The following is a 288,358-nucleotide window of genomic DNA, read 5'->3' as shown; positions in this document are numbered from 1 at the left end:
CTTTTTTTTAAAAGGCTTTATTTTAAAATTCATACAGAAGTCTTGGTCTACTACCAAGTTTTGTGTCTTAATCAGTAAAGTGTGATTTAAATGAGCATACATGTTTGCAAGAGCATCTTAGATAATAAATCCCTGACTCTGAAAGAGTTCTGACGTTTTTGAAACTGAACAAATGGGCCATGCTGTTTCACACAGCCTTAGGCTGGTCAGATTTAGCAAATAAAAATACAAGATGTCAGGTTGAGTTTCAGAAAAATAATTTGGTTTTCTAGGACAGGTATTTGTATGCACTATTTGGAACACATGTATACTAAAAAAAATTCATTATTTATCTGATATTCACCTGGGGTGTCCTCTGTTTTATCTGGTAAACCAAAACCTTCTATAAATTGAAGGTTAACATACAAACCTAATAAGTCTGGCTTCCTTGACATTCTGTGCTTTTACATAAGACAATTTCAACTATTGGAATATTTTCTTTTGAAAGGTAGCCCCGCTCTGTATGTATGCGAAGAGTGTTGTGTTTTTCTTTTTAAGTGACTTTTGGTTTTATTTTGTTTTTGCTCTTTTGCCGTACGGCATGGTGGGATCTTAGATCCCCAATGAGGGATTGAACCCAGGCCCCAGTATTGGAAGCACAGAGTCCTAAATCCTGGGACACCAGGGAATTCCTTCAAAGAATGTTTTTGGCAGGACAATGTCATGCTTGATTCTTGGGGATTGAGCCTATGGACCGTCCTTCAACGACAAACACTAAAGGGACCTATAAGGACAAATCAAAGATGCTGTGGACACATGAAAATGTGGCTCACTCTCCATTTCACTCACAACTTGTGAAACAGAATGGGGGTCCAGGATTCTGGGATTAACGCAATTCGCAGGCCATGATGATCTTAGCTGGGTCTTTAAGATGGTAACGTGCTCTAAATTTGGGCTTTCTGTAGCCATTTCACTAAATTGCATTTGACAGAGACAAAGGACTCCACTTATATTCCAATGAAAATTGCTTTACTATTAGACAGACCCTCTTTAAGCCTGTGTCACTTTACAAGGGGAAGCTAAGGAGAACACTTAGCATTCTTTTTATAGGTTTCCACATAGAAAAAAAGCTCCTATTATTTCCCTTTTAAATTCCTTTGAAAAGTGGCTGACCTTTATTTCCCCTTTTCTCCCAGGATGAGATGATTAAGGAAAAAAAAAAAAAAATCAACCCACATGGGCATGAGGTCATTTAAAGATAGGCCAATTAATAAAGACATTATACAGCATCCATGTTAATCCACTCCTTAATTTGCTCCCACCCTAGGCTGCCTTCTGAGGGCTGGCTGGGATCATGTGTGGACCTTAGTGATGGAGCACTCTACTAGGAAAGTGCCCTCTACTTTCCTAGCCAAGGACATTGATGCCCCAAAAGGGATTTCCCTGGACCAAAGTCACACATCCAATAGGAGATACTGTTGTGTCTCACATTCAGCTTTCCTGAATCTTTTCTCCACCGATGATTTCTGTCTTCCCCAAGTACTCTACAGATATAAGTGAAAACTCATGATTATTTAAAGTCACCAGTTCACTCATGTTCACAGCAGAATTATCCACAATCACCAAGAGTTGGAAGCAACCCAAGTGTCCACAGACGGATGGAGGGATAAACGAAACACGGTCTCTACAAACACTGGAATACTATCCGGCCTTCAAAAGAATGAGTGTCTGAGACATGCCACAATGTGGATGAACCATGAAGACACATTATGCTCAGTGTAATTAACCAGTCACTAGAGTTGGAGAAGGCAATGGCACCCCGCTCCAGTACTTTTGCCTGGAGAATCCCATGGATGGAGGAGCCTGGTGGACTGCGGTCCATGGGGTTGCTAAGAGTCGGACACAACTGAGCGGCTTCACTTTCAACTTTTCACTTTGATGCATTGGAGAAGGAAATGGCAACCCACCCAGTGTTCTTGCCTGGAGAATCCCAGGGACGGGGAGCCTGGTGGGCTGCCGTCTATGGGGTCACACAGAGTCGGACATGACTGAAGCAACTTAGCAGCAGCAGCAGCAGAGGACACAGTGGAGGAAGGGAACGGCAACCCACTCCAGGATTCTTGCCTGGAGAATCCCATGGACAAAGGAGCATGGTGGTCTATAGCCCATGGGGTCAAAAAGAATTGGACACGACTGAGCAACTAGTACTACTAGTAGAGGACACAAACTGTATAATCCCACTTCCATGAGGAACCTAGAGTCATCAGATTCATAGAGATGGAAAGTAGAATGGTGGTCGCTAGGGCTGGGGGCTGGGGAGGAGGGCCTGGGGAGGAGGGCCTGGGGAGTAATTTAATGGGTGCAGTTTTAGTTTCCAGCAAGATGAACTGTTGAAGACTGGTTGTCAACAATGCGAATGTACTTGTGCTACTGAACTGTGCATTTTTAAATAGTTATAATGGAAAATTTTTTATGATTTGTTTTCTACCACAATGAAAAAAAAAAAGCCTCATCAGAGAAATAAAATCAGATTTTGTGAGAGTCTAAGGCGCTCACTTCTAATGCTCTGCCAATAAGAATTGGGTTTAAAACTGAGGACAGACCTGAAGCATTCAACTATGTAAAGGATGTGTGAGTGGTTAAGAAATCTGTGTCGAGGGTGATGTTGGTGACTCTGGGAGGGAGAAAAACGGTGATTTTCAGGTGACACCCAAGTAGAATCGGATGGCGGGCTTCAGGGAAGGGCTCTGAGAAGGCCACCCTGCCCAAGGGCACCCTCAGGACTGCCTTATGTTCAAGAGATTCAACTCAGTCAAGTGACTGCTTTTTAAAAATGCAGTCTCCCTGGAAGAGTTTATCAATACATTACAAAATCTTGAAAGCAACACACCGGCCTTCTCTTCAGGTTTCCCAACTTGTGTCCACTCTCCAACTCTGCACCGGATACCCCATGCTTTGAACTCCCATCCCCCCAGCTCTTCCTTCAGAACACTTAAAGGGATGTGATTTACAAACTATAGTGGTAACTGTTTTCATTTATCTACTTTTGGCTGCACTGGGTCTTTGTTGCTGCTCTCAGACTTTCTCTAATTGAGACAAGCAGGGGTTACTCTTTAGTTGCAAAACACTGGCTTCTCACTGTGGTGGCTTCTCTTGTTGGGAGCGTGGGCTCTAGCGCATGGGCTCAGTGGTTGCCGTACTTGGGCTGAGTTGCTCTGCCTGTGGGATCTTAGTCCCCCAGCGAGGGATCACACCCATGTCCCCTGCATTGGCAGACAGAGTTTTACCACTGGACCACTAGCAAGATCCTACCAGCTGCAGTTCTTTGCTTGTATCTGTCCGCCCCGGCTCCCTGGAGGCAGGCATGTTTCCTCCTCCGATCTTCTTGTGACTCAGCATCTGGAGCAGGCTCACAGGAACCAATTCTTAAATGTCTGGGTCAGTCAGCAAGCAGTTGAGAAGACCAGTGGGTCTGGAAAGCTCAGCAGGTGGTGGTTAAGCCAAGATGTTGAAGTATCACTAAAGTTCTCCTTTGCATCTTCTCAGTAGCTATAAAAATGGACTATTCTCCATGATTCTGATGCCAACATGATGTGAAGGGCTCCTAGAGGAAGCACTGAAGCTGTAAAATCAATCTAAGGATTACATTCCCAACTTTTAAGACAAGGTACATTTTTAAAAGCATACCTATGAATCTTGCATATTTCAGTCCTAACTACTTAATAGCTACAAATAAAACACTGTAAACCTTTCCTTTTGGATGCTTAATGAGAAATCAGCACTAAAGATACAGATAGAAACAACTGTATCTTTCAGTATTTCAGCAGAATGTAGTCAGTGTGTATATGAATATATATTTCCAAAATACTTTTTTGCCAGGAGACTTAATACTGGACAATTAAATATTCTATTTGCTCCCGTGGAAATTAAAGTGACAAATAATAATCCTTTGTGAAATCTCCTTGTGACTGCCCATGTCCTGTAGATTTTCTCTGTAGAAAAGAATTTTTTTAAAAAAAGATATATGATAACTGAATTGCTTTGCTGTACACCTGAAACACAACATTGTAAATCAACAGTACTTCAATATAAAACACAAATTAAAAAATACTTTTAAAGAGAGACATTTAATTTTAAAAAGAAAAGAAATTGCAAGGACAGATGTTGAATTGAGGCTGTTCTGGGGCTGAGAGTTCATATTCTGCATCAGTGTTGTAAGTTACAATATGACAGATCCAGTGAACCTCTTAAGACTGCAACTAGGTCCACAACTGGAACTAAAATTTATTCCCTGCCAGCTTCCACCATAGAAAGCAAGACAAACTAATGATTTATTGTATTACAAGTGATTTTAACAGAAAGGTTTTCCTTTTTTTCTCCTATGAAAAATCAATTCTAAAAGTCTTTGTCTAAGGTTGAAAGGTTATAAAGCCATCTGAAAAGTCATTACCTTATTTTGGAAGTTGGAAATTGAGATGTTTAAAATAATGTATTCAGTAGAAACTGGGAAAAATTGACTTCTCCACTTTCATCTTCTGTACAACATAAAATGTCCAAGGATTTAACGAAAATTACATGAACCTAAAATTCTCCTCTAATGAGAAAGAAGCCAACCAATCTCTCTTTATGTCATGTACAGTATAAGAACTTCCCTGATGGCTCAATGGTAAAGAATCTGTCTGCCAATGCAGGAGACTTGGGTTTGATCCCTGGGTCAGGAAGATCCCCTGGAGAAGGAAATGGCAAACCACTCCAGTATTCTTGCCTGGAAAATCCCATGGACAAAGGAGCCTGGTGGACTACAGTCCATGGGGTCACAAAGAGTTAGACACAACGATGAAACAACAACATGTCACTTCAATGCCATGGTGACATTTCAGATAAATTTCTGATTGAATGAAATAGGTGGATTTTTTGCTTATCAATTGGCTTCATCCTTAATAGACATGTCTCCTTTTCCCCCAAAATTCAAAAGTAAGGACTTTCTGCTCCTTCCTATTATTACATGGTTCCATTAAAGTTTGTGTAACTGTGAGACCCCAGGTGGTAAAGCTTCCACTTTGAAAGAAGATCAAGAACAAAGTTGGCAGTGCTCTGCCTGGAATATCATAATTTGATAGCATAATATAAGACTTTCCAGCCTGATATTTAAAAAATGAAAGCCAACATCTGCTCTCCTTGGGATCTAAGCTAATTATTCTTAACTCAGCAAAACTACCTTTTCATTTCTCCTCCTAGATAGCTAGTTTTTGTAACTGACAAGGAACACTCAGAGCAAGATTTGGAAGGCAACAATTTCTTGATTGACGCTAATGATTTCCAGATGTCTAGTGTCTCTGCTCTTCTTGATGTAGCATTTTAATATTTGCTTCAGTCTCTTTAGGTTTTTAACACCAAAGTTCTTCTGTCATGAAACAATCATAAAAATTAATAGCATTGACCTCAAGTACTGGCATCTAAGTTGAAAGCAGGATGGTAGGAATGTAGCTCATAGTTAGGTGGAACATGGAATAAAATAACACAAAAATCATCTTTATGAAAAAAGTCCTCCCTTGACAGTACGGTGGTTCCTCAAAAAAAATTTTTTTAATAGAATTCCTATATAATCCAGCCATTCCCTTTCTGCATATACCAGCATCCCTGGGAGATATTGCAGTTTTGTTACAGATCTCCACAACAAAGTGAGTGTCATGACAAAGCGAGTCACACAAACTTTTGGTTTTCTGGTTCATGTAAAAGTTATGCTTACAGGGCTTCCCTGGTGGCTCAGTGGTAAAGAATCCACCTGCCCATAAAGGAGCCACAGGTTCAAACCCTGGTCTGGGAAGATCATAATTTGATAGCATAATATACTATCAGATGTACCAGATCAATCTTCTGGTCTGGCCAGTAGAAGGATGGTTGCCAGGGGCTAAGGAGAGAGAAGAGTGGGAAGTTATTGTTTACTGGATATAGGGCTTCAGTTTTGCAAAATGAAGAGAGTTTGGAGAAAGACAGTGGTGACAGTGACACAGCAATGTGAATGTCTTAATACCACTTAATACCACTAAGCTGAACCTTTAAGAAGGGCTAAGATGGTATGTCACCTTGGCATGATGGATGAAGTCGTACCATTCCAAGGGAGCATCTCTGCAAGGCATGCTGGGATGGAAGCAGAAGGCTGGTGGAGGAGGAAGCAGGGCTGATTTCACGTGGATCGGGGGTGTATAATATAGTCTGTGTTTGTCCCTGGCCAAGGTGGTTGCACGGTGCAAATCACAAAGCTCAAACACAGGTATAGAAAACCTAACTTTGACTCAAGGTGTCAACATACAAAGAGAATAATAAAAAGAGAGTGGGACAGGGTAGCCCAAGTCTCGCTGTGATAGATAGCCCCAAAGTTGGCAGGAGGCAGACAGAGTCTCCAGCTGGTGGTTTGAGCAGGGCAAAACCTTTAGGAAGGAATCAGTAGTTATCAGAGCCCCTCCAGGACAGCTGGGGTTAATAGAGAGCTTTGTAGGAGCCAAATGGAAACCAGGAACCAAAACAGAAGCTCCAGCAGTTAATATTGTGAGTGTCTGTCTGCTTGACATTCCTTATTTCACTTCTCCTCACACCATTAGAAACAGCATCTCTTATGTTGCACTTTGTGCCACGCAGAGGTAACAAGTTTTCCATAGACTAACTCATTTAATACACAACCTGTGAGGTTTAAGTCCTATCCTTGGAAGGAAAGTTATGACCAACCTAGATAGCATATTCAAAAGCAGAGACATTACTTTGCCAACAAAGGTCCATCTAGTCAAGGCTATGGTTTTTCCAGTGGTCATGTATGGATGTGAGAGTTGGACTGTGAAGAAGGCTGAGCACCGAAGAATTGATGCTTTTGAACTGTGGTGTTGGAGAAGACTCTTGAGAGTCCCTTGGACTGCAAGGAGATCCAACCAGTCCATTCTGAAGGAGATCAGCCCTGGGATTTCTTTGGAAGGAATGATGCTAAAGCTGAAACTGCAGTACTTTGGCCACCTCATGCGAAGAGTTGACTCATTGGAAAAGACTCTGATGCTGGGAGGGATTGGGGGCAGGAGGAGAAGGGGATGACAGAGGATGAGATGGCAGGATGGGAGGCCTGGCATGCTGCGATTCATGGGGTCGCAAAGAGTTGGACACGACTGAGTGACTGAACTGAATTGAACACTGTTTTACAAATGGGAAAACTGAGGCACAAACAGCCCATAATCTCATAAGTCAGAGGATAGAAACTGAACTATATCACAGATAGATAAACTGAGCTCTGAGGTGGAGGGGAGAGAAGCGACCCATGAATGAGCAGGCCTGAGCTTCAAATCTGGGAGTCTGATTGCAGAGACTGGATGGTAATTGTTGGGATTACCAGCTCCCAGGCGAACTCCAAGGAGGCTTAGAAAACAGCACCAGCTCAGTGTGAGCAGGAGTCCCTCACAGGGCTTCCCTAGGATCAGGCTGATGGACCGAAAACAAATCCCAGACTCACCCCCTCTTCCCTCAAGGCTCTCTTCTCTCTCCATCTCCTCCCCTTCCCCACTCCCCAACTCCAGTGGTTTAGAGATGACCTGATAAGATCAAGATTGGCCCCAGGTCTGCACAGGCTCAGCAGGCCACGTGGAGCCAGAGAGAGGAAGCTCACCATTGGTCACTGCTAGCACACACACACAGGGAAATGTCATGGCCCACGTTCTTATATATAATAACATTTATGAGCTGTGCTGAGCGCCAAAGAATTGATGCTTTTGAACTGTGGTGTTGGAGAAGATTCTTGAGAGTCCCTTGGACAGCAAGGAGATCCAAACAGTCCATTCTAAAGGAGATCAGTGCTGGGTGTTCTTTGGAAGGAATGATGCTAAAGCTGAAACTCCAGTACTTTGGCCACCTCATGCGAAGAGTTGACTCATTGGTAAAGACTCTGATGCTGGGAGGGATTGTGGGCAGGAGGAGAAGGGGATGACAGAGGATGAGATGGCTGGATGGCATCACCGACTCGATGGACGTGAGTTTGAGTGAACCTGGGGAGTTGGTGATGGACAGGGAGGCCTGGCGTGCTGCGGTTCATGGGGTCGCAAGGAATTGGACATGACTGAGCGACTGAACTGAACTGAACAACAACACAAATTGGCAATTTCACTTTGAGTCCCTTTCCCCCTTAATGTTGTATTCCCTCTGGTCTAGAAACAGTTCTCCTTCCAGAAAAGGACCACCTTGAGGCTGACAGTGTCATCAATTTTATTCTATTCACAAATGGTCCAGCTTTAAGCATACATTCATCCAGCTCACTTCAGAGCATGGGTCAGAATCGAAAATGCTAGATCTTGCTCCAAAATAATTTCTAACACTCCATAATGTCCCTTTCAATCTAATGAAAAGAGACAATAGTTCTCTGGGACCCAGATTTTTGGCCCATTCTGTGTGATGAGACCTCGTCACTGCCATAGAATTTAAGTTCAAGGGAAGAGCTATGGAAAGGAGATAATGCATGATGAGCGTGAAAAGAACAGTGAAGTGTCCTGATTTCCTTCATCCCTCTATGGCCTATGGAGATCAAATCCCCAAGAAAGTGTGATCTAAACCCTCTAATACTGTGCTTGGGATTCCATTTAAACATAAAACGAGCTCAACATAGAGTTGTAACCATGCTTAATAGTAGAGAGAAATATCTACTTTAAATATTTTGTTGTTATTTTAGTTGCCAAGTCATGTCAAACACATTTGTGACCCCATAGACTGTAGCCTGCCAGGCTCCTCTGTCCATGGGATTTCCCAGACAAGAATACTGGAGTGGGTAACCATTTCCTACTGCAGAGGATCCTCCCAACCTAGGGGTCAAACGTGCGTCTCCTGCACTGCAGGCAAATGAATGATATTCAGCAGTTTAAAAAATTACATTGTTCTCCTCCCCTCTAGCTCATACATATTGTTTTAAAAATTTAAAATGCCTGCATAAGTATCATAATTGCATTGTTTATGTGACTGATTACAGGAAAACAAGATATACATTGTCACAGACATTGTCTACAGATAACTATTAACCATCGAGGAATTGAAATCAGGCTCATGGGCTGAAAGCTATTAATTAATTCAACTTTAAAAGATTGCAAGGAGATTTTAATAGAAGTTTATATAACATCTCTGAGCACTAGTATCCCATTTCTCCTGATAACAAACTTATCAGACACTCCTAATATTGGAAAATCAAAGATTGCTGGGGAAAATTCTGCAGGCGAAAAAAAACTTATAGGGTAAAATTTTCTGATATTATAAAATACTTAAAAGCTATATTGTTTCATACTCATGAAATTTTGGAATTATCTATATTCCCAATCTTTTCAATCATCTTAGCCTCAGAATATTTTCTAACTACTCTGCACTCAAAACCTAATTCACCCTTTTCTCAAGCATAGAATGAATATAAAAGATCTCAATTTTTATGCCACTGGGGAAGAGTGTTTTCAGGCATGATCATTTGCATTGATGACTCTGTTCTGGTGCTCTGTAATGAGAGCAATAAGAATTAAATTTTTTGAACGTCAGGGCATCATTATGGTTCCAAGATTATGCTCCTTCTCTGTTTCCTGGTTTGCACTTGACTGTTCAAATGGAATAAGGAACTAAATTCACCAACTCATGGAGCTGGTTCTTAAGTTCAAAAAGCTTCCATGGAGAATGCTATTCTACAGATGTTTAAAGTGAGAATAAGATGCTGACTCCAGAGGAGAAGATACACGGGATCTAGGTCAAGAGTGGATGCTCACCTTCATTTTTCACAAGGGCCTTTTCTACCTCTCCTGCTTCTGTCTGATGGTGATCCAGCTCCTGAGAAATCTATTTTAGCACCCCCCATTGTGGCAAGAGCTCTCTCAACAAGCAGAACAAACACGATTTCAACCAGAAACTAGATTTGCCTCCAGGGAGTGAAGGCAGCTCTGTGCATATTAAATTCTGTATGTGGCTGAAATCTGCTTCTCATTGACTGGGTTTGAAAGCAAATAAAATGCATGTTTGGATTTTTAGATCCTTTATCTGTCATCAGAGGAATATTTTCCTGTGCCTTATGTAATTCTTTCAAAGATGACACCAAGAATAACCTGCAAAACTTATGCTCTTAAACTTATGAAACTGAAAATTGGTTCAGTTTCAGCCAAATATAGCAGATAGCATTGCGGCATCTGTCTTTCATGTCCTGAAATATTCCAAGTTTGACTTCAGTAAAAGAGTAAACATTCTTCTTTCTATTATTTCCTTACTTGTGAGCAACTATTTATTATGGTTCTTATTAGTGACACTTTCCTCTGGGGTGGGGAAGGGGGCTAGAAGGTGTTCATAGAATCTTCTTTGGAGCCTTTTAAAAATACAGGTGCCAACTGCATATATATAGTCAACTGGCCTTTGATAAACGAGCAAAGGCAATACAGCGCAACAAAGATGGTCTTTCCAACAAATGGTGCTGGACACTCGTGAGCGTCATGAGTCCAGACACAGACCTCATACCCACCACAAAAATTAACTCAAAATGGATCACAGACCTAAATGTAGAAGACGAAACTATAAACTCCTTTTTGTTGTTTTTGTTCAGTCACTAAATCATGTCCGACTCTGCGACCCCACGGACTGCAGCACGCCAGGCTTCCCTGTCTCTCACTGTTGCCCAGAGTTTGCTCAAACTCATGTCCATTGAGTCAGTGCCCTAAAAGATAACAAATAAGAAAACCCAAATGACCTTGGGTATGACAATGACTTTTCAGATACAATTCCAAAGGCAAAATTCATCAAAGAAATAATAGATAAGCTGGGACTTCCCTGGCAGTCCAGGGGCTAAGCCTCCACCTCCCAGTGCAGGGGGCCTGGATTCGATCCCTGGGCAGAGACCTAGATTCCACATGCTGCAACTAAGCATTTGCCTGCTGAAACTAAAGATTCCACAAGAAAGATGGAAGACCCCACGTGCTACAGCTAAGACCCAGCGCAACCAAATAAGTAATAAATAAATAGTTTAAAAAGTTGAAAAACTGCTCTGTGGAAGACAGTAGCCAAAGAATGAGAAAACAAGCCACAGGCTGGAATAAAATATTTGCAAAAGGCACACCTGATAAAGGACTGTTATCCAAATATACACAGAATGCTTAAAGCTCAACAATAAGAAAACAACTCAGTTAAAAAGTGAGCCAAAAGTCTTAACAAACACCTGACCAAAGAACATATATGATGGCAAATGGGCATTAAAAAAAAAAATGGTTCACATAATATTTTGTCAGGGAAATGCAAATTAAAACAAGGTACCACTACACACCTATTGCTGCTGCTGCTGCTGCTAAGTCGCTCCAGTCATGTCCGACTCTGTGTGACCCCACAGACTGCAGCCCACCAGGCTCCCCCGTTTCTGGGATTGTCCAGGCAAGAACACTGGAGTGGGTTGCCATTTCCTTCTCCAATGCATAAAAGTGAAAAGTGAAAGTGAAGTCGCTCAGTCATGTCCGACTCTCAGCGACCCCATGGACTGCAGCCTACCAGGCTCCTCCGTCCATGGAATTTTCCCGGCAAGAGTACTGGAGTGGGGTGCCAATGCCTTTTAGAAGGGCCCAAATCCAGAACTGATGACACCAAATGCTGGTGAGGGTGTGGAATGACAGGAACTCGTGTTTACTGCCAGCAGGAATGCAAAATAGTACAGCCACGTTGGAAGAGAGTTTGGCCATTTCTTACAATTCTAAACATGCTCTTTTACATACTATCCAGCAATCTCATTCCTTGATATTTACTCAAAGAAGTTGAAAACTTATGTCTATATGAAAGCCTACACATGGATGTTTAAAGCAACTTTATTCATAATTGCCAACACTTGGAAGCCACCAAGTGAAAGTGAAAGTGTTCGTCTCTCAGTCGTGTCCGACTCTTGGCGACCCCGTGAACTGTAGCCCATCAGGCTTCTCTTTCCATGGGATTCTCCAGGCAAGAATACTGGAGTGGGTAGCCATTTCTATCTCCATCTTCCCAACCCAGGGGTTGAAGCCAGGTCTCCCACATTGCAGGCAGATTCTTTACCATCTGAGCCACCAGGGAAACCCACCAAGATATCCGTCAGTTGGTGAATGAATAAATAAACTGTGGTCCATTCAGACAATGGAATAGTATTCCTCACTATCAAGCCACAAGAAAGCACGAGGAATCTTAAACGCATATTACAAAGTGAAAGAAGCCAATCTGAAAAGGTTATATACTGAATGAGTCCAGCTATATGACAAAACTACAGAGACGGTCAAAAAAAATCTGATGATTGCCTGGTGGGGGCAGGGGGTGGTAGGGATGAGCAAATGGTGCACAGAAGAGTTTTAGGACAGTGAAAATACTCTGCATGATATTATAAGGATGAACACATGCCATTATATTAGGTTGGCCAAAAGGTTCATTCAGGTTTTTCCACCCCATTTGTTTGTACATTTCCAATACGTACTGCATTGTTTTTGTAGTACAAATGTCTAATCCCATAGAACAGGTACTTTGGCCACCTCATGCGAAGAGTTGACTCATTGGAAAAGACTCTGATGCTGGGAGGGATTGGGGGCAGGAGGAGAAGGGGACGACAGAGGATGAGATGGCTGGATGGCATCACTGACTCGATGGATGTGAGTCTGAGTGAACTTTTTGGTGATGGACAGGGATGCCTGGCGTGCTGCGATTCATGGGGTCTCAAAGAGTCGGACACGACTGAGCAACTGAACTGAACTGAAGAGTGAACCTTAATGGCCACTGTGGACTTCAGTTAATAATGACCTGTCAATGTAGGGTTATCAACCACAGCCAAGGTACCACTGTGGTGGGAATGCTGATAGGGGGCAGGCTGTGCACGTGAGAGGGCAGGGACACAGGAACCTCTGTGCCCTTCCCCTCCATATTGCCATGAACCTAGTCTAAAAAATAAAACTTAATATGAATTTGTAATAAATTTAAAAACCCACCAACAACAGGTGTTCAAATTCTGACTCTGGTTTTAGCGCACCCATGTTTCTGACAGTAGGCAGGGGGTGGGGGTCCCACCTGTGAATTTGAAAAAAGACTCCTCATAATTGTGATGAGCCTCTTAGTTGAAATCATTGGCATTGTAAAGTACTAAACAGATTGCATTTAATAATGAGACTTTTTAAACCTTTCTGGGCATGCTCAGTCGCTTCACTCATGTCCAACTCTTGGCAACCCCATGGACTATAGCCCACCAGGCTCCTCTGTCCATGGGATTTTCCCAGCAAGAATACTGGGAGTGGGTTGCCATTTCCGCCTCCAGGAAATCTTCCCAATCTTTAGCATGGGTATTAAGTGATGGGGGATGGCAGAGGAAATTATAAGATTATATTTTACTCCTTCTGCGTAAATTATGTCTCTTCTGCTGGTAAGTGAAAACAAGCAACAGTGTGAGAATTCTATTACCATCACAGATCTGCTACCTTAAATTTTTTGCACGAAGTGTGATACCATTTTTTAAACCCCAATACAGCTTTTCAGTATATCGACTGAATAAAGTCTTTTCACTTGTCTCCCCAAAGCCTATTTTCCAATTTCTGATTCTGTTTGCAGTTTGGACACACAATATAATCTTAAAATCTCTTTACAAACTGTTTCCAGGTTCTCTGAACAGGACCCTGGAGAAATGGTACAAAACATGCATGCATCACAAGCTCTGTACGGTAGAGATTTTCTTTTTAATTCTATATAACATCATTGGGTTTGGAAGCAGTTGCTTTAAAAGAAATATGTTTTCCTTCTCCCATCTTAAATGAATAATGCTTAGAAGCTGTCTAAGATGCTTACAGATCTGGGGAAATAGGAATCATAGGTGACTTAAGCTTCTCAACAGTGTAGACAGTTTTTGAAAGCAGAATAGGTAATTTAACTTTCAGAGATGCTGAAGTGTGGCATACTGCCCCAGTCACCCCTCCTCCTGAAACTTATACACAAACTCAGAAAGTAAAATACTTTAGAGTATCACAGTGAAGATGAAACCTATAAAATGAGCTTCCTGTACAGACATAATAATAGGAGATCACAAAGTATGTATTGTCTACTTGGGTCCTATTAGAGGATTAGTATGCTAAGAAAATATTTGTCAGAACTCTCAATCCTTACAGCATCAAGGTGAATTGAAATGTGCAATCCTCTGCAAAGAAAACTCTTTATTATATTTGATGTTTTTCAAAGGAGCTAGTGGTAAACAACCCACCTGCCAAGGCAGGAGACAGAAATGGTTTCGATCCCTGAGTCAGGAAGATCTCCTGGAAGAGAACATGGCAACCCAACCCCAGTATTCTTGCCTGGAGAATCCCATGGACAGAGGAAGAAGATTGTCTCTGAATTTGCTCTGCCTCCTTCCATGGTCCTGGGGAAAGTAAAGGCTTACTAAACACCGCATACATCCAACCATACACACAAACACACAACCTTGACCTGACTTCCTCCTCCCCCTGAGCCCCCACCATGAAATCCAGGGCATACACATGGAGACACAGGATGAATGAGGATATAAGACCCAAGTGATGAGCAGCTTGATGCTTAAATGGGAAAATTGGATTTTATCCTAGAAGCAAGTTACAGCCACTAAAAGTTTATGAGCAGTGGAATCATATGATCTAAATGATGTTTGAGGAATATTCCTCCTATGGTGGATGATGGGGAAATTCATGAAACTGTACGTTGTTACTATGATCTTCTAAAACGTAACAGCAAAATAATCAAGGGAGCAATGTGGAATTACCACATTTCAAGTCGCCTCAGGCACCAGTAAGAGATTTCAGCCTCTGAATGATAATACTGATGTTAGCAGTACATAGTTAAAACTTCCTGAGCTCTAAACAAACCCTCACATACACAGTCAAATGATTTTCCACAGCGATGCTAAGACCATTCAGTGGGAAAAAGGACAGTCTTTTCAACAAATGATACTGAAAAAATCAGAAATCCACATACTAGAAGAATGAAGTTAGACCCTTACCTAACACCACATACAAAAACTAACTTAAAATGGATCAAGGACCTAAACCCAAGGTGCTAAAGCTATAAAACTATTATATAGGAAATGCGGGGGAAAGTTTTGTTACATTGGATTTAGCAGTGATTTCTTGGATATGATACAAAAAGCACACTTAAATATGACACACAAAATGCATTTTAAATGATGCAGATGATACATTTTATATTATGCATAATTTTATCACTTTTTTAATTTTTAAAGAAAAATCTTTGAAGATTATATCTTTTAGCATCAGCTTTGACTTGTAAGGGCTTCTCAGACAGCTCAGTGGTAAAGAGTCTGCCTGCCAATGCAGAAGATGAGGGTTCAATCCCTGAGTCAGGAAGGTCCCCTGGAGAAAGAAATGGCAAGCCACTGAAGTATTTTTGCCTGGGAAATCGCATGGACAGAGGAGCCTTCAGTCCACGGAGTCACAAAGAATTGGACATGACTTAGTGACTAAACAACAATAATATGTAACATATACGGATTGACTTGTAAACAAAATCTCTGTATCAGAACACATTCTGTGTTTGACCCGAGGGTACGAGTTAGAAACAATGCTGAGGAATCCACTGTAAATAACATAACTACACAGAAATGTCCAGTCACCCACACAGAAGGATCTAGGAAGAGAGGGCTGGGCGCTGCTTGACTTTCTTCCCACAGAACCAAAGAGAAACTCTAAGATTACTTCCTGATGGAAAACCAAAACTTTGCTGTAACTCTTTCATGTGAGAAAGAAGTTTATGTGCATTTCTCTTTTTTTTTACTTTTCCACACGTAAGAATCAGCAGCAAAGCTCAGATCCAGGCAAAAAATACACCAACCTTTCCCTTTGCCATGAAATACCATCATCATTGCATTTTCTTCAGCTGATGGAAAGAGAGTTAACTGCAAAGCCAAGAACGCAAGCCCATATACCTCAGAGGGACATCTGGGACCCTTTTCTAGAGCACCTGTTCTCAAGGACTGCCGAGACCTGCAACACTGGTATTGCCTGAGATCTTATCAGTAAGCCCCAGGCACCTGTGTTTTAATAAACCCTGATGAAGTTCAAGAACCTGTCAAGTATGAATGTCATTACCACTCATGCAATAGGAACCCCGGGAAGACAAAAAGGGTGGGGTGGGGGTGGGGCAGGACTTTCAAAGCATGAATGAAAATGAACTGTTGACTTCTGAATGGTTGATAGAAATAAAGAAATAGAAAATTAAACCAATGGAAAATTAATATCCATTTTTCTACAAAGAGCATCTAATCCAATTAATATTTATAGTTTGTTGTTTTAATTGAAATCAGTTTTTATTAAAAGTTCTAAAAGAAATGTAGTGAGCACTCAGTATGTTCAAAGGGCTTTTAGGTACACTTTCCCACTGAGTCCTCACATTATCCCACACGGCGGGCACTATTATTCCCATTTTACAGATGAGAAAACAGCCTGAAAAGGTTTAAAAAAAACTTGCCTATAGTCACACAGCTGGAATAAGCAGCAAAGCCTGAATTTAACACTGGGTCTCTCTGACTCAGTCTGGCTTGCTCAGCATTTATTGTCATCTGTTAGGTGGATCTTCCTGGACATTGAACTTGAAGACAGTCTTAGACCCTAACTTGGAATCATGTGTGATTCACCTCGCTCCTTTACCCCTTGAACACCATCTGCTTCCACTTTCTTTTTTATTTCTACTGAAAATTCCTCCCTTTCCACCCAGACTTCATTCTGCTGGGCAGTGATTTTTCCTTAATCATGACTTTCAACCTGTCAGAGACTAGTTCAAAAACTCCTAAATACCAAATCGTTCTTTTCTTTGTGTCCTCCTGTGAATTCTCACCTGCAGAGTGGTTCAGATGCTCTCTCTGGCTACAAACCTTGGTCTGTTATTCCCTTTACTCTCAAATGCATTCCCTCCTCCCTCGATTGGTCAGTCTCCTCCCAGTCTCAGGAACATTCGATGGTCACCCAGCTGCATTCTTCAGCTCCCATTGTCTTCTGGACTGGAATACCCTCCCCTCTTTCTTCTGCACAGTCAACCCCCTCCCCTGCTCACCTCTTAGCTTGAGCCCACCTTGACCTCTTCCTCCCCTGCCCTCCTTCAGCCCTCACTCTCTGCAGGGGTCTCTCAAGTTCACTAAACAAGATCCCCCTTAGTAGACCATTTGTACATGCACATTTATAAACTACATTAATGAACATAAATGTGCATTTCAAAGCATTTGAAAATAGAAGTTAAAAACTGATACTTCTGATCTTTTCTTCCTTCATCTTAAAAGATGATCCCCGGGCTCTGACCACATGTGTGACCCCTTTGATGATTCTGCCAGCTTTCCTTGTCCAGTTGGTCATGCATCCCTATTTTATATTCCTTAAAAATATGTTGTATGTTCTTAAGGGGAATGACTCTCTTTTCAGTGGCAAAAATGGGATATTACATAGGAGGTGCCCAATTCTTTTTTTGGGGGGGGGATAGTTGCTTTACAATGTTGTGTTAGTTTCGGGTGTACAACAAAGTGAATCCGCCCATTCTCTGATACAAGTTCACTGATGACCACTGCACTCAGCTGACATGTTAGGTTTCAAGGCTGCTGGTTATTGTCAGATCATAGCTTCTGGTTGTTGCATAAAATGAGATGGCAGTGGTTTCAGTTTGTCTGACTTCAAAGGGAAGCCAGGCAGTGCCCGAGTCCCATGTCACTTGGCCAGTTCCTGTGAAATTGGGCATTTCCAGAAGAACAGTGTGACTCGCAGCCAGAAAGAGAATCACATGTTTCACCAAGTCTTGGCGAATTGAGAAGGGGGTGACTTTTTTTGTTTCTTTCCCATATCCTTGCCGCTCTCTCTCTCTTTTTCCTCACGGCTTTATTGAGATAGAATTGACATATAACATTGTGTAAGTTGAAGGTGTACTAGATGTTGATTTGATACATTTATATATTGTAAAATAATTACCACCTTAGCATTAGCTGCCATTCCCATTCTGTCACATAATTACCATTTCTTTCTTTGCAACAGGAACATTTAAGACCTACTCTCTTAGCAATATTCAAGAATATACTTCTATTAGCTATAATTTCTGTGCTGTACAATAAATGCCCAGAACCTATTAATCCTGTAACTGAAAGCTTATACACTTTGACCAATATCTACCCCTTTCTTTCATTCCCTCAGCCCCTGACTCTATTCTGTTTCTCTGAATTTGGCTTTTTAATATTTCACGTATAAGTAAGATCATAGAGTATGTCTTTGTTCATCTGACGTTTTTCACTTAACATAACGCCCTCACATTTCATCCAAGTTGTCACAATGGGCAGGATTTCGTTCTTTCTCATGGCTGAATAATATTCCATTGTATAAACCCCACCTCTTCTTTATCCATTGATCCACTGATGGACGCTTGGGTTGTTTCCAAGTCTTGGTTATTGTGAGCAATGTTGCAAAGAACAAGAAGGTGCAGATTTCTCTTCCAGATAGTGATTTCATTTCCTTTGGGTAAATAACCAGAAGTGGATTTGCTGGACCATATGGTGCTTCTATTTTTAATTTTTTGAGGAACCTCCACACTGTTTTCCAGAGCGGCTGCCCCCACGTGCTTGCCCACCAACAGTGTGCTAGGGTTCCCTCTTCTCCACACCCTCACCAACACTATCTGTTCCTTGCCTCTCTTTGAACCCTGTATGGATGTCCCCAGATTACCTGAAGGCCAGGTGTCATTTCCTGAATCACCTAGCAAGATGAAAGTGTACCCTGACCAACATCTAATCAACAATCTAACATTTTACAATCACGCCTTCTCCCTGATAAAAGTTTCAGTTAATCATTGCTTAGCAAGATAACCTTGGTTGGGAAGAGTCTTATTACTGAGGTGTGCCTTTTTTCTTTATCTTAAAAGTCATTTCACATCTTTAAATGTAGTCTTATGTTATTAAAAATTCCCTAAACACGTCTCATTTCTTTCTGTTCTCCCCTCCATGTTTTACACCTTTGTTAATTATCTGAGGGATTCAGAAAGTAGCATCTCTACTTTAAAAGTGATGTTTGCCAATGCTGACAAATTAGATAGTTGCCAAGTGTTCAAAGAGAGGGAGGGAAGATGGGTAGGAATTAAAAAGTCACACCATTCTTAATAAATAATGAGAAACTTTCTAGCCATTGACATGAGTGACTCATCTGAAGGACTGACACCCTAATTTAGACACACAATAATCCTGCCAGAGAAGACAAAACTCCACAGCAAGACCTGGCTTCCATATTCCCTGGGGTAAAATGCCAGGGGGTTGCCTGTTTTATTTTCAGGGGAGGCAATGGATGCTTTTATTAGCATCTTGGTGAAAGAATCTTACCAACCAATACTGTGATTTTGTACATGACTTTGGAAAGTGGAGTTTGGTCAGGAAGGAGTCACTTTACTTGTCCCTGGTCTCCCTGTTACAGGCATGATTGTAAAATGTAAGACTGTTGATTAGATGTTGGTCAGGGTGCACCTGTTTACCCTCCAGCCCAACATGATGCAGAGAAGCACAGGGCTCAGCCATGCCTGCAGAATTCTGGGGGTGGTCTCAGGGGGTCAAGATCAAGTTGGGGACCAAGGTGAGAGTGAAGTCGCTGGTGTCCCCTGTGCCTAGCCTTCTGGTGATCTGGGGAGTAGAGAGCAGACAACCATCCTTATCACCAATATCCATGTGGTATTGCTGGATTTCCTGGCTATCTTCCCTTCTATCACCTGCTGAAAAAAGTAGTGAAAGCGTTAGTTGCTCAGTCATGTCTGACTCCTTGTGACTCCATGAACCGTAGCCCGCCAGGCTCCTTGGTCCATAGGATTTTCCAGGCAAAAACACTGGAGTAGGTTGCCATTCCCTTCTCCAAGGGATCACTCCAACCCTGGAATCAAACCTGGGGCCTCCTGCATTGCAGGCAGGTTCTTTACTATCTGAGCCACCAGGGAAGCCCGCTCTCACCTATTAAGCAACTATTATTTCACCTTTTCAAAAATCACCTGGCAAAGCAGATATCAGGATACCATTCTCCAGGTAAGAAACTGAGTTCAGCAGGATGAAATCATTTTTCCAGATTCACACAGCTAGGAAGTAGTAAGTAGACAGTCGAAAGACTTCCCCAGTGGCCCAGTGGTAAAGAATCCGCCTGCAATGCAGGAGACACAGGAGACTCTGGTTTGATCCCTGGGTCAGGAGATCCACTGGAGGAGGGCACAGCAACCCATTCCAGTGTTCTTGCCTGGAGAATCCCATGGACTGAGGAGACTGGCGGGCTACAGTCCACAGGGTCACAAACAGTCGGACACGACTGAAGTGCAGAGGCTGATCTCAAAACTCAAACCTTTCCATCTCACCGGGCTACTTCTCACCTGCATTACTGAGTGACTACTTACTGTGTATAAACAGATCTGTGCACACATATCCCCCATTCGGCCTCACATTAGCCTGATCCATCTAATTCCTAAATCCACCACATTTCCTTGGAGTTGGTTGTTGCTGTGATAGCTCAGTCCCTTCTGGTTCCCCATGGCTTCTCTCTGAAGTCTCCAGCAGCAAGCTGAAGAAGGTATTTGTTTGTTTTTTCTGAAATGCCCTCAGTAGCCCCTCCCCGCCATTTCCTACAGAGTGAGTGTCCAAGGGAGAAATTGTTGTCCTTATTTTGATGGCATTTCAGACACAGGGCTCAAATAGCCACAGAGCCCATTAACTGAACTGCAACACAGTGGCAAAAAATAAGAAGTTTTGTTTTCTCTGCATTTTTATCTGCTATTTCTATACTAGCATTCCTTAACTATTACTGAAGATTCTGGTCTTGACAGAGGACTAACTCTGTGAGATGTGGGAGGTGGGAAAAAATAGACTTCATCTAACTATGAGAAAAGGATCTTGAGGGTTTTTTAAAAACTATCCTTTTCCAAGCACCTTTCCCACCTACATTCCAAGTTAAGAAGAATGTTACCAAATATCTCTTCTTAAAATATGTCCTTTTGAGTCTGTGAAATGGCACTGTTATAAAGAGTATAACAAGCTTTTTTAAAAGGAACGGGGAAAAAAAGGAGATTTTTTTCCAGGAGAATGTTTCTCAAAGTACGGTCCTGAAAACTCTGAGTAGTAACTGAGACCCTTCTAGTGGAAACCTTAGAGTTAAAATAACTTTCACAACAAAATTCACACATTATTGCCTTTTTTACCCTTATTCTTTCATGAGTACAATCAAATTTCCTGGGGGCTATTTGGCATGTAGTGACTATCATCTGACAGCTTGTATTCTGATGTTTTTTAAAACTGCAATTTGGTACATCCACTATGAAAAACATTATTCATGATCATCAAAAACTTAAAAATAGAACTACCATACAATCCAGTAATTCCACTTCTGAAAATATATCCAAAGGAAATGAAAACATCAACTAAAAAAATATCTTCACCCTATGTTCATTGCCACATTATTTACAACAGCCAAGAAATGGAAACCACCTAAATGCCCATCGAATGGATGAGTGGATAAAGAAGTGAGATATATTTCTAATGGAATATTATTCAGCCATTAAAGATGAGGCAACCCTACCATTTGAGACAGCATGGATGGACCTTGAAGGCATTAAGCTAAGTGAAATAAGTCAGACAAGGACAAATACTATACAATCTCATTTATATGTGTAGTCTAAAACAAAGAACCCAACATCATAGACAAAGAGATCAGATTTGTGGTTACCAGAGTCCCAGGATAGGAAGGGGGAATTGGAGGAAGGAATCAAAAGGGACAAACTTCCCGTTATGAGTATCCAGGGTGTAAATTACAACACGATGGCTGTAACTGACACTGCCGTATTATATACAGAAAAGTTGGAAAGAGAGTAAATTCTAAGAGCTCTCATTGTAAGGAGGACATTGCTTTCCTCTTCCTTTTCTTTCCTGTTTTATTTTTATTGTACCTATAGGAAAAGATGGATGTGTTAGCTGAACCTACTGTGAAAATCATTTCACAATTTGTATAAATCAAAACATCATGCTATGTACCTTAGACTTATACAGTGATGGATATCAGTTATTTCTCAATAAAATTGGAAATAAAATTTTCACTTTTATTTTCTAACATGATAAACATGCTTATAATCCACATAAGCAAAATCTCCTTGGGGTCCCAAATGATTTTTTAATATTTATTTTTATTCATTTATCTATGGGCTTCCCCAGTGGCCCAGTGGTAAGAATCTGCCTGCCAATGCAGGATCCCTGGGTTAGGAAGCTCCTCTGGAGAAAGAGTGGCACCCCACTCCAGTACTCTTGCCTGGAAAATCCCATGAACAGAGGACCCTGCTAGGCTGCAGTCCATGGGGTCGCTGAGGGTTGGACACGACTGAGCTATTTCACTTTCACTTTTCACTTTCAGGCATTGGAGAAGGAAATGGCAACCCACTCCAGTGTTCTTGCCTGGAGAATCCCAGGGACGGGGGAGCCTGGTGTGCTGCCGTCTATGGGGTTGCACAGAGTCGGACATGACTGAAGTGACTTAGCAGCTGGAGAAGGAAATGGCAAACCATTCCAGTATTCTTGCCTGGAAAATCTCATAGACAGAGGAGCCTGGCAGACTACAATCCATGGAATTGCAAAGACTCAGACATGACTGAGCGACAGAGCACACATTTATTTACTTAGCTGCACCAGATCTTAGCTGTGGCAGTCAGGATCTTTGAGTGTGGCAGGTCAACTCTCAGTTGCAGCATGTGGGATCTAGTTACCTGACCAGGGATCAAACCTGGGCCTCCTCAATTGACAGTGTCGAGTCTTAACCACTGGACCACCAGGGAAGCCCCCCAGTAGCTCTTTAGGAATGAAAAAAGATTGTAAAAGCAAAGTCTGTGAACCACTATTCCAAGAAACACATGCTCGTTGGAAATTGGTGTCTCATGAAATATCCTGAAAGAAGGCACCGTGTCACCAGGGTGGTGACTCTGGTGAAAGTCACAGGAGGAAAGTAATCTGACTTCCAGTATTCCTAAGGACGCTCCAGGGACATCGGGCTGGGACACACTTCTGGCAGGCTGTCTGTACACACAGCAAACTGAAGAGATGAAAACAAAAGAGCAACGATGGGCCTGTGATCTGAACACACTCAGACCTGACACTCAGCAAAGGTGAGGGGGCTCAGCAGGGAAGTCACACGACAAATGCAAATGGAAGTGCGCGTCCACACACGCTGGGTTCCTGTGGCCACATGCAAGTCCCTGAGAGCAAGCCAAGGCAGTAGGGTCTATTCTGCAGCCTCTGTCTGAGTCCAGAAAGGGAATCAGAGGCAAATGCTATGCCTGCCTGGCACCGGCTCTTCTTGCCTCCAGATGACAGTTGTGGAGGAAAGCTGCCTTTACAGAGAGTCCACCTGTCCTACCTCGTTGAGGATGGTGCTCCTAGAACAAGTGATGGAATTCCATCTCAAGGCTGCCTCATCGCCTGTCTGGCAGAAGCAGCCTAGATAGATATTCCTTGTGCCATCAAACAATACCACATTTCGTGGTTTTGTTTGCACTCCAGGTTGCAATTATCTGATAAGAGGTAGCATTGATGTGCTAATTTCTTTGAAACTTTGGAAAGTTGAGAAGTATAAAGTATCTACTCTTAAAGGAAAGCAAAAGTTGTCTCCTGGTATTGATGGGAGTTCTTTATAGTAGCAGCTTTCAGGACTTCCCAGGTGGTCCAGTGGTTAAGATTCTGAGCTTCCAGTGCAGAGGGCAGGGGTTTGACCCCTGGTTCAGGAACTAAGACCCCACATGCCACAAGGCGCAGCCACAAAAATAAATTAATTAGATAAAATAGACAACCAACAAGGGTCCACTGTAAAATAAGTATGTATGTGTGCTCAGTCACTCAGTCATGTCCAACTTTTCATGACCCCATGGATTGTAGCCTGCCAGGCTCCTCCATCCGTGGGATTTCCCAGGCAACAATACTGGAGTGGGTTGCCATTTACATTAGACCACCTTAAATTAAAAAAAAAAAAAAAAGAGCTCAAACTGCAGTAAAGGAAAACCACTCCAACGTTCCTCTGAGCTGCTTAAATCAAGACAATTTCCAAGGCTGGGCAGATGAAATGTGCCAAACCAAATATGACATAGCTTGAAATCAGCAAATGGAGATCCATACTGGGGTAGTAAAATGGATGTACAGCTGTACTTTGAACATGAAGATTATTTTAAATCACCAGGTGTATAGGTATTGTAAAACTCATCAAAAGACTTTTGCACCCTGGACTGTCCTTGCCTTATTGGGGGCCAGCCGCACAATCTAACACTTGGCGGCAGCCATCCTTAGTGTCCAGGTTTGACTGCAATGCTTGCACAGCTGTTTGAACTGTTTGCACTCATATCTAGATATCGATTTGCAGAGTCAGTATTCTCACACTTGAGTCCTTGAGAGACAGGACCTAAAATCCAGGGCTACGGTTTTTAAAAATAAGTAAAAGGTGTTCTTCTTGAGTGACAGGGTTTTCACAATACTTATTAAGTGAGACTAATCAGGTTATCAAGCAATGTATAGAGTAAGATTCTATTTTTCCATAAGAAAAATATATATAGGTATAAACTTGTCAGAAATTTAAAACAGCAAATTCATTAGTGGGATGGTCTGGGGATGGGAGGTGGGAGGTGTGGAAAGATATACAGGCTTATTTTAAATCAGAAATGGAACTTACCAAACAGCAAATAAGATGGCCTTACATACAAAATGATTTTATGCATCTAAATTTAGTCAAGGAGAAACCAGCAGGACATTAATTATGTTCCAATCATCTAACCAAAATAGGTGTGGGCTTGATTCACTGAATTAAGGTACAAAAGCCACATACAAAAGCCTTTTCAAAATTCAGTAAAGCAGACAACTCACTCATGTCTTAAGAGAATTTGGAAATTATTAACATTATTAACCAGAGGATATTTTTCTTCAATATTCAATGAGAAGTCTTTGCAAACATATGGATGCTTTCTATTAATATTTTTAAAAACTTGTTCCAGGATGTATGGCGTGTGAAGTGAAAGTTGCTCAGTTGTGTCAGACTCTTTGTGACCCCATAGACTATAAAGTCCATGGAATTTTCCAGGCCAGAATACCGGAGTGGGTAGCCTTTCCCTTCTCCAGGGGATCTTCCCAACCCAGGGATCGAAGCCAGGTCTCCCACACTGCAGGCAGATTCTTTACAAGCTGAGCCACGAGGGATATAATGGTATTTTAAAAATACTCAATTATTTTGCCCAATGCTAAGGTAAATAATTATTCATCCAAATCATAATTATCAGTATATGATTAGAAAAGTTATTCTGACACAACAGGCTACATTAGCATTAAGGGTCACAGTGGTTTTTCTAAACTTTGTGAACCACAAAATGATAAATATGTTGTCATAAAAAATGGACATGTTATGTAGAATAGCCATTAAAAATGCCCGGAGCATTAAAAAAAAAAGGCAGTACAGCTCTAGAGAGGTAATGTTTGAGCAGAAACAAATCTTATTTGTTACAATTCTCTCAATTCACGTAAAGGATTTATTCATTTAAAGAGAAAAGGAAACATCAAAAATATAAGTCCTTAACATTACTTGAGGCAGATTTTTCTAACATCAGCCAAGAAGCCAGCAAGTCTCACTGATTGCTTCTATGGTGATGTTTCTAATTAATACATTGTGATGACAATAAAACCATATGAACAAAAAAGAACAAAATATCTGTTTTCTTTTTATTAACAGAGATTTTCCAGGCCCTTCTTTCATTTTTCCATCACAAGAAAAGCCAAATTTGGCTCCTTGACTCAAACTTTATTACAAAGTTATAATAATCAAAGCAGTATGGTACGGGCACAAAAATAAGCCACATAGACCAACGGAACAGAATTGAGGACCCAGAAATAAACCCACACCTATATGTCAACTAATATTTGACAAGGGCTCCAAGAGTGTGGCACATACACACAATGGAATATTAGCCATAAAAAATGAAATCCTGCCATTTTCAACACTATGGATGAACCCTGGGGACACCATGCTAAGTGAAATAAATCAGAGAAAGATAAATACTATTTGATCTCACTTATCTGTGGAATTCAAAACATTGCACTGATCAAAACAGAAATAGAATGGTGGTTGCCAGGGGCTAAGGGCTGCATAAAATGGGAAGATGCTGGTTAAAGAGTAGAAACTTGCACGTACAAGATGAATAAGTTTCAAGGAGGGCTTCCCAAGCAGCACTAGTGGTAAAGAACCCGCCTGCCAATGCAGGAGAAGTAAGATACAAAGGGTTCAATCCCTGAGTCAGGAAGAGCCCCTAGAGAAGGCAACGCCACCCCACTTCAGTATTCTTGCCTGGAGAATTCCATGGACAGAGGAGCCCGGCAGGCTATGGTCCACAGGGGTCGCAAAGAGTCCGACATGACTGAAGCGACTTAGCTCGCACCCACGCAAGTTCTAGGGACTCTAATGAACAGCATGGTGACTATAGTTAACAATATTGTGTGTTGTATATGTGAAAGTTACCATGAGAGTACAGTTTTAATGTTCTGGCTAAAACAACAACAAAATGATAGTTTTGTGAGATGAAGGATGTACTAACTGATCTTATTGTGGCAAACACTTCACAATAAATATGTGTATCAAATTATCATGATACACCTTAAATTTACACAGTGTTATAGGTTAACCATCTCTCAAATAAAAAAGGGGAAGAAAAAGAGCCACCAAATTTGGGGTTTTATGGGAGCCATTTTAGACAAAGTTTGTAAAGGAAAGGCAAAGAAAGTGTCAAAAAATATCCATGACCACATAGGAATTTATGTATATGGCAGGTCTGGCACTTTCAATGTTGTTTGTACTATCTTTTTTGATGATGTGAAAGTCATCTGAATCATGTAAACCAGGACAATTTTATTTCCTCTAAACTCTGATGGCTTGGTGGGTAAAAGGGCAGGCAGGCAGTCTAAGTCGATTCCGTCATGCCTGACTCTGTGAGACCCTATGGACCATAGTCCACCAGGCTCCTTTGCCTGTGGGATTCTCCAGGCGAGAATACTGGACTGGGTTGCCATGCCCTCCTCCAAGGGATCTTCCTCACTGGGTAAAGAATCCACCTGCAACGCAGGAGATACAGCAGACACGGGTTCAATCGCTGGGTCGGAAAGATCCCTTGGAGGAGGAAATGGCAACCCACCCCAGTATTCTTGCCTGAAAAAATCCCCTGCACAGAGAAGCCTGGTGGCCTACAGTCCATGGGGTTGCAAAGAGTCGGACAATACAGAAGCGACTTAACAAGGGCAGAGGCACATCCGTTTGGAGAAAGTGCATTTCAATCAGGTCTCCTGGGACAGGTTTTGGCAGGAAGAAGAGATGCAAAACAGGGAACTGGGCCAGTCCTGAGAAGGAGCTCAGGAAAAGCCTGGAGGTGGGCAAGAGCTCACAGCCACCTTGGATGCCAAGTGAAGATAGAGTGCGCTGGGAGGAGGCACGACTGCTGGGAGGGCTGGTAGCCGTCCCTGACTGGGTTCCTTTCAACATTTTCAAATTTTATCCGGAGTGAGCCAAAGGTCTTTGAAAAGAGCTAAGCAAAGGAAGAATCCCTGCGCTAGTATGAGAAAAATGAGCCCAAGGCAGAAAGGGTGGAGCGGGGGGCGGGGCCGAGAAGCACCGCAATTGGGAGCCTAAGACAGACCAGACTAGGGAAGATGAGTTTGGAAACCACAGCAATGGAAGAGGCGGACACCGTGATCTGGAGGTGACCTGGCCAAACCTGACAGGCCTCTGGTGACTCAGGGCTTCCCCAGGAAAAAGCTGAAACACTGGAGGAGAAATCTCCTTTTCTCATAGATTGAAAAAAAAAATCTGGATTTTTATTTTTAAAATCAGCATTGTTCTTTTTATGGATCAGCCATATGTGAAATAAGAGAACGCTAACAAGTTTGCTTAAAATCTGATGATGGAGCAAATTTCTGCGGCAAATCCTACCCTTTCAAGTGTCACTCAGACAGCATCTGCCTGGGAAATTTACTAGTTGGTTACCGTTCCAAAGAAGACCCTCATGTTTTAGAGACATCTAACACAGAACTCTGTCACCTTCCTCTTCTGGCTTCCTGGGTCTGGAAAGTTCTGCACAGGCGCCTCACCAGTGGATGGTTCCACCACCCAAATAACTGACAAAATGAAAAGAGCCAGGGTGAGGCCAGAGATAGAGACCAGCAAGGTCCAGGAGCCTTACTAAATCTCACTTGGTGAAAATGAACATCACCAACTAGCCACAGGACATGGCTCTTCTTGGCAAAGAATGTGGCTCTGATTTTAAAAGCGGAAAAGTAGAAACCAAAGTAATAGTCAGTCCAGTTGTCAGCCCTGGCTTAAGGTGATACAGACATACACAACTACCAATTTTAAATACATCGTATATCATATTTAGAAAACTTCTTGGTTTGTAAAATGTGGCAAAGAATCACTTTTCAGATGATTAGCTCCAATGTATCGCTAAGTTTGCATGCTTTGCCACAGATCAGAAAATAGCCTAAAGAGTTTCTGCATCTAGAGTGTTCTTTTCACAGGCTGGCATGCATCAAGCCAAGGAGCAGGAAACGGCAAGTCCTAAATCTTTAGAATGAGTTGGTGAGTTGCAGTTATGTGGGAGGCTTATTGATCAGTCACTGCTGTTTGATATTTCGCAGCAAAGGGCAGAGCTTCCTATGGAACTTTCTGCTCTCAGCAATTTGGTGAAATTTGTATTATAATGGAGAGGTACTTATTTTATTTTATTAGAGTATAATTGATTTACAATGTTGTGATAGTTTCCGGTGTGATTCAGTTACCTGTATATACATATTCTTTTTCAGACTCATATAGGTTATTACAGAATATTGAGTAGAGTTCCCTGTGCTCTAGAGGAGGTCCTTGTTGATTATCTATCTTACATACAGTGGTGTGTGTGTGAATCCCAAGTTCCTGATTTATGCCCCTCCCCCCACACCTCCCCTTTGGTAACCATAAGTTTGTTTTAGATATCTGTTTTAAGTCTGTTTTGCAAAGAACTTCATTTGTACATTTTTAAAAAAATTAAATTGCAAATATGAGTGATATCATATGATATTTGTCTTTCTCTGTCTGACTTATTTTATGTCGTATGATAATCTCTAGGCCCATCCATGGTGCTGCAAATGGCATTATTTCATTCTTTTTTGTGGCTGAATAATATTTCTTCACATGGGCTTTCTTGGTGACTCAGATGGTTAAGAATTTGTCCACGATGCAGGAGACTCTGGTTTGGTCCCTGGGTAGGGAATATCCCCTGGAGAACGGAATGGCTACCCACAGTAGTATTCTTGCCTGGAGAATGCCATGGACAGAGGAGACTGGTGGGCTATGGTCCATGGGGTCACAGAGTCAGACACGACTGAGAGACTAAGCATGAATGCACACACGCATATTCCCTTGTATATATGCACCAGGTCTTCTTTATCCATTTACTTGTCAGTGGACATTTAGGCTGCTTCTGTGTCATGGATATTATAAACAGCACTGCAATGAATATTGAGGTGTATGTATCCTTTTGAATTATGGTTTTCTCCAGATATAGGCCCAGGAGGGAGATTGCTGGGTCATATGGTAGTTCTTTATTTACTTATTTATTTTTGACTGTACTGGGTCTTCACTGCTGCTCGGGCTTTTCTCTAGTTGTGGCAAGCGGGAGCTCCACTCTAGTTGCAGTACGTGGGCTTCTCATTGCCTTGGCTTTTCTTGCCGTGGAGCACACACTCCAGGGCACGCTGACTTCCTTAGATGTGGCGTGTGGACTTGGTAGTTGCAGCTCCCGGGCTCTAGAGCACAGGCTCAACAGTTGTGGCACATGGGCTTAGTTGCTCCACAGTGGGTGGGATCATCCTGGACCAGAGATTGAACCCATGTCTCCAGCATTGGCAGCTGGATTCTTTACCACTGAGCCACCAGGGAAGCCCCTGTTTTTAGTTTTTTAAGGAACCTCTATACAGTTCTCTATAATGATTGTACCAATTTACATTCCCACCACTCTATTTTTATGGGGGAAAAAAAGGGAAAATCATTCTAAGGCTGATGCATGCCATGCCAAACCTAAGGAGGTCTGGAGGATCAGTGACGATTCAGTGGTTTTAAGTATTACAGTAGGATTTCACTTGGAGGAAAAGCTGGTTAGGAGGATGGGCATGTCTGATTGTAAGAAAAACATACAGGTGTTCCATCCACAGCATTTTTAAACTTCTGATGTTCTTCAATTTCAGTCCAAGCAGCTTGAGAGGGAGGAGGCTGGTGATAGTGATGACAGCACAGTGTCATTCTTAGGGCTCTTCCTCGTTTTCAAAGCCCTTTCATCAGATTATTTCATTTAATCCTACCTATTCAATGAGGTCCTCATGGCGTTCCCAATTTATCTAAGGAGATTGAGATTCAGAGAGGTTAAGTCTGAGATCCCACTGCTGGGAAAGAAACGGCACTGGGGAAGAAGCTGGAAGACATTCCTGGAAATCACAACTTTATTTGACTTTTTGCTTCACGTTTTGAAGTTTGCAGGGGCAGGACAGCAGCAACGAGAGGAAACGATTTTTGCTGCAAAGGCCAGTCTCCAGTTTATGCATCAGGAGGCCACGGATGCCAGCCTTCAGTTTTGCCAGTCCTTGTGTTCGCAAAGATGGCTCCTTAGAGAAAACACAGGGAAGTCTGCCTTTCAAAAGATTGCATAAACTAGCTAGGCCACTTCTGCAGAATCCAACATTCACCTTGAAGGCTTTTGCTAATGAGACAAATTTAAGAGAAATAATGCTCTTTTCAACTATCGCATTCCGTTAAGGATGTGCTGAACAACTTGAATAGTTAGAATACCTAAAATTTCTATCAGAGCTGTATCTTTCATTTAATTCACTGTATTCTACCGCAGTATCTACCTGGATACTTTGGGGGGATTATAGAAAATAAAAGCCACTTTTTGCAATTCCAAATATAAGTCACTGTCTCTTATGTGTAGTCTCCAAGCAGAGTCATTAAATAATATTAACAGTAGGACTTTTGTTGTTTTAGTCACTAAGTTGTGTCTGCCTCTTTGCAACCCCATAGACTGCAGTCCACTAGTCTCCTCCGTTCCTGGGATTCTCCAGGCAAGAATACTGGAGTGGGTTGCTTCTCTAGAGGATCTTCCTAACCCAGGGATTAAACCCTCCTCTCCTGCATTAGCAGGCAGATTCTTAACCACTATGCCACCAGGGAAGCCAATAGTGGGACTGGCCTCAGTCAAACTTGCTTTCTGAATTGTTCTCAAACACATACTCAGATTCTCCATAAGTATGCAGAACAAGGTACATGAAAAATGGGATGATTAATCAATGATGAAAATTTGTCCCATGTGTAGGAGTTTTCCATTTCATTTTGTAGAAATGTTTTCTAAGGACTTCCAACTTATAAAGCCCAAGTTTGACCCAGAGCTTTAACAGTACAAGAAAGGGATTCATTTCCCTTGTGAGCTGAGTTGCCACTTTGGAAAAAGACAGTGCTAAATATGAACCCCTTTAATGAGTTCCTTCTGCTCCAAGAGACTCTGTTTCACAAGAGGAAAGTGTCCAAAATCATTTTAATAGACTCCATGATTTGAAAGAATATGTTTCAAAACTTTCGTTGAACTTTTCATTTTGATGCCTGGTGATATGTAATTTCACCTTTTGGCCAACTAAATGGTCAGATGATCGCTAACAACCTTTTGTTTGCATATTACCTGCTTTACTTCCTATTCATCAAACACATAGTTATTTTAAGTCTTTTACATTCTTGATACTCTTTTACTTTGCTGTTTTTTTTTTTTAATAATCTTTTTTTAAAGATTTTTTTTTTTTTATGTGCACCATTTTTAAAGTCTATTGAGTTTGTTACACTACTGCCTCTATTATTTACTTTCTGGTCTTTTGGCCAAAAGGCATGTGGGATCTTAGCTCCTCCAATAGAGATCGAACCCACGCCCCCTGCTCTGGAAGGTGAAGTCCCAACCACTGAACCACAAGGGAAGTCCCTACTCTGCTTTAATTATATAGGCCTCTCTATGAAACCTTTCAACTATCTGGCTTCCATCTCTTTAGTCACACTGACAACCCTTTGTATGTGAATATATCAACAGTTAGTTGTAAATGTGTTTATGTGTCCCTGGAATTTCACCCATTCATTTAACAAATATTTATTGAGACTCTATTGTATGCCAGGCTCTGATATAGGCACTGAGGATACAGCAGTAAACCTAAGAGACTAAAATCTCCTTTTTTGTGGGGTTTACAGTCATGGCAGGGGATGGGTTGACTGTAAGTAAGTAATAAAAACAAGCTATACTATGTTGGATTGTGATGCAAGCTATAAAGGAAAATCCAGCGGTGAGAGAGAGAAGGTGTGTTGGAAGCAGGGAGTGTAATTTCAAATACGGTGCCCACAGGAGCCTTCACTGAGGAAGACCTTTGAGCAAAGGCCTGGTGCTGGTGCAAAGTACAGGGACACCTGGGGAAGAGCATCTCAGATGCAAGGAGGAGGATGCACGTCAGGAGCATCTTGGAAGCCAATGACCTTGAGTGGGGCCCAGGGTGGAGAGCAGTAAGACAAGAGGGAGAAGAGGCATTAAGACCAAAAGGGCGGTTCTGTTTGGATTTGGAATTTTTATGCTGACAAAGTAAAAGCCATGGAGTTGGGACCTGAATGGAGAAGGAAATGGCAACCTACTCCAGTGTTCTTGCCTGGAGAATCCCAGGGACGGGGGAGCCTGGTGGGCTGCCATCTATGGGGTCGCACAGAGTCGGACACGACTGAAGCGACTTAGCAACAGCAGCAGCAGCAGGGAGCTGAAATGATACGATATATTTGAAAAGTATGATGTAGGCTGAGGGGCTGACGACAGTCTTCGGTAGAGCCAGGTCCAACACAGGGGACCAGTGACGAGGCTATTATGATAGTCAATAGTGATGGAGGTGGTGAGAAATTTGGATTCTGGACTCTGTTCAAGGTGGAACAAACATGATCTGCTACAGATCAGGCATGGGGTGTGAGAGAGAGGGTGTTATCAAGCATGACTTTGGGATTTGACCTGCACAACTGCAGGGACAGAGACATCATTTTACTGACGGGGACAGTCAGGAGCTGACAACAGCTCTGGGGGCCCAGGAGCCTGAGACAGAAGAGGCTGCAGGAGCAGGGGGCAGCAGCTGGGGCAAGAGGGAGGGGGTGGCTAATACCGTCAGAAGATGCTTACACAATGGGACTTCCCTGGTGGTCCAGTGGTTTAGACTACATGCTTCTGCTTCAGGGGGCACGGATTCAATCCCTGGTTGGGGGGACTAACATCCCACATGCTGCACCATGCAGCCAAAATTTTAAAAAGATGGTTACACAAGGCGAGTCAGGAAAGTAAGTCAATATTCTGAGGGTAATGAAAGGTGACTCTCTGTCAGAGAAAAGATTTACAAATAAAGAGGGAGGGCTAGGATGAACCCTGAATGTTTGAGGCGGAATTGGTAGTATTGACGTGCTATTTACATCTCTAGATAAATACAGAGATCAATTTACCTCTATATGTTTTCATAGATATATACATATAAATGGCTTGATAGAAAAATAGATGCATAGATATACACACACGTAGCAATAGACATAAATGTGTGTGTCTGCTTGTGTGTGAACATTTGTCACTTACTTCCTTGCTCGCCCCACTGAGAGAGCGTAGAGGTTAGGACATGCTAGTAGCAGTGAGCATTTGGGTGCCCAGAACTCATTCCTTAATGCCATCCTCTATGAAAAGAAACCAGGGCTCCTCAAAGAGCTCACTGATTCCAAGACTGGGGCAGTGAAAGTACCAAATGAGCCATCTTGATGTGCCAGAAAGTGAGAACCACGGAGGCATGATCAGAGGGACCGAAGAGCCAGCTTGAAGAGACACCCTCTGGCCAAATCTGGATGTGTGAGCATCAAAATAAATAACGAAAGTAATAATATGATCCGTGGGCTGGAATAGGAATTCATGACTCTATACTGCCATAAACAGACAAATGCAGGGAAAGGAACTATTGTTTTCACAGAATGCCAATACACACTTGAAAAAAGGAATGATGCAAATGGGGGGTAGTCATTTGGCAACCATCATAGCAGTGGCTGATTTAGGCAAGACTGGTTGAGTGAAGTTTCAATGAGAAACAGACAATTGATGTAGCCTAGGAGTCTGTCCCTATACTTCTCAGTCACAGGACAGAATGCTGACTTCACACTGGAGGATTCCAGTGTCTGACAACCCAGGAGATCAAGGTTATTATCACAATGATGGGATGCTTCTTAGTGAACTGTCTAGAGCAGAGTAGCATTTCTTTGATGCACCCAACAAAAACGCACGACCTGGGTCAAACATGAAGAAACATCAGATGGATCCAGGTTGAGGTCTCTGAAATCTACAGAATAAAAGGCATGTCATTTTCAAAGCCATCAAGGGCATGAAAGATGGAAGAACTGTGGCAGATGAAAGGAAAAGAACCGGATGTGTCACTTTCAGGAAATGTGTGCACCTAGATTGGATTCAGGACCAAAAATGAAAATGAAACATTTTGCGGCAAGTTGGGAAATCTGAAGGGATTCTATGGATTGGCCGTACTGTGCTTATGTGGGAGAAAATTCTAGTTTGGGAGAAACATATCCTGGAGTGTTTAAGGATAACGGGACATCATGTCTACACCTGCTGTTAAATGATTCAGACAAAGAATACTGATCATGAGTATCTACCCATCTAGAGAGAAAGAGAGGTCAATGTGAAATGGCCACAATTCAGAAAACTAGGACAGAAGGACTTACTGAGTTCTTTGTACTATTTTCCATACTGTTCTAAGTTTGAAATTGTTTCAAATCATTAAAAAGTGACTTCACTGGTCCCTGGGCCTAATCCCACCCTTTTACAGGAAGGAAGCATTGAATGACACACTGCGCTATGCGAAGTCACTGCAGTCGTGTCCGACTCTTTGCGACCCCATGGACTGTAGCCCACCAGGCTCCTCTGTTCATGGTGATTCTCCAGGCAAGAATACTGGAGTCGGTTGCCATGCCCTCCTCCAGGGGATCATCCAGATCCAGGCATGGAAACGGTGTGTCTTATGTCTCTTGTCTCTTGCACTGGCAGGCGAGTTCTTTACCACTAGCACCACCTGGGAAGCCCAAATGACACTAGGAACCCCTAAGTCCTGAATGAGCAGTAACACATGAAAAGGATTTTTCAGGTATCACATGCCACTCTCCCATTCAAAACGGATACAAAAGTGCCACCCACGCTAATTGCAGCACCTTGGGAAAGGTATTTTGCTGGTAGATGGGGTGGAGCACTGCTTTCTTTTACAAGGAGGTCAGAGGCAATTTGGAGGGTAAGAAATGGTGAAAGATTGTGAAACCAGGTCACATGAGGAAAGGCTGGAAGCCCAGGGCACTTTCGTCTGGACGAAAGAAGTCACACAGGGGATCTGTTATTTGTCTCAAACAAGCTGGAGGGCTCTCTTGTGACACAGGGCTCAGACATTTCTATGACCACCAAGGGGAGGAACAGAACCAGAACCAATCAGTAAAAAAAAAAGTGTACTGTTTCGCATTTCATCTTCAAGTAAAAAAGAGGGCATGAACACTGGCTAGTCAGTTTCTCATCACAGGAAAAACACAAGCAGGGTGAGCAGTTGTCAGAAATACTCTATCAAAAGCAAATATAAAAAGGTCTTAGGTAACCTTTAAGCCCTTTTTAAACTCTGTTTACAATAATAGCTACTATTCACTGCATGCTTCCATCTTTCCACAAGTAGACATTGTGCCCAGCATTATAGACTGCGCTATCTCAGTGAGTCCTTCCTACGGCTCCATCAGACAGGACCCCTGATCCCCTTTACACAGATAAACAGAATGAGACTTTAACAACCTGTCTCCCTTGCAAATCAAACACAGCACACGGAAAAAATGGAACCTGAAGTCAGCCCTTTGTCTGTCTACTCCATAAGCCACTCTAAGTCCCAAGAACTCTCTCATACCTCCTCCTTCCAAATCTTGAGCCATTTGGTATGTTCAGTAGACCAAAGAGCATCCATTGATTTCTCATACTATTCACAGGTGCTCCAATTTTATCTCTCCTTGCTTTCTCAGCCACTTGAGTCTTTAGCTCCTTCCCTACTACTAAGGAAAAGCCATCTTGTCTAGTTGTTTGTGCCTGGTCGGGCTGTCAACACATCAGATGCCTGGGTGGACTAATATTAGACAAGAGGCATGTCCCCCATCCCCATCCCCACCTCCACCTCTAATCAGGTACTCCTTCTGGTACTGAATCCAGCTGCACTCAAGTTTGAGCCAAGCCACACCTTCATTCAACCCTCAGTTTCAGCCAGTTCAGGTCAGAGTGCAATGCATTTGCTATGCTATGCTAAGTCACTTCAGTCGTGTCCGACTCTGTGCGACCCCATAGACGGCAGCCCACCAGGCTCCCCCGTCCCTGGGATTCTCCAGGCAAGAACACTGGAGTGGGTTGCCATTTCCTTCTCCAATGCATGAAAGTGAAAAGTCAAAGTGAAGTCGCTCAGTCGTGTCCGACTCTTCGAGACCCCATGGACTGCAGCCCACCAGGCTCCTCCATCCATGGGATTTTCCAGGCAAGAGTACTGGAGTGGGGTGCCAGCACTTAACCTGTAGTATGAACAGACCTCCCATGAATGTTTTACCTCTGAATTGCGCCACCCTAGTCTCCTTGGGTTTCAAGTTTTAAGAAAACGGATGAGGACAGACTTGCCTCTTCTTGAGAAGTAAATGTTAGCACTTGGCTGCCAGGAGGGGGGAAAAAGTGGCTATCATTTTCCAAAGTGAACCCAAGGTGTGAGGATCTCATGAAACAAAATCTGCCTTAAGGTGCAAGGAACTGGGGCTACGAAACAGCATCCCAAGTCACTTAGCAATAAGAGGACAGCGAGAGTCTCCTTAACTGGTGACAACTGCCGCCTGATTTTCTTTAGTGAAGCCTCTTTCCTCCCCCTCCCCATATTGAGGAGTCTAGAAAGCACAGCTAGACAGGACCGCGTGTGCGCGCTTGTCACGCTTAAGAGTGGCACAAGGGCACTCACAAAACAGAGATATGTCCCTGACGGACTATAAAATGTGCGATTTGGGAAGTTCATTTTGAAATGTACTAAACTAACAGGGAGTTGGCATTGTACCTCGCTCCCATATCAGGGAGGGAGACGTTTCTGGTTGACTGGATCACTTCCTAGAGTGGGATTTTCATCTTTTTATATGTTTTTCTCCTCCAGTAGACTTTACCCAAGGAATTGTCCAGAAAGCATGACTTCAGGAGGTACTAAGCGACAGAGGGAAGGTGAGCATGAATGTCTGGACGATGGCCCAGGAAACTCCTATCCCAGTCTCTAGGGAGGCAGTGGGAGGAAAAAGAAAGATCAGGTGCCCTCTGTTTACTTAAAAGACCCAGTTGTGCAAAACGCAGGCCTTGTGCATGCACGGGCGTGAGTGTTCTCCGCCTGGACGCCGAGGCGCAGATTCAGGCAAGCACGTGGCTGACGCGCTGGGCCTTCCTTCAGGCCTGGGGGCTCCGTGGGCACCGGTAGGGGTGTGGCTAGGGGGTCGCTGGAGCCCGAGGTGCTCCGCGTCGGTGGTGCAGGTTGGGTGAGAAAAGACCCGGATCCCAGGACTTATCTTCGTATTTTAGCGTTTCGTGTGAACCCGTGTGAAGCTTAAGCGGAAACAAGCCCCCGAACACTTAAGGACTCGCGTCCCCGCCGCTTCTGCCGTGACTTGAACTCTTTTCAGAAACTGTACAGATTTAATACCAGCAAAAGGAGCCGAGTTACCAGGTCCCCTTCAGGCGCGCGAAGGGCTTGTGTCACACCGTATCTCTCTTCTCCAATCCCCGGCCGACACAAAATTGCGCGTGTGTGTGCCCGATCCTTCCCTCCTTGCCGAAGCCCAAGCAGCTCGCAGCATTCGCGGGCTATAAAGCCCGGGGCTGCTGGGCAGGAACGCAGCTCCGGGACGGAGTTGGGCGGGGCCGAGCGCCGGGACTGCCCCGGCGCGGGGCGCAGCCAACCAGCGGCCGCGGAGGCGGGTCGGCGTGGGCAGAGGGGCGCGGGCTGTCACAGGCGCCTGGCGCGCGCTGCAGGTGGCAACTTGGAGGTGCCACCGCCGCCGCCGCAAGAGGGCCCGGGTCTGGCGGCCCCTTCCGGCCTCCGGGAGCCCTTTCCCGCCACCGAGCGGAGATCGGACGAGGGAGAATCCGCAGGAAAAAGCCTCTGCGCAGGGACCCGTGAGCAGCCCTACCTCTCCTCTGCCCTTCCGCTACTTTTTTTCTTCGAGGAAGGTTGTGCCGGGAAGCGGCGACCAGGCTTCGTGAGAGGCCGGAGAGGGACACTCCCGGCGACGCAGGTGAGCGCCTTTCCTCCACCTATCCCAGCCGGGCGCAGGCCAGGACGCTGGCTCGCCCAGTGCGCAGGGGCCGCGGCGCGGGCGCCTGCCCTTGGCTCGAGGTCGAGGAGGGAGAAGGGGAGGCAGGGGGCGAGGCTGCCCCGGCCGGGGGCTGCTTGCCCGGAACCACCTGAAATGCGCAGAGACTCCCGGTTGGGCACTTGCGGCGAGGGATAGACGGAGAGGGGCTCAGCGGTGATGGGAGGGCGGGCACCCTGCTTGCCGCGGGCCAGGATCGCCCCCGTGCGCGCCGTTCGGGAGCCGCAGCGGGAGCCGGGCGCTGCGCCTCTGCGAACCCCGGGAGTGAGCGCGCGGGTCCGGCGAGCTCAAGAACCTTCAGTCTCTGCGAGACCCGGGCTTCGGAGGACGTCATCCCTCCCGGCCCCACAACTCCTCCGCCCTTCTCGCTTCCACCCCTCCGTGCCCGCGGCGCAGCCTATTCGGAGATCCGTGCCTTGGCCGGCGCGTGGAGGGGTTGTTGATTCCCCTCCCTGCCCTCGCCCGAGTTGGAGCGCCCCGGGGTCCCGCTCCTCTGCCCCGACCGCCCAGCAGTGCGCTGGAGGCGAGTGGGGCGGACCGGTTCTCCGCGCCGAGGGCGGAGGTGGCGCGGTCTCGCTCTCCAGTGCTCCCTCTGTCCATACCACCCGCCCCTCCTGCAGTTTGAACCGCTGGCCCAGGGAGGGGAAACTGTAGCCAGATCCTCTCTCGCTCTGGGAAACTGGGGGGCCTCCGGGGATGTTGGAAACCTCGGAGAAGAGGCGAGAGTATCTGCCTCCATCTGGACGTTTCAGACCCTACTGTGAATTGGACAGTGGCTCTGACCTCCGTGTCCGGGATCTGGCGTGGGGGTGCTGGCGGCCGTGAGCGTGTGTGTGTATGCGTGTGTTCCTTAGTGAGGCAGAGGTGCAGGGGCCGGCTCCCCCTGCCCGGCGGAGACGCAGGGCCCCGCCACCCGTCTTCGCCGGCCGCGCGCAGCTGCACCGAGCAACTCAGCGCTGCTGACTCTTCTCCTCCGGCTCCAGCTGCCCGCCCCCACCCCCACTCCACCTAGACGCGTCTGGGGGGGCTATCATCTGGCCGGAAGGTGCGGACGGAGATCCAGTCTCTCCCGGGGCGAATGGGGCAGGTTTCCAAAATCCAGAGGAATGCTCCTCGCCCGGCTGTAGGGACCTCGGGAAGAGGCTGGTGGAGGCGAGTCCGCGCTTCGCGGAGGGTGTCGTGTCCCTCGGGAAGCCGAAGTTGGGGTCGCTGAGCCGCCGAACTGCCTTTGGTGCGTCCGGGTCGGAGGCGGAGGAACCGGCCGGCGGGGGGCGCGCTGCGCGGGCGGTGGGAGAGACTGGGGACCAGCTGTGGAGAGTTCCCGGGGCCGCGGGTGCACGGGGGCTCGGCTCCGGTGTGTGGGCGGGGGGCGCGTCCGGGCTGCGGTGGGCTCCGGGGACGCCCACTAGCGCTAGTTGAGGTCGGGGTCGGTGCCTCGTGGGGATCGCCCTCGCGGCCGCTGCGGATCCCAAGCAGTAGCCACGCGGCGCGTTCGGCCCCCAACTCCGCCCGCCGGCCGCGGCTTTCGCTTTTCATTCTGCAGAAGTGGAGCTTCTACGCAGGGAAAGCCGGAGATGCTGGAGGCGAAATCCTCCGGGGAGTGAGGGCGGCGCCCAAAGACGCGGAAAGGGAGAACGCGGGTAGCGCAGTGAAACGCCAAAGATCCCCTAGGCAAGGCAAGGCTGGCCCAGGCCAGAGGTCGGGCTCCGGGCCCTGGCCGCCGCTTTCCTAGGGGACGGAAGGCTCCAGCCTCCCGCGCCCCCAGCCCCGGCTCGTGGTCAACTCCTGTGTAATTCCCTGCGAAGTGCACTGGATTAAGACTGGGCGGGGAAGGGGCTAGAAAGCACGAAATGAATGAAAGTGGAAAGGGCTGTAAATCCCAATTTTAATTCCGGCTTAAATCTAAACTCCATTTGATTAGAAACAGACTCTAATCTGGTCGCGCGGGGTCTGGATTCATTTCTGCTAAGGATAGTTACTGGAGGGCCGGGCGAGGTTCGTCCTTCCCAGACTGTAATTGTCCGCAGACGCAGGTGGGCGGGGTGCACCGACACTTCACTTGCAGCAGGGAAGCGGTCAGTTCACGTTGGTTTCGAAATGACCTTGCAGGCCTTCTCTTATTTGTCACAGGCATTCCCTCCTGGATCAATTACATACGTTCAGAGACTTCATGACACCAAGGGGTTAAAATCCTTGCCTGTAACAGTAGTTTCCAAGGAGGGCTTTTTAATGGGCTCCTTAGAACTGCAGTAACCTCAGGGAACATTCTCAGTTCCCAGGAGCAGGGGTGTAAAACCAAAATTTTATACCTCGGCTATGATGTGTAATCCCCCATAAGGGAAGTTTCCTCCTGACTATGGTGTACGTTATTGAGGGCAGGGCTCTGATTCTTTTTTCTCTAGGGCCGGAAATATAGTAGGTGTTCAACAAACACATATAGACTGGTACTTACAATTAAAAATGTTGGCCTGAAAAAAACATTTAATAATTTCTAGGATCAATCATTATTAAAAATCAGAATCTTAAACCGAGTGTTATAGTCATTTTGAGGCCTATTGTGCATAGTTTAGTTACATTTTTAAAAAACCGTTTGTGATTGATAAAATCACTTATGAGAATGCGCTTAGGATGTTGCTGTTGTTAGTCACTCAGTTGTGTCCGACTCTTTTGCAGTCCTATGGACTGTAGCCCGACAGGCTTGTCTGTCCATGGGATTTCCCAGGCAAGAATACTGGAGTGTGTTGACATTTCCTTCTGCAGGAGAATCTTCCCACGCCAGGCAGGGACCAAACCCGGATCTCCCACGTTTCTTGCACTGGCAGATGGATTCTTTACTGCTGAGACACTGGAGAAGCCCACTTAGGATGTTAGGAAATTTAGAAATAACAGAATGACTGTTGCATGTTTAAAGCCCCTCTGTAACAGTCTCAGATTCCTCCAGAAATAGAGACCTCACTACTTTCACAAAGGTTCAATCCACTGTAGATAAACTCATTATTCCAGTGTTGGGAGCTCAAGGTTGAATAGGACAGGGCCTCTGTCCTCACATGCTAGTTGGCAAGCCAAAAAGGAAACGTGATTTTGGTCCTGCTGTGTAGACATATGGGAAAGTTAAGAGATCTCAGTGCTTTGAGTGACAGCAGCAAGGGGCACCTGACTGAGGACAGTCCTGTGGTTTGGATTTGGAGGAGGAAGAGGACTATATAAACAGACTAATAAGAACTTTCTCAGTACTTCCCTGGCAGTCCAGTGGTTAACACTCTGCCTTCCAATAGAGGGTGCCCTGGTTCCATCCCCCATCAAGGAACTAATATCCCGCATGTTGTGCAGTGTGGCAAAAAAAAAAAAAAAGAAAAAAATTAATTATATATTAAAAAAAGAACTTTTTTGAAGCTTAGCCTGCCTGTCTATTCCTCCCAGAGCCATCTCCTGAGCTGTGACCCTCACGCCCTCTCTCTCCCCCATGCCTACCCTTCTTCTCTGTAACAGCAGTCTCCAAGCCTCTCTGTTTCTTCTCTTCTTGAAGCCTAAGATTCTTCATGCTACACCTCACCCTGCGTAACCAGCTCACCTCACAGCACACTGAATATTAATATGCTATTTCTGAAAATTAAAAAATGGGGAAGAGGAGCAAAAACTCAAGCAGGGGATGATTTGTGTAGGACTTGAAGTCAGAGCAGTGAATAGTTCATTAAAAAGATCCAGGGAGTGGGATGAGTCATGGTCCATTCTGGGCAGCCACTTCCTGGTCTGGAAGGAGAGTAATCATTTTCACCTGCCATGCGGTGAGAATCCATTTATGGCTCCTGCGTTATCAGAGATGCTGGGGAGGCGCCGGTGAGAGCAAACACATAGAACCTATATTTTTCCAATCAGAACTGGTTAACCAGGAATAGCAAGACCCACAATTAGTAAGAAAACAGGACTTTCCCTGGAGAGCCGCTGAAGGGGCTGGAGATGTTGAAAGTTATTGAACCATGATCTTCACAGTAAAGATGGAAGAAACGTCAATAGCTGTTATAAAGTTTCTGATTTATCATTTTGCCAGGGAGTCATTGAAACAGTGATGGAGGAATCAAAGCGACCACCAGATTGCTGCGGGGAAGACAATCATTGTGTTTTAATGCTACCTGAGTGGCATGTGAGGCTGCTTTTTTTGGGCAGCTTTTTGTGTCCTGATGACATGATGTAGAAAGCAGGTCTGATAGATGGACCACCTGTGTTCTGCAGGGCCACCGGTCACAAGGCCCAAAGCTAATACTAGGGCTCCTCTCCTGGTGGGATGCTGGACAGAATTCAGGACACCAGAGCTAAAAGTCCAGTATCTCGGAATCCTCAGTAGCAGAGAGTGAGCGGCTACCTAGCTTAAGAACAGTGATGTGATAGGGAATAGCACTGCATATAATCAGGGCCGATTAAGAGGGTTTTGGTCAAGTGGAATGAACCCAGATCAGAACGGGAGGAAAGATGTGAATGGGCGCAGGAGCGCCTGGTAGAACTTGGTACCTGGGGACTCAGGAACAGAAGGAGGAGGAGAGCTGTCCCATCTAAGTGGGAAAGCAAGGGCCAGAGGTGGCAGTCGGTCCTTGCTGCTGCTCCAGTGTGTTGTTACGGAAGGTCTCTGAGCCACAGCATCTCCATCAGGAAAATGGGGAGAAAGATGCTTCCTAGTGAGAAATCAGTACCATGTAAATGCCTTACATCTGGTCTGGCTTCCAGGTTAGCTGCCCTGGCAACAAGCTTCCAGTTTGCTAGTCCAGGAATGTAGGCTGACTGGATGAATTATCACCAGGTCATTCTCTTCAGCCTCCTTTAGAAGTCCAGTCTCACATTTTCAGCTGCCAAGTAGCTTCCCTGATAGCTCAGTTGGTAAAGAATCTGCCTGCAATACAAGATACCCCAGTTCAATTCCTGGGTCAGGAAGATCCCCTGGAGAGGGATAGGCTACCCACTCCAGTATTCTTGGGCTTCCCTTGTGGCTCAGCTAGTAAAGAATCTGCTGGCAATGAGGGAGACCTGGGTTCCATCCCTGGGTTGGGAAGATCCCCGGAGAAGGGAATGGCTACCCATTCCAGTATTCTGGCCTGGAGAATTACATGGACTGTATAGCTCATGCAGTTGCAAAGAGTCGGACACGACTGAGCAACTCACTTTTACCCACATTTTCAGCTGCCAAGTAGATATTTTTACCCTGCTGTTCCACAGTCACTTGGACTTGATGGATCTCAATGTTTCATTCATCTGTTTCATGCTTTTCTCCCTTATACCAGTACGTGCCCTCAGTCTCCAGGCAGGAAGCCTGGTCTTCATTTTCTTTGCTTCTTCTTCTCACGTAGCTCCCCTGTAGATACACAGAAATGCCAGTAGTCATGTTGTGACTCCCATTGTCGCTCCCTTCCCCAGTCTCTTCCTGTCTGGACTGTTGTATTGTCCTCCCAGCCTACTCTTATCCCACCCCCTAACCTGAGCTTCCCACTCAGTCCTTTGATTGGACAATTTTGATGACATTGCTGCTGCTGCTACTGCTAAGTCGCTTCAGTTGTGTCCGACTCTGTTCGACCCCATAGACAGCAGCCCACCAGGCTCCCCCGTCCCTGGGATTCTCCAGGCAAGAACACTGGAGTGGGGTGCCATTGCCTTCTCCAATGCAGGAAACTGAAAAGTGAAAGTGAAGTCGCTCAGTCGTATCCGACTCTGTGTGACCTCATAGACTGCAGTCTAGCAGGGTGCTCTGTCCATGGGATTTTCCAGGCAAGCGTACTGAAGTGGGGTGCCATTGCCTTCTCTGTGATGACATTGCTGCCTGGCTCCAAACCTCAAGTCTCTCCTATTTCCTGATAGGCGCTCAGCCCTTTCAATCTGTGTTCAACATTCAGTGTGACCTCCCACTGGCCCCCAGCAGGAAACCCATTACATCTGTCCCTGGTTTTTTTTTTTTTGGTTGCACACCTTGGCATGTGGGACCTTAGTTCTCTGGCCAGGGATCAAACCTACACCCCCTGCACTGTAGGCAGAGTCTTAACCACTGGACCACGAGGAAAGTCCCTGTCCCTGTTTTGAATGTACATCTTTCGGTTTTGTGTCCACATCCTTTGCTCATCTACTTCCTTCAACCGAGATCCACCCCCTCTGTATTTTCTTGAAATCCCACTGGTTTTTCAAGGTCTAACTCAAACACCACCTCCCTTCTGTTTTCCCTGGTCATTCTCAGAAGGTCTCCCTTCCCCTTCAGCAGATCTATGCTTCTTCCTCACGCAAATACCATGTTTTTATTCCGTGGTGTGTTCCTGTTGAGAACTTATGGATCTTTGTCTTCATCACTGAGTAGTACCCTCCAGAGTGGAGACTCCATCACTTTTCATTGAATGAATGATTGTGTCGTGAAGCCTGAGAAAGACAATGAAAGAAGGATGCTCGAAACCCAGGTCAAGACCTACCTCCAACCTAGGTAGGAGGAAGAAGTGCCTTGATCAGGTCTTTGCAGACAAAGTGGAAAAGAGGCAATTATCTGGAGGGTTCACAAACCACACTCTACCTCCTTTTGGTCTAATTACATGAGTGACTCAAGCTTTGGCAGCCGGAGGAACCTGTAGCATTATTGACATTCTTCATTGTAGAAATCAGCTTCTAGTCATGTGAGTTGGACAGAGCTTTCCAAAGCAGGCTGGAGTATGGGAAAGCCAAGCTGACAGTGATTGGGCTGAAAGGAAACAGGTATCCTGGGCAAGATGCCTGTAAATGCTGGATGCAGCCAGAAAAAGGAAAGATTCTTGGTCTGGGACTCAGGAATGTCTGATCTAGAATTCCTTTTAGGAAGCTTTTCATCTGATTCCTCTCATAGCTCCTTGCTTTACAAGATATACATACTATATTATCAAAATCTATAATCATGCATGTGTTCATTAGCATGGGTAGTTGTTTGAATGTTTCTGATGGAGAAGAATGAAAAGACTAGGCCTATCCTCCTGTGCATACAATATGTTTGAGGACAGGTTGGAAAACAAGTTATTATAAAAAGCTTGCCAGTTTGCAAGTTCCAGGAACAGAAATGCTTCCAAACAGTCGTAAATATACAAGCTTTCAAACCTGAGAGGATAAATCCATCCTCATCAAATAGTTATAAACAGCCCATTGCACACGAGGAATGAACAAGTAGGAAGAAAATAGGGCATGATCAGGTGCTGAGGTTTTGAATAGTCAGGAATGAGACACTTTATTAAATGATGTTTGAATTATACTCTCAAACCTCTTCTGAAATCTGAGCAACTGGATGATCTAAGTGATCAAGAGCTGTTGTGTCTGTGCTATATAGACTTTAACACATGGTATTTGTATAGTCTGTATACATACATTACAAAATAGAAAAGATGTTGGTCATCCAGTGTGTGAGAACATTTAGCCACATGTTTGATTCCTATCTAGGACACTGTCCAAACTGGCTAATAGAGATGATAGTGTTCTGTATCACAGAAACAACAACAAAAGTACTGAATGGCATCTCAGAGACACAGCATTTAATTACTACTCTGATAGTTTAAAAAAAAATCAGCATTTTGCCATAGAAATCTCTTCATCTCTGTAACCTCCTCGATATAAAAGTCCATCGTGGAAGATTCACAAGAACTATTTCAAATACAAGCAAATTTTTGTTCTTTAGGTTTTATTGAAGTCCTGTTACATTAATTTCTGCCGTACAGCAAAATGATTCAGTTACATATAGAAATGTGTGTGTTTGTGGATATATCCTTTTTCATATTCTTTCCCATTATGGTTTGTCTCAGGATACTGAATATAGTTCACTGTGCTATATACCCTGTTGTTTATCCATTCTATATATAATAGTTTGCATCTGCAAATGGAAAAAGAAAATATTTTGTAAAACAAATGTGATTTCTTTTTGGCACTTTTCACATTAGAAAAAAAATTTTTTTAACCAAAGTACAATTCAGTTAGGAAGATAAACCTGCCGATTCTACTGCAAAATATGTCTGCATTTTAAGATCAAATAGAAATGATTATTATGTTGATCTACCTCCTCTGCATCATTCATGTTGTAAAAATAATGTCGCAGACGTTTGTCTCTGCACTAAAATAATCCATGACAAATTCATTTAGACTCTTTGATCTTGAAGTGATCCACATTGATCATGTAATTACCAAGATAATTAGGTAAAACTGCTGCACCTTCTTTTTTCAGCTGGGCAGAGCTGATCTGCTTCTTGAAAAAGCAGTTCCGTTTACAGTGGATGCACGAGTAAGCCATGTTTCCCAGGCCAAAGAGCTTAATAACCGTAATGCGACTCACTCTATCGCCACCTGCAATCGTGTTAGTTCTGAATAGAGTCAGATTTCGCCTACTGACCTTAGGAATCCCTGGGGATCACTCCCTGGCTTGCGAAACCGAATTCTTCCGGGCTGCCTGCACTCCACCATTTTCACTTGCTTTTATTCAGGCCACCATGATGTCAAATGATGACATTTGATATCAAAGATCCCAGATGCACCCAAGGATGCTGTTAAACCCACCCTGACTTGAACCCAATAGAGAGGCGCCCATGAGGCCAGCAGGTGATGTGCTCCCCAGCTTTCCCAAAGTCTGGATTGAGTACAAGTTCAGTAGAAAAGTGAAGTGAAAGTGTCAGTCATTCAGTTGTGTCTGACTCTTTGCGACCTCATGGACTGTAGCCCTGCCAGGCTCTTCTGTCCATGGGCTTCTCCACGCAAGAATACTGGAATAGGTTGCCATTCCCTTCTCCAGGATCCCAACCCAGGGATCAAACCTGGGTCTCCTGCATTGCAGGCAGATTCTTTACCATCTGAGCCACCAGGGCAGCCCACAGGTTCCACGCTGGTAGTGCTTGGATCACTACTCAGCTGGCAGCATTGTCCTCGTGGCCCCGTGAGGTCCAGCATTCAGCCCTTTGTCTTGGAGACACCAGCACACAACAGAGCCTCTTGGCGGATTCTGTGATTGACATGAAGTGGCTCCTTCACTCAGGACCCAGACACGAGGGAGCCAGGCATACTCTGTATCACACTCCAAGCCTGTTACAGTTTCATGGTTTCATAAAATACCCCTGGCACACAGTAAATGTGTGAACAAGGATACCAAGCTTCTAAGCTTATGAAATGTGTGTGTGTGTGTGTGTGTGTCTCCACACACGCGCTCAGTCGCATCCAACTCATTGTGATCCATGGAGTGTAGCTCACCAGGCTCCTCTGTCCATGGGATTCTCCAGGCAAGAATGCTGGAATGGGTTGCCATTTCCTACTCCAGGGAATCTTCTTGACCCAAGAATCAAACCCACATCTTATACATCTCCTGCACGGGCAGACCGATTCTTTATCACTGCACCACCTGAGAAATCTTGGAGTTTATCAAACAGGCAATGCAGACCCATGGAAGGAATTTGTGTAGGAGAGTCATATAGGAAATTAGAAATAGGCTTACTCTGGCTGTGGGTGGAGTAAGCTTGATGGCACAAAAGGGCAGAAAGTTAGATGGGCAACCAGGAAGCTTTTCCACCTTGCACCACACTCCTTGCTGACCTTGGACTTTGAATCTCTTCCCCTTTGATTTGGGTTCTTTCCTGGGAGGCCCCTAGCTTTTTCTCCTATGATTAGGTGCTGGAATAACAGAATTTAAAACGTAGAGATCTCATTCTTCAAAGGTTGGGTGGCTTAGATACTTTCCTTCATAAATTTTATGAATCTTGGGGAATATTATCGTATTTCAACATCATCTACATTATATTTATAAAGAATGAGTAATGTGCTATTCTTAGTCATTTGCTTTCTTTGGAAAACATATTAAAGATGAAAATGAATTAGGTAATTCAACAATGAGTAATGCTGCTGAAGTGTATGTGCAACCCAGATGTCAAATCTTTTCACTCAGTGAAAAATATCATGATGTTCTGATGTATGTCTTATACCTTCAATATACAAGTATACACTTATCTTTCAGGTTATTTCACATAGTATTTTGTCTTAAGTGTAGCTTTGTCCACCCCCTAGATACAGTTAGGAGATAACTGTGTTTCATGAAAAATAAACAGTGATGTAATTTTCCAGATTGTGGGTTTATCAGCATTTAATTTCCCTGGATGACTGTTTATTCGTCTTTAGGATGGAGTTACAGCTGCTCCAGCTTTCAAATCTACAATCTGAAAACATCATCATAGATTTAAAAAACCTTTTGTTTTCTAAACCTGATATCATCACATAAACTTCATGATCGATTTTACACGTCAGCATTATTGAAACATAATTTTGGCTCAAGGAAATGAAAATATCACTTTGCAAGGGTCTGCTGTACAAAAATACTAAATTCACTGTATTGTAGGAATTAAAACAACACTGTAAATCAACTACACTTCAGTAAAATAAACTACAAGGGAAGCAAGACCAAATACTAAACAATTCTTTAGTAACAATAATAATAGTAGTATTATTAGAAGCAGAGGTAGTATAGTTTTGTTCTCTGGATAATTGATCTCATTAGTTTGATGACGATGTCCTATTTTTCGGAACTGACTCAACACTTTCTTTAACCACATTATCCAGAATTTCATTTTATCTTCCTCCCCTTTCACCTCTCCTCCTAGATTTGGATGGTCTGAAAGATATTATAAGTAATCTTTACAAAGCCTGGGAAGATGATTTATCTGTGTGGTTTTCACTAAAATCTATTGGAGTGATCAACACAGGCTGAAGTATAGCACATCTTTCAGAATGCTTTCTCCTAGACTCCATTTGGCTTAAGGAAAGGAAGTGTTGGTTACATCTGGCCAGCTGTTAGTCTAGTGGGAAGTCAAGGTCCATTGGGCAGGGCTGGAGTGTAGCAAATGGCTCTAGCAGTGAGCTGTTTGAAGCTTCAAAGAGCAGCTGGGCTGGGACTTCCCTGGTGGTCTGGTGACTAAGATTCCTTGCTCCCAATGCAGGGGGCCCAGGTTCCATGCTTGGCCAGGGAACCAGATCCTGTATGCCGCAACTAAAGACCCAGCACAGCCAAATAAATAAAAGAACAGCTGGGCTGAGCCACTGGTGACTTTCTATGGGAGTGTGGTTCACTTATTGCCTGGAAATGAGAAGATTTGGGAAAAGTGACCCATAAAATTATTGCTCTGACCAAAAGTATACTTTTAACAAGATTGAGAAATAGAGTTGAAAAATAGAAAAACCAAAACAAGGAAAATAACCATTTCCTCACACTATACTTCACTGTGTTGGATGGAAGTGAGTGCTGGGTGTCATGGATTCCGTAAAGCAAGTTACATTGTGTTCACAGAAAATTAGTCAGAGTCAAAGAAATATGCTCTTCTTTCTCTGCCCATTGCTTCTGAATATTGCCCAAGACCTTGCCTCAAAAATAGCAACAACAGGAACTTCCCTGGTGGTCCAGTGGCTCAGACTCGGTGCTCCCAATGCAGGGAGCCTAGGTTCAATCCCCGGTAAGGTAACTAGATCCCAATTGCTGCAGCTAAGACCCTGCTGCTGCTGCTAAGTCGCTTCAGTCGTGTCTGACTCTGTGCGACCCCACAGTCGGCAGCCCACCAGGGTTGCCTTTTCCTTCTCCAATGCATGAAAAGTGAAAAGTGAAAGTGAAGTCGCTCAGTAGTGTCCGACTCTTCGAGACCCCATTGACTGTAGCCCACCAGGCTCCTCCATCCATGGAATTTTCCAGGCAAGAGTACTGGAGTGGGGTGCCATTGCCTTCTCCGAACTAAGACCCAGCACAAATAAATAAATAAAAATATTAAAACAACAACAAACCCAACCAAAACTCTTTTCTTTTCCTGATTGTTTTATTGAAATATAATTGGTCTACAGGGCTTCCCTGGTGGCTCAGTGGTAGAGCCAATGCAGGGGATGCAGGTTTGATCCCTGGATCAGGAAGTTTCCCTTGGAGAAGGAACTGGCAGCCCACTTCAGTGTTCTTGCCTGGAGAATGCTGTGGACAGAGGAGCCTGGTGGGCTACAATTCATGGGACCACAAAAGTGTCAGAGGTGTCTTAGTGACTAACCAACAACATCAACAATTGACCTACCACACTGTGTAAATTTAAGGTGGACAGCATAATGATTTGACTTACATACAACATGAAATGATGACCCCAGTAAGTTTAGTGACCATCCATTATCTCATATAGATACAAAATAAAAGAAAAAGCAAAAACTTGTCTTCCTTGTAATGAGAAGTCTTAGGATTTATTCTCAATTTTCATATAAACTATACAGCAACATTCAGGTCTTCATTATATGTATCATATTGTACATTATATCCTAGTGTTTCCTTATTTCATAACTTTGTACATTTTGACCACTTTTATCCACTTCCTCCTTCTCCCCCCATACCAGCTCAGGCAACCACACATCTGATCTCTTTTTCTGAGAGTGTTTTTGAAGCATAATTGACCTAAAACACTGTGTCTGTTCTTGGTGCACAGTGTTGTGATTTGATATTTGATGGCATCACCGACTCAATGGACATGAGTTTGAGTAGGCTCCGGGAGTTGGTGATGGACAGGGAAGCCTGGCGTGCTGCAGCCCATGGGGTCACAAAGAGTCGGGCACAACTGAGCCACTGAACTGAACTAATATGCTACATGATGATCACCACAGTAAGTCTAGTTACCTCCTGCACTGCAGGCAGATTCTTTACTGTCTGAGCCACCAGGGAAGCCCCAACATATTATACAAAGATTAATTACATAGTGATTGGTTATATTTCCCATGGTGTAGATTTCATCCCCATGACTGGTTCATTTCACAACTGAAAGTTCCTGCCTCTTAATCCCCAAATTCTCTTAATAGCCAAGAGCCAGATTTTTGTGAGGCTGTCCTTTAATATAGAGGACATGAAAGTGAAAGTGTTAGTCAGTCAGTCATGTCTGACTCTGTGACTCCATGAACCGTAGCTGTTTAGGCTCCTTTATCCATGGAATTCTCCAGGCAAGAATACTGAAGTGGGTTCCCATTACCTTCTCCAAGGGATCTTCCCAACCCAGGGATCAAACCCGGGTCTCCCACGTTGCAGAGCACATAGTAGGCATTCAGTAAATGCAAAGAATCCTAAAAACTTGATTTAGCATCATGAACCAGGATGCAAACTAAGCATGTCTGCTCATCTGTTTTCAAAAAAGTTTAAGTGGCTGAGTTCATCAGAGTGATATTTTAAAGATCCTTGTCTCTGCTTGTATCTCCTTGTATCTGCAGTGAGGGGTTTGCATTTCCCTTTATTTTTTTTTTAATTTTATTTAATTTAATTTTTAAACTTTACATAATTGTATTAGTTTTGCCAAATATCAAAATGAATCCGCCACAGGTATACATGTGTTCCCCATCCTGAACCCTCCTTCCTCCTCCCTCCCCATACCATCCCTCTGGGTCATCCCAGTGCACTAGCCCCAAGCATCCAGTATCGTGCATCAAACCTGGACTGGCATCTCGTTTCTTACATGATATTTTACATGTTTCAATGTCATTCTCCCAAATCTTCCCACCCTCTCCCTCTCCCACAGAGTCCATAAGACTGTTCTATACATCAGTGTCTCTTTTGCTGTCTCGTACACCAGGTTATTGTTACCATCTTTCTAAATTCCATATATATGCGTTAGTATACTGTATTTATGTTTTTCCTTCTGGCTTACTTCACTCTATATAATAGGCTCCAGTTTCATCCACCTCATTAGAACTGATTCAAATGTATTCTTTTTAATGGCTGAGTAATACTCCATTGTGTATATGTACCATAGCTTTCTTATCCATTCATCTGCTGATGGACATCTAGGTTGCTTCCATGTCCTGGCTATATTATAAACAGTGCTGCGATGAACATTGGGGTACACGTGTCTCTTTCCCTTCTGGTTTCCTCAGTGTGTATGCCCAGCAGTGGGATTGCTGGATCATAAGGCAGTTCTATTTCCAGTTTTTTAAGGAATCTCCACACTGTTCTCCATAGTGGCTGTACTAGTTTGCATTCCCACCAACAGTGTAAGAGGGTTCCCTTTTCTCCACACCCTCTCCAGCATTTATTATTTGTAGACTTTTGGATTTCCCTTTACACCCAACAGTCAGAGAGCTGTGAGCATGTGTGTTCTACCCAGGCTAAAAACACTGTGCTCAGTTCCAGGTGCCTTCTTGTCTCAGTGGTCTGATATGATGGTCCGATGGTTTCCTGATTGTAAGCACAAGCTGAATCTGTCCCTGTGAGGTTGCTTGCTTGAAATTGATGGTATGGTTCTCCCCTACTCTGTGTTGACTCTTCTCTGCTTACAGAGAGACACACTGAATTCAGAAATTGGCTTTTTGGGGCATTGACCTACCAAAGTATCTGTTTGTTCCTGATGTGAAAGTCAGCATCAGAGATGTGAACAGGATGAGGTCAGTGACGTTGAACATCCTGAAGCCTTTTATTTTTCAGCTGTGCTCACACAGGGGAGAAGCCTGGCTTCAGAAGTCCTGTGCCCTTTGGAACAGGTTGAGCAATGTTGCCAACAGAGTCTTTTTTTTTTTTCTTTTTGAGCCCTTGGTCTTCTTTGAAACATTTATACTTCTGCACCCCCCAGCAACCCAACCCCATAAGGAATTGAACTTCCCTGGTGGCTCAGCAGTAAAGAATCTGCCTGCCAATGCAGGAGACACAGGAGACTTGGGTTTGCTCCTGGGTGGGGAAGATCCCCTGGAGAAGGGAATGGCTACCCACCCCAGTGTTCTCACCTGGAGAATCCCATGGACAGAGGAGTCTGGTGGGCTACTGTCTGTGGGGTCGAAAAGAGTCGGACGTGACTTAGCGACCGAGCACAAACTCATGCCACAAGGAATGCATGCAGTCATATACTTTGACAAGTTTCGGCACTCCTTTTCTGAGTTATTTTTCAAAGCAGAAGGCGAGCAATGATCAAAGAGCCCTTTAATGGATGTAGTGCATTTTGTTTGTAACAGCACGGAAATGCTTATTTTCTTCAACCTCTGGCCTTTCAGTCCTAGGGGTGAGATGATTAGATTGATAAAAGGCAGAGACCTACTTTCTGAATACAGTCATTCCCCATTTTACAGAAGAATTGTTTTTCCAAAAGTACATTTGTTAGTATTTGTTTGAAATGTTGAATTCTTAGCCCGGAGAGAAGATACTGAAAATTATGGTTAGATTTCTAGGCTAGTTCAGACAACTATGCTCAGTCTGTGTCATGAGAATATGTTGGAATTATTAGTACCACTACTGGGACTCAGACAGGAAGCCAGTGGTGCCTCATCATGGGGACAGCCTAAGGTGAAAATCTTTTAATTCATATATAGCATCTCTTCCTGACTCCTCATTCATCTTCTCCTGCCCACTTCTCTGGGCTCTGATGTCCACATACTTTCTTGAGTCTCACTTCTAGTCTTTCCATTAGGCTTTCTTCCCCCAATACATTCCTTGTTCCAATTGTATTACCTTCTTTATTTCCCAAATAAAGCTATCATTTCCTTAGTTCTGCTGATCAATCCTGATATGAGTAGGAAAGCCATCTGATTGAATTAACTGTAATTGTATGTTTGTATGGGATTGATAACCCCATAGCCCTTTCGTGCTATTGCATTAAAAAGGAAAATGTCTCACAGATGGCCAATAGTCACATGAAAAGATGCTCAACACTGCTAATCAACAGATGAATGCAAACTAAAACTGCAATGAGATATCATCTCACACTGGTCAGAATCAGATCAGATCAGTCGCTCAGTTGTGTCCGACTCTTTGCGACCCCATGAATCGCAGCACGCCAGGCCTTCCTGTCCATCACCAACTCCCGGAGTTCACTCAGACTCACGTCCATCGAGTCAGTGATGCCATCCAGCCATCTCATCCTCTGTCGTCCCCTTCTCCTCCTGCCCCCAATCCCTCCCAGAATCAGTCTTTTCCAATGAGTCAACTCTTCGCATGAGGTGGCCAAAGTACTGGAGTTTCAGCTTTAGCATCATTCCTTCCAAAGAAATCCCAGGGCTGATCTCCTTCAGAATGGACTGGTTGGATCTCCTTGCAGTCCAAGGGACTCTCAAGAGTCTTCTCCAACACCACAGTTCAAAAGCATCAATTCTTTGGCGCTCAGCCTTCTTCACAGTCCAACTCTCACATCCATACATGACCACAGGAAAAACCATAGCCTTGACTAGACAAATCTTTGTTGGCAAAGTAATGTCTCTGCTTTTGAACATGCTATCTAGGTTGGTTATAACCTTCCTTCCAAGGAGTAACCGTCTTTTAATTTCATGGCTGCAGTCACCATCTGTAGTGATTTTGGAGCCCCCCAAAATAAAGTCTGACACTGTTTCCACTGTTTCCCCATGTATTTCCCATGAAGTGGTGGGACCAGATGCCATGATCTTCGTTTTCTGAATGTTGAGCTTTAAGCCAACTTTTTCACTCTCCACTTTCACTTTCATCAAGAGGCTTTTGAGTTCCTCTTCACTTTCTGCCATAAGGGTGGTGTCATCTGCATATGTGAGGTTATTGATATTTCTCCCGGCAATCTTGATTCTAGCTTGTGTTTCTTCCAGTCCAGTGTTTCTCATGATGTACTCTGCATATAAGTTAAATAAACAGGGTGACAATATACAGCCTTGACGAACTCCTTTTCCTATCTGGGACCAGTCTGTTGTTCCATGTCCAGTTCTAACTGTTGCTTCCTGACCTGCATACAAATTTCTCAAGAGGCAGATCAGGTGTTCTGGTATTCCCATCTCTTGAAGAATTTTCCACAGTTTATTGTGATCCACACAGTCAAAAGCTTTGGCATAGTCAATAAAGCAGAAATAGATGTTTTTCTGTAACTCTCTTGCTTTTTCTATGATCCAGCAGATGTTGGCAATTTGATCTCTGGTTCCTCTGCCTTTTCTAAAACCAGCTTGAACATCAGGAAGTTCATGGTTCACATATTGCTGAAGCCTGGCTTGGAGAATTTTGAGCATTGCTTTACTAGCGTGTGAGATGAGTGCAATTGTACAGTAGTTTGAGCATTCTTTGGCATTGCCTTTCTTTGGGATTGGAATGAAAACTGACCTTTTCCAGTCCTGTGGCCACTGCTGAGTTTTCCAAGTTTGCTGGCATATTGAGTGCAGCACTTTCACAGCATCATCTTTCAGGATTTGGAGTAGCTCAACTGGAATTCCATCACCTCCACTAGCTTTGTTCGTAGTGATGCTTTCTAAGGCCCACTTGACTTCACATTCCAGGATGTCTGGCTCTAGGTCAGTGATCACACCATCGTGATTATCTGGGTTGTGAAGATCTTTTTTGTACCGTTCTTCTGTGTATTCTTGCCATCTCTTCTTAATATCTTCTGCTTCTGTTAGGTCCATACCATTTCTGTCCTTTATCGAGCTCATCTTTGCATGAAATGTTCCTTTGGTATCTCTGATTTTCTTGAAGAGATCCCTAGTCTTTCCCATTCTGTTGTTTTCCTCTATTTCTTTTCATTGATCATTGAAGAAGGCTTTCTTATCTCTTCTTGCTATTCTTTGGAACTCTGCATTCAGATGTTTATATCTTTCCTTTTCTCCTTTGCTTTTCGCTTCTCTTCTTTTCACAGCTATTTGTAAGGCCTCCCCAGACAGCCATTTTGCTTTTTTGCATTTCTTTTCCATGAGGATGGTCTTGATCCCTGTCTCCTGTACAATGTCATGAACCTCATTCCATAGTTCATCAGGCACTCTATCTATCAGATCTAGGCCCTTAAATCTATTTCTCACTTCCACTGTATAATCATAAGGGATTTGATTTAGGTCATACCTGAATGGTCTAGTGGTTTTCCCTACTTTCTTCAATTTCAGTCTGAATTTGGCAATAAGGAGTTCATGGTCTGAGCCACAGTCAGCTCCTGGTCTTGTTTTTGCTGACTGTATAGAGCTTCTCCATCTTTGGCTGCAAAGAATATAATCAATCTGATTTCTGACCATCTGGTGATGTCCATGTATAGAGTCTTCTCTTGTGTTGTTGGAAGAGGGTGTTTGTTATGACCAGTGCATTTTCTTGGCAAAACTCTATTAGTCTTTGCCCTGCTTCATTCCGTATACCAAGGCCAAATTTGCCTGTTACTCCAGGTGTTTCTTGACTTCCTACTTTTGCATTCCAGTCCCCTATAATGAAAAGGACATCTTTTTGGGGTGTTAGTTCTAAAAGGTCTTGTAGGTCTTCATAGAACCGTTCAACTTCAGCTTCTTCAGCGTTACTGGTTGGGGCATAGACTTGGATTACTGTGATATTGAATGGTTTGCCTTGGAAACAAAGAGAGATCATTCTGTCATTTTTGAGATTGCATCCAAGTACTGCATTTCAGACTCTTTTGTTGACCATGATGGCTAGTCCATTTCTTCTGAGGGATTCCTGCCCGCAGTAGTAAATATAATGGTCATCTGAGTTAAATTCACCCATTCCAGTCCATTTCAGTTCGGGGATTCCTAGAATGTCGACATTCACTCTTGCCATCTCTTGTTTGACCACTTCCAATTTGCCTTGATTCATGGACCTGACATTCCAGGTTCCTATGCAATATTGCTCTTTACAGCATCGGACCTTGCTTCTATCACCAGTCACATCCACAGCTGGGTGGTGTTTTTGCTTTGGCTCCGTCCCTTCATTCTTTCTGGAGTTATTTCTCCACTGATCTCCAGTAGCATATTGGGCACCTACTGACCTGGGGAGTTTCTCTTTCAGTATCCTATCATTTTGCCTTTTCATACTGTTCATGGGGTTCTCAAGGCAAGAATACTGAAGTGGTTTGCCATTCCCTTCTCCGGTGGACCACATTCTGTCAAATCTCTCCACCATGACCCGCCCATCTTGGGTTGCCCCACGGGCGTGGCTTAGTTTCATTGAGTTAGACAATGGCCATCATCAAAAGTCTGCATATAATAAATACTGGAGAGGGTGTGGAGAAAAGGGAACCCTCTTACATTGTTGATGGGAATTAAATTGGTACAGCCACTATGGAGAATAGTATGGAGGTTCCTTAAAAAGCTAAAAGTAGAGTTACCGTTTGATTTAGCAATCCCACTCCTGGGCATATGTTGGGAAAAGAAAACTCTAATTCAGAAAGAACCCCAAAGTTTATATCAGCACCATTTACAATAGCCAAGACATGGAAGCAACCTGTGTCCACTGAGAGCTGAATGAGTAAAGATGTAGCATATATATATATATGATGGAATATTACCAGCCATAAAAAGAATGAGGTAATGCCATTTCCAGCAACATAGATAGGCCTAGAGACTATCGTATTGAGTGAATTAAGTCAGAGAAATACACATATTATAAGATATCATTTATATGTGGAATCTAAAAAATAACACAAATGAGCTCATTTACAAAACAGAAACAGAAACTTACAGACACACAAACAAATATAGTTACCAAAGAGGAGAAGGGATAAACTAAGAGTTTGTGATTAGCCGATGCACCCAACCATATTTAAAATAGATAAACAACAAAGATTTCCTGTATTGCACAAAGAAATACATTAAATATCTTGTAATAACTTAATGGAAAAAAAATATATATATGTATAACTCAATCACTTTGCTGTAACCCTGAAACTAACATAACATTGTGAATCAAGTACGTTTTGATTAAAAAAAAAATAGAATGTCTTGTAACTCAAATCAAATGCAAGGTGTTGTATTTACTTCAATTTGATTTTCACTTATTTTTTACAAGCAAGGTACTGATGCAGGCCATGAAAATACACGTGTGAATTAAAAACGGTGCTTATCATCTTACTGGGAGACAAATATATAAATGCCAATAAACATGATCCAAAATGTTATGAATTTCTAAAGAGAATTTTATGAAAATATCAAACCTTATACCTCACTGGAGTGAAGCAGGTAAACTGATAACGATAATACTGAAGAACAAGGGACTTCCCTGGTGGTCTAGTGGCTAAGAGGCCACGTTCCTGATGCAGGGAACACGGGGTCTGATCCCTGGTCAGGGAACTAGAGGGGCTTCCCCTGTGGCTCAAACAGTAAAGAATCTGCCTGCAGTGCAGGAGACCTGGGTTCGATCCCTGGGTCAGAAAGATCCCCTGGTGAAGGGAATGGCAAGCCATCCAGTGTTTTTGCCTGGAGAATTCCATGGACAGAGGAGCCTGGTGGGCTACAGTCCATAGGGTCACAAAGAGTTGGGCACAAGTTAACAGCTAACACTTTCACTTTCCCTGGTGGCTCAGCAGAAAAGATTCCACCTGCCAATACAGGAGCCACAGGAGAGGAGGGTTCAATCCCTGGGTCGGGAAGATCCCCTGGAGGAGGGCATGACAGTCTACTCCAGTATTCTTGCCTGGGAAATCCCATGGACGGAGGAGACTAGCAGACTTTGCAATCCACTGGGGTTGCAAAGAGTCGGACATGACTTAGCGACTAAACAACAACAAAACAACATCCTAAGTGCATTCTTATAAGTGATTTCACCAGTCCCAAATAGTTTAAACGTTAAAATTGAAGAAGTTTCTAGAAGTCACGTCAATCAAGTTACCACATACAAAGCTAGATGTCAGGAGGACTTCCCTGGTGGTCCAGTGGTTAAGATTCTGCACTTCCGCAATAGGGGGCACAGGTTCAACCCCTGGTTGAAGAACTAGGATCCCATTTGCCATGTAGTGAAGCCAATAAATGAATGAATGAATGAATCAGTGAATAAATAAAGTGAATAAATCAGTGAATTAATTAATCAGTGAATAAATAAAGTTGTCAACAGGTGTCAGGGAGGAGAGTTTCAACTAAATCATCATGATAGAGATTTCTATTTTTAATCTATTCATGAATCACAGGCATCTGTCTTCAGCATATACACATTCCTTCAATTCTGTTTCTCTCTCTGTACATGTAATGGTTACCTAAGAATTGAGCAGCTCTTGGATGGCGGGTTGTGATGTGAAGAAAAAAAAAGGGAGGAAACCAAGAAAGGAACTGCCATTTACTGAGCACCTGCTGTGCTCCAAGTATTCTGACCTAAGGGCTGAAAATGCCCTTATTTCTGACCTTTCTTACAGTTCTGCAGAGATGAGCAAAGACAACAAAATCAAGGCTTGCCCAGGGCAAGTGACTCACCAAGCCAAAGTAGATTCAAAAAGACAGACTATCTCTGTGAAATCATACTGGGTCCCTCCTTGCTTTACACCCCTCAAAAAAAAAAAAAAAAGAGAAAAACAGGGAACTATATTTAATATCCTATGATAAACCATAATGGAAAAAATATTTAAAAATGTATACAGGTATATAACTGAGGCACTTCGCTATACAGCAGAGATTGGCACAATGTTGTGAAAAAACTAAATTTCAATTTTAATAAATAAATTTTGAAAGAAAAGTTTTACTTAGATCCACTCAGAAGTTTAGCTTCCCAAGTGGCTCAGTGGTAAAGAACCCACCTGCCAATGCAGGAGATGCAGAGACCCGGGTTTGATCCCTGGGTTGGGAAGTTGTCCTGAAGAAGGTGATGGCAACCCAGTCCAGTATTCTTGCCTGGAGAATTCCATGGACAGAGGAGCCTGGTGGGCTACAGTCCATGGGGCTGCAAAGAGCCAGACAAGACTGAGAGGCTGAGCACACATGCATGCACTGAGAAGTTTAATTCCTTGGGTTTTTTGCTCAAATGTCTTTAGCATTTTTTATAGGTCTGCCCTCCTCTCCTGACGTTCTACCATCTCAGTCTTGCTGAAAGGCTTGAGCATCTTATCAGTTTTGTTTTGTTTTTTTAAGGTACAGACTGTCCCCTCAGTGATGCTGTTCCAGCAGGCGTCCCTGGAGAATGCACTTTGATAAGAATGTTTGATGTGACTGGCCTTGTTGCCTTGCTGTGTTCCTTCATCTCCTTCACACCCATTTCCTTACCTGGATATGCCTTAGATCCGTCTTCTCTCACTGATGTTACTAACATACAATTATTTTCTTGTTATTAAAATCATAATCACGCTTTTGGTTGCTATTTATTCCTGGAAATTGCATATTAAGGTAATTATTTTTATCTTGCCGACATTAACAGCTCATAAATTTTACAGTCATAAATATTAACTGTTTAGCTGCCTGCCTCTAGCTCCTTGGTGAAGAGAGAAGTGAGGTTTTTTTCCTCTAACAGTTAGGGGAATGCAGAAGGGACTTGAGGATGGATAAAGCTTGCAGCAGCTTCTGAAGTGACAGGTACCAAAAAGCCAATAGGGCTAGCAGAGGGGGTTCGCGGGCAGCACAGAGGGGCTCACTTCCTCATAGCTCAGTTGATAAAGAATCCCCCCTGCAATTCAGGAGTTCGATTCCCAGTTCGATTCCTGGACGGGGAAGGTCCCCTGGAGAAGGAATAGGCTATCCATTCCAGTATTCTTGGGCTTTCCTGATGGCTCAGCTGGTAAAGAATCTGCTTGCAATGCGGGAGATCTAGGTTCTATCCCTGGGTTGGGAAGATCCCCTGGAAAAGGAAAAAGCTACCCACTCAGTATTCTGGCCTGGAGAATTCCATGGACTGTATTGTCCGGGGGATCACAAAGAGTCGGACACAACTGAGCGACTTTCACTCACTCAGAAGGCCTCACTGAAGTCAGAAAGGACCACCTATCCTGGAAGCTCTATTTCTTCCCGCCCCACAGAGCATCCTCAGAGTAGTGACTCTGATCTTGGCTCCACTGGAATGCGGGCTCCTCTATAAACATTTCCCACTTCCCAATTAACCATAAAGTGGGTTTCAAAAAATGAGCACAGTGCAGACATTGCACCAACCACAGAGGGGAAGTTATTCTTTTTGAAAGCAACCTTGAGATTCATTGTAGGCTGATGAAGCTTTATGTTGGAGCTTTATGAATTCATGTTTCTATGATGAATCATTAAAAGGTAGAAAAGTAAGATGAGCAGTGAGTAATTCTTTACGTCCATCACAGGCAGGGAAAGACACTGTAACTGCAGCCTCCAACACGCGTGGACCAGACTGATCTTGCTTTTTGGTTAAGACCAGAATCATGCATGTGGCCCCGGGGGCTTCTCCTGCATCCTTCTCAGCCTCATCGTTTACCCTTCACTATCCTGATTTCCGTTGTAGACACTGTGGTACCCAAATATTTTGGTCTTAGGACCTCTTTCCTTCAATCATCCTTAAAAATGATTGAAGAACCTTTGTTTATTCGTGCATACTTATTGATATGTACTATGTTCAGAATTACAACGGAGAAATTTTTCAGATATTTGTTTTTAATTCACCTTAAAATAGTAAATTCCATACCATGCGAATGTAAACATTTTTTAAATTTATGTTTAACTGGAGGTTAATGAACGTGAGTATTTTTATGAAAGTTGCCTATATTTCCAAAATAAGAATAATTTAGGGTAAAGAGTGTTACTGCAATTCTATTTAATGCCCAGCTTAAGAGAGTGAATTCTTATGTAGGTTCCTGCTTCCCACTTAGAAACTGAAGGTGAGACCTCATAGACCATGTAGCATCCAGAAACTTCCACTGTATGCAAAAGGCAAATTAGTCCACGGGGTCGCTAAGAGTCAGACACGACTGAGCGACTTTACTTCCAGTTTTCACTTTCATGCATTGGAGAAGGAAATGGCAGCCCACTCCAGTGTTCTTGCTTGGAGAATCCCAGGGACGGCGGAGCCTGGTGGGCTGCCGTCTATGGGGTCACACAGAGTCGGACACGACTTAGCAGCAGCAGCATGACTAGGGAAAGGGCTTCCCTGGTGACTCTGGTAAAAAAAAAAAAAAATCCACTTGCCAAGCAGGAGACGGGGATTCAATCCCTGGGTCAGGAAGATCCCCTGGAGAAGGAAATGGCAACCCACTCCAGTATTCTTGCCTGGGAAATGCTATGAACAGGGGAGCTTGGCGAGTCAGTCCATAACATCACAAAAATGTTGGACATGACTCAGCAACTAACAACAACATGACTAGGAAAATTGTTTTGATCTCATGGGCCTCCTGGAAGAGGCATAGGGGCCTCCCAGAGTCCTGGACCCCACTTTAGAAATAGACTCATGGGCCTTCACAGGGTTGGAAATAGGCCTGTAGGGATGGATAATGACAAATACAATTGGCAGTTGAAGTTGAGGCTACAGCATATCCTATTTCAACATTTCTTATCCAATGAAGGGACTGAGCATTCTTGCTGAGAAGCAGACAATAAATACTCAAGGACATTCCAAAGCCCACTCTGAATTTTTCCTGCTTATTTCCCAAAGGTCTTTTCCAAACATCATTTCATTTCCTCTGCACCATGACTTGATGAGAAAACCAGGACCTCATTCTCCTTTTCCACTCAAGGAAACAGATGTTTAATGACTTGCTCAAGATTCCCCCAGTTCCTTTAAAGGACCCCTGAACCCACACTTCAGATTCCCCAATTCCTCCCCCTACTCTGGCTGTCTCCCCTCACTGTGAGGTCAACCCAGGCAGTCAGGGGCCAGGTTCACAGGGTGATGGAACCTGTGGGCAGAAGGTGATTGAAACCAGATGTGTATGCTCACTTCTGTGACAGTGACTCATGTATGCACCTACGTGTTCCCTTTCCTGAGTCTCTAGGAAAGAAAAATAGTCAATATTATTTTTATCCACAGAGAGGATCAGCTGTATCCTTTGGCCATTACCAAGGAAGTCCGTGTGTTCTCACTGGGAAGAAAACACCATTCACTATTAGAACTAGGAGAGTAGATGAAACCAAATGCTGCCCACTAGTCAAGTTCTTAAACTTTTTAAATATCCAGAGGACGTTAGGGGCACATTGCAAGGTTCCGCAGGCTTGGACGGATCAGGAGGGGGTTGTGCGCTGAGTGCTGACAGCTGGCTCCTCTCTGGTCTCTGCAGGCATGTCTGTCACACTTCATCCAGTGCCCTTTAAGTAACTGCTCTTGTCCCAGACCTGTGGAGAGGAAGACCAGGTTTCTTGAGTATGTGCTAAGGCTGCTTTTGTTTCACAGACTGCAATATTTTTTAACACTTTATGCTGAGCGTGACTTAGACTCTTATTCTTTCTTCTAAAGATTGGGTCTACAAAGGGTGACCAGTAATCATTCTAACAATAGCTGTTTTGTTTTTAAGTGTGGTAATGTGCTGACTCACTGGAAAAGGCCCTGATGCTGGGAAAGATGGAAGGCCAAAGGAGAAGGGGCGGCAGATGATGAGATGGTTAGCTAGCATCACCGACTCAATGGACAGGAATTTGAGCAAACTGCAGGAGATAGTGAAGGACAGAGGAGCCTGGCATGCTGCAGTCCATGGGTTCACAAAGAGTCAGACACAGCTGCCGTCTATGGGGTCGCACAGAGTCGGACACGACTGAAGTGACTTAGCAGCAGCAGTAGCAGTCAAATGCTTGTGGGAGTATGTAAATAATTTTACTGAGTTTTCTGATTTTGATTTTGAAATAGCCTAAGTCTTTACTTGGCCACAACGTGCCTGCAATGCAGGAGACCTGGGTTCAGTCCCTGGGTTGGGAAAATCCCCTGGAGAAGGGGATTGTCAACTACTCCAATATTCTTGCCTGGAAAATCCCACGGGCAGAGGAGCCTGGCAAGCTACAGTCTGTGGGGTCACAGAGAATCAGACACAACTGAGTGACTAATACACTTACTTGACCACAGTCTCAAACTCCTCCCCCATTCTAGGCCACATTGCTTTCATTATTTTTATGTCCCTATGCGTTCATACAACTCTTTTATAGTCTCTTTCTGGAAACATCTATTATACATTCAAATGTGGCTTGCATGTGTTTTCTCTTATTTGTAACATTTGTATTCTCTTATCTGCTCGTTGAAAGTGTTAACAAGAGATCCCTTTGTGTCTCTCATGAATTATCTACCTTTTCTTTTTTTAAATTTCAATTGGAGAATAGTTGCTTTCCAACATTGTATTAGTTTCTGCCGTACAAATTATGAATACATATACCCCCTCTTTTTCAGATTTCCTTCCCATTTGGGTCACCAGAGAACACTGAGTACAGTTCTCTGTCTATACAGTAGGTTCCCATTAGTCATCCAGTTTATACACAGTAGTATATATCTGTCAATCAGATATATACTGATCTGTCAAATAGTATATATCTGTCAGTAGTATATATAAGCTCATCCCATCTCCTTCTTTCCCCCTTGGTATCCACAGTTCTCGACCTTGTTTTCCTATAGCAACTTTTGCCTTGACCCACTGTGTCTTGGCAATGGGGCAGTTTCTAGAAAGGAGAGAACTCTTACTATCATGCTCAGAATGGGGATGAGTTATCACTAGGTGTTGAATTACTTCTAATCTATGTTTTCTTCTCCTTTTTGCTCACCTCCCTGTCTTGCTGCCCCTCGGAACATGGCACGGGACCTGCCCATCATCTGGAAAAATGTTATTTCTGGGCGTGCAACATGGACTATGTGGGTGAGTCATGAAATTAATGTTTAAGCTGTTGATTTCTGTGTTTGGAGAAGAAGAAAATTGCCAGATGAAATTGCTTGTTGGGAAAATATCTTTAGCATCCTGGTGCCCATATGCGTGCACCCTATGCGCCTTCATGTTTTGCTCTTGGTTTTATTTCTGAAAGAAGGGGTTTTGTACAGTTTTGAAGAATAGTTCTTTATAACAAAGTAGTTTGAAAATATCCCAAACAGTTTGAAATGGAATTTTCTAAGGCTCTTGTTTGGTTGTTTCTATAAGTTATACACCACGGATATTCACAATTACCATTTGTGGCAGATATGTGTGTTGGGTTTTGTGATGCTGGCATTGTTTCTAATATAAAGGCACTGGAAATGGTACACTGTGGATGTATTTATATTCAATGAGTCATGAATTTGACATGAAATCTTCTCACTTTAATTGGTCCTCAAGGTAGCAAGATTCAAAATATCAAACTTTGTTCTTCCAAAGCTGGGCAGTAAGGATGTACTGGGCACCCAGCTATTCCACCTGTGGGACCAGGGAGGGGAGAAAGGGTTCATGTCTGCTGGTGGATTTCTTGTTGTAGAATGGAGACCAGATGACAGGCAGGTTTTGAATACAAAAAGTAGAGTTTTAGTTACATTTATTTCTAGTTATCAAGCATGTGGGAAATAAGATTCCTCCCCCCGCTGAGAAAGGCTTTGATTAGCATGATACTGTAGGAGTGGCTGGTTTAATAGTGTCTATCCATTTTTAATTTCTTTATTTTTAATTGGAGGATAATTGCTTTATAATATTGTTGGTTTCTGCCATACATTAACATGAATCAGCCATAGATATACATATGTCCCCTCCCTCCTGAACCTCCCTGCCACCTCCCACCCCATTCTACCCCGCTAGCTTGTCACAGAGCACTCGATTTGAGCTCCCCGGGTCATACAGCTCATTTCCCCTGGCTATCTGTTTTACATATTGTTATGTATACATTTCAGTGCTACTCTCTCACTTCATCCCACGCTCTCCTTCCCTCACTGTGTCCACCAATCTGTTCTCTATGTCTGCATCTCCATCGCTGCCCTGCAAATAGGTTTATCAGTACCATCTTTGTAGATTCCATATATATGCATTAATATACAATATTTGTCTTTCTCTTTCTGACTTACTTCACTGTATATAATAGGCTCTAGGATCATTCATCTCATTAGAACTTCTATCCTTTTAAAAAAAAATGTCCTTAGCATGGCTGGTTCCTGGGGAAAAAAAAAAGAAATCCTTTGGGCTATTCTTCTGTAGGAAAATCATTGTCTTGATTATCCATTCCACTTTCATCCTGGGTCTCCCTCCTCATAAATTCCAAATAAATTTCAAACTGTCGTCTTAGTCAGTTGAGATGGCAGGATTTCACTTGCTGGGAGCAAATGCATGTTACTGTTACAAATACATAATGCCATCTGTTATTTCTGGAATCTCTAAAACTATATATTGAATGTTAGCATGAAATTTGGCATGGATGTTTGTAAGATTTTCTATTCTGGTGTAAGTAATTTGGGAATCTTATTCTTAGATGATTTGGTTGCCCGTAAATATCCTTAGGACTACATATCATTTAAGTTTACTCTGTTGAGCTATGAGTTGTTGATTTGATGCAATTACCGCTAATCAGCAGTTTTGCCTTTTGGGTTATGCTATGATTTTTCAGTTCCACATCTCAAGTCCCCTTTTGGGATTCACACTGTGTGTTTTCCTCTGTGTATGTCTGTAGGTCTTTCCATTATCCTTCTCATTAACAAGCGGTCCTCAACCTGGCACCCAGGGTCGGTTTTATGGGGAAGATGATTTTCCCACAGACCAGGAGTGGGGGTCTGTGGGAAAATTCGGGATGATTCAAGCGAATTGCATTTATTGTGTACTTTATTTCTATTATTATTACATTACCTCCACCTCAGATCATCAGACGTCAGATCCCAAAGGTTGGGGACCCCTATTGTAAACGATAACCTGCTGGACAACCATCCTTAAAATCTCACTTTCTCTTCCAGTAATAATCAGTAACTAGAACCTACTTCTTTTAAGTTAATCGTGTGCCAAATACTGTGAATTCTTCTTTCTTCTAGGACTTAGAAAGTTTGGAATATAGCACTGTGTTTGTGAGATGTTCAGGGAATCTTCTGAAATCTCTGCTCCCAGAAGCAGCAAAGTACAAGCCAGAGTGTTTGCCTGTTTTTTCACCCTCGACTCCATCCCAGAGCATGTGTATCCTATCAGTTTCTCCTTTTCTTTCACTTTCTAAGGCTCCCTTCTACTCTATTTAGGAATCTTTTGATGTGTGTGTGTGTCATTTGGGCTTTTAAAATTTGTTTTCGTTCCATTTACAGAGAGGGGACAGGCAGGGTCTGCAGCCTAAAGATTTGGTCGATCTGGGATCACTTTCTTAAAAAAAAAAAAAAAAAGCTAATGGGCTTGTCACTCGACGTGGTTTCTTTTCTGGGATGTGCATGACCAGATATCATCAGCAGCCTCATTTTTGGCCACACCTTCATCACTTCCTCTTTCCCAGGTGCTGGGCGATGGACTGCACATGTGTCCCATTTAATCTTCATAACCTCATGATAGGAACTTACCTATCATCTGATTTTATGGATGAGTTAACTGAGGTACAACTTACCTGCTAAAAGCCACCAGGGTCCTAGTCATAAACTGGTTTTATTTAGACATATTTCCTTTTAACCATTTTAATATACTTTTTGACTCTCCTGTACCTTCAAAAACAGAATTTTGGTGCATCTCAGACAATATTTTGTCACATACAACTAAATTTGTCTTTCATCTGGAGGTTATATAAAGCTCTTTCATTGTGCAGGGGGAAGGGGGATTAGAAAGGGTTATAGTAAAAAAAAAAAATGTGTCAATCAGTAGGGTGATTTGCCCTATGAAAGAGATTTCTGTTTCTAGAGAAGTTGCTATCCTCAGCAGTATATTTTGGTAGAACTAATAGTGGTTTTGCAGGAAAAAAAGTCAAACAGAAACTAAATTTTTTTCCCAATTCATATAAAGCCTTGTACCTACAAATTCCATTTAGATTTTCAACTCTTTCTTTTGAGGGTTATTGAGCTTCTAAATCTAATCATGAATACTTCTCTAATAGCTAATTTTCTGCTTTATTAGTCAGGGTAATAAGGCCCTTCTCAAAATCAGAGAGACATGAAAAGCAGAGAGTTATCTTGGTCAGCTTGCTCTCCCTGCTTGGCTCTCCCAAGGGTCTCCATTGAGAAGGATAGGAGTTGAGGAAGCCAAGCCATAGACACCTTGGACCAGAAGACTGGGATTTCCAGTTGCCCAAGGTGTGCAGATTTTCATCATATCTTCCCTGAGTTTTGCAAAGGTTTGCCAAATCCTTCTTTTCATCTTTATGCTATCCTTCATCTGGCTCCAGAGATGCATCCAAGCTATAAATCTGCCCATGCCCCCCTCTTGCTTTAAACACCCCAGTGGTTCCATCTTGCTTCTGGTCCTGCTTCTCCACCATAGTTTTGCAACAGCCTGGTGAGCATTATCGTTTGTGTGGGTGTCACAGGTAAGGGGCTGCTAATAATAAGTCTAAGTATTAGAGCTTAAGAAGTATTTATTTCTAAAGTAAAATAGGCTGGATTCAAGTTTATCTCTATGGCATTGTTGTCTGTACTCACTTTTATTCTGTACTGTTTCATCTGTGTGTAAAATAAAGATCTGTTAATATCTATCTGTGCTGTGTGCTCAGTCGCTCAGTTGTGTCTGACTGTCTGTGACCCCCAAGGCCTGTAGCCCACCAGGCTCCTCTGTTCATAGCATTTCCCAGGCAAGATACTGGAGTGGGTGCCCTTTCCTCCTTCATGAGACCTTCCCAACCCAGGGATCAAACCTGCATCTCCCACATTGGCAGGCAGATTCTTTATCATGAGCCAGCAGGGCAGCCCATCTATCTATCAGATGTCATATCTGGCTATGTACTGGGGATTGTGTATAAAATCATCAGCCCTCCTTATTTGTCTCATCACCTAGTGGTTTCTGGTGTGTCGCTAATAATTCTGTTTATCAAGAATCTCTGTAGCACTTGTGAGTTGTAACTTTGTAGTTATTGACTGGGTCTATGTAATTTTACTTGTGGGTAATTCCTAGGTAAGAAGGAAGGCAACTATCCCTCGTAGTTCAGATGGTAAAGAATCTGCCTGCAGTGCAGGAGACCCGGGTTTGATCCCTGGGTCGGGAAGATCCCCTAGAGAAGGAAATGGCAACCCATTCCAATATCCTTGCCTGGAAAATCCCATGGATAGAGGAACCTGGTGGGCTGCAGTCCATGGGGTTACACAACTGAGCGACTAACCCACACACACACAAGAAGGAAGGCAAGGATTGCTGAGGAGAACTCCAACATTGTATTGTATGTAATGATGTTATAAACATTGTGACCCAAATGGCAATCATTTCTGATGACCACATAAACATCAAAGTGATGATAAGAAGTAAAACTTTCAAGAGGACAAGTCATATAAATAAAAAGTTAAGATCTGTACATTTTGTTTGTTTTGGTAGCAATAAATAATGTAGTTGCTCTTCAAGAGTCCATGTTTATTTACTTTTCTAACATTATCCATGAAATCGAGATTTGAAAAAAAAAAGATAAAGTTCTTTTTTCAAAATAAAATGTTTTGAAAAATCTTATGTGCTGATGATTTTTCTTATAAAATATCTAATTCTGTGCATAGTAGATAATGTCAGAAATTAGTTTATGTAAAGTGTTGTCCATACCACCCTCATACTCCTGAAATGTCTGTGCTGCTTTTTGCTTTATATTCCCAAGTAATTTTGGTGGAGGTCAGGAGTTGGGAAAATCTGAAAGTGTAGATTGCATGAAAGTCATCTGTCTTATGTCTCCGTCTATAAAAAGGTCAAGAACAAAGCTCCTTACCATCACCCACAAGTTTTCCCTGATCCTGTTACCACCTACCAGATGCATCAGCCAGGTGGCTTTTGGCTCCAGGCTTGTGTCACTTGTTACTCCTGCTGTGCCCCATGTGTGTCCTGCCTTTAACATCCCAAGGACTTGCTTGTATCCATGATTTTTCTCATTTTCTCTCTCTTGCTTTCAACTCCTTGCCTTGTCCTTATCTAGTAATTCCTGCTTGTCTTTTACACACAGCTCCCAAAAGAATTCTGTCCTAATAAGCATCCCCTTCTCCCATCCTCCTGGGTATGAGAATCCATCAGACTCTTTCAGCAACTAAGTGTGTCTCCCTGTATCTTTGCATGTCATAAGGAGTAATGGATTTACCTATATATGTCCCTGTTGTTTTATAAAACCATGAAGAACTGAGACTTCTCTTGAACAATTCCTTATGCCTTATTCATTATGCCCTAAAGTCTACAGGGATGTCATGGGTTATTTCTTGAGGATAGATTGGTGAAATGGACATTGATGACGAAGATATTTATTAGCAGAATATCCCTGAAACCAACGCCAAGGAGGAAGGCAGGACAGAACAGAGGGAGAAGTTGTGATCCCCACAAAGGTCTCAGCTCATCCTATGAGGACCCTTAGAGCTGGGGTGACCTCCAGGTTATTTCCAGTTAGAGCAAGATGGCCCAAGCATCCTTACCTGCTCCACTGGAAGGATGTATGACATAGGCAACGCAGCTGTCTTCAGTGGAGGCAACTCCACGAAGGGCTGACAGCTGAGAGCTGCCTACTGACAGCACTTCCGGAAGCTGGAGGATTATAAATCGTTTGTTCCTGGAAGAATATCATAGTGCCCACATGCATGCATGCTAGCATCATCACTTTAATCATGTCCAACTCTTTGTGACCTATAGACTTTAACCCGCCCGGTTCCTCTATCCAGGGCATTCTCCAGGCAAGAATACTGGAGTGGGTTGCCATGCCCTCCTCCAGGGGATCTTCCCTTCCCAGGGATCAAACCTGGGTCTCTTTCATCTCCTTCATTGGCAGGCAGGTTCTTTATCACCAGCATCACCTGGGAAACCCCTCGTACTGCCCACTGTGGGGTTCTCATGGTGTCCACTTTATAGGCACAGAACTCTTGTGACATTGACTGAAGAAGAGCAAAATGCCTGTGAATTTGGGAAATTGGGGCTGAGAGGAGGAAATGAAACACATCGGTGATGTCTATCTGCTCTATTAATAGAAATGGTTTTAATAAAAATGGATTTTTCTCTGAATAAGGAGATATGATTTTTTAAAGACCCTGTAAGCTCTAAGCCTTCCAGCCCTGAAAGCAGCAAATGCATTGTTTGTAACTGTTCCAAATATTGAAACTTCTGCTGCTCATTCCACAGACATTTATTGACTCCCCGAAAGATACACAGCACTATAGTAGCTGGTGAGGGACCCAAAAAATTGTTTAAAGAAAAAGACAATCAAATATCCAGGAGATTTCAACCCATTGGTAGATAAGGTCATCTAGACAACGGATCACAAAGCAGAGCAGAATGAAACTCTGGAGCGAGATGTCACATGAGCTGAGCTTTGAACCTCCAGAGCCTTGAGTCTGACTCTTCCAGGAAATGGTAGCTTTTACTTTTCTCCCCCAAAAAATATCTCATTTGACTTTTGTAGCCTCTGCAAACAATGACCTCCATTTGTTTAAAAGAGAGGCACTCTTATCACAACTTACAGTGGCCAATGAAAACCAAATCATAACTCTTTCTTCTGTGTTCCATTCCCAGACTCTAAAAATGAAATGATGCTCGTGCCTTTTAGCCGTGGTTTCTGTAGGGAAAAAAAGTCCCCACACGTGGAGCTATATATCAGTTCCAGGGCTGGGCCTACAGAGGCTTATGGGTCTTGCTTGGTGATGTTTGCTTCTAATCACCTCTGAGGTTCGCTGTGGGCTCTTGTCCCAAATGGTGATCCTGAGTCACCTGCAGGGTGGAGGTGTGCCTCAGCTCATTTCCACTGTATTTAAAAGAAAATGCCTTTGGGGACTTACCTGGTGGACCAGTGGTTAGGACTCCCTTCCACTGCAGGGAGGGCGAGTTGGATCCCTGGTTGGCAAACAAAGATTCCACATGCTGTATGAATCAAAAAATAATAATGTTAAATATTGTCAAAAAATAATAATAATAAAAAATAAAAGAAAGTGCCTTTTCACCTTGCTTTTATAGAGGACTCGCCCTTCCTTTTAATGACTTCTATGTATATTATAGTTCCTTTCTTTCCCTACCTTATCTTTAATTGCTAAGATGGTGACGGTGCTGATGAAGAAGACATATGATTCTCTCTCAAAGGTTTAGTCAAAAGGAAAAAAAAATGAAGCAAACTGAATTACAATAGCAGAGTTCTCAATTATGCTTATGAGGCAGTGTTGGTGATAAGGAAGTAGTTAAACATTACTTTGCTTAGGAATTGTTCTTGGGACCAATACCAAGTGTCAGCAAAACAAAAAACAATTGATCTATCAAGTTCTTTCCTCCTTGGCATATACAGAATGAGATGCTTAGCTTGGCAAAGTTATTCTGCAGTCTATTTTAGTGTGTAGCTTTCTCTACCCACCATTTACCCACCCTGATGTTCCTGAAGTCCCATATGTAAAAAATTTTAAAACATCAGTTACCCAGTCTCCTCTGCTGACTCTTCTAAAGATGTTACCCTCGAGATAAAGAGAGGAGAGCTGAAGGGCTGTAAACCTGTCAAGTCTGTATTGATCCTTCCTGTTGAATTTAGCATCACTTTCCTGATGTTCATCATGCAGGAAGTAGATACAAGATGCCCAGGTCACCTATCTTTTAGGGAAGAATTTGAATATAAGTTTTACTCCATAAGACTCTATTATCATAGTATCAGTACTGGCTACAAGAGGGCAGCAAGAGAAACGAGGAAAGCACAGTGTTTGGGGGAAGTGTGTGAGTGTATATTTTCTGTGCTACGGCGTGGATTTCACCCCACTCCCATCTGAAAAGCTAATTGGAAAACTCCAGTACACTGTAGCAGAAGGAATAAGAGCATCAACATGGAAACTTGGTATGAAAATAAAAGCTTAATGAGCAATCTTACATGAAAGTTGTCACTTTTAAAGGTATCGAAAAAGGCTCTTATAGTCTGTCCAGTTCATCTAGTCTTTGTTTTAGCCAACAAACAGCTTGAGAACCCAAAGCTCAGATCATTTCTCTTCTTTTTTTAAAAAAATCACCTGGGCTTCCCAGGTGGCCCAGTGGTAAAGAATCCACTGCCAGTGCAGGAGCTGCCTAAAATGCCGGTTTGATCCCTGTGTCGGGAAGATCCCCTGGAGTAGGAGATGGCAACTCGCTCCAGTATTCTTGCCTGGAAAATCCCATGGACAGAGCTACAGTTCACGGGGTCGCGAGAGCGGGACGTGACTAGAGACTGAGCGCACATACTGTCATCAAAGAAGATTGTCCACTCCTCAGTGCTATTCTTCTTTATCCTATTGATTTTGCTTCTGTAAACCATTTATGGGAGCAGAACAATTTGAATTTAGTAAATAGCTTGAAAAGGAAGGGAGCGGCTTGCTTATGGACAATATGAAGCAAACGTCAAAAAACATGATATTTGATATCTGCTTTTTATAACTGTTCTCTTTAACGGGTATAAATTCCCGGTTCTGTTGATGCTGGATTCTTCGGGTAGTGCTAACTGCCTCCATGCCTACCTGACCCAACCTGAACCTGACTCTTGGATTTTCTGGGGAAGAATTTATGTGAGGTCAATGATTTGTACTTGTTCAAAGGTTACCGTGCTACATAATTTGGCTGTCAGCAGAGTCAGGACTGTCCTGGCCCAAGACTGTGTATAGATCTGGAAAAAAATAAAATAAAAACAGACTACACAACATTTTACTGCCCAGTAAACTGACAGAATCACATAGGCTATGTCAGCACAGGTGCTGGGTGGTTGGGCAAGGGTAACTGCTGCTCGTCTGAACTTTGCATTTTGAGCACGTGGCATTGGAAAGACAGCCCTGAGATAGCGCAGGGGGAGCTGAACCAGCAACGATGCCCAGGAAATATTTGTGGGGCTATCATGGTGTTTTCATCCAGCAGCTGTGAGTGATGACTAAGTTTGGCCGGTTATCTCTGAAGTCTTATCTCCTCCAGCTTGAGTCCACTGAGAGGCTCAAGACTAGACAGCGCCTATTTTTAACAGCAAGTCCTACAGACCCATAATTGAACGTGTGTGTGTGTGTGTTTCGGTTCAGAAGTCACTCCTAAACCGAGGTTCAGATATTCCTAAATGTCTGGTTAGGCCTTCCTGCATTTCTTAACCATGGAGAACATAGAGATTTGAATGTATTTTGCTTTGCTTTTATTTTACTGCAGTCTAGTTGATTTACAATGCTGTGTTCATTTCTGCTGCACAGAACACTGATTTAGTTATACTTATACATGCATTCTTTTCCATGATAATTTATCCCGGGATACTGAATGTAGTTCACTGTGCTGTTAATTTGGATATTTTGCCTTTTACTCATGATGATGTTTTCCATCCTCCTCCTTGTTAGTCACTCAGTCGTGTCTGACTCTGCAATCCCATGGACTGTAGCCCACCAGGCTCCTCTGTCCATGGAATTCTCCAGGCAAGAATACTGGAGTGGGTTGCCAGTCTCTTCTTCAGGGGATCTTCCCAACCCAGGGATCAAACCCAGGTCTCCTACATTGTAGGCAGATTCTTCACTGTCTGAGCCACCAGGGAAGCCTGATGATGCTTTGAGGTTTGTCTTTTACTCTGATCTTTTTGAGTCTTGTTTTTCACAACAGCGTGTCTCTAATTGGAATGTCATGGTGTGTCTGAGGACTATGCCCACTTTAGACACAGGAGAACATTAACACTATCAAAATATTTTTACAAGTGTCCAGAAAAGATTTATTCCCCAATCCCCATATGCCTCCTCTTCAAAGGAAATGTAATATTTGCATTGAATTCAACTCCTTACAGCTCTTGACTCTGTCACTTTGCACCTGGTGCTTCTCCATAATAAACATTAATGATCCTATTCATAGTCATGGTTTTTATTGTTAGAAAGAAAAACTCCATTCTGATGATACTATAGATTTTAAGGATACGTTCTTTAAAAGTGAGAAAATAAAAGTGCCTTTCGGGTTTTGCTTTCAATCGTTTTTTTCTTTCCCTTTTTAAAATCATTCCAAATCTTGAACGTGGGGCTCCACCTAGTGTAAGTTTTAGGTTAAAAAAAAACAGTATGAATATAAGGAAAGGGCAAAAATAACAGAATGGACTTCTTAATGCTAAAAATGTAAAACAAAAGACAGTGATATTTCATAAAATGCTTTTGTGGTTCCAGATGATTCACGGAATTTAGGAATGCAGAAGCATTCTTCTTCGTTCCATCGTTTTCCACAAATTCTTACTTTTATACCTTTTTTGAAAAGCAAAAATACATTATAGATGCGTGTAAATACAGTTTTAGGTTGTAAACATTTTCTTTGCCTATGGTAAATGGATTTAGATTCAATTTTCCAGTGGTGTAACAAGACAAGAATCTTAAATAAAACAGTTCGGGATGTCTTCACAGTAAAGTTAGAGTTGCTACCGGAAATTGCTATTTTTTTGGTTTGTTTTAATAAACAAGGACTTAAATTTTAGGCTAACATTTTAATTTAATACTTTCAAGAATACCATCTGATTATATTTTGAAAATATTTATATTGCATCCAGCTTAAAGATTGAGTTTTTTTTTAACTTAGTAGTCACTAAGTGGAGTTGTAGTACTGTCACTAACACAATTTTTTTACAGCTTTGAAATGATCACTATAGTCTAGTGTTCAGTATCTTTATATTTTTTTCTCATAGAGGGGAATTTGCAGTGCTTATGTCTCTTGTCAGTGAGTTCCAACAGCAGACTGTATATACGTCTCTAAAGCACCAAGTACCAGACTGAAGTGACACATACAGGAAATTGACCTAGCTTCACCATATCAACAGCCAAGAGATGCAGAAAGTTGAGAAATTCACTTCAGAAATATGTCCCCTCGAGTGTTAGGATTTTCAGATAGGCAGCATTTGCCCTAGAATTGACCCATGGTGGTTTCCAGGGGAATATTTCCCACGTGCCCCCTGCATGACAGGTGTTGTATATATAAGATGTATCTACTTTTCCTAACACCCTGTGAATTAGGAACACAGAGCTGTTTTACAGAGAAGGAAACAAGCTCAGAGCAGTCAAATAACTTATCCTGGGTTTGAACTCAAGTCTGTGTCTCTACATACTATGTTTTTTCCTCTGCATCATATTACTAAACTACATAAAATTTCTGAAATCTTTCATGACAACAACTCTTTTTTAAGATTCCAATTAATCGCTGTTTTTATTCAAGACTGAATATGTGCTAGGGAGTTCCAAGGGAGTTGATACTATTGTGTCCTCAAGAAACTTTCATTTTAGCTGAAGAGGCCGAGCACAAGTTGTTACTGTTGCTATTTAGGCTCTGAGTCGTGTCTGACTCTTTTGCCAGCCAGTGGACTGTAGCCTGCCAGGCTTCTCTGTCCACGGGATACTCCAGGCAAGAACACTGGAGTTGCCATTTCCTTCTCCAGGGATCTTTCTCACTCAGGGATTGAACCTGACTCTCCTGCATTGCAGGTGGATTCTTTACCACTGAGCCACCAGGGAAATTCTAGATTTCAGGGAGATGAATTCGCAGGTCCCAAGTCAGAAAAGAGGTTATATGACAGATCTAGAATGTGGATCAAAGATCCTAGAAAGATGAAGACCAATGCATGAAAACCAAAACTGGCTTGAGGAGAGGCTGATGGCATTGGGGGCAGGGAGAGGGGTTAGGAACAAAGTAGACTGAAGCTAGACCCCTGGCAGTCTGCAGTGGGAGAAGACAGGTGAAACGCTGGTCAAAGCCAAGTCTTGTAGACCTTGCTATTATCTACGGTCTTATTTAGTTATAGGGAGGGTGTCTGGGAAAAGATATTTCCAGCTGGAAAATATATTCCTTAAAAATAATTTGAAAAAGAAAAAGCTTAGCTAAAGATTTATAGAAAAACATGTCATTATTAGAACCCTATGAAAGTGACCCCATGAAAAGAATCTTCTCATTGCATTTTCAGAAGCATGACATAATGTTTTTGTTTCAAAAGAACATTTTAGCCACAACAATAAAACTGCCACAGAAATCTGTCATTGAGAGGAAGGGAAAAAATCAAAAAAACTTTTTCATCCTCTGATTGGAATGAGCAGAATAAGAAATTATTTTCTCTTCATATCCTCTATCATTTCATGTGAAACTAGCATTGCCAACTAGTCAGACACATTTTTTTGTGCCTGTGCTGGTCATCTACAAGTTTTGGAGACCCAGATATCACCACATCTGTGACACAGATGTGGTCTACTAATCAGAGGACCCGGGCATCAGAGTATGGTTAGAACCTGGGTCTCCAACTTGGCAGTGCGTCTTTGGGTAGGTCACACCCAGCTTCTGAAGATCTCCATCATGTATACAGCAGGAAATAAAAACTAGATCATTGGTTCTCAAAGTGTGGTCTATGGACTGACAGCATCAACATTGCTTGGAACTGGTTAGAAATAGGTTGCTGTATTTCTATTCAGTTAGAAGAGAGGCCCCTCCCAGACTTTCTGAAGCAAAACCATAGGAGCAGGACTCAGAAATCAGTTCTGACATGTTCTCCAAATGATTTTGTGCATTCTACAGTTTTTGAGCCATTAGCTTAGCTGATCTCTTAAATTCCTTCTAGTTTCAATGCTAGAAGATTCTAAGAGTCATGTGGCTCATTCTGGCCCTCGGGGAAATAGTTGTCTGGAGCCATCAGAACAGAGAATCATTTTTCTTTAATAAATATCCAGAAGACAGAGACTGCCATGAGTGGCTCACTGCATTATTTAACCATTTCAAGTTATTGTACCTTGTTGTTTATTCAAAATATATGTAGGACAGTGATTTTTTAAATTGATTTTTGGATTATGGTTACCTTAAAGACAAAAAGAGCTGTGAGGATTCTCCAGTGGGGAAGGTGACTGGGAGGGAAGGAGAGCCACCTCCTAGAATAAGCATGTAATTGATACACAACTTTAAGCGGTTCACAGATGCCCTAACACCCATCCCTGGTACTCACAGACTTGGTTAAGAACTGACTTGGAAATTTTTCAATAATTGTTGAGAAAAGTAAGGACATTTCCAGGGGTTCTAAAAGAGAGACTCATTCAATAGATTTCCTCCAGTTTCCATCTGTTTGTCAAATCCATTTTAAATACTTACTGATGGGGAAGGTGCAATTCTGAGTCCTGGGGTGGGATATATCCTATTCTTTTTTTTTGTTGTTGTTTAATTTTATTTTATTTTTAAACTTCACAATATTGTATTGGTTCTGCCATATATCGAAATGAATCTGCCACAGGCATACATGTGTTCCCCATTCTGAACCCTCCTCCCTCCTCCCTCCCCATACCATCCCTCTGGGTCGTCCCAGTGCACCAGCCCCAAGCATCCAGTATCGTGCATCGAACCTGGACTGGCAATTCGTTTCATATATGATATTATACATATTTCAATGCCATTCTCCCAAATCATCCCACCCTCTCCCTCTCCCACAGAGTCCAAAAGACTGTTCTATACATCAGTGTCTCTTTTGCTGTCTCATATACAGGGTTCTCGTTACCATCTTTCTAAATTCCATATATATGCATTAGTATACTGTATTGGTGTTTTTCTTTCTGGCTTACTTCACTCTGTATAATAGGCTCCAGTTTCATCCACCTCATTAGAACTGATTCAAATGTATTCTTTTTAATGGCTGAGTAATACTCCATTGTGTATATGTACCATAGCTTTCTTATCCATTCATCTGCTGATGGACATCTAGGTTGCTTCCATGTCCTGGCTATTATAAACAGTGCTGCGATGAACATTGGGGTACACATGTCTCTTTCCCTTCTGGTTTCCTCAGTGTGTATGCCCAGCAGTGGGATTGCTGGGTCATATGGCAGTTCTACTTCCAGTTTTTTAAGGAATCTCCACACTGTTCTCCATAGTGGCTGTACTAGTTTGCATTCCCACCAACAGTGTAAGAGGGTTCCCTTTTCTCCACATCCTCTCTAGCATTTATTACTTGTAGACTTTTGGATCGCAGCCATTCTGACTGGCATGAAATGGTACCTCATAGTGGTTTTGATTTGCATTTTTCTGATAATGAGTGATGTTGAGCATCTTTTCATGTGTTTGTTAGCCATCTGTATGTCTTCTTTGGAGAAATGTCTATTTAGTTCTTTGGCCCATTTTTTGATTGGGTCATTTATTTTTCTGGAATTGAGCTGTAGGAGTTGCTTATATATTTTTGAGATTAGTTGTTTGTCAGTTGCTTCATTTGCTATTATTTTCTCCCATTCTGAAGGCTGTCTTTTCACCTTGCTTATAGTTTCCTTTGTTGTGCAGAAGCTTTTAAGTTTAATTAGGTCCCATTTGTTTATTTTTGCTTTTATTTCCAATATTCTGGGAGCTGGGTCATAGAGGAACCTGCTGTGATGTATGTCAGAGAGTGTTTTGCCTATGTTCTCCTCTAGGAGTTTTATAGTTTCTGGTCTTACATTGAGATCTTTAATCCATTTTGAGTTTATTTTTGTGTATGGTGTTAGAAAGTACTCTAGTTTCATTCTTTTACAAGTGGTTGACCAGTTTTCCCAGCACCACTTGTTAAAGAGATTGTCTTTCATCCATTGTATATTCTTGCTTCCTTTGTCAAAGATAAGGTGTCCATATGTGTGTGGATTTATCTCTGGGCTTTCTATTTTGTTCCATTGATCTATATTTCTGTCTTTGTGCCAGTACCATACTGTCTTGATGACTGTGGCTTTGTAGTAGAGCCTGAAGTCAGGCAGGTTGATTCCTCCAGTTCCATTCTTCTTTCTCAAGATAGCTTTGGCTATTCGAGGTTTTTTGTTTTTCCATACAAATTGTGAAATTATTACATAGAAAACCCTAAAGACTCCACCAGAAAATTACTAGAACTAATCAATGATTATAGTAAAATTTCAGGATATAAAATCAACACACAGAAATCCCTTGCATTCCTATACACTAATAATGAGAAAACAGAAAGAGAAATTAAGGAAACAATTCCATTCACCATTGCAACGAAAAGAATAAAATACTTAGGAATATATCTACCTGAAGAAACTAAAGACCTATATATAGAAAACTATAAAACACTGGTGAAAGAAATCAAAGAGGACACTAATAGATGGAGAAATATACCATGTTCATGGATTGGAAGACTCAATATAGTGAAAATGAGTACACTACCCAAAGCAATTTATAGATTCAATGCAATCCCTATCAAGCTACCAACGGTATTCTTCACAGAGCTAGAACAAATAATTTCACAATTTGTATGGATATATCCTATTCTTTGTGAGCTTTCACACTTACCTGCAAAAGTGGTCAGAACAAGTACCAAATGGGCGACAGATTCCTTCTGCCGGAAGCTATTTCGGTGTGTGTTTCGGCGGGGAGTGGTGGGGAGGGATTTTCAAAAGAGATGGCACATAAATTGGTCTTGGAGATGAGCTAGATGGGCATTTGCAAACTGAGATGATGGCAGGAAGGAAGGCTGGAGATCCAAGGTCATTCAGGAGGCCCAATTGATGGAGAAGCTTTAAACAAAGAGACCCTGGCTCCTGAGTTTTCTTCAAGGGCTACATGGAAATTTCTAGAGGAGATAAAGTAGAATCCTTTCCTTCCCTCGCTGATGTTAACATGCACAGCTGTCAATTCTCCACGTTAACTCCAAGGATTCTCTTGGAAACAACTTCTTCCAAGTGATGATATTGGATCTTAAACAATTGGGCTGTTCTCCTAAGAGAGCAAGTTATAACCACAAGACATTTGCCCATAAGACTTTTCTGGTAATTTTAAGCTGTATTTTTACTTCAGTTTTCAAGAAGCTAATGGAGGTGTGTGTGCTCAGTCATGTCCAACACTTTGCAACCCCATGGACTGTAGCCCACCGGGTTCCTCTATCCATTGGATTCCCCAGGCAAGAATACTGGAGTGGGTTGCCATTTCCTCCTCCAGGGCAACTTCCTGACCCAGGGATTGAACCTGCATCTCCTGCATTAGCAGATGGGTTCTTTACCACTGAGCCACCAAGGAAGCCCTCAAGAAGCTAAAAGTTGGGTCATTTTAGAGAACTAGTCACTAATCATTTGCTTATTCTCAAAGTGCCTTGTGTGAATTGATTAATTCTGTGTACTTAACAAGTGCTCATAAGGCATAGCCTTTTAGTCCTTTAATAAGATTTTAATTAATTCTTGCAAGAGCGATAATTTTCTACTCATTTCTTAGACCTTTCCAATTATAATGACAATAGTTGTGTCCTGATGACCTCATGTAGTGCTTCATTTCTTGGCGGTTTAATTTCAGAAGGAATAGGGCAGTGTGAAAGTATCTTCTGATTTGATTGAATTTTCATCCTTGGTATTCACTGCTAGACTATATTAGGACTTCATTACTGAGAGACTGCTTACATTCCCTGCAAGGGGAACAAACAGTTTAATCTGCTGGAGTTTGCTCGGATTCATATCCATTGAGTTTGTGATGCTATCTGACTATTTCATCCTCTGCCATCTTCTTCTTTTGCCTTCAATCTTTCCCAGCATCAAATTCTTTTCCAGTGTGTTGGCTCACTGAGCCACCTAAGTTTGGTCACATCAGGTGGCCAGAGTGTTGGAGCCTCAACTTCAGCATCAGTCCTTCCAATGAATATTCAGGGTTGATTTCTTTTAGGATTGACTGGTTTGATCTCCTTGCTGTCCAAGGGACTCTCAAGAGTCTTCTCTAGCACCACAATCCAAAAGCATCAATTCTTTGGCACTCAGCCTTCTTTATGGTCCAGCTGCCATACCAGTACATGACTACTGGAACCATGTCTGGTGGTTTAGTTGCTAAGTTGTGTCTGACTCTTGCAACCTCAGGGTCCTCTGTCCATGGGATTCTCCAGGCAAAAATACTGGAGTGGGTTGCCATTTCCTTCTCCAGGGGATCTTCCTGACCCAGGAATAGAACCCGGGTCTCCTGCATTGCAGGCAGATTCTTTACTGACTGAGCTACAAGGGAAACCTGGAACCATGTCTACAGGATGCTAAGAAATCAAACAATACAATGTCTATGGTGTTGTCATAGCCATCATTACAATCAACCAGGGAGTTAGAATTATTGCTGTCTGGGCCCCATCAATTAAGCTCATGTCTCTGAAGCCTGGACCTTGGTGTCAGTTTTTAAAGGCTCCCAGGTGGTTCTCAAGGGCAATTAGAGCTGAGATCTCCTGGTCTTCATGAGACCTGCGTGGTTGTCACATTTGGGCAGTGATGTGATTGATAGAAAGATGTCAACAGTTACAGCCAGAAGGTATGGTTTTTTTTCTTTAATGGCAATTGACTTGAAAACATCCAGAGACTCTTACATTAAAGCAGGATATAACATAGCGTGTTCCCAGAGATATGGATTTCCAGGCCCCTGAAGTTCCCCAAGGTGATGGACAGCTGGGATGGATGATCCCCATGTGAAGTGAGGGTCTCTGGGGGGTGGGGGAGAGCATCACTTGGTCCCTGAGTTCTGTGTTCCTGCTTCCTTGTCCATATGCCCCCCGCCACCTCTGTTCTGGGCGAACTGGCTACCTGTTTGCTGCCAGTGCAACCTCCCTCCTCCAACACATTCCTAGGCTTGTGCTGCAAAATTAGATAGATCCAGAACCCCTGAGGGGCTCCCTGGATAATCTCCCCAGGATCCCCAGACAGCTGAGGGCCATTCTTGCAATGGCCAGTTGGCAGTCTATCTTCTCTCTTAAAAAAAAATACGTATATATATATATATATAATTTTTTTAATGTATTTTATTTTTGGCTGTGCTGGGTCTTTGTTATTGCACAGGCTTTTCTCTAGTTGTAGCCAGCGAGGGCTACTCTCTAGTTGCGGTGCATGGGCTTCTCACTGCAGTGGCTTCTCACTGTTGTGGAGCATGGGCTCTAGGGTGCTCCGGCTTCAGTAGTTGCAGCACATGGGCTCAGTAATTGTGGTTCCCCAGCTCTAGCTGCTGCTGCTGCTGCTAAGTTGCTTCAGTCGTGTCCGACTCTGTGCAACCCCATAGACGGTAGCCCACTAGGCTCCTCTGTCCCTGGGATTCTCCAGGGAAGAATACTGGAATGGGTTGCCATTTCCTTCTCCAATGCATGAAAGTGAAAAGTGAAAGTGAAGTTGCTCAGTCGTGCCCAACTCTTAGCAACCCCATGGACTGGAGCCTACCAGGCTCCTCCGTCCATGGGATTTTCCAGGCAAGAGTACTGGAGTGGGGTGCCATTGCCTTCTCCACCCAGCTCTAGAGCACAGGCTTAATAGTCGTGGTTCACAAGGCTTAGATGCTCCAAGGCATGTGTGATCTTCCCGGACCAGGGATGGAACCTTTGTCTTCTGTATTGACAGGTGGATTCTTTACCACTGAACCACCAGGGCTTCCCTGGTGGCTCAGCTGGTAAAGAATCTGCCGGCAATGCACGAGACCCTGTTCAATTCCTGGATCGGGAAGATCTGCTGGAGAAGGGATAGGCTACCCACTCCAGTATGCTTGGGCTTCTCTGGTGGCTCAGCTGGTAAAGAATCCACCTGCAATTCTGGAGGTTCTGGGTTCGATCCCTGGGTTGGGAAGATCCCCTGGAGAAGGGAAAGGCTACTCTCTCTAATATTTTGGCCTGGAGAATTCCATGGACTGTATAGTCCATGGGGGTCACAAAGAGCCAGACATGACTGAGTGACTTTCACTTTCACCAGGGAACCCCTCTTAGCTTCTCTTTTAAAGATTGGGATGATTTTTCTAGTGTTTTTTGGGTGGCAAAACGTTTTAGGTAAATTACTGATCATAATAATTAAATAGCTCATTTCTCTTTGTTTTGAAAAAATGAGAGACAATGAGGAAGTTCATCATAGCTTGAAGCATTTTTAAGTCTAGACCATGCCTAGCTTAGTATTCTTTTGTAGGCAATTATTTAATTTTTCTGGCAATTATTTCATTTTTCTGGGAAGGGGAGAGGCTGTAAAAGATGACATCATGTGTCTATTTCTGGGTGTTCTCCCTTTCCAGAAAATGACATATTGAAATCTTTTTAATGTTTTTATTTGATTTCCCTTTTCTTTCACTCCTGGCATTTCTTTTTACCCTATACTTAGAGGTCAAAATAAAGGTGAGATTTTCACATGTTTTACCAAAGAAAAATGACAAATTCAAACTTTAGCAATCATTGCAAATGCCAATTGAAATTTTCCTTTCCTAATATTTCTTCCACTTTTTTTCCCTCTCAACCAAATGATTCTCATGTTTGCTCACCACAAAAGCTTTGTGGCCTTGGTCGATATACTTAACAAGAAAATAACCATGACAAATGAGCATTGGATGTATCCTCAAGTCCAGGGCTGTGAGAAGACAGTAAGCATTATAAAAAATTTTTTGTTGAATAAATGAATGGATCTACCATTTAAATTTTTCTTTTTTGCTCAAGATGACTATATAGAAACTTTTCTGGGATGTACATACTCATATATTTCAAACTTAAAATTATTTTATTTCATCATAATAACATAACATTCTTAGCTCACTCGCTTATAGTTGGAAAAGGGCCATTTCCACATTATGGACGGTATTTTGAAAACATCATATGCACACAACTTTTTTCTCTTTCCATTGCATCTTAAGGGTACCGATTCTAAAGTTGGAATTACTGGGTCCCAGGCTGGGGGCTTCCCTTGTGGCTCAGCTGGCAAAGAATCTGCCTGCAATGAGGTAGACCTGGATTCAACGCCTGGGTTGGGAAGATCCCCTTGAGAAGGGAACGGCTACCTACTCCAGTATTCTGGCCTGGAGAATTCCGTGGACTATATAGTCTGTGGGGTCACAGAGCTGGAGCAGCTTGAGCGGCTTTCACTTTCACTCTTTGGGCTGTGCTCAACATCCTGACTCTTTTTGAAGATTGCATGGTTGTGTCCCAAGTTATTGCACTCCTTTACAGGAATTCATAGGGCTCCTAGCAACTCCTGCCAACATTAGATTTATTATTTTAATTCATGTTTCCCAGTTTAGTAAGTGTGAGATGGTACTTTATTTAAATGAGTGCTGTCTTCGTTGTCTATGAAGCTGAATATCATTTCAAAGTGTGTTATTTTAGTGCCTCTGTGTGTGAGCCGCATTTTACTCTTGTCAAATTGAGGTTAGGTATTATCTTAAGGGATTTAAGGAGGTATTTCTAAGAGGCTTACATTCATAATATAGAGAAATTTATTGTGATCATTGCAGCTGTCTTGATTTTCATCTTAGTTCTCATTTTTGTGTCCTACAGAATTATTTTATTTCATTATGTTAAAGCCACTAATAGATTATAGGAGTCAAACAAACTCTAGCTGCTCTCCAGAATTAAAATTCTCTATCTCCCTCTCTCCCTATTTCCGGTCTCTCTCTCCATCTTTTAAGCTTTCATTGGTTGCTTTTACATCTTAAGGAAATTTCATGGCTGTCACGTGAGGGGACAGAATCAGGAAGGGAAGAAGGATGTTGAAAGGCTGTACATGGTCTGTACTGCCCGGGCACTCAACCCTGAATGGTCTTTTTCTAATTATAAGGCCCATTGCTGTTTGATTAATTTCTAACTTCCCTGCTTCTTCCTGATGATCCTTATTTCTCAAAGTTGCATCAAAGTATTCTTCTTACTAATTGTTTTCTACAGATAGTGACAGATGTGAGTTACAGTTCATTTCCAAGTCTGTTCTACTGAATTTTTTAAATGTTATAAACCCAAATCTGTAATTTATTCACATTTTCTCAGGACACTTGAACAAGTTGAGTTCTTGCCATTGCTTCTTGTGGATGTAAAGGGCTAAAGAATTGTGAAGGTTCTGAAGATATTAAAAAATGACTGTAATTACCTAGGACACCAAGGATTTGAATACCAACTGTTTTTCCAGCATCTGCCTATAAATATATCATGTTGTCAGGCTTCATGGAGCTCACTGAATAACCAAGCTGCCAAATAATTATCTTTGGACATCATTTAAATGACCACACAGGAAATCCTATTTATCTTAAACAGTACCACACACAGAAAAACACAATGCAATATAATTGTTGACATTTAAGAATATTTAGACTACTTATTCATAACATATGATCCTTGAATCTTTCAACTTCTCTGCCTAATATAGCTTGGTCAAATAAATGACTTAAAAATACATGACATATGCCAAAATGCAGAATTTTGCTCTAGCTGAATTATTGAAGTACAGAACAAACACATTTTAGCTATCTATTAGCTTCGTTTGTGGATGTAGCCATTAGGACTGCCCCAGGAAGCAGGAGGCACATGCAGCTGTGAATTTCAGCAGGGAATTTTATAGAAGCCAACAAGAGATGTTGAGGTACCAAGACCAGAAGAGGAGGGAGCCGTAACCACCCTAGACTGACATGGTGAGGGGAGGAAGCTTTTTACAGCATTCAGTGTGAGTGGAAGGGTAGGAGAGAATGCTTCCAACAAGAATGGTGCCAACGATATTTCCTTCCCATTTAGGTCCCCACAGAGCACTGAGTAGAGCTCCCTGCTCTATACAGTAGGTTTTCATTAGTTGCCTGCTTTATACATAGTATTGTGTGCATGTCAATCCCAATCTCCCAATTCATTCCACCCTCCACTATATCTGTGTCTTTCTGCTTTGCAAATTAGTCTTCCCTGGTGGCTTAGTTGGTAAAGAGTCTGCCTGAAATGTGGGAGACCTGGGTTCAATCCCTGGGTCAGGAAGATCCCCTGGAGAAGGAAATGGCAACCCCCTCCAGTATTCTTGACTGGAGAATTCCACGGACAGAGGAGCCTGGTGGGCTACAGTCCATGGCGTCACAAAGAGTCAGACATGACTGACTAACACCTTCATCTGCACCATTTTTCTAGATTCCACATATAAGCAATATTATAGGATATTTTTTTCTTTCTGACTTACTTCACTCTGTATAACAGTCTCTAGGTCCACCCACATTTCTGCAAATGGCATGGTTTTGTTCCTTTTTATGGCTAATATTCCATTGTATACATGTACCACATCTTCTTTACGCATTCCTCTGTTGATGGACATTTCAGTGTTTCCATGTCTTAGCTATTGTAAATACAGCTCCAATGGACATTAGGGTGCATGTGTGTTTTTGAATTATAGTTTTCTGGTTATGGGTTTATGACCAGGAATGGGATTGCTGGATCATATGTAGTTCTGTTTTTAGTTTTTTAAGGAGTCTGCAAACTGAATGGTCCTTGGAGATCAGGTCCTTGGAGACATATGCAGCCCCTGGGAAGCACATGGCATCATAGCTGGGAGGAAACCAGGGGAAAGTACTCCAGCCTATCTCTCCTCTACTTCAGTCCTGATGGTGTTTCCCAAAGTCAAAGTCAATCTGAGCAGAGGGTCAGGCAGCCTGAGTGATGGGGGTAGGTCCAATAAGTAGACCCTCACCCTATCCCCGATTCTCTGGTATGGAGGCATGTGGAAAATGGAGTTCCTACAGGGAAATAATTAGCATGATAGAATTTTGAGTTCCCTTTGAGGATATCTATTGATAAACACATTCAGAAGAGCAGTATACAAGAGAATCATCTATCTTTTAAATAGATCTCTACTGTGAAGAAAGCTGAGTGCCGAAGAATTGATGCTTTTGAACTGTGGTGGTGGAGAAGACTCTTGAGAGTCCCTTGGACTGGAAGGAGATCCAAACAGTCCATTCTAAAATATATCAGCCCTGGGTGTTCTTTGGAAGGAATGATGTTAAAGTTGAAACTCCAGTACTTTGGCCACTTCATGCGAAGAGTTGACTCATTGGAAAAGACTCTGATGCTGGGAGGGATTGGGGGCAGGGGATTACAGAGGATGAGATGGCTGGATGGCATCACTGACTTGATGGACATGAGTTTGAGTGAACTCCAGGAGACGGTGATGGACAGGGAGGCCTGGCATGCTGCGATTCATGGGATCGCAAAGAGTCAGACACGACTGAGCAACTGAACTGAACTGAACTATGTGCACTCGGGCTTCCCTGATGGCTCAGTGGCAAAGAATCTCCCTGAAAATACAGAAGACTTGAGTTCAGTCCCTGGGTCAGGAAGACCCCCCTGGAGAAGGAAATGGCAGCCCACTCCAGTATTCTTGCCTGGAGAATTCCATGGACAGAGGAGCCTGGTGGGCTACAGTCCATGGGGTTGCAGAGTGGAACACAACTTAGCAAATAAACAGCAACAACAACTCTAATGCATAATGTGATAATTAATAATACAAAATAGTATTAGAATATAGCTTCTTTAGAACCCTTAATATAGAAAGAAATTCTTGTCAAATCTAGTGTTAATGACCCAAGAGAAGACTTAGCGACTGAGTAGCAGCAATAGTATTTGCATTACTTGCTTCAAAGATAAATATTTAAGCTCTTTCAATATTATTTTGAGTAGCAGGAATAAGCAGAGAGATGATCATGTGTTGGCAACAGCATCCACCCCTTGTAAATTACAATTGCAGACACCAATTGGGTGAATTTATAAGTCAAAAAACAGCAAAAACTGAAATTAAGCTACACCTAGCATATTTATCTATTTTTCTCTTTCTTTTCAATTTGGGTTTGCATGTCTTTCTTCAAAAGTTTCACACAGTTCTCGAAAGCATGAAAGGGTCATTCTATTAATTGGGGGAAATTGTACCCTCCTCTATACAAGGCAGCCATTGATTGTACAGTAAGAGTCACAGGGGCCTGCAGTCCAGTTTTCTGAGTCATCGTTTCATGCTGGACTTAGCATTATGTTCATCTTTTTTAATTCAAGTCAGCCTTCTCTTTGAAGCTGTGTGCCTTCGATTTTAATTTGCTACAGATTTTCACTTTGAAGCAGATGAAATACTTTGATTCTTTGGAATGTCTCATACTTGGTGGTTAGGAGTTATTTTCATATATTTATTGATTACAGTAACTGAAATTCTCCCTTTTAGAATGGGAAAAACATAAACTATTACTCAGGGAAGGTAATGAACAGTTACTGAACACCTGTCACATGCCAGTCTTTTCATCTTTCTCTTTGTTCTGTATTCTTCATTTTATTTCACAAAGAAGTTTGGAATAATTTTTGTTAAGAGGTCACAATCTTTACCGTAGCTCTATGCAGCAGGTACTATTCATTTCACTTTTTTAGATGAGGAAGAAACATCCAAAGAGTTTAAATAACTTTGTAAAGCTATGAAATGAAGCAGTGTGTGTGTGTGTGTGTGTGTGTGTGTGTGTGTGTGTGTGTGTGTTAGTCGCTCAGTCGTGTCCGACTCTATGAAACCCCAAGTTAAACCTTGCTATCTCCCCAGGAAAAATGAGATGATCTACTAATATTAAACTCAGTGCCAGAACAGCATCAAAATATATCTGACAACCCCTATCAAAAGCTTTCAGTCACACCTGTTTCAATGGGATGGATTTTACCACAGCAGATTCATTCCAGGAATTTTGGATCTGGCATGGAGAGGCCCTTACTGAGCCTTAGTGATTGAATCTAGGAATTTAAGGCCTTAGCTTTTTGCCAGCTTATGCCATACCCTCATTTCCAGTGATTGATAGGTAGAGAACTTATAGACATGTTCTAGAGCAGAAACATGCTGGATAAGCATGTGAGAATGGTTAATCTGAGTTTTCAAAGGTGTTTGTCCTCTTAAAAAAATACAAATGAACTGATTTACAAAGCAGAAACAGATTCGTAGATTTAGAGAACCAACTTATGGTTGCCAGGTGGAAGACTGGGGAAAGGGATAGTTAGGGAGTTTAAGACAGATAACCAACAAGGACCTACTGTATAGCACATGGAACTCTGATCAATATTATGTGGCAGCCTGGATGGGAGGGGAGTTTGGGGGAGAATAGACACATGTATATGTATGGCTGAGTCCCTTCCCTGTTCCCCTGAAACTATCAAAACATTGTTAATTGGCTATGAAAAAATGAAAACGTTAGTCACTCAGTCCTGTCCGACTCTTTGCAAACCCCATGGACTGTAGCCCACCAGGCTCCTCTGTCCATGGAATTTTCCAGGCAAGAATAGTGAATGGGGAGCCATTCCCTTCTCCAGGAGATCTTCCCAATGCAGGTAATCAATCAGCTATACTCCAATACAAAATAAAAAATTAAAAAAAAATACAATGACTCTTCAACTTTCAGCTGCTATATGATCAGCCCATCAATTTAATAACACTTTGGGGGTAGGAAACACTGCCACATTGAATATATGAATCAGTTTCACATCCTGATTTCAAAGATGTTGAAACAGTCAGAGAAAAAGCACATGTTAAAAATGAGGAAACAAAGAATTCCTGGAAGGTTACCTGACTTTCGGAAGTATACTTGTTCCTTGTAGTCAGCTGGATCCAGATGATATTCTGGGGGAAAAAAAAAAAAACAAAGAGGAAGAAGAGCTGTTGATTTTGAATTGTGCTGCCCTGGATAACCTAGTAAGATGGTCATTCTAACGGGTAAATGGGTCACGCCTGGGCCACTGTGTCTCCTGGGCTGGTTCCCGAGTCAGTAGACTTGGATTAAAACCAAGACTCAACCACAATGTCTCTGAGCTTCCCGAGGCTTCGTGAGTACAGTGGGCAGGCACATGCCTTTCTTGTGAGACTGGTGGACATTTGACGGACCTCACCTCGGTGGGTTACCTTGGCAGGTGGTCGGGACTGTTGTACGTCTTCTACGATGGTTTATGACCTATTGGTCTCAGCCACCCTGCCTGGGAGTCACAGTGACTAAAAGAGTCAGAAGAGATTATTTCCCCGATTCATCCCTTTGCCTGAATCTCAGAAATTCCAGAACCCTGTCCAGATTCTCCTTTTCTATTCACTGCCCCCCCTTTTTTTCTGGAGTATTTAAGGTGCATCTCATGGGCTCAGGGTCCTTAGTTACCCTGTGGCATCTGCCACCTTCCCCTCTGCTGCTCTGGGTCCCTGTCATGACATCAGCAGCGGCTCCCAATTCCTGGGAGAGGCCAGCCACTTCTCCAGGGACCCTTTGCCAGGTCTGCTGAAGCTCCAGCATCAGTCCTGCCAAATTTCACATCTGAGAGAGAATGAAGGACGGGGAAGCTGGCGTGCTGCAGTTCATGGAGTTGCAAAGAGTTAGAAACCACTTAGTGACTGAACAACAACAGGGGTCCCCAGGGGCTGCTTTTAGTTGGTGCTTACACTTTCATGACAGTTCCTGTAATTCCAGGGGACATTTAAGTTTTTATGAGAGGTTAAAATAAGTGAAAATCACCACTCAGGTCTGACTTCCTGCTCAGTCACAAACTACATAGAATCAATAAGTCATGTAACTAACGGGGTCTCAGTTCTTCCTTCCTAAAATGAGGGCTGGAAGAGCTTATTTCCTTGGTCCTTCCCAGCACTGATATTCTCTGCATTAAAACCATTTTGGCTGTTGTAAGAAAATACGAAGCCACATTTGTCGTATTTAGAAAACATTAGTCTTAGAGCCTCCTTAAACATATACTGTTTAGCATTTTAAGAGTAAGCATCTGTTTGATGTTGGGAGAAATTAACTTGTAGGCTCCAGATGTGATCCTGTTCTCTGTGGAAACATCTATTTAAAGCCCACGTCTCTAACCAGCCTGGAGGCAGCTGCCAAGATCTCTTATGTTCCTTTACCTGTTTTTTAGTCTTTGTGGGATGAAGATTTTGTGAAGCTTTTCCTGCTCCGTTGGCTTATTTTCTTCTGTGTTGAGAACTTTTTCTAGCCTGGGATCATTCTCAACCTCCCACTGCACTTCTTCTGTGATGTAAGAGCAAAATGTAGTTGTTGTGGACTCCCATGGCCTCAGGATTCAGTTGAGAGCAAACCCCAATGGTCTTTGGATCTGAAATCACACTGGAGGGCTTTTTACTGAGACACCATGGAGCAAAATTTTCTAGTTTGATGTGAGAACTCAGCATTCCAAATCCTTAGTCTCTTTTGCTTTTCTGTTTCTGCCTTCTCCATGAAAGGTACAGGTTGTTTAAAAAAAATTCAGTGGAGTCCATTTGAAGATCTAATTGGCTTTATTCAATGATTCATGAATCGAGAGGCATCCCATCTGACAAAGTTAAAAAAAGCTCCAAGGAGCTGAACCAAATGGGAGGTTTTTATAAGCACACGGGGTGAGGAGAAAGAAAGAGCAGATTCCCTTACTTCCTTTGGGGAATGGAAAAATGGGCCAGTTATCAGTGGATTACATATTTCTGCTGTCCAGGCAAGTCTAGATGGACTGGTATAAGATTACAGACCTGGGAGGAGCAGAAATTGCAAGAAGGTTGGGATTTAAGTCTTGGTTTGCTGACATGAGGCTTAGCACAGGTGACTCCATTTGGAGTCTGTTGTCTCTATTTTTTAACAAGGTGAAACTACAACATCCTAAGTTTTTAGAAAGGTTAAGGTTTTGTGTTTTGAAGGTCTAAGTGACATTTGGTAGAATGTGTGTGTGTGTGTTTGTGTGTGTGCTCAGTTGTGTCCAACTGTTTGCAATCCTACAGACTGTAGCCCACCAGGCTCCTCCATCCATGGGATTCTCCAGGCAAGAATACTGGAGTGGGGTGCCATTTCCTCCTCCAGGGATCTTCCTGACCCAGGGATTGAACCTGCATCTCTTGCATTGGCAGGCAGATTCTTACCACTAGTGGCACCTGAGTGGTTGATGGACTGTCCCAGAACTAAACAATGAAGTGTGTATGTGTGTTTGGGGGATGGGGGGGAAGCAGTGATTGGGGGAAAGGGAGTTCCATGCGCCTTTTCCCTGGCTCTCACATATCTTAGTGATTCAGAGTTTGTACAGGCTTTTTTTGTTGTTGCTTTTTGAGCTTTTTTCCTTTTTTGCATTTTTGTATCCCACTTCCAACTCACATACCCATCTCACTTAATTACATCAACAGCAAGTACTGGAAATTGTAGCCTGTTTACTCTTTCATTATTCTCTGGAGCCTCTAGCTTTTAAAATCCAATTTGAGAGAATGTTCTTATAACTGAACCTAAACTCATGGGAGAACTTCACATTTAGACACTGTAAGGGTATGTGTATGTGTGTGTGTGTGTTGGTGCTCAGTCGTGCCCAACTCTTTGTGACCCTATGGACTGTACCCACCAGGCTTCTCTGTCCATGGAATTCTCCAGACAAGAATACTGGAGAATTGCCATTTCCTTCTCCAGGGGATCTTTCTGACCCAGGGATCAAACCGGCTCTCCCACACTGAGGCAGATTCTTTACAATCTGAGCCACCAGGTAAATGCCCCAAACTAAAAACCTCCAAAAATAAGATCTCAGAAGCCAAATTTAGGAAGTCTAGACTTTCTGTGAGTGATGATAATAGTGAGTCTTATTTTTTATAATCTTAATGGTGGCCATTCAATAAGTGCTGGTTACATTCCAGACTCCATCTGGTATATACATCACCAGCAATTAAGCAAAATTTTTCTTTGCTTTTGTCACAGCAAAAAGACTTAATAGATTTTCCCGAATTTAAACAGATATGGTTACAAATATCGATGGCTTCATTTCCACTAAGTTGCTCTGAGAGGCCACTGGCAGGTGTGGGCCTGGCCCTGAGGAGGAGCAGAAAGTGAGATACAATGGGAGGCTGTGGTGCCCAGGGGTGTGAAGGACAGGCCATGGCGGGAAGCATGTGTGAAATCACCAGCAAGGATTGTAACCGGGAGCCCCAGGATGGGCGTCATGGACCAGCTGCTCCAAGGGAATCACGTTCATTTTAAGCCACGTTGCTTCTCATATGGATGAATCAGTGACATATGCTGGAGAAGGGAAGGGACACAAGGGTTTTTGAAAATAGTTAATGAGTCTCAAGTAATGCCAGAAAAACTAGGCAGCATTTTGTGTGTTTGTGTCTGTACATATGAGTGCATGTGTGTGTGTGTTCATATGTGTCTATACATGTGTGCTTATGAGTATGTATCTTTTGTTATGAGTATATATGCATAAGTGTTAATACATGTATGTGAATATGTATGTCTAAATACAGATTGTGCATGGGTGTATGTTCATGCATATGTGTATATGATGTGTGTCTATATGTATATGTATGAGTGTGCATTTATATATGTAGTGTCCACGCACATGTGTGTATCTATACACATGAAAGTACATGTGGATATTTGTGTTGGTACTGTGTGTGTTTCTGTACATATGTGTGTGTATTAGTATCACCACCATTAAGAGCTTGGACAATGGAACAAGAGACAACTGGGTTCAAGACTTCCATCATAATTGTATGTCCTCTGGGAAATTTCTTGACCTCTTTTTCTTACAGTTTGTCTTTAAATTGGAAACAATAATAATTCATGCCTCATAGATTGTAGTGAGGGACATGTCAAAAAGCGTTGGTAGTGCTCTGGCTGATAAGCAGATAACAGCGTTAAATCATCAGGATCACCACCTTTATCATCATCTCAAGTCCTTGCGTCCCAAGGACTCTGAGTCTGTGAGAGTGAGACAGCTCCCTCCAGTTCAGGATGCTAGGTTTGGTTGGTCTGTGTACTGTTCAAAATGTCTGTTAGACTGGTGATACCTTTCTTGTCTTTCAACACAAGCTGGAAAAACTAAGTTGATCGGTTCTGGTTATGACCTGTAGACAAGGTTGCTCCATCCTCATAGATGAATGGGAGTCAGTTGTGCTGTTTGTACATCTCTAGTTGAAAGCAGGGTAGAGGTCTCTGTTCTGGTGGCAGTGGGGGCTTCAGAGTCTGCTGAACCTGAATTTGAGTCCTTAATGCAGCACTGTATGACTTGGACCCAATTTTTCTTTATTTGTTGTTTTTTTTCTTGTTTCTTTGGGTGTTTTTAGGACCTCAGATGTACAAACTGGGCTTCCCAGGTCATGCAAGAGGTGAAGAACTCACCTGCCAATGCAGTAGACATAGAGATGCAGGTTCATTCTCTGGGTTGGAAAGATCCCCTGGAGGGGGCATGGCAACCCACTCTGATGTTCTTGCCTGAAGAATCTCTTGGACAGAGGAGACTGGCAGGCTACAGTCCATGGGGTAGACAAGAGTCAGACATAACTCAGTGACTTAGTATGCACACACTTGTGTGAATTAGACTACTAGTAATCCTCGGTCAATGATACACTCCAGTTGGTGTTTTCTATTTATTTCGTTGTTTTCTAAATGCAGTAAGGCTAGTGAGGGGGTTTCCTAGGTGGCTCAGCAGGTAAAGAAATTACCTGCAATGTAGGAGAGACCCAGGTTCGATCCCTGAGTCGGGACGATCCCCTGGAGGAGGAAATGGCAACCCACTCCAGTATTCCTGCCTGGAGAATCCCACGGACAGAGGAGTCTGGTGAGTTACAGTCCATGGGGTCACAGAGTTGGACACGACTAAGGAATTAAGTATGCATTCACACAAGACCAAAGAGACCACCTCCCCAAACAAAAGCCAGGATTTGACAGTGACCTTCACGTAACCATCAGGCCATTCCCTTATTTCATTCCAGCTCCACCTGCCCTGACTTTATCCTGAGTCTCATGTTTGTTACTCCTTTTCTTTCCTTTCCATGTGCTCTCACTGCATTCATAAGAAATCTGAAAAGGAAACCTTTAATTAAAATTATCTTTTACTTTCTATAAAGGATATAATGTTGCATGTAATCCTGTGAAACTAATTTTTTATTTCAGAGATTTCATAGTGTATTTATATGGTCATTTGTTGATGGGGCATTTGTGTGTCTTCAGAATGTTATTGTTGTAGAGAGGGGTGTTTTGACATTGAACAGAAGTCTTCATGCACATGTGTAACAGTTTCTTGGAGAACAGTACAGAGGTTTCTTTTAAAATTTAAAAATAGAGATACCAGATGATCCTGCAGTCCCACTCTTGGGCATATATCCGGAGAAAACCATAATTTGAAAAGATACATGACCCCAGTGGTCATACCACTACTATTTACAATTGCCAAGACATGACAACAACCTAAATGTCTGCCAACAGGTGAAAGAATAAAGAAGATATGATACACACATACAATGGAATATTACTTGGCCATAAAAAGTAATGAAATAATGCCATTTGCAGCAACTTGGATGGACCTAGATCTTATCATACTAAATGAAATAAATCAGAAAAATAGAAATATCATAGGATATCATTTATATGTGGAATATAATAAAAAAAGATACAAATGAACCTATATGCAAAACAGAAATAAGTCTATACAAATAGAAGACAAACTTAGAGTTATGAAAAGAGAATGGAGGAAGGGGTAAATGAGGAGTTTAGGGTTAACGTGTCCACAATGCTGTACATAAATAGATAAGCAACAATGACCTACTGTTTAGCACAGGGAACTATACTCTGTACTTTGCAACAAACTATAAAGAAAGCCTGGTAGGCTACAGTCCATGGGGTCGCAAAGAGCTGGACGTGACTGAGCAACTTCACTTTCACTTTCATAAAGGAAAAGAATCTGGAGAAGAATAGATATAAATATACGTATAACTGAATCACTTTGCTGTTCACCTGAAACTAACACAACATTGTGAATCAACTATACTTCAATTAAAAATAATAATTGAAATTGAAAACGAATTTCTCTTGGACAGATGTGGAATTGCTGCATCCTAGGGTGTATGAATGTTTAACTTCAGGACATAGAACCAGATGGTTTTCCAAAGTCAGTAGACCTAATTTTCACTCTCATTGGGATGTAGGTCCACAGTCCTTTAACACTTGTTGGACTTTTTCATTTTTGCTAGTTGAATGGTTATCTCACTGGAGTTTTATGTTTCTCTGACAATTAATAATGATGAATACTTCTCACGCTTACTGGCGGCTGTGAAATGTCTCTTCCTATATTTTGATCACTTTTCTCTTGGGTGGTGATTTTCTTACTTGTGTGTAGGAGATGTTGAGCAAGTTACTTGACCATTTGGAGATTATTTTTGCATCTAAAGATGGGGTTGATAGTTCAGTGTTCGGGGGTTGATTTTGGATTCATGTTTATATAACATACCATAAGTACTAGCCTAGAGCACAATAGATGATCAGAAAGCAAAGCTCTTGCTTGTTTCTTGGTCCCTCCCCACCTCCGGAGCCTCTCTTTCATAGACTAGCTTTGTTGGAATGTGCCCCATTTACTTGGTTGGAGAATCTCTGCTTATTGGCCTGGCCAGTGTAGCCCTACTAATATTTTTATACTTTAGAGATTAAGCAATTCAGTGAACTCAGACTCTCTTGGAAGAAATATGGGGAAAGAAAGTTAGAAGGGAAGAGCTTCAATGGAGTCTGGTAAAATAAAGGAGGAAAAAAATTCAGCATCATTATTCCATTTTGCTTTCAGTAGCTCTGTTGGTAGATGTTTAAACTGTGTGTATTAATACAGCATGGGCTTCCCAGGTAACTCAAATGATAAAGAATCTGCCTGCCAATGCAGGAGATGTGGGTTCAATCCCTGGGTCAGGAAGATCCCCCGGAGGAGGAAATGGCAACCCACTCCAGTATTCTTGCTTGGAGAATCCCATGGACAGATAACCCTGGTGGGCTACAGTCCGTGGGGTTGCAAAGAGTCAGACATGACTGAGCATGCAAACCCATTAATAGGGCATTGAAGAGACTTCCTTGGCAGTCCAGTGGTTAAGACTTTGCCTTCCAATGCAGGGAATGCAGGTTCGATCCCTGGTTGGGGAGCTAATATCCTACAAGCCTCGTGGCCAAAAAAACAAAACATAAAACAGAAGTAATATTGTAACAAATTCAATAAGACTTTTTAAATGGTCTACATAAAAAATCTAATTAAAAATATGGCAATTGTGGGAAACTAAGGATTTCTAAAATGCTCATCTATATATTTACACTGAAAATTTGATACAAAGCAGAAGATTCTATGATGCCCGGGAGCCGGCGGTCCTAGGATGCCCTCTGTGACTCGAGGTGTTCTCTTTGCTGCTGCCACTGAAGCTGCTTCACAGCACTTTTCAGAGGGCTGCACCGTCATGCAGAGAAGCTACAGAGAGGGGCCGGGAAAACGATTCGGAGACGGGTCTGAAGGACACTGTGGGATGCCGTGCAGTGATTGCTTCCTGCCCCTGGCTTGTTTTTTCGAGCTTTGAATTCAAGGAGAGCAGCTGGATGTGATCGGGAAAACAATTGCCTTTACCTCCCTGGATCTGTTTGTGTTTCGTTGAATCTATTCCTGGAGGAATAGCAGCCAGGATGCCTGCACTCCGGTCACTTTGAAACTGCTGCACTGCAGCATGCCATCCTTCATCTGCCTCTATCTGTGCTCAAAGTCCCTCTTAGGATTTGGAGGTAACGTTTTTGTCTTCCTAACATGAATGTGTGCTTATGAGAAGTGACCATTTATCAAACTCTGAACAGGATAAATGATGAAGCAAGTCCAGTTATAAATTCAACCAGGGAAATGTGGAAATTCTTCTTTAGTGCCTGAAGTCTTTGAAAACGTTGGTTCATTCGTGACTTTGTTACGTTAATTGTTCTCTAGTTTTTCTCTGTTTGAAAGGCTTTGCTTTTCAGTTTTTAGCAGGAAAACCTGGAGGTGAGAACAGATGGGGTTTAGCTACAATGTCATCTCACCTTCCTCTTTATCCTTCTTAGTCTTCGCCAATCTGATTCATCAGAAAGTCTTTGCTCTAAGGACACACACTTAGAGTTAGGAAACAGCTTTCGGTCATTATGGCAACTTCCATGGAAGAAGTGGTTAAAAGCTTGAATGTGCTCCAAAGAGAAGAACGCCACAGGCTTATGCTCAGGCTTTGCAATTCACAAGTTGTAATTCGCTTTTCTTTATGCCAAGAATTACACAGACTAGAATAGTCAGATGTAACTTAAATTTATTCTGGAAATAATAGTAAAACAACTTCATTAAAGCGTGGATGATACCTACACCTCAAAGGGAGGGAGCTGCCTGTCGGTCAAGCCAGGGATCTATTTCAGGCTGGAGAGTCTCATGTCTGACATCCTCAGTGGTTTCTGTGGGTCTTTTGTGGATCACTGGGAAAATGAATTTTTAGCAATAATTGGTTTTAGAAGTAACTAATTAGCAAGGTATGTATACAGAAGCAGCAGGAAACTCAGAAAGGTTTCTCTGCGGGCTCTTTTGTTGGAATCTTTTGATCTTGACATGTATTTTATCAAGTGAATTCATAATATTTTCAAAGGGGGCTGTTTCCTTTGTCACCCACCTCGTCCTGAGAGACAAGGGGCTTTGACTGAACAAGAACCCAACCCCTTTCCTGCCAACTACTGAGTTGCTAGTTTCTCTTAATTCTTTCCTTTTCTCAGAGTAACTTTCAAGAACAATATTATTATCTGGGAGATTTTGGTGTGATATTTTGAATATTATCTGTATTTTGCACCACACTTTATTTTTCTTTGAATGTCTGTTTCTGAGCTATTTCTCACATTTATTTTCAACGAATCCAGAAAGTTTTGCAGGGCTATGCAAAAATTAACTTTCTAGCATGGAAGTTACAGAGAAAATAGGCCTCCCTTAATAGAGCCATTTTGCTTCAAATGAACCTTTTAGTTGGAAATTGGTAATTTTTTGCACCTTGCTGTTCAGTTGCTCCATCATGTCCCATTCTTTGCAACCCCACGGACTGCAGCACCCCAGGTTTCCCTGTCCCTTACTGTCTCCCAGAGTTTGCTCAAACTCACATCCGTTGAATTGGTGATATCGTCCAACTATCTTATCCTCTGTTGTCCCCTTCTCCCCTCTGCCCTCAATCTTTCCCAGCACCCAGGTCTTTTCCAGTGAGTTGCCCCTTTGCATCAGGTGGCCAAATTATTGGAGCTTCAGCTTCAGCATCAGTCTTTCCAATGAATATTCAAGGTTGATTTCCTTTAGGATTGACTGGTTGGATCTCCTTGCTGTCCAAGGGACTCTCAAGAGTCTTCTCCAGCACCACAGTTCAAAAGCATCAATTCTTTGGCTCTCAGCCTTCTTTACAGTCCAGCTGTCACATCTGTACATGACTACTAGAAAAATCATAGCTTTGACTCGACTGATCTTTGTCAGCAAAGTGATGCCTCTGCTTTTCAGTGCACATAGGGTGTGCCTGATTCCTCCAGAACAAACTGACAACACTTGAGAAATGGTGTCTGCCTGTGGGCTTACTAGAGACTCCTTGCCCAGGAGTTCTATTGGTGGCTGGTCCCATAGACATCCTCTACCACGTTCCCATCAAAATTCTAGGCTCCCGGAGGAAAGTGGGTATTCGGCATAAACCATGTGGTTTGCACCAACAGTTTGGGCCAAGAGAGTCACCTGATCAGTTGGGAGCAGAGCAAACTCTCTCCTTAATCCAAGTTCCCAGGTACCAGTCAAGAGGCAGTCCTACAAAGAGGCCTTTCTAAGGATAGCATATCAACCTTGCTGCTCTCACACTTCTCTGCACGGGATCTGTTGAAGGTTATTGAACAGCTACAGTGACCTTGAAAACCGTGGTTCGAAAGATTTCATTGGAGTGGAGTGGAGAACAGAGTGGAGTAGTTGGTGAGACACTGGAGCCAGGAGCTTGGAAATAATCTAGCCTAAATCTTAGATGTCAGTGTGAGAATAAAAAGAGGAGGGATGGTTGGTAGGAAGAATAACAGGTCGAAGATAAGCAATGCAGGGATAGGAAGTGGTATCTAAGTCTGAGAGATGAACTACCCAGAAGGCTTTTTTCTGGTAGAGGAAGATTATTTAGGCAGAGCTCCTGGATGGGAAGGGAGACATTAAAATTCTGGATATATTGATATATATTACCTATATTATATTACAATTTATTATATATCATATTTCCTACCTACTGGATGAGAAGGGAGACATTCTAAATTCTGGATATATTGATATAACATTTATTTACATTATTGCATATCATATTTATACTACATTAAGGGCTTCCCAGGTGGCATTCGGAGAAGGCAATGGGACCCCACTCCAGGGCTCTTGCCTGGAAAATCCCATGGATGGAGGAGCCTGGTGGGCTGCAGTCCATGGGGTTGCTGGGAGTTGGACACAACTTCACTTTCACTTTTCACTTTCATGCATTGGAGAAGGAAATGGCAACCCACTCCAGTGTTCTTGCCTGGAGAATCCCAGGGACAGGGGAGCCTGGTGAGCTGCTGTCTATAGGGCTGCACTGAGTCGGACACGACTGAAGCGACTTAGCAGCAGGTGGCACCAGTGGTTAAGAATCCTCTTGCCAATGCAGGAGATGCAAGAGACTCAAGTTTGATCCCTGGGTTGGGAAGATCCCCTGGAGGAGGGCATGGCAACCCACATATTATTTATATTAATATATATTATTCATATCATATATATTATTCATATTGTATACAACATATTGTGAAAGTGAAGTCGCTCAGTCGTGTCCGACTCTTTGCAACCCCATGGTCTGTAGCCTACCAGGCTCCTCTGTCCATGGGATTTTCCAGGCAAGAGTACTGGAGTGGGTTGCCATTTCCTTCTCCAGGAGATCTTCCCAACCCAGGGATCAAACCCAGGTCTCCCACATTGCAGGCAGACGCTTTACCACCTGAGCCATCAGGGAAGCATGTATTATTACACATAATCAAATTATATGTATATCATATAATATAAAATATGAATATTTTACCACCAACGAAATACATTCAAGATATTGGTAAATTACATTAGAAAAACTGATTCTAACTTGAAATTCATGTCCAAGGTATGTTTTTATGTCATGAGTAGACAATGAGAGTAAATCACATAATAAAATAATTAGTGTTGAGAAGAAAATTTAAATTGTATTAGCTGTAAAGGACACACTATTAACAGACATAATTTTAACCTAGAAATATTATTAATGTCATTTTAAAGTATTATATTTTAGGCAACTTATTTTAGCATTTTATTCTACTTACCAATCATTAACAATTGGAATCCTTTACCCGAGCTATCTAATCTGGTGGTGATTTTTTTAAACATAAATAGCTCTTGGTTTTTTTTGTTGTTGTTTGTAAGAAAGAAGTATTGTGTGAACAATTCCCTAGAGGTTTGTTTGCTACAAGGTATAGATTTCTGGTTGGAGTTGATTTAGAAAAGAAACATAGGAAATGGAGTCTGTTAGGGGAATGGGAAGTGATGAGGTCTCTGGTCATTGAACCAAATTGATGAAACAATGTATGTGTACACAGCTTCTAAGAAAAACTCTCTTCTCACTGATTATCTGTACAACATAGACAGATGCCAGCTGCCTGGAAGAGTATCTGTGCTGTGCCTCCAGTCACAGCAGCTTCTGAGAATCCAGTTATATTTCCTCCCCATAGTTACTACCGTAAATATCCTAGTCCTATTTATTGATTAGCATATAACTGCTTTTGATCAGACTAATAACCACTTTACTTAACCAGAGCAATATTTTACATTCCCTATTTTTTATTCTTTTAATGAAGATTCTCTCTCACTTGCAAGGGCAGAAAATATAGTAACAGGTTTGGGATCATTTTTAGACCTGCCCATGTTGGGGAACACGTGTGATGCAGGAGCTGGGCAAAGCTACTTCATAAATATGTCCTGTGGAGATGACGTTCTTGTGTTATACAAATTGGATGTGTCAGGATTTTAAATGTCACTTTGGGATTTAATGTGAGAAATTCCTGACTGGCATTTTCTTGACTTTCTTTAGAAGTGACCCCGTAGTCACAGAAACTTAGTTTCAATTCCTTGCTGCTCAGATGTGAGATTTTTCTCTTTCCTTCTTGCAAGTCCAGGCCCCACCTACTCCTGTTCCTCAGAACTCTTGCCATCTTCTTTGAATGTCAGGACTCCCATGAGTGGGTGGTGGTGGATAGATGGGGCATCCTAAATCCTTTTTGCCTTCACAAAGTAGAGGTCTAAAAGCAGGAAAAAGACTATCTTTCTCTTCCATGCAACTATTTTGCTTACTGCTAATTCTTAAAACTCATATCCCGTATTGCTCTAAAGTACCTGAGTTAGGCGTCCCAATTGTTCAAACAGAATAAATGGTGGAGGAAGTCAGGGTTAAAAGACGATACAGGAAGGAAAAAGCAGGGCCAGGACCAGGTGAGTCTGAGAGGTATGTACCTTCATGCCTTGTGGACGAGGTAGGTTGCAGGTTTAACTCCTTCAGGGAAAGTGAAGAGGAAGACATGATTAGTGACAGATCTGAAATATCTTAAGATAAAAACCCCAGTTGTCCTACTCCTGAAACCTGAGAGGAGATTCTTCCAGCTGCTCTTTAAGGGTAATGTAAAGGACAATGATTCACCAGCACCCTGTAATAGACAGCTAGACTCATATGGCTGTTGGTTAGGACCTCGTCAGTAGATGCTTATTTACATGCCACACAAACATACATGAGCAGAAGGAGTTCTAAACAGACCACCAATTCCCAGTACACTTGTTGTTCAGTCACTCAGTCGTATCTGACTCTTTGTGACCCTGTGGACTGCAGCACACCAGGCTTCCCTGACCTTCACTATCTCCTGGAGTTTGCTCAGACTCATGTCCACTGGGACAGTGATGCTATCTAACCCTCTCGTCCTCTGCCATTTCCTTTTCCTTTTGCCCTCACTCTTCCCAGCATCAGGGTCTTTTCCAGTGAGTCACACCTTCACATCAGGTGGTCAAAGTATTGGAGATTCAGCTTCAGTATCAGTCCTTCCAATGAATAGTCAGGGTTGATTTCCTTTAGGATTGACTGGTTTGATATCCTTGCAGTCCAAGGGACTCTCAAGAGTCCTCTTCAGCACCACAATTCAAAGGCATCAATTCTTTGGCACTTAGCCTTCTTTATGGTCCAACTCTCACATCTGTACATAACTACTGGAAAAACCATAACTTTGACTATACTGACCTTTGTTGGCAAAGTGATAACTCTACTTTTTAAATATGCTATCTAGGTTTGTCAGAGCTTTTCTTCCAAGGAGCAAGCATCTTTTAATTTCATGACTACAGTCACCATCTGCAGTGATTTTGTAGCCCAAGAAAATAAAATCTGTCACTGTTTCTACTTTTTCCCCATCTATTTGCCATGAAGTTATGGGACTGGATGCCATGATCTTCATTTTTTGAATGCTGAGTTTTAGGTCAGCTTTTTCACTGTCATCTTTCACTTTCATCAAGAGGCTCTTTAGTTCCTCTTTGCTTTCTGCCATTAGAGTGGTATCATCTGCATATCTGAGGTTATTGATATTTCTCCTGGCAATCTTGATTCCAGCTTGTGATTCATCCAGCCCAGCGTTTCTCATAATGTACTCTGCATAGAAGTTAAATAAGCATGGTGACAATATACAGCCTGGATGTACTCCTTTCCCAATTTTGAACCAGTCTGTTATTCCACCTCCAGTTCTAACTGTTGCTTCTTGACCTGTGTACAGGTTTCTCAGGAGACAGGTAAGGTGGTCTGGTATTCAGCCTAAGAGGTTAACATTTTTCTATAGACAAGAAGAAGGTGGAGGACATGGGGGGTGGGGCAAGGTCTCTTCTAGGAAGGCCCCATTAGGGTCCTGCTCAACTATGGAAGGACAGAGTTAATTTTTTCTACTCAGATTTAAGGACACATCCCTAAATGGATGGTCACTGTGGCTTCACTTAGGTATGATACAAGGGAGGATCCACAGCAGGGATAAAAATCCACTTCAAACCAACATGGAACATGATTCTAACTCAAGTTTCTTACCTTTATAGCAGTTATCTGGAAAAATTAAAATTTGGGGGTAAGAATCATTGAACACCACATTGCCCAGAAATGAAATGTCATTAAAATCACATTATGTTTTGCCCACTGGAAAAGAAGTCCTAAAATGCATCATGCTGAAATGCAATTAATTACCCAAGAGCTATGAATCCTCAGAAGCCTAGCATTTGGTACAGAACAGGCTGAAAAAAATAAACTCCAAGAAATGATGCTTAAATTTTGATCACATTGCTGCTCATGTCAAAATAGAGTCTAGCCAACCTAGAGAACGTTTGCATTCCTTTCTCTAAAAGAAGAATTTTTTAATAAGCAGGTCAATGTATTTGAAAATGGAATTTTATTTGACATGAACTAATGGCTCAATCGTGAGGAAATTTAGAGCCAATGTGTATTTCTGATGCCTCTTGGAATGTTTTCAAATGTGTTTACAACCACTTTTCTCAGAGTACATGACTTCAGAATGCTGAAAGTTTTCCACTTTACCCTTCAAAATGTGCTAATATAACAGAGAAGTCCATTTCAAAGCAATGCACATAATTTAAATTCTCCATGTGTACTGGACTTATATTCAGAAAGAAAGAAAGTCTCTAAAAACTTGGCATTTGATAAGAAAAAAACATACAGACTATTCAACACAATGAAACCTATTTTATTTCAAGGATTACAAAGTTCGATGGAAAATGCTGATAAGCTTGCTTTTCCATAATGACTGCAGTCTGCTCCCTCACCTCTGACATCTCTTGCCACGTCTCTGTTGCCAGGCAACAGCAGAGAAATAAAACCTGTGTAAGGAAACTTCCCTACATAAGGAACTACATAAGAATGGCCTGTATTCTTGAAGCTGGTGAACCACTTATTTAGAATTTTAAATGCATTTTTTTATGTTAAAAATATTATCAATAGCAATTCAGTGCCCCAGCCAGCTGCTGTAAGTCTGTTTAACTCTTGATGCCCTTCCAGGATTAAAAAGTAGCACCTTTTCTATCCAGAGTGAACAGGACAGGTAGTAAACTCCTCGACCTCCAGACAGCCTCCTTATAAGAATTATAACAACTATCCCATACCCAACAAATAATACTCTTTTTAAAGATTCATTAGTAAGTCAAAGACAAATATCATATAACATCACATATGATGATATGTAGAATCTAAAAAAAAAAAAAATGACACGAACTTATTTACAAAACAGAAATAGACCCACAGCCATAGAAAACAAACTAACGGTTCAGTTCAGTTCAGTCGATCAGTCATGTCCGACTCTTTGTGACCCCATGAATCGCAGCACGCCAGGCCTCCCTGTCCATCACCAACTCCCAGAGATCACCCAAACTCATGTCCGTCGAGTCGGTGATGCCATCCAGCCATCTCATCCTCTGTCATCCCCTTCTCCTCCTGCCCCCAATTCCTCCGATCATCAGAGTCTTTTCCAATGAGTCAACTCTTCACATGAGGTGGCCAAAGTACTGCAGTTTCAGATTTAGCATCAGTCCTTCCAAAGAACACCCAGGACTAATCCCATTTAGAATGGACTGGTTGGATCTCCTTGCAGTCCAAGGGACTCTCAAGAGTCTTCTCCAACACCACAGTTCAAAAGCATCAATTCTTCGGCCCTCAGCTTTCTTCACAGTCCAACTCTCACATCCATACATGACTACTGGAAAAACCATAGCCTTGACTAGATGGACCTTTGTTGGCAAAGTAATATCTCTGCTTTTGAATATGCTATCTAGGTTAGTCATAACTTTCCTTCCAAGGAGTAAGCGTCTTTTAATTTCATGGCTACACTCACCATCTGCAGTGATTTTGGAGCCCAAAAAAATCAAGTCTGACACTGTTTCCACTGTTTCCCCATCTATTTCCCATGAAGTGATGGGACCAGATGCCATGATCTTCATTTTCTGAATGTTGAGCTTTAAGCCAACTTTTTCACTCTCCTCTTTCACTTTCATCAACAGGCTTTTTAGTTCCTCTTCACTTTCTGCCATAAGGGTGGTGTCATCTGCATATCTGAGGTTATTGATATTTCTCCAGGCAATCTTGATTCCAGCTTGTGCTTCTTCCAGCCCAGCGTTTCTCATGATGTACTCTGCATATAAGTTAAATAAGCAGGGTGACAATATACAGCCTTGACGTACTCCTTTTCCTATTTGGAACCAGTCAGTTGTTCCATGTCCAGTTCTAACTGTTGCTTCCTGACCTGCATACAGATTTCTCAAGAGGCAGGTCAGGTGGTCTGGGATTCCCATCTCTTTCAGAATTTTCCACAGTTTACTGTGATCCACACAGTCAAAGGCTTTGGCATAGTCAATAAAGCAGAAATTGATGTTTTTCTGGAACTCTTCCTTTTTCCATGATCCAGAGGATGTCAGCAATTTGATCTCTGGTTCCTCTGCCTTTTCTAAAACCAGCTTGAACATCTGGAAGTTCATGGTTCACATATTGCTGAAGCCTGGCTTGGAGAATTTTGAGCATTACTTTACTAGCGTGTGAAATGAGTGCAATTGTGTGGTAGTTTGAGCATTCTTTGGCATTGCCTTTCTTTGGGATTGGAATGAAAACTGACCTTTTCCAGTCCTGTGGCCACTGCTGAGTTTTCCAAATTTGCTGGCATATTGAGTGCAGCACTTTCAGCATCATCTTCCAGGATTTGAAATAGCTCAACTGCAATTCCATCACCTCCACTAGTTCGTAGTGATGCTAAGGCCCACTTGACTTCACATTCCAGGATGTCTGGCTCTAGGTGACTGATCACACCATCGTGATTATCTGGGTTGTGAAGATCTTTTGTGTACATTTCTTCTGTGTATTCTTGACACCTCTTCTTAATATCTTCTGCTTCTGTTAGGTCCATACCATTTCTGTCCTTTATCGAGCCCATCTTTGTATAAAATGTTCCCTTGGTATCTCTCATTTCCTTGAAGAGATCTCTAGTCTTTCCCCTTCTATTGTTTTCCTCTCTTTCTTTGCACTGATCGCTGAGGAAGGCTTTCTTATCTCTCCTTGCTATTCTTTGGAACTCTGCATTCAGATGCTTATATCTTTCCTTTTCTCCTTTGCTTTTCGCTTCTCTGCTTTTCACAGCTACTTGTAAGGCCTCCCCAGACAGCCATTTTGCTTTTATGGTTACCAAAGGGAAAAGAGCAGGAGGGATAAATTAGGAGTTAGTGATTAACATATAGATACTCACACTATTATATTTAGAATACGCAAACAACAAGGACCTACTGTATAGCACAGGAAAATGTACTCAATATCTTGTAATAACCTATAATGGAAAAGAATCTGAAAAAATATATATATATAAAACTGAGTCACTTTTCTGTACACCTGAAACTAACAAAGCATTGTGAATTAACTATACTTCAATTAAAAAACTGAATTACCAAAAAATTTATCATACTAAATTCTAATGTTTGGAGTACAAAAAAAAGACTCATTAGTGTACATTTTAGAAAGCTTGAATCATAAATAGGAAACCTAGAAAAGAAAACAGCACTGATTACAAGTTTTGAAGAGGTATGTCTTCAGGTCTAAGCAAAGTTCATCTAGCTGTGTAGCTGAACTTTGCTATCAAAGTACCACAGTTTTGGAGAAGGAAATGGCAACCCGCTCTGGGATTCTTGCCTGGGAAATCCCATTGACAGAGGAGTCCATGGGGTCGCACAAGAGTAGGGCACGACTTGGCCACTAAACAACAAATCCCGCATGACCTCATTCTAAGCAATTCATTTCTAAAGACCCTGTTTCCAACTAAGATCACATTCTGAGTTTCTGGATAAACATTTTTTTTTTAATTTGAGAGAAACACTATTCACCGTAGTACAGTGATATTCTGTGTGTCTCAAGGGAATTTATATTCTGCAATCGCTGGCTGTAGTGTTCTATGCCCAGTAGGTATATTTAGGTAAAGTTTTGAACCAATTCTAACATATGACTACAATTCTTCTTTTCTTTTATTAGTTAGTGTGATAAATGTCAATCGTGATTTAGATGTTTGCATTTCTTTTTAATTCTATCAGTTTCTACCATGTATATCTTTAGTCATATTGGTTATATACAAATTAAAAAATTTTAGATATCCACTTGGATTTAATATTTTCATTACTAAATATCCCTTTAAAAGCAAAAAAGTACCACAATTTATTTATGCCTAAGATTTGGTATGAATTCATGCATTGGAGAAGGAAATGGCAACCCACTCCAGTGTTCTTGCCTGGAGAATCCCAGGGACAGGGGAGCCTGGTGGGCTGCCATCTATGGGGTCACACAGAGTCGGACACAACTGAAGCGACTTAGCAGCAGCAGCAGCAGCATACCAATATATTGCCATAGGGAAATATTTTAAGAATTCCAACTAGGGACACACGATAAACATCTTCCACTTAGAGGCAGTGAAAGTAAGCTATTGAAAGCTGTGTGTGCCTGGGAAAAAGAGGAAAAGTAGCAAGGTCTTCACCTCTGGGTAAAAGAAATACACATCTCTGAGTTAGTCACCTAACCTAGTGTTAAGAACTGTGTCGTAAAACACAGTTGGCCCTTAAGAGGCCAAGAACATGCTTCCCTCTCACCCGCTCCTCTCATCCCTCAGGTGGGCTACTCGTTCACAATGGGGGCATCACTAATCTGACAACTATGTTGTATTATATGCTACACCTCAGCAACGTTTTAATCGAGTTGTTCACAAGCCCTGCTGACTCTTAATTGCTGTTTTGGTCACGCACCCAACAGAGACAGTGATTCCGAATTAGAAAGTGAGTGATTGGTAGTAAACATTTGATTAACTTCATACAATAAGTACCAGTACTTGCTAAAAATACTGGGAGGTAGCTGACCACCCTCTTTAAAATGAGGGTGGTCAAACTAAAAATCTAAACTAAAAATGTTCTGCTCACCAAAACAAATTCTGCTGTTACTATTCTGTTTCATTTTTTCCCCTTTAGATTGCCTCTAGATCTGAAGGGCTAATTTTGAGAATTCCTATTCCAGATTACTGAAAATTGTGCTAAAAAGCTACGCAGTCCCATTGAAAGAAAACATTACCCAATCAAATCTACCGATTGTAATCAAGATACATTTTATAAAATTGTATTTATGGAAAAGTTCCATTGTTTGTTGTTGTTTGTTGCTATGTCATGTCCGACTCTTTGCACCCCATGGTCTGCGGCACATCGGGCTCCCCTGTCCTTCAGTATCTCCCAAAGTCTTCTCAAATTCATGTCCGTTTAGCTGGTGATGCTATCTAACCATCTCATCCTCTGCCTCCCCCTTCTCCCTTTGCCGTCAATCTTTCCCAGCATCAGGGTCTTTTCCAATGGGTTGGCTCTTTGCATTAGGTGGCCAAAGTATTTGGAGCTTCAGCTTCAGCATCAGTCCTTCCATTGAATATTCAGGGGTGATTTCCTTTAGGATTGACTGGCTTGATCTTGTAGGAGCTTGCATAATCGTCACTAAACTCAATTTTTTCAATAGTCCACGTTTTTATAACTGAAAGTCTTAGTTTTATTTTTCTCATTGTTCAGCTTGAGCTTCTTACAGAATTTCTTAAGTTCAAAGCATGCTGGGGCTATGCCAAGGCTCTTTGAAGAAGTGGGTAACATACAACAACATATTCAATAGAAACTTCTTAATTTGGAAATCCGGGGATCTGAAAGTATGGACTTGAAGAACAAAAAACTTTACATTCTTCCTCCAAGAGAGATCCTGGGAATGGTCTATATATATATATATACTGCTAGGAACATTACTGTAACTTTGTTAGTCTCTCCTCTTGTTGACAAATATCAGTATCACCCAGAGATGTTTTGCATTTAATCAGGGCTTGAGTATACCCCAGGGAGCACCCTAGCAAATGTGGAGAGACCTCTGGGAAATCTAGATCCATATTTTCACATCTAGTGTTTTAAAAACATTCTTTGATATTCAACAAAGCCTTTCCTTTCTCTCAGATTTGACTGTTTTTCTTTGTAACCATCCAGAAGAATTGGTATAAATCACAGTGGAAGGAGAAGGGCAGCTTTCGAGCATGGATGGGACAGTACTTCATTGAGGACCAATGATCTTCATACTTTTTGCTTCTATGCCACCTAGAAGAAGTTTGAGAAACTATGTACCCCTTGTCCATTTTTAGGCTCATATCTAAATGATTTTACACTAAATTTTTTCATGTCAAATTTAAATGGTTATACCACACATGGTTTTAGTTATCATGCATATATGATACTTTTCATAATCAAACAAGTGCATCACTCTTCTATATGTATCTTTTAAATTCTGTAGCGATCTTCCTGACCCAGGGATCAAACCCAGGTTTCTCATGTAATAGACAGATTTTTTTTTTTTTACCATCTGAACCACCAGGGAAGCCCCAAGAATACTGGAGTGGGTAGCCATTCTCTTCTCCAGGGGATTTTCCTGACCCAGGGATTGAACCTGGGTCTCCTGCATTGCAGGCAGATTCTTTACCATCTGAGCCACTGGGGAAGCCCTAGCAATTTCCTACTGGCCATCTCTTTTACAAGGACAGGAACAAGCTTTTCTTTTGCAGATATTTTACATCATTTCTTTTTCTCCTTAAACTTTATTTTTTTTCTACTTGCTCCATAGAATATAACCCTCATATGGTATTTTTATGCTTGAAAGTATTTTATTGATTGCCTATCATAATTCTCTGCAAAAATTGGGTATGTAAATTGAAATTTGAACTTCATTTTTCACTTTATGTGATATAATATTCTGTGTTTGACCTACTGTGCAGCACAGGGAACTATACTCAATATTTTATAATAACCTATAAGAATGAAGAGTCTGAAAAAGAATATATATATTCACTTTGCTGTACACCTGAAACTAACACATTATAAATCAACTATACTTCTAGAAAGAGAAAAACAAACTGTCGTATAATATCACTTCTATGTGGAATCTAGAAAAATGATACAGATGAACTTATTTGCAAAGCAGAAATAGAGACACAGAGAACAAACATGTGTACACCAAGGAAGGAAGGCAGGTGTGAAATGAACTGGGGAATTGGGATTGATATATACAAGTGAGTGTGTGCTAAGTCCCTCGGTCGTGTCTGACTCTGCGTGACCCTATGCACCGTACCCCGCCAGGCTCCTCTGTCCATGGGATTCTCCAGGCAAGAATACTGGAGTGGGTTGCCAGGCCCTCCTCTAGGGGATCTTCCCTACACAGGGGTTGAACCCGGGTCTCCCACATTGCAGGCAGATTCTTTACCATCTGAGCCACCAGAACATATACACACAGCTATGTATAAAACAGTAAACTAATGAGAACCTACTGAATCACACAATGAACTCTGTTCAGTGCTCTCTGGTGAACGAAATGGAAGGAAATATTACTGGCACTGCTCTTGTTGGATGGATTCTTCCCTATCTTTCAGCTCACAGTGAGTGCTGTTAACAGCTTCCTCCCCACACCGTGTCAGCCTGGGGGTGATAAAGTATCCCTCCTCTTCCCAGTCCTGGTGCCTCAACACCCCTTGTTGGCTTCTCTAACATTCCCTGCCTTATTTCTCTGAAATTCACAGCTGCGTATGCCTCTTGCTTCCTGGGGCAGTCTTGATGGATACATCCACAAATCAAGCTAATAGATAGCTAAAATGTGTTCCCTACTTCAACAATTGAGCTATAGCAAAATTCTGCATTTTGGCATATGTCATGTTTTTCTTAGAAGTCATTTATTTGTCCAAGCCCATTAGACAGAGAAGCTGAAAGATGCAAGTATTATACGTTATGAATCAGTAGTCTAGTCTTAAAATATCAACGAATTGAACTGCATTATGTTTTTCTGTGTGTGGTACTGGTTAAGACAAATAGAATTTCCTCTCTGGTCATTTAAGTCCTTTCCAAAGATAACTGTTTGGTGGCCTGGTTATTAAGTGAGCGCCACGAAGCCTGACAACATGACACACTTGCAGGCAGATGCTGGAAAGACAGTGAGGATTCAAGCCCTTGGTGTCCCAGATATTTTGTAGAATGTCCCTCCATTTGGCTTTGTCTCACGTACGTGAAAGTGTTAGTTGCTCAGTCATGTCCAATTTTTTGCAACCCTATGGGCTGCAGCCCGCCAGGCTCCTCTGTCCCTGTAATTCTCCAGGGAAGAATATTGGAGTGGGTAGCCATTCTCTTCTCCAGGGGATCTTCGCAACCCAGGGATCGAACCTGGGTCTCCTGCATTGCAGGCAGATTCTTTACTGACTGAGCCACCAGGAAAGTCCCATGTTTCCCATGAATAGACTAAGGTCATGCATTTGGGGAAGAACGTACACAGGTGATGTGACCTCTCAGTGCATCATGTTGGGAGCCTGTGACCTCTGTGTTAACATTATTGGTGATGTCAACTTTCATCACCTGAGTTAAGGTGGTTCCTACTATAAGGAGGGTAACGTGCATCCGTCTGTAGTTAATAAATATTTGTGGACAGATACTCTGAAACTTAAACTTTCACCCCCTAATTTTGGCATTCATCCATGGATCTGGTGATTTTTCTATTTCCTTCATTCATCCTACAATTATTAGTTGGAATTCTTCTGTAAGAGTTGTGCCTTCTCCTATTTCTGTGTATTTAGTCAGTCATTTATTTATAACGGTATGGAGTCATGGATATTTACTTGATTCTTTGGGTTATACTCGAGTATCATCCTTATTTCCTTTTTTTGCTCAAATTGTTCCAGTCTTGGCTCTTAGGAGCTCCCATGTCCCTTCCATTATGCCCCCCAACTTATTTTTAGGCACTTTCTTTATGGCTCAAAAAGATGCTGCAGGCTTAGCACATGAAGCACGTTTATGGGATTTTTAATTATGTATCCTACTTGAAAATTAAAATTTCTCCTTGGACATCTCATTCAGTCGATCACTAGCCTTTTAGAAGGTTCTTGTGAAGGATTTGCCATGTGTGGCCGTAAGCAAACCGCAGAAGATAATACATTCTTTGTTCTTTCCCCCCAATATAATGTCTTGGAAATTACCATGTAAAGTATGGAACATAACATTTGAGTCACATAACAAGGCCTGCCATTCAATTTCCTTTCAATAAACATGCAGATGTTCCCCTTGCTGATCAATGTACCCGAACAAATGTAGATTTTTTTCAGAATGGTGCAGTGGGGTATTCTGCAGTGTTCTCCAGAACTAGAATCTGCAGGCTTCATTCCCCTGCATATTCAGATAGACTTTGTACTTCACCTGAGGCTTTGACGTTGTTCAGTAACAGGTTGTCTCTTCCTACAGAGTGAATTAAGTTTGAAAAAGTTAAAATTAAAAAGTTACTCTTATCAGGCAGTTTGTGTTGCCAAAGTTGTTTAGTTTTTCTAAATGCTTCCCTGGGGGAACTATTTCTAAACAACCAATTTTAAGTTAGGAATAAGAGTTCTTCATTCTTTTTTTTTTTAATCTGCTATATTTATTTATTTGGCTGCATTTACATCTTAGTTGTGGCACTTGGGGTCTTCATGGCATCATGTGGGATTTTTATGTCGGCGCACAGACTCTCTAGTTCTGGAACACAGGCTCAGTAGTTGTGACACGCATGTGGGCTTAGTTGCTCCTCGGCATATAGGATCTTAATTCCCGGGCTATGGGTCAAACCCACATTCCCTGTATTGCAAGGTGGATTCTTAAACACTGGACAGCTAGGGAAGTCCCTCTTCTTCATTCTTAAAGTTACTGCATCTAGACTAGTATAGACTATGGATGTCCTCCTCACCCCTCCACTCATCAGGCAGTTGCTATGCAATTAATCAAGGGAACCCATCTAATTTTAGGTTGAACTTTAATTAGCTCTTGTGCTATCACCATTTTTTTTTGCCCTTTTATACAAACACTTTAGATTACTTTCAGCATTTCTGAAACTCAAAGTTGGGGAAAAACCTGATCCAACACACAGATGCCAAGAGGATTTGCAGGGAGCATCTTGGCGAGGTTACTGGAGGTGCGTATATTTTCGTGTCTGGATGGTATAGTAGAGTTTGAGCCAAAGATCAAAATAAGATGGCAAATAAAAAATAGCCTACCTATCCATTCATCTGCTGATGGGCATCTAGGTTGCTTCTATGTCCTAGCTATTATAAACAGTGCTGTGATGAACATTGGGGTACACGTGTCTCTGTGGTACATATACACAATGGAGTATTACTCAGCCATTAAAAAGAATACATTTGAATCAGTTCAAATGAGGTCGATGAAACTGGAACCTATTATACAGAGTGAAGTAAGCCAGAAAGAAAAACACCAATACAGTATACTAACACATATATGTGGAATTTAGAAAGATGGTAACAATAACCCGGTGTACGAGACAGCAAAAGAGACACGGATGTATAGATCAGTCTTATGGACTCTGTGGGAGAGGGAGAGGGAGAAGGAGAGGGTGGGGAGATTTGGGAGAATGGCATTGAAACATGTATAATATCATGTATGAAATGAGTCGCCAGTCCAGGTTCGATGCACGATACTGGATGCTTGGGGCTGGTGCACTGGGACGACCCAGAGGGAGGGTATGGGGAGGGAGGAGGGAGGAGGGTTCAGGATGGGGAGCACGGGTATACCTGTGGCGGATTCATTTTTATGTTTGGCAAAACTAATACAATATTGTAAAGTTTAAAAATAAAATAAAATAAAAAGATAGCCTACCTATAGAGGTAGGTGAAATAGCATGTCCGTGCTTTAGCATGCATAAAGGCAAAATTTAAACTATAATATCTAACATCGTGATATAGGTGCAATATCATGAAATTTTCTCTCATCTTTTTGAAAACTGCTAATTATGTGGTAGGTGAAAAATATTTTATGTAGATCACATACCAAGAACCTGAGGTAGTTATTAAGCCATCAGTAATATTGTTTAGTATTCATTAGTTTTTCTAGAGAAGCAACCAAGTAAATACTGCCTGATTGATATGAACTGCAAGAAGGTTTCAAATTAATCCAAATAACCATGAACTTATGAACACTGACATCCATAGGTTCATTTGTAGATTGATTGTTTGGAGCTCAGAAGACAGACTGTTTTAGTGGTTGGCTTCCCAGGTAATTGGATGGAGGTCTGTTTCATCCCTTTGAAGAACAGATTGTTGTTGTTCAGTCGCTAAGTTGTGTCCGACTCTTTGCGACGCCATGGACTGCAGCATGCCAGGCTTGCCTATCCTTCACTATATCCTGGAGTTTGCTCAAACTCATGTCCATTGAGTCGATGATGGCATCCAACCATCTCATCCTCTGTTGTCCCCTTCTCCTCCTGCCCTCAATCTTTCCCAGCATCAGAGTCTTTTCCATTGAGTTGGCCCTTTGCATCAGGTGGACAAAGTATTAGAGCTAAACTCTAGTATTTCAATTCTACTGAATTGACGATGTTTGCATGGCAGCTGTGAAACTTTGCTTTTGGGATCCTATCTCTGGTGAGAATTCAGTTAGCTAGGATTTCACAGATGGTCCCTATATAAGATTCTCCTGGTGTCCTAAGATGGGGGAGAAGCAGGGCTCTCTTGGCAATGGAGACTTCCTGTAGTTGAGGTAGGTCCTCCAGGTACCCATAACTTTCTCTCTCTTTGCATAAAATTGATGTTCTAAATTAGGAACCTAGGGAAATTTTTCTTCTCCATTAATTTGAAAATAGGACTGTTAAAAGTCCAGACTTACTGATATGAGAACATTTCGTGATAGGAAAACATCATCATCTATTCTCCTGATCAACTTGGGAGTAACTGTGGCTGCCTTGACTTCATAAAGATAAAACTGCTGCCAAATATTTTGAAGATCACAAAGTTCTCCACAGGAAAAAAGAAATGTATATTCATCTTCATAAGGAATGCATGCCAAATTTTTCTTTTCTGAGGTACTCTACAGAAATGGGTCCTGGAAACTTTTTACTTTAGAAACTATCATTTAATTAATTTCAGACGCTGTGTAATGTTGGCAAGGAAAATTCTCATAAAGTTCAAAAAACTCAGACTTGATGTAGTCTAATTGAATTAAAGCACCACTGCTGAAGACTAACTACCTTTGTAGAATATCAATGTCTGTCCTGTGGTGCCCTCTCCCAGATAATGACCCTTGGGGAAATGAGTGTGTTTCTACATCAATATGAATAATCACAGCTAACATTATAGTGGGCTTCCTATGCCTTAGACATACTAGGAAGAACTTAACATATCTGATTCTCAAGCAACCCTAGGATGAGGGTGATTCCCACTCTGCATTGAAATCACTGAGGCCTTAGGGGATAATTTACTGGGCTTCCTCAGTGGCTCAATGGTAAAAATCCTCCTGCAAAGCAGGAGACACAGGAGACATGGATTCAATAGCTTGGTCGAGAAGATCCCCTGGAGTAGGGCATAGTAACCCACTCCAGTAGTCTTGCCGGGAAATTCCCATGGATAGAGGAGTCTGGCAGGCTATGGTCCTTAGGGTCACAAAGAGTTGAACACAACCGAAGCAACTGAGCACTAGAGATTCCAAAGTCAGGTTTAAATGCAACTCTTAACACCTAGTCTGTGCAGCTTCTATATAACTAAATTTAATATGTAATTATACTTCATACTAGAAGCTCAAACCCTCCCTGTAAACATAATGGTAGCTGGATACACATCCCATTCTCTGTTATTCATTTCTGAGATTTTTGTAGGCTCATTTCTGCTTCCCATTTGAAAGGGTCTCAGAGTGCTTCCCTCTGACACTGGAAATTTCTGTCCACTAGCAAAGCCCTGTTTCAAGGCCCCAGGTTCTAGTAATCCTGCATGGTTATTGTAGGGTTCTATGTTTGCATGGATTACAGAAAGCTTGGCCATTATATGAAAAAAAATTTTTTTTTAGCAAATATATCAGAGAGCATTCATTCAAAGGAATGTTGTCTTCTTGAAGAGGGAGAGGAGAGAGCTGTCAAATAAATACTTCTATGCAGACAAATGCAGTTCTATCTAAGATCTTTATTGTGACCTTGGGCACAGACTGAATTTCTCAGGTGTTAGATGGTACAATATAGATTTAGGGGTTTTCTGAATCTCAAGTAATAGAGTGAATGTAACATACTTACCAAGTGCCTGGCAGATAGTAGGCTGTCGATAAATGAGAGCTATGTTTGTGAATGGAGATGGTTCTGTGGCTCAGAGTATTTTTGGAACTGCTTTTTGAACTTCCTTCCAAACTAGTCCATTAAACTCTTCTAAGAACTCAGTTGAATGTGTTTATAGTTAGAACTCCCGGTTTGTGTCTTTCTTTCTTTTTTTTTTGATGGCCAATGGCTCTGACCCCAGTTGATCCCTTTATTCATTAGTCTGGTGCTAAATCATTTTGTCTTCTTCAAAAATATATAACTATCTTCAGCAACATGAGTATTTGTAGTTTTTGATGGGATTTCCAAATACCGACACATGCTCTTGAGAACGTCTCAGATAAGTGCTTTAAAAAAAAAAAATGCTTCCAGCCATGGTGGCAAGACTGGGGAAAAAATGTGTTAGGAGCAGCACATGTGTTAATACATAAGCTCTTGGCTCCGAGTAGATATGACTTCCTGCATTTACCCCTTTCCATCGGGCAACAGAACTGGGTCAGATTAGCTATTAAGGGCTCCTTGCTGCTTCTTCCTAGCTCCTCGTGAACTAGATATATAAGTTCAACACACCTCCCAAAGATTGAGGGTTTCACTGTTGGCTCAGACAATAAAGAATCCACCTGCAATGCATGAGACCTGGACTTGATCCCTGGATTGGAAAGATCCCCTGGAGAAGGGAATGGCAACCCACTCCAGTATTCTTGTCTGGAGAATTCCATGGACAGAGGAGCCATCCTTCTTTACCTTTTCAAGTGGGCTGGTTCTCCAGGGGCCCTTAGCTCTGCCTCTGTATCTTGGAGCCCACAGAGGTGAGATGGAGGGAGGGAGATGTCAGGAACCTGTGGGCTGCACTGGCCAAGGAAGCGTGGCCAAAAGGTATGAGTGTGAGCTGCCCTCGTAACCTCATTTAACGCCATCACCATTCTACGAACCTAAGATCTCACTTAGTGCTTTCTACATTATTTCATCCAGTCCTTTCAGTGGCCCTTGAAGCAGGTTAGTCACTCAGTTTAGAAATGAGAAAGCAGACACAAAGAGATGAAGCACCATGGCCCAAGCCAAGTCAGGGCTCTGGCGCTTGGAGGAGTCAGGGGGCTGACTCCAGGCCCAATGCTCTGTCCAGCATGAGGAGCCAGGGCCAGACAGAGAGACTCAGCCTGGTCTTTAATTCCTCTTCCAGGATTGATCACTGACATGGAGAGAGTGAATGTGAACCAGTGGCGAAGCTCAGAGGCTGATGCTCTGGGCTAGGGAAGAATTGCATCATTCTCCCCAGTCTATGGGCAGCATTTCAGGTGGAAGTGTTCCTGCTCCTGCCACACCACTGGGAGAAGTAGCAAGGTTTTGGTACCTGTTCAGTCCCTGTGCACAAATGATATGGGTGAATATTTAAGTGCCCATTGTGAGCCTTACTTACGTGTCCATGATCCTAAAGGCCTTGTGGAGTCCAGGTTTATGCATTTGCTTTTTCTTTGTACCAGAAGTAGTGAGCCCCTTGCCACCACCTGTGCAGGCAGATGCCTAATCATCATGGACCGTACTGTCTCCAATGACGAGAGTCTGGTGACGTTCATTTATCGTAAATGTTCACTGAGCATCTCCCATGTGCCAGGCAGTGTGCATGGTGGGGACACAGCAGTGAGGAGAAGCAGACCTGGTTCTCAACTGGGATTTCATTCTAGCAAAGGGAGACAGCGGTTCATCAGTCACACCCTCCCTGCAGAGTTGCAACGGTGGCACTTTTGGAGGATCTATGACCTAGTTAAGGAAGCCAAAAAAGAGGAATGGAAAGCAGCTGGTCCGAACAGAGCAGAGTAAGTGCACATGGGTCAGGAGCTCCATGAGAACTCAGAGCATTGAGGCTGCAATAGAGGGAGTTGTCCTTGCCCTGAGAACAGTGGGCTGTTCTTGTTCTAAGCAACCCACTTATGTCTCTGAGTGCTCACTCTTGTCAGGGCAACTGGAGACTGGAGAACGGACTGTTCCAGTATGGAGAGGACAGATGTGCACAGATCCAGGAGATTCGGATAAAATGCAAAGGACTTAGTAATAGAGTGGGTAAAGGAGCTGATGGGGAGTGAGGTGCCAGGAAGACCCAGGGTTTCTAAGGTGCATGGCTGGGAATGGTGGCATCATTCACTAAGCCCTCTAGTGCCTGGTGCTAGGAGTTATTTCAGAGTTTCTTAGGGTTAATGTGCCATGCCATTCATACTGGAAAGTACAACTATGAGAAAAATATACCCACTTTGCTCACAGGGCTTGCAATCTAATGATGTGGGGCACAGGGAGTGATGAAGATATTCTATCTCCTAAGATTTGTTTAAAGTATGGCCGTGGCATAAACTTGGCAATGTAACACACAAGGACACTTCTTTCAGAGTGGGTGGGAGGCCTTAGACCTTTGTTGCCCTGGTGAAGGAAGAGGCTGGGGATTAGAAGACATTCTTGGCAGGTGAAGGATTGATCTGGTGACCTTTGAACAGGCACCATGAATCACTGAATAAAACCAAAATGCAGACCGCATGGAAAGACACAGTACAGGCTTCAAGCTTGAAATTACAGAATGTGAGACTCATCTTTCTTGGGCACGCCAAGTGCAATCAAAAGAAGTGAGCAATTTATTGGGAGCAAGTGGGATGAGAGTGATTTGTGAAGATGGAGGAGGGATTGTAACTTCTTATCCTCCAGAAGCCTCTTAAAAGTATTCACTGACTGATCATGGTGACATCTTTATAAATATCACCATGGCAACCATGGATGTGAGAAACAATTCTAGCCTGGACACTTCTGCTCCAGCTGATGCGACAACTCCCACTGCAGTGGTCATCCCCATTGTTTGTGCAGATGAGTGAGGAGGGTCCCACCTGGATCCTGTGACATTTTCTTTTGTCTTGAGAAGACAAGTGCTCATTAAATCCTCCCTGATGTTAAGTGGCATTTGGGGTGGTGGCTACACCATTCTTGACTTTCATCGCTGAGGATGTGGTAAGAGGTGCACCCTGCTGGTGTCATCCGTGTTGGTTCAGGGTGAGGATGGGGAGCCTTTTAGGGTGGTTAGGAGACTCTGCCCAGATCAGTTCCACCATTGGATCTGGAGGAAGTATGTTGCTTGTAACTCTGCACACGTTTCCACCATACATCCATTCCTTCTCATATTTAGTTTCATCCTTCTGAATCTCTTCTTTCTGGTGTCCAACCCCAATCCCAGGCAACCTAACTCTGCAGTTCTGTACTTCCTGCCCTTCTAATCACTCTTGTCTTCAGAATTCCTTCTTTTATAATCCCTGCTCCTTTCTTCATTCTTTCATTCAACAAATACAAATTGAGAGCCTTCCCTCTCCCAGGCACTGTTCTCTGTGGGCGGGACACCCAGGGAATTGGATCCCAGAACTCTTGCCTTTGTGGGACTCACATTGAGTACGTAATCAGTAAGGAAATATTGGGTGTGATAGATGCAGGATGCAGGGTGGGAGTGTTGGGTCAGTTTATAATCAGGTCCGCCGTTTACAGTCAGGCTCTTTGAGGATATGGCATGTGATCAGATTTGAAGATGGGGTGTCAGCATATCAGAGAGAGGAATTGAGCGTGGGCTGTGCCTGGCTTGTTTGAGGATCTGCAAGGAGCCAAAGTGAGAGAGACAGGATATGTGGTTGGCAGAAGAGGCCTGAACAGTGAGAGCAGAGGATGCAGGTCTAGAGATCTTTGGGGGCTTTGAATGTGAATGACATGACCTGGCTTGTTTCATCAGGATCACAGTGTCTTCCATTTGGACAATGACAACAAAAGTCTCAGAAAGGCAGAAGAGATAAATATGACACTCTTACAGGAACCCAGAGAGGGATGGTGATGGTTTGCCCCAGAGTGCTAGCAGTAGGTGTGGTGAGAAGAAAGAAAGAATGTGAAGTCGCTCAGTTATGTCTGACTATTTGCAACCCCATGGACTGTAGCCTGCCAGGCTCCTCTGTTCATGGGATTTTCCAGGCAAGAATACTTGAGTGGGTTGCCATTTCCTTCTCCAGGGGATTTTCCCAACCCAGGGATCAAACCCTGGTCTCCCGCACTGCAGCAGACTCTTTACTGTTTGAGCCACCAGGGAAGCTGGTGTGATGGAGAGTGGTGGTATTCTGGTTATATTGAAGGTAGAGCCACTAGAATTCACTCATGGAGCAGAACTTTCCCCTTTGGCCTTTTTCCCAAGGTTGAAATAGAAGTAGAATACACTTCTTAGTAAAATAGATCCATCTCTAAAGAAGAAAGTGAAGTCACTTGGTTGTGTCCAACTCTTTGCAACCCCATGGACTGTAGCCTGCCAGATGCCTCTGTTCATGGGATTTTCCAGGGAAAAATACTGGAGTGGGTTGCCATTTTCTTCTCCAGGGGATCTTCCTGACCCAGGGATTAAACCCGGGTCTCCCACACTGCAGGCTGACTCTTTACCATCTGAGCCACCAGGCAAGCTGGAATACATGGATTCCACGTGGGGAACAACTTTTTAAATTTGTTGATGAAATTGCACTGAACTGATGGAATTCTGTAGGAACAACTGGGCACTGTGGTTAAGAGCACAGGCTCCAAAATAAAATTACCAGGTGGTAGAAATGATCATTCCTTAATCCCGTGCATCCCTGCCTTCATAGCTCATTCAGTTTCTTCTCATTATAGTACATATCATAGTTACTGTTTTTGAAAGTCAAAAAACACTCAGAGAATGCCAGTTTCATGAGATTTAACTAAATATGTGTGTGCGTGTATGTATATGTGACTGTAGAGTTGGAAGCCTTTGGGGTCTAGCTTGGGAGTCAGGCCATCCAAGTTTATATCCTGGTTCTACTGGTCATGGTTATGTGACCTTGGACACATTGTTGAACCCGTTTCTGCCTCATTTCCCCCTTCTGTCAAATAGGGACAATCATGGGATCTATCTCATAAGGTTCTCATGATGGTGAAACAAGCTATTCTCATAGACTAGCTCGTAAAACAGTTGCTTGCACAAGGCAAATGCTCCATAAATTTTGGCTCTTAGTAAAAAATCATGATCACTGAGCTGGGAACATGGTGTAGAATCCCAGTGTGTGAACACCCCTGGGGGAAATCACTAGCTTCAAATCATAAAACATTAAGATTATATTTATTTAGACACAACTTCCTACTAGACACCTCTGATCACATACTGGAATCTTCTATCATCCACCATCCAAGATACTCATGAGTGTACAAGTATATTTTCTCTACTTCATGCAGGAACTTGGAATAAAACCATGAATGATATTTTTTTCTTTGGGGTGTTTGAAGAGTTGTTGAAATTCTAGTCATGATATTTAGTGTTATGAGCTCTTTATGCCTGTTGTTAAATATGCCAGCATTTTATTGACACATTACTGTGAAATGGGCAGCCAGCTACAGTAATAAGTTTCCCCTAAAGAGTGCGAGTATCAACAAATCTGATGGCAGGCACTGCCAAGGAAACTTAACATGTGTTCAAAAAACAACTAGCTTCACAGAGGATAATGGGTACATGCATGTTTAATCCAGTGACTTCTGTTTGAAGGTATAAATAGGTGGCTACTATTAATTTTGATTTTCATGGTATCCTTCTTTTCAGAAATTCTATATATGGCTTAGTTTTGTGCTTTAGTCTTCTCTTACTCTTGTTCCTCAACTCTGCCTATCCTTAAAAACCACTTAAGAAATATTTAAAAATATTGATACTTGCTCGTCATTCCCCAGAGGTTCTGATCTCATTGGTTTGGGGGTGGATCTCAGGCATCAGTTATTTTTTAAGTATTTTTAAACTTTCATCATGAAATATTTCAAATGTACATAAAGTACAAATATTTATAATAATAAGGCCACATGTATCTCTTATGCCTCTGTCATAATGAACTTCAGTTGTTATTTTTTAAAATCTCCCCTACCTGATTCTTCCAATGCACCACCATGGTTGAGAACCATTCTTTTAAAAAGACAGAAAATGGGAGGAATATTTCAATGGATATTGACATCAAGAGAAGCTGAAATTTGTTCAAGGTCACACAACAATTTTAAAACATCATTCCATACTCTGTTCATCAAGCCATAATGGCATTCATGAACATGTATGTTGTATGGCAAGTGTGTGCCTGCTTGATTTTGTTTAAAGAGTGGAATAGTTGGGAAATTTTCAGAAAAGAGCTTAGAAATATAATGGTTTTCCATTTATAATCCTTGTACCTTGACTCAAACCACATTGTGGCCATCCACTTAATGCAGCTCAATAAAACGTAACTCAGAGATAAAGGTCTGATGAGCAAGGGTGGGACAAGTGGATTAGAGTTGATGGATCAGACAGGTCATGTAGGAAGGGAAACAGTGGTGGAAATTGTCTTCAGATTCACAGAGAAAAAGCAATGAACCAATCACAGATTAATCTCAACCTATAAGAGAGTTTTGTAGGCTATTCCATAGCATGTACATATATATATATATAGTGGTGGTGCTTTAGTTGCTAAGTCATGTCCAACTCTTGTGACCCCATGGACTGTAGTCTGCCAGGCTCCTTTCCAGGCAAGAATATTTAGAGTGGGTTGCCATTTCCTTCTGCAGGGGATCTTCCCAACCCAGGAATTGAACCCACAGTCTCTCACATCTCCTGCACTGTGGGCAGAGTCTTTCCTGCTGAGTCAGCAGGAATGCCCCATATATGTGTGTGTGTGTGTGTGTGTGTGTGTGTGTGTGTATAAAACATGTATATGTAATATGTATACTGGATATCTCAGTCAGTATATCTTAATGAAGTTAAGATTTGTATTGCTACCTCAACAGTGAAGACTTGTGGGCAAGCTCTAGTTCCTGCATGGCAAACACTTGGAAAACAATTTGGTCTCAGGGGTAAACAGGACTTTAAATATGATCTCGCCAAACTGCCCATCTGTAAGAGGAATCTCTTCTGGGGCATTACTGACAGATGTCATCTGGTATCCAGATGGAGACCCTTGACCCTGCCAGCTGGAAAGTCCACTGCTCATAAGCCAGCAGGTTCATATTAGGATTTATTATCTTTTATTGAGCTGAAATCTCACTCTTTAATATACCTTTAAAGAAAGAAAATACTTCTGATGTTCCTCATGTTGTCATATTTTTGTTACTTAAATATATATAGATGTAAAACTAGATTTAAATTTCTCATTCTGTAGGTCTCATCAACTATAAAACCAAACTAACCTTACAACTTGATATGAAAAATACAAGACCCATAAATTAACAACATATTAATGGCTACCCACCCAATATTCTTAGGGCTTCCCTAGTGGCTCAGATGATAAAGAATCTTCCCGCAATGAGGGTGACCTAGGGTCAATCCCTGGGTCTCGAAGATCCCCTGGAGAAGGGAATGGCTAGCCACTCCAGTATTCTTCCCTGGAGAATTCCATGGACTGAGGAGTCTGATGGGCTACAGCCCATGGGGTTGCAAACAGTCAGGCACAACTGATTGACTAACACTAATGGGAATAATGATCTTGTTTTTCAGAAACAAAATCCCTCACTTTGTGCTTAAGGATAGAAAGATGTATGTCTGGCCAATTTGTTTGGTTCACTAGCTTTCACTGATCAGCACAAGGGATACCTGTCTGCATATGTATGTTCTAGCAAAAGGTGTGAATACTTTAAAGTTTCTATTTGCTGGGTTTGGGAGAGTCAAATCTCAAACTTAACCGAAACTGCCAGCAATTAGTTCTCCATTTCCCATTTTTAGGAGACATCCCTTGGCAACTTTGTCAGGATGTTTTGTGCACTTGGAAATTAAGGTCAGAGTTGTAGTGTTATTGCAGTCTTCAATAAATGGGCATCTAATCTAATTATTGCTGGAACTGGGTACAGAACAATCTTTCATTGTTATTTATTACTGTACTTACTGAGAATGAACTGCTGTTGCAAATTGATGCATACGACAGGATCCAAGCAATAACTCTTACAGCAAAATGTGTGCTGACTGTCATGGCAGAGCCTCCTTATAGTTCTGCTTATCTATGTGGCTGAAGGAGGCTGTCTCCCACTTATCTCTGTCCCACCTTCTATAAAACAGCTATGCAAATAATACATCAACCTTGTCACCTGTATCATTATTGCTGTACCCTAGTGTCCTGGACCAGTGGTCCTCAAAACCAAGTGTGATTTTGTATCAGCTGGGGAGCTTGTTGAAAGTGCTTGCTCTCTGGTCCCCACCCCAGAGGTTCTGGTTTGTTTATCCTGGGGCTGGACCCAAGAGTCTTCCTTATTAACAAGCACTCTGAGGGATTCTGATATAAGTGGTGTGAGTGCTTATAAGCTTTCCAAGATTATGGTTGACATGGAAATAAGAGACTTAAACTCTTCACAAACCACCTGAATTGAGAAACTCTGGTGTCCTCCTCAGATATACATCATCCGCAAAAAGCCCTTCTTCGATGTTCTGACAAGTGCCTGATAAACATCTTGAATAGGAGACAGTCAACAGCGGAGTCTTTAAAGATGGCTTTGACCTATTAAGCACCAGATTTATTTCAAGGGACACAGATATTCTAATGATGTTTTCATTGATGCCCAGAACATTCTGGAAGCTGTGGACTATTTTCAGATTATTAAGTATGCATGGACAAGGAGGCAATTGGAAATGGCAAATAAAAGTCCTGGAAAACAGGAATCAAATCAAGCAGCAAAGCTGACATTTTTCTTGGGAGTAGTTATAGGTGGATACTCCTTAATTTACAGAGTTAACTATGGCCTGTTTGCCTAAAGTGGGGAACATAAGCCTGCAGACAGAGTCAACAAGCTAATAAACCAGACATCTGAATGTGTCATATTACCATTTTTTTTTTCTTCCTCAGTTCATTCTTGTTAATTCCGGTTAGGATGAAATAGAATAGCTGGCTAGGATTATTTACAACTTTACAGGAGACTAAGGGGCTTGCTGGCATTTATTTCATGTCTTTTGGGGTGAAGTGGTTAAAATGTTACGTGTCTTGGCATAACCCAACAGTGATCATCTATTGGGGTATCAATATGGTCTTAGTGAATTACAGATCGCCAACTTCCATTATTTATATTTTACCATTATAAACAAAATGCCCAAAGATATTCTTAATGGATTTTTATTTCTACTTAAAGGAAAGAGAATAGTTATTGAGCATTTAAACTTTATAAAGAACTGAGGATTAGACTAACCCTTAAAATTTTATTGTTGGAAATTATGCTATTTATTTACAAGTGCTGAGATTACTTTCTAAAGTTCACAACAAATGGAAAGTAAAAAATTATTTAATAAGGGTATATTTTAATGCAATGAAACTTCAGATCAGATAAGATCAGTCGCTCAGTCGTGTCCGACTCTTTGTGACCCCATGAATCGCAGCACGCCAGGCCTCCCTGTCCATCACCAACTCCCAGAGTTCACTCAGACTCATGGCCATCGAGTCAGTGATGCCATCCAACCATCTCATCCTCTGTCGTCCCCTTCTCCTCTTGCCCCCAATCCCTCCCAGCATCAGAGTCTTTTCCAATGAGTCAACTCTTCACATGAGGTGGCCAAAGTACTGGAGTTTCAGCTTTAGCATCATTCCTTCCAAAGAAATCCCAGGGCCTATCTCCCCTAGAATGTACTGGTTGGATCTCCTTGCAGTCCAAGGGACTCTCAAGAGTCTTCTCCAACACCACAGTTCAAAAGCGTCAATTCTTCAGCGCTCAGCCTTCTTCACAGTCCAACTCTCACATCCATACATGACCACAGGAAAAACCATAGCCTTGACCAGACGAACCTTTGTTGGCAAAGTAATGTCTCTGCTTTTGAATATGCTATGTAGGTTGGTCATAACTTTCCTTCCAAGGAGTAAGTGTCTTTTAATTTCATGGCTGCAGTCACCATCTGCAGTGATTTTGGAGCCCAGAACTTACATGATATGTATTAGCCATGTCTTTTTGACTAATATTTTTCCAAGAGTACAAAGATAGAAAGGAGGAAAATATGGAATTTTGATGAATAGGAATGATTTTTAAGAATGATGTGCTAGCAGCCTATTATACAGAGTGAAATGTTTGAAAGAGAAAAACAAATGTCATATACTAACGCATATATATGGACTCTAGAAAGATGGTACTGATGAACCTATTGGCAGGGGAGCAATGGAGACAAAGATATTGAAAACAGATTTGTGGGCACAGGGTGGGAAGGAGATGGTGGGACGAATGCAGAGAGGAGCGTGGAAACATAAACACTACCGTATGCAAAATAGTCAGTGGGAATTTGCTGTATGATGCAGGGAGCTCAAACTGGTGCTCTGTGACAACCTAGAGGGATAGGATGGGATGGGAGGTGGGAGGGAGGTTCCAATGGGAGGGGACATATGTATACCTATGGCTGATTCATGTTGATGTATGGCAGAAACCAACACAATATTGTAAAACAATTATCCTTCCATTAGAAATAAATAAAAATGTTTAAAAAATAGCTGATTAAAAGAGAGGAGAGAGAATAAGTCTTCAACATAAAAAAAAAAAAATGATGTGCTAGCAGGTCTAAACTTGCTCCCTCTCATATGTACATATTTTTACATAGTTTGTGCTGCATTTGTACTTGCATTTTAAAATTTCGTTCTGCATCTGTGCTCTGCATGTACACAGACCTCTGAAATGATGTATACAAACTCAGAATGAAGCATCTGGAAGCCTTGATAAGCTGTTAACTTGACACTATTCTTAGAACCCAGAAACTCTCAAATGAATTTTCATTTCAGAAGAGTAAGCTTGTTGCTTCTGAATTATGCATTCATCCCCGGATTTCCCTTATTTATGGTCCCTGGTAATGCTATGGCTGAAGACTTTGTGTCCTCTTTTCAAGGACTTGATATGCAATTCAGGTGCCTGAGAGTATCATGAGCATAAAATAAGCCTCAGCTAGTTACCGCGAGGGTTGTTGGCATTTTACTAGGACAACTGACGACGAGGAACAGTCAGCCTAAAGGACTGAAGGGCATGGAGGTATTTTTAAACACCACATGCTTTCATGAAAGGTGGTCTGAGATCATGGACAGGGAGGAACGCCTGTTAGAGCAGCCGCATCTGCCAGGTTTGGTCAAGCCTCAGTGTTCTCCCAGTCCTCCTGCTGGAGGGCAACGTCCTGGTGGGTTCACTAGACAGACTCTCCATCATCTCTTCCTGGAGTCTTGTTGATGAGGCTGTCATACAGCTGGTAAATGCTGCCTTTGCCTTGGCCATCAAGCTGGAGTTATCATCACTCATAAGGTAGCAGGGTACCAGTGCATACCACGGAGTCAGCATGCTGTTGATGCTCCTGGATGGATGGAGGTTCGTGGGGAATCCTGTCTTTACAGTTTGGGATGAAGTCACACACGTACTTTGCCTAAAGTGAGCTGTGTCCCTTTTCTCCAGACCACGGCTAGAATTCTGGATAGCTTCTTGGTCTTTAGTGATGTATCTTCCCTGCGTGCATGCGTGCTCAGTCACTCCAGTTGTGTCCAATTCTTTGTGACCTATGACTGTAGCCTTCCAGGTTCCTCTGTCTGTGGGATTCCCCAGGCAAGAATACTGGAGTGAGTTGTCATTTCCTTCTCCAGGAGATCTTCCTAACCCAGGGATCAAATCCACATCTCCTGCATTGTAGGTGGATTCTTTGCCCACTGAGCTACCTGGGAAGCCTGTATCTTCCCTACAAGAGAGCAATCTCAGGAAGCCCATTGTAGGGTAAGCCTCTCTTAGTGGGAGAGACCAGAAAGAACTAAGGGCTGGAGTCATGGCCTGGGGTCATCCTTGCCCCACGTTTCATGGATTATTTCAGCATTTCCTGTATGAACATAGAAAATCTGGAATCTGAGTTCTCAGGCCAAATCTGCACTCACTCTGGGACTGTATGAAAGGCATTTCTTTGACCCAAGAACTACTTTTCTGTAACCCACTGAAGCAGCACCATGAGGGGTCTTACACAGACAAGAATATCAAATTCTCTGGGGGTAGAGCGGCTTTATTTTTGATAGCTGGAGGGATGTAGAGTGTTTATTAGTGTTTTACGAATATAATGCCATCAACTATAATGGCATCATCACCTTATCTTCTTTTTGCTTTCCTTCTCTTCTCCAGGTGGAAGAGCTCCTTATTTCCCAAAGAGTTATAATTCATAAGCATAGTCTTTATATTATTGTTTTTACTCAGCAGGTATTAATATGTGATGGCTCAGTGGTAAAGACCATGCAGGAGACATAGGTTTGATCTCTGGGTTGGGAAGATCCCCTGGAGAAGGAAATGGCAACCCACTCCAGTATTCTTGCCTGGACAGAGGAGCCTGGTGGGCTGTAGTCCATGGGGTCACAAAAGAGTCAGATACTAAACAGCATTAGTATGTGATAGTGTCTTTTTATTTTGTGAAACCCTAAGTGCTTTTAAACATAAGCATTTTGGAAATAGTCCTTTGTGAGGAAACAGAACCGTCCAAGTGACAACTTAGTTCTTTATTCCATGTCCATTTATTCATTTAGCAGAAGTGTTCACTGCTTGCTTGCAATGTACCCAGTGAGGCACTGTGGGGAGACAGATGACTAGCAGCGGCTTTGGCATGATATTCACAAGGTAGAAAGAAGAGTGTTTATTACAGAGATACAAGCAAGTACTGACGAGCTAGCCCTGTGATGCTCCTGAATTTTTGTTTGGCCTTTCTTTTTCTCCACGTGTGTGCTAGGAAAAACAAAAAAGAATAGTAGAGAGCCTCGGTCAAGCCCAAAGAGTTTCATAATAATTACTTCCCAGGTTAACTATTAAATTATGAAGCAGGATGGTTTTTACTCCAAATTTTGAATTCATGCAGTATTAGGATGAATAGTTAGGTACTTCTAACTTTTAAAACTGGTATTTAGTATTTGAACATTTTCTCCCAAGAAAATAGACCTTCATTACACTATTGCTGATTTTTTCCATCACTAGAAAGATCCAAGATTCATCAGTCAGGGAGAAAGCGGTTCGCTTTCAATTAAAAAAAAACAGCAAAAATACTGCAATAAAATGAATGAAAATATGAAACCATCTGTATCTCCAGTGATAATGCCAATGCAGTGTATACTGTAAACAATACAATTTGTTCAAGTCCACTTTAAAGGAAAGTTGTTTAGTGTGGATATATAAAAAAGGAAAAAAAAATCCTTTCTTTATTCACAGATCTCATATGCAACACAAACCACCATATATGCACAGATGTTACATATATGTGTATATATATTTCTAAACACTCTTGTGGCCCCCATAGGAAATTAACATAGGTCATCACCAAGCACAACCAGTATGTGAATTGTCATCTTTGTCTGTCACTTAAAAGACAGTTCAGGTCTTTGTTATCTCTGGTCCTTGGAACAATGCCATACTCACCTCCTGTCTGCCCATCCTTTCTAGTTTTTGCAGTGTTATCAGAATATTTTTCCTATGACATGACTCAAGTCACATTTTCTTCCTCAAAATTTCCCAAAGCTGCAAACCTAAAGAATGCAGGCCCATACACTCCACAGAAACACAGGAACCATGGTTTTCCAACTGTCTCTAATACAGTCTGAAAAATGCCCCTCCATTTTATTCTTTTCCATTAGGTTTATTACAGGACATTGAATATGGTTCCCTGCACTGTACAGCCCTCTCTCCTTTCTATTGCCATCTTCCCTGTCCTGGAAACACGGGGTTACCCACAGACCCGGTCCAGAAGCTCTGCCGCAGCCATTTAACTGTGCACCACTTATCTGGCACTCGATAGTAAACGCAGTACTTGTGTAAATCCATTTTTTCCCTCCCTGAATGAGTCGGTGAGCTCCCAGAAAGGTGACTAGGAGTATTTGGAGAAGCCCTTAAACATTTTAATAAATGTGCCTTGGTTACTTGGCTAGGGCTGTGATATTGCGAGACAAACCTGCAAACCACTCCCCACCCGCCCCAGGCCCGGCCATTTCAGTGGGAAGCGTTATCAATTATGACTTCCCATTAGGCCGGGAAGACCACCTGTAACTGCAGCTTTAGGTTGGGGATGGGGAGACGGTGGGGAGCAGGAGGCTGCCTGGAAAACAGGAAACCTCCCTCAACCTCTAATTCAGATCTTCTCCATTAACTTAGTCTTTCTGGGACACCAACCCGGTGCAAAACACCGCCAATTTGATTTTTTTTTTTTCTTTCAAAAAGGTGGGTGGGGGGAACCTGCAGTCCCCAAGCCAGTAAATAACTCACCTGAAGGTCAGGTACGCCCTCCCCCCACTCTCCCGGGGGTGTCTGGGAGGGGTGGGGGTGGGGGGCGGATAGAGAGCCCGGCAGTGATCGCAGTAGAAACCCGGAGGCTCAGGCGATTGGCAGCGGTCTGGGAGGCGTCCTCCCCAGCCCGACCCCGCGCCGGGATGAAGGCGGAGGCGGCGGCACGACAGCCCTGAAGTCTCCAGCGCCCCCTCCCCCGTGGCCGAGCCGGGCCGGGCGCGTCCCTGGGCGTGTGCCCCGCCGCAGCCCGCGGAGCCTCCCGAGTCTCCTGCCAGCGGGGCGGGGAGCGCGGCAAGCGCCCGCGTCTGCGGCTGCCTCCCCACGCCCGAGCCTCCGCGCCGCGCCGCGCCGAGGACGCGCGCCCCAGCCGGTACCCCCGCCGCCGCCGCCGCCGCGCGCCCGGGCCCCCCGGCCCAGCCCAGGTAACTTTTCTGCCTGCGGGGCCGCGGGGGCCGAGGGAGGCGGAGGGTCGCCGGGGGCGCAGGGCTGGCCGGAGGCCGGGGGCGGGCGCGTGGCTGCGGCGCCGCTCAGCCGCGCGAACCGCGGGAGCCGGGCACCCTCCTCGCTCGGCCCGCCGGGACCCCCGCAGGGACCCCCGGCCCCCTGGCCGAGCCGGGGCGCCGCGCCCGGGGACGTGCCCGCTTCGCCCGCCCTGCGCTGCAGCATCGCAGGGCAGGCGCGCGGCCCGAGCCCCGGCCTCCGGCCCCGGGGGCCTCCCCCGGAGCTCCGGCCGAGAGGGGCGGCTGGCCCCTGCTCGGTCAGTTTCCGAGCCCTCCCCCCGTCCCGGGCGCCATGTTTTGAGTTACCCCTCGGGGTGGGGTGGGGGCGGGGGCGACACTGCGGCGCCGCCTGGGGCTCGGGGAAGCCTGCGCGCGGCGGCGGAGGGTCTGCGCGGGGCTTGGCAGACTCGGGGCCGGTAAGGTGCGCTCGCACAAAAGCATCTGCGCTCCAAGCGGCCGCCGCTTTTATGTAACTTGTCCGCTTCGCCGAAGTGGGGCGGGCGGCGGCCCCCGGACGGCGGCGGAGGCTGCAGCGGGGTGGCCGGGGAGGGGGACGAGGCAGCGTCCTCCTAACGGGGTGCGGAGTTGGGGTAGGGGGTGCTCGGGCACCTGCGGGGCCAGGGACCCGGGGGCGGCGCAGCTCACCTGGCGCCTGTGAGGCTGCACTGCCCCGGGAGGCGTGTGCGCGGGCGGCGCTGCGGCGGCTGGGGGCGGGGAGGCCGGGGCGCGGGGCTCGGGACTCCGGGAGTCGGGGTCTCCGCCAGTTCCGGGCGGGTGTTTCCCGGAGCCTGCCGCGGGGGCCCCTGCTGTCTGGGGTCTCCCCTCTTCTCTCGCCCTCCTTCCCCTCCTTCCCGCTCCCCCCCTCCCCCAAGTTCACGGCTTCTGCAATGCGGTGGGTGTGGTTACCTAGTCTATTGCCCCTCTGGTCCTTCGCCGCGGGAGCGGTGTCTCCTCGGTTTTCAGATTTCCGGATCCCAAGTTGTCTAGGGGTTTTTTTCTCCTTCAGTCCCAGCCCAGGGTTAAAGTTGAGATGGTTGCAGAACACGTAGAAAGATAAAGAGAACATGTGTTGTTAATTACGCCTGGAGGCCGGCCTGAGAAATCCTGAGGGCCAGGCAGCCCTGTCATGCGTCGCTTGCATTTTCGTGTTTAACTTGGTGTTTCAGCTTTTTTTTTTTTTTAAACCTCAGTCTGGCGGAATTGTTTTTGCGGATATCCCGCTCTTCCTTTTTTTTTTGGGGGGGGGGGGGTCCATTTTAGGGTCTCCGGGGCGGCCAGGTGTGCGTTGGAGTTTATCCTGGTAGCATTAACTTTCCTAGTAGAAGAGCCATCAGATCAGACCAAGCACTAAAAACAGTCTTTTTGAATTTTACACTGATTTTTAATGTCTCAAACAAAAATGGTAAACCTCCATTTATGATCTGGGAACCCTAGACACAGCAATTATACAGCAAATTGAGCAGAAAAGCCCTATTAAGGAAAAAGAGCGCATCGAGTTTGAGTAAACTCTGGGGAACGGGAGGTGATTCGTATCTTGGATCAAAAAGCTTTTTTAAAAAATGCACGTTAATTTTGGTATCAGACTTTCAAAACTTTAGTTGGAGTAACAAAGTCATTTCGAGAGGAAATAAATTCCATATTGAGAAGCCTGACTTTAATTTGTTAATTTCAGAAGGCATTGATGAAAATAAAATAGCTGAATACTAAATAGTCTCATTTGCATTATGATTTTCTAGTGGTTTAGAAAAGCAACATACCAGATGCACGAGTTACTGCACACAGTTTATCGAGCTAATACACTTTAGGCAAATAATTTTGGCAGCGCAGAACGTGTTTTCTGAATGATTTCTCAGTAGCGGGAAGAGTGGCTGCTTTATTTAATGTGTAAACCCCTTGGAGCTGAAGGATTGAGAAGATGGAGGTCAAAGGTCAGTATCTCAGAGAGCTGTTTACATTTTTTTTTAAGTCATTTCTTCTGTACCAGTGCGATTTAGGTTAAAAGCAGGTTTTGTCAATTCTTGTACAGTGCTTGGACTTGGGCCAACTTTGAATTGTGTTGAAATAGGAGACCTGGGATTTTTTTTTTAACTTGGTCAGAAGCTATCTTGTCCATACTTTGGTCTTGAAACATTGGTCAAATGCATTAAGGGGCTGCCCAGGGAGAAGGGAGACAACTGTTCATGGACCAAAGATGTTATGATGTCAGTATTTTGTGAATCCTTCCTTGATTTACAGTTTGTTGGGTTATTATGGCAGGGACATACTATCCAGTGTATTTAAGTTAGTGATTTTTTGGGAAAAAAAAAAAAGCCTTAAAATTCACAAAATAGAATTCATGTCCTCTCCAGTAAAATAGAACTCCAAGAGTGAGCTGAGAAATAAAGACATGTTTCTTTTCCTTGAGTATTTGACTCTCATGGAGATTACTTAAGTCCTGGAGTTCCTTGGTCATCTTTCCTCCCCAGCCTCTTCTAAGGATCCAACCATTGTTTTCCTGTGAACGTCAGCTTTATAGTGAAATAGAGACTTACTATGGAAAACCATGACTCAGGTTTATCTCTGGCACCGCTTCCTTTAGAGAGATCTCTGATGGTATCAATGCAGCATCTCTTTCTTTCGGAAGGCTACACAGCTGCTAGCTTGTTGAGAATTCGTCGGGCACTCCTGGAGAGCTCTGCTCTCATTTCATTCCTCTTGGCTGCAGAGAATTGTGTGCTCAGAAGCAGGGTCTGGAGCCGTGAAGTCACTGCCCTGCCCTGTCTGGTGTTGTGACATCACTATGGCTCAAAGGAAACAAGGGTGGGGCAGCAACACCAGACCGTCTAAAGCATCTTGCCGGCATTAACTTTGCCTGATCCATGAATGAGGCTGTCCTTTCTCCAGTTGAACTGCACCATAAGGTATTGTTTGAAGCATGAGATATGGATGCAAGCCTGCATGGGAAAGTGTGTTTCATAGATTAAGGAAGCAGAGCGTTTGTGTGTGTGTGTGCAGTAGTAGAAATGATTGACTCTTCCTCCTGTTAAGGAAAATATTGTTAGTTTTTTAGGAGGGCCATTGAAAAATCATATTTAATTAACGAGTATATATTAATGCAGAGAATAGAGTCAGTATATTTCTTACTCTTTTTGTACCTAAGTAGCATTCTTGCTAAATTCTTGGTGTAGGTGGTTAGTCTTGTCTTTCAAAAGTGTGTGGTGTGGTGTCTGTCGAGATACGGTCTCTTTCTGGGTAGACGGTGTTCTATCTGATGTGTTTTCCAGTGATGTGTTTGCAATTGGCAATTAGAAAAAAAAGATGGGCAAAAGAAAGCAAGAGGTTTCACAAGTGTAGACGATAACCTGCAGTGATTTGGGGTAGTTGATTTCTGTGTAAGTTTTTGGTTTATGTGTAGATGATTTTATAATTTAGCACTTTTGAATTCTCTGAACTGAGCATTCTAGTGCACAGATGATCCCAGACAGGCCGCACCCGAATTTGTGATTAATCAGTTTCCTGTTGTGATTCCTGATTTGAATGTGATGCGAGCATAAAGGAGACCCACAGAACAGCTGCAGCCTGGGGTCTTCTTGCCACCTCTTCAGTAAGATGACTGACCTTTTCTCATGTGAGGATATTATGTGCGTGGGACCTGTGAGCAGTTCTCATTTAACCATGTCACTGTCCAGAACACATTGCCAACGCAAAAGGGAAGGAAAATAAAAAAAAAAAAAAAAAAGGAAGGATAGCCCAAATAGAGAAGTTGAAATTAAGTACCAGAACTGCAGCTCGATTCGTTGAAACGTCTTTGGTGTTGCGTTTTTAGATTTAACCATGATTGGCTAAATTGCACACTTCACAATTGTAAGCTTCTATTAGCGCCAAACCCCTAATTCTTTGGTAATTTGCAGTACAGAGGAAAAAGCTGACAACTTAATTTTTAGATGGCTGACATTTTGATGCACTGTTCTTATAACCCTTCCTTACAGACTTTAAAAAAAAGCAAAAGCAGAAAGGTTTGTATTCAATCTAGAGAACAGTTGGGATACTTCCTCTGCCTCATGCACTGTTTTTTTCTCTCCACTTAAACTGAATGAGTGCCTGTTGTTTGGAGGGACTTATTTTCCTTTTGCTTGGAGTTTCATTCCCAGACCAGCACAGGTCTAAACTCATAGAGTGTTGAGTAAATATTTATGGAATTGTATTAAGAAGTGAGGCCGTATGTGACTTATGCTTCACTATTAAAGAATAGTCGACAAGGCTTAAAAAGCATGGCCACTTCCTTAAAAATGAGAATGTTCAGACTCTTGTATGCAGCTGTTTCTAACCGCACGGTCCTCTTCATAATGAGTTTGCTGCTCTGGCCACAGCTCAGATTAGGTAGGTTCTAGAGGTTTTGTCTGATCCAAGAAGAGAATACTGCAGGTACCGTGAGAAAAAAGGACGGCTTCTTTGAGAGAAGATGGGCAGGCAGCCTGCTTCCCTTCCTGCCATCTCTAATTGGTGTCATGGGGACATCAGTAGAGCAGATGTACTCAGAAGAAGGGGAGAGGGATCAGATGGAGGGAGACAAAAGCAGAATGAGGGCTGGGCCATCATATTGATCTTGATGTTGAACTAAGAAGAGAAAAACTATTTTCTCCTTAAAAATTTTTTTATTTTAATGTTTTTATTGGAATATAATTGCCCTAAGATGTTGTGTTAGTTTCTGCTGTACAGTGAAATGAATCAGCCATATGCATACATATATCCCCTCCCTTTTGAGTCTGCCTCCCACCCCACTCCCCCATCCCCACCCTTCTAGGTCATCACAGAGCCCTGAGCTGAGCTTCCTGTGCTTTATAACAGGTTCCCATTAGCCATCTATGTAGATCTCTCTTCTTTGGTCATTTTTTTATATATGTTGTATTTACATTCTCCAGTAGTGACTTTCTCTGTGTTTTAGTCAAGCTCCACATTTCATCCTTTCTCTAAAACAAACCTTTTTTTTTTTTTTTCCACATTTGCACATCTCTGAAATTGGGATATGTCTTACAGTTGCTCTCAGCCATATGGCAGAGAGAAAGCTGGCAACTGAATTCATTGATAAAGACGCAGACGTCAAAAATTGGAGATTGGGTGTCAGTTGATTGGAAGGAAATCTTGGAGACATAATGGAGCACGCATAAGAAATAGCGCATCACCCATGAAGAAACATAGGTGGTATTTCCTGTGTAAAGGCATAGATCACGGTAACTGAATCAGCATGCAATTTGAGAAAGTTGGATTTTGACCTGTAATAGAATTTTTTTGAGTACCTTGGCTAGTTTATTTTGTTTCTCTTTGTGCATGCAGAGAATATGTAATTAAGTGTAAGAGTTCTCTAAATAACTAGAAAATTAAAATTCCAACATATGAGTCACCACTTAATTGGCAGAGTGCTACGTATTGCGTTATTTCTTAGAATTAACAGTGTCATGAATTTTATGAGATAGGGTTTGTACTTGGCTATGCAAATTTTAAAAATGCTCTGTGATGTTCAGTGCTTATTCACATGCCCCCTTCTATGTATTTGGTAACTGAGGTGCATCCCTCTGTAGGAAAAACCTATTGAGCGGTTTTCATTTTCAAGTTTGGCTTTTCCATTTGGGTCCTTGAAAGATGGTTGGACTTTGACTAGTCATTGAGAATACATTCCAGATAGAACACTCTGAAAGGTAGGAGGCCTCAAGGTAACTGGAATGTAGTCTTTACCCTGCAGAGTAATAAGAGATGAGTCTCAGGAGAGAGTGTGGGGCCTTACGGTGAATATGAAACTAAGGAACATTTTGCACTTTGCTAGGTACTAGGGAGCCATTGAAAGTAGTGGAGTAGGAAAGACAGTGTTCATCTGGTGATCAATGCAGGGTGTATTAGAAGAACAGGAGTCTGGGGACAGATGACCTTTTGTTAAAGGAGTAATCCAAAAAATTTCAGAAATTGTATGTAATGCTAGTTCCTTTCAGCGATTGATATTTTGGCAACTCATGACATATTTTTTGTGATCGTATTTAGTTGAAGCCTAATTATTACTTTTGGACTGATTAGGGTGGAAAATGAAATGTTCAGAAGATGGAATGATTTTCATTCCTATTTTTCCTTCCAGTTAAAACCTCTCTGTTATTTCAGGTATTAAGAATAATGCATACTCCCTGTAAAATATTTTCTAATAATACTGAAAGACAAGCAGAAGAAACTGCACTGTCTAGAGGCCACTGTTGATAATTGTGCTCAGTTGCTCAGTCGTGTGCTCCTCTTTGTGGCCCCATGAACTGTAGCCCGCCAGGCTCCTCTGTCCATGAAATTTTTCTGGCAAGAATACTGGAGTGGTTGACATTTCCTTCTCCAGGAGATCTTCCTAACCCAGGGATTGAACCCTCTTCTCTTGTATCTTCTGCATTGGCAGGAGGATTCTTTACCACTCACCTGGGAAGTGACTAAAACAACAACAATAACAATGTGTGTCTTGGAATCTGACAGCCCTGGGATGGGCTCCTAGGCTTGCTATGTGGTTGCTGTGTGATGTGGGTCAAGTCTCTTAACTTTTTGAGTCTATTTGATCACTTACAAAATGGCCATAATGTTTAGATCCCGAGGTTGCTGCTGCTACTGCTAAGTCACTTCAGTCATGTCCGGCTCTGTGCGACCCCATAGACAGCAGCCCAACAGACTCCCCTGTCCCTGGGATTCTCCAGGCAAGAACACTGGAGTGGGTTGCCATTTCCTTCTCCAATGCATGAAAGTGAAAGTAAAGTCGCTCAGTCGTGTCCGACCCTCAGCGACCCCATGGACTGCAGCCTACCAGGCTCCTCCATCCATGGGATTTTCCAGGCAAGAGTACTGGAGTGGGGTGCCATTGCCTTCTCTGAGATTCCCGAGGTTATGAGGGTTAAATGATGCAGTACACACAAAGCACTGCATGTGGTACCTGGTACATCACAAGTGTCTAATTAATAGACACGGATTCCTGTCGTTGTTCAGCTGATGAGTCACGTCCAACTCTTTGCAACCCAGTGGACTGTAGCCCGCCAGGCTCCTCTGTCCACGGGATTTCCCAGGCAAGAATACTGGAGTGGGTTGCCATTTCCTTCTCCAGGGGATCTGCCCAACCCAGGGCTCAAACCTGAGTCTCCCGCATTGCGGGCGAATTCTTCACCACTGAGCCACCAGGGAAGCCCTACTGGCTAGTGTCTTAATAAAGATAATACACTGGAAATAAATAGTCCTAATGATTGTGAGAATGCTCAGCATGGAGGAAAGACCCTTGTCTGGGTTTCTGTATGGCTGATCCATCATTTACCACTTTTGTAGCCCTAGGAAATGAATATAAAATTTAAAAGGTTAAGGAAGTAGGATTAAGGGTTAGTTTTCTTATCTGTTAAGTAGGGATGATAATCATGTAGTGTAATGGTCTGGAGTATGAAATGAATGTCTAATTGAAAATATGTGGCTCTTTAATACATCTTCAGTTGAGGTTAGTTTTCTCTCCTTATGATGAATAATAGAAAAATGGAGTGAAGTTAGTAAAGCAGAGATGCTTCTATGAGAAAATGTGATCTGCTGATCAAAATCAGGCTGAGTACTTTGGGTCTTACAGATACTTTCAAGATATTGTGAAATTCTTAACTTTCATATGGGGGCAACAAAACAAAGCATTGATTTAATAGGATCTGAAAATGAATTCGCTGATTCAGCAGACATGAATTTGAGCAAATTCGGGGAGATAGTGAAGGACAGAGGAGCCTGGTGGGCTACAGTCCATGGAGTTGCAAAGAGTTGGATACAACTGAGTGACTGAACAACAAAAGCAACAGCAAAGAAAAATGAACTCAAGAGGGAGCTTCCGGGGGACTTCCTGGTGGTCCAGTGGCTAAGACTCGGCGTTCCCAGTGCAGGGGCCCGGGTTTGATCCCTACTCAGGGAACTAGATCCCACATGCCACGACTAAGAGTTTGCATGCTGCAGCTAAAGGTCCTGTATGCTGTGCTTAAGACCTGGCACAGCCAAATAAATTAAAAAAAAAGAGGGAGCTTCCAGTCCTTGGACCTACAGTTTCGATGCAGCCTAAGGGTCTTCAGAAGCTTGTCTGACGCTATGGCCCAGTCTCAGTAGAGACCCAGCAGGTCGCCACCCCCAGCAGATAGCCTTTCAGTTCTCACTGTGCCTTCTGCAGGTGTCTTCAGACACCATCTTGGAGTCACCTCTGCTCTCCTGGATGCTGTATTTCAAGCTGGGGGACCAGCAATACGCAAATAGGATTTCAGATTGGGATGAATGTTCTGAAGCAGGACCAGGTCACAGTGTTGATGGGTGTAGAGGACTGCTTCAGCTACTGTAACTTGGGGACGGTTAACATTTAGTTAAGTCCGTCCTTCTTGTTTGCACCCTTCCTCTGCAAGTGAGACATCAACCCTTAGGTGGTAATCGGTGCCAGGCAAGAGTCACATCTTCCATCAGCTGCATGTCTTTGGGCCTCGTACAGCGCCTGGCTGTAGTCCCAGGCATGCTCCTCTGTCCATGGAATTCTCCAGGCAAGAACAGTGGAGTGGGTTGCCATTCCCTTCTCCAGAGAATCTTCCCAACCCAGGCATTGAGCTCAGGTCTCCTGCATTGCAGGCAGACTGTTAACCATCTGAGCCACCAGGGAAGCCCAGCTACTGAAAACATAGCTTTTATACTCACCAAGCCCTCTCTTGTACCTTACCTTTCTTGTGATATGATTTTTACTGAGACCATGCATTCTTTTCTTATTTCTTAAGTTTGATCTCTTGAACCTTCCCACTCAGATGTGGGCTTAACCATGCATGAAACTAATGGAGCCTATGCTGCTGCTGCTGCTGCTAAGTCACTTCAGTTGTTTCCAACTCTGTGCGACCCCACAGACGGCAGCCCACCAGGCTCCCCCGTCCCTGGGATTCTCCAGGCAAGAACACTGGAGTGGGTTGCCATTTCCTTCTCCAATGCATGAAAGTGAAAAGTGAAAGTGAAGACGCTCAGCCATATCCGACTTTTAGCGACCCCGTGGACTGCAGCCTACCAGGCTCCTCCATCCATGAGATTTTCCAGGCAAAAGTACTGAAGTGGGGTGCCATTGCCTTCTCTGAACGGAGCCTATACTTAAGTTTAAATTCAAACTGTATCATCTTTTTCTTAGAGAACATTTCCAAAATTCGTTTAAGTGTCAGTGTTTATGAAACCTACACCTGCCTCTGATCTCAACCTGTATTCAGTTCAGTTCAGTCTCTCAGTCATGTCCGACTCTTTACGACCCCATGAATCGCAGCACGCCAGGCCTCCCTGTCCATCACCAGCTCCCGGAGTTCACTGAGACTCCTGTCCATCGAGTCGGTGATGCCATCTAGCCATCTCATCCTCTGTCGTCCCCTTCTCCTCCTGCCCCCAATCCCTCCCAGCATCAGAGTCTTTTCCAATGAGTCAACTCTTTGCATGAGGTGGCCAAAGTACTGGAGTTGCAGCTTTAGCATCATTCCTTCCAAAGAAATCCCAGGGCTGATCTCCTTCAGAATGGACTGGTTGGATCTCCTTGCAGTCCAAGGGACTCTCTCCACCCTTTTCTGAATTCTTACTGCAAATGTGGTTCACCCGAACCCAGAACTTTACTGTGTCCCAGTTCATCTTCTCATGGGTGCACACGAAAGGTGTCCAAAGACTTGGATTTGTGACTTGACTAAAAAGCTTCTGGACCTCTCAGAGATGTAAATTCTCATGTAGGAGTGTAGAACAACCCTTCCTTCCTGCGGAATCACCTGCATGTAGTTCAGTCGCTCAGTTGTGTTTGATTCCTTGTGACCCCATGGACTGCAGCATGTCAGGCTTCCTTGTCCTTCACTGTCTCCTGGAGTTTGCTCAAACTCATGTCCATTGAGTCAGTGATGCCATCCAACCATCTCATCCCGTTGCCCCCTTCTGCTTTCTATCTTACCCAGCATCAGAGTCTTTTCCAATGAGTCGGCTCTTCGCATCAGGTTACCAAAGTGTTGGAGCTTCAGCTTCAGCATCAGTCCTTCCAATGAATATTCAGGGTTGATGTCCTTTAGGATTGACTTAATTGATCTCCTTGCAGTCCAAGGGACTCTCAAGAGTCTTCTCTAGCACCACGAGTTGAAAGCATCAGTTCTTCAGCGCTCAGCCTTCTTTATGGTCCAACTCTCACATCTGTACATGACTACTGGAAAAACCATAGCTTTGACCAGATGGACCTTTGTTGGCAAAGTAGCGTCTCTGTTTTTGTCACTGTCATGAGCCAATGGTACTTTTCCATTGATCCAATCCAATTTTCAAGCTGTAAGATGTAGAATATGATGATAATCAGTGTTTTGTTTTTTTTTAGTGAGTTAAGGTAGCAGACATTTAGTTGAAGAAACATCTTGGATTTCTTCCATGCTTTGCTCCCACCATCCTGTGCCTTCATTCCTTCTCCTGATGATGAAATACATCCTGAGGACTTTGCATTAGCACTGTGCCAGTGTCAGCGACAGAGCAAAAATGAAAATAAGAAGCAGCCACTCGCTGGGCTCCCCCAGGGCACAGAGCTGTCACTGCCTGTGAAAGGGGCATCGGGCTCCAAGTTCTCCCCAAGAAGCTCACCACTCAGACTTGGGATGTGGTCCTGGCAGAAGGGAGTGAGGTCTAACCTAGACCTGAACAGTGGCCAGGAGTCAGCATGTGGTGGAGAAGGGGAGGGTCTGGTAGGATCCAGAGTGGACTAGAGAGGGGGTGTTTGTGGGGTGACTGACAAGCAGGTACAAAGGCCAAGGGGGAAAGGATGCTTAGTCAGACATGGTACACGACTGAGGGATGAGACTGGATCCAGGAAGAACACTGGGGAGGTGACAGTGTTGCAGAGGTCCATGGGGTCCACAGGACATCCAGGGAGAGATGTCCGGTAGCTTTCACACCAGAGCACTCCAGCTTCTAGATCAAGATGGGGACTCATTACAAAAGGATGCTATTAATGCCTTGGAAGCTGAGGCCCGGGAGAGGGTGAGTGAATAGGGTGTGCAGAGGAGGAGGGGGATGGGGGGCAGACACACCTGGAAGCGTGTTTAGAAGGAGCAGTGCTCAGGGCTCCTGGGCACCCAGGAGCACCGAGGCTGTCTTGTGCCTGAAACAGCTTTGGTTCAGCTGCTGACATTGGTGTCTCACAGGGACTCAGAGAGCAGGACCCGTCTCCTCTGGGAGCACCTGGTGTTTCTGCTTCCTTGCGTTCCTTGGTTTTGAGGATGGAGCGAACTGCTGGAGGTAGAGGTCTGGGTGGGGGCAGCAGGAATTGGGGGAGCCCAGGCCCCCAGGAATCTTTCCCACATACAGGTGAGGTGTGAATTACACGCCTGCATATAAGAGGTCCTGGTATCCATGGCGTTTTATTTTTTTTAAAGAAGTACATTGAGAAGCAGAGGTGACATGGCTAAAAGTGCCCGCCTCCTACGCGGATGAGGGGCTGTGTCTAAGGTGACACTGGTGACAGTGGAAAGCACTGAACATAGATTTCGGCCTTCTGTGCAGCCCTTGTTTGTGGACCCTAAAAGGCTCTGATGTGTCGTTTGAGAGCTAGGAAAGTGAGGACAGCTTTTCCAGTCCCTTAATTTGTTTCCTGTCTCCTTGTACCAGAAACGTTTCCACCAGTGGTAAAATATTCTTGATCACAGCAGATTAGAAATACTGGACAGCCTTGTCCATTACGTAGAGATCCGTGTCAGGATGACCCATGGATGGGTCTTAACTCAGATCTCAGAGGACGTCGAGATGGGGTGATGATCTCTCTTAGAAATAGTGTGTAATATTTCTGATACCTGAAAAAGTTGAGTAATAGGTACAGTGACCACCTCTGTATCCCACATCCAGTTTTAAGAGATAAAACTTTTAAAAAATGTCACTTTTTAATGATGTTTTTATCTCTTAAAAACATCACTTTTTAAGAGAGAGAGCATTATCCCAAATTGCTTACTTTCCCTGTGTTCTCCTCTGCAGTTGTACCTCCCTCCCTCCTAGGATTCTCTATAGCATCACTAAATTATTTGTGGTGGTGTTCACATTTAAGCAACTTTAAACAGTGTCTTGTACCTGTCCCTCTGCAGCTTTGTTCATCCTGTAGGCTCCATGACCTCCAGGAGCCCATGGTGTAGTTCTTGGGGGTGAAAACTGATGCTTTAACCAGAGCTCATGGCTTCCTCACCAGGCCTTGAACAGGATTGTGCTTCTCACCTCAGAACATGGTACAACCCTATATCTTCACGCTGTGTATCCCTGGATTCAGCCAACCATGGATTGAAAAATACTTCTTCAGAATGTTCTAGAAAGTTCAAAAAAAGCAAAATGTAAATTTGTCCCCAGCAGCTATTTACATAGTACTTGCATTGTATTTACAACTATTTACATAGTATTTCCATTGTGTTAGGTGTTATTGAAAAATATTTTTTTAGAATGTTCCAGAAAATTTCAAAAATCAAAACTTGAATTTGCCCCCAACAATTATTTACATAGCATTTGCATTGTATTGACAACTATTTACCGAGTATTTCCATTGTGTTAGGCATTATAAGTAATCTGCATGCTCAGTCACTTCAATAGTGTCTGACTCTTCGCAACCCTGTGGATTGTAGCCTGCTAGGCTCCTCTGCCCATGGGATTTCCCAGGCAATACTGGAGTGGGTGGCCATTTTCCTCCTCCAGGGGATCTTCCTGAACCAGGGATTGAACCTGTGTCTCCTACATTGCAGGCAGATTCTTTACCTGCAGAGCCATCAGGGAATCCCATAAGTAATCTAGAGATGATTTAAAGTCTATGGGAAGATGTGCAGGGGTTAAGCAAATACAGTGCCATTTTATAGGCTTCCCAGGTGACTCAGTGGTGAAGAACCCACCTGCCAATGCGGGAGATGAGGGTTTGATCTTTTGGGTCAGGAATATCCCCTAAAGGAGGGTCAGGAAGATCCCCTGGAGGAGGGCATGGCAACTCACTCCAGTATTCTTGCCTGGAGAATTCTATGGACAGAGGAGTCTGGCAGGCTACAGTCCCTGAAAGGTAGCAAGAGTCAGACATGACTGAGTGACTGAGCATGTGCCATTTTACATAAGAGACTTGAGCTTCTATGGAATTTGGTATCTGAGGGTGTCCTGGAATCAATCACCCCTCCCCAAGACAGACACCAAGGGATGAGTGTCCTTGCTGCCCATCAGCCTAAGACGTCCTGCCTCTGCACCTGCACCCCATCGCCTCTCACCCCACCCAGCACTGACTCCCTGCTCTGCATCCATTTTCTTCATATGAGTATATGTTTTACTTGTTTGTGTCTGTCGTGTGCCTCCCCCAACCAGAGCATCTGCTTCATCTGTTCTAGGACTTAACATCTGTACTGTTCACCATGGACCCCAGCTTTGAGAACAGTGCTGCTCAGTACCCAGCTAACTGAAGGAGTCCTTCAAGATACGATGTGATAGGAATTTGCCACGTTTTTATTGTCGACCTTTTAGTTGTGGTGGTTTGTCTACTATGAATAAACCTACATTGTACATACATGCAGGAGTCTTCTTTTTTTTAGAAAACAAACACATTTCATTATCAATCCAAAAATAAAAGAAGAAGATGTGAGCTTACGAAGGAGAACTTTTTATTGATCCATCTTTAACCTTTGATTTAGTGGATACGGTTGTGTTCAGAGTGATTTAATGTTGAATTGTAAATATAGCTTCAGTAAGTGAGGCCCCCTGATGGGAAAAGCTGGCCTGTGTGGCCCGAGGTATCTTGCCAAGAGGTGAAGGAGCCAGTGTGTGTGCACCAGGTCGAGACCTTCCTGCTCAGAGCTGTGAGCTCAGCCATGCTTCCCAGAGTGACAGTTGGGTTCCAGTCATTTTCAATTAATTTGGACTTGCAGTTCTTTATGCTCATTAGAGTATCGTAATTTTCCCCCTCCTCAAGAATTAGCACTTCCACAATCATCTGTACCTTCCCAGACATGCCATCTGGCCTGCCCCCTTCTTTCCCTTCCATTATTAGCACAGTCAAAGGTAAACACGTTTTTTTTGCCCCTCTTCCTTACCGATGAATATTCCATTTTCTTGTAATTTGGAAGATAATTCGTACACCTCTCGTTTTCACTCTTTGTATTCAGTGCTGGAAAATCAAAGTGTGCTTGGTTTTCTGGGCTCTTTAATGAAGCATCAAGTCGATAGTGAGGTTTTGATTAGATGTGCATTCTAATTAAAGGAAAACAAATGATAAATTTCCACTTGGATTGCCATAGAAAGTGATTCCAACATATAAGGATAGATAGTCATGGTATCCTATCAGCAAAATAATTTATAACTTGGTTTTGAAGAATTTCTTATCCAAAAGAAAGCTTTCATGACTGCCCTTTTTTCTGCTTCTTTTATTGACAGTATTTTTCTCTGAATCTGTGTATCTTGTCTACTCTTGGGGAGGGTGGAGACCTGGAATTTCTCTATCCAGGTATTCCAGAAGCATTGGTGAAATGGAATGTTCTCCCTCCATTGAGAAATTTGTTTTCCGTTATGTTCCTTTTTTCTTGATGCCAGCAATGACATGTTCTTGGATGAGCCTTTGAGTTCAGGATGGTGAGTTGAATGTGCCTGGTTGATAAAGGGGAGCTGACTGAGTGGTAAAGCAGATCAGTTCAGTTCAGTTGCTCAGTCGTGTCCAACTCTTTGCGACCCCATGAACCACAGCACGCCAGGGCTCCCTGTCCATCACCAATTCCCAGAGTCCACCCAAACCCATGTCCATCAAGTTGGTGATGCCATCCAGCCATCTCATCCTCTGTCATCCCCTTCTCCTCCTGCCCTCAATCTTTCCCAGCATCAGGGTCTTTTCAAATGAGTCAGCTCTTTACATCAGGTGGCCAAAGTCTTGGAGTTTCAGCATCAGTCCTTCCAATGAACACCCAGGACTGATCTCCTTTAGGATGAACTGCTTGGATCTCCTTGCAGTCCAAGGGACTCTCAAGAGTCTTCTCCAACAGCATAGTTCAAAAGCATCAATTCTTCAGTGCTCAGCTTTCTTCACAGTCCAACTCTCACATCCATACATGACCACTGGAAAAACCATAGCCTTGACTAGACAGACCTTTGTTGGCAAAGTAATGTCTCTGCTTGTGAATATGCTATCTAGGTTGGTCATAACTTTCCTTCCAAAGGAGTAAGCGTCTTTTAATTTCATGGCTGCAGTTACCATCTGCAGTGATTTTGGAACCCAGAAAGATAGTCAGCCACTGTTTCCATTGTTTCCCCATCTATTTCCCATGAAGTGATGGGACCAGATGCCATGATCTTCGTTTTCTGAATGTTGAGCGTTAAGCCCACTTTTTCACTCTCCTCTTTCACTTTCATCAAGAGGCTCTTTAGTTCTTCCTCACTTTCTGCCATAAGGGTGGTGTCATCTGCATATCTGAGGTTATTGATATTTCTCCCGGCAATCTTAATTCCAGCTTGTGCTTCCTCTAGCCCAGCATTCCTCATGATGTACTCTGCATTTAAGTTAAATAAGCAGGGTGACAGTATACAGCCTTAACATACTCCTTTTCCTATTTGGAACCAGTCTGTTGTTCCATGTCCAGTTCTAACTGTTTTTTTTTTTTTTCTATTTTTTTAAAATTAATTTTATTTTATTTTTAAACCTTACATAATTGTATTAGTTTTGCCAAATATCAAAATGAATCCACCACAGGTATACATGTGTTCCCCATCCTGAACCCTCCTCCCTCCTCCCTCCCCATACCATCCCTCTGGGTCATCCCAGTGCACCAGCCCCAAGCATCCAGCATCGTGCATTGAACCTAGACTGGCATCTCGTTTCATACATGACATTTCACATGTTTCAATGCCATTCTCCCAAATCTTCCCACCCTCTCCCTCTCCCACAGAGTCCATAAGACTGTTCTATACATCAGTGTCTCTTTGCTTCTTGACCTGCATACAGATTTCTCAAGAGGCAGATCAGGTGGTCTGGGATTCCCATCTCTTTCACAATTTTCCACAGTTTATTGTGATCCACACAGTCAAAGGCTTTGGCATAGTCAATAAAGCAGAAATAGATGTTTTTCTGGATAGCAGCTTAGATATTCTCTGATGACCACGGGCGTGGCTAGCGTGCACCCCCTGCCCCCATCATCCCCCATTGTCATTCCTCCTGACCTACATCCATGCATGACCACACAATAGTTCTGAGCAGGCCGCACTGGTGCCCTGCCTCTGGCTTCTCTGGTTTTAGGTGATCTGATAACAGCCATTACTCATTTTGAAGCCATCATTTCTCAGCATAGGCAGTCTGGATTCTGTCTTAGACCCAGATTAGCAAGTTGGAAACTGCTTTAAAGGGTTTGTTAATTGTTGTTATGGCTTTATAAAAGTGAAATAGAATTACCTGATAGAGCAGTCTTGTTTCTTGGCATTCTTTTATCTGATACTGGAAAGAGGATAATGTTGAAATCCCGTTCAGTAGAAACAGCATCACCACAGTCTTCAGAAGTGTTAAATGTGCATTGACTGTTTCTCCTATGGAAGGAATCTTCTTGGGAGATGTACTGAGGACAGTGTGGTGATTTGAATGCATTTGTTTCATTTAGGGTAGGTGATTCTGTGGTACTTGCTGCTGCGGTTGTTCAGTTGCTCAGTTGTGTCTGACTCTTTGCAACCCCATGGACCACAGCACACTAGGCTTCCCTGACCTTCACTGTCCCCAGAATTTGCTCAGACTCATGTCTGTTGAGTCGGTGATGCCATCCATCCATTTCAACTTCTGTCGTCCCCTTCTCCTCTTGCCCTCTATCTTTCCCAGCATCAGAGTCTTTTCCAGTGAGTCAGCTCTTTGCATCAGGTGACCGAAGTATCGGAGCTTCAGCTTTAGCATCAGTCCTTCCAATGAGTATTCAGGGTTGATTTCCTTTAGGATTCACTGGTTTGATCTTGCTGTCTTAACCTATTTTATCATTAATTGCATTTCACATGAGCAGGTTTTAGATATTTCCTTTTTAAAGAGCACTTTGATTGTGGAAACATTGGGTTTGAATTCCTGGAAGATACTGTACGTGGAAGAACAATTTTATTATTTGTCTTATTTGATGGGCTGCTGCTGCTGCTGCTGCTAAGTCGCTTCAGTCGTGTCCAACTCTGTGTGACCCCATAGACGGCAGCCCACCAGGCTCCCCCGTCCCTGGATTCTCCAGGCAAGAACACTGGAGTGGGTTGCCATTTCCTTCTCCAGTGCATTAAAGTGAAAAATGAAAGTGAAGTCGCTCAGTCATGTCTGACTCTTTAGCGACCCCATGGACTGCAGCCTACCAGGCTCCTCCATCCATGGGATTTTCCAGGCAAGAGTACTGGAGTGGGGTGCCACTGCCTTCTCCTATTTGATGGGCAGTGACCTTAATAACAAAATAGTACTCTGATGGTAAATGTATTATTATACGTGGGCCTTTTCTAACCACCACAGTTTGACTCCCGGGAGGCGCTTAACCACTCTGACCTGGCTCCATCCTTGCCCTTGTGAGGCAAGCAATTTAGCTGGATTGTCTTCTGTGATTAATGCTCTGTGACTCAAAAACATATCCAACTTTTTCAGCTCAGAAATAAATCTGCTGACCTCGTTTCTTTGGCCTCTATTGCTCGCTCCTTGATTTGAAGCATCTTTCTTTGGGGGCATCTCTGGTTTGACACATTTGAAACATCATTGGTTACTACCTGTTGTTAGTGTGTCAGGACACCCAGCAGGAAGTAGGAAATGTAGCCGAAGAGCAGGGACAGGACCTTGACTTGCCGCAAAAGATGAAGCAGTCTCGTTCCTGAGCTGTGTTTGAGGCTTTCATCCCTGAGGACGTTGTAGGTTGGGCTGTGCTCATTTATAACACTTGGGGAGCACAGTGAAGGGGGTGAAACACTCCCTCCCAGTGTTTCCCTGAGGACCGAAGAGCAAAGCTGGGGGATAACTAACCACAGGAGGAAGGGACCAGATATGCTCAGCTGAATCCCCCTCAGTGCAGGGGAAGGAGGGTGAGTCCTTTCTAAGGAAAAACAGACCATCCTGTGTGTCGGATGGACCTCATGGTTGAAGCTAAGATGATCCCATGGTCAGGGGCAGCAGTGGTCCTGCAGGAACTCAGCAAGGAGACACCTGCAAAGGCTTCCTCCAACACGGGATGTCCCCAGTGCTCTGCAGAGCCTCCTTAGGGACCTTGAGCAGGGGAGACACAGCTGGTGGCTTCAGTACCTTCTCTTGACAAAGCCCGGAGCAGTTCAGAGGCCCCACCCTGTGCTCTTAAACATAGTTGGCATTGGATCTGTTGTTTCAAAGTTCTTGGTTGTAAGTGCTAAGTGACTCTTTTGCCTGAGAATTTTTGAAAAGGAAAAAAATGGGAAACAGCCTGACGTATCAGGAGTTCCTGAGATGTAGGGTGGATAGGAGAACAGGGCTGAAGAGAAAACGGTTTCTCCCTCAGCAGTCTCCCCTTCTTTCCTGGGAGTTCTGAGCTGTGTCACCATCTTCCCAAGGACATCCCGCAGTCATCTGCATCTGGACCTGCAGACGGGCCCCGCTGCCACGTGGACGGGCTTCCTTTGCAACGTGCTGTGTGCTTTCACCAAAAAAAAAAAAACAACTGTTGAGGGTTTGTTGTTGTTTCTGCCCTGTTTTCCTCTCTCAAAGCCGAGCGTGAGTTGCTCTCCCTGCAATTTTTCTCTCCAATCAACCCTATAATTTTATTGTAATAATTCTCCGTGGGCTGTCACTCGACACACATCCAAGCAAACACATCGCCTGCTCGGTTGCCCAACAAATGGGTTCAGACACTTGAGCCTCCTCTTACTCGTGTCAACCTTTGAGATATTTGTACCAAAAGGAAAAGCTCAACTCTTTTCATTTTAATCCTCATTTTTATCTGCAAATGTGTGTCCATGTAGAAGAGTGTGTGTTTGTATTCTAAGTAGTGAAAGAATGTTGTTATTCAGTCTCCAAGTAGTATCTGACTCTTCTCAACCCCATGGACTGCAGCACGCCAGGCTTCCTAGCCCCTCACCATCTCTCAAAATTTGCCCTGGTTCACATCCAGTGAATCGGTGATGCCATCCAACCATCTCAACTTCTTTCGCCCTCTTCTCCTCTCGCCCTCAATCTTTCCCAGCATCAGGGTCTTTTCCAATGAGTTGACTTCAAATCAAGTGACCGAAGTATTGGAAGTTCAGCTTCAGCATCCGTCCTGCCAGTGTATATTCAGGGTTGACTGCCTTAAGGATTCACTGGTTTGATTTCCTTGCTGTTTTAACCTGTTTTATCATTAATTGGATTTAACATGACCAGTTTTTAAATATTTCCTTCTTAAAGAGCAATTTAATCATGGAAACATTGAGTTTGAATTCCTGGAAGACATTGTAAGTAGAAGTATTGAAGCTTCAGCATCAGTCCTTCCAATGAATATTCAGGGTTGATTTCCTTTAGTGAAACAATGGAGAGACCCTAAAAGGTCCTTTCAGAGGGGACTAAGTGCATAAACACTCACTCTCCTAGGCTGGGGTACCAAGCAGTATCAAATACAAGGAGATCGTTTTCTCCACCCAATAAGGAAGCTGGTAAGCGATAGTATTCAAAACATGTTGCTTATTCGTTACTTCATTCAACAAAGATTTACCAAGTGCCTAACATTGAGTGCCAGGCATTTTTCTGGGAACCAAAGATAGAAACAAGCTAAGGAAAAAAAAAATCCTTGGTGTCCTGAAAGTTATACTCTAGAGGTGAGAAGTAGAAAATAAATCATAAATTTGTTGGTGTTCAGTTGCTCAGTCTTGTCCAGCTCTTTGTGACCCCATAGACTGCCGCCTGCCAGTCTTCCCTGTCCTTCACTATCTCCTAGAGTTTGCTCAAACTCACATTGATTGAGTCAGTGATGCTACTTATCCATCTCATCCTCTGCCACCTCCTTCTTTTGCCTTCAGTCTTTCCCGGCATTAGGGTCTTTTCCACTGAGTCAGCTCTTCGCATCAGGTTTCCAAACTATTGGAGCTTCAGCATCAGTCCTTCCAATGAATATTCATGGTTGATTTCCTTTAGGATTGACTTGCTTGATCTCCTTGCTGTCCAAGGGACTCTCAAGAGTCTTCTCCAGCACCACAGTTTGAAAGCATCAGTTCTTCGATGCTCAGCCTTCTTTCAGATCCAACTCTCACATCTGTATATTACTACTGGAAAAACCATAGCTTTGACTATACAGACCTTTGTTGGCAAAGTGATGTCTCTCCTTTTTAATATGCTGTCTAGCTTTGTCATAGCTTTTCCCCCAAGGAGCAAGTGTCTTTTAACTTCATGGCTGCAGTCACTGACCGCAATGATTTGGGAGCCCAAGAAAATAAAATCTGTCACCATTACCATTTTTACCTCTTCTGTGCCTTGGATGCCGTGAATTACAATAACAGGATATTCAATGTCTGATGAGTGTTATGGAATGACATAGCAAGGGAGAGGAGAAAGAGGGGGGGTGGACTGGCAGTTTTGAGAGCACGTAGCACTCCGGGAAGCCTTCAGGGAAAGATGCAGTTGAGCAAAGCCTGAAAGGGAGGTGGGGCACAGAAGCCTGATGGTGTGGAGGGAAGAACATCCCAGGATGCGTGCACTCTTCACAGACTGACTGTTGCTGGAGAAGAGCAGAGCTTATCCAAGCATGAGCCCTGTGGCTCTCCAGGGTCTGCAGACCACTGAGCAGTCAGAGGGGAAGGAGAGACCGGGAGCCTGGGGCCAGGAATCCTAGGGGAGCCAATGTTTGGGGGGGGCGGCGAGACAGGGGCAAGGGGGAGCCATGGCTGTTCTCCGTGCAGGTGGTGGAGACAGTGCAGTGCAGAGCCGTGTGTCCAAGCTGCTTCTGTTTTGTTTAAAGGCAGGAGTTAGCATCCATGTTGGTGTTTGATTCTGCCTGGGGCACTTCTGGGGAAATACCCAAAACACTTGACATGTGTCTTCTGGGGAGGCCAACCCCCTGGGGCTCCAGTCAGGGGAAAAGGAGACTTTCTCAGTTTAAAAATAATCAGTTTTTAAGCCCTTTCCATTATGAGAACATTTGAATGGACAGCAAGCCTTGCCTTTCCCTCCTTGGCTCTACTTTGAGGGCTTCTTCTTGATGGATCATGCCAGACCCTGACGTGTCACGCTTTGGGGTGTAGCGGGTGCCTCCTCTCATTCATTCATTGACTTATTCATTCATTGACTCATTCATTCATTTACTCACTCACATGTGCCGAGGACTGCTTGACATGTCTGCTGGTGGTGTTTAGTCACTCAGTTGTTTCCGACTCTTTGTGACCACATGGACTGCAGCCCACTAGGCTCCACTGTCCATGGAATTTCCCAGGTAAGAATCCTAGCGTGGGCTGCCATCTCTCTCTCCAGACATGTTTGGTGATGGAGCCATAAACCAGAGACAAAGCCACAGTGTTTGTTTTGAGAGCAGTACCCAGACCTCCTCCCCACGCTCATTCCCACTGAGTTTAAGGAGTCCCAGGGCCCTTTAGGATTCCACTAAAATGTTGTTCTCATGCTCATTCTATTTTCAGATTTTTATAGGCAGTCCTTGAAGCCTGACTATAATTTAGGGCACTAGTATCTGTGTGGAAAAGGCTTCCTGGGTGGCGCTAGTAGTAAAGAGCCTGCCTGCCAATGCAGGTGACTTGAGAGGCAGCTTCTATCCCTGGGTCATGGAAGATCCCCTGGAGGAGGGCACAGCAACTCACTCCAGTATTCTTGCTAAGAGAATCCCATGCACAGAGGAGCCTGGTGGGCTACGGTCCATAGGGTCAAAAAGAGTTAAACACAACTGAAGTGACAGCACACACGTGTGCCTCTGTGTGGAAAACAGGCTTTGGGGCTTTCAACGACCACTTTACAGGTTACATTTTGGAATATGACAAATTGGCTGTGGGCAGCTGCCCATACACTGGTCTTAACTGTTCCAATCAGCAGATTTTGTTAAACAGTCTACTCTTGGTTATCTCTGCCTATGGACATTTGTAGTAGTGTGAATATATGAATTTTGATGGCTGAATTAAAAAAAAAATCTATCATTAATTTTTTTGCTTAGGTAAATCTTTCATTGTTACTGGAGTACAGTTGCTTTATAATGTTGAGTTCAGTTCAGTCGCTCAGTCGTGTTGGACTCTGTGACACGAACTGCAGCACGCCAGGCCTCCCTGTCCATCACCAACTCCAAGAGTTCACCCAAACTCATGTCCATCAAGTCCGTGATGCCATCCAGCCATCTCATCCTCTGTCGTCCCCTTCTCCTCCTGCCCCCAATCCCTCCCAGCATCAGGGTCTTTTCCAATGAGTCAACTCTTCGCATGAGGTGGCCAAAGTATTGGAGTTTCAGCTTCAGCATCAGTCCTTCCAAAGAACACCCAGGACTGATCTCCTTTAGGATGAACTGGTTGGATCTCCTTGCAGTCCCAGGGATTCTTAACAGTCTTCTCCAAAACCACAGTTCCAAAGCATCAATTCTTCGGCGCTCAGCTTTCTTCACAGTCCAACTCTCACATCCATACATGACCACTGGAAAAACCATAGCCTTGACTAGACAGACCTTTGTTGGCAAAGTAATGTCTCTGCTTTGGAATATGCTATCTAGGTTGATCATAACTTTCCTTCCAAGGAGTAAGCGTCTTTTAATTTCATGGCCACACTCACCATCTGCAGTGATTTTGGAGCCCAAAAGAATAAAGTCTGACACTGTTTCCACTGTTTCCCCATGGGACCAGATGCCATGATCTTTGTTTTCTGAAAGTTGAGCTTTAAGCCAGCTTTTTCACTCTCCTCTTTCACTTTCATCAAGAAGCTTTCTAGTTCCTCTTCACTTTCTGCCATAAGGGTGGTGTCATCTGCATATCTGAGCTGATTGATATTTCTCCCGGCAATCTTGATTCCAGCTTGTGCTTCTTCCAGCCCAGCGTTTCTCATGATGTACTCTGCATAGAAGTTAAATAAGCAGGGTGACAGCCTTGACGTACTCCTTTTCCTATTTGGAACCAGTCTGTTTCTACTATACAGCAAAGTGAATCAGTTATACATATACATTTGTTGTTATTCAATCGCCAAGTCGTGTCCAACTCTTTGCGATCCCATAGACTGCAGGAGACCAGGCCTCCCTATCCCTCACCATCTCTTGGAGTTTGCCTAAGTTTATGTCCATTGAATTGGTGATGCCATCCAACCATACATACATCCCTTTTTTAGATTTCCTTCCCATTTGGGTCCCCACAGAGCATTGAGTAGAGTTCCTTGTGCTCTACAGAAGGTTCTGATTAGTTAGGCAAATCTTGAAATGAATTTACATTCCCCAGCTTCACAGGGCTTCCCAGGTGGCAGTAGTGGTAAAAAATCTGCTGGCAATGCAGGAGACGCAAGAGATGCGGGTTCCATCCCTGGATTGGGAAGATCTGCTGGAGAAGGAAACGGAAACCCACTCCAGTATTCTTGCCTGGGAAGTCCCATGGACAGAGGAGCCTGGTTGGCTACAGTCATTGAAGTTGCAGAGAGTTGGAGATGATTGAGAATGCACACACAAATTCATAGGCTCTGATACCCAGGATGATAGTCTAGTCACATGCTGTGGAAAGGAGTTCCTGGTGTGCTGCTGCTGCTAAGTCGCTTCAGTCATGTCTGACTCTGCGACCCCATAGATGGCAGCCCACCAGGCTCCCCCGTCCCTGGGATTCTCCAGGCAAGAACACTGGAGTGGGTTGCCATTTCCTTCTCCAATGCATGAAAGTGAAAAGTGAAAGTGAAGTCGCTCAGTCGTGTCTGACTCTTAGCCACCCAATGGACTGCAGCCCACCAGGCTCCTCCGTCCATGGTGTTTTCCAGGCAAGAGTACTGGAGTGGGGGTGCCATTGCCTTCTCCGTCCTGGCTGTGCAGTGTTGAGCATTTCTGGTTTAGGGAGCCGTGGAGTGTGAGGAACACTGACAGTTATTTCCATCAAGGATGGTTTTAGACCTCTTTTGGGGGACTGGAAAGAAAGAGCCTCAGTTTATAGAAACATTCATGTGGGAAGCAGCTGATAGTGTCAGGAACCAGCACGGACTTCCTAGTGCCTCCTTGACCGCGTGACTTCCGGTCATAAAAGTGAGAACAGGAGTCCCCTGCCCTTCCTAGAACATTGGTAGTCAGCAGGGTCCTTGATTGCATGGGAGGGCTGGTCCTCATGTCCATTCTTTAAGTATCTCCTTAAAGCATCCTCTTAATTTTGTCTTTGGCATTTCAGAAGCCCACAGTGTGGCTGAACCTTTGGTCTTAGCTGTGGTCTTGAGCTTTCAATTTGAAGAAGCTGGTGGCAAGTCCAGTTCTCAGCTGTGGCCAGGTATCAGTTGCCCAGGAGAGCATCCATAGACTGTGTGAATATCCACCCCATAAGTGGGGCTCCAATGTGGTCTACAGACCAGAGGCATCTGTAGCATCCAATATGTTTGTTAGTCGGGGACATCTCGTTGCCCTGAGGACCCTGCCTGTACCAGCTATCAGCTTTGGGGGCATCTCGCTTTTTATGGGCACTTGAGTTTCAGTCCATTATAACAGTCCTTTCTCTAGGCAAGGAAATAATGGTTTTCAGGAGTCTGAGGATGACCCTAGCCACAGGCTTCCCTCTGCCAGGACAGCAGGTTCTTCTCCTTTGGGAAAATCTGCTTCTGTGCCTTTGTTTCCTATGAATATTGGACCAGGTCAGAGAGTTGGTGGGTGGTCCTCTGTGTTTGGAAAAAGTTACTCATTTTCTTAAGAATTGGGCTGCTTTTTGTTTCAAAGATTCAGTCCAATGTAAAGCTTGCTCCCTCTTTGACTTTTTGACTTAATACTCTCGTTTCTGAGACAGGGAACCCGGATGATTTTGAAATAGGATGGGATTTTCATCTGCCTTCTCTTAGTTCCTCCTTGCTGTGCTGTGTTGGTTCACCTTGACGATGGTGCCTGGAAAGGAAAATTATGTAAAAGGCCATGGGAGCTGTGGTATCGGCTCCAGTGCTGATGCTCTCTGCAGCTTTGAATCGGAAGATCTCTCCTATGGTTTTGCATTTCCCCATTTTTCATGCTGAGTCTCAAGTCCCCACCCACGTGACTGGCTCAGTGCATCTGAAAGCAGGCACTGCTCTTAGATCTGTTCATAGCTAGTGGTGGAAGAATTCCCGTTTGCCTCCCAGGCCAAATTCCGATCCGTGTTCTTCCAGCAGCTCCGTCTTGAAGAGGACATTTTAGGGGCTGATATAAAGCACAGCCCTCTCAGCTCCCCTAGCAGCCTCCACTGAGGCAGCTGGGGAGTCTAATTATAGGCTGGGAAGCCCCTGAGGAATTACAGAGTGTTAGCAGAAGGCCGGCATGTAGATGACAGCTGTTTGCCTGGGGCACCAGGGAACACAGTGCAGAGAGAAGAAAAACACAGTGTCCTGTCCAGCAGATGTTGGCCTTAGACACTTGTGATAATTACCCTCCTTGGTGTTAGCAAAAATGCATCCGTGGTCCGTCACTGTAGTGGTTCTGGCTCAAACCCTGTGGGCAAGAGAACACATCCCTTCCCTTGATTGTTCAAAATTGTGTGTTTGAGACATTTTGACTCTTCCGTGTCTTGGTGATTAAAACATAGTGTAGGAAATCAATGTTCTAGACCTGTAATTTGGCATGTCAGAATATTCTGGGTGCAGCTGTGCCCTGCCTACACTGATGGATTCTCGGACCTAGGAAATCCCACCTTCTTGTTGGAAGCATATGGTGTGAGAAATATTCCCTCTTTAAAAAAAAAAAAAACCCACCAGGCCCCAAAGTCATGCCAAGAAAGTGCTAATGAGTTCTCGGAAGGAATACATTTCTCAGGCTAAGTGTTTTTCCTAAGAGGGTCATATGAAAATATATTGTTTCTTTGTAACTTTCGTTAGTATTTTGACATTTCTTGATAAAGATAAAAGGGATATATACATTAATAATATGCGGTGCAAATAAGGCAAGGTTTGGCTTTTAAAGAGGAGAAAACTACTTTGGAAATGAAAGGAATAATTATTTGCAGGTAGCCTCTAATGCTTACACATGGGCTTCCCTGTTGGCTCAGCAGCAAAAGTGCAGGAGACACAAAAGATGTGGGTTTGATCCCTGCACTGAGAAGATCCCCTGGATGAGGAAATGGCAACCCACTCCAGTATTTTTGCCTGGAGAATCCCATGGACAAAGGAGCCTGGCACGCGACCATCCAAAGGGTCACACAGAATTGGACGTGACTGGGCGACTGAGCACACATGCAGCCATAAAGGGAGGAAGAAAATGTTTTTCAAGCATGATCTTTTTGTATAATGTATACTTTTTACTATTTATGTAAAGACATACATAATGTCTTATGTCTTATACATAATGTCTTATGTATGTCTTATTTTGGTTGTTGAATTACTCTTACAAAAAGTGCAAGAACACTTACGCCATTTTTGATTGGCCTCAGATATAAAGATATGTATTAACTTTTGCTGTTGTCTTCTCCCGTAAAGGGAAGGTGAACCCCACACTGAAATCAGCGGCGAGGACTGTCTCAGCAGCTGCTCTGGCGTTCTGTTTCAGTTAGGCTGAGGCAGGAAGGAAGTGCCTCATACTGAAATAATCATCGCATAAGGGTTTATGTCAGCAGTGTCACTAAGAGTTGTAATTTAATGTACAAGACACACAGAGGGAAATGCTCATTTTCTTCCTCTTTTGTAACCTTGTAATTATGCTTTTGCCTCTGCATTAACCAAACCAGAGTCAATAATGACTTTTTTATTGAAGTGAGATTCAAGTTTTAAAATGCAACTTTAACTTTGCTGTGTCTTTTTTTTTATCATCAGATTTGTTGTGCATGAAAATTATCTTGATTTTCTATTGGCATAAACCATTAAAACTATAGATGCTACATTCTGGACATACTGGGCCTAGGAATCTGAACTGTGAATGATAAATAACAGCTAATGTTTGAATACCTAATGTGGACTTGAGAATTCAATGTGATTATTTTTATATAAATCCTATGAGTTATCACGATGAATTCTCATAAACTGGCAAGATTGGCAGACAAGATTAATATCCCTGTTTAATAAACTAAAACTCAGAGAGGTTAAGTAACTTTCCCAAAATTACACAGCTGATTAATCATGGAGCCAGCTGAACCCATGGTAGAGTTTATACCCTCTCTGTTGTATTGGGTCTTCATTACAGATAGAGACCCATGAATGGCTTGAACAGTTGGGAAAATCTGACAATTTTCTAGGCTGCCACCTTCAGTTTTATCTGGTCATCCCATCCTTTCTGTTTTCCTAGGTCCTTGCAACCCAGCACAAACATCCCTGGCTTTCTCTTCCCTCATTACACCAGATGTGCAGCCTTTATGCTCTGACGGTTAGGATAGGTGAGGCGATGCTGCTTTAACAACCCCAGATCTGCACCTTAAAGATGAACTTCTTGCTTGAGCTCCATGTGCATCATGATTTGGCAGGAGGTCATTACCCAGGGTGGTAACTGAGGGACCCAGGTTCACAAGGACATCCTACAATGTGCCTAGAAAGAGGTGGACAGGTGTGACTTGGGAGAGAGTTCTGCCAGCTGCGCAACCCAGTTCCCAAACAGGAGACCCACACAGGCCGCCCACTGATGCCCAGGTGCCTTTCCTGATGTGATGTCCCTTGTCCTGCCATGTTCTGTGGATCCTTTTTCTGAAGGATACGCTCCTGTTCCCTTACCAGAAGCTCCAGCGTTTTTATATAGGTGTGGCATAAACATGCATGCTGTTTGGAACTTGGGGGCTACCGGTGTGTCTTGTACCTGCATTCGCATAGCCAGCCCTTTCTCACTCAGGTTATTGGTGGGAGAGTGTGACGACTCTGATTCAGCTTCTGGTGGGAGTTAAATGATGGAGGTGAAAAGGAGATCTGATGCTCGCCATCCCAACTCATCTCCATCTCCATGATGCTGTGATTGTTCAGGCCCTCATAGTTTGCCTGGATCGCCGTAAGATAGTCTTCACTGGGTCTTGGTCTATTCCCTAATCCATTCTGCACCTTCTAGCCTCTGTGATGCGTCTAATACACCAATCTGGGCTGTTTACTGCAAGGCTTAACACCTCAAAATGTTTTGTGGTAGCCTGGATGGGAGGGAAGCTGGGGAAAGAATGGATACATGTATTTTTATGGCCAGGTCCCATCACTGTTCAGCTGAAATTGTCATAACATTGTTAATCCATTATATGTGTGCTCAGTCGTGTCCTACTCTTTGCGACGCCATGGCTCCTCTGTCCATGGGATTTCTCAGGCAAGAATACTGGAGTGGGTTGCCATGCCCTCCTCCAGGGGATCTTCCCGATCCAGGGATCAAACCCATGTCTCCTGCATTGGCAGACAGGTTCTTTTCCATTGAGCCACCTGGGAAGCCTAATCACCTATACCATCAGATCAGATCAGTCGCTCAGTCATGTCCGATTCTTCGCGACCCCATGAATCACAGCATGCCAGGCCTCCCTGTCCATCACCAACTCCCGGAGTTCATTCAGATTCATGTCCATCAAGTCAGTGATGCCGTCCAGCCATCTCATCCTCTGTCGTCCCCTTCTCCTCTTACCACCAATCCCTCCCAGCATCAGAGTCTTTTCCAATGAGTCAACTCTTCACATGAGGTGGCCAAAGTACTGGAGTTTCAGCTTTAGCATCATTCCTTCCAAAGAAATCCCAGGGCTGATTTCCTTTAGAATGGACTGGTTGGATCTCCTTGCAGTCCAAGGGACTCTCAAGAGTCTTCTCCAACACCACAGGTCAAAAGCATCAATTCTTTGGCGCTCAGCCTTCTTCACAGTCCAATTCTCACATCCATACATGACCACTGGAAAAACCATAGCCTTGACTAGACGGACCTTTGTTGACAAAGTAATGTCTCTGCTTTTGAATATGCTATCCAGGTTGGTCATAACTTTCCTTCCAAGGAGTAAGCGTCTTTTAATTTCATGGCCACAATCACCATCTGCAATGATTTTGGAGCCCAGAAAAATAAAGTCTGACACTGTTTCCACTGTTTCCCCATCTATTTCCCATGAAGTGATGGGACCGGATGCCATGATCTTTGTTTTCTGAATGTTGAGCTTTAAGCCAACTTTTTCATCTATACCATAATACCCCATAAAAGATAAAAGTTAAAGAAAAAAACTGATACTACAATCCAGCTTTCCCTGATCTGTATTATGGGTTAAGTGTATATGTTCTAGGAGTGCAGGTACCTCCTGACTCCAGTCCGGGTTGATGATGGTGAGCTGTAAGTAACTTGTTTGATGTACTTAGCTTTTTTTAAAATGATTATAATGTAGGTACAACATGTTGTTTAGTGGCAAAAATCAAAAGTAGGCCAAATTAACATGAAAAGGTGCTCAACATCACTGATTATTAGAGAAATGTAAGTCAAAACTACAGTGAGGTATCACCTTACACTGATCAAATTAGCTGTCACTAAAATGTCTACCGGTAACAAATGCTGGAGAGGGTGTGGCGGAAAAGGAACCCTCCTATGCTGTTGGTGGGAATGTGAATTGCTGCAGCCACTGTGGAGAAAAATATGGAGGTTCCGCAGAAAACTAAAAATAGAATTACCATACCATCCAGAAGTTCCACTCCTGGGCATATATCCAGAGAAAGTGAAAGTCGCTCAGTCATGTCTGACTCTTTGCAACCCCATGAACTGCAGTCCGCCAGGCTCCTCTGTCCATGGAATTCTCCAGGCAAGAATACTGGAGTGATTTGCCATTTCCTTCTCCAATAATCCAAACAAAACTATAAAAATATACATGCACTCTTATGTTCATAGCAGCACTAGTCACAGTAACCAAGACGCAGAGACGACGTAAATGCCCTTGGACAGATGAGTGGGTCAGAAGATGTGGTGCACACATATACACGTGATAGACGTACTTAGAATGAAATGTTGCCCAGCCATTAAACAGAATGAAATAAGGCCATTTGCAGCAACACGGATGGACCTAGAGATGATCATACCAAGTGAAGTGAGTCAGAAAGAGAAAGACAGATACTATGTGATGTGGAATCTAAAATATGAAACAGATAAACTTCTATACAAAACAGAAACAGACTCAGACATAGAGAAGAGACTTGTGGTTGCCAAGGGGGTTTGGGGTTGGTGAGGGAAGGATTGGGAGTTTGGGATTAGCAGATACAAACTATTGGGGTGGCCCAAAAATTTGTTTGGGTTTTTCCATAAGATGGTGCAGAAAAACCCAGCTGAACATTTTGGCCATCCCAATATTATATATAGGATGGATAAACAAAAAGGCCCTACTGTATAGCACAGGGAACTGTATTAAGCATCCTGTATATTCATCATCCTGTAATAAACCATAGTGGAAAAGAAAAAGTAGGCCAGGTCAAAAATAAGGTATCAGAACCTCATGTTTTCAGGATGCAGGATATATTAAGAAATGTTACTGAATGAGTGGATAGTTTGGAATGAAGGTGGATTATAGAAAATGATTTGAATAATTATCTTACAAATGAAAACAAAGCAGAATAATGGCAGAACAACAAAAATCCTATTAGTAGAAATTTGCCCAAAGTGCTTTTGAATAGAAGGCGAGCAGGTTGGTGCCAGTGCCCCGGGTTAAGCATATTCAGTTAGGGGCCAGCGACTTGACTTTTTGATCTCCTTCAGCTCCTTTCAGCTGAGCGTGATTCCCCAGTAGCAAACTGTGAAGTAGGAAGATTAATGCCTCCAGTCCCATTTACATTTCCAACTGTTCTTCTTCCTGCTACACTGAACTCTCTTCCCTGCCAGTTCTCTATGTCTGAGTCTGTTTCTCGTAATGGGGAATGAGGGAGTCCACGGAGAAAATAGAAAGATAAAAACAGGAATACTCTGCAAAAGGTTTAGAGCAAACGGAAGAGATTTTAGTGGGAGGTGTGTCTTTTGCTAAGGTCAGTGTTAATAAAACATTAGACTTAGTGAATTGGTCTTGTTTTCCCCATCACCAGGAGGAGAGCATAGCTTGCAAAGTGGTGTATTTTTCTTTTTTCTTTTTTTGCTTGTTTTTTTCGTGACTTTTGGAAGCTGAATGAAGAAGACAAAATATTTTTAGGACCTGATAAGGGTTATGTGTATGTGTGTGTGTGTGTGTGTGTGTGTGTGTGTGTGTGTGTGTGTTAGTCGCTCAGTTGTGTCTGAGTCTTTGTGACCCCCTGGACTGTATAGCCCACCAGACTCCTCTGTCCATGGGATTCTCCAGGCAAGAATACTGGAGTGGGTTGCCATTTCCTTCTCCGGACCTGATAAGGATTAGACTCTAGTAATTATGATTTCATAGTTGTGGTTCCTAGATTACCCAGAAAACTTATTTTCATCGTCTCCCTGGCTGATGGAGGGCGTCATTGTCCCGTGTAACCTTTGTCTGAATGCCTTTTCCTTATCTCCCTCCTGAGAGAGTCCTGGGAAGATAATTATCTCCCAGGCCCGGGTTTTCAGCGGAGTTCACGTAAGCAGGTTACTGGAAATGACAAGTGCACAGAAATGATATATGCGGCTGTGATTTTTTGGACAGACTAGCCAGGAGAGCGTTGAGCCTGTCCCTTAATTTGGTTTATTAATTATGAGTAGATTAGCACTAACAATGCTATAAAACTCTAAAGGAAAAGATAATATTTCTATAAGTTTCAAAGAACTTTGCCCAAATCCTCTTTGGATTTTAACAAAATGTTCATTTTTTTTTAAACTCCCTAATATTGGAGTACATTCTAACCAGGAAATAGCAACAACAGGAATTGATCCACTGGTTTAAAAAGGATGGTCCATTCATTGAATGGTTCCTATGTGTGTTAAACTGTATTAAATGGTACTCTATATATTTTATTTTTTATAATTCCAGCAATCATAAGATGTATTTTATCTACATTTTATAACTGACTAAAAATGGATTCCTAGAGAGTTTGAGTAACTTACTGCAATTCACAGAGCTGGTAAGCGACAAAGCTCAAATTTTACATTATCCGTTAGATTTGAACACCTTAGACAGAGATCAGTAACTGTTCCCAATTGGCAAAAGTGATTAACTTGAGCTTAAATATCTTAAATACTAAGGCTGTTTTGCCTTTTTTTGGTTAACCCCCCTTGAAAGAGAAGAGACTCCTGTCAGATTGTCAGTGCTGAATATGAGGTGGCTATTGTTCAGTCGGTCACTCGGGTAGATTATATTCTGTCTCTTGGACCTCATGCTGATGTTCTGGGTGAGCTTTGGTTGCTCCATGGTTCTTTACAAGTTTTGCCCTGGACGGATCTCCCTTCAGCAGAGCCTCCTAAGGGAGACAGGTGTGGATGTGGGAGGGGTGGCTCATTCTTCACAGCACTTTTTTGGATAGCACATTATTGACATCTGGATTTTACACAGAAAGGAGTGCTCCTCTTTAGATAGACATGGAGCAGGTGTCTTCTGCATGAAGTAGGGGTCCTGGTTAGTGTACAAGACACTCTGCCCTTGAATAGCATGGGTTGGAAGTACTCAGGTCCACTTACAGGCAGATTTTTTTCAGTGGTACATACTATTTCGGGCTTTGGTGGCTCAGATTGTAAAGAATCCACCTGCAATGCAGGAGACCTGGATTCGATCCCTGGGTTGGGAGGATCCCCTGGAGAAGGGAATGGCAACACACTCCAGTATTCTTGCCTGGGCAATCCCACGGACAGAGGAGCCTGACGGGCTACAGTCCATGGGGTTGCAAAGAGTTGGACATGACTGAGTGACTAACACAGCAACTTCTGTTTCAGCCAAGGTTGGTTGAATCCAGGGATGCGGGACCATGGATGCACAGGAGGAACCCAGTGTATGGAGGGCTGACTGTGGTTATGTGTGATGGGGCAGGGCCCCTGTCCCCTGCATTGTTCAAGGGTCAGCTGTGCTTTTAACTCCAGCCACACTCTTGGGTTGTGCGGTGGCCTGGTCTCCTTCAGCTCCAGCGTCCAGACTGCCCTGCAGACTCCAGGCATTTGGGGACCATCTTCAGAGGTGGACTTGAGGAGGAGGAGTGTCTCAGATCTGGAGGCCCTCTTGCTGTGTCCCAGCTCTGGTCCAGAGGGGCCGTAAAGAAGGAATACCTGACAGTAAACATCTGTGCTTCTGTGACATTTCCAAGGTGTCGCCGCTAGAGATAACAGTGACTGTGCTTTTTCTGGCCAAGGACCCAGCTATGTCTTTTTCCCACTGTGGGAACTAAAGCTTCTTTTAATATTTTTATTTATTTATTTATTTATGGCTGTACAGCCTGTGGAGTCTTAGTTCCCCAACCAGGGATCAAACCTGTGCCCACTGTAGTGGAAGCTGCTACTGCTAAGTTGCTTCAGTCGTGTCCGACTCTATGTGACCCCATAGACGGCAGCGCACCAGGCTTCCCCGTCCCTGGGATTTTCCAGGCAAGAACACTGGAGTGGTTTGCCATTTCCTTCTCCAGTGCATGAAAGTGAAAAGTGAAAGAGAAGTCGCTCAGTCATATCCGACTCAGCGACCCCATGGACTGCAGCCTAGCAGGCTCCTCTGTCGTGGGAGTTTCCAGGCAAGAGTACTGGAGTGGGTTGCCATTGACCACCAAGAAAGTTCCTGAAGCTTCTTTAAAATCTAGATTTTTATCTCACCTCCTGTTCTATTGAGGAATAGTCCACATTGGGTAATTTCCGAAGAACGTTCTGAGAAATTAATAAGAAAAACAACAATCACAATTGCTATAGTGTATTGAGGATCTGCTATGTGCCAGGTGTTGTATATACGTCTCTAGTCCTTATGGTGACCTCGTAAGATAGATGTTCACTCGTTTAAAGATGAAGAACCTGAGATGCGAGAGGTGACGCTACCCAAGCACTCAAAATTAAAAGGAGACTGAACTAAATCTTAACCCAGGTCTGGTTTTCTTTACATTCAGGATTGGGTAGATAAGAGGGTTGTAGTCATGAGGGCTCTTCTTAAGAAATAAAACGTTGATATATCTGTGACCTCTTCTGTTAGGCAACCCAAGACCCTGACTTAGGGTGAGGACTCAGCAATTTTTGTGAAATTGAATTGAAAGCACAGGCTCAGGGCTAGTAGGTGGTAAGATTTCATGAAGGCAAAATCTGAAGGAGATCTCTGAATTGTAATTAGCAGGGTTTTTCTTCCTCCCTTTTCTGTCCACCCCTCTCGTGTCTGTCCACTGTCCTCTCTTCATGGGGACTTCATTTCAATTTAAGGGAGGTGCTTCCTTGGAAAGAGGAGGAAGATTTCCTCAACGTTAAAGAAGTCAGGTGTTCTCACCCTTATTTCAGTCATCATCATCACTAATACACACAGATAATATTCTTTCTATCAGTTATTACTTAATAGTCTGTTAGAAAGAAGATTGAGCATGACTGAGGCAGAAGAATGTAACTGTTGTGGAACAGACCTTGGAATGAATCTTGCTCTATTACTGAAGTGAAGATCTTAACATTGGAAAGCATACAGTCTGCATGTACATTTTGCATAAACCAGCGAAAGCAAAACGACATGTACATATGGGAGACGTGAAACACAGTAAGGGTGCTTCAGCTTACACAAGCAAGAGAAGCCGAAATTGATGGCCTTGACCAGGGCCAATGACTTGTTGTGATCTATTTGTCATTTCTGCCTCCAGATACAGTTGCTTAATAACTTTAGGGGCTTCCCTGATAGCTCAGTTGGTAAAGAATCCACCTGCAATGCAGGAGACCCCCATTTGATTCCTGGGTCAGGAAGATCCACTGGAGAAGGGAGAGGCTACCCATTCCAGTATTCTTGTGGCTCAGCTGGTAAAGAATCTGCCTGCAATGTGGGAGACCTAGGTTCGATCCCTGGGTTGGGAAGATCCCCTAGAGAAGGGAAAAGGTACCCACTCCAGTATTCTGGCCTGGAGAATTTCATGGACTGTATTGTCCATGGGGTCACAAAGAGTCGGACATGACTGAGCAACTTTCATTTTCACTTTTCCATCAATAACTTTAGGGCTGTGAATTTTCTGATTGGGCCACTGATTAATAAACTTCAGTGTGGGGATGACCTGGGTGCTTATTAAAGCTGCAGAAATGCTAGCTCACTATTTTCATCCCAGCCTGCATTTTAGAATCCCAGAGTGGCTTTTAAAAATTAAGGAGGCTTAAGACCGGCCACCAGGGATTCTGGTTGAATCAGTGGGCCTTGAACCCAAGCATCTTGTGAGGAAGATTCTCTGCACCGGTGGTTAATTCTGAGGACTATGGAAATTTACCAGAGCCCCAGATGATTCTGATACATATACACGTGGTCTGCGTATCGTCCTGTGCACACCTTAAGCCTTCACTGGTTTGCTCTATCTACTGAATGGTGGCACTGGGTTATATTAGTGGCAGATAAATAGGCCTATTTCTGAAGTGTTCAATTATTTTAGGACGAGTCCTTTTTTAAAAAAAAAAAAAGCCAATTTAAGATATTAGGATAGTCACCTAGAGAACAGATTATTTTAAAGATGCGATAAACATATTTTTAAGGGACTTTCCTGTGGTCCAGTGGTTATGAATCCCTTTTGCAATGCAGGTGACACAGCTCCCATCCCTGGTCGGGGAACGAAAAGCCCACATGCCACAGAGCAACTGAACCTATGCACCACAACTAGAGAGTGTGCGCCGCAACAAAGACCCCGTGCAGCCAAAAAAACCCCACATACCTTTAAGAAACAATGTTTTGGGAACTCCTTGGCGGTCCAGTGGTTAACACTTCACTTTCCAATGGGGAGGGGTTGTGGGTTTGATCCCTGGTAGGGGATCTAAGACCTCACACGCCTGAGGGCCAGAAACCAAAGCATAAAACAGAAGCAATATTGTAACAAATTCAATAAAAGCTTTAAAAATGATTCATATGGAAAAAATCTTTTTGAAAGAGAAGCAGCAATATTTTGTTGATTTGTTTTCTTCTGGTTATATAAATAATACTTTTGTACAAAATCTGAGAAAGAGTCGACCATCTAGAAATGATCTGTCAACATTTTGGTTTCTCTCTTACACACGTCTTCGCTTGGTGAGCCTAAATGTTGAAAACCGCAGGCTTCATCCACAGCCTCTCCAGGGTTAGTCATTAGCACTGCCCTCTCCAGCTGTCTGGTTTCTGTTGCTCTCCGATTCCTTCCAGCAGAAAGCATTGCTTCCCTGCTGTCAGAGAACAGTTTAATCTATCTTCCTCTGGCCTTTCATTTTTCCTGCCCTACATCAGAAGCATCAGTGGCTCAGCTGGTAAAGAATCCCACTGTAATGTGGGAGACCTGGGTTGGGAATATCCCCTGGAGAAGGGAAAGGCTACCCACTCCAGTATATTCTGGCCTGGGAAATCCCTTGGACAGAGGAGCCTGGAGGGCTACTGTCCAAGGGGTCACAAAGAGTTAAACACGACTTAGGGACTAACCACCAACAACAGTATTTTTCACAGCCTGACCCTGGCAGAGTCTGCTTTGAGAAAACCCTTCTTATTGTAGCTTCTTTATGTATAAAGCTGCCAGTTAGATTTAGTTTGCTTTCAACAGACAAGTGAAAGGATTTAAAACTAATTACATTGTGAAAAGTGCAATAATTAAAATTATCAACATTTGAAGTGAAGCAGGTTTGCCTGTGATTAAACCTTTTCTGGAAACCTAGACTGTAAAGAATGTAGGAAAATTTTTAAAGATGAACTTCGATTCAACCTTTCTGTTTTTCTTCAAATTTATTTTTGTCTGTAGGGTTTTAAGTTAATCCCCATTGAACTGGAAATGTGTGGATTTAAAAATTGAAAGAGCTGTTTATTGGCTTAGTTCCCCATTAGAGAAAAAGCATATAAATAAAATAGCACACCTGTAGCCATTCAGTCTTGTTTTAGTACATTGGGTGGGAAATTCAACCCCCCCTAATTGGAATCTGGAGTGCTGGAGAAGACTTACTGAGAGTCCCTTGGACAGCAAGCAGATCAAACCAGTCAATCCTAAAGGAAATCAACCCTGAATATTCATTGGAAGGACTGATGCTAAAGCTGAAGCTCCAGTACTGAAGCCACCTGATGCAAAGAGCTGACTCATTGGAAAAGACCCTGATGCTGAGAAAGATTGAGGGCAAGAGAAGAAGGGGGTGACAAAGGATGAGATGGTTGGATGGCATCCCCGACTCAATGGACATGAGTTGGAGCAAACTCCGGAGATGGTGAAGGACAAGGAAGGCTGGCATACTGCAGTCCATAGGGTCGCAAATAGTTGGACACGACTAAGCGATTGAACAACAGTAGATCAGAATCTGCCATTAGAAGGCAGCTGCACTGGGCTGTGTTTTTATCTGCTGAGTCACCTGAGGGAGGGGGGCAGGACGGATGGTGGCTGAGCCAGTCTCTGAAAGCTTTAATCACAAAGGATTCGAGGTGCAAATGGAGAACCTCTTCAGTGCTACAGGCACCAAGGGAACAGCCCTGGAGTAAAGAATCCTCTTATCAGCGCCTTCAGAAAACTGGACCAGACACTGTCTCTAAGCAGCTCATTTGTGTGCCAGGGAGATCCTTTAAGAACATTCTTTGTAGTCTCCTTCCATTGCTAGCATAGAGATAAAAACTAATGCATTATGGTAAGAAACAGAATAATTCAGTACTTGGCCTCACATTTGAATTGAAGTTTGCAAAGACTCAACAACCTGTCAAAACTCCCAAATGTAGAAGGATCCAGAGTACCAGAGGAGCTCCCATTTCCTCTCTTATAAGAGTTCTGAACACTTAGTTGATTAATGGGGCAGGGGTCGGGGGGGCAGAAACTCTATGATATGGAACTGTGGTGAAAACCAAATTCTATTAATTTGGCTTTGGAATACCTAAGTGTCAAGACAATGTCAGGATTAAAAAGGGAAGCTGGTCGAATTGAGCATATTCTACTCGGGGAAGAGCTGAGAGCTTTCAACTTGTATTCGTTTCTGTTCATGGCAATAAACCACCAAAACAGCCCCGGGTTTTAGGAGTCAGACTCGATTGGATCTGAGTTCCCAAGACATTATTTGTAGACACGGGACTTAGAGGTTCAGTCATTTGTTCACACGTAGGTGTTGTTGCAGGGTGGGTTCCAGACACACAATAAAGCATGTCACACAAGTTTTTTGGTTTCCCAGTGCCCATAAGAGTTACACTTATACTACACTGTAGCCTGTTAAGTGTGCAATGGCATTATGTCTTAAAAATATTATACAAAACTTGACACTTTATTATTAAAAAGTGCTAACCATTATCTGAGCCTTCAGTGAGTCATAATAGTAATATTAAAGATCACTTATTACAGTGTTGTTAAACTCAGGTTCAGCTGCTCGCCATTCAAAACCAATCATTTGAGAAGCAAGTGTCAGTAGAAAGGAAAAGTGCTTTAAGCAGACAAGTCAGCAATCTGGGGAGAAGGTGGACCAGCTACAAAGATGCTGCCCGGCCATGATAGCGGTAGTTTGAATCACTCGTTGTTCAGTTGCTAACTTGTGTCCGACTCTGTGGCATCCCATGGACTGCAGCAAGCCAGGCTCCCCGGTCCTTCACTATCTCCTGGAGTTTGCTCAAATTCCAGTCCATTGAGTCAGTGATGCTATCTAACCATCTCATCCTCTGTCGCCCCCTTCTCCTCACTTATATGGGAAGATAAGTGAATCACTTAGATGGGACATTTCTTCCGGGTTTCCTTTGGCCAGTCATCTTGCTTTGCCCAGTTCTGAGTCAATGTTCGGTTTATCTCCAGGTGCTTCCACATGTGCATGCGCCTCTTTAGTCAAGATGGATTCCAGTGAAGAGGGCTTTGGGTAGGTGGGCATCATTCCTTTTTGACCTCCACAGCGCCTTTCTGTTCATGTGTGTAAGGAAGGTCTCCCTGACCTTGACTTCCTTGAGAGTGAGAAATGTGTGGTCTTGTATCTGGCTGGGGTTCAGCTGCTTCTCCTCTTCAGCTTAGAGTATCTGTGCACAGAGGACAGACTCTATTTTCAGCCTGGGCCCATCGATCTCCTGCCTCAATCCCTAAAGTGCTGACGACTCTAAAGAGAAGCCCGAACCCTGGCTTCTCGGCCAGGTTCCCCCAGATACCAGAGGGGACGTTGTCCCTCACTGAGTGCAGAGGTTGGGAGTTTTAGCCATGACCTTTTCCCTGTTTTGAAAACGCATGGTTCTAAGGGAGAGAGACCCATTTCAGAAAGAGCCGGGCAGCTCTCCTGAGTGGTGGTTAACGGCAGAGAGTCTGACTCTGTTTTAATTTATTCACTCTCTCTGGTTCACACCTCATTTCTCACAGATGCAGAGTCAGATGCTGGGTAGTAGAGAAATATGCTCCCTATTTAAGGTGCCAAAGATATCTTTTTGCTAATAAGTTCTTCATCGAGGCAGAATTGGCCAGAAGAAACACGCCATCTCCTTTTCTTTCCTATTTGGATTGTAGCCGTGGAATTCTGAAAAGTTTCAAACAGTGGAGTCGGACAACATGTTGTTGTTGTCTTGTCCATTTGAGGCCCTCCACGAACAACACTTTCAAAGTTGGAGCTGGTTAAAGTCTAGGCTCAGATGGATATTTGAGGCTAAAGCCACTATCGGTGGAAAGTCACAAATTGTTGAGAATCTAGAAGCAGGGTCAGTACCATTCATATTTTCTCTAAAAGCAACAGTGATCGTTTTGTTTTCCAGAAATAAGTTGGCAACCTGGTATAGAATTCTAAGAGCTTGCAGTCGATTAGAAACTAAAATTGTGATGTTCTATATATATATATATATATATACACACACACATATATACACATATATAAAGATAAATTAAGTAGTAAAGATAAGTGCATAAAGACAAGTAAGTAGTAGGGAAAATAGTCTATAAACCAAAATGTAATGTTATAGAAGTTTAAATTTATTAATGTTTGATTTACATTGAGTAAAGGAATAAAGTAGCATTGTGGAATTGTAGATGATCACATAAAACAATGACTTTGGAAAGCTGTCCAGTTCTGAAATAGGGACAGAAGGCTAAGGGTAGGTTTAATTACTATCACTGAAGTGCAGAACTCATGTAGAAGAGGTCTTATCCGAAGCAGAAACTCAGATTAAAAAAAAAAAACTCATTTGTGTATTTGGGTGCATCAGGTCTTAGCTGCTGCACGAGGGATCTTTGTTGTGTGGGCTCAGTTGCTGCACAGCATGTGGGATCTTAGTTCCCCAACCACTGATCAAACCCGCATGCCCTGCGTTGCAGGGTGGGTTCTCAACCTCTCAACTACCAGGGAAGTCCTCCAAAACTCAGATTTAATTGTTGGCCAGTGGTGGTTGTTATATGACCTTGGGCAAGGATGACTTCCCGGCCCCTATCTGTCCTGCACAGATAGGGTTGTGAACCCTATGAACCCTTGGGTTCCCTGTGAACAAGTTCCTTTACTTTCTCAAGCACCACACCCTGTTAATTACAAAATAATATTAGGGAAAGCACAGAAAGGCGATGAGAAATTACTCCAAACTCAGGAAGCTCCTATGCATTTTGCAAATTGAATCTTCCTTTGAGGAAGCCATAAGGCAGTATTTTCTAATATTGGCAAAGATGTGAGTTAAGAAGCAAATAATGGTGTTTGAATGACGATCCACACACAGAGAATATAATGCCAGTTTCTTCCTTAGAGTGATTTATGCTTAACAGTAAATGAAGAGAATGTTGCTAAATTTAGCTTGCTCTCTTAGACTTTCCAGGATTCATATTGACATAAGGGCTGTCTTTTTGCCCTTTCTGATGTATTTCATTGGTGGCTGAAATTTCCATTTTGATTTAATTTTTTGCCTATAACCCCAAGGGTTCTGTGGGAACATCTCTGGCTGAGGGAAATGAAGTCGTGGTCAGTCCTGAACTCTATTTCAGTGATAGGGAACCCAAATGCATGGCTGTAAACAGAGCTCATACAAAACAGAATTCAAATATTCTAACTCCTAAAAATAAGTGCTTGGCACTTTCTTATCACAGGAAAGCTCCTTAAAATATTTCTGCTGTGCATTGACTAATTCATTCAAATGCTTGTCCAAGTGAAAAAATGTAAACATGATGTGAAAAGTGCTGCCCTGTGCTTGGTAAGGTGCTTCTAGATCCAACCTGGGCAAGAGAAGGTTCATGGGTAGACAGCTTCGTCATTTAAGTTAAACCCTTTGATAGGAGCAGAAGTGTTCTACAAACTTACTAGCACCTCTTTGCTGACGATGACAGCGTCTCAGTGATAATCACATTAAAATCTCATGGAGACTGAAATTCTTAGCCACATTATGTGTGAAATGAGCATATAGGTCCAGATGCCCTTTAGCTATGAGCTCGGTACCCAAATGAAGTCTAGGAAGCCATGCTCTCCACCCAGGGCCAAAGCTTTTCCGTGTTAATCTGCTTTTCTGGGAAGACTGGAGCTGTCACTTAGACCAGAAGAAGACATTCATTACACATGCAGCCAGGCGTTGCCTCTCACCTGAATGTGTTTAGAAATGATGGATAATGACGTTGGGTTCCCTGAAGATCTGCATTAGAGATGCGGCAGTGCCCAGAAGGACTGCAGCCTCATCTTTGCCTGTGGCTGGGCTCCCTGCCTAATGAGTGCATAGTGTGCGGTCTTCTCACCCCCAGGGTCCCTGTGTTTATGAGACCTAACAATGCTAAGCGGTTGTATCTCCCAGCTAGCCCATCTCCCCTGCCTGCACAAGGCTCGGATCATAGCTTCCAATACCCTAGAAGGCACCCCTGCCCTTCCTTCGTCTCCTCCCAGCATCTTCCCTCACCTGGACTACAGTAACCCGCTCACTGCTCCCCCTGCTCCCATCCTGGCTCCCTCACTCCAAACCCAGCATGGTCTTTCTCTCTTTAAAAAACAAAAACAAAAACCATTTCTTTCTTTATTTTTGGCAGCACTGGATCTTCATTGCTGTGCACGGGCTTTCTCTAGTTGCAGCAAACGCAGGCAACACTCTAGTTGCGGTACATGGGCTTCTCTTGTGGAGCACATGCTCTAGATTGCTTAGGCTTTTTTAGTTGTGGCTCAGGGGCTTAGTTGATCCCCAGCATGTGGAATCCTCCCAGATCAGGGATCAAACCCTGTCCCCTGCATTGTCAGGCAGATTCTTAACCACTGGACCATCAGGGAAGGCCCTGAGTCATCTCTTAAAAAGCATCAATAAGACCCTCTGACTGCTCCCCTTAAAATTCTCCACTGCCTTTAAAATAAAATCCAGCTTCATATGCTGGCTTAGCAAGGCCCCAAACCCCACTTACATCACCTACTTCATGGTGGCCCTCCCCCTGCACCTTCTGAGTCCCAGCTCCCGACACCAGCTTTTTTTCCTTAACCATGGGCTTCTCATTGCAGTGGCTTCTCTGTTGTGGAGCACAGGCTCATTTCATCCTTAGGGCCTGGGCACTAGGCTTCTGGAAGGCATGGTCCCAGCTCCTGTGCCTGATATTGGAAATGTCCCCTCCTTGGAGAAGCCCTGCCTAACCACCCAGCGTCAGCAGCCACCCACCCACTTGGTGTGTGCTCTGACTCTGTGGGTGGCCCCATGGACTGTAGCCCACGAGGCTCCTCTGTTCATGGGATTCTCCAGGCAAGAATACTGGAGTGGGCTGCCATGCCCTCCTCCAGGGGATCTTCCCCACCCAGGGACTGAACCCAAGTCTCTTGCACTGCAGGCAGGCTCTCCACTAGTGCCCTCTGGGAAGCCCCACCCAACTTGAGATTCACTCATCTAATACCGTCTCCCTGGGGCTGACGTCTTTCATTTCTCTGTCTCCTTCAATTAGAAGGCAGGCTCCCCTAGAGCAGAGACTTGTTTGTCTTCTTCTCATGTGTCCCCGGGCCTCACATTCAGCACGGTTTGTGGAAGGGATGGATTCATGAACGAAGCAATGATGTAGCCAGTATTTCTAACCTTAGCTGATAAATGCCCAGGCAGAAACAGAGAGACTCGGCCACTATATGCAGCCGTGTCATTTCTGAATGTACAATATCCTCGGAAATACCAAAGCAATCTCTCGGACCCTTCAGGCCCCTTTCCCCACTGTCTGGAGTTCAGGAATCCAAGTTTGGGGCCGTCCTTGCTTTTAACCCAGTGGTCGTAATGCAGGTGTACTAAAGCAGAACTGAGATTGTTGTTCTGCCACTCGCTTTATAGACCTAACTTGCCAGCAGCTTAATGGTCTCGGGAACTTGGCCTCTCCTCCCATTAGTGGTGTCACTGAATTCTGTTAAAATCCTTTACCAGTGCAAGTCCCCTTTCCTCTAGAGGGGGAGCCAGCTGTTCCCCTGGTTTTATAGAAATGTATTTAGAGGACTATGGAAACTACAAAATATCCTGGTATTTCAAAGATACATTGGAGTTTTATACCCTGGCATTTCCCATCAGTTGGATTTCAAAATGTGGACACATGTTCATAAAATGGACACTTCCATAATCACCCTATCTATTTTCTTTTTTTTAACTTTTTATTTTGTGTTGGGGTATAACCGATTAACAATGCTGTGATAGTTTCATGTGGACAGCATAGAGACTCTGCCATCCCCGCCGTCCATATACATGTTTCCATTCTCCCCCAAACTCCCCTCCCATCCAGGCTGCCACATAACATTGAGCAGAGTTCCCTGTGCCATACAGTACATCCTTGTTGGCCATACATTTTAAATTCTGTTTTCTAAACTGTATTTGTTTATCTGCTCACACATAGAGGTAAGCATCTTTGAACTTGAAAAGCTAAAAAGTTGCTGAAAAAATTATTTAGGGTTTTCAAGTGTATTCAGTAAACTAAGAGATTGTTTCAGTTTCTTAGGATTATCTGGGTAATGTCTTGCTTTGGTGAATTAAATCAAACTTGAAGAGACTCAGATAGCTGATGAAGCCTTGCACTTGTACAGTGGCCAGGAGGCTGGTTTTCCCACCAGAGTGTGAGCAGTTGCTGCTCTAGGAGCTTCCTGTTCTTGGAGATCAGTTAGTCTCGGTCCTCACTTAAAGGACAAAATTTCCTTAGACCTCATTGTTAATGGGCTTCCCTGGTGGCTCAGCGGTAAAGAATCCTCCTGCCAGTGCAGGAGATGTGGGTTCAATCCCTGAGTCGGGAAGTTCCCCTGGAGATGGAAATGGCAACCCACTCCAGTATTCTTGCCTGGGAAATCCCGTGGACAGAGGAGCCTGGCAGCCTACAGTCCATGGGATCACAGAGAGTCAGACACGACTGAGTGACTAAAGCCACCGCCACCATCATGCTGTTCATACAACAGTGTCTCAGGTTTCAGGAATCCTAGAATTTCAGCCTCTTAGAACAGAGGGAGAAGCCAGGTTCTTTGGGGTCCCAGAACCTGTGGTAGAGTTGAGGGTAGTTGCTGCGTGGCTGCCCGGCCCTCAGCGTCCTGCCTCATCCTTGCTCTTATTTATCCCCATTCCCCTTTTGTCTTCCAGAAGTAGCCTGTGATCTTTGATTGCTTCTAAAGCTAGTCCTTTAACTTGAGGTTGAAGGTTAGCGATTATCTTTTTTACCCAAGGTGACTTCCCATGAGCCTGCCCCGCGGGCTGGTGGACAACTCTCAGCTCGAAGCAGATTTCTTGCACCCTGGGCACCGTGTTACTTGGCTTCTCAACGTAGCCTGTCAGACTGATCGTTCCTTGAAGCAGGGGGCTGTGGCCTTGTTTGGGGGTGTTGGTCTTGTTTTGTTTTAAAAATTCTGAGTCGTGAATTCCCAGTACTGTTATGAAATCTGTCTCCATACTGATGGGACTTGATCATCCTTTCCAGGTTTACCATGGTTGTTGTGAAAGTGGTTTTGAATTATTGTGTTGTTGCCATAAAAACTCTTTCTGTTTCTTCTACAAACTTAAAGTCTGACACCTTCACAGGCTTTGGTCTATTGGCTTATAAGCCTTGAGATGAGTATGGCCCAAGAACGTCTTTGAAAAAAAACCAGAATTGTCCTTGCCACTGGTCCCAGGCATCGTTGCCATTCATTACTGTCAAGGTTTCAGAGATACTTTACAGCATTGTTGTTCACTGGGTAAGTCATGTCCAATTTTTTGCGACCCCATATTCTGCAGCACACCTGGCTCCTCTTTCCTCCACTGTCTTCTATATTTTATAATGATTTTTTTGAATTTTTTGAATTTCACTGTTTTGTGCTTTGAGGAGTGTCTCGTCCACTGCTGCCCCATCAAGGCCTTCTTGGCCTGTCGACTTGGTCTAATTTTGAGCTGATGTTGGTCATCCCCGTGGCTGCCAGAACGGCCTCTGTGTGATGGGATGAGGACCCCTTAGCGAGGACCGGCTGGCCTCACAGGGCCTGATCTCTGCCTGGCTGGTCTCATGAGCTCGCCTCACCAGCCACGTAGCTCTCATGGTCCAGCCACCACTAACCACGTGCCCTCACACCAGGACATGTACACAAGTTCTCACGCCCTTCTGCTTTTGCCTGACTGGTCACTTGTGCCTAGAAGTTTCTCAGGTCTATTTCTTTAATTACAGCTCGAGAGGTGACATTGACAAGTGTGAAGGGGATGGAATTGGGAGTGAGGAAAGAGAGGTCCCAATCCCCACCGTGAGCAGCTGGACAGACGGACACCTACTGACATGGGGAAGATGGAAGTAGACCAGATGGGGGGCTGGGAGGGCGTGGGGCCAATGGTTTGGATGAAGAAACGTTCAGTCTTAGGTGCCCCTGAAATAGCCAGGGAAACAGGACGGGCAGTGGAGTTGTGTCTGTGGGTCTGAAGCTCAGAGAAGTCACAGAGTAAGGAACCTGTATTTCGGATGTGCTCTTGTGCTGGGAACCAAGTGGAGGAGCTCAATTCCAAAGACCTGCAGAGCTTAGAAACAGGATGAGATGATGAATGTGAAGAGGAGGATGGAAATGAGGCAGAAGGGAGGAGGAAGATCTCGAGTGTGTCAAAAACACAGAGAATTCAGAGATGGGAAGGGACTCGCGTGGATTTACTGGCTTGTAGGGAGGTCATCGGTGACCTCAGTAGGATTTAGTAGAATAATGGGGACCACCCTGAAGGGTGACTGGGGATGGGGATGTGGTGACAGCATGGGGGTGAAGTTCTTTTAGTTTTCCTTCTGTTTAAATTTAAAAAAAAATTTATGGAATATAATTGCTTTACAGTGTTGTGTTAGTTCCTGCTATGCAGCAAAGTGAATCACCCACATGTGTGTGTGTGTGTGTGTGTGTGTGTGTGTGTGTATACATGACTAGTCACTTCACTCGTGTCTGACTCTTTGTGACCCCATGGACCATAGCCTACCAGGCTCCTCTGTCCATGAGATTTCCAAGAATACTGGAATGGGTTGCCATTTCCTCCTGCAGGGCATCTTCCCAACCCAGGGATCAAACCCCAGTCTCTTGTGTCTCCTACATTGCAGGCGGATGCTTTACTGCTTGAGCATTTTTTTTGTTTTAATTCTTTCCAGAACATGACTGTAAAGAAGAGTAGAGAGGTAGGGCCATCCTGGAAGGGTGAAGATGGGGTTGCAGAGGGGTAGGATGCAAGGTCAGGAGCAGTTGTTAGGTGTGTGGGGGTGTGTTTAGTGGATACTGGGTTTTTTTTTTTTAATGCAAATAGACTCCACTAGAGGAGTCATGGCAATGGCACCCCACTCCAGTACTCTTGCCTGGAAAATCCCATGGACAGAGGAGCCTGGAAGGCTGCAGTCCATGGGGTCGCTGAGGTTCGGACATGACTGAGCGACTTCCCTTTCACTTTTCACTTTCATGCATTGGAGAAGGAAGTAGCAACCCACTCCAGTGTTCTTGCCTGGAGAATCCCAGGGACGGGGGAGCCTGGTGGGCTGCCGTCTCTGGGGTCACACAGAGTCGGACACGACTGAAGTGACTTAGCAGCAGCAGAAGAGTCATGGGATATCACTGATTTTCACTTGCTTGAAGTTGGTAGTTTTAATGGATCAGTGAATAGTATTCAGGAGTCACAAATACTTAAGCTGAGTATATCAAGATCTACTAGCCTCTCTTCTGTACATTTATATTTGAAAGATCAAAGGGAGAAAAGGCTTGTTTTCTTAAAAATCATTAGTCTTACAATCCCCCAGGCAGGTAAATGGTGTGAAGGGGTTTCTTTATGAAATGTTTTGTTACTCCACAGGAATCCTGTTGTATATGTAAGGACAGAGATTTATATGAAACATTCTCCTGCAGGAAAAATCCTAGGTTTGTGTCTTTTAATAAAATGTCACTGAATTTTCTTATCTGCAAGAGATGTAGGTAAATTTGAATGCAGAAGCTACTGTGGCAGTCAGGAGATGGAGAAGTTAGAGATGCTACTTCTATAAGTGGAAAAAAATGAGGATAAACTGACTTTTTTCTTCTGTAGAGTAAAAAATTAGAGCTGAAAAGGAACGAAGCCTCAAATGAATGCCAGGGACCATTTTTTAAAGGAGAAATGAATCAGGAATTGGGAAGGATTTCATTCACACCTGCGCCATGCCTCTTTGGAAGCTAATTACCATTTCTTTTGGTAGTCATGGAGTAAATACAGCCTTGAAAAGAGGCATCATGGAATACAGTTTATGTTTCTTGAAAAGATAAAGAAGGCTTCTCTTGCCATCATCCCAGTGCATGTAGCGAAAGTCCTTATACCAGTTTTGAGGATTTAGAGTTTGTAGGATTCCAAACTTTTTTAAGCTGAAGCAGAACACAGTTAACAAGGTAAATTTAATATAGAGAAAAGGCCCAGTTTAGCCAAAGCTGAGCATAAGCGTTTTGTGTCACTTTCTGTTTGTGATCACAGGTGATGCTGTTCCTTCCAATCACCGAATGATTGCTGATTTTAGGTCATACAAAATTAATCTATCAGAAGAGAAGGGAGCATTGGAAAATAGTCATCTTTAGTGAGTTGGCAAGGATAATGTGCAATTTTAAATGGCGGGGGTCATCCAGGAAAGCAAAGAATTGAGTATAAGAAAAAGAAAAACCAAAGCACTGTAAAAATCATGCAAATCTAATACTAAAGAATGTTTCAGCACTTGGGTTTAAGATTGGAGATGTACATTATAGAATTATTAAACTAATGACATAAAGTAAGAAGGACCATATTAAGAAGCTTTGATTTTAGTTGTTTGTTATTGAAAAATCAGTTTATTGCTCACTTATATTGGCATGTGAATAGAGAAGGAAGACTATTTTCAAAGTTTTGAAATTGAATTTACAGGTTGAGGCCATTGATACAGTTTGCTCATAGGTACAATTTGACCTTATGCCCTTTCAGATGTTAGAATTAAATATTGATTCTAGTGAGATTCCAGAATTTTAAAACCTTACATTTTTAAAGTTTCTTACTTTCAGTTCAGTTCAGTTCAGTCGCTCAGTCGTGTCCGACCCTTTGTGACCCCATGAATTGCAGCACGCCAGGCCTCCCTGTCCATCACCAACTCCCAGAGTTCACTCAAACTCATGTCCATCGAGTCGGTCATGCCATCCAGCTATCTCATCCTCTGTCATCCCCTTCTCCTCCTGCCCCCAATCCCTCCCACAGCAAGGAAATTTTATTTTATTAAGACTAATAAAAAAACAGCAATGATTTGTATTTCTTGTATTATATATTTAGTGTTAGGGGAAATGATATGCTGAGGAAATTTTGACAAGGGCGTAGGATTTTATTTGAAGTGCGATTCTATGATAAATGTGATATATGCCAGGTCAGGTATTAGTTATTCCTAGGCAGAGAATAATGCTAGGTTATTTCACTATTTAAATAGCTGATAGGTGGTTCCTGGGCTCTGTCCATTTTGCATTTTTATTCGGCCTTTGTGGAGCTGGCTTTTTGCCTTAGAGACAAGACATGGAATTAAAGACAAAAACCAGGTGCTGAGCGATTTCATGGCTAGAATAGTAGCAGTCAAAATTGGGATATTTCTTTACGAGTTTTACCTTTCTGTTTCATGTAGAGTGAATCCCAGGCTAATTTTATGTTTAGAAAGATTTTTATCTTAACACGTATTGAGAAGATTTCAGCCCAGATAGTGAAGAATCTGCCTGCAATGCAGGAGATCCCAGAGTCAGGAAGATCCCCTGGAGAAGGGAATGGCAATTCACTCCAGTATTTTTACCTGGACAATCCCATGGACAGAGGAGCCTGGCGGACTACAGTCCCTGGGGTTGCAAAGAATCGCACTCAACTGAGCGACTAACACGCTTTCAGGTCTAGAGTGCAGTCATATGAGCTGTATATACCACAGTTACCTGTGTGGAAAAAAATACTTACGTTTAAAAAATAGTAAGGAAATCCGGAGAAGATAGTCAAAGAGGTGGCAGGGGGTTACAACATATTTATCTCTGCTTCTAAACCAAGAGTAGGGCTTGACTCATATCTGGTACTCCCTGAAGGTTGGGTGGGCAAGTTGAATTGATTATTAGAATGACTCCTCCCCTTCTAAAAGGAAGAATTCAGCTATAGTCTCTGAATTACACAATCACCACCTCTCCCTCCCCCTTCACTGTTTTTTCTGTAGACTTGACACTCTGTATTATAAGCTTAAAAATGAGAATATCATATTTACCTTCAAGATTTGCTTGAAAATCTAAAATATAAGGAGGAAAAAATTGTACTGGTTTTATGTAGATCCCTGGGTGGCCCTGCACTTGGATTGATGTTTACATTTACATGGTAACTGAGCACACGCCAGGTTGACACGTCTTTTATTCAATAGGCAGAATAGCTGGTGATGGTAAAAAGTTACCTAAAATAGAAAGCACCACATTCAGTTTATAAGATAGATTAGTATTTATAATGTTTCCCTCTTCAAAGTGTTAAGCATCTTCCAATGTGTATTGTGAGAATGGGAATTAAATGGTGGTTTTACTATGGAGTTTTATTGGGCATACAAATTCTACACCATACTAACAGGTGTATTATTTGCTTAAAGTGTGATACTAATTCTTTGCTTGATATATTTTTACCATAAAATTAGGATTCAGTTCCGTTCAGTCGCTCAGTCGTGTCCGACTCTTTGCAACTCCATGAACTGCAGCACACCAGGCCTCCCTGTCCATCACCAACTCCCGGAGTTCACTCAGACTCACGTCCATCGAGTCAGTGATGCCATCCAGCCATCTCATCCTCTGTCGTCCCCTTCTCCTCCTGCCCCCAATCCCTTCCAGCATCAGAGTCTTTTCCAATGAGTCAACTCTTCACATGAGGTGGCCAAAGTATTGGAGTTTCAGCTTTAGCATCAGTCCTTCCAAAGAACACCCAGGACTGATCTTTAGAATGGACTGGTTGGATCTCCTCGAAGTCCAAGGGACTCTCAAAAGTCTTCTCCAACACCACAGTTCAAAAGCATCAATTCTTTGGTGCTCAGCTTTCTTCACAGTCCAACTCTCACATCCATACATGACCACTGGAAAAACCATAGCCTTGACTAGATGGACCTTTGTTGGCAAAGTAATGTCTCTGCTTTTGAATATGCTGTCTAGGTTGGTCATAACTTTCCTTCCAAGGAGTAAGCATCTTTTAATTTCATGGCTGCAGTCACCATCTGCAGTGATTTTGGAACCCCCAAAAATAAAGTCTGACACTGTTTCCACTGTTTCCCCATCTATTTCCCATGAAGTGATGGGACCAGATGCCATGATCTTCGTTTTCTGAATGTTGAGATTTAAGCCCACTTTTTCACTCTCTTTCACTTTCATTAAGAGGCTTTCTAGTTCCTCTTCACTTTCTGCCATAAGGGTGGTGTAATCTGCATATCGGAGGTTATTGATATTTCTCCCAGTAATCTTGATGGCCATTTATGCTTCTTCCAGCCCAGCGTTTCTCATGATGTACTCTGCATATAAGTTAAATAAGCAGAGTGACAATATACAGCCTTGATGTACTCCTTTTCCTATTTGGAACCAGTCTGTTGTTCCATGTCCAGTTCTAACTGTTGCTTCCTGACCTGCATATAGGTTTCTCAAGAGGCAGGTCAGGTGGTCTGGTATTCCCATCTCTTTCAGAATTTTCCACAGTTTATTGTGATCCACACAGTCAAAGCCTTTGGCATAGTCAATAAAGTGAAATAGATGTTTTTCTGGAACTCTCTTGCTTTTTCCATGATCCAGCGGATGTTAGCAATTTGATCTCTGGTTCCTCTGCCTTTTCTAAAACCAGCTTGGACATCTGGAAGTTCACGGTTCACGTATTGCTGAAGCCTGGCTTGGAGAATTTTGAGCATTACTTGACTAGTGTGTGAAATGAGTGCAATTGTACAGTAGTTTGAGCATTCTTTGGCATTGCCTTTCCTTGGGATTCGAATGAAAACTGACCTTTTCCAGTCCTGTGGCCACTGCTGAGTTTTCCAAATTTGCTGGCATATTGAGTGCAGCACTTTGACAGCATCATCTTTCAGGATTTGAAATAGCTCAACTGGAATTCCATCACCTCCACTAGCTTTGTTCGTAGTGATGCTTTCTAAGGCCCACTTGACTTCACATTCCAGGATGTCTGGCTCTAGGTGAGTAATCACACCATCATGATTATCTTGGTCGTGAAGATCTTTCTTGTACAGTTCTTCTGTGTATTCTTGCCACCTCTTCTTAATTAGGATTAGGAAGGGAAATTATATGATGATCTGAGATATTCATTTTTGAAATATTTACCATACACCTGAGATCAGAAATTGCTTAAAATGACATGGTGACCAGTGGTATAGAAGCTCTCTTGCTTAGAGCAAAAAACAGCTTTAACTAGGGCAGCATGTCTATTAGTAGTAGGAAAAAGGTAACAGCAGGGAATAGCTTATTTAGATGTGATCATGTTCAGTTCTCCCATTTGGCAGATGTGGAAACTGAGGCACAAAATACTAGTGTCTTGAAAAGTAAATTATAAGAACATGGCGGTTATATCTTAGAGCGTCTTTTTTAGGATGTAAGAGCAGATTATTCTGTGTCAAGATCTGTTGTGTGAGTTTCAGATGGAATATGAGACAGACTTCTTCAACACTCAAGGGAAATGAGGGGGAGCTGAGAAGAAACCTTTGAGAGTGAACTTGTGATGAGCAGGAGAGGGGATGCTGTCTGGCTTCCCTCCGGCCATGGCCAGGGCTGGCGTGGTCCAGTGTGGGACAGGCCCGGCAGTACTTTAGGAGCCGCTGTTATACTGTGGTTGCTCATTCAGAAGGGCATAACAGTTATGGGACATCACAGAGGAAAGACGTTTATTCCAGGAAGAATGCATGGATTCAGGGCTGTGGAGGGGCAGAGCAGGGTCCCTGGGGAGGAGGATAAGAGTGAGAAATTGTACCTGCTTCCATTATTAGATCATCCTTCCCAGAGACTAAAATGTATCTTCAGCTGATACTGCAAATTCATGTTTCTGAAATTAAACGTATCTAAGTTAGGTCATTATTAGGATGGTAGTGTCATTTCCCTGTCACCTGTGGCGAAAATCTAATAGGAGGAAAACCCGTGATGGCCCCGAATCAACTTGACTGCTAGTTAAATGTTCATTTTGCGCCGTCGACGGGCACCCTTGCCAGTGGTGAACTTGACAAGGCTGCTTGCTGGGTCTGTGTTGGGTTCTTAGCGTTTCTCCCTATTCTGGGTGCTGGTTCCCCGAGTGATAGGACTGTCCCTCTCTCTGCCTGCAGAACAATCGACCATGACCACCGAATCAGGATCAGACTCGGAATCCAAGCCGGAGCAGGAGGCCGAGCCCCAGGAGGCGGCGGGGCACGAGGGGGCGCAGCCGGGCCCAGAGCCGGCCGCCGAGGAGCAGCCCCAGGCGCCGGAGCAGTTCGAGGAGGCGGCAGCACACAGCACGCCGGTGAGGAAGGAGGTGAGCCTGCATCGCCCCGTACCTCTGGCATTCCAACTCAGAACCATGAATGAATGTCTGCTGAGCTTTTCCAGGCTTTGCTCTGGCCTGGGTCTCCTAGCACTAGCAGGAACGTGGGAGGTCCAGGGGACGGGGGGGATCATCTGCTTGTCCTCTTCTGTTCCCCTAGCAGATGGACACTTAAGCTGTTTTAAGACTTTCAGTGAATGACATTCCACAGCCTTGCTTAGTAACGCCTTTCTTTGATGAAAGCACTTCAGTTCACACTGAAATCTGGACTTCGGGTCCACGGTTTTATCTGAGTTTACAGGGAGGCTAGACACTGCACTGGCAGCTCTAATTATGCTCCCAGTTGTTTATTTAAGCCTCTGGTGGCTCAGACAGTAAAGAATTCACCTGCAATGCAGAAGACCTGGGTTTGGTCCCTGGGTTCAGAAGATCCCCTGGAGAAGGACATGGCAACCCACTCTAGTATTCTTGCCTGGAGAATGAATCCCCATGGACAGAGGAGGCTGTTGAGCTGTAGTCCATGGGGTCGCAAAGAGTCAGACATGACTCAGCGACTAAGCATGTACACACTGGTTCAGAACTATTCTAATGTTTCCCTGGGGGCTACTCTGACCTTAAGGTTACCAGCTGTCTCTAGTAGGTGTTCAAGCTGCTCTCTTTCTCTCTGCCATGGACATATTCAACTTGGTTACCTAAATGTGTTTAAGTTGTCATGGAAATGTGATTATTCCTTTAAAAAATTTTCCTACAAAATATAAAGCATGATTTATACCTGGGCCTTGAATGAATCCATATTTAAATTTTTTTGTCTTCAAACTTCAAACCTGGGATTGGTATGTTTTAGGTTACTGACTCATGGGTTAAGGGAATCTGGGAATCTCTACATATGGTTGACCTTTTACAGGTTGAAAGTGTCTGTGTCAAGCTAGAAATTCTAGAGAACATCAAAAGAAGAGACATGAAGTCCCCATGCCTTTTTAAAAACACAACATATAATTATAACATTAAACTGTATGTTGACAGCCTGATTATTTTATTTCTTTTCTCATAGTACTTAAGTTCTGCTTTTAAACTCTATAAAGAGTCATGTTGGAACTTCCCTAGCAGTCCAGTGGCTGACTCTGCACTTTGAAATGCAGGGGCCATGGGTTCAATTCTTGGTCAGGGAACTAAGATCTTGCATGTGGTGCGGTAGGGGGTCAAAAGGAAAAGAATAACATTTATTTTCATGCTCTGTCTGATCTCAGACATTTTGTGAAGGGAGCTGTGGGTTATCCTTTAACTTTTTGTCAGGTAGAATCTAAGGAGCAAGTGTTGTCATCACGGTTTCCCTTCCCTTTTCTTTTTGTGTAGACATGGTGGCTGTAGGGTTTTGCTTGTTTTCAGATCTTCAGCAATTTTAAATTACTAGGCTGGATTTTTCTATCCTCTTCACTCTGAAATGAAATAAACATGAAAGTGGGAGAAGAGTTTCTATACCCAAATATAATTAGACATACATGGTTAATAAAAGGATTGACTTTCTATACTCAGACGTTGGAAACTAAAGAGAAGTGTGACTCTAAACCACTTTTCTTCTGTGGTTATCTCAGTGTTTCCAGAACTCTTTTCAAGTCCTCTGGACGTCAGCTTCCTTCTTTACAAAATGGAGAGGTCAGAAAAGAGAATTTTCTAAGAACATATCTTTCTTTGGACTTTTCAGAGTGTATTTGCAGACCAGTAGAAGAGGTGGTTGGGCCCATGCGTTGATATACATTGGTGGTGATCTAATAGATAGAAGAGGGGTAGAAAAAGTCATTGGAGAGCAGGGCACAGGGAGATTCCAAGGGGACTGACTCAAGGGAGAATGTTACTGTTCTGTAGGATCGCTCCCTCTTAAAGTTCTGAGTCTAGCTTGGACTGGACTGTTAGGCTTTGAAAGCAGATTAAAGCCTTTGAACAGATTTGATATTTTTTTATACTGGCTCATTACAATGAAGGGGGGGGTGGGAAGCAGACTTAAAGGATTATTTTTAATTAATTTCGTACTGCTAGCTTCTTGAATTGAGTTAGAGCTAAATCACGTATTTTAACAGTTGTAAAATTACTGAGAAGATTAATCCTTAAAACTCTGTAGGCTTTACAGTTTATAAGATAACCTGGTATGTTTATGGAGCAGTATGGGTCATGGAGTAAAGGACCTGCCGAACAGCTCGACCCAGTGAATGAAAGAAGCAGAATACATTAGATTCAATCTTAGATGATTTGTTTACTTTTAAGGCTTATACTATCCAATGCCTTTGTTTTTTCTAATTGAAGTATAGTTGGTTTACAATTTGTATTAGTTTCAGGTGAACGGCAGTGTGATACAGTTATACACACATTTTTTTTTTCAGATTCTTTTCCATTATAGGTTATTACAGGGTATTGAAGATAGGTTCCTGTGCTGTATGGCCCTTGTTGCTTATCTAGTTTAATATATATATAGTAGTGTATGTTAAGTTGCTCCAGTTGTGTCTGACTCTTTATGACCCTATGGGCTGTAGGCCTCCAGGCTTCTCTGTCCATGGGGATTCTCCAGGCAAGAATACTGGAGTGGGTTGCCATGCCCTGCCTCCAGGATATCTTCCTGACCCAGCGATTGAACCCCGTCTCTTATGTCTCCTGCACTGGCAGGCAGGTTCTTTACCACTAGTGCCACCTGGGAAGCGTGTATCTGTTAATTCCAAACTCCTAATCTGTCCCCTCACCCTTTCTCTTCTGATAACTATACATCTGCTCACTATGTCTGTGAGAGCCAATGCCTTTTTAAAAAGTCAGGAGCCCGAACTTCCCTGGCAGTCCAGTGGTTAAGACTTCACCTTCCAAGGAAGGGGTTGCAGGTTTGACCCTGGGTAGGGTGCTAAGATCCCACATGCCTCAGAGCCAAAGAACCAAAACATAAAATTGAAGCAGTATTGTAGCAAATTCAATAAAGACTTTAAAAATGGTCCATATAAAAAAAAAATCTTTAAAAGTCATTTGTACCCTTCTTTGCTTGGGCGAAACTTGATGGCATTCACTGAGAGCTCAGCACTTCTCGTATAAATACTTGAGTCAAACTGAAAGAAGTCCCTATGGGTACATTCAGGTGGCAGAAATTATTTAGGTGTACCTGTTAGTATTATTTTTGTTTATGTGTATCCATTCCTTATATCCTAATTCAGACATCCCTCACCCTGTAGGAAATAGAAAATCCCGTTTCTACAGTGTCCTTTGGTTGCCTGAGCAATGCAATATTTATTTCCTGTCTTGCAATGAAAACTGTCCATTGTTTGCTCTCCACAGGTCACTGACAAGGACCAGGAGTTTGCTGCCGGACCTGCCAAACAGCTCGAATATCAGCAGTTAGAAGACGATAAACTTTCTCAGAAATCATCTAGCAGCAAACTATCTCGATCTCCATTGAAGATCGTCAAAAAGCCTAAAAGCATGCAGTGCAAAGTGATACTTCTGGATGGATCAGAATATACCTGTGATGTAGAGGTAAGTGTATATTTAAAATATTTTTTTTGTCCCAGATATTGAAGAGCTGAGGTATATTGGTCTAAAGCATGCAAGATGTCTCTTTGTTTTTCCAGATCTCTGGAAAATTACTCAGACCCAGTTTCTAAATACAAAATTATTTCCAGTCTCTCTCACAGGGGATCAAATTACTGAAAATACTTGTAAAGTCCCCAAAATGTTACAATTAAGAGAAAAATGTGATCTTCTTTAAAAAAAAAAAAAAAAGAAGGCAAAATATCTAATACTTTCCATGGTAGGAAAAACATTTTGGAGGCCTTAAAAAATCAGGTTTTCTTTAATATCCTGGCTGTGAGCTGTCATTGAAATGAATTTTACTTTTTCTATTTGCATTACTTATGGCAGGGTTGTTAATTGGAGGAAACTTACAGATTTCTGTACACAGGAGCGGTAGGGTAATTTGAATGGTGAATGTCCTTTTCCTGCTTGGACAATGAGTAGGATCTGCAGCTCAAGTGTAACAGGGTTTTAAAATTCACATCTGCAGCTCGAGTGTAAAAGCATATGCTCCTCTGTGCTGTCTCTGTAAAGAAAACAAAATTCCTTTGAGAGAAAGGGCAGATGAATGACTTTTATCAGAGATGTGTGGCCAGACCAAGTTGACAGCTGAGAGCAACATGGGCTGTTGAGAGCCGTAGAGACACGGATGGTCGCTGAGTATCGCGAGAACACAGGCTGGGCGCGAACTCAGGTGGGAGCTAGATGTCTGCCAGGTCCACCGCCCGCCATCCACAGCATCTTCTCCTTGCGCCGAGCTGGGGGAGATTGCCGTTTTAGATTTAATATTTTCATTTAAAGAGCTGTTCTTCTGCCTCCAGCTGCCTGCCCTTGGTCCTTCTCACATCCCTCTGCTTAAACCCCGCCCACCGCATGACTCCACCGGCCCCCTCTTCTGCCAGGGGTGCTGAGAATCTGGACCTCTGTGTGTGGTTGTTCATTTCAGTTTCTCTTTTCTCATGACACAGCCAGCACCAAGCCCACCTGATGCCCTGTGTTCTCTGCCTGTAACCCCTGCCTCGTTCCTTGTAGTCTACACAATGCGCTCAAGGCACTAGTGCTTTTCTTGGAACAGAAGGTTCAAATTCATTTCGCATTGGTAACATCATTTAGGGTGGGGATGGGGTTGCATTACCAAATCACTACAGATTACAGGGACATAGAAAACAATTTTTTAAATAAACTCTTAAATCAAAAGTGATTTCATTTATCATGTTAATTTAGAGAATTTTTGTCATCCTGTAACCTGACAATTGTTAGTGGGTTGCTTAGTGAAATGGGCTTGTTTGTCACCGACTGGTTGAATAGGAAAAATGGGTGGGGAGTAAAATATATGTTCTGAGGTTTGCCACACACAGATCCATTTGTTGCAGTTTGTCTGCTGCTTCTGATTTTGCCTAATTTCTTAGCCCAAAGTATTCAATTATTGATTCAGATGTTTATTCTGGAAACGAGAAGATCCAATAATATAATTTTACCTGGGCTTTACTATGAAGCTTAAAGCCCTTTTGTAACCTTTAGCAACGTTGCATTTTTCCAATGTGGATCCACCTTCTGGAAAAATTTAAGTCAAGAGAAGCTTTCTTCCTTAACTTGAGGGTGAGTCTTTCTACTGAATTATATTTATATAATGGAGTAAATAGGGTTCCCTGGCAATCCTCTAGTCAAGACTACCAGAGTTTTCTAAAGAACAGTCTGGAAGAAAGTGGATAGTGTTTTCACACAGGGAGAATTCCAGCAGAAAGCGTAGGTGCATCTGTGGAAACCAGTAGCTCTGATGGCTTCCAGTGCTTTTTCCTGTTCTAAGACTCATGGAGAGAAGAAGCACAAAACTCTGGAGAAGCAGGATTACGACTCCCGACCCCTGTCCTCAACTCGAGCAAGTGAATTAAGAATAGAATGGAGGAGACAGTAAGAGGAATATCTCCTCCCCCTTTATTTTTGCATTGAATAGACCTCAAACAAGGCATTTTATTTTAATGAAATCTATGTGCCTAGCTGTTTGTCCTCTCTGGCTTATTTAATGCTTTAATGTTTCACCGTCAAAATCAACAAGGCTCAGTTTGCCACGACTGTGTCATGAGAATTTATAGTTGCCAGCAAAGGACCCCCTGCCAACACACACACACACACACACCTTACCTGTACCTGATTCTCTCTTCTTTTGATGGTACAAGGTAGCTTTTCCCCTTGCCCAGTAGTGCCGGGCAACAGCGACCCTGAAAATCAAGATACAAGAAGCCTTTGCTCTCTGAAAACAGTGACTTCATGAAGTGTACAGTTCCCGCCCCCACTGTTTTGATGGGAAGCCCTTTCCAATTGTGCTGGAATTTTCAAATTTCCCTCCAGCAGTAGCCGTAGATCGTTGTAACAGTGGGTGTTTTCCATTTGAGAGATGTATTTCCTCAGTCATTTTTTTCAAACTCTTCATCATGACTATCTAAAATATAAAAAGAACTAATTACACATAAAATATAAGAAAAAAATCCGATGATCAGCAATTTGATATGCATGTTTGGGCAATGTTTGCAGGCCCCAGGATTGTCACATTTGCCAACAAAATCACCAATACTGCCCTTCCCTTCCTGTCATTTTTATTGGATCTTTAGAGAATGCCAGCTACTTCCTATGGCCAGTTTGTCACCGTCATCATTGCTATTTAGTTCTTGACCTTGAATTTTAAAAGAGAAAATAAACAGAAGTACCAGTCACAACAATAGAGGAAGTGGTGCTTATCATGTTTATTTTATTTTAATTTCACTCTCATTGTTTCCAGGTCTGATTAGCGTACAGTGTACTTTCTGATGACCATCCAGTTAGAAATGCTTCCTCTTATTTGACACCATTTTCATCTAGTCTGATTTGGTTTTAGGAAAATAAAATAGACATGTTTGAACTTTGAATCCATATTTCATCCATATTTTAAGTCATTTTCAGATGTAGTTTGGTTTGTTCTCCATAAGAAACCCAACGGGTGGAGGAGTCCCAAGCTTTACCTCAAAAGTGGCAGAAGGTAGACCTTGAAGCAGACTTTGTTTTTCACAAGGTCCCACTGTGTTGCTGGTTTAGTCCTGAGCAAGACCAAGTGCTTGTGAGCCCCAGGTAATCCCATGTGGGGCTGGAATCCAGGGGACGATGCCCGTAGGTGAAAGAACTCTAGCCTCTCTGGAGAGAGCTTTGATCAGATTTGGGCAAATACAGAAGGGACTTAAGTGTAGCAGTAAAACCTTAGAAGCCTGCAGCTCAGACATCCCCGCAGCTTTGGCCATGCCCAGAGGCCTGCAGGTTGATGGACTCCATGACTGAGTACCACTCAGATCCTTCCCAAATCCAGAGTGTTTACTCCAACATGCACTTCTTGCTACCATTCAGAGATGCTTCCAAGGGACCAGGGAGGATAAAGGAATATTTTGCCCTCTGTCCTAAATATGCTTTCATCACCTTCTAACTGTTAGAAAGGGACTGTTAAAAATTTTCCAAATACCCTGTCTTGCTTGTGATCCAATTAACTTTCCATATCATGCTTCTGTTTCATGTATTCTACTCACTGGGGTTTAGTTGGAAAAACAAAATCACTGTCTGAATTTTCCATCTTCTCTAGGTTACATGATTAAAATGCCTTATGGTCCCTTTAGAAGTTCTTGAAAAAGTTTGTGTTAGTTGCCCAGTAGTGTCTGACTCTTTGCGACCCCATGGACTGTAGCTGCTCCACCAGGCCCCTCTGTGATATTCTCCAGGCAAATATACTGAAGTGGGTTGCTATTCCCTTCTCCCAAGCATCTTCACAACCCAGGAATTGAACCCATGTCTCCTACATTGCAGATAGATTCTTTACCATCTGAGCTACCAGGGAAGCTCTTAGAAGTTCTTGATTGAACAACAGATAGATTTGCTATCACGCAGAAGGTTGAATAGAACACCTCTTGCCTTTCATGAAAGTTGTAGTTGTGAAAAATAAAAAATAAGAATTTTTTTAAACCACTATGAGTATCATTCACTCAACTACTACATGATTCAGAGGTTTGGATTCTGTATAATTGTGTAAATTTGGATTTAACCTCAATGGGTTTCTGTTCAACTGTGTTTTACTACATCAAAACATGTTATGTCTTGTGACCAAGTGGCCCGATCTTGCAGCTGAGCCTTCCAGCTTGAAGACCAGTGGACTCCTGACCACAGAAGGGCTTTAATAAACTCAGTTTCCTTGTGCAGTGACTCTTTGAGCAACCATAGGAACAGGGACACACGAGGACTGTTAACAGGCACCTTCTTATTTACCTGACATAGTCAGCATGCAGTCTTCCCAAGGTGTTCAGATTTGACTTCTTGAAGATTTAAGAGAAACAAACTCTTTTACTAAAGGTGTTAAAATTTTTCTCCTAGTTTTCATTTCAAAAAGTAACAGGGACCACAGCCTCCCAGGCACATAGCTCCAAGCTGATTCAGGTCCCAGGACAGGAGTCTCTGCCACTAGTTGAGCTTCTTTAGCCTCCTTCCTAGAGGAGGCCCTTGATTACAGCTTCCAAACATCTCTTGAGGTAGTGTCTCCAGCAGGCATCTCACTCACATCTCTGTATTTTGTAGAAAACATTGATTGATTTGTACATGGCAGGTACTGAAACAGTTTTTAACAAGGGGGTCTTAATTATGATTTGTCTTAATGAGCCTTCTTTTTTTCTTGTTTACAACCATTCTAGTCCCTAGAACTGACATCACACAGTGTGCAAAAGATGACAAGGAAGACATTGATACAAAGCATTTCTTGAGGGCCTGCAACGTTCCAGACACTGAAAACCAAATGATGCAAAGACTTCAAGCTTAGACAGGGTGTTCTCTTCCTCAGGAGTCACAGTTTTAGATCTGGAAGGATCATTGGAGATAACTTTGTCTCCTGTCCCATTTCACTGAAGAGGAAATAGGCCCAGAGTAGTTAATGTTATGCCTGAGGACACACAGCCTGGAAAGGACCATGAAGGGCTAGGGCCCAGATCTCCTGCCCTCTGCTCCAGAACTTTCTTTGTTGTTGTTCAGTCACTCAGTCATGTCCAACTCTTTGTAAATCCATGGACTACAGCATACCAGGCTTCCCTGTCCTTCACCGTCTCCCAGAGTTTGCTCAAACTCATGTCCATTGAGTTGGTGATGTTATCCAACCGTCTCATCCTCATCTAAGAGACGGGTTGAGTTGATGGAAAGGATGTCATCTTCTCAAGACTTCTTAAATCTAATTTATCAAAAGGACCACCCAGGCCTTGCTTCTGGCTATACTATCATGAAATAAGATGCCCTGAAAGATACCTGCACCCCTATGTTCGTAGCAGCAGTATTCACAGTAGCCAAGACACGGAAACAATCTAAATGGCCATTGACAAAAGAATGGATAAAGAAGTTGTGGTACATATATACAATGGAATATTACTCAGCCATAAAAAAGAATAGTATAATGCCATTCGCAGCAACATGGATGGACATGGAGATGATCATACTACGTGAAGTAAGTCAGACAGAGAAATACAAACATGGTATCACATGAGGAATCTTAAAAAGGATAGAAATGAACTTATTTACAAAGTAGAAAGAAAATCACAGACATAGAAAACTTACGGTCACTAAAGGGAAAAAGAGGGGGGATGAATTAGGAGTTTGGGATTAAAGTATACCCATTACTCTATACGGGCTTCCCATGTGGCATGATGGTAAAGAATCCACCTGGCAATATAGGAGACGCAAGAGAGGCAGGTTCGATCCCTGGGTTTGGAAGATCCCATGGAGAAGGAAATGGCAACCCATTCCAGTGTTCTTGCCTGGAGAATCCCATGGATAGAGGAACCTGGTGGGCTGCAGTCCATGGAGTTGCAGAGTTGGATACCACTTAGCAACGAAAACAAAAAACAGCAACTACTACTATTGCGTATAAAGTAGGTAAACAAAAGCACTACTGTATAGCACAGGGAGCTATACTCAATATCCTGTGATAACCTATAGTGGAAGGTAATCTGAAAAAAAATTTTTTTTTTCAGTTTGCGTTACATGAGAAGCTAACATAAGTTTGTAAATCAATTCTACTTCAATTGAAAAAAAAAGATATTCTGTGAAGAGTAGAACTTGGAACCAGCACTTTTTAATTTTGAGTAAGAAGGGGAAAACAGCTGGGGAAGTGTCTTGCAGAAGCTCTTCAAAGTGGGGAAGGGACCAGAGCTGCAGCTGATCTCCACTCCTTGCCAGAACGTAGAATGACTGGGAGCCAGTTGTACAGTTGTTGCGTGTCCTACTCAGAGTGGAAAGGCAAGTCTGATCTGGGACTCTCACCATCCTTTCTGGAGAGAAACACTTTCCACAATACAGTGATCTCTTCCCCCAATTTTCCTGATCAATTGCCAGTTCATTTCATAATTACAGCATTTTCCCCATGAAAGACAGGTTATAATTTTCAAGATTATAGCTCGTCTCCTTCTCGTTAGCATTTAAATTGATGCCTTACTTCTTCCGGCCATAGTCTTGGCTCTGCAGGAAGTCTAGGGAGAACGCTACTGGCATCAACCACACAATGAGAAAAGTCTTTTCAAAGTTAGTTCACAACCTGGGAAAATGTCTACATGGTGGATCATCTCTTGAATGTGATACCACTTTTTTTGTTGTTGTTACCTTCAATGTCAGAGGCAGGTGTCTTTGACCTTGTCCCTTCTTGGACAGCAGAGCTCAAGTCTTGTAGAATAGCAGGTTCTTAGGGTCAGAGGACAGTGTAAACTCTAGTTCAGTCCTGCACTCACATTCCAACAAAGTGCAGAGGTAGGTTCTGGAAGCCTGGAGGACAGTGATTTTAAAGTCCTTGTCTTAGGGACACAGTAAAATAGTCACAGAAAACCAGCTTGCACACAATTTCGTGGTGTCCATCCACATACTAGCTGATCTGGTCTTAGAGGGAAGTGCACACAGTCAGGCAGCAGTTAGTGTCAGGATTTGACTGCCATGTATGCCTTACAGTCCAGCGTCCAACTGGCACAGGAAGAGAGCTGAATATGAGGATCGTAGTTTGAAAACCCAGAGAAGGCAATGGCACCCCACTCCAGTACTCTTGCCTGGAAAATCCCATGGACGGAGGAGTTGGTAGGCTGCAGTCCACGGGGTTGCTAAGAGTCGGACACTACTGAGCGACTTCACTTTCACTTTTCACTTTCATGCATTGGAGAAGGAAATGGCAACCCACTCCAGCGTTCTTGCCTGGAGAATCCCAGGGACGACGGAGGAGCCTGGTGGGCTGCTGTCTATGGGGTTGCACAAAGATGGACACGACTGAAGCAACTTAGCAGCAGCAGCACCAATTTGAAAACCCTTGTAATTTAAAAGGAAATAGCCAGCTGTTACTTCCCTGATAGCTCAGTGATTAAGAATTCGCCTGCCAACGTAGGAGGCACAGGTTCTATCCCCGGGTCAAGGAGATCCCCTGGAGAAGGGAATGACAAACTACTCCAGTATTCTTGCCTGGAGAATCCCATGGACAGAGGAGCCTGGCGGACTTCAGTCCATGGGGTCACAAAGAGTCAGACATGACAGCACGCATGCACAGCACAGCTTATTACCTTATAATATAGTAAACACTGGAAAGTATTTCTTAAATCTGAGAAAGTAAATTTCATCTTGACTGTCCCTTTATAGGCTTTTTCCCCCCAACCTGGAAAGATTATCAGTGTTTCCATATGAGCTAATCATTTATCTGGCAGTTGGGGAAATGCTGAATGATTTTATTAAATATGAACAGGAAGTAACTGCACTCAACACCCACTTGTGAGGACTGAGACACTGACCTTAAACAGGAAATTTGCTTTTCTCACGCTGCCCGGCTTGAACCTGCTGAGATCAGACAGAAGATGTGGCTAAGGGTCTGTTGCTGTTATGCCAGAAATCAGTAGGTGTTTAACAAGCCTGAATATGTGCTGAAGATAATTAAACACACTCCATATCTGGCTTTCAGCACTAGCCTCCTCTCATGAGCCAATTCCCACTTTATGGTGAGTGAGGAGGCGGTGGTCCTTGGCGTTGGTGATGAACTCCTCAAAATGTGTAGGAAACTCTATTAGAGAAGGTGTCCGACTAAGTCACCCGCTTTTCCTTCACGCTTGATCCCTTCAGAAGTCCCTTTACAGTCTTTCTAGTTCCAGTAAGCCTTAATTCAGTATAGTTTCCAGTTTCTTCCTTGGTAACTCTGAGTAGTGTTATTTGAAGAGGTTTCTTTACTATTTTTTTTTAAAATCAGAGTTTAGTTGCTTTACAATGTTGTGTTAGTTTCTGCTGTACAGCAGAATGAATCTGCATGGTGTGTGTGTGTGTGTTTGTCGCTCAGTTGTGTCCAACTCTTTGTGACTTTATGGACTGTAGCTGGCCAGGCTCCTCTGTCCATGGGATTCTCCAGTCAAGAATACTGGAGTGGGTTACCATTCCCTTCTCCAGGGGATCTTCCCAACCTGGGGATCAAACCTGAGTCTCCTGCATTGCAGGCAGATTCTATACCATCTGAGCCAGCAGGGAAGCCCTATACATATACATAATATGCCCTGTTTTTTGGATTTCCATCCCATTCAGCTCTTTACCACAGAGCATTGAGACCACACAGTTTTGAATGTCTTAAAAATGCAGGTTTCGCTTGTGGCTCAGATGATTAAAGAATCTGCCTGCATTGCAGGAGTCCAGGTTCGGTCGCTGGATCGGGAAGATCTGGAGAAGGAAATGGCAACCCACTCCAGTATTCTTGCCTGGGAAATCCCATGGACGGAGGAGCCTGGCAGGTTATAGTTCACGGGGTCGAAAAGGGTCAGACATGACTTAGCAACTAAACAAGAACAGCAACAAAATGCAGGTCATCCTGTATTTGTCCTTCTGTAGCAAGTAGAGAGTCCCAGGGACGGGGAAGCCTGGTGGGCTGCCGTCTATGGGGTCGCACAGAGTCATCTATGGGGTCGCACAGAGTCGGACACAACTTAGCAGCAGCAGCAGCAAGTAGAGAATAAGAGAGTCTTTGTGAGCCTGTTATCCTTGAGGAGTTTTGTGATGTGCTTGGTTTTAATGCAAATAACCAGGGACAATAGGAGCAACTCAGAAAAAGCAAAGAATTGGAAATCTACTCAACTCACTTCCATTTCATGCTGAGACAGATTCTCTGCTTTTGTAGAGAACTTTCTCTCTTGCCTGAAGAAATTGGGAGTGGCTGTTTGAGGCACGTTTCTTAGATTCTTCTTTCTTTTTTAGGATCTAGGTTTTGAAATAGGGCTGATGCATAAAAAGCATGACTCCAAATCTTTAGCTGACTGTAAATACCTCCCTACGAGCAAAGATTCCTCCGCAGTGGTTCATGCTGTTAAAAATGGTATGCACGTGTCCGATCATATTTTTGGCATATATTTATTATTAGAATGTGTTGGCTGACTTTCCCTGTGGTGATATTTAAGTCAAGTAGCATTCACTTATTTTATTTACTTATTTTTAAATTTCCAGAATAATTCTTATTGTACTCAGGATATTTACACAGTTCTGTTTAGAATTTTGGCAGATAAGGAGATGAGAAAAGTACACATGGAGAATTTGAAACGTCAGGAGCAGCTGAGAGTGAAAGGGAAGGCCAAGGGCCGGCCGGGAAGGATGGGCTTGACTTGCTAACAGGGTTGGGTATTTGCACATACTGGTTTTCTGTGCGTGTGGATGCTCAGACTTGTCTGACTCTTTGCGACCCTATGGACTATAGCCCACCAGGCTCCTCTGTCCATGGGATTCTCCACGCAAGAATACCGGAGTGGGTTGCCATTTTCTCCTCCAAGGGACCTTCCTGACCCAGGGATTGAACCTGCTTCCCCTGTGTCTCCTGTACTGCAGGCGATTCTTTACTGCTGAGCCATCCAGGAAATTGGTTTTCTAGCTGTATAACACATTCGGAGAAGGCAATGGCACCCCACTCCAGTACTCTTGCCTGGAAAATCCTATGGACGGAGGAGCCTGGTGGGCTGCTGTCTATGGGGTCACACAGAGTCGGACGACTGAAGTGACTTAGCAGCAGCAGCTGTATAACACATTACCATAAACGTGGAGATGTAACACATATCATCTCACATTTTTTGGCTGGATTGTTGCTCAGCATCTTACAGAGGAGAAGTCATGTTCTTCACCGATTGCACTTTGTATAGAGGCGGGTCTAAGGGAAGATGCATCTACGTGCTTTCTGGTGCTGTTGGTGGAATGCATTTCCTTCTGGTTATAGGACCGAGGTCCCGTCTTGCTGCCTGTCAGCCAGGGACGACTCAGGGCTGCTGAGTTTGCTATCAGTACATGAGGCTCCATCTGTCCCAGCAACAGAGAACCTCTCCCACCTTAGATTCCTCTACATTCAAGTCTCTCTATTCCCCACTTTTTGCTGCCAACTGGAGAAAACTCTCTGCTTTTAAGGGCTCAGCTGATTAGGACAATGTTCCTATCGAAAGGTCACTGGTGCCAGCTAGTGTAACCTAACTGTTAGATCTACTCTGTCTGAAACCCCAGGGATCAGGCAGGGTGTATACACCAGGGAGATGAAAAATCACAGTAGATAATGGGCACTTCTGAGGGGTTTTGCTTTGGGGAGCTGGTTGACCATTTGTGTTTTTAAAAGCTACTTCTACTAAATAATAATTGAAACAGGGATGCTAGTTGGCAAGAGTTGCTGAGGACCACCAACCAAGGTGGCCAGTGGGACAGAGGGGAGAGGATGGATTTTAAAGAACTACCCTGAACATGAGCAGACATGATTAACTGCATGTGTGGGCAGGTATGTAGGTGGGGAAGAGATGGTAACTAACAATGGCATCCACATTTGTAGACTACAGTATAAGAAGAAAAGTGTGTGGAGGGGAAACTAAGTCTAATGTAAGCCTATTGAATTCGAGATGCCTGGAATATGGAAGTGGCAATCTGCTATTGCAGTTGGATACGTTGTTTGACCATTGGAAGAGAAGTCAGGCTGGTAGGCACTGTGCAAGCCGGTACTGTTTACAGTGGGTCACATAGAGGAGTGAATGAAATGGTGCAGATGGCCAGTGAATGAGTCGGAAGAGCATTAACAGTAGAGCTCTGGGCAACACTGACGCTTTGAGTTGGGGTGGGAGTGCCTTGTCCAGCTTCCCCCACCCCACCCCCAGATGCTCCTGTACACCCAGGCCCAGTCTCTTCGGGCCGTACCCCTCGCTTAGGAACTGGATGTGCTCAACCCCGTGGGAACGTTACAGCAGTGATTGTGGTTGAGCGTTATTGTTGTTGCTTGGTCGCTAATTCGTGTCTGACTCTTTGCCACCCCATGGACTACAGCACGCTAGGCTTCCCTATCCTTCACTGTCTCCTGGAGTTTGCTCAAACTGACGTCCGTTGAGATGGTAATGCTGCCGTTTAACCTTCTGTCACCCCCTTTTCCTTCTGTCTTCAATCTTTTCCAGCATCCGGGTCTTTTCTAGTGAGTCAGCTCTTCTCATCAGATGGCGAAAGCATTGGAGCTTCAGCTTCAGAATCAGCCCTTCCAGTGAATATTCAAGGTTGATTTCCTTTAGGATTGACTGGTTTGATCTCCCTGCAGTCCAAGGGACTCTCAAGAGTCTTCTCCAGATCTATCATTCAAAAGCATCAATTCTTCAGTGCTCAGCCTTCTTTATGGTCCAATTCTGACATCTATATGTGACTACTGGAAAAACCATAGCTTTGACTAGATGGACCTTTGTCGGCAAAGGGATGTCTCTGCTTTTTAACATGTTGGTTAGGTTTGTCTTAGCTTTCCTTCCAAGGAGCAAGCATGTTTGAATTGTGGTTGCGTAATGGGTCTCCTTCAGAAAGGTTCAGGAGAGACTCTCCACAGAGAAACATTCCCAGTATTAGTTTCTAACTGCCGTCAAGGCATGGCACTACTGAAAGCAGCAAAGATGAGGCCATGGAATGCCCCAGGGACGGTCCATGGAGAAATAGTGTCATTCACTGTGATTGATTCTTGTTCTCCCTCCTGTCCGATGCCTGTTGTCCCTTTATTTCTTTAATTTGGCTCTTTGCTGTCCTTTGTACATTAGAATTTCAGTTACACAAAGTGATAAGGACAATAACATTTCATTTCCTCTAAGGAATGCCTGACCCCTGTTTCTTGGAACACTTGAACCAGACAGGGGACTTCCCTGCTGGTCCAGGAGTTTTGACTTCATCTTGCAATGAAAGGGCTGCAGATTTCGAGCCTGGCTGGGGAGCTGAGATCCCACAATCCTCAGGGCCAAAAAAAAAAAAAAAACATAAAACAGAAGCAATGTGTATGTAACAGATTCTTTCAATAAAGACTTTTAAAATGATCCACATCAAATTAAAAAATTTAAACAAGACTGTTAGGACTGGGCTTCCCAGGGGGTGCTAACGGTAAAGAACCCACCTGCCAATGCAAGAGACATAAGAGACATGGGGTTCGATCCCTGGGTTGAGAAGATCCCCTGGAGGAGGAAATGGCAACCAGTATTCTCCAGTATTCTTGCCTGGAGAATCCCGTGGACAGAGGATCCTGGCAGGCTACAGTCCTTGGAGTCGCAAAGAGTCAGATATGACTAAAGCAACTTACCACACAGCACGTTAGGACTAATTTTACATTAGCATACTGTGTCATCCTGTGATCATCAGTAACTGTGAAGGGGTGGTGTTACTCAGAAAGTTTTTTTAACTCTTTAAATCTCAAATTAGAAAACAATACCCTCTCCCCGCCTCCACCCACCCAATACATAGTCTCCTGCAGTTTTCCAGTTCAGGGTTGTGGTCATGGCCTGCTGTTCATTCAGGAAATACCACCTCCTCCCACGTCTTCCCCCTCCTTTTGGTCTAGGGCAGATGGGCTTTAAGCTGAATCCAGGTTCCTTCTCTCAAGAGCTGTAAAACCACGGATTCTTTTCCTCTTCAGTTCTGTGGTTTGTAATGACCAGCCAATGCACTTCCAGGTTTTTATTTGCTTCTTCTAGACTAGATCATAGGAGAAGGCAGTGGCACCCCACCCCAGTACTTTTGCCTGGAAAATCCCATGGACGGAGGAGCTGGTAGGCTGCAGACCATGGGGTCGCTAGAGTCGGACATGACTGAGAGACTTCACTTTCACTTTTCACTTTCATGCATTGGAGAAGGAAATGGCAACCCACTCCAGTGTTCTTGCCTGCAGAATCCCAGGGACGGGGGAGCCCGGTGGGCTGCTGTCTATGGGGTCACACAGAGTTGGACACGACTGAAGTAACTTAGCAGCAGCAGCAGCAGACTAGATCACAGATTTTAAATTGTGGGATTCTCGTTGGAATGCATCACAGTTCTATCAAGAACGTTAGCTTCTCATAACCTGGTATGATATCCCTTGTTGGATTTCTAGTGTGGATGTTTTATCTCTAGATAAATGGAATTTGGGTCTTCCTTTTGCTTGTCCTGCCAAGACTCGTCTCTTTTGTTAGTGTTGTCTAGTGACTGTTTCCTGTGGTTTGGTTCCAGGATGTGTCTACAAATGGCAAATTTAAATGGCCAGATTAGATGCTAATTCATGAAAGGTTTTGATCAGTGGGGGTTTCTTCTCCACGACAAACAAGGCATCTTTGCTGCCTCAGAATGTGTGTGTCCTGTGTGACAGACAGCTGTGTGTAACTGGTATGCACATTTGGGGTCACTTTCCAATAAGGGTGAAAGAAATTCCAATCTCGAAGTCATATTTGCACTTAGGAATGCACTTGATTCATCCCACGGCTGCTTGTAGGCATGAGTGATGGTATGCGGACGTACAGTGAGCACAAGGAATTGGTTCTTAGGATGGTGTTCGGAAGGAATAAAGAGACTTGTTATTTCTTATGGAATGCCATGGTGACAGCAAATAAAGTCACTAAAGAGCCGCCACGTTCTTTAGGGAAGTGCCCCTAGACTGGACTTGTCAAACGCACGGGATGCTTTTCAAGGATTACCTGAAGCAAAATGCTTCAGTTCATGTCTCCAGTTATTCCTTTAAAAAAAAAACCACTGTCCAAAATATCATGTTTTGACAAGCTTCCTTAATAATACCAGGTCAAGAATTCATCCTCATAGGGGAAAAAAAACCCACCCAAATTCTAAAGATAATTTGTTTCAAAAATACATTTTATTTTAACTTAGGGTTTCTATGATGTGTACTCAGCCATGTTCTTAAGGTATTTTACAGACATACATGTAGGCTGCCCACGTGGCTCAGTGGTAAAGAATCTGCCTGCCAATGCAGGAGACTCGGATTCAATTCCTGGGTTGGAAAGATCCCCTGGAGAAAGAAATGGCAGCACACTCCAGTATTCTTGCCTGGAGAATCCCATGGAAAGAGGCGCCTGGTGGGCTACAGTCTGTGGGGTCACAAGGAGTTGGACACAATGGAGCACACACACATATAGAGATATACATGGAATATAATGAGAAGAAAATAAATAAGCAGAAAGCAGCACCAAGAGAAAACGAGAGGAAGAAGGTGGGAAGAGATGAATCCATAAAACCCGTGTTTTGAACGCTCGCCTCACAGCATCCATATAATAAAAACACCCCTGTTGTTCACTGGAAGCCCACTTCTACTAACATTACTCAAATCAGCAAACCAGCAGGAATTTGCCACCCTGACAAGTGCGATGCAGGAGCTGTAAAAAACATTCTCTGGGACTTGGTCCTGGAGGAAGGGATGCTTGAGGAGCAATCTGAAGGATGAGGGAGGGTGTTGGGGGGACCCAGAGTGTGAAGGTAGCTTGTGCAGACTTTGTTTGGCAGAAGGAATCCAGGGGGAGTGGGGAGGAACTGGAGGAAGGTTGTGTGATGGAGCAGGAGGTCAGGGGCTCCTCCCCGCCGTCACGGGCTCTGACTGCGTCCTCACGCTGGCTGGCTGTGCTGCTGGAACTGAATCCGATAGCCGGCTTCTGGTCTTCCCACGTGGGTTTATTCTCACAAAGATTTTTGGGGGATATAAAAGCAGAAGTGAAAATACATTTGATAACATCTTGGGGTGACCTCCTTGGAATTTCACTTCACGTCCCCTCCAAACCTCTCAGACCCCAGGCATCCTACTGCCCCAGAGTCCTTATTAAGCCAGGAGGGAGCCAGCAGGACTGGCTCCAAGGATCACCGTTCAAAGAAGGGGGAGCAGGGTCACCCGAGTCCTGAAGAACTTCCCAAAGTCTCTCAGCCCCGAACCTCCCAGTTTAACCCCGAACGCTAGTAAGGTCCAGGAAAGATGGCTGCTTTCAGGCAAGCACAGGAAAATAAGCAGAATCATCTGAACAAAACTGTAATATTTGACTTTTTGCTTGAATAGAACTGTTTTAATTTTCCTGTCAGTGAAAGAATGTTACAGCTCTTTGTTTAGGGCAAAAGCCTGTACCTACTTTAAAAGCCATTCGTTTTCTGGATTCAGTTAGCCTTGTCATTTCAGTTTTTCTGTGATTGTTATTTTGTGACCATTTGCTAATGCAATTCATGCTTTAAAAATAAATATAACCACAGAATGCAAAGAAATCACCATCTGAGGTTCAGGTGTCAGCAGAGTGACATTCTCCGAGGTTCAGTGAGTTCTTAGGATGGCTGCAGGGTGAGGGGGGACCTCGTGTATCCTAAGGCAGCGGGGCGCATCTCGTTCTAGAACAGTCCTGGCCTGTGCAGAGCTGAGCAGGCTCCACCCGCCTCTGCCCCCAGGAGCAGGAGCTGACAGGCCAAGGGATTAACGCTGGCTTTTCACGATTGCCAGCTCAGGAGCGTTAAGCCAGGATGTCCCTGATCCAGAGCGGATGGTCCAAAAACCGTCCTGACCTTGGGCATATAGACCTGGCAGTACCCAGGGAGTCTACATAGGCTACTGCCTGTGTCCAGCAGAACTGGAGAACATATGTATGTAGGATCAACATGTTTGATGATTGCAAAGACTTTTCCCTTCATCTACTACATTTAAATGCTAATCCGAAAGATGATATGCTTTCAGTGAAGGCCAGACTGATCCTAAGTATAGTTGAAAGTGTGATCAAAGGTACGTCTAGTCAAGGCTATGGTTTTTCCTGTGGTCATGTATGGATGTGAGAGTTGGACTGTGAAGAAGGCTGAGCACCGAAGAATTGATGCTTTTGAACTGTGGTGTTGGAGAAGACTCTTGAGAGTCCCTTGGACTGCAAGGGGATCCAACCAGTCCATTCTGAAGGAGATCAGCCCTGGGATTTCTTTGGAAGGAATGATGCTAAAGCTGAAACTCCAGTACTTTGGCCACCTCATGCGAAGAGTTGACTCATTGGAAAAGACTCTGATGCTGGGAGGGAATGGGGGCAAGAGGAGAAGGGGACGACGGAGGATGAGATGGCTGGATGGCATCACTGACTCGATGGACGTGAGTCTGAGTGAACTCCGGGAGTTGGTGATGGACAGGGAGGCCTGGCATGCTATGATTCATGGGGTCACAAAGAGTCAGACACGACTGAGCGACTGAACTGATCACCTATCCTGTTTTTTTTGCCAGACATTTCTATTTTCATTATAGGTTTTTCATAGGTTACACAATTATTTTAATTTAAACCCACAATTTTACTGGTGAAAGGATATAATTACATTTTTGAATTATGAGAGTGTGTGCATGCATGCTAAGTCACTTCAGTCATGTCTGGCTCTTTGCGACCCCCTGGACTATAGCCTGCTAGGCTCCTCTGTCTATGGAATTGTCCAAACAAGAATACTGGAATAGGTTGCCGTGCCCTCCTCCAGGGAATCTTCCCAATCCAGGGATCGAACTCTCATCTCTTACGTCTCCTACATTGACAAGTGGTCCTTTACCGCTAGCGCCATCTGGGAAGCCCCAAATTATGAGAGTAGTTTATGTAATAACCCTGAAATCTTCCTCTGTGTGCTTGCTCACAGTCTTGTCCTGTTAATAGGAGGAGACAGTTGGTGAAAAGGACACTGGTTCACTTAAGACCTATTTATTTAAAGCACTGACTGTTTTTATTCAGGTTTATTCATCGTTGCCTTAGCAGTGATTCCCAGCCATTTTGGCACCAGGGACCAGTTTCCTGGAAGATAATGATTCCACGGACTGGAGGGGTGGGGATGGTTCCAGCATATTCGAGCACATTACGTTTATTGTGTACTTTATTTCTATTGTTGTTACATCATCTCCACCTCAGATCATCAGGCTGTAGATCCTGGAAGTTGGGAACCCCTGCTGTATAGGTTTGAAAAGTGACCATTCTACAAATTTATACTTGTTAAATGTATAATATGAAAAGTTATATTTTCATTGTCAGCATCTGCGTCGCCTCCAGGTCTTTACTTGACCAAATGAGTTGTAAATCACAATTGGGGATTTTGTTGGATTTTTCTTATTTTTGGAGAATTGTCTTGGAAAGTGGTCATATATGGATGTGAGTTGGACCATAAAGAAGGCTGAGCACTGAAGAATTGATGCTTTTGAATTGTGGTGTCGGAGAAGACTCATGAGTCCCTTGGACAGCAAGGAGATCAAAGCTGTCAGTCCTAAAGAAATCAACCCTGAATATTCATTGGAAGGACTGATGCTAAAACAGAAGCCTCAATACTTTGGCCACCTGATGCAAAGAGCCAACTCCATTGCAGAAGATGCTGATGCTTGGAAAGACTGAGGGCAGGAGGAGATGGGGTGACAGAGAATGAGATGGTTGGATGGCATCACTGACTCAATGGACATAAATTTGAGCAAACTCAGGGAGATGGTGAAGGGAAGTCTGGAGATGGTGACAGGGAAGTCTGGCATGCTGCAGTCCATGGGGTCGCAGAGTCAGACATGACTTAGTGACTGAACAACAATGACAGCTCCCAGGAAATGTTTCTCAAAGTCCCCTGTTGTTCTGAATTAGGGCCTGTGGTTCTTTTTTGTGATTCAGGTTTAAAAGTCTGTGTCTCTCCCTCATCCCTCTTCCCCAGGCTTCCTTCTCTGCATTCACTTGGCACTCATTGGCTTAGTGACTTGAATCCCTAGCAGATTAACAGCAGGAAATGTTGTCTGACAGTTCGCTGCCAACATCTCATACGTGTGATGTGAAACTCTTTGTACAAAAGCAAGCCCAGTGTTTTTGCTGGCCAAGAAGAAGCGTGCTTCACCGGAAAGCTATTATCGGCCACGGTACTCGGCTCTGAGCACAGAAGTCTGATTTCAAACAGAATGAAATGGCTACAACAAATGAAGGCAGAAACAGATTGTGGCTGAAAGAAAAAGACGTCTTCCTAAAAGCAGTGGAGGAGCTTCACGTGCACGAAGGGGTTCTTGTATAGGTGCTGAACGTGTTTTTGCAGAGAATTTCAAACCTCGGTGGGCTCTCCGCATGTGAACTCTCCCTTCTTGCTCTGGCTGTGCCGCAGGCTGTATCTGTGATAATTCGTAACTCTGTTTGGCCTAGGATGTACCTAAGTGTGCCAGTACACCCAGTGCGTGTGAAAAACCACTTTGTGTTTGTATTTGCACAGGGTAATGGAATGTTCCCTTGGTTTACTGATAATGATACTCTTTTCAGCCATTTCCCACTTTGACCTGTAGAGTGAGATTTGTTTTTCATGAGACATAGGGGGTGATTTAACTGCAGATGAAAAGGCTTCAGTCTCTCTCCCAAATTTCAACATTAGAAACCCTGAATTTGCACACAAAAAAAAAAAAAAAAAAAACAAGAAAAACAACAATAGAAAAGGACCCTGAATAAATTGGATTCCTTATGATAAGGGCCAACTGATAATCACCAGCATTGATTGGTAATGGCTTCCCCTAGGCTAGGCAATCTGTATGCTTTCCTGTGTTTCTTGTTTTTTTAAGAAATTTTATTTCTGTTTTATGGAAGAGGACGGAAGGTCTGCATTCAGTGCTGCTGTGAAGGTTCCTTGGTCATCAGGGGGGTTTATGTTTGGGGTTTTTTGCAGGGGCAAGGGGCTCGAGGTACATAGGATCTTAGTTCCCCCAACCAGGGATGAAACCCACACGCCCTGCAGTGGAAGTGCAGTCTTAACCACCGCCAGGCCGCCAGGGAAGTCCTTTCCTGTGTATTAATTAATGCAACAGTCTTATGAGTAAGGAAAGATATTATTACCATTTTTTAAGGAAGGCAGTGAAGTTCAGAAAGCTTCAGTGACTGTCTCACCTCACAGCCAGCTAGTTGTAGAGTCAGGATCCAGCGCTGGGGCTGTCTGATGAGCCTCATTTAGAATAGAATGATAGGGAAACAAACTTGAATTGGAAAAGAATAATATCTTTAAAACTGCATCCTAAAGATATTTAAATAATGCTAGATGAATTCCAATCTCTAGACAGTTGAGACATTAGACAACTGTCTAATCTCTAGACAATTGGAAATAAATTACTGTTTTGTTTAAAAACCAAGCAACACCAGGATGTGGTTCTGAGTTCCTGTTTTCACAGGCCTCTCCGTATCGGCACTGCCAACTGAGCCGAGTTTAAGAAAATGGCAGAATAACTATTAATGGACTTATTAATATTTAAAAGAACTGTCATGGTTTTCTGAAAAGCCAATTGCCTGTGAATTTAAAGAACATGCTAGTGAGACACATAATGTCTAGGCAGAAAAAATTCATCTCTGCCTCTCACATCAGCCCTCCTTGCATTCGCTGTCTGGATCACACTTGGGATTTGGGCTTCCCTGGTGGCTCAGCTGCTAAAGAATCCAGCTGCAATGCGCGAGACCTGGATTCTATCCCTGGGTTGGGAAGATCCCTTACAGAAGGGAACGGCTTCTAGTATTCTGCCCACTCTAGTATTCTGGCCTGGAGAATCCCATGGACTGTATAGTCCATGGGGTCGCAAAGAGTTGGACACGACTGATGGGCTTTCACTTCACTTCACACAGGCTGAAGTTTCCATTAAGTCCTGCCCTTCGGGGCGTGGATTCTGGCAGTAGTGATGGGGATAATGGACTTCCTGCTGTGCTTATTAAACTTGGCATTGAAAGTACACTTGAGACAGAAAGCCCCAAATGGAAGTGGATGCACACAGGGCAGCTGGGGCCACGTAGCGCTTCTCAGACCTTCCCGGCCTCAGATCTCTCTCGGGGACTTCAGGCTGTTGTCACAGACCAGACACCGTCGTCATCTTTTATTCATGAGTTGACCACGGACTCCTGCTATTTTCTAAATGTAGATTTAAAAGAAAACAACAACACTTAAATTTCAGGGCAGACAGTATTAGAACATTTTTCAAACAGAAAAGGGAAAACTGAGGAAGAAATGACTTACACGGAGTCCAGGTGTCCGATTTAGGCTCAGGCTCCAGCCAGGTCAGTTTGTGGAGCTCTTCAGATGCTCCTAAACACCAGGCAAATGGTGATGCCGTCTTTTAGAAATTAAGAGAATTCCATTTGACCTTTAAAAGTGAGGAGAATGGAGAGGCATTCAATGAGGAAATATGCAGTTACAGAAGGAAGCATGAAAAAAGAGATGGCATTTTGCAACAAGACTAATCCAAGGTAATGTGAGGAGAAATTCCTCCTTCAGATTCATGCCAGGAGCACTTATTAGACACATATGTTGAATGTTTTTGGTGTTTAGGACATTCTGTTGGGGACATTAAAAAGGGTGTCCAGTTTCCTGTCCTTGGGGGACAGAAATGCAAGTTCACAAAGTGCATCAATCTATGGGAAGGTATAATTTGCAGGAGAAAATCAGCAATCTGTTTGAGGAAGATACATGGTGGAGAGATGGAAGTGCTTACAGGGCTGGTGCACCCTCAAATTTCAAAGCAGCTGAAATAAAGGTACAGAAGTGTCAATTTCTCTGTTAGTTCTCAACATCGTATATATTTCCTTGTATTAACACATGTGGTTTAGCCTAAGCTATGACAGACCTAGAGAGCATATTAAAAAGCAGAGATCACTTTGCTGAAAAGGTCCATCTAGTCAAAGCTATAATTTTTCCTAGTCATGTATGGATGCGAGATCTAGACCATAGAGAAGCCTAAGCGCCAAAGAATTGACTCTTTCAAACTGTGGTGCTGGAGAAGACTCTTGAGAGTCCCTTGAACAGGAAGGAGATCAAACCAGTCAATCCTAAAGGAAATCAACCCTGAATATTCATTGGAAGGACTGATGCTGAAGCTAAAACTCCAATACTTTGGCCACCTGATGCTAAGGGCTGATTCATTGGAAAAGACCCTGATGCTGGGAAAGATTGAGGGCAGAAGGAGAAGACGGGCAGCAGAGGATGAGATAGTTGGATGGCGTCACCAACTCAATGGACATGAATTTGAGCAAACTCGGGGAAATAATGAAGGAGAGGGGAGGCTAGTATGCTGCAGTGGACACAACAACTGAACAATGAAATGTAACAAGACTTTTTTTTAAGCGACAGTTTCTAGAAATGGACACATCGATCCTGAGGAGCCTCAAGGATGTACCCGCAACCTTGGTGCTGATGGCTTTGCTTCCCCGCCTCCCGCCCCCTGTCCCCCTTTTAAGACGTAGGGACCACTGATTAGCTACACTTCTCAGGCAGGACGACAGTCTCTGCTTCATTTTCTCCGTAATTGTGCAGCTCCAGAAAATAAGAACTGCAGCCCATCTTCTCAGGCAAGGACATTATACTTGACTTTACAAATTTCTCTAATTTCAGCGTTTAGCCTTTCTTAGCGACTGATTCATAGCTTTGTGAGACGGAAAGAAAAGACAAATTGTATTGAAGTCTTGTGCTGAGATTTAGTACAATTTGGGCTTATGTTTGGGAGCACAGATCAAGCCATAGTTTCCAGGGCCTTTTAGGAGGGCGTGTGCCCAGGTGTGGGCTTCCCAGGTGGCGCTAGTGGTAAAGAATCCACCTGCCAACGCAGGAGACATAGGTTCAATCTCCAGGTGGAGGAGGGCATCATGACCCACTCCAGGGGTTGTATTCTTGCCTGGAGATTCCTGTGGACAGAGGAGCCTGGCAGGCTACAGTCCACAGCGTCACACAGAGGCGGAGGCAACTGAAGCGACGCAGCACGCACACACGTGCACCAAGAGCAGTTCCTCCCTCCATCCCACCCCAGGCTCAGAGCCCTGTGTGTTTGTTCCTTCTGGTCTCCTCCCTAACGTGCTGGGCAAGATGTGAATGCTTCTGCTCAATCACAAAAGAGGAAATCAAGATATTTCTTATCCCACCTGGGTCATTTTTTAGTATGGTATCAGGTTTTTCCGGAGAAGGCAATGGCACCCCACTCCAGTACTCTTGCCTGGAAAATCCCATGGGCAGAGGAGCCTGGTAGGCTGCGGTCCATGGGGTCGCTAAGAGTCAGACACGACTGAGCAACTTCACTTTCACTTTTCACTTTCATCCATTGGAGAAGGCAATGGCAACCCACTCCAGTGTTCTTGCCTGGAGAATCCCAGGGATGGGGGAGCCTGGTGGGCTTCCGTCTATGGGGTCGCACAGAGTTGGACACGACTGAAGTGACTTAGCAGCAGCAGCAGGTTCTTCAGTTAAAGTCTATATGTTTTGGCTCTCCCAAGGGAAAATGCCACCACTTAAAATTCAACAAACATTTTAATTTTGTGTACCTTGTTCATAGTTTTCAATGCAAGTTCATTGTTTGGTTTGTTTACTGGTTGGTTTTATAGTTTGGTGATTTATCATTGCTCGTTTGTATCATTTTATTTCAACATTTGACTGGTTTTTCATTTCTTGAGAACTTAACGTTTTTTAAGAAAATTTGTTGGAAAGGATATCTTAAGATTTTAAGACTGTGTCTGTATGTAAATAAAGTTTATTATCATGTAGCTATCAGTGTTGGTCTAAGAGGCCTGAAAGAAACTGTTATGAAAAAGTTACACATTTCATCAAAAAAAGAAGCATTGCTTTGGAGTCCTCCTATTTAAGAGTTTTTAAATTGTAAACTTAATTTAAGTGTACCTTTCAACCATACCTGCAAACGAGATCTTGATAACCTGCAAAGACCATGCTCCCACCTTCAGAAATTCTGATTTCTTTGTCCTGACATGGGTTCCTGGATATTGGTGTCTTTTTCACTGTTCCCAGGGTCCAAGGTTGAAAACCCTAGGTTAAATTATTGCTTCTGCAACATTGGTTATGATATGCTGGCAAGAAAAATTTTATGTAAATTTTCATCGCATTACCTTTTTAATCTCTTGATGATATTTGACCAAAATGAGGTTCCATAAAAAGTGTAGAAGGGACTCTCCTGGAAGTCCAGTGGTTAAGACTCCATGCTTCCAGTGCAGGGGCATGGGTGTAATCCTTGGTAGGAAAACTGAGATCCCACTTGCCATACAGCATGGCAAAAAAAAAAGTATAACTGGCTTGATAGCATGAAGAATGTCTTTATAGTTGGTCAGGGTAAAAGGTGATGCACAGATAGACGGCTGCAATGTAAAGTGGAATGTGGAAAGTGCCCTCTTGGTATCAGAAGTGCTCAAATGTCCAGAGACAAGAGACATCACATTTGGCTGGGAGGACAGGAAGTGCTATAAAGAAGTGGCACTAGAGAAGCGTCGTGAAAGGATGAGAGTTGACAGCAAAAGGCCAGGCAGAGCATTTAGGGACATTTAGAGCTTCACTAAGGGTAACACCCATAATGGACTGAAACACATCAAGCCTCATTTACCTCCGTGAGTTCATAGTGACAACATAAGACAAAAATTCTAACTGGTGACTTTTAGATGATGCTAGGGAGCCAACTTGTCTTAGAATTGAACAGAGGAGAAGGTGTGAGTGTTGATCCTGGCTTCATCAAATTATGTCACTGGATACATAATTTTGACAAAGAGACTCTCTTCATAGACATGCTCCAGCTGATCATTGGGGGAGCAATGATGAGGATTAAAATATTCCCATCTTGCCATCTCAATTCGATGGGTCTAGGGCAACAATCTTTAGTGACTGTGCTTCCGAGATGGCTTAGTGGTGAAGAACCTACCTGCCAATGTAGGAAACATGGGTTCAATCCCTGGGTCAAGAAGATCCTCTGGAGAAGGAAATGGCAACCCACTCCAATATTCTTGCCTGGGAAATCCTATGGACAGAGGAGCCTGGCGGGCTACAGTCCTTGGGGTCACAAAGGAGTTGGACATGACTTAGCAACTAACAACAACAAAATATTACAAAAAAGGCAGGAGTCACTGTATGCCTCCTGATGAAATTACATAGCATCTGTTATAGAAAACAGTCAAATAAGAATTCTGGTCAAGCTTCTAGATTTTACTGTCAGTTTACAGAAAATACAAAAGACAGAGGAACGTGTTAATTACACCATGAAGATGCGAGCAGCAAGTCTAGACTGAGGGAACTCTGCAGGCAAATGACCTGATTTCCAAAACAAGTTCATTTCAACAGGAAAACCAGGATAAATGGAAAGCTTGCAGTTTCAGAGAGACTACGGAGATATGACAGCCTATTGTGATGTATCGGAGAAGGCAATGGCACCCCACTCCAGTACTCTTGCCTGGAAAATCCCATGGGCGGAGGAGCCTGGTAGGCTGCAGTCCATGGGGTCGCTACAAGTCAGACAGGACTGAGCGACTTCACTTTCACTTTTCACGTTCATGCATTGGAGAAGGCAATGGCAACCCACTCCAGTGTTCTTGCCTGGAGAATCCCAGGGACGGGAGCCTGGTGGGCTGCCGTCTATGGGGTCGCACAGAGTCGGACACGACTGAAGCGATGCAGCAGCAGCAGCATTGCAATGTATGGGCTTATCAAAGAAAATGAAAAGAAAATCTTTGAAACAATTGGAGAAATTAAAGCACTGACTACACATTTGGTGATAGTATGGACTGATTGCTAATTTTGTTTAAATGTGATGAAGGCATTGCAGTTACACTTTTTGAAAGAGCAGAGTTAAATGCTAAGATAAATAGAGACAAAAGTATTTGCTTAGATGCTTCCAAATAACTGTGGGGTAGGATGAGGGGAGCAAAACTCAGATGAACCAAGGTTGTGATCTTCAAAAGGCATTTGTTAAAACTGGGCGATAAGTATACAGGGTTTCATGATACTGTTGTCTGTACTTTTGGAACTGTTTGAAATTCCCCAATCCTGAAACATTTTGAAGTTAATTTTTAAAACTTGTTTCTCTAAGCAGACAAGTGAAAGTGAAAATAAACATTTTAATATAAACTTCCCAAGTGATGCTGATTGATAAGCTATGCCTTGAGAACCAGTGTTTTACAGACATAAAAATCCTGGAGTAGCTTTGACTTCGGGAAGTTTCATTAATGTTGCAGAAAGACTTGTTTCATCTGCTGTGTTTGAGTGGTGGTGATAGCTGTATCCTCATCTTCTCTATTAGAAATCCAGTTTTAAGAGGAAAAAAAGGGTCAAGAGAGGGCAGTCCATCATTGGTTTGTTGTTGTTTAGTCACTAAGTCGTGTTCAACTCTTTTGCAACCCTGTGGAATGTAGCCCACCAGGCTCCTCTGTCCATGGGCTTTCTCAAGCAAGAATGCTGGAGTGAGTTGCCATTTCCTTCTCCAGGGGATCTTCCCAACCCAGGGACTGAACCCGTGTCTCCTGCGTTGGCAGGGAGATTCTTTACCCACTGGGCCATCTGGGAAGCCCCTTGGTTTGTAACTGCAAAGCAAACTCAGGATTTCATGATGTTCATGTGTTAATAGTGAAGGGTTACATGAACTGCGAATGCATTTGAGTCAGAGACATGACTTACCAACTCTCAGGAAACAGCAAATGAGACTAAAAAGTGTTTGTCTCCAGTTAAGTAAATTATCCATTGATTTTAGAATAACTCTGTCCAAAAAAACGTTTTTGAATCTACTGAATTCTTGACTCATTATGGCAATATATAAACACACCCCATGAAAATTAGGTGCCTAGATTTGATCACTTCATGAACATCCTTTCTCTGGGAAACAAATATTTAACATAAATTCTCTAGAAATTCCGGGTGACTGTTGAGCTTTAGTCATATTTTAGATACTATTACCCAAAGATGCACATGATGTCAAACATGTAGAAATAATTGACTTGAAAAACTCGAATAATATGCTAGAAAAAAATCATCTGTGTAAAAACTATCAGTTTGGGGGAGGTGAGAGTGATTACAGAGGGGAACTTGTGTGGGGCTGGAAAATAGTCCTGTTTTGTGTCCTGTCTCGACTCCAGCCATCACCAGGGTCTTTCCCTTTACGTGTGCAGATGCCATGTCTAGGCTCTGGGGCAGTGAGCTGTGATCATAGTGATGTTGGCCATGAGCACAGGGGCCCTATATCCTCGAGTCCGTGATCCCTGGCTCCTTATGGAGTCTTCCATTCTCAATCAAGGATGAGCAGGAGAAGGCCCACATAACGTGAGAGGCCTTTCTGGTGTCATCCAACTGGCTGGCGGCTATGGTGAGATTTAGTAGATAGGAATTTCATTGTTTACATATAACCATCTGTAGTGAAAGTGAAAGTCACTCAGTTGTGTCCAGCTCTTTGCAACCCCATGGGCTCTGCAGTCCATAGAATTCTCCAGGCCAGAATACTGGAGTGGATAGCCTTTCCCTTCTCCAGGGGATCTTTCCAACCCAGGGATGAAATCCAGGTGTCCCGCATTGCAGGCGGATTCTTTACCAGCTAAGCCACAAGGGAAGCCCAACCATCTATAGTAGGAGAGATCAAACCAGTCAATCCTAAAAGAAATCAACCCTGAATATTCACTGAAAGGAACTGATGCTGAAGCTCCAAGGCTTTGGCCACCTGATGTGAAGAGTCGATTCATTGGAAAAGACCCTGATGCTGGGAAAGATTGAAAGCAGGAGAAGGGGATGACAGAGGACAAGATGGATGGACGGCCTCACCAACTCAATGCACGTGAGTTTGAGCAAACTCTGGGAGATGGTAAAGGACAGGGAAGCCTGGCATGCTGCAGTCCATGGGGTTGCAGAGAGTCAGACTTGACTTAGCAACTGAACAACAACGACAACATTATAGTAGATTCTAAACAAACCGTCTTGTTCTTAGAGCCAAAACAGACAGAAACAAATCCCCCCAAACCCCTCAGGGTTAAGAATGGACCACTATGTTATTGTCTTACAAACTGTTTGTTAGTGAAAGAAAAAGAAAGTAATTTTGCCCTGAAGCTGGTTATTTCTATGTGGAAAAAAAAAAGAAAGGCCAAACTAATATGAATATAGAAATTTGTGGAAAAGGAAGCTTGAAAAGAATTTTATGTGTGATTATATTTAATTTAATGAATGAATTTTAATATTGTATTAAAGGTGTAAAATAGTGGAAAACTAAAAAGTATATATATGTGTGTGTGTATATAAATATATAGTATTCAAATATGTTTAAGAAAAGTAGTCTATTCAAGAGAAAGCTGTGGGTCATTGTTGTTCAGTCGCTAAGTCATGTGACCCCCATCTTTTCACCCCATGAATTACAGCACACCAGTCTTCCTTGTCCTTCACTATCTCCTGGAGTTTGATCAAATTCATGTCCACTGAGTCGGTGATGCCATTGAGCTATCTCATCCTCTATCAACCCCTTCCCTTCTTGCCCTCAATCTTTCCCAGCATCAGGGTCATTTCCAATGAATGAGCTGTTTGCATCAGGTGGCCAAAGTATTGGAGCTTCAGCTTCTGTCCTTCCAGTGAATATTCAGGGTTGATTTCCTTTAGGACTAACTGGTTTGATCTCCTTGCTGTCCAAGGGATTCTCAAGAGTCTATTCCAGCAGCACAGTTTGAAAGCATCAATTCTTCGGTGCTCAGCCTTCTTTTGGTCCAACTCTCACATGGGTCATTAATAGAAATCAAATGGTGAGGAGCCAGAAAAGTAAGAACCAGCTAGCACAGTGGTCTCTGCCTGAGCTAGCCTTTCCACCTGTTAAACAAAAGGAAGAAGACAGATAATTAAAATGATGTCCAAGGCTGCCTGCAGCATGATGAGAATAATTCCTCCATTGAGGGCCTGGCTGAGGTCTGCTGGGTCAAAGAAAGTAGAAGTTTCTGTAGAGAAAGGTTTATTTATTTATTTGTGTTTGTTTTTGCTCATTGAGAAAGTACTTGGCCAGACACTGCTGTTTATTTGTATGTGTATGTGTTGTGTATATTATGTTCTGCTTAAAGCAGTTAGGCAATAAACATAATTGATATCTTAAAAAACAGCAGGGTATTTTTTAAAATTGTTTATTTATTTTGGCTACACTAGATCTTAGTTTTGACATATGGGATCTAATTCCCTGACCAAGGATTGAACCCAGGTCCTCTGCAGTTGGGAGTGGGGGTTCTTGGCCACTGGATCATCAGGAAAGTCCCAGAGCAGGATATTTTAATGTTGTGTGTGTGGTGAGTTGCTTCTGTCCTGTCTGACTCTTTGCAACCCTGTGGACTGTAGCCCATCAGGCTCCTCTGTCCATGGGTTCTCCTGGCAAGAATACTGGAGTGGGTTGCCATGCCCTCTCCAGAGGAATCTTCCCGACCCAGGGATCAAACCCGCATCTCTTATGTCCCCTGCACTGGCAGGCTGGTTCTTTACCACTAGCACAATTTTAGTACTAAGGATGTTTATCAGCCCCACAAGGAGCTGTGTTTGTTCTCCTGCAACAAAAAGGCAAACTGAGTCCTACATTACATATTCTGCCACTTGTCACTTAGGCTGATAACAGCTGATGTTTGTGGGATGCTTGATGTAATCATTGGACCAAGTTTGAATGTTTTTGTTCTGGGAGATAGTGAAGGACAGGGAAGCCTGGCATGCTGTAGTCCACGGGGTCGCAAAGAGTCAGACATGACTGAGTGAGTGAACAACAACGCTGCAAATAAATAGATGGCATCATACCCATTTTACAGAGGGAGAGAGGTCTGCACAGATGTAGGGAACATAAGGAAGATTCAGAATTAGGTTTATCTGTTAAAGCCACCAACATAGGCAGCAGCAAGACTGCCCTCTCTCATCTAAGTCCTCTGCACCTCTGTGTTCTTTTCTCTTAAACTGGAGATCTTACCAATGGAAGCATCAGAAGAACCAGTTTGTTTTTTGTGTGTGTGAAAACTTTATAATTTATTAAGAATTTTTCAGAAGCAATATTCCATTATTTACAAATATAAGATTTAAACTAGCAGGCAGCATTTTGTTGTCATACCATTTACTCATATCTGTTGAGTGTTAAGCATGTAATTTATTTTCATTGCTATCATGTAATTTATTTTCATACATTATTAAACTTTATTCAAATACAACATTGATTATTTAGCTAGCTATAAACCAGGCTTCACTTTTCTATCCTAAATTTATCTTTTCTCCTAAATAGTCATGCTTGAGGGGGCTGAGTAATTTCCAATATATTTGCAGTTGCACAGTAATACATACCACTTACAGATCTTCTGAATACTTTCTTTTTTGGCATGCCCATTGTTTATCAATTTTCTTATTTTTCTCTTACTGTATTAAATCTTAAAGACAAATATGCTTAATGTACAAGATGTGAAATGTTGCTACTATGCAAACAAAAAGTAGTTTAGCTTAATTGCTGACGGTTAATCCATCTCAGACTCCAAGGCCAAGTTGAAAGAGCTTTAAAGTCTCACATGAAAACATGATAGATGCTGTGTATCACCATAAATTAAGCTGATGGATTTTTTTCCCCCAGATGATTGCCTATTTTCCAGACAAGAATACTGGAGTGGGTTGCCATTTACTACTCCACGTGATCTTCCCAACCCAGGAATCGAATCCTCATCTCTTGCATCTCCTGCAATGGCACCCCACTGAATTGATCACACCCATTCATCATTTACTGAACAGTTACAACAAGCAACATTTTAAAGTGTACCCATTTTAATGGTGGCAATTGAAGAACTTTTTTGGTAACTTGTTTTTCTGTTTTGTTCTTCACAGAAACGCTCCAGAGGCCAAGTGCTGTTTGATAAAGTCTGTGAACATCTGAATTTGCTAGAGAAAGACTATTTTGGGCTTACATATCGAGATGCTGAAAACCAGAAGGTGAGTGGTTCAAAGCTATAGAGAATCTTCTGGCTTCAGCTGCCCTTCACTGCAAGAAAGTGAACTGACACTGAATCGGTAGATCGTCTTCTCCACCCACCCCTCGCACCCCTACACCTCACATGTACTGTCTGAGGCCCTAAATGCTGTTTATCACCTTATTTCTTCATGAAGGAAATTATCGACAACTTCCTTCAATCTTGAGTCTTTTGGAAACAGTAAGTCAGTGTTTCTGCTCTTCATGCTTGAGTTCTTTATGCTTCCAGAAAAGCATTTTATATAGTGCTTTGGGGAGGGTATGATAATACATCAGTGGATTTGAGCCACTGAGAATCAAATACATTGATACACGGAAAACATGTCCACTGGATGCCGTCTTACTGTTAATTCATCTCATTATGCTTTCATATTCTGGCTGCATCACAATATGAGAGGGGTCTTGTCTTAGGTATCCAGTCTGCCTCTGTAGACTCTCACAGCTGATGCAGCCTCGTTAGGCCTTTTCCTCACTTATCCTCTCAACCACCTGAGAAATGAGGAAGAACAAATTGTCTCCTTAATACTGGAAACTGAGCCACCACAATCGTGTTCATAAATGTTACTTGTTTGGTTGTCATTCTGTGAATCGTACTTAATCTTGGCTGGATTCACTGGGTGATGTCTTAACTTCATCATGAAATGCCTGAGTGTTCTGATGAAGAAAATCATAAAGTCTCAAACAAGTGTTTGTTTGTTAGGAATGCATTTAAGAAGGTGCTTTAAAATCTATAATCACAGAAGTCACTCCATGGGAAGCTGAACAGCTAGGACATCAGTGGAGTCACATTACACGTAGCCAACTCTATGTGTTCTCAGGTTCTGCATCTGCAGATTCAACCAACAGAAGATCAAAAATATTTTTTTAGAAAATTCCAGAATGTTCCAAAAACAGAATTTTAATTTGCTGGTGTACCAGCAGGTCTTTCTATCGCATTTCCATTGTATTAGGTGTTAGAAATAATCTAGAGATGACTTCAAGTATGTGAGGGGATTGTATAGGTTGTATACAGATACTGTGCTATTTCATATCAGGGACTTGAGCATCCCCAGATTTCAGTGTCATCTGGGGTCCTGTGACCAATCCTCTGCAGTGACTGGGGGGTGGCTGTATCTTCATTTTTTTCTCCTAATTTGTTTGAACATAGAATCCACCATCTTTTCTACTCTGTTTCTATGCTAGCTTGAATCTCTGAAGGCACTTGTAAAAGAATTTTGTCCAGCCTAAATCCTGCACATATACACATCTTCTCAAGAGACAAGAGCCTGGGCCCTCTCGGGACGAGTGAAGGCAGCTGGACATATTAGGGGCAGGACCCAGCTGGAGGCCCTTCCGACAGCCATTCCCTGCTCCCTCCCAAATGCACTTAGCCCGTGTCTCTACCCACTCAACACGAAATCGTTTCTGTTCTTCTCTGATTCATATTCAGACTCTCACTTCTTTTTCAGAACTGGTTGGATCCTGCTAAGGAAATTAAAAAACAGATTCGAAGTAAGTTCTTTTGGATTATTTTGTGTAGAAATGGGAGGGAGATTTCCAAACTGTGGGCTTATCTGAATTAGTACCTCTTACCCACATGGCTGGTGTGGATACAGTATTTTGAAAGACAGATTAAGATCTCAAGTTTTATTTTTGGCAGATTTGTCTGGCTCAGATACCCTTCACCCTTTATGAATTATGACAACCTGGGAGTAAAATGACATGACTTTTGACCTAGTCCCTTGCCTGTACACAGATGTGAGATGTGATTTAATCAAGTGGTGCCCCCATTGACAATCATTTTAAAGTTCCAAATTTAATTATTAATGTTATATTATGCCTAACCAAAGTACGAAAGGCAAGCAGTCAAGCTAGAAGTAACAGTCATTTAATAACAAGTCAGACTGAATTTTACTATCTGATGATAGCTTCTTTCCTTAGCCCCAAAAGGCAAATTAAGAAATGCACATTTCACATTTCCTAATGGACAAAACAACTACAGGAGCAGCACAGAAAGTTTAAAACAGGTAACTAATAAGTATGAGACAGGGTGCTAAATCTTCGTAGTAATTAACTGCTAATTAAAATGAGACATTTTTTCACCTATTCAGTGAAAATGGCACTGTAGCATAGGCAGTTGAGAGTGAGGATTTTTTTTAAATTTTTAACCCTTTTCTATAGCTGTTGCTTTTTGCTATGGATAAATGGTAAAAGATATACTTTATAGTTTCAAATAACTAGTTAATTTTTTCAAGCAGTTCATTTTTTATCAATAAAACCTAGTTTAATTTTCCAGAGCAAAGATTTTAAAATTTTAATAATTCCCTGCACTGGCAATTTTGTACTCAATTGGGAGAAATATAACCCTTTAAGAAGACACTTTTTGTCAATATTTATTAGAATTTAAAAGGTACTTATTCTTTGACCCCTAATTTTACTTGTAGAAGTGTTATCAGTGTGTGTGTTAGATAGGAGTATGTACATATGTGTACGTGTAGGAAAGTTCATTGTAATACCATTGGCATAGCAGAAAACTGTTTCAACTTAAATATCCATGTATAAGGAAATGATTAAATTGATCATGAAATAGCCATACCTTGAAATACTAGGTAGCTATTAAATAGAATGAGATAGAGTATAGTTTTAGCTCTCATTAGTGAGACCTTAAAGAAATAAATCATATTTGTTTAAACAGAATTATGCATAGGGACTTCCCTGGCAGTCCAGTAGCTAAGACTCCACGCTTCTGCTGCAGGGGGTGAGGGTTCAGAACTAAGACTCCAACGTGCGGTGCGGTACGGTGCAGCAAGACAGAGTTATGCATGTATATAGGTATGTGGATATTTGGGAAGAGCATGAATGTTATTAATAGTAAATACCCCCCAGAAATGTCCCTGCGGGGTAAGGGGTTGAGAACAACTAATTTTTTATTTAACCCTTTTCTGTGGCTATTGCTTTTTACTATGGATAAATGATAACAGGTAGATATACTTTATAATTTCAAATAACTAGTTAATTTTTTCAAGCAGTTCATTTTTTTTTGTCCATGAAATCTAGTTTAATTTTCCAGAGCAACTGATTCTATTTGGAGACAAAATTTAAGACGAGTTTATTAATAAGAACATCATTTCCATTGAAGTTTTCAACAGTTTACTATTAAAAGAGAAACATCTTTCTAGTGCCTTTGAATGTGCTGAGACCTCCAAATACCCTAGGTGCAAATAAAAAGTAATTAGTAGTAAGCAGTTTGAAGTGGTTTAATGCTAGGTAATATCTCAAAATAGTGAATTTTTCCTCAGATAGTAGAGAGCCTGATGAATTATTTGTACAGTGAAAACATCTTTACCATATTTTTGAGAGGAATTTGGTGTCATCACTAACAAGAAACTTGATAATGAAGTAGTTTGATAGAAATAAATTGGGATTGAAACCAGGGAAAGCTACAGGTGTGATAAGTAGATAAAAACACACCTTTATCCAGAGAGGTCCAGTAAAAACTTTAAGATGATGAATACGTTCTGAGAACTTTTTTATGGAGTTATTAAAAGCAGATGTGCTGAAATATGTCTTAGCATTTTGTGTGCTTTATTTAAGTTCCTTATAGTGACCTAATTAATAAAATACTATTTCGTACTTGGGTGATTTATAGTCACAAAGCACTTTGAAAATCTATTAAATGTTCAAGGATAAATCATAGTAGTGTTGCAGGAAAGGCTGTATGTATCAACAGGTAGTTTTTTTTGCTGTTAATAGAATTCTTTTTTTCTCTGTCTCTCTCTCTTTATTTCCCATTTATCCTTTGTCCTACCTTTCTTTCTAAGAGACAAGCTAAAGGGACAATCAGACATGAGATTTAAAGCAAATTTTCCTCATGTAGATTAGACAGTGTTTGTGACAGAAACATAAAACCAAGAGATAATCGTGCAGACAAAGGAGGCACAGAAAATTGGGATTTTTTTGGAAATGGAATTTGGTGTTTTTATCTATATTTCTCATTGCTTCCTGGGTACTAAATACCTTCTTTCCACCAAAGTTACATTCTGTTAGTATCAAGGCAGAAAAGTATTATCAGACCTCATGTAATTATTGTACAATCACCTTCTCTTCTAAACACACATAATAAAAGGATATTTCCATTATTTTTATGTTGTAGCCCCACAGTAGTTCTCTAGCATGAGATTTTCAAGACAATGGCAATCTAGCTGATAGAGATTTTAAATCACAAATTTATGAGAAACAGAAAATTCTGAGCCTGTAGAGTTTGTGCTTATAAAAAAATTCTTATTCCAGTCATCTTTTATGCCTAACAGATCTAAAATTTCTGAATCTACTATTTTAGGATATAGTGTATTTATAATATAGTGATTTTATGATATAGAATATATGATAGTCATTTATGCTATAAACATAGTATATTTAGACATTTTAAGATTTGGCAGGCATAGAAGACTAAAGTTAGAATTTTTGCATAATAATGAATTCTCTTTAGTTTCACAGTTTTCTAATTATCATAAATTTGTAATTTAAAAGCCTATATCAGTGTTATAGAATGTCATTTTTATGCATTGAGACTCCTCCAATTGTGAAGTCTCTAACCAGAGTCATCTGAGCAGATTCAGGATCACAGGCCTATTTATGGCATAACCATAGCTTCTCAGTGATTTGTTCCTACCAAACTCTCTATGGGGATATATATTTCAGTTTAAATCTGCCTTGCATATTAATTTCAAATTTTATGCCTCATTTCACTGGATTTTTTTCCCCTTGATTATGGTATAGGTTATATTTTCTTTAAGCTTTCCCACTTTTCAAAATAATGTCCTATGAGACCTCATTGTCATTTGAGTTATAATCTTCAGTTCAGTTCAGTTGCTCAGTAGTGTCTCAGACTCTTTGAGAACCCACGGACTGCAGCATGCCAGGCTTCCCTGTCCATCACCAACTCCCAGAGCTTGCTCAGACTCATGTCCATCGAGTCAGGGATGCCATCCAACCATCTCATCCTCTGTCGCCCCCTTCTCCTCCTGCCTTCAATCTTTCCCAGCATCAGGGTCTTTTCCAATGAGTCAGTTCTTCACATCAGGTGGCCAGAGTATTGGAGCTTCAGCTTCAGCATCAGTCCTTCCAATGAATTCCTTAGGATTAGTGATTTTCAAAGTGTGGTCCCCAAGACCAACTGTATGAGAACCATAAGGGCGTTTATTGAAATCATAGGTTCCTTGGCTGTGTTTCAAATCTCCAGAATAAAAACCTCTGAGAGTGGAACTTGTTGTTCTTCAGTCACTAAGTTGTGTCTGACTCTTTGGGACCCCATGGACTGCAACATGCCAGGCTCCTCTGTCCTTTACCATCTCCCAAAGTTTGCCCAAATTCATGTCCATTGAGTCAGTGATGCTATCTAACCATCTCTTCCTCTGCCGCCCCCTTCTCCTGCTGCCCTCAATCTTTCCCAGCGTCTGGGTCTTTTCCAGTGAGTCAGCTCTTTGCATAAGGTGGCCAGAGTATTGGAACTTCAATTTCAGCATCAGTCCTTCTAGTGAATATTCAGGGTTGATTTCCTTTAGGATGGGCTGGTTTGATCTCCTTGTGGAGATCAAAGCTATGGAGTAGAGTAGAGTGGAGCCTAGGGATTGACATTTTTACCAAGCCCCTCAGATGCTTCTCAGGCCCACAGTCCTTTGAAACTCACTTTCCTGTAATGAGGATTTTTGCATTGAAATATCTTTCTTCTATTTTTATTACCTCTTAGTTTCCAACTTAGAGTGTTTACCCTGAATTTATTATGAGTTTGTTTAATTACATTGCTAAACGATTCATTGGATTCACTTTAAAGTGGATGAAAATTATAAAAGAGCAATAAATCCATTTCCCATAACTAATCCATTAGCTTTCATTCCAGTTGCTTGGGGGTGAGCCAGCTCCCATTGTAAACTTCACTGTTGGCAAGTGTTCTGTTTTAGCAGGAAGTGAACAGGGATCAATAGGAGAGTAAAATCAAACCAGATTATTTTTAGAATAACAGGAGGACTTTTTCAAGAACAGGGGGAAGAATAATCACTAAGAATATATTTGATTGACAGATATGTTATGACTTGTAACTCTTAGAGCCAGTGTTTTGGGAATATTTTCTGGGTGGTTTAGAAATGACATGAAACACCCAGTAATACCTGGTCCCATGCTAAGTCCTTTGTAAGTCAACTTAAGAGGGATCCCTGCCAGGTGGAAACCTAAATGTAATATGAGTAATAATGTCAAGAACAAACCAGAATTAATAAATGGACCATGCCGTTGATGACAGAAACACAGGTAACCTATGCAGCCTGAGCATGTGCTACTCAAGCAAGAGAATAATGCAAAGGCTAGAGCTGGCGTGTACTTATCATGCTGGCACTTTTCTTGTGAATATTTGGGAAGAACTCTGGGAGAGAATGGAGCTTCCAGGAGTCATGGAATGAGGAGGCGAGATGGGGTGTGTTAGAAGTCTAGGAAAGAGCTTCCCTGGTGGCTCAGTGGTAAAGAATCTGCCTGCCAATGCAGGGGTCATGCCTTCAATCCCTGGCCCGGGAAGATCCCACGTGCTGAGGAACAACTAAGCCCCTGCACCACCCCTGCTGAGCCGGTGCACCCCAACCGGAGAGTAGCTCCAGCTCGACACAACTGGAGAAGGCCCACGTGCAGCAGCAAAGACCCAGAGCAGTCATAAAGAAAGAAAGAAAGCCTAGGAAAGTGTTTGAAGCATAAGGGTGGAACTGCAAGGACAGGAATCACAGAGCGAGAGGAAGAGTGTGGCTCAGAGGAAAGGCCTCCAGCACCAGAGCTGGGAGACCCAGAGGCTCTTCTCTGCAGCCGCTAAGAAGCAGCAGGCCCTCGCACTGTGCTTACTGGATGCAGAGAACAAATGAGAACAGTTCCCAGCCAGGAGCACACAGGCCTCAGTAATGTGCCACGTTAAAAGGTCAAATGGAAAGAGCAAGAGGAAAACATGTGACAGGGTGACCACAGAGAGAGAGAATGTAGGGAAAAAAAAAATGTGTTTTTTTCCACATTTAAAGTAATAAACCTGGTTAGGTGTGAAAGTGTTAAGTCGCCCAGTTGTGTCCGACTCTCTAAGACCCCGTGGACTGTGACCCGCCAGGCTCCTCTGTCCATGGAATTCTCCAGGCAAGAATGCTGGAGTCGGCAGCCATGCCTTTCTCTAGGGAATCTTCCTGACCCAGGGATCAAACCTGGGTCTCCCTCACTGCAGGTGGATTCTTTACCTTCTGAGCCAAAGAGCATGAATCAAAGGCAGAGCTCAGGGAGGCTCATGATGTCTCACATATGTGTGTAGACTGGCCCAAGAGCAGGTACCCGTGAGCTGATGTCTGGTTGACCTGCTTCCCCACTGGAGAGGCCAGAAGAGATGCTAGAGGAAGAGGAATGGCAGCGTGCAGTGAGGACCCATCCTGATCAGGGGATGATGAGGAGGGGTGGGTTTGGGGATGCACAGAAAATACCCGCAGTGTCTCTTTAATGAGAAATTTCCCCGAGTAAGAAGAGAGCTTTCCGAATGACCCATAGAGCAGATCATCCCTGAATATGACAGCAGACTTTTCCTGTAAAATAAAAATATTTTGAATAGTCCCTTGACATGTATTATTAGAGGATCTGACCTGTAGAAACGAAACAGACAAGACAAGGGAAGCGGGGTTATCTCTGCAGTGTTGGTATGTGAGCTCCCCAGAACTTCAGAGGATGGATCCGGCCAGCTCCAGTCTTGTCCAATTGAGGCCTTTCCATACCGTTTACTATTTTTCCCTCTTCCCAAAGCTTACCTTCGTCCCTGAGAAAGGGAGCAAATTTAGTCAATTTCCTTGCTTGTTAGAAGCTCCAGTAAAGGATTTAATGGGGGAGATTAGAGATTGAGTGTAGTTGCTGCGTTACCTGCGGATTTCACTGAACAGAAAAGTCACCATTTTCCAGGGATGATTCAGAGTTGTCAGCAAGTTAGTGCCTAGAGTTAAGACAGCTCTAGCTATCAGTTAGTATAATAAGTACAAAGGGATTGTCTGCAATTTTGTTATAAATTTTTTCTCCTCTCCATAGGTGGTGCTTGGCACTTTTCGTTTAATGTGAAATTTTACCCACCAGACCCTGCCCAGCTCTCTGAGGATATCACCAGGTATTTGAAAGTTGGCTGTGAAAAAGGCAGTCATGTTGGGGGCTGTGCTTCTCTTAAATTCTGGGGAAGGGAGCAGGCTTACACCTGGTGAGCTTCTTAGTCGACTGCGCCCAAAGGGCGAACAGAAGACAGCTGAATGGGAGCAAACATCTGATAAGAAGATTTGCCGAATGGTATCTGTTCACAGTTAAATCTTTGGTGTTAAGCTGATACTTCCTACTGCCTGACCCCGGTGGGAAAACACGGAATTGAGATGCTGTCATCCTCCCACTGCAGTCAAATTGGATGGGATTCAGCCTGAAATAATATGGCAACTCCTGGTGCTCCTGCTTTAAAACTTGGAAATGTGTCTTCAGATGCGTATGCCTTTGTATATAACCAGTCTGATACGTTGGTGGCTGTTTTGTGTATTTGTGTATGTGTACACACAGGCATGCACACACACACAAATATACATAAACACATGCACATTTAAGAGTTTACCTTCCATGCCTTCTATATACGAGGAAAATGATTCATTTGTTTTGGGGAAAGAACGTTAAGAAAGGAATATCGGTCTGGCCCGGTGGCTGAGCTTTGAGTGTAAGGAAGAATCTCTTTATGAAGTGATCCTGGGTTTGCTGCATGTCTTTTTAGGCCTCTTCAAATGCTTTCTGCTTTGGAATCCCAGGTCTTCTACTGTGTTTTGTAGTAAATTTATAAGCAGTCAGAGTGATACTGTACAGTGTACATCCTTCTTGGCAAGCTTTTCAGGAAAGAGAAATTACTCAAAAGTTTCAGTCACTTGCTATGATGAAAAATAATTCCAGTAGACATGTCAGAGAAGAGGAAAAACTAGTTCCAGAAGATTTCTTTTATATGTACATTAAATCAAAGAACAATTTATAATTTCTTATTTATATATACTTTCTAGTAATGTTGTGGCTATACACTACAGCTAATTTGTGGCTAATTTGTGGTTAGACAGCCTGTATATACTTGGATATGAAATCTAGTACATGATTCCTTTCTATTTATGTCATGTTTGTTGTTGTTCAGTCGCTAAGTCCTGTTCAACTCTTTGTGACCCCACGGATGGCAGCACGCCAGGCTCCTGTGTCCTCTACTCTCTCCTGGAGTTTGCTTAAATTCATGTCCATTGAGTCGGTGATGCTGTCTAACTGACTAGAACCTGTGAAATTTGTAGAAATCTTTGTATCTAGATTACACAGCATTTATATCATCACCTTTAAAAGCCATATTGTGAGGGGACCTTAAGACTTAATCATAGCCCTCAGCTTCAGCAGTTTGTTTTTTATGTGAAAAGTGCAAGGTATATTTTGTCATTTATACTCATATTCTGGGCTGTGAAGAGTATCATTAAAATTCGTCAATGTTTCCATTTACTGTGGAGTCTTCTCCAATTAGTATTATATCCATAACTCTTAGAAGCAAAATAACAGAAGATAAAAGTCAACTATTAATGGAGATGTTTAATATTGGCAAAATTATACAGAAGGTGTTCTGGATTCCCCCAATTTAAAATTGTTTACTTTTAGTGAAGAGATTTTAAGTACAAATTCTTCAAAGTCTTCATAACAGTTTAAGTTATCTTCATTTTAAAAAATGAGACTTTAACACAGGAGAAGGCATCCACTCTAAAGAGACCCTCATTTCAGGATGCAGGAGGTGGCAAGCCATGTTTGTGATGGCACAGCCACGGTTTATCTTGGTCCCATGGCAGGACCTTTCATCTAGATAGCAAAATGAGTCTTCCTTTAGGCTTTGGGGTCTCATCATTATATTTAAGAGCACTGTTTTAATATTAGAATTGCCTTCCCCCTACCCAGAGAGTTTGACCTTCAGCATTACCTTAATGTTAGAGGGACAGTCTGTAGGTTTCCTTTACCCTGTGCATCATGAACGCATCTATGTTTGATGACAAACGTGGAGTTGCCACTAGATGCCCTTAAATATTACATTTTGTGGCCAAGTATGTCTTCCCTTGGTGTGGAGATCCAAATAGAGATGCTGGACAGAGTGTCCCAGCGGGTCGTTGCACGGGGAGAAGTTGCCTGCTGCCCGCCTGGGACTGTGCGGGCTCCTTTCCGGTCTCCTAACTCTGGCTTTCCACCCGCCCTCTGGCCCCCGGAAGGTACTACCTCTGCTTGCAGCTGCGTGACGACATCGTGTCCGGCAGGCTGCCCTGCTCCTTTGTCACGCTGGCCCTGCTGGGCTCCTACACCGTGCAGTCGGAACTGGGTGACTATGACCCGGATGAGTGTGGCAGCGACTATATCAGCGAGTTCCGCTTCGCCCCAAACCACACGAAAGAACTGGAAGACAAGGTCATCGAGCTGCACAAGAGCCACAGGTGAGCGGCAGGGGCCCGGAGAGCATCCTGTCTGAGCTGTGCTCGGTGGGTGGGCGTCCCCTGCACTGCCTGCTTCTCCTGGGACCTCCAGGTTAATGGCTTGAGGATGGGACACAGTGGAGTGAGGTTCTGGGTCTGATACATTCTGGGTGGTTGGTGGTTCCGCTCCCACTTGGGATGTCCTTGTGCTGTTTCAGCTAAAAGTCATTTTTCTGATATTCTCCCCCGCACCCTACCTCCCTTAGAGCACAAATCAGTGTCTCTGTGGGAACTTGCATGTGAGCTAAGTGGGAAATATTACAGCCCCACCAGGTTCAAAGGCTTCCCTGGTGGCTCAGACAGTAAAGAATCCGTCTGCAATGAGGAAGACCCAGGTTCCATCCCTGGGTCAGAAAGATCCCCTGGAGAAGGAAATGGCAACCCACTGTGGTATTCTTGCCTAGAGAATTCCATGAACAGAGGAGCCTGGTGGGCTGCAGTCCATGGGATCACAAAGAGTTGGACACGACTGAGCAACTAACACTATCTTTCACCAGGTTTGTTAAAAAAAAAAAAAGAAACAGTATTGTAATTAATACTTTTCATTTCTTATCAGAGGAATGACGCCAGCAGAAGCAGAGATGCATTTTTTGGAAAACGCCAAAAAACTCTCCATGTATGGGGTCGATTTACACCATGCCAAGGTATACACTTTAACACTCCAGACTTTCTGATTTCATGGAAGTGTGTACAAGGCCCGGTTGTCACAAATATTGTGTGCTAAATTGCTATGTATACCCTTGTTCTGGACATCCACCAGGCAGTCAGTAAATTCTTGTTAAATTTTTAAAACTGTCTGTAAAGTTTAGGCTTCCCTGGTGGCTCAAATGGTAAAGAATCTTCCTGCAATGCAGGAGACCTGGGTTCGATCCCTGGGTTGGGAAGATCCCCTGGAGAAGGGAATGGCAACCCATTCAAGTATTCTTGCCTGGAGAATTCCATGGACAGAGGCTACAGTCTGTGGAATCACAGAGTCGGACACGACTGAGCTGCTAACGCTTTTACTTTCATAAGGTTTAGATGCTGTGACAAAGAATCAGTGCTTTGAAATAAGAGGATTATTTTGGAGTTCAAGTAAAGCTAGCCAGCCAGGCTAAGTCACTGGGTGAGTTGTTGAGGCTCTATCTTGATTCCAGGATCTCGGGAAGAGAGAAGTTGGGGTTGAAAGGTAGGCAGGCTAAGATTGGGGAGAAAGTACTAGCTGCTTTTACTCCCTGTCACACTTCTGGAATCTTTGTATTTTTCAACAGTGAGAGAGTGAGCATTGGAATGTTAGTCTGTTATCTAACAGCTATGAATAGAAGTGCCGTGGAAGCAAAGGCTTTCCTGAAATCTTGTATCATCAAAGCATAGAAGATGTGTTAGGCTCTTAGAGATAGATTCTGGTCCTTCAGCAGTGTTGAAGAGATCCATCCTTGAAATTGAGGGGCAGCTGCTTCTGACTTGGACTGATACAATGACGTCCTCCTGGGTGGGGACATGCCTTGACTTCCAGTGCACGGAGTGGTATGGTCTCACGGTCCAGACCTCACAAGAACGTGCACGCAACAGGCTGCCAGGCAAGCGAGCGTCTTATACAGTCAAGTTTGGGGCCAGTAAGTGAAGAGGGTTTTGGCAGGCTCTGTTCAGGCAAACATCTCAACAACGCTGGGGACCCCTGGGAGGGGAAATACATGATCTGTACTTTCTGTTGATGCTGCATTTGGAAAGCTGATGGGTTTAGAATGAGTTTGGACAAGATAATAGTGAGCAAATGAGTGCCGTTCTGACTGGGTTTGTCTGTGGATCATTTGTACATCACTCAGGATGAGCAACTTCTGAGGCCCAAAAGCTCCAATACGAGCAGGATCTCTGAGACTTGGCTGGGCCTTCACCGGGGAATGCTGGTACAGCAGAGCCAAGAGCGCTGACATTTGTGTGTAATTACAACAGCAGGTGTAGCTCTGTTTACTTGCCGGTTAATTATTACAGGTTTTCATTAGTTGGCACTCAGATCACATAGCGTTTTATAGTTTTATGTCAGCTATAAGGTAGAATGAGGAATTGAAAAAGAAAATAAGGACACACACTTAGATTGTTTTTCTCAGAGTTTTCCCCTGCATGACCAAAAGATAAAGAAACAAGACAAAAATGAAGGTAGCTTGGAAATTGGAGTGAATCAAAAGCTATTTTTGATACATACGATGACTCACTCACTACCCAGGGAGAATAAATAAATGAAAGATATGGGCCTCTGTTTAGGAGAAGGGCAGCTCAGGATGTGTCACTGTTCCTATCGGGAAAAACGAAGCCACTTAACATGGCTTTAACGACTAAATTAAAATAGATAGCTGGTTTTTCATTCGATAATGTGATTTGAAATTAGGCCAATTAAAAAAGAAAGAATTAAGGAAGTGGCAGTGCCGCCTGTGATAGGATTTCATCTGAATGCTAAGTATAACAAATGATATGGTTATGGGCTTCATTTTCTGCTGCAACTGCCCTCGATCATTTCAAGGAGGAAATTTACTGAATTACATTAAAGCTAATTTCCGGTTATAAGTGAGATGCTTCTCTGCTGTGGATAGTATCGAAAGGCCCTGAGTTTTAACACCTAGTTAGAAATTCTGAACTGTGATCTTGGACTCAACAGCTCTCCATGAAGAATAAATAACCTACATTAGGTGAAGTTCCCTTGTTTTGGAAAAACCTGTTCTTAATACTTTGTTTTTCTCCTGAAGAAGACTGTCTCTGCTTGTTGGTCATTTAATATCACTCTAAAGGCTCTGTCAGAGGCGTTTATTTCATACAAGATTCGGAATGTAGATATAAATCCATATTGGATATCCTGTGGACCAGGAGATAATAAAGGATGGGGAAGTTGGAACAGTGCTTTTAGATTGAGGGATAGTAGGTTTGTTTATTTTAATTGGGACAGGCTGAGACTGTCCAGGTCTTCCGTCAATGCTCCCTGCTAAACACATGTCCCCAAACACATGGTTATAGCTTTCAATACAGTTTGTCAAGTTACTGCTAGATGCTATGGGCTGCAGCAGAAACCTAGATATCAAAGTGAAAGTGAAAGTCGGTCAGTCGTGTCTGACTCTTTGCAACCCCATGGACTATACAGTCCACGGAATTCTCCAGGCCAGAATACTAGAGTGGGTAGCCTTTCCCTTCTCCAGGGGATCTTCCCAACCCAGGGATCGAACCCAGGTCTCCCACATTGCAGGCAGATTCTAAACCAGCTGAGCCACAAGGGAAGCCCCTAGATAGATATCAAAAGTATCCTTTTTTTAACCAACAAGAACCTATTATATAGCACATGGAACTCTGTTCCTTATGTGGCAGCCTGGATGAGGGGTGGGGTTTGGGGGAGAATAGATACATGTGTATGTATGGCTGAGTCTCTTCCCACTTCACCTGAAACTATCACAGCATTATTAATTGGCTTTAGCCCAAAACAAAAAGTTCAAAAGAAGAAATAATAATCCATTTTTTGGTTGCTGTGTCTTTAATGAAATGGAAACATTCATCCAGTTTTAAGCCCTGCTTATTCCTGACATTTTCTTTCTTCATTTGCTTTTTCTTCCAACCCATCCGTAGTAGCTTAACATGTGCTAGGCAGGTGCCGTGCTGAGCATGTAGGTCACTGAGATAAACAGAGCAGGTTCTTCCCCAGCCTGGGTCAGGGGAAGGAGGAGGAGGAGGAAGGGGAGTTTGGGGCAGCACATTTGCCTGGGGTGTGCTGGCCGCAGTAATGATAGGGGGCCACAGGAGAAGTGAGTGTGTTGAAGGCCCCACAAATAGTTTCCCACCTTCTCAGGGTTCAAGGACACTCATGAGTGATATGAAACATAATAATAGAAGAGGTTGTAAACGTCCAAAGGCGTGTTTCCTACTAGTTCTTCACCACAAAGACCGTGACTCAGGAGACCTTATTCCAGCAGCCCTGCTCACGTACACACATCTGCTTGAGGCCTGAGGGGTCACCTGGGTGGTCCCGAGAGCAGATCATCTGGATCTAAGCATCCACCGTGCCCGCTACATCCAGTGTCAGGTGACAGCTCTGTAAATTGCTCTTACAGTTACAGCCCTTGATAAATGGTGGGTGGTCTCTGGTCTTTGAATTCCCCTGAAATCTGATTACGTCGTCATATCCTGCCTTCAATTCCTTCCATCTCTCTAGAGTGAGGTCGTGTCTAATGGAGCAATACGTTTCCAAGGAGAAATGTTTCATTTTAAGTCAATTAGATTGTATGTGTAACCTCACCATGCCCAGAGAGGGACCAGAATACTTATTTTTGACTCTGGAAATGTTCCTCCTGTGCTTTGTACTGGCGAGATTTAGGACGTCAGTCCACCCACCCCCATACGGATGAGTCAGAAGCCCCTGTTTGGGTTCTTTTGTGTCTGTCTCCCCACTTTGCTGGGGCTGCAGTGACTCAAAGTGAGACAGCCCTGACAATGACATGTCCCCAGACCTCAGCTTTGCCTCTCCGTGACCCTTTTTCCAACAGCCAGTGAGAAACGGGTGGGGGGCTCCGCCTCACACACAGCCCCGCCTTCTGAACTTTGTCCTTAGCCCACGTAGGACACCGCTGATACTCACTTTACCCTGATCTCACCTGAACACAACGTTGAAGGGACACAAACGGGTCATGGGGCGTCTCCTGAGCTTCACATAACATCTCTGATGACCCCCGGGACCCCTCATCACACCTCCCTAGGAAGTGACCTAAAGATGTAGGATGCAGGTAGCTAAAGCAAGTTGCAAATACAGCACGATCCCCCTTTTGTTTAAAAAAAAAAAAAAAAGAGGCCTAGGACTTCCCTGGTGGCCCAGTGGTTAAGATTTCACCTTCCAATGCAGGGAATGTAGGTTCAATTCCTGCTCGGGGAGCTAAGATCCCCACATACCTTGCAGAGAAAAGCAATAATGTAACAAATTCAATAAAATACTTTAAAAACGATCCGTATCAAAAAAATCTGTTAAGAACAAACCTATACATATATATTAAGTGCATCTATATTTTTTGTCTGGGAACCAAGTGATTAAGAGTACGACTGGGCGGTGAGTGTGTGTTGGGGGCCTGTTGGGGAGGAGGTGCACACTTTAAAAAATTATTTTATACTCAAATTTTATAATGATATATTAAAAAATCAAGGCTCTTTTTAAAGCAACAAACCCCAAAACACTCAAAGGAAAGGATGGGGCCTGTCTGCTAGTGTCCATATTAGTTAAGTCCTGCCCCTAGAAACAGGCTGCCCATGTTCAGCTGGGATGGACAGCTAACCTATCTGTGCCTTGGTCTTCTTGCCTGTAAAGTGGGAATAATAAGAGCAACTAGCTCAGAAAAATGCTAGTGAAGATTAGTAATGTATGTAAAGTGGTCCGGCCAGACCTGGCACCCAGTGATGAGAACCCAGGCTCTGAACACCACTGCAATTAACAAACCTTCACCTGGATGACCTCCTCTATGTGCAGTATGGACATCATAAGTCCAGGATACCTGGGTGAATAGAGTCTCCACTAACAGATCTCCATAGCAATGAGTATCTTCATCACAAGGCTATTATTTAGTGGTAATGTGTTTTAAATGGCTGAAGTATTTTTCATACTTAAATCAGAGCTACAGGCAAGCCTTTTATAGGTTCCAACCTGGAGGCTTAAATAGTGTACCCAGCCATAAATGGAAATAGATGAGTTGCTCATCCTTCATTTTTTTTTTTTTGCAATTTTAATTTTATTTTATTTTTAAACTTTATAATATTGTATTGGTTTTGCCAAATATCGAAATGAATCCGCCACAGGTATACATGTGTTCCCCATCCTGAACCCTCCTCCCTCCTCCCTCCCCATACCCTCCCTCTGGGTCGTCCCAGTGCACCAGCTCCAAGCATCCAGTATCGTGCATCAAACCTGGACTGGCGACTCGTTTCATACATGATATTATACATGTTTCAATGCCATTCTCCCAAATCATCCCACTCTCTCCCTCTCCCACAGAGTCCAAAAGACTGTTCTATACATCAGTGTCTCTTTTGCTGTCTCGTATACACGGTTATTGTTACCATCTTTCTAAATTCCATATATATGTGTTAGTATACTGTATTGGTGTTTTTCTTTCTGGCTTACTTCACTCTGTATAATAGGCTCCAGTTTCATCCACCTCATTAGAACTGATTCAAATGTATTCTTTTTAATGGCTGAGTAATACTCCATTGTGTATATGTACCACTGCTTTCTTATCCATTCATCTGCTGATGGACATCTAGGTTGCTTCCATGTCCTGGCTATTATAAACAGTGCTGCGATGAACATTGGGGTACACGTGTCTCTTTCCCTTCTGGTTTCCTCAGTGTGTATGCCCAGCAGTGGGATTGCTTCATTTTTTTTTTTTAATCTTCTCTTTTGTATTGGAGTACAGCCGATTAACAATGTTGATAGTTTCAGCTGAACAGCCAAATTTAAAGCGAAAGTTGCTCAGTCATGTCCGACTCTTTGTGACCCCATGAACTATGCAGTCTGTGGATTTCTCCAGGCCAGAATACTGGAGTGAGTAGCCTTACCATTTTCCAGGGGATCTTCCCAATCCAGGGATCGAATCCAGGTCTCCTGCATTGCAGGTGGATTCTTTACCAGCTGAGCCACCAGGGAAGCCCAAACAGCCAAGGGATTCAGCAATACATAGACACATATTACATTTTAACTGTTTTTCTAGATGACCATTTTTTGTAGATGCATTATTATTTTTCTCTATGGCTTTGATATTCTAACTTTGTATTCTAAAAGGTAGCATGTTTTTTAATCCAACTTAGGCCTCTGTTATCATTCACTGATCTCTTTATTCTTGTGCCATGTATCACATGATGCAATTGCATTTAATTTAAAATATACTTTGATACCTGATAAGCCTAGGACTCCTTCGTTACCATTCCTTGTTTCTCGCTGCTGTTTTTCAGGATTCTGAAGGAGTCGACATCATGTTAGGAGTGTGTGCAAGTGGTTTGTTGATATATCGTGACCGACTTCGCATCAACAGATTTGCTTGGCCAAAGGTTCTAAAAATTTCATACAAACGGAACAACTTTTACATTAAGATCCGGCCAGGAGAGGTAAGTAGACCCCAATTTGCATGTACGTTGGGAAGAAAGTTACCAAAGAACCAACAGAACATTTTTCTAAATTTTTTTTAGTAGAAATTTACCTGGTCAGCAGCTTTATTAGGATAACTTTGTGACAGTAGATAGTCAATAAAAGTATTTGATATAAATCTTTAAGAAGAGTTCAAAAATGAAAATTCATAATTACATAGTTATTTGCACCCATGGACTCTATTTGTGTGTTACCGTAGTGGCTCAGTGGTAAAGAAGCCGCCTGTCAATGCAGAAGTGGGTTCTATCCTGGGTCAGGAAGCTCCCCTGGAGAAGGAAATGGCAATCTACTCCAGTATTCTTACCTAGGAAACCCCATGTACAGAGGAGCCTGGCGGGCTACAGTCCATGGGTTCTCAAAGAGTCAGACGTGACTTAACGACTAAACAACAGCAACTCTATTTGTAAAATATTTAATAATAAAATAAAAAATAAAAGTTTGTCTATTTAATCCTAAACCAAGAGGTTTTAAGACTTTTCTGATAAGATTAATGAATGTGAAAGACAAAAAAATGATCAAACAGAAGTTTAAATCCCCTGCTCACATGTTTGGAACTTGGCAGGACATAGTGAGTTATAGCTAACTGCCTAAGAGAATTTATTGTAGGTTTGTCCAAAAAACAATAGTGCATACAATCTTATCTTCCCTTTTTATTGTTTTGTTCTAATTTTTCCCCACTGCATACATTAATTGAATGATTTTTTCCTTTTGCATATTTTAATGTAAAAGCAGGATTCATGAATAATGTTTTGTGTTTTTTTGTGCTGTGGTAGAAAAGAAACTTAGTTGCTAAACCTCTTTGTGAATAAAGAATAGATTTCTTCCCCATCTGTCCTGTTGTGCTGTCTCTGCATCCTCTTTGTCCTCCAAATCTGATAGCATCCTAAAGGGAATAACATAGAGGTAGTGTGCTTCAAAGTATAAGAAAGATTAGAGCAAGCAAAACTGGGTGTAAATTGTGCAAGTTCAGTAGCCTGATACATTTCTCCTCTTTTGTTTTTCAATCAGAGAGACTAATGAAAGAATCAGAATTGTTAACTAATCTTTGCTCCTTAGGCAGAAATATCCATGATTAACTTACAGCCTCCTTAGTGGTTCCGTATCTATTTCTTGCCAACATTGTACTTGTTCGGTCGCTAAGTCATGTCTGACTCTTTGTGATCCCATGGACTGCAGCATACCAGGCTCCTCTGTCCTCCACTGTCTCTTTAAGTTTGCTCACATTAGTGTCCTTTGATGCCATCATGTCGGTGATGCCATCTAACAGTCTTACCCTCTGCCACACCCTTTTGCTTTCAGTCTTTCCAGCATCAGGGTCTTTTCCACATAATACATAGTAAATATCTGCTATTATCTCATAACAGATAATATATATGTCCAATTTCTAATTAAAGTAGTTAATATAATGGAAGTAGTCCAAGCCCTGATTTCAGCTCATCTAGCCTCTACATTTTCTGGTAGAGTATAGAATTACCTCCTGTCTTCGAAATCAACTTCTCCATGGGTGGAAAATGCAATTTCAAGCATCACTATATGGAGTATAATGGTTACAGTAGTTCATAATGCTATATTGTATATTTGAAGTTGCTGGTAGAATAGATCTTAGAAGTTCTTATCATAAGAAAACAAGATTGTAACTCTGTGCAGTGATGGATCATTAATTTGCCTTATATGGTAGTCATTTCACAAAATGTACAAATATCAAAACGTTATGTTGTACATCCGAAGCTAATATAATGTTATGTATCAGTTTCATTCTCAAAAGTTTAAAGAATCAGACTATAAAGCAGGCAATTGTGTTTAATGTAAATATAGAGTCAAACTTGTATTTGAAGACTGAAATAATCTACAAGCTTTTCATACAAATACATGAAATTAAAGTAATTTTTTATATTTCCTTAAGACTGCATGTTATGACCAAGATATTTTTGATTTATGGAGCATTTATTAACTGAGCATCTGTTTATTGCCAAGAACTGTGTTGGGCCAGCTTCCCAGGTGGTACTAGTGGCAAAGAACATGCCTGCCAATGCAGGAGACATAAGAGACTCTGGTTTGATCCCTGGGTCACGAAGATCCCCTGGAAGAGAGCATGGCAACCCACTCTAGTATTCTTGCCTGGAGCATCCCTTGGACAGAGGAGCCTGATGGGCTACATTCCAGTGGGTTGCAAAGAGTCAGACACTACTGAAGTGTGAATATTCACAACCCTGAATATTCATTGGAAGGACTGATGCTGAAGCTGAAGCTCCAATACTTTGGCCACCTGATGTGAAGAGCCGACTTGTGGGAAAAGACCCTGATGCTGGGAAAGATTGAGGGCAGGAGAAGAAGGGGATGACAGAGATGATTGTATGGCATCACCGACTCAATGGACTCGAGATTGAGCAAACTCTGAGAGATGGTGGAGGACAGGAAACCTGGTGTGCTGCAGTCCACGGGGTCGCAAAGAGTGGGACACAACTGAGTGACTGAACAATAACTGTGTTGGGCATTGAGAATAGAAAGATAAATGTGACCTTGTTCCTGTCCTGTAGGGAGTTTCTGTTTTGCAGAGAAACAGACTGAGACAGTTGGAATCACAGAGTCATGATCCAAGTGTGATAATATTCCATAGACGAGAAGTGAGTGTAGTGAGGGGCCAGAAGGGGAAGTCGGAGCAGTGCATCTGGAGACCACCATGAGCCGTGGGAGCTTTAAACTGGGATGTGACATACTCGGTGGATATTTTGGGATGAGATTCAGCAACTTAGTAATGTGATGTGATGGGACCTAAACTAGGGCAGAGGCTGTGGGAATAGACTGGAAAGAGCACATCTGAGAGAGGTTTCAGAGGCAGAGGCCGTGATCCTGCAGACAGGATGCAGGAAGGATCGAAGGAAGAAGAAGAGAGTCCAGGAAAATCAGAGGGCTTTGGGTTTGCATGAGAGGTTGATGGCGATGATATTATTAGATAAGAAAGAAAAGGGGGGAGAATTTCAGAAAAAAAAAAGATTGACATTTCTTTGCAACAGAGTTTTGGGTGATGGTGATCCTTGCGTAGTAAGAAATAAAAGATTTGAAGAGTGTCATCAACTGTATAATACATTTTATTCAAGGCCTTAGGCCTGGAAGAAATTACCAAAGAACAAGTAATTCTTGTTCAATGAGGACAAGCGGGGGAAAGACCCTAAAACAAAAATTATGGGTAGTGCCACTTTTTCTTGGCCTTCTTGGCTAAGATGAAGTGTAGTACAGGGGCTTCCCTGGAGGCTCAGTGGTAAAGAATCTGCCTGCTAATGCAGGAGATACGAGAGACACAGGTTCAATCCCTGGGTGAGGAAGATCCCCTGGAGAAGGGCATGGCAACCCACTCCAGTATTCTTGCCTGGAGAATCCCATGGGCAGAGGAGCCTGGTGGGCTACAGTCCATGGGGTTGCAAAGAATCAGACACGACTGAACCACAGAGTGTGCGCACACGTGTGCGCATGCACGCACACACACACACACACACCACCTTTTAAGGGAGGGGTTGGCAGAAGAGGACCAGAGGCCAATGAAGAAAAGCATCCAGAGAAGAAAAGACTAGCCAGAAACAGTCATGGCTGATATATAATGATGATGAGATGCAGTGACTCTGGTTCACCAGCAGTACCAAATGGGGCAGAGGAGCCTCTCAGATGGGAACAGAGAAGAGTGGGTTGAACTTCGCAGGCAGGTCCTGTCGTGACAGTAGGAGCTCAGAAAGGAGTGAAGACCGGGCAGGTGGCAGCCAGGTGAGAAGTGGGCTACAGAGGCTTCTCCTCCTGCCCCTCAGCCCTGACCCTGGCTCTGCAGAAACAAGCTCAGAGAACGTCCTCCCTGCCCTCACTTTTTACAACCATGTTTATAGGCTGAGCAGAAAGGGTGAGAAGGAATTACTGGTGACACAAAGGCTCCAAAGAAGTTGAAAGAAATGAATCCAAAGCCCAGAGAAAGATAAGCATTCAGAAAGTGCCGGCCCTCTCTCATCCTTGTGCTGAGGAGACTCTTCCTATAAAACCCCCGCCCTCAGCATCACAGTGTGTGGTCCTTCAGCAGAGCGTGTGGTCCGTATGAGATGCAGGATGAACACGTGGAAGATGGTTTAGTCGGGGTCCCTGGTCCTCTGGTCTGTCAGTTGACTGGGTGCACTAGGTGGGGTGAGTTCCCATGACCACCGCATGACCATCAGAGGGAGGGAGAATTTGGGGAAAGCAACTGCATTTACAGTCACCCATGATGTTCCCCCCATCTCCCCTGCCCAGTCCCTGTCAATGAACAAGGAAGAGAGGTCCAGCATATGAAAGCTCACATGCCTTGCACAGGACCCCTCCCTTGGTTCTTTGCCACGTAATTTCCTTTTGCTGCTGATTATACCGGTAGTCTGGTGGGTTTGAGCTCTTTGGGAAAGGCTTTACTGTTTAAGATGATTGCCCTCTGGTGGCCTGATGGATCCTGTCTTCAGAAAATTTTTTAAAAATTACTATCTGCCATAATGATATGAAAATCTGTTACTCAGGAAATTAGCTATTTCACTTTGGAGTGAGTGTCATCTCAAGTCTACATACTGAAAAATATGAAAATACGTTCTCCCAATCCTTGATCTTGTGCAGTCGGGTCTTCTTATCCCAAGGTTCTGCATCTGTGGATGCAACCAATCATGGATCAGAAATATTCAGGGAAAAAAATTCCAGAAAATTCTGAAAAGCTAAAAATTTGAATTTGTTGCAACTATTTCCATAGCATTTTACATTGTACTTAAATTCTTCCCCTAGCATTTACATTATGTTAGGCATTATAAGTAATCTAGAGATGATTTAAAGTCTGTGGGAGGGTTGTGTATGTTATATGCATATACTAGGCTATCTATGTAAGAGATTTGAGCATTGATGGGTTTTGTTATCCAGGGTGGCCTGGGACTCATCCCCTTGGATCTTGAAGGACAAATGTAGATAGTGATGAGAGATGTTAGCATCTAACATGGTAATCCATGTTGTTGTTCAGTCACTCAGTTGTGTCTCTTTGAAACCCCATGGACTGCAGCACACTAGGCTTCCCTGTCCTTCACTGTCTCCCAGAGCTTGCTCAAACTCATGTCCATTGAGTCGGTGATACCATCCAACCATCTCATCCTCTGTCACCCCCTGCTCCTCCTGCCCTCAATCTTTCCCAGCATCAGGATCCTTTCCAATGAGTCATCTCCTCGCATCAGGTAGCCAGAGTATTGGAGCTTCAGCTTCAGCATCAGTCCTTCCAATGAACAAATAAAATCAGCAATATCTGATACCAAGTCATCGGATACATAGAATATATGCATATTTCTAGACCAGATACAAGGAGAGAATGTCATCCTGAGGCTGCTGTAGACTCTAAATGTTTTATTCATTTCTGTGTTCCAGCTGATGTCATGATGTCAGAGAGAAACCATGAACATTAGGTTTAAAAGATCAGGACAAATTGGTCTCTGGAAGGAATACAGATTCTGTCCTTTTCTGCGTTTAGTTTTCATAAGATTAATCCTTGTACATGCAACATTTACTACATGCGTAATGTGGTTGTCTGTACCTGCAGTGTTTTGAGATTGATATAAGAAGATTTTTTTTTTAATGAATGAATGTGTGTAGCATGAAATCCGTATATAGCAATTGATTTAGGGAGTAGAGAAAAATTTATGGGTGGTATTTTTATTTTGTATGTTATTTGCTTTCATGTTATTTATGACTCCAAACTTCACTCTGCTCTCCAACATCTTTTTTTAATTTAGTTTGAACAATTTGAAAGCACCATCGGGTTTAAGCTGCCAAACCATCGAGCCGCCAAGCGTTTATGGAAAGTATGTGTAGAACACCATACATTTTTCAGGTGGGTGGAAATCACTTTGGTTTTGTCCTAAGGAAGTAGGGTGATTGGAATCACCTTACTGAAAAAGGTGGTTAGAAAGAATATGGCAGCAAAATTCTTTCTATCCTTCAAGTTTGTTGCCGTCAGATGCCTTGATAAATCCTAAAGATCTTCTGACTAAATTTGAAGGGTTTTCCTTCAACTGTCTTATAGTTACCTGTCTTATCAGTCCCTTTATTATCTTTAGTGGCTTTCCCTAGTTTTATAGGGTGTCTATTTCAGATGGCCAGTCCATTCCTTGCTATTTAAATAACTTTGTAATACCCTCAACTCCTCTGTTCACACACAGTAAAGTTGTCAGATTTGTGTCTACAAAATAACAAATTATCACCATTCACTGATACCACCTACTTAGTTGTTCACTGGATTTGTAGAACCACAGACCCTCCAGTTCCATGGGATGGTCAAGTTCACCTAATCCCAACTCTACCCCCATAGCATGTCTACAGCATCCCTTGTTGATACACACTGTGTGAATTGACTTTTTTTCTTACAAAATCAGATTCATGTAATTGCAGGTTGGCTATTAAACCTCTGGTGCACAGAGCACTTTTTACCTTTCAGAACAGAGTAAGAAAGCACTCTTGGGGCTTCCCTGGTGGCTCAGTGTTAAAGAATCCTCCTGCCAATGCAGGAGACACAGTTGCGATCCCTGGTTCAGGAAGACCCCACTTACCACAGAGCAAATGCACCGAGCCCATGCAGCACAACCATTGAACCTGTGCTCTAGAAGCTGGTAACCACAACTACTGAAGCCCGGGGGCCCCAGAGCCTATGAGAAGCCACCACAATGAGAAGCCCATGCACTGCAGCTAGAGAGTAGCCCCCGCTCCCCGCAACTAGACAAGAGCCCACACAGCAAGGATAACCCAGCACAGCCAAAATAAATAAAAATAAGTTAGCATTCCTAATACTTAGCTTAATCGTCTTTCTGATGTTTTTCCTTTAATCTTTGTAGACTGTTGTTACCAGAAGCACCTCCAAAGAAGTTCCTCACCTTGGGTTCCAAGTTCCGGTACAGTGGCAGGACACAGGCCCAGACCAGAAGAGCCAGCGCGCTGATAGACCGTCCAGCCCCGTACTTCGAGCGCTCGTCCAGCAAACGTTATACCATGTCCCGCAGCTTGGATGGAGGTAGGTGCCGCTCGTAAGGACTGCTGGTGGCCACCAAGTAGTGTGAGACCATCATGAGCCTTTGATGGATATCATTGCTCTGGGATAGTATGGAATGAAAAGCACTTGTTGGTCTTCGATCAAATGGAAATTTTTAACTAACCCCTAACCTCAAAAAAATCTTTAGGGACTTCCGCTGGCAATCCAGTGGTTAAGATTTCATGCTTCCACACAGCAGGCATGGATTCTATCCCTAATCAGGGAACTAAGTTCCCACATGCCACATGGCATGGGCAAAAAAAAAGGTGCCTTTGTGAGTCTGATGTCTGCTGTGCCGTGCTTAGTCGCTCAGTCGTGTCCGACTCTTTGTGACCCCAGGGACTGTAGTCCACCAGACTCCACTGTCCATGGGGATTCTCCAGGCCAGGATACTGGAGTGGGTTGCCATTCCCATCTCCAGGGGAATCTTCCCAACCCAGGCATCAAACCCAGGTCTCCCACATTGCAGGCGGATTCTTTACCACCTGAGCCACCAGGGAAGCCATGGTAGGTTTATGTAAAATCACCCAAAAGAATGGTACTTGGAGAATGAGGCAGCTTTCGTAAGTTGGCACCCTGAATTTGGAGAAGGATGCTCTTATTCTTCAGTATAGGAATCACATACTTTTACATCATTTGCTTCTCTCACCAGCAGATCTTAAATGATTATCAGGTTTATTTTAGATCATTTGGTTCAGAAAGAAAACTGCATTAAATGTATCTCTTGTTCCTTTAGAAATGTCAGCAGTGAAATGTGACTTTTATCTGTCAGTGAATAATAGCTTATAGGAAGGATGACATTCAAATAACAGTGAAGGGCTCCAAGTGACCTCCTCCTGGTTTATATTAATCACTCCAGCAGATGGGCTGGGAGGGTGGCTGTAAACATTCTCCACCTTTAAGTCAGGTGTGAGTATGATGGGGAGAGAATCACTCAATCACTTAAGTAACATTTTTAAGGCATAAAAGGGAGTATTCAGCAAGTTTCTGCGTCATGGGGCAGTTTTCTGTGGCCATGTAGAGTTACACACTGGTGTGCTTTTCTGCTCTAAGACATTGCAGCTAAAGTCAGAATATCTGTATCCTCAGAAGTGAGATCCACAGAGCAGAGGCCGAATATAATCGCTGTGCCACATACAGCGTTTTGTGTCAGGGAGTTGAGCATCCAGTTTTTGGTTGTCCTCGGAGGTCCTGGAACCATCCCCTCCAGACTCCATGGGATGACTGTGAGGCTTGACTTAGGCCCCAGGCCTCTGTCTCCTAACCCAGAGCTCCTGGACATGAGATGTGTTATAGGGACCTTGTCCTGGACATACAAAGTGATGTTTCTAGCATGAGTATATGATTTTAATAATAAGCAAAAGCATAAATAGAATCAAAAGTTATTATTACAGATGCTGGGATCACCTCCCCCTTGACCTTCTCTGCCTTCAGCTCACTGTAGAGTCTCAGTCCTTCCTTCCCTTTCACCAAGCCCTGATGTGACTGTTGGGGTGACATACTCCCCAGATTTCTTGACTTAAAAGGCTATATTGCATTGATGTTGTTAGAAATCCTGATTCTGACTGCAAAAGGAGATACAAATATGAATGAGGTGAGATAAAGAATCCTATAATGCTTTATCTGAATATATCTGTCCATGGAATTCTCCAGGCCAGAATACTAGAGTGGGTAGCCTTTCCCTTCTCCAGGGGATCATCCCAACTTAGGGATCGAACCCAGGTCTCCTGCATTGCAGGTGGATTCTTTACCAGCTGAGCCATAAGGGAAGCCCAAGAATACTGGAGTGGGTAGCCTATCCCTTCTCCAGCGGATCTTCCCAACCCAGGAATCGAACCAGGGTCTCCTGCATTGCAGGTGGATTCTTTACCAACTGAGCTATCAGGAAGCCCAACAACATGAAGTCATAATTTATAACTCTTGATTCTTGGCTCCAGCCGCTGAAGGGGCTAAGAAGCCGTGATATCCAACAGTACTGAGCACACTGAGTGCCTACATTGTACTTTCCCGGTGACTCCCCTGCCCCCGCCACCATGTTCTGTGCTTATGCTTATGTGGATATAGAGAAAGTTAGGAAAATATGTACCAAAGAGTTTGCAGTGACAGTGGAATAAGGAGGGTGGGGCAATGAGCAGACTGAAGAAAAGAAGAGAAAGCCTCTGTAAAGTGACTTGCTGCCATGACCAAGAGCTCCTTTTGCAGTTTGCAGATTCTAATGACGTGAATGAAAACAATGCACATAAAATGAAAAACGAATTGTCCCAGTGGAGTACTTTATACAAAGTTTATAGAAATTTTTAAAAAGTTTATAGAGGGAGTCAAACCTGTGTTATTAGTGCTCTGTTCTTCTTATGAGTTCTGTTAGTGAAGTGGGAAGAACGCTCAGCTGGTGTAGATAAATCCAGACCCGTTCCCGGTACGGCAGTGGGTGAGTGGCTGACCATCTCCAGGTCCCAGGTTTAGGCGCCATCTGTAAGGTGGCATCATGGCCACCTCTGGCAGGGTTGTCGCAAAGAGTGAATAAGACGCTGGTGAAAGCGGTCTTATTCCAGATGTGACCCTGAGACCTCAGCAGGCATATTGAGAGTCATTCTTTAGGCTCTTGTGAGCGGGCCTAGGAAGGTCAGTTACCTTTCCCTACCTTCTACAAGAGTGTTCCATTTTTAGAATCTCTGAGAACCAAGCTTTCGGGAAACACAGTTTACTAGGACTGTTCGAAGCTGAATTAAGTTCTTTGAAAGTTCACATCCGCAGTGGCACCTTCTCTCCGTATCGTCTCATCTGCTCTTCTTTAAAGCATCTGTGTAAACTGGTGTGTGTTCTTTAAGTCAGTGTTGGAGGAGCTCATGTAGAATCACAGCTTTTTGCCCTGAATGTCCTTCACGTGGTTCTGTGATGTGAACCCAAGGGGACACATTTGCTGTGAATGCTGTTTTCCTTGGGACCCTCTGTGCGATGGTGATTGCTGAGAAGACAGAAGCCAACTGTGAAACCAGTGTACTAACTCGGTGCTGTGTCTCTCTCCCCCGCCCCAAAGTGACGCTAGTGTGTGTTGTCCCACTCTCTGGGGTCCTGCCGGTTCTCGTATGTTTTCTGTGCTGCTGTGTTGGGGACCATGGCTGCATGTTGGAATAGCTACTGCTTTTTGCAAGGTTGCATCTTCTATGAGAAAAGCCTAACAAGCCTTTTTAGGAAACTGTCTCATACAAGCTTTTTTGTCACTAGATGGAGATGTAAAATATCTTAGTGAAGGTATTTTAGTGAAATGGTTTACTATTCAAAGGAGTTCAGAGTTTTTTTCTTAATGTTTATGTCTTAAACTCCCAAAAATATGAAAGCAGATTAAATTTTGCCTGTGATTTGAAAAGTAACCTTTCTAAATTTTAGTAAATTTTATGATACCTAAACCCTAAAAGAATGAGTAACAAATTTCAAAAAATTTAATTAAATCAGGTATCTCTTTCACTAAGACATTTTAGCTGGGAGGAAGGGCTGGGTCTTACATCTCTTACATTTGCATGCTTTGCAGTTGCATGAATTACATTAGCAGTGTTTGTCTTCCTTTCCCCAAATACCAGAGATGAATGAATGTATGCACATTGTGGCAGTCTTTTTAAAACACAGTAAAAATTAAAACATTTCTGCACTTCAGTTGAGCAGAGCTGCCATCCGAATTGTATCATCCCTGCTGAGATGGCTGCTTTTCAGTATAACTTAGGTAGCTTTTATATTGTAGGAGAGAGAGACTTTTCAACCACTAATAACAATAGTAGTAGTAGCAATAGCAATAACACTACAAAAAAATTCAGTGCTCCTCAACGACTGGCACTTCCAAAGATGTGCTTAAAGTCAAGTGTAGGAGGGCAGTCATCTGCTGTTAGTTGTGGAACTTGCCTCCGAGTGCTGCTGCCCAGCTGGTTGACTCTGTGGGTAAGTGGCTCAGCAGTCACTCATTGCTCCCCAGTTTCCACTCACATCCACCCTCACACACATCCTTACCAGAGAGCCTGCGAGTGGATGAACACTGTGCTGGTGGCTTCAAGAGATGAGCATGGAAATCACGCTTAGACGCAGTTACAGGTGACAGAAATATGAAACTGCGTTGTTGCTTAGATGAGAGTAACTGCAAGGCTGATGTGTCTTTTGAAGAGAAACCTGGTGCTTTACGGGGTTTTTTGCTTTTTTTTCCCCTGTAATAGGACAATGGGTGGCGTCCATCCTTCTTCTGACTTAACTATCTCAGACTTTATTTCTCCAATTGTATCTGCTTTTAGCGTCAGTGAATGAAAACCATGAAATATACATGAAGGATTCTGTGTCCGCTGCAGAGGTTGGTACTGGCCAGTACATCACCACAAAGGGCATGTCTCAGACCAACTTGATCACCACTGTGACTCCGGAGAAAAAGGCCGAGGAGGAGCGGGACGAGGAGGAGGACAGACGGAAAAAGGCCGAGGAAGCCACGCCGGTTGCTGCCGTCCGGCACGAGGGAAAGGTACATCTCCCCTCTGCCTCCCAGGGCGCCTGCAGATTCTAAAGAACTCCTGAATGGTGCTGAGAATGTGAAGCAGGAATGTGTACATAAGACTCAGGCTGACTCATAGCTCAGCGTTAGTCACATTCATACTATCAGTCTTTATTATTTCTTCTGTCCACAGTTTTCCTCTGAAAGATCCCTTTTTTAACTTTTTGAAACTGCTTATTGAACGACTTAGGTGCTACGTAAGACTTTCAACAGCTGTCCTGTCTGTAGATCTTAAAAATACTTTTGGCGGCATATTAACCCATTTATTTGTGTTTGGGCTTAAAATTCAGAATTGCCGCTAAAGCTGTTTTCTTTGTTTCTGGCCCCATTCTCCTACCCAAGGGCTGTGTATTTATCTACATGTACGGTATTGACTTTGCCATACTCTTGACTGCAAGTAACTGAGTGACCACAGCTTGCATATTCATACGCTGTTTTCTCTCTTAGTCTTTTGATTTTAACCTCATCATTAAAGTAGCCAGTGAATATATTTTGGAAAAGGGTTAAGGCAGACTTCACAGGGGAGACGGAGGGTGAACTTGGCAGTCATTTCTCCAGGGTGCTTGATTCGCTGAATTCGCTCACTTCATTTCATCTGAAATTCAATTTATTAAAAAAAAATAACATTATGGTTATTTCTGGAGTTCCAACACTACAAAGCAACTTTTTGAGAAAATGAAAGTCAAAAAACATCTAGATAGCATCCTTCTGGTTCCGGGTTGTGTATCTTGCAGAGCAGCTCCCATAAAAGTCAAAAAATACAGTAGGAGGTTTATATGTATTAATCATGGAAACCCAGGAATGTACAGGGAGAAAGGAAACTGCAGAATAAAAATACTGTGTAACTTAGAGGTGATGCTAAAATTGATGCTAAACTTGATTCAAAAGTGCTGTTTTGCAGGCGGGCTCTTCAGATGTAGAGGCTGGGGTGGGAATTTCCCCTGGGGCTCTGTAGAGAATACTTTTGGTAAGAATGTAACAGAGACTTCTGAACAGGCAGATTGGCAAACGTATCATCATTCTGTTTATGATAGAACATCCCAGTAACCCAGTGCACAGCCCTTTTCTTAGGGCGAGTGAGGGAATGAGTGAAGTCACTCAGTCGTGTCCGACTCTTTGCGACCCCATAGACTGTAGCCTACCAGGCTCCTCCGTCCATGGGATTTTCCAGGCAAGAGTTTCTTAGGGTAAGATTAACTAATTTGCCTAACTCAAAAATAAAGACAGGGCATAACAACAAGGATATCTGGCTCACTTTAGCTACAAAAATGTGCATTGTTCTGACTTTCATTTTCACACACCTCCTTTTCAGTTAAGGCAGGTTTTAACTAGGTCTTAATCAGAAAATGATAATATACTTGAAAACCAGTGCGTCCCATGATTTCTGGAAGTTGCCCAGGCTAACACTCCACTTTCAGGGATGTGTAAATAATATGAAAGTATTAGTCGCAGTCGTGTCTGACTCTCTGTGACTCCATGGACTGTAGCCCACCATGTTCCTCTGTCTATGGGATTTTCCAGGCAAGAATACTGGAGTGGGTTGCCATGCCCTCCTCCAGGGGATCTTCCCGATCCAGGGATCGAACCCAGGTCCCCCGCATTAGCAGGCAAATTCTTTATCTTCTGAGCCACCAGGAAAGCCGAATAAGATGAAGTGAGCTATAAAAGTAAATGACTTGTCCTTTGCTCCTGAAATGATCCACTCCTACTTTATTGATTTTAGAAGATCAGGGATTTGTTTACGTGAGATGGAGCCCTGAGCCGGTGTCACTTGGTGCCGTTTGTGCCACCGGAGAATGGAAAGACAAAGGAGACTGTGGCTGTGAGAGTCAGAGCGCCGTGACCCAGATGCCTTCTGAGAGGCTGGGGCCCAAAGCTCCTGCTGCAGTAACTGCCTGCTGTCTCCCTCCCCCCACCCCCACCCCCACCACCACAAAGCTGTTTTAAAACCACTTTTCAAAAAAAAAATTAAAAATCCACTCTAATCAGCCGCGTAAAAGATTAAGCTGTAATTTCATTTTTCTCCGTCTTCCAAAAGGAGCACAGCACTCTTTTTATTTTGTTAACCAAAATGAAGGTGTGTTACTGAAAACAGTACTTAAACGACTGGTCCCTGATTCCTTTAAGAATGTGTTTCCCCAACGATGATCACCGCAGGTGACGGGGAAGCCTTCTGAGGGCTCTTAACTTTTGCATTATCCTCAGTTCAGTGAGATTTGTGCAAGGTCTTGTGTAAGTACAATGTTTAACATCAAATGTGAGTATTAGGAAAAGACATATTTGTCTGATATCAAAAAAGAGACACTTCTGCATTATAGTAGGTCCATGCTATCATTTTATTTGTGCATTTTCTTACCCTCTGCCTCTGTACTTCCCAAGTCAGGGTTGGATAACCGCCACAAAGCAAGCTGGGTAATGTCCATGCTATCAGGACACTAGGCAGAAACACACATGTGCGTACACACATGCACACACACACACTTGCACACACACACACACACACACACACACACACACACACACGGTGGACGTGCGGTCATCTTCAGGCTCCAGGTGACCTTGTCTTGAACTCCTTGGTGGCAGCAGCCTCTACACTGGACCCAGGTCCTGTTTGGCCTTTGCCTGCTTCCTCTCCCCTCACCCGCTGCCCACCCCACCTCCTCTCTCAGCAGTCCCCCTCCACCTGCAGAGAAAGCTGGCTGTGGTCACAGAGACCGTGGGGCCAGGGAGGGTGTGAAGAGCTTCACATGCCCACAGAACCCTGCACAGCCCTCCCTGGGAGCAAACTCATGTGATGCTGGCCTAGATCTTCCTCTTAAGGACTCAAACCATACCACTCCTCTGCTAAGAAAATGCAGAAGACTGGGAAATTGTGTCTTTCTATTACTTATGGATCACACATAATACAGAGTAAACACTGATAAACCACATCACAAAAAAACACAGTCTTTTCGGCTAGTTAGCTTATTGAAAGCACTTCTTCAAGCTCCTCTGGGTACACCATGGGTAAATGGAGCCGGAAGAGGAGTTTTCAGAAGAGCCTCGGTTCTTCACGGAGACTTCATGTTCCTACTGTGTTCACTGTGGATTTCCCTCATGGGAACTGCTTACAGATAGGAATGGGGCCAGAAACTTCTTGATTTGGAAACCCACCTTGTTTTGGCTATCATCGACTAACCAAGGACAGGTGATGCTGGAGATTTTGCTTTAAATGACTGCAAATTGGATTCACTGTGATTTTAATCCAGTTGAACCCTCATGACAGATCTGGTAGCCGGACATCAGGAGAAGTTATTGAAAGTCTTGGTTTTATGTTATCAGAGTTATATTTTCTCTCAGCATCCTAACCATTCATGGAGTTGTTGGTCTAAACACAAGTTTTGAATCGTATGAAACATGTAGATACTGAGATTTCCCACAGATATCTTCCCCTCCAACCTTTTTTTTACAGCCTACCCTATGTTTGGCTTGAGGGTCTAATGGGGAAAACGATGGCTCTTCATGGGAGCGTTGGCATGCACCTCGAATGCTTTAAGATTCATGAACGACCCCAGTGCTGAAATTCTTGTTTTGACGATTTTATATCGGTACCCATAAGAAAATTAACTAATCGCAGTTTTCTTTTTGTCCTTTTGCACCTCTGTTCGCTGCTCTCTGTCTCTCTCGCTGTCCCTCACATCAGTCACCTGGGCTTGGCACCGACTCATGCCCCCCGCTCCCCCCATCAGCCCACCGTCCCCCTGCATCCCCCACAGGGCTCCGCAGGAGGTGTAAGGAGAACGGGCAGCCCCCGCTGGGGGTCGAGCTGGCCCGAGACTCCAGGCGCCAGCACGGGGAGCCCGCCTCGGACCCTGACGGCCGAGGGAAGCCGTGCCCGGGGGACCACGACGTGGCTCTCGGCTACAAACCGCAGCCGGGCAGAGGGGCCACCCTGTTTTCCTTCTCCCTGCAGCTCCCTGGGTCCTTCCCCTCTCTCCTGGATGACGATGGCTACCTGTCCTTCCCCAACCTGTCCGAGAGTACCCTCCTGCCCCAGAGCCTGCAGCATTATCTCCCCATCCGCTCGCCCTCCCTCGTGCCCTGCTTCCTCTTCATCTTCTTCTTCCTGCTCTCTGCCTCCTTCTCAGTGCCCTATGCCCTCACTCTCTCCTTCCCTCTGGCTCTGTGCCTCTGCTACCTGGAGCCCAAGGCGGCCTCCTTGAGTGCCTCACTAGACAATGACCCGAGTGACAGTTCAGAGGAAGAGGTGTGTACCTCGGCATAGAACACACGTCCCTGTCGTGTTCGGGGCTTCGGTCCGAAACACTTGGTAGACGGCTGCTGCGATAGTGGTCCTCCTTTCAGAGCCTCATTTACCGTCTGTGCCACTCCGTGCAGAGGTTTTGTGTGCCGGGGATGCGCCCCCCCAGCCCCGGGGTTAGGCACAACACCATGTGGACACAGCAGGCTGAGCCCAGCCAGACCCGTGCTGCCACCCACTGCCTCCTGCGAATGGGAAAGGACTCAGCCTCCAGGCAATCATACATAAATAACCCGTTTGCTCTGTAGGAACTCAGGGTCAAATAAAGGCTCTGTTTAGTTACCATTCAATAAAGGAAAGGACACAGAAGACAGATAAAGTAACTTTTCAGCTAGACGAGGCAAGGTACCAAAACGTGTCCTGATGCAGTGATGCTCTGTGCTGATACGCGCCCAGTAAAGGATGCTCCAGGTGCGGGGAAAGGGCCCCGCCCTTGAGGGTACATCACCACCAGGGTGGCTTTCCAAGGTTGTAAGCGCCTCCCTCTCCTCCCTGGAGGTTCTGAAATGCCCCCACCGCTCTTTGACGGTCATTGCCAGACTGTCCGTGTGACTCCTGGAGGAAAGTCCAATCCTGTGGTTGTGTTGAGTCAGAAAGATAGGCTGGAGCCTTTTAAAACACCCAGTGACATCAGTTATTGGCAGGGTCAGAAACGGGAGCAGAAAGAGCTGAAGTTGAAAACAGCGGTTTTCAAACACAGTCGGGGAGAGACTCATTTTAGGTTTCTATACACCATAAAAATGGGCTGAAATTCCTTGAGCACAAGCAATGCCAGATCAGGTATTGGGAGGCAACCATGCTGTCAGGCCAGCGTGAGCCCCAGATCCACCCACGTGGAGACAGTCTGGTAGGTGAGCCTCTGGGGCTGGCAGCCAGGAAAGGACTTGAGCCTTCCACCTCCGTACCTGAAAGCGGGCTGACCCGCATCCCTCATCTGAGCCACTGGGGGAGGTGACATGGTAGCTGGTAGTTTTTCCTTTTAATTGCTCCCCTTCCCACCACTGCACTGGCACGTGAATAGCCCAGCGGTTTCCCTTTGTGCAGCCTTCAGTAGACGCCAGGAAAAGTACAGAAGCTGCCAACAGGCCTCTGGCTGACACCCCTCCTCCCCCACCCCCACCTACACCTCCCCCTAGCTCCTCCAGCAATTCTCTTCCCACAAAACAAGGGTTTTGTGGCAGGAGACAAACTCAATACACCTAGCAGTTAAAAAAATCACAAAGTCAAAGCAGCACTTTAAAAAGGAAAGAAAGTCTATTCAGGTCTGTGCTCAGCTAGAAGTGATAATTCCAGCACACCTGTGAGTGTATAGCATTGCAAGGTGCATAAGCATCTATATTTAGTTGTATTATGACCATTTCTTTGTGGCAGCAGGGAAAAAATGGTAATGATCTGAGAGATGTTCTAAAGAAAAGTTTAGCCTTTCAATTTGATATTGCCTAAGAACCCTTTGCAAGGTTCTTGGATCTTACATGACTTAGATCCAAATCTTAACTGTTACAGAACTATTTTCACACATGGAAAATATTTTAAGAGAAAAACCACTGTAAATCCTAGTCTTGAATATCTGTTTCTCACAGTAGAAGCATTATCAAACAATGTAGGTCTAAACATACAGCCTTTAAGAACACAATATCATCTACAAAAGCTGTTTGTACTATTAACTGGTTTCCAACCTGGATATCATCTATTCCTTTAGCAATGGAGTTAGTCATCCAGCTCACAGAAGGCAAAAAGATTGCCATTTTATGTTCTTCTGCATTGTTAAATAACTGAACTTTTATGTAGCCAACCACACAGATCTTGTGCCTAATCCAGGGTATACATCTTGTTGTAATCAGTGCATGAAAATTAATGTTCTACTTGGGCATGTCTGCGTTACATCAGCAAAACAAATCACAGCACTTACTCCTTGCAAGCTGGTGGCAGCGTGGCTGGCGTGTCATAAACCCTCCTTGTTCCTGCAAACCCGAGACCGTGAACCAGCTCTGGCCTCGGCAGCCTTCCTGGCCACCCATGACAGCCTCCTGCCACATGACCTTGTATTTGGCCATCTGTTCAGTGTAGCCTCTTAACCCCAAATGTTAAGAGCTATGTGCTCTGGTTCAAGCTGAGCTAGAAAACTCAGATGTAGGTCATTCAGTTTAAAAAAAAAATCACCATTTGTTGACACGGCCTGTTTTCTTCCCTGGGCCTCAAGCACTTTGGCAGCAAAACCGGGAGACTTTGTAACATGCAGTTCAGCTCTGTCACTTTCGTTTTGCAAAATCACTAATGACTGGAACGCTTTTTAAATATTTTGACATCCCTGCTTACATTTGTCGCATGTGGCTGTGGCTTCATTAGTCCCAGCCCTTCTCAAGAGTGAAATCCAGTGTAGAGAGCTGTAATCCTTTCAAACTGTAGGGCAGTTGGCCATTTTTTTCTTTTGTCCTTCTAAAATTTGGCTCAAATACAGAGGGGCTGAATACTAAATCATCTACATCTCCCAAAAGATATAAGATGAACTTAGTTCACCATAAATTGTGTGTCAACTTGTGAAGCATTTTTTGATGATGCCAAAAAAAGGAGATGGATTAAATCTGGAGGAAAAGATTGACCACCTGATTTAACACTTTAAATTGTGTAAACACATCATATGATAGTCCATGGTGCAGCACACACTTTGCAGTTTTACTTAGTCATGTTCCGTTGGTCAGTTGTGTCCAGCACTTTGCAACCCCATGGACTGTAGCCCGCCAGGCTTCTCTGTCCATGGGATTCTCCAGGCAAGAATAGTAGAGTGGGTTGCCATTCTCCAAACAGTTGCTATAAAAGTTGTTTTATTCAGCCTTTATGACTTCAGTCTTTAACTGTTTACTGATCAGGTACTATATTTGTTGAAGGACTGACTGACTAGGTTCTAAGTAGGAATGTAAAGGAGCTTAGATGTGGCCTAAGCTACTATTTATTTGTGTATACCTAGGAAAAATAACAGCAATAATGGTGAAACATTGAGTTGGCTGAACTTTTTGGCCAACCCAGTATTATATTCATAGCAATATTTATGATTTTATAGGCATTTTTAGCTCTGTGTGTGTCAGGTAGTTAGGGCTATTAATTTCCCCATTTTCCAAGAAGGAAATGGGAATTCAAATATGAAACATTCCCCTCGTGCCGCAGAGTTAAATAGCAAGCATTAGAGCTGGTGTCATTCTGACATGAGACCCCTCTCTCTTATTATTAACTGTGGCGGTAATTCCAGTACCAAGATGCTTGGAACGCTGCTGAAGTGAATTCTAAAGCCGTAGGGGAAGTAACATAAGGGGGAAGAGAAATACTGTGAAGAACATTCGAGGCCTTTGGCACAGCTAGTTAGTCCTCTGAACCAAGTCGTTTTTACTTGTTCTCGAAAGCCTAAGGTTTCCTTGAGTTGTTCTGTACCTTTCAACAGCAATCTAACTCTGTCTTCCTAAATCAAACCAGCCTTGCCCTAGACTGTCAGTTGGTGAAACCATGTTAATGCGCCACCAGGGTCACCTGATAAGAAGATTAATAGCCACCCCACTGCCAGGTGTTGCCAAGATGGTTGGGTCATGACAGCTGTCAGTGTGGTTTCTTTACCAACCTATTGGAAAGGGTTCCCTGCCCCGCTTAGGCACGGGAGCAGGTTGCCAGGATAGAGACTTAGTGCATAGGGCAAGCATGAGTGACAACTCCTTTTCTTTCAGGAATATAGGAAATGAAAGCTTGGGAGCAGGTCAAAAAGTCAAGCCAGCCAAGAGTTGTGTCAACTTAATCATGTCCCAGCCCTCCCTCTTGATAACCCATGTTCTTTGCAGTGAAAGATCTAAGAGGCAGATTCACAACCTTAGAACCCCGAGTTTTGATTGTCATTTACAAATTATTAATCACACAGCTTCATTCAAGGGAATTTTAATAGTTGCTAGTTTCAAAGGGAAAGTCAGTTGATATTATGTAAGATGTTTAGGTCTCCTTTTCAATGGCCATGGCTCTTCTCTCCTCCAGAAAAAAAAAAAAAAAAAATGAAAAGTGTTTGTTCTAAATCGTAAACGTCTATAAAACAGATTAAAAATCAGTTCTGAAATTCCTATTGTAATTCTCCCGTGAAAACCTAGGGTCTGTAAAATGCTGTGCTTTGTTTTATTTGTTTCCAACTAAATGTCTCTTTCCCTCCCTCTCTCCTTATTTTTCATTACTATTATTATTATTATTTGCTTCATTTGAATGTTAATTTGGAACAAGATATTCAAATTCCATACTTTTATATACCTCTTTCTATTGGAGGGTGGGACAAAGTAAACAATATATAGTCTTAAAAATATCTAGTTACCAATGCTGCTGGAGAGTTAAGTTACACTTTTCATACATAAAACATAGGCCAGAGTCACTGGCATGTGCTTTTTAGAATTAAAGGGTAATGCAGATAGCCTGATGGTCTTAGATGGATGCAAATTATCAAAATGATATAAAAAATGAGGGGCTGAAAGTCCAGTGACTATTATAGTAGCTTTTTATTTAAATGTACTTGTTTATTTACCTTTCAATTGTGACCTATTATACTAGAATTTTTAAAAAATATATAGATTGCAATTTTATCTGCATTTAACATTTTTAGATCTTTCTTGGGGTTTCTGTTAAAAGGGCGGGAGAACGACACAGCAGCAGACATGGCACCCTGGCTAACGCGCGTCCTGCGGTTCAGGCGGGCCGTGTGCTGCTGGTCTTCCTCCGAGTGTCTCTGCTGATGGGACCTGGCTCTGGCCTACCTTTGGCTTTTGTTTGCACCTGCATTCTTGTGGGAAGGTAGTGCGATTTTACAGGGCACAGAGAAAGGGACTGGGCTCTCGGACCCGGACATACCTGCTTTGACCAGATGATTTGTTTTCTCTTCCTGCCTTTCTCCTGGAACCTGATCACCTCTGCCACCCACAGACGGACAGTGAGCGCACAGACACGGCAGCTGATGGGGAAACCACCGCCACTGAGGTTGGTACTGTAACCGAGGGGCTCGGCCCATTGCCTGATGACAATGCTCTGAGGGCCAGCTCTGTGTTTATTAGCAGCTTGCATTTAGCATTTTGGCATTTAGAGTGGAGAGAAATGCTACCTTAATAATAGGAGTTAAAAATATTCTGCTGCCTAGCCCACTGGTTCTCAAACTTTGGCCTGCATCAGAGTCACCTAGAGTTTTCTATTCGCGTTCGAAGAAAGTCTGGAGTAGGCTTGAGAATTTACATTTCTAACAAATTCCCAGGTGACAGTGACTCTGTCGGTTGTGGGGCTGCATTTTGAAAACTCTTGGCTAAACTGATAATACATTTTAAAAAATGTATTCCCTTAACCCAGAAGTTTATGTATGATAGCCATAATAGGAGGGGGAAGATGTCGGGGGAAGGTCACAATTAATTTAAGTAGCTTGTTTACTGAATACAAATACATTTTAAAATCCTAAATGGTCAGAATGCTTATTAAAATTATAATATTTCTCTTAACTCATTTTTTGTAGTCTGGATATAGTCTAGGTTACTCAGAAGAAACTAATTCCCCAGGGAAGAGAAAATTAGCAAATTACTGTTAGTACTTTATGGGAAAAAAGAAAAATTATCACATTGACCAGTGATAGGAGAAAAACTGTGCTATTATTTAATTTTATTAATTTTTAGGGTTCATTAAATATGTATATGGCTTGTTGTTTTTTAAATCTTCTCTATTAGCAACTAATTAAGATATCTGCAAAAAGCAATATTTATCTCTAGTAGTGGAAATCAAGATGTTCATTTCCTAAAGTGCTAACAGAATTTATTTTTCACTTTGCTGTAGTGTTTACATTAGGTTGTTTTTTATGTTATCCAATCATAATATTTTCTAGTTGGGTATTTAGGAAGAACTAAAAATATTACAAGTAGTATTTACACATCATTTCACTGAAAATATTTTCAGGAAAACATTTCAAAATGGAGTTAATTGTTTTTTTCCTTTGGAAATGGCAGAGTTAAATTCAAAACTTGGAAATCATCATTTGTTAATTTAAAGATAATACTGGAAAATTATTAGCAGTTTCTTTTAGGCAGTCACATATAAACTGATTATAGTATAATCATTTTCTATGCCAAATATCCCAATTGCATCTTAATTTTGTGAGAATTAGTTACAGGTAGCTACTGATACATTCAACAAATTTCATTGTAATCCTAACGTATGCTATAAACGAAAAATATTTTAATAATACTACTTTAAATTTTCTAGCAGTTTTAAAATTTGTATTACATTTGAAGCATGCAAGTGAAGACATGTAACATAGATAGATTATGCATTTTAAAAATAAAACGAAGAGCTATGAACCCACCACCATTGTAGAGTCAACATGCCACCAGCCCTCTAACACTTTTTATAAATAAAAAGCGTTATTTTTATTGGAGCTCTTCTTTTTTCTGGAGCTGGTTGTAACAGTAGTTCAGAGTGGGGCATTCAGGTTAGACAGTCTGGTCCCCATTGAAACCCAGACAGACTCACCTTGAAGGCAGCCTGCTCCAGTATCACCTGCTTCTCATCCATAACTTCACTCTGGACCTCCTCTTGTGGTTGATTTTGGACTCGAGGGAGGTTTATTTATTTATTTTAATTTTCTTAGTTACCCAGTATCAGCCCTCTCCTCTTCCTAAATTTGTTTTAAAGTACGTGGGCTCAACAAATTCAAGGTTTAAAGAAATTTTTTAACGTGAGAACCTTTGTGTTAAGTTCTGTGTGTCTCACTTCTCTAGTCTACAAATCGGGGATCATAATAGCTAACCTCATAGGATTATGGGAAAGGTTGACTCAGAGCACTCATCATTGGGTATTCATAGCCGTTTGGTGAATTTTAATTTTGATGTGGCCCCTGACACTTCCTGAACCATTTCTAATGTAAGGACAACCCGTCAAGTCCTAGCTGTCACCTCCCACACAGGGTGTATGCTTGTCATACTTGGAAGTCTCCAAGTTGAAGCGTCCAAGACCCACCGAGCAAGGAGTCTTTTGCTCTCATCATCTCATTAAGCTTCATAATTTGTGGGTGAGAACATTGTGGTTCACATATAAGAAAGAAATGTCCTCTAATGTAAGCATAAACAAGTGTCCCCGCGTAGCTGGCTTATCTAGACCCCGTCCTTCGATCTCAGAGTCGATGGCATGGTAAGACTTTATCTCCCACTCTTTCTTGATGCTGGCAGTCGGACCAGGAGGAAGATGCAGAGCTCAAGGCACAGGTAGAAAACTCAAAATGGAACAAAAGCCAAAAAAAAAGCAGCGTGCGATAAGTCACTGTTGGTCTCCAGTGTTCAGATCTTCCAGCATGCTCCGTGGCGGTGACCGTGTGTTGGTGCCGTGCGCAGGGTGGCACTTGTTTTCGTGACTTATCATGTCCCTTACCTTTCCTTTCTTTTCCACTTTTTTCAGAATAGTCTGATTAAGCGAATAAAGGGTGAAAATGTGTATGTCAAACATAGTAATCTTATGTTAGAGGTTGGTATTGGTATATACCAGTGCATGCTCGTGTGTGTTGGTTTTCCTCCAGGGGCACACCTGTGGGCTCGTACCATGATGCATGAAGGGTGTGTTCTCACCTGTGACTACGTGTGGTTGACTTCTCTGCTTCCTTTGATTCCTTCCTGTCCCCCCGCTGTAGATCCCCTTTCCTGTGTGTGTATTTATTTTAATTCTCTGGTTCTGTGTGAATTACACTCTTTACAGTTGACCTTTGAAACTTTTGATTTTTATGCTTGTGTGATGGAGATTTTGTTTTCCCTCGCTTTTCCTTGGAAATATCACATTTTCACCAGAATGTTTGTGGTAGTGTCATGAACCCTGATCAGAATTTTTTTTTTTATTTTGACTACTAATGAGATAACGACCTTACTTTTAAAAAGAGAGCGAGCACGTGCAGAAAGGAAATCAAATGTAAAACGTTGACTGTTGGATTCTCTATGTTCTGAATATAGGAGCTAGATAAAACCCAAGACGACCTGATGAAACATCAGACCAATATTAGTGAGCTGAAAAGAACCTTTTTAGAAACCTCCACAGACACTGCCATCACGAACGAGTGGGAAAAGAGGCTTTCCACCTCCCCCGTGCGACTAGCCGCCCGGCAGGAGGATGCGCCCATGATCGAGCCGCTGGTACCCGAAGAGGTCGGTATTCAGGCGTCAGGCTGCACTCGTCTTCAGTTCACTTGCATCACTCCTCTACAGGGTCTCCAGGGAAGGGATCTGGAAGGCTTCTGAGTATAGAATCTCACCCCTTGTCTGTGTATAACCTGTAAAATGATTGGGTGGCCAAGGAGTGAGTAATCTCATCCCATGGTGCCTTGGAATGACCGAGGACACTGCGGTGCAGGCAGGGCTGCTTGTTCTAGATTTCACAGCTAAGACACTGACCTATTGTATGAATTAACTGTCACTTTTTCTGAATGTACTTTCGCTGCCTGAAGAAACACCCTGAAGGCCCATAAATGTTTCTCATCACTTGCAAGATGAGGCCTATTGAGATGGTCTAATGTTTGAACATTGTTCTGGAGTTGATAACATTTCAGGACATATTTTCCTCTGGGAATACTATACTAGGCTTTTACTGGTATTTGATTTTTATTTATAACATATATATACATACAGTTTTTTAAAAACTGCTTATTTTAACTGACTTATATATAAACATTTATATTATGATTTATAATGAGTTTTTATTTAATTTTTAAGAGGGAAAGTAAAGGCCAGATTTTTGTTTATAACATATATATATATAGTTTTTAAAAACTGGTTATTTTAACTGATATATATATAAACATTTATATTGTGATTTATAATCAGTTTTTATTTGATTTTTAAGAGGGAAAGTAAATGCCAGAGGTCTTTTTGAGTAAGAGCTTTCCACATAGAACAAATACTCTCTTTAAATGTTCGGCGAGAGGACTCAGCTGGTGTAACTTCAAGGCTCCCCTGATGTAGGACCCACAGTGGCAGTGGAACTAATCTGACTGTAGACCATTACACGTCATCTTTCTTTATCTGTCTATCAAAAGAAGTCATTTTTAAAATCAGCTTCTTTCTAGCATCACATTGATTAAGTTATTTCTTACCAAGATTCCTTTCTTGAAAGACATTTGTCCAGGAAGATGGGATAGAACAGAATAAAATTAAAACTTAGGCCTTTATGGGAGAAAACTCCTTTTTAAGCAGGAGTCTATATGCAATGCTTAGGTATTAGTCATTTTCTAAACTTCCTTTGAAAGCTGTTTATCTAAAGTGACCACAATCCTGACTTTCCAGTCCCACTTTTTAAAAAATGACAAGATGTATCTCCATTTCAATCATTTTGAAAAAGGCCTTTTTATGCAGAATAAATGAAAAGTCCAGTGACCAAAATATTCTTGTACCATTGGTGGTGGTGGTGGTTTAGTCACTAAGTCATGTCCGACTCTTGCAACCCCATGGACTGTAGCCCACCAGGTTCCTCTGTCCATGGGATTTTCCAGCCAAGAATACTGGCCATTTCCTTCTCCAGGGGATCTTCCTGACCCAAGATTCGAACTCAGGAATCGAACCGAGTTGCCTGCATTGCAAGTTTCATTCAGATTGTTTAGAGTTTCACAACAAAAAGTTTCAGATTTTCCAGATTGATTTAAATATTGTAGTTCCTGCATTAGTAAGACTGTCATTCATGAGTTATGGTCAGATTAGTTTTATCATCATTGGTCAAATTTGATTTACCCTATTTCTTTTTTATTTATTAGTTTTATATATATTTTTAAATTGGAGGATAATTGCTTTGTAATGTTGCATTGGTTTCTGCCATACAACAGTGTGAATCAGCCATAAGGATACAGATGGCCCCTCCCTTTTGAGCCTCCCTTCCACACCCTACCCCATCCCACCACTCTAAGTTGTCACAGAGCACCAGGAGCTCCCTGTGTTATACAGTAACTTCACACTAGCTATTTTACATATAGCTCACCATATTTCTATAAGGGCTGGAAATAAGGAAGGACACACTGGCTCTGAAGATGACAGATACTGGATTAAGTTACAAAAGCACAAAATAAATTGCCACTGAAAAAGTCAAGCCTCTCTTCCTCTGCTGTCACTTAAGGACTTGGGAGGTAGCAGGCTCTCTGAATGGAGGTTCAGGTAGTGTGCTTGGAAAAGTTAGAGTGGTGATAATAAACCAGGGGCTGTAGAAGTCTAGGCCATTAGACTTGTAAAAGAAATTCTTTTTGCTTATTAAATCCTCTAATTCTTTGAGAATAACATTGATGATCCCAGTCGTGTCCAACTCTTTTCGACCCCATGGACTATAGCCCACCAGGCTCCTCTGTCCATGGAATTCTCCAGGCAAGAAAACTGGAATGGGTTGACATTCCCTCCTCCAGGGGATCTTCCTGACCCAGGGATTGAACCTGTATCTCCTGCATTGCAGGCAGATTCTTTACGGCCTGAGCTACCAGGGAAGCCCATTGATGAATCCAAAGAACGTTAATGACTTGAAGAGGTGATGGTTTGAAATACTAAACTTGACATGGATACGGCTGCCATGTCCTTGCCTTGTCCTTGTTGATGCAGAGAAACTGCAATAGACCTAAGAAAGGATTTTTTTTACAAAAGGATTAAAGGGTGGAGGAAAGACGTCCCCTGCAGAAGAGCAAGCGCTTGGTTCCCATAGCCCAGGCATCAGCAGCTGACTTTGTAACTGCGTTCAAGTGTCTGTTGAGCGGTTATGCAGATGGTGTACCTCAGGGCTTCTCTACCACCCAGAAGGGAAGACACTACAGGAAGACTTGCTGGATATAAAGAAGAGCTTCTTAGAAACAGGGGTTATCAACTCTTTTATCAAAGGGGCTCTGAGAAAGCAGCTCTAAGTAGCTTCAAGTCCCAGAAGAGTGGTCCTTCCTGGGCTGGGCAGTCAGGGCTGTGCCCACTTCCCTTGCCTTGGGGGCTTCCATCTAACACTCCTCCCCAGTAGGATGACACCCAGTTTACACTCATTTGAGGGCCCTGGAGACAGCCCTAAGAACAACCCTGCAAGTTCTTATCTTTCAAATTCGTCTTCATTTCTATATTCAGACTTAACATGGCTTTCATTATTGGTTGTGTGAAAAGCACAAAAGATAATTGTGTCCTCCAAGCCACTAGGCATATGCAAAGCATATTTGTTTAAAAATACATAAACAGAAGATATTCATCTTAGAGGTGAGATATTTTTCTAGATAAATTACTCATTTGATCTTACCCATTTGTTTAATGTATCTCACTTTAAATTAATTAAAACAGTAATTGGCCAGTTTTAGAAAGAGGTCTAATTATTTCTAAAAGAAGGTATTTAACTTAATTTTTTTAAGTGACATCTCAAAGTAATATTATTTGTGTCAGAAGGGTAAAGGAACTTTGATTTAGTGACCCCAAGCTTAGTTGGACTTTTTTTTTGGCAATCTCAGTGATACAGTGTTGTTTTGGAAAGATAATATAATGACCCCTGATTTTTAATGAACCATCTTTTTCCTTATCTATGGTGGTCGAACCCTAAGTAAATCTATTTTGCTACCAACTTATGAACAATTAAGAAAATTAGGAGTTGGAAATACAATGAGGTAGTAATGGGATCATATTCTTAGAATGTAATGTATGTTTAATGTAAAGTGTGAATTTTATTGCCAGTTGTTTCACGTTTCAAATGTTTGAGTTCACAGCAGACAAGAGGCCACGATGCCCCAAAGAAGCAAATGATAGCAAATCCTCCTGAACTTTGTAAACCAGACAAACCCGCACATAGAACCCATGGAATGGAGGGTAGATGGATGAGATGTGAAGGGTGTCCGCTACATCTTCTGTCCACAGATACGTCCCATGGCAGCCTTTTTGTGATGCAGTCACAGGCCTAGTCCGTATCAGGGGAATAGTGAAAGTGTTAGTGGCTCAGTTGGGTCCAACTCTTTGTGACCCCATGGACTGTAGCCCGCCAGGTTCCTCGGTCCATGAAATTTTCCAGGCAAGAATACTGGAGTGGGTTGCCTTTTCCATCTCCAGGGGGGCTTCCCGACCCAGGGATTGAACTCTGGTCTCCCACATTGTGGGCAGACTCTTTACCATCTGAGCCACCAGGGGAATATTCCTTTGTGGTTATTTGAGTACTGAGAATTTCCACATTCTAACCACAGTGCAATACAGGTTAGCAGTTATACACTGCCAGTGCTGTCCCCTTTTTTAAGGTGGCAGGCAGTTTTACTGGTATATAAGCTTAGCACACCCCACTCCAGTACTCTTGCCTGGAAAACCCCATGGATGGAGGAGCCTGGTAGGCTGCAGTCCATGGAGTCACTAAGAGTTGGACATGACTGAGCGACTTCACTTTCCCTTTTCACTTTCATGCATTGGAGAAGAAAATGGCAACCCACTCCAGTGTTCTTGCCTGGAGAATCCCAGGGACGGGGGAGCCTGGTGGGCTGCCATCTATGGGGTCACACAGAGTCGGACACGACTGAAGTGAGTTAGCAGCAGTAGCAGCAAGCTTAGCACGATCAACCCTCCCTATTCATGGATTCCAGATTGTGCACATTCAACTACTCACTGAAATTTATTGTAATCCTAAAATACTAAACATTTTCATGATAATTTGCAGACAGGTGCAAAATGGTTAAAAAATAAATAGTTGCTCAAGGCATTCCCAGATAAGGTTGAACAGGTAACAAGTTTCATGTCTCATACTGTAAGCAGGTGTCCTTTTCAAAGCCTGTTGAATGCCACGTTTTTGCTTTTTTATGTTCTTGTTGGTGATTTTTGCTGTCTAAAATGACCTCCAGGCATAGCGCTGAAGTGCTCTCTAGTATTCCCAAGTACAGGAAGGCTGTGATGTTCCTTATAGGAAAATATGTGTGTTAGGTAAGCTTTGTTCAGGATTAAGTTACAGTGCTGCTGACTGTGAGTTCAGTGTTAATGGATCAATAATATATATTAAAGAAGTGGTCTTTAAACAGAAACACACATAAAACAAGGTTATGCATTGATCAGTTGATGAAAATTTCATGGCCAGAGGCACCCAGGAACCTGACTGTCTTTCCCTTAGGAGCCATTGTTCAGCATTCACTAGTCCAGTGTTCACTGATTCAGTGTTCATGGCAACTGTATAGACCATAATTGTCATGAATACCTAGAATCAGCTCTATGCACTTTTCTGCTTTCTTATCCAAGTTTACTTTTGCTATTCAGGTCTCAGATGGCCCTTAAATTGGGCAAAAAAAGAAAAATCCATTCACCATGGATCATCTATACATGCTAGAGAGAATCATCTTTATTCTCTTGAATCTGACTTCTGTGACTTTGCATTTAGACTTTGGGGTGCAACTCTGGATCACCTACAAGACTTTAAACTACTGATACCTGGGTTCTGCATCAGAGTCTGATTTAATTAGAGGTGCACTTCACACATTCAGTTCAGTTCAGTTCAGTCACTCAGTCGTGTCCAGCTCTTTGCAACCCCATGAATCGCAGCACACCAGGCCTCCCTGTCCATCACCAACTCCCAGAGTTCACTCAGACTCACATCCATCAAGTCAGTGATGCCATCCAGCCATCTCATCCTCTGTCGTCCCCTTCTCCTCCTGCCCCCAATCCCTCCCAGCATCAGAGTCTTTTCCAATGAGTCAGCTCTTCGCATGAGGTGGCCAAAGTACTGGAGTTCAGCTTTAGCATCATTCCTTCCAAAGAAATCCCAGGGCTGATCTCCTTCAGAATGGACTGGTTGGATCTTCTTGCAGTCCAAGGGACTCTCAAGAGTCTTCTCTAACACCACAGTTCAAAAGCATCAATTCTTTGGCGCTCAGCTTTCTTCACAGTCCAACTCTCACATCCATACATGACCACTGGAAAAACCATAGCCTTGACTAGATGGACCTTTGTTGGCAAAGTAATGTCTCTGCTTTTGAATATGCTATCTAGGTTGGTCATAACTTTTCTTCCAAGGAGTAAGCGTCTTTTAATTTCATGGCTGCAGTCACCATCTGCAGTGATTTTGGAGCCCCCAAAAATAAAGTCTGACACTGTTTCCACTGTTTCCCCATCTACTTCCCATGAAGTGATGGGACCAGATGCCATGATCTTCGTTTTCTGAATGTTGAGTTTTAAGCCAACTTTTTCACTCTCCTCTTTCACCTTCATCTTACTTAAAAGCTCTCCACATAATTGTAATGCACAACCAAATTTGAGAACCCTCAACCTAAGCAGAAATGAAAGTCACAGCTCCATAGAGACCCTTATGAGCAAGTAACAGCTCTGTGAATTTTGCAGGCCACTATAGGGCCTTGTGTACCAATTATGACACAGACATGAATGTTTAAGTAACTAAATGAAATAGAGTGTGCATCTGACTCTGTCTTGAAAGTGAAGTCGCTCAGTTGGGTTCAACTCTTTCAGACCCCATAGACTATATCCCACCAGGCCCCTCCATCCATAGGATTTTCCAGGCAAGAGTACTGGAGTGGGTTACCATTTCCTTCTCCAGGGGATCTTCCCTACCCAGGGATCAAACCCTGGTCTCCTGCATTGCAGGCAGACTCTGTCTTAACCCCTAGTAAATGTCTCAATCACTAGCTTTTCTTTATCAATAACTCTTCACTTCTCTTTAGTCAAACTCACTGGGTTGGAGTCGATCATACATAGGATTAATGGTAATACTTGTCCCCTCATGTTACCCTTTTCTGTTATAGGGTGTATATATACGTATAGGCACAGTTCTGAATGCAGACCATGTGGACATTTTTAATTACAGACACAGACGTTTTTAAATTAGTTGATGTCAGATAACAGGATATGCTGAAAACCACTGTTTTACTGCTGCTGGGTCTTTTTTTTTACGCTTTCATCCTAGGAAAAACATTTAGCTCAGTGATTATAATTAGAAGCCTAGTCTTGGTATTCTGAAAAGTACCTATAATTTCAACCTTTCCTTCCTGTTTCTTATTTCTGTTGGAAAAAGAGGCTCTGATTGAAAGTTTAAAGCATAAATCCACATTTAATGATGCCACAGGGTACATTTTGTCTCTTCCAATATCTTTCTCCAAAATGGGGCAGGACAGAAATTTTTTTTCCCCTTCAAAACGTCTTCTTTGTTCCTTATTTAAAAGGAGCATCTGAGAGCAGTGCTATCAGAATCTGTCAGCAGGCCCTTCTGGAGAACATTCCAGATGCTCCTCTATAACCTCTTGCAGGAAAATGATTAAGTAGAGTACTGAAAGCTTTGTAAACACATACATAGGAATTTTAAATACCTCTGATAAAATTATACTGTTTAACAAACAGCAAGAAGGTTTATTTTCAAAGTTCCGTTCATCTAGATCCTCTTAACTCTGTTATTATTTTTAAATGGCTTTACTAAAATGTCCTTTCTATCATTATTCTGTGGAGTTTTATTAGCTACCGAGCCTGTGCAGAGAGACAGGCTCAGTAATTAATGTATTGTCCCTTGAATTATGCATTTTTAATACTAAAGAAAGAAAAACAGGTGAAAGGAAAACACCTATTTTAACATGACATGTGTAATGTTTTTCTTAAGTTTATATGTTAAAGATGAGTACGATTTGAAGTACTTAATTCTTCACCAAGATATTCTGAAGCTGACTTTTCAGAATTACTCACCATGTTATAAAAGTTCAAATAAAGCTATAATCTTGAGAATATTTTATGTTTATCTGTAGAGTAAAGACCTCAAGCTAGGCTGGGTATTTCAGATTAGTAGGTAATACAGTGATCCATGTGCATTTCCTTCCTCTGCATCAGGCAGCTCTTCAGTGCAGAATATGATCAAGAATTTGTCAAAAATGGAAGTGAGGATTTATTCCCAACTTATTTTTCTTAATCTTAGCATTTTCATTTGAATACTCATTTCTACAGTATTGCAGATGACAGCCATATAAGCACCTATTGAGACTCCAGGAAGTCCTTTATTCCACCCTTGCATGTTCTGTGTTTGTAGAAATGAGAAATGTTTGAGTTCTAAAAACACCAGAGAGTCACAGAATAATCTGTTTCACTTTGGAAATAATTATTCAACTTTGACATTAATTTTCCAAATTAACAGACAGTAATTCTTCTGGGGAAAAGAAATGAATGACTATTATATGTGTAGCACAAGAAAAGAGCTCTCTTCCTAACTTGCTTTTTTGGAAACTGTCTGCTTCCTCCTCTCCCACCCAACCCCCTTTATTCAAACAGACTGAAGAAGAAAGGGAGATTTCAGAAAAGGTTCTATTTTTGCAGCAAGGAAGCTCTCCATTCTTTGAGTCTCAGGTAAAAAACAAACATTAAGGAATCAGAGGGAATTGCTCTTCAGATTTCAGTGTCATTCAAATATCTTTAGTTTTTCCTTTTAAAACTTACCTTGCTTGCCACCAAGGTAGGTATATCATTTTTGCCTAGATTCCGGGGAGGGAAAATAGGGAATTTTCTTACTATTTTGGTTATCCGTTAGCCATCGTTTCTTTGTGGCCTTTGCTTCTCAGTGATTATGTCTGTGTTTGGTCATTGAAGCATCATGATTATAGTTTGTAATGATATTATTGGGCCTTTTTACTGTCTCTTTCACCCATAGAGCCATGGTAATTCAGATGACCTTGATTGACTTTGAAAGTTCTGAACTTTTATTGGTTTTCCCACTAGCGGAGTGTGACACAGAAAATTCAGGAAGGAGACTCAGCAATCTCTGTGGTTACCTCTCGTCAAATCATTTTCCAGAAAACTGTCCCGTCGACCCTTGAGGTTATTTTTCAATTCATTGCATTTAATCCAGCACCAGTCTATAGATGGGTCTGTAATCTTCTTTCTTAAGCCCCACCCCCTCCAATTCTAGCTTAAAGTTTTCAGGCAAGGATAAATAAAAAAGTAAAAAACATCCGAGATCAAAATGTCAAGCAAGGCACTCCCTGCTCCTGGCTTGGTTTCTCTTCCTTCTGTAACCTGTTAGACTAAGTCACCTGCTAACCTCTGCATAGGCTTCCCAAATACAGAAGTTTCATAACTCCCATTTCTTCTGCCTTTTTGGGACTAACACTAAGGAAACTGTCAAAGAAACTCCTGAGACAATGAACTTTGGTTGTAAATAAGTTCGGAACAGTGTGCAGACAAGTATAGCCAATTTTTTTAAGAGGCTCTGAACAATGTGCTAACAGTGGAAAATGGTTCATTACCATGCCTGGAACACAGGTGCACTCTATTTATGGATAATAAGTGCTAGAGTGGATTCCAGCACCCATATAAGGAAATATAATTCACAAACACGGAAAATGATTTTCACAGAAGTTTGTGGAAATGCTGGCACGTACTTTGTGAGAACAACAGATGTGAAGTGCAGTGTTCTATTTCACATGGAAAACAGTCTTTTCTGTGTCCACCTGAGTAAAGCTGAATAACATGTACAACAGCTTCAAAAAGGTTTTATAATCTTGAAATACAAAACGATCAGACATTGAGTACAAGATCAGATATATTCCTTGCAAAATTTACCACTAAAGTGTTTCAAGAAATCTGAAACTGCAGGTCTACAATAGACCGTACTCTGAGTTGAAGGCTAGAGTTAATACATTTCAGATGAGAAGAGATTGCAGCCGTAATTAATAGATCACAACCCCTGCCCTGGACACTCACCTCCCAGACCCGAGTGTAGCTCTCATCTAGATTGCCTTTTTTAAGGGATTCTTATTTTAGAAATGAAATACCATCAGAATTTCTAATTTAGCTTTTATATTTCAAATATAGGGCACAGAGGATTGGGTTATTGTAGACAAAGTGCCCACTGAGGTAGCTGATGGTGATTCGAAAAAGACTGTGACGTACAAGGTGGTGACCTTGAGCAGTAGAACTGGTGACATCCCCACCGACCTCTTAGGATCGAGCACCATGGAAGTGCAGAGCTTCGAAGACTTGGCCCAAGAAATGCACTTGAAGGAAGAGAACAAGCAGAAGATATACACTCTCGGAAAGTCCTATGACACCGTGTCCGGAAAAATTGTCACGATGACCGGAAAAGGCAGAGAAGGCGAGAAGGTGGTGTCACCCTCCACTGTGGAGCGGGGACTGGCCGAGTCCATAAAGACCCCCCTTGTCCTGGCCGAGTTCGAGGTCCTCAGAGCTGTGACCGAGGACAGGGCCAGGAGAGGGGCTGAGGTCCACACCCCAAAGCGGAGGCTGTCAGAGTCGCTGGCCCCCATCAAGGAAGCCGAGTCCCGACAGCAGAGCCCGGAGGACGATGCTGTGGGGAAAGCCCAGGTGCCCAGGAGGGATGCTGGCCTGGAGGGCCCACGACTGGGCCGAGCGGAGCCCGAGGCCGAGGCCTTGAAGGTGGGGCCCTTTGGTCCCCGAAAGAAGAGCCTGTCCGAGTGGAGGTACTCGCAGGAGCCGGCCGTCACTGTCGCCACTGCCCGTTATGTCGTCACCGAGTCAGCTGCATCCCAAGTCGTGGTAACCAGGGCTGCCTTTGGGCCGCCGTTTCCGATTCCAGCATGACTGTTTGCAGAGGCAGCCCTTCCACCCCAGCCTTTCCGTTTCTCTGGCTGTTTGGCTTATGTTGAGAGCCGCCAACCCAAGCTTTTTGGTTGTTTTCATGGTTAAAAGTCACCACGCCGTCCGACGTGCACCTTGAGACACCTGCCGTTTTATTTCAGCTCTTGTCCCCGAGGTGGGGTGGTGCTGCCGGCCTTGCGGGGCCAGGAAAGGATCTGCTTCACCCGGCACCGCCCCAACCCAGGAACTCTCTCTGCTTTCCCGAACCAGAGCCCCTGCTCACCCTGATGACTGGCTGTTTCCCCTCCCTTTCTGTAGCTCCTGCCATCCCTCGCCCTGGGTCCCACGCCCACCGTTGTGTCTCACCAGCTGTGAATGTGTACATGCCCACATGTGTCCCAACCACTGTGCCTGACTCTCCATTTCTCTGTTCACTCAGACCAAACAGACTTCTGGCGAAAAGCTCATGGACGGCTCAGAAATCCTCAGCTTATTAGAGTCCGCGAGAAAACCGACAGAGTTCATAGGCGCGGTCACTTCCACTTCTCAAAGCTGGGTGCAGGTGGCCATTTGTTTCCATGCCCCGTGTCCCCTCTCTGCCTTTTTGCCTTTTCTTTATGCCTTTTTGATGTGTGTGTGTGTGTGTGTGTGTTTTCTATCCAGGTGGCTTTGCCTTAAATACCTAAGAGGGTCTTCACTTCCACCCCTCTGTGCCTGCCCCACATATACATCACATGTCTTCAGTTCCATTATAAGAACATACTTCAGATGTTCAGAAAGTAATCTTGCTGACACATTTTAACAGCATTTAATTTTTAAAGCATCTTATGTCATCTGTTAGGTCTGGAGAAGCCGCCAAGACTGATAGGCATGTGCCCCAATGCTTTCGTTTTGTTTTGATTTTTCAATTGCATTTCATACAGCATTCTGTTTCTTTTGCGACATCCCAAAGGAGCAGCACAAGTTTGAGTGTGTGTTTTGGGGTATCAGAGATTCTGGTGGGGGGGATGAAAGCTAAATTATATTTTCTGTCAGTGCTGCCGGGTATAAGCACAGGTACCCCAGTGAGTGGCTTCTTTTGTTTTTTTTGCCTTTTGACCTTTTCTTGGTGGAAAGTCATGCTGACGCCACAATTTTTTTTTTTTTTCCCATGCAGAAAACAGAAACCAAGATGGAGTCCAGCGATATAGAGACGGAAACAGCCCAGCAGCCCCAGCCACCGAGTGTAGAGAAGGTTGTGCAGGAAACGGTGCTGGTGGAGGAGAGACACGTGATGAATGTGCATGCGAGCGGGGATGCTTGTTACGTGGCTGGAGATGACGCGGACACTGCGACCCAGGCAGCACCTGCTGATGCTTCTGGCGCAAAAGAGAAGGAGGGCTCGGCTCTTACTGAGGGGGCAAAGGAGGAGAAAGGGGAGGTGGCCGATAAAGTTGTTGTGGAGCAGGACGAAATGGCCACTGCTTCCTGTGAGCCAGAGGAGGAGCAGACTGCAGCCGTCCACGTTTCAGAAACTTTGGAACAAAAACCTCATTTTGAGGTAACTAATAGTTAATATTCCTTGGAGCACTAAAGCAAGTCCCTAAAATTTAGTTAAGTGTAAAGGCGGGGCTATGTGTTGATAATTTTCTTCCTTTTCCAAGAGCAGTTTGTTTCTCCTCTTAACTGCCTTCTTGCATGGCAATTGTGGGTCTCTGTGCTGGTTTTCATCTTTGGGATCACATGCAAACATAGATTATGATGATTAATAATCTACAGTTCCAGGAAATGGTTCTTACTCTTGTAATTACCGTAATTGGCAGGAAACCTGGGAGATGCATGGCCAGCCAAGATATCAGAAAACTTGATAGATCTATTTCTGATCAGTATACTTATCCAGAAGGGCCATAGCCAGGCTTGCCCAAGTACCAAGTGCTAGAATTTATTCTTTCTTTTCTTTTATTGAGATTCCAGAAGTATATGTAGGCAGGGGTGGTTCAATGTCTTATTACTTGCTCCTTTTCTCTAAGAAGTTATTCAATAAAAGGCTAATTTATGGTTTTTAATCTATTAAAATTAGTTCTTGAGATAGAAAAGAGGGAATATAAAAATGTGGGTGTTTTTTCAATTTCCTTCAAAATGTTTTCCTTTACCTGGAACATTCCATATGAATTCTGGGAGACTCACATATATCTGTTTTATGCCTCATTCCCCAACTTACCCCCATGTAATACATAAACATTTATTTCATACTAACCTGTGCTTATATAGCCACCAAGAGGGGAGGGGGAAAATATATGTGTCTGTGCAAAATTTAAGAACCACTCTGCTTCCCTCCCGTTGGTATAGTCTTCAACTGTGAAGACAGAAACCATCAGCTTTGGCAGCGTTTCACCAGGAGAAGTAAAGCTAGAAATTTCTACCAAGGAAGTGCCGGTAGTTCACACAGAAACAAAAACCATAACATATGAATCATCACAGGTAAGACAGTCTATGAAGCCCAGAGCCCTGGCACCTGTTTTACCCCATGCATGACTTCGTGCACCTAAGCGTAATTAGTGAAAGTGTTACTCAGTCATGTCCAACTCTTTGCAACCCCATGGGTTGTAACCTGCCAGGCTTCTCTGTCCATGGGATTCTCCAGGCAAGAATACTGGAGTGGGTAGTCATTCCCTTCTCCGGAGACCTTCCCGACCCAGGGATTGAATCTGGGTCTCCTGCATTGCAGGCAGATTCTTTACTGTCTGAGCTACCATGGAAGCCCTAAGTGTAATTACATGATACTGAATCTATGAGAAGACTCAGAGGACCCAATTGTCTCTATCAAAAACAGTGCAATAATTGTAACTTTATTACTGGTCAAGGAAGAGCAGGTGACTTAAGCAGGTCTTCACATGTCTGAAAATGTAGACGTGAAGTCAAAGTCACTCAGTCATGTCAAACTCTTTGCAACCCCAACTATACAGCTCGTGGAATTCTCCAGGCCAGAAAACTGGAGTTGAGTAGCCTTTCCCTTCTCCAGGGGATCTTTCCAACCCAGGGATTGAACCCAGGTCTCCCCACATTGCAGGTGGATTCTTTACCAGCTGAGCCACAAGGAAAGCCCAAGAATACTGGAGTGGGTAGCCTATCCCTTCTCCAGCAGATCTTCCCAACCTAGGAATCGAACCGGGGTCTCCTGCATTACAGGTGGATTCTTTACCAACTGAGCTATGAGGGAAGCCAAAATGTAGAAAGAGGCTCAGAAATCTTATCTCCCTCATTGTTTAGATAAGGAAAAGCGCTAGTTCCACCAGCCCCTGCTTACACTTCTGAAGTCCTGTGTTTTTTTTTGTTTTTGTTGTTTTTAACAATAGTGACCATTTAGTAAGCCTATTATGTGCCACATCCTCTACAAACTTCCCACATAAATCTCATAAATAAGGTGGTGGTTGTTGTTGTTCAGTTGCTAAGTTGTGTCCAACTCTGCAACCCCAGAGACTGCAGCACACCAGGCTTCCCTGTCCTTCACTGTCCACTCTCTCCTGGAGTTTGCTCAAACTCAACATCTGTTGAATCAGTGATGTCATCCAACTATCTCATCCTCTGTCATCCCCTTCTCCTCCTGCCTTCAATCTTTCCCAGCATCGGGGTCTTTTCCATTGTGTCAGCTCTTTGCATCAGGTGTAATGGCCAAAGTATTGGAGCTTCAGCTTCAGCATCAGTCCTTCCAGTGATTATTTATGGTTGATTTCCTTTAGGATTGGTTGGGTAGAATTTTTTTTTTTCTTTTAATTTGTTTGCACAGCACAGCTTGTAGGATCTCAGTTCTTCTTCCAGTGGTTGAATCTGGACCACTGCAGTGAAAGCATCTAATCCTAACTGCTAGACCACCAGGGACCTCCCAAGAAGGATTTTCTTATATTTTGATCTTTTGTAGTCCTGGCTTTTAATAATAGTTCACAGCGGCCGTGTTTGGTCCAGTCTAGAGTCAGTGGCAGCGCTCAGGGCTATCAGGGAAGCACAGAGATTGTGCAGATAACTAAGTCATCACCATGCCCTCAAGCAACAGAGCAGGCGTCCTGGAGAGGTAATGTGTCGTGTCTCCTGCTTGGCTTGCTTAGGTCGATCTCGGTGCTGACTTGGAGCCAGGTGTGCTCATGAGTGCGCAGACCATCACATCTGAAACCACCAGCACCACGACCACCACCCACATCACCAAAGTAAGTGGACTGGGAACAGATCCATGGAGGTGTCCGTGCAGAACCCCCAGGACATGAATACCAGGATGCCAGGCACTGCCTTGGAGCTCTCACAGCTGCTGTGTTTCTGATGCTTCTAGCCTCACCTGCCGAGTTCTGCTTAGGAACATGTGTTCCAACGCCCTTGGCGTAGTACTTAGCTCCCTTGCTTCGCATATGACAGACGTTTCAGAATCACCAGCCAGCCAAACCCAAAGGAATCTATTCTGTCTTCACTTCTGAAATTAACGGTTGTAAATAACTGCCATAGGAGTCCGTGTCCACTTTTAAAGAATAAATGAAGCTACTTAAAGCTGAGTCAGCATTTTCTACCATTTCCCCCAGTCAACAGGGATGGTAAAGTCATAACACTTGTCTGTTGCTTTCAGACTGTGAAAGGAGGCATTTCAGAGACGAGGATTGAGAAGCGAATCGTCATCACTGGAGACGCGGACATTGACCATGACCAGGTATCTCGTGAGAGAGGGTGGATGCCCTGGCGGGGAGCCACGAGAAACACCGGCTGGCCCTACTTTGCCCAGAGCTGCCCTCAGTCCAGCCTGTAGTGGAACGGTTTCCGAGTTAACTTTCCAGCACACAGCGTATAAGCCCCTTGGCAGTCGTTGTGCTCCATTTGTGAATTGTGTAGATAGATCCAGCTCGTGAGTCTCCTCCTTGCTCTGATCATGCATGTTCCACCTCCTTTTTGTCTCTGCCCTCCTGTGATCTCCCGGGGATAGGCGCTGGCTCAGGCAATTAAAGAGGCCAAAGAGCAGCATCCTGACATGTCAGTGACCAAAGTAGTGGTCCATAAAGAGACAGAGATCAGCCCGGAGGATGGAGAAGACTGAGCCCAGGTAAGAGGCGGGTGCTGCTTCTCCAGGCTTGGCCTCGGCTGGCATGTGGCCCGGGGCTTCCCTCTCTCCCTCCCTTCACCTCCTCCTTTTCTCCTTTTTCTCTCACTGGCATTTTCAGGGCTGGGTATCCAGAGGATGGAGAATTGGTTTGCGGATACTGGTTTGTTTCAGATTTACAGGCTCCATACTATGGACTTTTGATGTTCCCCCTGCCAGCTAGAGGATAAAGAGAAAGCAGAGTCTGCTTGCCTGGTCCTGCATGTCTTCCTTTTAGTCCATGCTCCTCTCATTAGCCAGGTCTGAAAGGTCATGTTTGTTTTATTTTACTGGCCATGTAGCCTAATCAGCTCTAATATGGTTTTGTTCTGAGAGGTGCAATTTGTGCGTTCCAAAAACTAGGGGAATGAAATGACGCCCATTCTGATGCCAGCATTATCCCATTGTTAGCTGCTTCTTCAACTGTGTTTGGTTCTGGCCTGTTTAAGCTTTTGTTTTGCTTTGTTTTACAATTTGAAACCAAACCACTCACTCTTACTGTGGATGTTATCTATTTTCCTATATTCTTTGGGAATTTTTTTTTTCCCCCAAGCGTAGCACTGTGTCTCAGGAGGAGGCAAAAATGCAGTCTTGTGGTCCTGCTTTCCTTCAGGAAATGCATGCCTTTCCAGCTGCTGTTTGGCCAGCATCACAAGCAGACCGAATCTCGTGTGTGTGCTCAGACTTGTCATGCATACTAACCCGCCCGCCAGAACTTGATGAGCACTGAACATCCTTGGAGGGCTTTGAGTGCTGAATGCAGCTCCTTGCACACTTGGTTATGTAATAAAAGTCTCTTAAATGCTCTACCTGTGTAAAGGAAGTTAGTTCTCTAACATTGGTTTAAGAAACCTAGATTGATAAAGTGGCTTCTCTCAAAAGAAAAATATAAAATGCACTCATCATATTCAAATTAAGAAGGAAAGCAAAAAAAGAAAAAGTTTCTCTTCAGTGAGGTCAGCCACTTGGGTAATGATGAGGTTATTTCAGAAGAAGCCTATCCATGACATACACTGGTGTTTTACAGTATCTTGTCCAGAAGAGCATTTAATAACCTTGTAAGATACTTGCCACCTGACTTCAGTCTGAGGGAAACTCTCATATATTCTCAAATGAGTAACTGATCAAATCTCTCTTCTACAGGAATAACCTAGGCTGTACACGAAGCCAGTCATGCAAACCATTAGGAAAAACCAGAATCTATATGGCGTTCCCTCTTCTAACCCACTGACTTGTATCTGCCTGTGGACAATTTCAATCCAGAAGAACTGACTTTGACCATTTAATAAAGACACTGGCAGAGAGATCTTCCCATAATAAAGCAATCTGAATCAGCACCACTAAACCAATATTGCATGAAGCAACAATACAGTTACAAAAAGAGCAGCATTTTTACTTTTCACACCGTGTCTCCGTTCTCAGCTCCACCTGCACGTTCATAACCAACAATAGAAACCGTGATCTCATGTAACACACGAAACAGTCCATGCCTTTCATAGCTGATGATGGCTAAAGTCTAAACAAAACTGCAATTTCTTAGGTGACACATCTTTTGTTTACAGATCAACGAAGATTACCCTAAACTGCTAGAAGCTGTCTAGGTCCGCTGTGTCAGGTTTTTCCCAGATTAGATGTGCCAATAACCGAGTTTATTCAGTAAACAACTTGAATCTTGTTATTTGTTTCCTCTGGTTTATTACTCTCACCCATCAACAGTAATGACTCTCCGGAAATATTTAATGCTCACAATCCAGCTTTGTGTAATCTAATTTAATTCGTTACAAGGTAGTACTGATTTTAGCATATTAATGTGATTTCTTCCCTGTCGTCTGCTTTGGTCCGTGTTCAGTCTGGAAAGCTTCCCAGGGTACCCTGACGAGTCCTAAATATGTAAAATGTCATTATTTTGGAAAGAAAACCGGTATTTTTGTTAGTTTACTGTAATGATGAGACTTCACTCCAGGAAAACTCGTTGGGCTTCAGTTGCTTTTGTTTTTTCTTTCTTCATTTCTCCTTCCTTGTATTTTTTTTAATTTTCTTTTTTTACTTGAAAAAAGTGTTTTATTTCCAAATCTGGTCCATATTTACAATCTAGTTCAGAGCCAAGCCTTAAACTGTACAGAATTTCCACTGTAATTAAACTATCTAGCATTGAGTTATAAATAGCCTTCAAGAAGATATATTCTCCATTTCACTGTCAACTGCATCGCACAGCCCCTGGTGAATGTATGTTTCCGCATAGCAAAATAAAAATGGTCAATGCATTTAAATCTCTAATTCTCTACGTGTAATACTTTCAGGATCAGACGCATTTGGCCCAGAGCTAACATTTGCATGACATCAAAGGCCTCATTCATCTGCAGGATAGAGAGAGCCTGTCTTTTTTCCAGGATAAAAAGTACAGAGAGATGGTGAACAAAATACGTGTAGATAAATGTTGGGTTGCCTATGGAAGCCTGGAAAAGTACAACAAGTATCACAGAACCTCGTTTTCACAGTTTTTGCTTTTCTGTTAGAAGGGAGGCTCTGTTGAAAACCCAGTGCTTCTGGGGGCTTTTAATTCTACCGGAGAGACACCTCTGTCTTGCATTAGCACCAGAGCTGAGCAGATGAGGAGGCCGGTCTGCAGGCCCCACGTGTGTTCCCGAGGCTCATTCACCTCAAGCTCCTTGAGTGCCGGGGACTAAGAATCAGACTTTCTGTTGCCAGCTGCCCACCTAACGCCTGAGTGTATCCACTGATACTTCATCCCTCACTTCCCAACTTAAAAAAAACTCATTAAATTTTTTTTCCAGAATATTATTAATATATTTGACCACATTTATTGTGTTATGTTGCTCAGTTGTGTCCGACTCTTCACAAACCCCTGGACCATGTCCTGCCAGGCTCCTCTGCCCGTGGAATTCTCCAGGCAAGAATACTGGAGTGGGTTGCCATGCCCTCCTCCGGGGGATCTTCCCAACCCAGGGATCGAATCTGTGTCTCCTGCATTGGCAGGTGGATTCTTTACCTGGGAAGCCCTATTTGACCACATATCTTAGCCCTATTGAGGGAGTCAGATTCTTATTTCTCTCTGAAGTTCTCAGTCTGTCCTTACTGTCAATACTAAGTGTTCATTTTAGGAACTGAAGCATCATTTTAATTGTGCTTGAAGCCAGTCCAAAATTATCTTGAGAAAAGTTAACATTTTTACTGATAGGAAAATGGCAAGTGGCCTCCCAAAGATGCCAGCACCTGGTCTGCTGACTTTTATCCAAGTTGTACCTGTGTTCCTGGTTTTATTTATTTTTCTGAAATTTTCATTGAGGTATAATTTACATATTATTTTCAGGGTACAATATCATGATTTCATATTTTGTATATGTTGTGAATATAAACCCACCATAAATCCAGTCACTGCTGTCACCATACACAGCACAATTTTTTTTCTTGTGATGAGAACTTTTAAAGTTTACTCTTTTAACCTTTAAATATATGTTAATAATATGGTATTAATTATTATAGTCACCATGCTGTCTGTATTGCTGTGTTTACCAAACCTAGCATTTTATGTTCCTCTGCCCTCAGCAGTAAGGGCTTACTCATTTTTATGAAATTATACATTGTCAAGGAAGCTACATGTTTTCAGCTTTATTTTCCTTCTAATGTGCTTCTCAGACTTTTTCCAGCTTCCTTCTACTATTCCAGATCACTGTCACATACTGCTGTGACAGCAGTACCCACTTCTAGTACCAAAATCTCTATCTGCTTTCCATTACTTTATAACATGACCAACCTAGACAGCATACTAAAAAACAGAGATATCACCTTGCTGACAAAGGTCCATATAGTCAGAGTTATGGTTTTTCCAATAGTCTCATGGACGTGAGGGTTGGACCACAAAGAAAGCTGAGCGCCGAAGAATTGATGCTTTTGAACTGTGGTGTTGGAGAAGACTCTTGAGAGTCCCTTGGACAGCAGGGAGATCAAACCAGTCAATTCCTAAAGAAAATCAACCCTGAATATTCATTAGAAGGACTGATGGTGAAGCTGAAACTCCAATACTTTGGCCACTTGATGTGAAGAGTCGACTCACTGGAAAAGACCCCGATGCTAGGAAGAATGGAGGGCAGGAGGAGGGGGGGACAACAGAGGATGAGATGGTTGGATGGCATCACCAACTCAATGGACATGAGTTTGAGTAAACTCTGGGAGTTGGTGATGGACAGGGAGGCCTGGCGTGCTGCAGTCCATGGGGTCGCAAAGAGTTGAACACAACTTGGTGACTGAACAAGGCGTCTAAAAGACCCTAGCTATTACACTTGCAGAAACTGAAGAATTCCACTCCGGTTACCTACTTGCCTCCCAGAAAATAAATGCTTGCTTCTCAATTTGCTCAAAAATTCAGGTCCAGCGTCATAAGAAAACAGGAATTTATGAATCTCTCAAACGAGCAGAGCAAGTTACAAACCTAAAGGCATTGTGGTCCAGCCACTGGTGGCCTGTGTGCAAGCCTGTGTGCCTGCTCACTCAGTCCTGTCTGACTTCTGCAACCCCATGGACTGTCGCCTGCCAGGCTCCTCTGTTCATGGGATTTCCCAGATAAGAATACTGGGGTGGGTTAGCATTTCCTTCTCCAGGGGATCATCCCAACCCAGGGATCAAACCTGAGTCTCTTGCATCTCCTGCATTCTTTACCAGCTGAGCCACCCAGGAAGCCCCTTGTGGTCCAGCCTGCTGATGACCTGTAGTTCCATGCTAATCACACAGGGATGTGCAGAAACATTCGTTGTGGAGTTGCTGAGTCTTCCAAAGTCTTCATGTTTTCTCTGGAGTCACAGAGCAAATGGCTAAGACCAGGCAATAGCCCTCCTTCCACGGTTTCTGCGCAGTGGAGCCAGCATGGAGCTCAGCCCGGGTGTGAGGCATAGCCTTCATGGACACCTCGGGCTCCTTCTGCGGTGTTGGGATTAATGGACAGAGCTGCATTGATGCTGAAACTTCACTGCCCCAGCAAGAGAGAGGGGGGCAACACTAATAATGTGGGGATTTCCTGCAGCTTCACTCTCCTGGAAGAATTTTCCCATCCCCTATTCCCTGTGCATGCAAAGTCACTTCAGTTGTGTCCGGCTCTCTGCGACCCTATGGACCATAGCCTACCAGGCTCCTCTGTCCATGGGATTCTCCAGGCAAGAATACTGGAGTTGCCATGCCCTCCTCCAGGGAATCTTCCCGACCCAGGGATCAAACCCACATCTCTTATGTCTCCTACATTGGCTGATGGGTTCTTTACCACTCACACCACCTGGGAAGTGCCCTCTATTCCCTGTTCCTTTCTGATTTCCTAGACCACCATGCCCCTTACGCTGGGCACTGTGTGAGTTCATGCAACTTGTAGGGTTCTTCCATTAATTTTTTTAAACAATCCATTTCCTTCATTCTTTCCAGCACATCTATTACGTTATATTTTCTAAATCAACATCGATTGTAGCTATTTTTTGAAAACCAATGTGGAATCTACAATAGGGCTCTAAAATGCTCCTAACTGACAAATGAGAGTTATAGGTACCTCCATGAAATTCTCCCTTATCTTTCTCACTATGGTCAATTAACCAGTGTCAGAAGCATCTGCTGTGACTTGCTGTAGAGGTGGCCTCATATTTGTTTAACTTATTTTTTTAATTGAAGGATAGTTGATTTACAACATTGATTTGATTTCTGCCATACATCAACACGGCCTCGTGTTTTAATAGGTATTTACTAAGTAAAATTGGGTTATTCCATTTTTTGGTATACGTTTTTTTGGCAGGTCATTGGTGCGTGTAAAATTGTATTCTCAGAAATGATATTTCATTTTGCCAAATTGTTTCTTATCAGAGCTGATTAATTCTGAGGAAGAACGATGGAGTTTATGCTTCCCCGGGAGTGTTACACACATACACACCCACAATAGCCTCTTATGTTTCTTTGAGATAAGTGTAATCTTTTAAGGGATTGGACAGGTTCTTGCATTGCAAGCTCAAGGGAGAGCTTATCAACCAAGATAATATGTGGGTTTTCACGGCACCCCATGCAACAAGGAGGAACCAGAGTATTCTGGGGCTGAATTTCAGGCTTACACACTCTCCTTGAATAATACTGAAATCTAAGTGATCCCTGAAAACATGCAGTGACAAAGAAATGCACGTTTTAATACACTGTGATTTTACAATTATCAGCCAAAACACCACTGTAAGTCTAAGCTTTGGAAGGGTGCAAAGCAAAAGCCACTTCTCGTGGGAGTGTCAGTTACAGATTTGCAGTAGAATCAAGGAAGACATGTATTTTCGAGTTTTTTACAAACTTTTGACCCCGCAAATCCACTTTGGGAAAATTTTTCTTAAATCCAACACAGTTTATAGAAGTAATATACCATTCTGTTTGCCACAATGTTATTCATAAAAACCAAAGTGTTTAAACAGTAAATATTCAGCAAAGTGGAAAATTTATAAATAATGGTATTTTCCTAAGATGGAAGACTGTACAATGCCCAAGAATTGTAGAATACTGACCTGATAGAGGAATTAATCCTAGTAAATGTATAAGTAGGTAAAACAGTTTATACATGATGATGCTGAGCAGGCAGACATACTGTCTGTGCACAGAAAAGACAGAAACATCAGCCAAAATGGTACCAGTGATTTTCAGAGGAGGGAACATATAATGATTTTCTTTCTTCTTTGTGCTGTTGTATTTTTCCTGTTTCTTCAAGTGTCTGTCACCTTTATTATATATATATATATATATATATTTTTTTTTTTTTAAACCATTGATTCGGGAACAGTGAGAGAGATGTAAATGAGAAATTTGGAAAACTGACTTTTTCCTGGAACTTCAAAGCCATTATTACCCTCACCAAATGTTACAGATGCTTTGTTCAACATGGATTTCTTTAGTCATGTTCTAATTAGAATGGTGATAGCTGAGTTTCTATTACAGATAATGAAGTTATTTATAGTAACACTCCATGCGAAATCTTTCCAAATGAATAAGGTTTGCTTTGTATGAATACATATTTGTGGTTCAGGAAGTGCATTTGCTTTTGATGGGCAGTAAGTTAGTATACTGTGTAAGTAATTTTTAAGTGTTACCACAGTATAATTGAAAGATGATGCTTCTCTGGGTGTGCTTAATTTTTACTTTCCTCTGCATAAAGCTGTCTCTCACCGGTGCTGTCTTTCTTTAAGCAAGCATGGCCTAAAACAAAACACATAAACACTGGACTCAGCAACCATGCATTCCGCCCCTTTTTTGTCACCTTAAGGCAATGACTTGAGCATTTGAGCCTCGGTTGACTCAACATAAAAAGGGAACAACAGCCAATTGCAAAGGTTGTTATGGTGAAAACTCTTTGGTTCTGTGACAGTCAGTACCCTATAGAAACACCTGAGAATGTTCTTTGTAAAACAGAAAGCAGTAGTTTGATGTAATGACCTGATTTGTCCCCCACTTCCCACCACGCTGGGCATCCCTTATTCTGTACATGAGAACACAAACTGATTTATCTCAGGAAGAACAGATTGCTTTTGCTTGTGAAAAAAATAGCCCTCTGCTTGGGCTGCAAAAATCTTTTTTTATTAGGATTCAAGCAATGAGAAAGACCCTAGCTAGGATCCTTCTCCGTATCCAGGTCAACACTCACTTTGTTCAGAGGGGCAAAAAAGATGCATGGGGTGTGTGATGACCCTCGTGCTGAGTTGATATTGTCCATGAAACCATGGCTATGAGGCAGCCAGCACAATGTCTCGAAATGTTCAGCATGAAACCAAAACCACACACACAATGATCCCGAGATTCTGACATGGCTCGTCGGATAAGGTGTGAGTGCAGGGTGTGCACATATTGGCGGATTCACTGTATTAATTTTCTGTGTTGGGATTTTATATTTGCAGGGGCCCTTTTTGTATGAATAGAGAGTTACTAAGTGACAATATAGAACATGCTTGAGGTGCTGCGTTTCCAATACCTTTCCTAGGGATACTCCCCGAGGACTAAGAAGAAATTCACAGGCAGCTCCAGCTCTGTGTTTTCTAGAGCAGTGGGTCTTAAGCCTAAACATACATTAAAACCACTTGGGAATTTGTTTTTAAAGATGCTACAGTCTGAGCTGCTGGAGCATCTGAGTCCTGGTCTGAAGGTGGGGCTCAGCATTACTATATTTTTAAGAGACTGCAGATGAATGCCATGGACAGCCAGTGGGGGGTGGGGCACTGGTTTCAGAAAGAGATCTCAGACCCAGCATGCATTGGAACACACACAGTTTCCCCGTGACTCCGTAGGTCTGGGGTAGGACCTGAGAATGAGTGTTTCTAGCAAGTTCTCAGATGCTGCTGATGCCTGAGGTCTAAAGATGGCAGGCACTGGGGCAACTTCTGGTTGTTCCTGGTAGAAGGAGCATTGATTTAGGACTGAGAAGAGCTGGGTGGCAAGTTTCTTGACCTACAGCGATCCATCTTCTAGAAAAGGAAAGTAACTTACCCACATAAAAATTATTGTGAAGACTTATTGAGACAGTATCCTCAGCATCACTTAAGGAATGTTTCTAGTGCTGAATAAGCCTAAGGCAATACTATAATCTCCACATATTGGGAGCCTGTGACAGAAAGAGGGGGTGGCCCCTGAGCACTAAGAAGCAGGATGGTCAAGTGATGAAGGCAATACAAATACTGCCTGTAGTCATGATGGAAATACTAACTCCAGTCCAAGAAATTGTAGGGCAACAGGAATTGCCTTGGAAATACTGATAAGAATCACCAAAGTGACAGTTTACAAGGAGGCACCAAAAATAATTTTTAAAATATTGCAATGATGCCCCACAAAGTGCTTCGGCATTGGTTATAATCACCCAACACAGACTCAGAAAGCCTTGAAATAAACTACACTAGAGAGGAAGGCTGGAGAAGGCAATGGCACCTCACTCCAGTACTCTTGCTTGGAAAATCCCATGGACGGAGGAGCCTGGTAGGCTGCAGTCCATGGGGTCGCGAAGAGTCATACACGACTGCGCGACTTCACTTCCACTTTTCACTTTCATGCATTGGAAAAGGAAATGGCAACCCACTCCAGTGTTCTTGCCTGGAGAATCCCAGGGACAGGGGAGCCTGGTGGGCTGCCATCTCTGGGGTCGCACAGAGTTGGACATGACTGAAGAGACTTAGCAGCAGCAGCAGCAGAGAGGAAGGCAGTCACGACCACTCAGAAGGATGCTCGTAAAGAGGTGAGCAGGCAGATGAAAGAATCCGTCTGCAATATATGTGATGGGAGGTGCTGCAGTGATGAATGACAGTTGTTTAATCACTAAGTTGTGTCCAACTCTTGCGACCCCGTGGACTGTAGCCTGCCAGGCTCCTCTGTCCATGGGATTTCCCAGGTAAGAATAGTGTAGTGGGTTACATTTCCTTCTCCAGGGGATATTCCCGACCCAGGGATCGAACCTGCATCTCCTACATTGGCAGGTGAATTCTTTACAACTGACCCACCTGGGAAGCCCAAGTGACAATTAGCCCAGAGGAGAAAGAGCATCTCTTGAGTAGGACAGGAGAGGTAACTTGGGAATTGATCCTTAAGGTATGTGGAGTTCATCAGACATCAGGAGGGTGAAGAGCAGGACTCAGGAAATAGAAGCTTCTCACCAGGAACAGTTTCTAAGTCTGGCACTTGATGCTTCCAAATAGCCATCTGCTGCCAGTTCTTCTGTTCTGCTAACTGTGGGAATGTTAACCTACATGACAATTTAATGGAGACCATCAGAGGTGTAAGGGAAACATCCCAAGAGAGATGACGCCTCAGTACAAGTGACTGAGGGTCACCAAAGGACTACTGATTGCAACGTCTGACCCCAGGAGGAGCCATGGCTGAAGTCCAAAGACAGGGCTGTAGAGGGAAGGGTGGGGATGGAGGAGGGGGTGGAGCAGCTTGGAGCAGGTGATGAAGGTTGTGGGGAATCTCCTCTCTAGAGGTGATAAAGGAAAAACAAAATGTACGACAGTGTTGGCTATGGGGACTGGCTTAAGATATCCAAGAAATTTGGAGCTGGGTTGAATTTCTTCCAGATTTATAATTCTAGATTTATATAAGTGATAGCTTGCCATGTAGGGAAAGTTTAAAAATAGGAAAACATGTTCAAGTGCAAGGAGAATTATCAAAACTATTTAAAAAGATAAAAGTAAGAAATTCAATGGAATTTTTTAGTAAAAAAAATATTGTTTTATTTTTTATACCTATTTCTCAAATACCAGAAATAGGTAGGACAGACAGTCTGATTAGTTTATGCCATCCTTCATACCTGACTTAAAAGTCTGACAGTACTGTGTGATATACTTAATACTAATAATACTATGAATAATTTCTCCTTTGAGAATTCAAAACACCTTTTCAGCATTTTTCCATGTATTCATATTTCTCCTCATTACACAGTGTCGTGGAGACAGGCGGTGAAGGAAATGACCCCCACTGACCTCAGCTCAGGACAGATTCTTCAAGTTGCTTTTTGGAGTAAATTCCTTGTAACAGCCTGTTTGTCACATGACTCTCAAAAAAGTACAATATAAAGTTTATATGCAAACATTAGGTGCTTTGAATTTTAAAAAACTTGAATTTAAGGTGGAGGGGATTTTCCTACAAAAAGATACAGAGGTGATCCATTTGAAGCATGACATTACCCCCTTTCTTTCTGGAGAGAAAATTATCAGCAGTGTCTGGGGAAACTGAACCAGCTTTAGGTCTTATTGGTATTGGTTGGGATGTTCTGTTGGGTTCTAAAATATAGTGAAATTTTGGCACAGTGGTAAAGAATCTACCTACAATTGCAGGAGACACGGTCCGGGAAGATCTCCTGGAGAATGATATGGCAACCCACTCCAGTATTCTTGCCTGGAAAATCCCATAGATAGAGGAGCCTGGCGGGCTACGGTCCACAGGGTCCCAAAAGAGTCGGACATGACTTAGGGACTAAAACCACCATCCTTAGGGTCAAAGGCATCCTCAACCATCCAGGTGAGACAGCTTGACTTGCTTATGTCAAAATCATCTCTCAGCTTTCTTTAAGTCATTTCTGAGAAAGCGAGAGTTTTCCATCCATCAGGGTTAGCAGGTGGGAATCAGTGGAGGAAGGGAGTGGGTTGGAAGGTGGGAACTGGGAGCAGAGGGACCAGTCAGCACAGCCTGGATCTGTGCTTGGAGCTACCTAGCAGGAATTAAAGAGGCTGCCACAAACTCAAGACCAGGTGACAGTCACAGGTAAGAGCACATGAACGTCGATGGGAAATGTTGACCGGGCGATGTGAGCTTAGAAGGTTGAGGAGAAAGTCAGGCTTCCTCCTGGACACGCAGGATCCAGGACCTTGTGAAGGACTGCCTGCTCTGCATGTAGCTGACTTTTGAGAACTCTGTTATTGGCATGTTAGCTTGTCATTCCCCTTCTAAAAGTGATCTGGCAGGAGTGGAAGACCAGGGGGAGGCAGAAGTCCAGCTGAGTGTGCTGGGCAGTTAGGTACCCATTAATAAAGGGCTACTGATAAGTGGATGTTATTTAAGAACGCATGACTAATGTCTAGCTGTCATTCCCTTGCCATGCTCCATGAGATGCCCCTGCTGTGCCCAGAATGGCTCATACAGAATTTTTTGACAGGTGCTCTATTTTGTAAAGAATGAACACCTGACTCGGCCTTTACAGACATGAACAAAGAAAAATGCAAGCACCATTTATAAGGCCATGCACCATGAGAGGTGACTTGTAAGTCACCCCTCCTACACACACACAACTCAGCCCTTTGCTGACAGCTCAAGCCATCTCCCGATGCCCACCACACCTGTCTAGGATGGCTTTTCCAGAAGCTTCCCCATCCTGTTGATTTCACTTAACCCCCACCATAAGCAGTCTTTCATCAATGTCTCGGTCATCCTCTTCTGCGGGTGCCATTTGTTCCCCCAAGAACACTTGATCTGTACAACCAGCTCTGTGACGCTGGGCAGTTAGTTAAGCTCTTTCTTTCACATCTTCAGGTAGAGAGTTGTAAAGGGCTCATCTGAACCATATCAAAATGGCAGTACATGACCAGCTCTGACCTAAAAAATGGCAATGTCATTTGCTGCGAGAATGACTTGAATATAAAACAATTCAAATAGTGCCCAACAAGCTGTAAGCATTCCTTTCTAGTTATGATGCTCGTGGATACGTCCTAAGTCGCTTCAGTCGTGTCCGACTCTTTGCACCGCTATGGGCTGTAGCCTGCCAGGCTCCTCTGGCCATGGGATTCTCCAGGCAAAAATACTGGCCTGAGTTGCCATGCCCTCCTCCAAGGGATCTTCCTGACCCAGGGATTGAACCTACGTCTTCTGCATTGGCAGAAGGGTTCTTTATCACTAGTGCCACTTGGCAAGTGCCTGTGATGCTCAGATGCTA

At 43.1% G+C, this 288,358-nt stretch overlaps 1 protein-coding gene and 1 long non-coding RNA gene across 18 annotated transcripts; one reads left to right on the top strand and one right to left on the bottom strand.

Annotated features, from left to right (window-relative positions):
* Positions 1-62,209: 62,209 nt before the first annotated feature.
* LOC133237629 (uncharacterized) lies at positions 62,210-90,934 on the bottom strand. The gene is made up of 3 exons (XR_009733279.1): positions 90,280-90,934; positions 71,857-71,938; positions 62,210-63,374 (listed from the first exon to the last, which is right to left on the bottom strand). It is a non-coding gene; the product is annotated as an uncharacterized LOC133237629 (long non-coding RNA).
* Positions 90,935-132,255: 41,321 nt separating this feature from the next.
* Positions 132,256-278,207, top strand: EPB41L3 (erythrocyte membrane protein band 4.1 like 3). 17 transcript variants are annotated; one of them, XM_061399880.1, is made up of 24 exons: positions 132,256-132,350; positions 185,065-185,252; positions 188,568-188,765; positions 218,637-218,741; positions 220,227-220,269; positions 226,843-226,918; positions 229,053-229,271; positions 229,867-229,954; positions 236,256-236,408; positions 242,214-242,311; positions 243,309-243,484; positions 247,777-247,997; positions 251,710-252,273; positions 257,263-257,316; positions 259,765-259,830; positions 260,307-260,498; positions 270,102-270,803; positions 271,285-271,407; positions 272,002-272,385; positions 273,174-273,305; positions 274,928-275,026; positions 275,434-275,514; positions 275,785-275,901; positions 277,081-278,207. In XM_061399880.1, the coding sequence occupies exons 2-23, from the start codon at positions 185,076-185,078 to the stop codon at positions 275,893-275,895; spliced, it is 4,062 nt and encodes a 1,353-aa protein (XP_061255864.1). In that variant the 5' UTR covers positions 132,256-132,350; positions 185,065-185,075; the 3' UTR covers positions 275,896-275,901; positions 277,081-278,207. The 17 variants fall into 17 exon arrangements, with proteins under 17 accessions (XP_061255864.1, XP_061255862.1, XP_061255869.1 ...); XM_061399878.1 differs by lacking the exons at positions 132,256-132,350; positions 259,765-259,830 and adding an exon at positions 259,539-259,574; XM_061399885.1 differs by lacking the exons at positions 132,256-132,350; positions 259,765-259,830; positions 270,102-270,803 and adding an exon at positions 259,539-259,574 and having other exon boundaries at positions 247,831-247,997.
* The last annotated feature ends 10,151 nt before the right edge of the window (positions 278,208-288,358 follow it).

The sequence above is a fragment of the Bos javanicus genome, chromosome 24 (assembly GCF_032452875.1).
Source record: "Bos javanicus breed banteng chromosome 24, ARS-OSU_banteng_1.0, whole genome shotgun sequence".
NCBI lineage: Eukaryota > Metazoa > Chordata > Mammalia > Artiodactyla > Bovidae > Bos > Bos javanicus.
Note: the sequence above shows the minus strand (reverse complement) of the source record. Positions and strands in the feature narration are given on the sequence as shown.

Bases quoted from the DNA above. Each gene is read 5' to 3' on its own strand.
- EPB41L3 (XM_061399880.1), top strand. From the start codon at position 185,076: ATGACCACCGAATCAGGATCAGACTCGGAATCCAAGCCGGAGCAGGAG. The intron at 218,742-220,226 runs GTGAGTGGTTCA...CTTCTTTTTCAG, and splicing joins GAGATGCTGAAAACCAGAAG to AACTGGTTGGATCCTGCTAA. The intron at 272,386-273,173 runs GTAACTAATAGT...CCGTTGGTATAG, and splicing joins AACAAAAACCTCATTTTGAG to TCTTCAACTGTGAAGACAGA.